General features: G+C 39.0%; 3 protein-coding genes across 3 annotated transcripts in view; 2 read left to right on the forward strand and 1 right to left on the reverse strand.

Annotated features, from left to right (window-relative positions):
* Nucleotides 1-35,010: 35,010 nt before the first annotated feature.
* Nucleotides 35,011-77,322, reverse strand: ITGB8 (integrin subunit beta 8; the record flags this gene model as incomplete). Its single annotated transcript, XM_084280268.1, has 14 exons — nucleotides 35,011-35,133; nucleotides 35,227-35,390; nucleotides 36,482-36,585; nucleotides 37,677-37,902; nucleotides 40,134-40,539; nucleotides 43,508-43,642; nucleotides 46,589-46,678; nucleotides 46,773-46,868; nucleotides 51,879-52,037; nucleotides 54,730-54,895; nucleotides 56,673-56,919; nucleotides 59,566-59,740; nucleotides 62,383-62,468; nucleotides 77,193-77,322. 14 exons carry the CDS (start codon nucleotides 77,320-77,322, stop codon nucleotides 35,011-35,013), a joined length of 2,307 nt encoding a protein of 768 aa, XP_084136394.1.
* A 1,542-nt stretch (nucleotides 77,323-78,864) lies between these two features.
* Nucleotides 78,865-155,576, forward strand: MACC1 (MET transcriptional regulator MACC1; the record flags this gene model as incomplete). Its single annotated transcript, XM_084260675.1, has 7 exons — nucleotides 78,865-79,000; nucleotides 79,761-79,873; nucleotides 121,896-122,006; nucleotides 143,134-143,248; nucleotides 145,514-147,549; nucleotides 149,830-150,018; nucleotides 155,361-155,576. 7 exons carry the CDS (start codon nucleotides 78,865-78,867, stop codon nucleotides 155,574-155,576), a joined length of 2,916 nt encoding a protein of 971 aa, XP_084116801.1.
* Nucleotides 155,577-287,282: 131,706 nt separating this feature from the next.
* TMEM196 (transmembrane protein 196) overlaps nucleotides 287,283-288,358 on the forward strand; it is a gene marked incomplete at both ends in the record, with an annotated part of 18,232 nt that continues 17,156 nt past the window's right edge. Inside the window, one exon of the mRNA XM_084259995.1 lies at nucleotides 287,283-287,447. Coding sequence (XP_084116121.1) covers nucleotides 287,283-287,447 — 165 coding nt within the window. The remainder of the gene's footprint in view (nucleotides 287,448-288,358) is intronic.

Genomic DNA, 288,358 nt, shown 5'->3' on the forward strand with positions numbered 1-288,358 from the left:
CTGAATTAGACTAGGCTGAAGGTCTTCCACCAGAAGCTAGAGGGTTTACAGGACAGGCAAATCACACACTGAAGTGGTTGATTCAACCTTGATTCAAGGAAGTCAATTTGGAGAATTAAACTGATACTTCATGCAAAGCCTTCCTTGTGTTATATCCCATATTTCTGCTGTTATATCATGTCCCTGGCATTATAAATAGTGACTTTGCTCTGAATCTTTTAGAAAACAATTGTTAGGGATGACATGATCTAGAAAATTAGGATGTCTTTACTCTTTTAGCTCTCTTACCACTAACTTGCATGATCTTAGGCAGCTAATTTTATCCCTCTACTATTTTTTTTAAAAAGAGGCTTTTATTGAAGTTATTAAATATTTATGTATTTATAAAAATGAGTTTATAAAATGCACCTTTCCTGATCCACAGGCATGCTGTGAGAATGCAAAGAAAGCATGAAGTGCCCAGGCTGTACAGACAGAAATGTCAGATATATACCCGACACTGAACAGGTTATCAGGGGCTGAAGCTTTAAGGGCTACAAAACCATAGACAGTAAATGCAAAAAACCCCCCAACAACCCAAACAAACCCAAACCAAAAAGGAGAAAAAGAAGAAGTGGAATTGCTGCCATTGCATTTTGTGAAAAAGTCACCTTCCCTCTTTCATTTGCTCTCCTGTATGTTGAACAACTTTTTCAAAAGAGAGAAGAAAGGTCTTGGTATCAGAAGCTGGCACTGCACCCCTGTTCCTTAGCTCAGTACTAACCCTGCCATGACAGTAAAGCAGTAAGGAAACACCGGTGGAAACACTGTAAGAAAAAGCTGAGTAAGTTGGTGAGTTATCAGTATGCAGGGGCACATGTGTGCATACACACGCTCAGTCTGACTTTGCAGCAACCAGCACTTGCAGTCTGTCCTCTAGCAGAAACGTGATAAAAATGTGAAGGGCAATCTAATTAAAAAAACCCAAACAACTGGAAACACTGCTCTGAGGTCATTCTTGTTTACCTCCCACTATAAAAGACTCTGTTGAGTGCAATATACTCAATAAACAACCCTACAGACAGGCACTGTGGCAACCAAGATACCTCCTGCTCTAATTCCTGGGGTTATTCTTTCACCCCTCTGTTCTCAACCTTAACTCTTACTTTCTGCCACCACCCACCTCGACAGCCTTCTTGGGCAGCTACTGGCAAGGCTTCTCTGTGCTTGTCCCTGCCTCATGCCTCTCACAGGTCACTGAGGACAGGTGCCCTTGCTGCTGCTCTTTGTGCCACCAGCCAGAAAAGGCGGTCGGGGGCCTAATCTCTACTCTGAAAGAATTTGCAGAACAAACCAGAAAATCCCTGGGTGTCAAAGGCAAATCTGTATGTTTCCCTACCCACCCTGGTTGTGCTCAGTATTCACCCATTAGTCCCTCACAGAGGAGATAGATAACTTTATTCTTGGAGCTGTTATTACTTAACATCCCTAAATTAGTAATGTCTTGAATTTTGATAACAATCATCACCTGAGACGAAAGATGTTTTGCAAGCATTACATTATTGGGTGTAAAGTAAACCTTGCCAAGACATACTGAACCCTGGCTTTGAGATCCCATTGCAAAAACAAACATAAAAATCTGGAAAGTGATGCTAAACATATGATTTGAAATAGGCAAGTGAATTTTTGGGACACGAAGTGTCCCTCTTGCTACAATGCCTTAGAGGGTTATAAGCTGGTGTGGGATATGCAGATGGGATATATTTGCTGACTGGTTTGTCCAATGTTTAGTCTGACCTCTGCTACTAAATCCCATCTCCATTTAATGTGACAATTATCAGAATCAAATTACACTTAAAACTTTTTATAACAAATTACTAGCAAAATAGACTGGAAGTTTATAAAGTGGCAGGCAGATAACTGCATATAACCACTAACAGAGAAAGAGATAAAATTCCTTCCTCCACCAAAAGGAGCATAAATAGACGGGGCGGCATTGCTGATTTGTTGGAAGAGTTAGAAAATGCTAAAATAAATACTCAGTTCCTGGTTCTTCTTATCAGTTAGAATTTTTATGCAAGAGGCGTAGTGCCCTCCCACCTTCATTTGGTTACTGCTCTCCCCTTTAGACACACACGGAGCAAGAACTTCCCTTGAGCCAGAGAGAAAACTTTAAGTCAATTTTCTCAACTGCCTTATCTATTTTACAGATCCCTTACAAAATGCACTATCGCTGCTTATCAGAGCGTGGTTTATGTTTAATATTTTCAAGAGATAAAAAAGGTTATGAACCAGGAACTTGCTCCTGACATGCATACAAGGTGACAGAAACAGGGAGTGGGGTTAATTTAAGTTTACCTTTCCCTGTAGAAAAGCTGCCTTTTGCCATGTGCACGATACCACAAGGAACAGTCATAGCAAGACATTGCGGGGAGCAGCACACATTTGCTGCTTAGCTGTGCAGAAGATCAAAGAGTCGCCCTGGTGCACCATACCAATATTTAGAAGCTGATCATCACTGGGTGCAGCTCAGCAGATCTTACATTTTACCTGGTTGATGTATCCTAACAAGCAGAGAAGTTGGAGAGCAATCTTCACATTGCTCTAGACTTTGCTGTATTGTGAATCAGCTCAGTGCAATTACCCTTAAGCAGAACAGAGTCTGTGATATCACAACACGGTGATGTAAGGATGTGAAAGGTGAGGAAAGGCTGTACAAAAATTTAGAGGTGTAAGTTTGTCTAAGTTCCTTGTTATTTCCAATGTCTGGGTTGACAGGATCTTTCCTGTAAGACAGTAAGGTTGACCTTAGTATCAAAAGAACCTTAAAATGACAGGGTTTCTAGAGAGAGGATTTCTGAAATGCCATCCACTTCCTGAAAAATCAAATATCAATAGAGGTAAATGTATTAGTTTTACCTGGTAGATTTTGGATGTTTTCAAAGTAATTCTATGAGCCACAGACATGTCTTTTACTCAATTTGATATATATGTTAACTACTCCGTTATATATATTTTAATTATTTCTTCAGAAGCATGCAAGAGACAGTCCTTTCATACTTGATTTTTATAGAATGTACAATGCTGAAAAGCCTAAAGAATAGAAAGACAACTGATGGCTGTGACAGGGTTTGAGCAGGTCTTGCAGCCAAACATTTGTTAGAACCAGCTTTTTCTCTGAGATTACCTGAACTTTGAATACAGCAAATTCTTTGGCAATGGGAAAGCAGAATAAAATGCAATGAGATATTTCTAAAAATAATTACTTTTGTGGATTAGACCACTGATTATGGTCTTATGTGAGGAAGATGTGTTAATTCTAGACTACCTGCCATTCCTTCATTCCCTTGCATGCTGCATGGAGAAATGTAACTCACACTGGAGCAGGTGTAGATTTGCGTGAAGCAATAACTGGTCAAGAAAGGGGGTAAGTATGAGACTTTGTTTGAAGAATAAGTGTTTAATGTGAAGTGAAAGTTTTCTCTGGGATCTGTTTTGCTTTGTGGAGGCAGCTTTCCTCCAAAGCTCTTTCCCTGCCCTAAACATGACTGGATTGGGAGTTGACTTTACATCACGTGAGGTTTAGGTGAATATGTTTCCCTATTGGTTAGAAACTTTCTCATGCTTCAATATCCTTTTCCAGGTGGATCTTTAGGCTTCAAAGTGAAATCTTTTAGGATCACTGTGGATTTAGCTGTAACTCGTAGCTCTAGTTCTTGGAGGCACTGACACAGATCTAAACACAGATGGTGCATAGGAGTAAGTGCTACTTAGAAATTCAATCGCCTTCTGATCCAGATTTCTGGATGAATGGAGGTGGCCTTGATATATAAATGAACCGGAACGGTAAGCCTTTTTAGCTAAGCTTGAAATTCATGTATTTGACTTAGAGTGGAGCAAGACTATGCTTTTTTTCTCTCCAACACATTTAGTTTGCTTAATTTTTGCCCATGAACTATCAGTCATTTGTATTAGTTCATTTATCAGTTTCAGTACATCAACCAAAAATAACAAAACAATCTTTTACCCTTGGGAAAACAAAGCAGAACCATTCATATAAAGCATTAAAACATGATTTGCTCCATTTACTGCTTGCAGTTCCTGTCTTGTGGAACATTTGTTTCTTAGCATTCCATGCCCCTACTCGGCAGGTTGATCACATGAGACCTCTCTGGTACTGAAAAAAAAACATAGGGCTTTCTAATTTCCTATTTATTATATTTTCAATACCTGAAAGACAACAAAATCCATGGGAATCAGACTCCACTCTGTAAGTCATGTGAGGGGGAAATGGCCAGTTCAGAGAACTTACAGATACACTTTCAGGAAACTAATAAAAAAAGCCTTCAAAGCCAAGGAAGGAAATAAACCCCAAACCTCAAACAAATTAAAACTAATGTCCAAGAAATGTTAAGGAAGACAGTGCTTTTCCTGGAAGTTAACTATTTTCTGGTGTGCTGGTTTTGGCTGGGATGGAGTTAATTTTCTCCACAGTAGCTGGTGTGGGGCTGTGTTTTGGATCTGTGCTGAAAACAGTGTTGATAGCACAAGGGTGTTTCAGCCATTGCTGAGCCGTGCTACACAGAGCGAAGGCCTTCTCTGCTTCTCACACCACCCCAACAGCGAGTGGGCTGGGGGTGCACAAGGAGTTACCAATTAAACTGTCTTCATCTCAACCCATGAGTTTTATCACTTTTACCCTTCCAATTCTCTCCCCCGTCCCACTGGCAGGGACCAAACAAGCGGTTGTGTGGGGTTTAGATCCTGGCTGGGATTACACCATTACAACTACTGTTATCTTCACTGAAATATTAATTTCTTTCTGGTGCACCATTCAGATGACAGATGATGGAACTGCATGACATAAAAAAATGTATTTGGGCTTATTCCAAACTCAGTATCCAGCGTTTTTTGAGGTTTGCTCAAGTTGGTTCTCTTCTTAGCAAAGTTTATTTTTCATATTTGCTTATCTCATAATTAAAAGACCCTTTTGGGATTGCAAGTAAAAAATCCAAAATGCTGTCAGAAAAAAGAATACTTCTGAATCACAGACTGCAGTTAAATCTCTAGATTGCTTTGGAGAAGTGTAGGCTCCATTTACAACCTAAAGATTGCCAGTTAGAAGGGCTTTCCAGATTGCTCATGGTACAATTCCATTATTCTATTATTTAGGAAAGATTTTTCTTTATGCTGACATTAATTGGAATGGAACCAAAAAAATATAGAGTATTAAACCAAAAAAGTTTTCCCTCACAACCCTCATAATTTAAATGATCCAAGCCTAAACAATCACAGTTGGCCTTCTAATGACTGATTTCTGAGAGGAAGAGAAATCCAACCCCACAAAACCTGGTCCAGGAAGCATGTCACTAAAAACTCCTGGGTAGCTCAGCCTAGTAATCATAAAGCTGCATCCAAATCACCACCTGAACAATTTTTAAATTGTTTCAAACTTGAAAATTCCAATGCATTGCACATTTTGGCCAAATGTCTCCTACATTACTAGAAAGAAATTGTTGAATATATTTGTACCTGCTGAGAGGTCCATCTCACAGCAGTGGAGGCATTGAAGGATGCTCTATGTGATTTATGAAAGAGGCTGAGGTTATTACTGTGCAAAGTATTCTCTAAGGTGATGACCATATATGAAAATGCCTGAAGTACTTTGTTAAATCTGGACTGGTTCTTCTGCAAATGATTTTTGGGCATTTTTTTATTTTTTAAAGGGAGACCACATAATCCAACAAGTATGTAGGGAGCTAATGGCAGAAGAGGTGGACATTACAGCTGAAGAGAACAGGAGAGGAGCACAGCTGGCATGCAGTGAGGAAAGCTGCATAGCCTCAAGGGCAGCTGGTCAATGTGGCAGCTCTATTGGGGCTGTCTTTTGATATAAGTCTTACCAAGTTACGCATTTCCCATTGTAGGCAGAAGATGCTTGGGATGCTTAATCTTGGTTTGTGTAGCTTGACCTGTTCCAAATGCATGCTTCATAGATTTTTTTCATCACAGTTTTGAAAGGTCATTAAATTGACCAATAAATACTGGAAATGCTATGATCTGTTGGCTTTCACAGAATCATAGAATATCCCGAGTTGGAAGGAACCCATGAAGATCATTGAATCCAACTCCTGGCTCCATACAGGGCCATCCAAGTCAGAGCATGGGACTGAGTGCTTTGTACCTTGCTCATCTTGAGATAATACTTGTTCCATGCTATCAGATCTAATACATCATTAAGATGAGCAAACAAAAAAATAGGCTACTTTGAATAGCATTAAGGTATGGAAAAAATTAAAGAAAGAATCTAGCATTTGGTCAAATCAGTTTGTCTAGTACCAACCGAAGGCCTCTGAGGAATCCCTAGAAGTAAAGGGTAAAAAAGAAGTTTGCCTTAATAGAGGGCTTATCCTTTCAAATTAAGAACTCCAGATGCATAGATTAAGTATTATGTAAAAAACTGAATTAACTAGTTTTTCACATTGCCTAGATTTGGGGCTGTAATTAGCTGAAAAAGTATGCAGAATATATACAGAAATAGCCAGGCTTCCTGGCTTTTGTTGGATGACTAAACTGGGAAAAAAAAACCAACCCAAAAAGCCAAAAAGAAACAAAAGTGGATGCTCTAAGAGGGGAAAGTGGTCCAGCTCATATTTTAGGAAAAAAGTTCAAACTTTTTTTGTTTTGATGAAATAACATAAATTTGATCTGGCCCCAAACCCCAATTATTTCACCAAACCTGTTATTGTACTTTATTTAAACAGAAAGAAGGAGAAAAAAAATCCATCTTTGGGTTTCATTCCAAGATAATGTATCAACAACTTATTCACTAATTGTGGAGAACAAGGCGGGGAGTCAATTTATTGTTGAATAAGGGCCTTGGGGAGGAGGAACTCTTAATGAAAACAGATTTATTTTCTTTTTCAAGTGCTCATTGGTTAACAGCTTCTGGGTGGCAAACATTTGTAAACGTCACATTATACTTGGGAGCTGACACATCTGTCAACATTGTCACTTGTACCTGCAAATGCATTTTGTACAGGCACAGCAGACTCTACCATGTGTTATGAATGGCTGCATATTTATTTACTGCTCATAAATTCACTGTCAGGGGAGGAGGGGAGGAGAGGAGGGTTTCTTGCATGGCAGGTCTTCCAGTCTTACAAAACAAACTACTTTTAACTCTGGAAATATCTTCAATAAGAATGATTTGAGAATAAGCTCCACATCTGCTTGCACTCAGTGTTTAACCTGCCCTGAGGCAGGCAGGAACATATCTACTCACTGCCTGCAAAGCCACGTCCTTGCAGCTGACGTTAGACAAGTGCTTTTTCTTGGGTGTCCCCATCACAACTTCATTGCTGTTTTGCCCTAATTTTCTTATTTTTTCTCCCTAAAATTAAGCACTTCCTTCCCTACCCTGTGTTAACAGATTTATTTAAATCATCCAGTTTTGCCTGTTGTATCTGACATGAAAAGGCTGGATGTTGGCTGGGGTGTCTTTGTGCCACTTTAACAAAAGTAAAGAAAATACAGTAATGCAATTTCATTGCCCTCTGCAAGAGAAAAATGGATTGCTAAGCAGCAGCATTAGATCTGGTGCTGCCAGTTCTCACATCCTGCCAGCAGACACAAAGCAAAAGCCTTTGCTCTATTTTTTAGAGAGAAATGAAGGCACCTGTAAAAAAAGAATTTAAAAAAAGTAAATTAATAACCTATTAAGTCACAGAATATCCTAAGTCTGTGACTTTATCTCAAAAAAAGCTGGCAATTTTTCTGTTGCTCATTTTATTTTTCAAAGGGAATCTGGAATTAAAAACTGCCTTCCGACTTACATGATCAATTTTTTTCAGGGGGCAAACTTTCAGATGAATTCTGTTCTGTTTCTACATGTGTATTTTGTGCTTGTGACATCACAGTAACTCCAAGAGATCGTGGGCAAAGAGAGCCTGTAACACTACTCTGCCCTTAAGCTTTGCTCTCCCATCCCAATGTTGACCTAATGGTCAGGTCTGGAGAATTCTTACAGTAAAGTAAGCTAAAATGTTTTATTAACCTTGCTCCTCTCTGCCTTGTTTCTCTTTTTATTCTGCTGACCTCATCTCAGAAAAAATTCCTCTTTTTGCCCTTGATTTTCACATTGTATCATTCATGGTAATGAATTTTCTTGTACAAATACTCTCAGGGTTTTGGACTTACCCAAATTAAAGCACTTTGTTGACTGAAAGAGCACCCACAGAAAAAGGCCTGGTTTCCACATTGCTCTGCCCCTGCCCTGGCACAACCCGAGACGTTTCTGTATGTGGTGTGACAGTCTCCATGCGGTGTGGGACCTCTCTTACCAACTAATGATCCAGCTTGCACAGCTGCGACCTGGCCCCACGTACAGTGGTGCATGCCAGTGCACATCTGCCCCGCAGCTGGGCTCTTCCTGGATGACCACAGACGCTCTGCTTGCACTTTGCTTATCTGAGCATGGGGACCTTGTTGCAAGTTGTGCCCAAATGAGACAAAGGTATTTCCATAAATGTCTCCTATAGAAGCTGTATGAAATTGTAGCAAACTCCCTAAGAACATAAGTAAAATCCACCAAAATCAATATTTATTCATTGAATCAACGAAAACCAGGCAGAAGTGAGTCATGGGGCTTAAGAAGGCAAATGCTGGGTACAATGGGAAAAAACCTGTACCTTTCAACACTATTGATGCTTTTATAGTCCACAGCTTGCCTACTTAATTGTTGTGTTTCCTCCCCAAAAGGTTAGTGATGCCACAGATGTGGAGGAAGACAAGTGAATATGAAGTTCTGGAAGTAGCTTTGTGAAAAATCAAGGCCAGATAGTTCCTTATAAATTAGGACTATCCTGCAGCTAGTCTGGGTCTCTTCACAGTTCTAGAATATAAATCAGCAATCACAGCAACAGGAATACTCTCAGGAAAACGGGAAAATGAGGAAGAATTTGGAGAACTGGGGCGTCTATGAGATTCTGTGCCAGTACTGAAAGCAGACAGTAACTGCTGACTGGGTATGCAACATAATGCTGAAGACTTTTAAGGTAAAATCAGAATTTCTCTAAAAATGAACATGAATTCCTAAGACAAGAGAGTATTACACATAAAAAGTCCACTTAAAACCACTAGGAAAATGATAATAGGATGACAGTGCTGAAAAGAAGGGAAAAGTCTGTTTACCGTAGCCTTAGATGGTGAGAATAGATGAGTGAACACCCGTTACCAAGTAGCTGTAGATCTGGATGTGAACATGAAACAGTGCAGCCAGAAGTAAATTTGTTTCCAAGTTCCAGTAGCATATTCCTGATGCTGTCTTCCTGTCTGAAGTTTTAGGAATCAGTTTCGATTTGTACAAGGGCTCATTACTTGTGAGCAATGAGACAGCACAAAAAGAGGTTTGGCATCCTCCCCTGGGTGGTGACTTCGCACACTGCAAGAGAAATTAACTATTGAGAGCAATTAGTGTCAGGGTAGCTCAAAAATAACTACTGCTGCAGAAGTCATAGCAGGAAGATGACAGAGAATTGTCTCTCATGATTGCTTTTGACAAAGGTTTCCTTACAAACTTAATATCACAGCAATTGCTTTTTATGATAAATGGAAATGACAACTTAACACTGTGCTAATAACTGTGTCCTAAGAAGAGGTCAGGCTTGACTGTTATCTTCTGCTACAGACAAGCTGTAGATGGGGTAAATGTAAAAATCCTAAAAAATGAGCCTGACTCATCGTTGTGTTTCTGCTTTTACAGACCAGACCCTAGAAGATGGCCAGGGCATATCAAAACTATCAGAGATTAGCCTGAACTTTAACAGGAGTTCATGCTTGAACAGCCAAGAGCTGAGAAGGGACATGGGCAGCCAGGCTTAGAAAGGCAAAAATGAACAAGAAAGGAGTAGAGAGACACAAAAAAACAGCACACAGAGTCTGAATGCAGTGGGATAACTGAAGCCACACATAGCTCAGTGGGCTGGAAGCTCAGCCCAGTGACTGCTGTCCTGTTTGAAGGTCCAGCCTTTGTACCAACAGGCGGGTTTAGCCAGTGAAAGGGTCCTTAGCTTCTCTCCTTCCCCTTCCACCTCCTCCTCACTAGGCATGAGATTCACATGCTGACAACCCACAGCCTTGAGTGATCATGTCAGGTCAGGGCCACAGTCACAACTCAGAGGCCATCTTCTCAATGCCAGCAACCCCTTAATGTTCACACCAGTGCCAGCCTGCAGTGGAGGGCTCTCTACGCCTGGGAAGCTGAGGTGCTGCCAGGATCAGATGTAATGCATGCTTTTCATCTGACAGCTACTGTGGATGCAGTCAGCTCAAACCTTCTAAAAGGTTGCATTGTGACAGGATGCATCAGGGTCTTGTGAAAAGCACTGGGTATCTGGGCTGTGTCATGTTCCTGTGAAAAGTAGCAAAAGTCTCACCACAGCTGTACTGAAATAGCTGGGGCTTCACCACAGTTAAGGAACTTAAGTGAATGAGCTGCGCTAGGATAGAGGAGTAAGGTTTTGAAAACCACCAAGTGTCACTGAGGGACCAGCTTTGACTTTCTTCTGGTTAACAGATACCATGGGGAAGTTCTGAAAACTCCTTATATGCCGTTGAAAAATTCTAATGTTCAGGAGTTCATGCAAATTGCAAAACAACTGTGATAGCCTCTGAGAGGAAGACTTGGTCTAGCTAATGAGTATGGATGGCCTTATCTCCTTACTGCTCAGATTTGACTCAAAAAGCTGCGTTAACACTGTTAGAATATGGTGAGAATGGAAAAATATCCCTACCAGCATTTGTCTTCATTTGGCTCATTATTAACTACATGGCAATATTAGTAGTTGTGTTAAAGCACTAATACAGTTTTCTTCTCTTGGTGTTACCTATTAGGATTGCAACTTTGTATAAACTTGTAAAATATTAAAATAGGATGTAAGAAACTGTAAAGTGTTCCCAGATCACATTAAGGTAACTATTTTGTAAAAAATCTTCAGTTAAAATTCAATAATGTTTCTTCAAGAGGGCTCAAAGTGAATGTTTTTCTCCTTTGATCTGAACCATGGTCAACACAGCAATGCTGATGTCATCCACAAGTTTTTATCCACACCTGCCCCAACCTCAGCTGGATTTGAACAATGGATTCCATGCAGGAGGGGTAGCAGAGTTCCAACCAGCAGACACTGCTTAGTGGAAGCAAAATAGTGATGACTGTCACCACTTCCTTTCTGCAGTGGACCCCAGAACTGTGAATCCTTGATCTACTTTGGGAGGCTGGGTCTTGCTCTTGGGAGGATTTATTTGTTGTTTTTTTTTTTTCCCTCCCCACAAATATTCAAATTTGTCATTTGGTGTCCTTAGAGTATCAACCTTAGAGCAGACTTGAGCAGATAAGAAAAACGTGGCTTGGGAAGCTCCTGCTTCTCCGTCCTTCCTGACCTCTTGATGGTAGGATGTTTTCTGTTTTGAGATTTTTCTTTTTTTAAAACGCACTAGGTTTTTGTAGCAGTTTGGAAAATAGAGACCTCAGCTAGCAGAGAACTTCTGCATTTAGTTGTCACTCATCTCTATTCTGAAAATCGATTTGTATATATTATAAAGAATATAATAAGCATAGCATATGCTGCCCAGGGGCATTGTGGAGTCTCCTTCTCTGGAGATACTCAAGACCTATCTGGACGTCTCCCTGTGCGATCTGTCCTAGGGAACCTGCTTTGGCAGGGGGATTGGACCTGATGATCTCTGGAGGTCCCTTCCAACCCCTACAATTCTGTGAATAATAGGATCTATACATAACACAGTATATGTTCACATAAAGTCTCTCTTTCTTCTTTCTCCACCACCTCTCTTATTATTTAAGAACTGGTGATACCTAAAAATAATAGTCTGAATGTTCTTTCCAGGCATGGAAGTGTGAAGAAATACTGTTTTGTAAATGTGAGCTGTATGCATCAAAACAGCTCATTTTCAAAAGTGACCGACGATTTTGCTTCCTTGTTTTCAAGATGCCTTGAAAATGCTGGGGTTATGCCAGGAGAAAAGCTGCTTTAAGTTCCTCTCAGATTGGCCCTCTAGGAATCAAGACACTCTCTAAATCTCTTGCCACCTTCTAAACTTCAGGCCAAGGCAGAATTTTGTTTTGATCAAAGGGTTTCCTTGTGGGACAGCCTCCTGTGCCTCTGCAGCAAAAGCATTATCAAGATGTTAGCTGGTCTCACGTATCGCAGCCTGAGGGAGTACACGACTGATGTGCAGTGATTCGTGTCCCGAAAGGCAGGACATGGTAACACACAGATTTCCCTGGAAGTGTTTCTCGGTGTAGGGGAAGTCGCCGCTTTTTTGTTCAAGAAAATATGTTGGAAAATGTTTAATCCTTGAGGAATCACTTTGGAATATAGTGAGTTACGCCTATGTTGGGAATGCAGTGGAGAAGGGAGGCAGGGAGCACATGCCAGAATGGGAGCTGGATTGGCTGCTGTACCTAGAGCAGGGTGCTTTGTGTGGGATCACAACACGTGTTCGTGCTGTTCCTTGGAAGGACTCTGCAGCTGGACTGCACTCAGAGCCCAAGAAGCTTGAAAGATACAAATTAAACCCAAATGAAATTAAATGGACAGTCTATCTGCTAAGGGAGAGGCAGCTGGGCATTCCCCTCTCCTTTCCTGATGGAGTCATGAGAGCGTAAGGCTCTTGTATGAAAACCAAGCTGTAACTGTACACTGTGACTGTGAGATTTCCCTCCATGAGCTTTACCCACAGCACACAGCTCCCACTCATTGCAATGATGTGGTTTTTTTCCAGGTCCCTGGGATATACAACTTCATCTTTTCAAGGTTAACATTTCAGGGAAATGGAAGTTCTCAAAGCACTGGGGTAGGAAAAAGAGCCTGAACGGTCCATCAGAACCATTTCCATTCTTGACACTGTAGGAAACCTGTGGCCTTATATATGTCTGAGCCTCTTGCATTTGCTCTCTACTGAGCACTGTTGGCTTATTTTTCCTTCCTTACAGGTTGCTTCTGTACAAATTGTAGGCTTCACGTGGATGCCAGAAAGTGAATTCGTGCCATGAGGCTTTCCTCCAAACCAGGCTTGAGGTTCACCAGCAAAACATTGGAATCAGGAAGGTGTTTCTTCCTCACAAGTGATTACAGTAGACTTTGGTTTGGAAATGAGGAGTCATTTTACCTTTTCAAGACATTTCAGTCTCTTACCATTTCAAGGCCACTCATGGCCACATTTCCCATCCTTCCAAGTACAGACTTGGCCAGCAAAGAGCAGATCTCACCTTGTGCTCCAGAGAACTCCTTTAGAAACCATGGTGGTGAAATGAGTGAGACTGGTCATGTAAGAATGTAATCATACTGCAGGATTATTTTGTCATACCGTCTGCCCACTCTGACTCTTTCAAACAATCACAGGGATGTTTCATGAACCAATTTATAGAAAGAATTATGGTTGTTATTAGAAAAATTTTATTGGGAGCAATTCACTGAAAGTTGTATAGACAAACTGAGTCTGAGAGAGAGGTCTTGGCTCTCTGTTGTCAATGGACCAGGACACGTGGTGATAGGATGCGTAGCAACCTGTGACTTACCTCTATTTGATATAGACGTATACGTGGCTCATCTTTCTTCTCATTTGGGTGTTCAGTTTGAGTAGGATATTAGTAAAAATTGTGAATAGAATGAATGATTTTTTTAATACATCAGTGGGATGTGGCAACAGAATAAATATTGTACGTTATAGTATTTACTTGGTTTTTGAATAGGAAAAAAGAAATAACAAAGGATGATGCGAAGAGAACTGAGTTAACCTAGGTAGCCACTGGATGGCACAATTGCTCTATTTAACTATTGAAAAACTGGGTGGTTTTTCATTTCACATGCAAGTGAATAAACGAATCAACTCAGATGCGAGGTATTTATTTATAGAGTAATAAAGCAAACCAGAAAACTGAGGTCATACACCAAGTAGGAAGCACTGTTTTGCACTGCACAGTTTATGATGTCTCACAAACACTGTTACTTTAATAGATCAATCAGCCAAAGCAACTATTAGAGCACGTCACAACATTTAACTTCTATTTCCTTCCCGTTTCTACAACTCCACTATCTTCAAATTTGTGAAAAAAGTAAGAGAAGTAAAATAGCTGAAAATGTAGAAGCCTAAAGGTCAAAAAATAAAACAAAATTAGGCTTCCTGATCAAATATGGATTGCTTTAAAAATAAATTACAATTAATAGGTCTAAACATTGACATTTTATAAGTGTCCCTAATATCTTAGTTGAGGTTTTTGGAACCTCATTGCTTACTTTTTTTCAAGGCCTCTGTTTCATGGTGTTGAGTGCACTGTAATTACTTGATTTAATTTTTTTTTGCTGACGTTCTTTGGCTCCATACCTTTTTTCTTCCCTTGAGAAAAAAATGGGGAAGATTTTTGTAAGACATAGCACAGAAAGCTATGACAAATGATGCTTGCCTCCACTGTGATACATTATTAGTTGCTCAAGCAGCATTTCAGGAAAAAAGCAGTTATATAAAGCTGAGATTTAACTTTGGTAGTACAACAGTAACACTCAGCAACAGCAGGATCATCCTTTTGATAGGCCCTACGGGCAGTCTATTGCTCACATGGGACCTCTCCTCCCCAATTCCATTTTCAGCTTTTGAATGTTTTTTCGTGGGGAGATATAAACCCAGTGACAACGGCGATGTGGGTGGGCATCGTTGTTTGCCCAAATCAGCCACAGAAAAAAGCTGAAGAACTGCTGATTTGAATTTTATTGTGGTTTAAAAAAAACCCAACCCAACAAAAAAAGCCAGAGAAAGAGAGATTTGCATGATCTCATAATTTTTCATTTGGCCACTTGCCTTTAATAACTTCTGAAAGACGACAGCAGCCTGCAGTTCTTCAGCATAGAAATGTCTCCTAGCTTTGAGTGGAATAAAATGGTACCTGGGGACACAAGACATGGCAACAGCAGTGTCCCCATACCCTTTCTAAAATGTGTCTGCTGCTGGCCTGTTGTCACACTAGCTTGCTGATCGACACATGCGTTGCTTCAACCTGTGGTCTGCCAACCAACTAAATATTGACAGGAGAGAGGGTGCTGGGAAGGATTAGGAGGTGTCTGGTGGATGGAGAGCTCTAGTCTGCAGGCAACCAGACTTCATCAGATCCATGATCCATGCTGTTTAATTTGCTTTAAAGTCTGAATGGCACAACCAGATGCCTCAATTCAGACGTGCACTAAAACAAAAGCAAAACAAAACAAAACACAAACAAAAAATCAAAAAAAAGGAGAAAATAATGATAGCCATGAAGGCCGTAGAAGCACAAAGCCATGATGGAAAGGCTGAGAGTAGCTTCAAGGATTTGCATGTGGAAATGGTGGCACATGGCCAGTTCAAAATCCCAGGGACGCCACTCTCACAGCAAAGCAAAGTCTTTAATAGGCATAATTCAAAACCAGAAGAATAAACAGTATTTATATGAATAGCTGACCAGTTCATGTGTGGAGGAGGGATCCCCTTGACATGGAAAAATAGTACCCCTGAGATCTAAAACCACTGGATGAAACTGAAAAATAGCATGTACTTAATATTAAGAGACTCCTGCACAGACCCAAGGCATAAGCAATAAAGAGCTCACTTTTCTGTAAAGAGAAGTCCTGGCACACTACCAGTCTCTAGCACGGAAGTCAGCTCTTCTGTAGAAGGCATTTGAGTTAGGGATCCTAATTCTTTGTCATCAAAGTGTTAAAAAAGCAGAAAAAGAAGTGAAGCGTGATGCACTAATAGAGCAGGGAGTGGCTGACGCGTGTGGATGGCGCCACTGCTGAGTAGAAGGGCCATGACAAAGGGGTGCTGATCACAGTGTCCAAATCCTGAATTGGGGATGGAATTCTCCTGAGGGCCTCCTCCTGAGCTGGGCCTTGCCAGCCGCAGACCACAGCACTGCTATGCTGCTCTCATCCCCCTCCTGGGAAACCCCCTGCCTCCAGCTGCTTCAGAAAACGATGAGGCAAGCGTGGTAGGTCAGAAGGTCCAACTGGAGGGTTTTGCCTGGGTAGGTCCTACCCAACCACCTATCTTCCTGTCCCTTCCCCTTCCCCATGCACATCTGCATAGCCATACCCAAATGACAGAAAGCAGCTTCCCACCGTCACTCTGGGGCACCCACCAAATGCTCCAACCATCCACAGCACCCCAAAGAGATCATCTGACTTTGATGGACAAGCGGGGGCAGGGATTGACTTTTTCCTGGTGGCTTGTGTTGCCCACAGCACAACGGGTGAGTAAGCAGGGTCTTGGCTGCTCCAGCTGTGTAACTAATAGCCCCACTATGAACTTAGTTAAAGGTATACGCGTAGTTTTTTGGACCTACTTGAATCCACAGGGAAAATAAGCAGTTTTTTGGTTTCTCTGAAATTAAAGCTCTGAGTTTAAAAGCCTTCCATTCTGTACACTTTGTGCTTATTTCTCATAAAGAATTTAAAGCAACGGAGCCCACAGAATCAGTGTACTGTAGGCCCCTAATTTATTCTCAGAGCTTTACTGATGCCGCAACCCGCAAACAGCAACAGATCCCTTCGTGTGAATTAAAGCTTATATTCAGTTACAACCGTCTGTTTACAGTGTACAGATTTGAGGCCTGATTCATGATGGCACAACTCCAGTTTTATAAATGGCATTTAGAGTAACATTAGAATGATGCTTGGATGAATCTGGCTTTTTAATGTTTTAGTGGCTTGTTTTTCTGTAGCTGTCAGAGTTATTACCTGATGAAAAAGTAACAGATGAATGAAGTGTTCATGGCCCTGAGTCCATTAGAAGAGACATGCTGCAGGTCTTCTAGAGCTGCCTAAAAAAAGGACTGTGGCTCTGGACTAAGAATTGGAATATGTTATGAAATGGGAGAGTTGGGCAATATTTTTGGGAGGGAGTTAATATTCTTCCTGGTGTGCTAATCTGTCACATGAAGACTGAAATGTGTGATAGCTTTGTAGGATGCAAATACAGCATCCATGTGAAGTTTATGAATAAGTCTACACTGGCAAGCTGGTGTCTTGTTCTGAAGCCAAGCTCTCCTGGTTGCCTAAACGATACATGTTCACCTGATACAAGCCAACAGGCTCCCCAGGAGGTAAGACAACCCTACTCATGGCTTCACTGCTGTCTCCTTTATTGCAATGCCAAAATGACAGGACTGTGCAACACGGTTTGTATGTGAACAAACCATATGTGCTGGCTGGAGGCACAAAGGGGTCTTCTGATACCGGTGACAAAATAGTGCAAAGGAAACCAGTATGAGCTGTCTGTAGAGTGGCCGCCTTCCTGGGTTACAACACTGAGTTTCTTGTAAACCTGGTGAAATCACAGTGTTACTGACATAAGAAATCTGCAATTGATTTAAATCCTGTCAGATTTTGCCTTTCCCTTTTATTATCCTGATGAAAAGTGAACAGTGCAAACCTCAGAACCCGCGCCTTGCCAACACCAAGAATACAGTTCTCAGGAGAGGTTTGTCACCGTTGTTCCTGGGTTAGTATGTAACGTATTGCAAAGTTAAGTTCTAAGAAAAAAAAAAGAGAAAAAGCTGGGTTTTTTGTTTTGCTTTGTTTTGTTGGGTTTTTTTTTTAAGAAATACCATCCCGTCTCCAGGTATCTTCTGGGATTTAAAACTTCCTCATAGTCATTAAAGCAAGCAAATATCACAGACTGCAAACACGTGGTTTGTCATCATCATGACCTGCTGATGGAAAGATGCAGGTTACTGGTCACCTGTGTGATTTTCATCCTTGAAGAACCTGCCCAAGGAGGAGTACTTGCAAAGAAACTGAGTTTCTTTCTCAGACGTGGCTGTTACACTCGAGCTTGAAAACTGGGGGGAAATATAAGACAGTAACTTGATGACATGTTTCTATAAAGTAACTGAAAGCAGGTCTGCTGTATTTTAATATTAAACATTGCAAAGTTCATGCTACTCTATTTTTTTTGTTCATTCCAGTTGCTACAGTTATATATTCTAACTTGAAATTCAAGAAAGGTTAAATAATTATGAATTGGTTTAAAATTTCTTTTAAAGGTTTTATTTGAGCTATAGAAGTACATCCTTTAGAAATCAAGCTAACAATGGATATTTAAAAAATATTCCTTATGTGTATCAATCTGGGACTTCTACATTTCTCCTTGGTTGTTAAATTATGCTTTAAAAAAAGCAATTTCAAAACATCAGAGAAGACACAGATGCAAAATTTGAGTTAAACTCAATACTACTTTTCTTTAGCCTCATTCTTGAACTTTTTGTTACATAAAATGGGAAATTAACACCAGATTGAGGAATCTTTTTTCTTTGAAGCATCAACATTACTGCAGTTTCATTTTAGACTGTCAATCAGGCCATTTCTTGACAGGAAAAAAATATATCTAGTGTGTATTTTTTCTCCTATGAAACCAATGTAACATCATTGCTGTAGTATGAGAGAGCCTTCCTAAATTTATTAAGGGTGACATTTTGCCTTGTTTATAGAATGTCTTTGTTATATTCTTCTGTTTAATATTTAAAATAGCTTGGAGCCTGCAATTTGATTCTGAAATGCAATAAATATTTGACAGTGGATTAAGCTTTCTTATAATCATACTTTTCCCTGCCAAACTCTGGTTTTTATGAACTATTAGTCAGCAGTTAAGGGCTCAAGTCTCCCCTACAGTTATAGCTATCCTTGCAGTTGTTTTCACCTCAAAAATGTATGAGAAGAGTCTTCCTCTTAGGATTCCAATTTAACAAGGAAAATGTTACTGCTGCATCCCAATAGTTTAGGCAATATTATAGATGCCCAGAGGGGGAAAAACAACCAACGACCAAAAAATAGAGAAAAATAAAAGTATGACCTTGAGGAACATGCATACCCATTTTATGGTTTCTATGGTATGAACTCAAGGCTTTTACATAGAAAACTGAGATGTCTTTTTCTGCTCTGTTCAGTGGGTGTTAGGAATGACATGTGGCCGTACAACCCTGGCCTGCAGTCTCCTAACATCATAATGCTTACCTGGTGCCTCAGTGAGAAATGTCTAAGGAAAGTGAAGCTTTGGTAGGAGGGTGCCCTGAGGTCCCTGTCCTTGGCAGAACAGCACGGATGGTGCTGAGAAGACATGGACCAAGGTCTTGTAACCAGGAGATGCCTTGCCCTCTGCTCAACTGCCAGGCTGTTAAAGCTGATGTGTCAGTGTTTCTTCTCGTGGCACTACAGTCTCACTAGTTAAATTCTTGCAGCAATTCAGGCAGGAGAGCCTTTCTTCATAATACCCTCTCCTCAGACGCAGCAGTGTTAAGCTGTGTTAGGTGGCTGTGGTATTTCAAAATGGAAACACCAAGATTCAAGATGATGGAAACATTCAAGATTCTCCCATGGAGACAGTTACATCTCAGGACAAGCCTGACACGGGCTTTGCTGTTGTTATTCCACTGAAGAGAATATGGCTTAAAAGTAATTTACTAAGCATAAATTTAACTTAGAGTTTGTAAATACACTTCAGGATCTTCTGGGTTGAAAATGTTGCAATTGTAAACAAGATGTTGCTGTAGCATAAAAGCAGTTTGAGTTGCATTCTCTTCTGCACTGCAAAGAGGAGGCATTTGTTTGCTGGGCGCAGGGGAAGTGATGAGAAGCTAGAAGATGGGATACAGCATTTCTTCCCACTCCTCAGCACTTCCCAGTGTATCTTGTGATGGTCCACACAAGTCAAACATGGGCACATGCACAAGTATCTCATCCCCTCCTCTGCCCCTGCTTCCAAAGACAAATCAGACCTAATTTCACACCCACCAAAACCACAGTGACAGATGGGTAAGGCCAGTACTGGTTCAGAATATCTGTAAGGTTGTTTTGAAGTTTTTGTAGTGGTATGTGAATAATTCTGCATAATCACTGTGCATGTCTATAAAAAGGGAATAGATGCCAGCTCTGTTTATTTGATAATACTTCATCTTGTTAGCTCTATTGATGCAGTCTGTACCTGGCCTTGGATTTGGCAGTTGGAACAGATCCTGGGCACATGCAAGGCTTTCCCTGGGAAAGCCATAGGAGCAATCCTGTCCTCATTTTGTCCCCTGTTGTTATTTTCTTAGGCCTTGTAACAGTCTCCACTTCGGGCCAGCCTTGAGATTGTACAGAAAATTTTGCACTCTGGTAGTCTAGTCTTTGCTGACACATGGTGGATGTCATTCTGTTGTGAAGTTTCTCATACATGTGCAATAAATTCAATTTACATTTCCTATGAACTAGCAATACCCTTCACAGTATTTCTAAATTTTAGCAAACCAAGTCGTGCTTTGCAGCTTCTCAGACATGGAGACTACCCTTGTGTAGTAGACAAACTTTAGCTTAAATTGGGAAGGTATTGCAAAAAGGGATATTTTCCATAAGAAATGTGAGAATGGACTATATGAGGAACAATTGGCACTTCTCTGATATGATATATATATATATCCACAAGCTTTTCAAACCCAACTCATGAGTGGGAAGAGAGCATGAATTGCAGAACAGTTGCGTAATATTTGGTCTAGTATTGCTGTGTGACACTTTTGGCCTGAAGTGATCTTCTGAATTTGTATTTTAGATTACCCATGGTATTTCTCAAGAAATTTAATTAGACTTCAAAGATGTTCCCACTAAACTGAATGCTTTAACTGCATCAACAGGAATGACATCAGAACCTTTGGAAAGGAAAAAGATGAATACTAAAAGAAAAAGAAATGTAGGAAAAAAGCTTTTAGGAGACAACTGAAAACGGGCCAAACCATGCCCTCAGCTATGTATGTGCTATTTCCATTGAAGCTAAGGGGATTTGTATATGCCTCAGAGCAGAATATGGTCCTTTGCTTTAGATGGCAAAACTGTTCCAAGGCCCGGAGAGAAATATACATTAAAAAATCAACATATGCTATAAATTTCACAGTATTGAGTTTTCTTATATAACTATTTTTTTTGAATGAAGATCTGTCTGTTTTTTAAAAGAGCTTGAAAATCACAGCTTCTCCTCCCCAGCAGATTGATAGTAAAGCATTATTAGCAGAACCACTTTCTACTTGCATACAGCAAACCTCTCTAGGAAAATGCAGGTAATACAGAATGGAACAACAATATCTTCTTGGGCATTAACCAGGTTCCACTTCTATCACAGACACACAGACCTGTTCAGGTTGGAGGGGAATTTGTGAGGCCTCTGGTTTAATCTCCTCCTCAGAGAACAGTCAGCACTGTATCGGACTGGTTTGCTCAGGAATTTTTCCACCTGAGTCTTGAAAACACCAAAGGAGACACCACGGCTTCTCTGAGCAACCTCTTCAAATGCTTCATTGCCCTCAAAAGGAATATATTTCCTCTTATGCAGTCTTAAACTCCTGTTTCAACTTATGTCTGTTATCTCACTCACCACGGACCCTGGTGAAGACGTTGGCTTTGTCTTCTTGATAACCTCCCCACAGACTGGTAGGTGGCTCTTCTGTCCCTTGAAGCCATCTCTTCTTGAGGCTGAACAAGCCCAGCTCTCTTGGCCTCTTCTCACCGGGCAAATGGTGGTACAAAGCTAATCATTGTGGTGGCCCTCCACTGAAAAGTGGATGCAATATGCAGATGTGGTCTATTGAATGCTAAGTAAAGGGGGACAATCACTTCCACCATTTTATTCACTACACTTCTGTTACTACAGCCTGAGATGCTCTTGGCTTGTTTTGGTGCCAGGGCTCCCTGCTGTCTCATGTTCAGCTTGTGTCCACCAGTTCTCCCAGATCCTTTCCAGCAGAGCTGCTCCCAAACCAGGCAGGATCCTGGCCTGGATCAGTGCAAGGGCTTAGTCTGCCCCAGGTGCAGGACTTGGCAATTGTCCTTGCTGAATTTCATGAAGCTCCTGTTGGCCCATTATTCCAGCCTGTCAAGGTGTCTACTCACCCCATGTGGAAAAGCCTTTGAGATTCATACTGTGGAAAATATCTTAATAGATTTCTGTGATACTGACTCTTACTGTCAGAGTTATCCCAGTAGTCTTTTCTTTTTTTTTCCTAATTTTCCACTTCTTGGGATTCAAAACCGTAGGAGTGCATTTGGGCCTGTGCTGTGCCAAAACTTGGAGGAATATCTGCCAAAATTTTTAAGTTTAGAACTTTAGGCTTTGAACAGAGCCTAGGAGTGAAATAATGATTTCCCACCCCCAAAAGACCATTTTTAAGGTGATAGTCACCATCATAAAGGACATGATAATTCTTGTTTTAACTGTCTACAGATGCATTTTCTTTCTTTCTCGTTTTAATTCTTGTCTTAGAAAAAATCCTTCCCATTGCCATAGTGGTGTCTAATTAAACATTCAATGTATAATTCAGGGAGCCTTACTTACCCAAATTGCCTGGTTATCAGATGATAGTTTTGGACAGGACAGTTTAGGGTCCATATATAAAACCTTCATCTTCTTTGTGACTCAGGCATAATCCCTTAAATTTGACCCCTCTCAAATACTTTTGCAGAAGTTCTGAGGGTAGGCAATGATATAGCTCAAAGGATGCAGTATCGATGCACAGGAAACCAGGCTTTACACACCAAAGGAGCTGTGCAGGGAAATTTATACAGAGAGTGGCAGGCTTGGTGAATAATTATTGTAATGTTAAAGGTACCTTCCCCATTGTGGGAAGCTGTGGACTGCGTAGTAGGTAGAAAAGGTAAAACGATGTAATAAGCTGAGCTAGGAGCTAAAGAACTTTGTTACAGGAAAATTAAAAGTATTGCATTCCTTCCAGTTGTAAATCTTGTCATGTCCTTAAATAAAGTGTTTCCATGTTCCTCTTACAACTCTGCAGGTTGTAGGGCTAATTCTGTATCATATTTAAGAAATTTTCCCCTTTCAAGAACCCTCTGCATAGAGCCAAAGTGCTAATTAGACAACCAAGTAGCCAACAAAGGTCATTCAAGGACAGCAACCCAGATTGGGAAGAGTTCCGTGGGGTGAATGGGAGAAAGCCAGGCAGCCACAGGTATAAAGCTACAGGAAAGGTGAGGATGCCTTACTCTGCTAAGGCCAGCTCTCACACAGAGTGATAGGAGTCTAGAAGTGTCTGGACAAGATTTACAAGATCTTTTACTTTTGTAGAGATGTAGGAGCAGAAAAGAGTGGTGGGTCTCTAGTTTTTGTGCTATGGGATGTTAACAGAAGAAGGAGCAGCCAGCAAAAAAGACTGCTTTAGGAGGTGCTTTAGCACCTTTTCAGAAAGATGAAAGGAAGGAAGAACACTAGAAGTACTTTTCCTGCAAGGGAAGAGGGAGATTTGTGTGAGTGCTTTCTCTGTGGCAAAGCCAGCATCTCTGCATGTGGAAATCAGGGTAGGATGGCTTACCCAGAGAAAAGTGGGCTAATGGAGATAGTCACTGAGGACACATTGCAGTTGCTGACCAGCTTAGTTTTCAACAATTTACTTTGTTGAAACTGAGGATGGGGAACAAAACTGCCAGCATCTGAGTTTAAGATGGCTGTGAGTGATCAGCTTTCCTTCATTCAGTGTTTTCAGACCTAAACATGATAGGAAAGAAATTCAGTGTGACACCTCTGTAGAGGAGGAAGACATGAAAATTTTGTATTAGATGAAGTCATACAACTTCTAGGAAGTATGGTAAAAGAAATAGGAAATAATTCACATTAGTATGTTCCTATGTAACTAGGTGGTTCGCCTACATTTTCAGTAGAAAATAGCTTTTCAGTGGAAAATAGCTCTGCTCCCTCATCCTTAAGGAAAGAAAGGAGGATGTCAGTGATGATAGTAATGTAATAGAAAAGGGCAGTAAAGAGGATCAAAGATAAGGAAAGGCTTCAGTATAAAGAATGACCATGTATGCTTGGACTCTGCAGTTTGGAAAGGTGACTTGGAGAGAGGTGACAAGTCCTATGGAAGAGAGTGACGGGCTTAATGCCTGCTGTTTGAATGCAGGTGCTGTGGGCCACCAAGCAAAGTTCTGGGTTCAAAACAAAAAGCAGTTCTTCACACAACTACTCCAACCATGGTGGATTTTTAAGAAAGTGAGTGGCACATGCCTGAACGTGAGGGTTACTGATTAAACAAACTAGTCAGATGTAGGAAATTCCCTAATCTGAGGAATGTTTAGAGGCTGGGGGAAACATAGGGAAGTAATATACAGTTGGAGAGTACTTACATGTCCCATGGCAGCTTGTCTCCACAGTTGGAGAGAGCTACACTGAGCTAAATGGACTCTAGGTCTGAAAAAATCTGGCTGTTCTCATGGAGGACTAGTAGAAAAAGTAAGTACTCTTGTCAGGACATGGTTCTGGTGCTGTGAGAGCACTCATCACTTCTGTATTCCTAAGGCACTGTGTCACCTACCTTCTTTGTCAATACTGTAAATAACCCCCTATTTTAGTCTTGTAGGGAGACACTCTAGGGAAGTAAAGTATCTGAAAAATATCATTCCAAGGGACATCTCAAAAAGGTTCTAATTATGAAAAAAAAAATCTTCAAGCAAGTCCCTCATACAAAAATCCTTAGAATTGGTAAGATTTCGGGTGTGCTATGCTGGTAATTTCAGTAGTAGCTGTATATAAATTTACTATAAATTTTATATTCAATAAAACTGTAATAACCCAGGTGTTGTAATCATAGAAAAATTGTAATGCTGTCTTCTTTGCCAAAGCTTGCTCAAGAATAACAATTCCCTTATCTAGCTGGTTCAAAGGCCATTGCAGACTTCACTTTGTTGGCAAGCACCTGCATTTGCATTGACTGGGGGAAGCAGTAGTAACTAGGTCCTGACCAAGTAGGGAGTAAAATTTGGCAAGGTGAGACGCTTCAATTCCATATGAACTAGGTCACCAGATGTATCAAATAGCTTAAATGATAGTAATTAAACTCAGTAACTCACTTTCCTTCAAGACAGTTCAAGTGATGTTAATAGCCATTTGTTTTCCGGGGTAGTACAGGTATTTATAGTGAATTGTAAGTTGGGGGGGATAAGTAGAAAATGTATGAATACAATAGTTGCTTGCATGTATTCTTTGTGATCCCAGAGGGAATGTCAGCTAAGACAATAAATAAAGTTTCTTTGGCTTGCCAAACTGTTCCTGTAAGACACCAGGGTTTTTTTCAAAGAAGGAATACAACACGTGTTACATTGACATTCCTAATCTGTTATATATCTGATCTCAAAAGGGACCTTATGGACTTGATATTCAAAGATGCTCAGTACGTTCACTTCTAATACGCTCTTCAGCTGAACTGCAAGGACCCAGAAATTTCACAGAATTGAACCTTGGACAAAAGTGTTGAAACCAAAATTATCTTTGTGTGAGGTTTTTTTTTTTTTAAATTTTGTTTTGTTTTCCCTCCTGGGAATTAATCTACTTGGTTTTCACTTAGGCAGCATGAAGAACTCTTAGTCTGTCGCATGACAATAAATCTTTCTGAGAACAACACATTTTCTGTTCTGCAAAGTGATCTCACGCATTACTTTTCTATTGACCAAATGATCCTTTCCTTTTTAAATAAAAAGAACTCACTTTCAAAGGTACAAGGAGTAAATTATCTAAAGAAATAGACATTCTTATTTTTAACATTGTGATTCAAACCTATTCGTGAATGAAGAATCCACACGTAAGGCGTTGTGTCTGCCTTCTGTGATCTAGGTTTAACGTGCAAGGCAGCAGCCAAAAAAGATAAAAGACTGAAGGTGATGAACATTGGGGAACATTTCCAGTCATGTTTTCAACATGGTGGTGGCCTAGCCATTGACAGAAAGTAGGATATGTGTAGGAATTTTTAAAGGAAGATCCTGCTATGCATGAAAAATTAAGGGAGGAATCCCATCTTAAATATTACAAAAAAAAAAAAGAGTATGTGAGACTATATCTGTATATAGAGTACATGTATTTATATAGTTTAGTCTGACAGGTGATTTAGCAATCAGAGATGGATTTCCTGATGCTGAAGAAATGTTAATTTGGATGGCATATGAAGACACGCACACATAAAAGTATACATGAAGAGATATTTACAAATAATAATAAAAAGAAGTCATCAGAATGCTGATACTGGAAGGGAAATGTGTCACTGGGTTCGGAATCTGTGAGGATATCAGAATTAAAGACTACAGCAGGAGAATCCCTGTGGGTTCCTGAGGACTAGGTAGTTCACCAACAAATTGCCTTGACTTCTTAACATTGGAAAGGAGCAGAGGAATAGGACTGCATCTGACCAGGTTTGGAGATGCTCTCTGTAGCTTCACACTACAGACTTCAACTTCTTCCTCTCTGCCCCCAAAATAATAAAGGTCTCCTCCTCAGCTATTCACTGATGAAGCCCTCTGATTCAGTATCTGCAACTGAGGAAGTTTTTCTGATACCCAAATTTAAACACGGAGAGATGCACAGGAAGCTTGGAAAGAAAGGAAGTAATTTTTTAGCTACTTTTTTTTTCCTTTCTTCCCCCCGACACACCCCCTCTGGAGCCTGGGTGCAGCTGCAGAACAGTTCAAGGACAGAAGCCAAACCACAAGATGTACACCTTACACACTGCTGCAGATGAAGATAATCTCGGCAGAGACCACCATGTCTAAGTTGTAGAAGTCTTTCAAATGCCTGCTGTATGCACGGCAGAATGAAAGGTACCCCTAAAAACTGCAGAAAGTCCATGTCCCCTGTCTTCTCATCAGTTCAGCCACATGTTGTAGCATCTCAGTGATGCTTTCAGAATGGACATATTATGTCTATGGTCAAAGGATAAAGACTCAGAGGGGTGGTTGTGGGAGAGGCTGCTCCTGTAAGCACCTTTGAAAGCAGAGGAACCCTACACAGGGAGAGGTCCTGAGCAATACAAATTCTCAAGGCATAAACAAGAGGTTTAGGATGAGGCTCAGAGCCCCAAGAGGGAGACTTGGCAAGCTGCAAAACTGAAGTGCATACATCACATGCACTGATTTCAATAAGCATATATGACATAACTTGGCAATACTATGCGTTTTTGGTTAATCATTTAGTTTTATCAGCTTGCATATACATAATTTTTTATTAAACAGTAACTGCCCTTCATGAATCATGCAGTTCAAGGCCAAGAAAATAATCAGAGGCCATATTTTGCTCTAGGCTGAGTGGATGACAGATTAGTTTGTAGAAAGGAAGACACTAATTTCTGCCACCCACCACTGTTTCCTTGGGTTGATGGGCTGAGAGATTTTGGGGCCTTTTTAGTGCTAATAAATGGGACTGGCACCCTATTTCTAGGTAACATGGATTCTGTACAGTCTGACCCAACTTGGACCACCCCAGACTCCCAAGCAGAAGATGAGCAGCCAGAAGTCCCCACACCATAGTGACAGTACCTGTGCTCTAAATACAGCTTCAGACCATTTGGGCTTCTGTAAAATTAGACTTTTTATTCAATTCATACAATACATTTAAACTGTTTGGTTTTAAACCCAGGGTAGCAGGAATGTATTTCCAAGGTTCTTGTCTTTGTTGTAGACCTGAAGGCAGGAGGAAGCACCCCCTTTACAGATTAACTCCTTTCTAGTTACATATCAGCCTTAACAAAGTTTTTGTTCTTAACTGCACCTATTGCCTTTTGTTTGTGATTGTGCATATTCAGATCTTCACTCGAACCAACTGTCCCTAATGCTGAACTGTTCTCCCATCCTCTCTGTACATTGGATCAGACTCTGCACCTACCACAACGGGAATCACACAGGGAGAGAAATTCTGTAACAGCATGCACCTACATGACTGGTGTCAAAAAGTGGCTGATATCAGGATCTCTTCCCTCCTCCAGCTCTAGAGGCTGTAACTTAGGTTTCTTTCCACTTTGGATAGACTGAGCAGCAAGGCTTTTTCTTGTCAATCATATCTGCAACAAAACAGCAGTTGGGTTACATTAGAGCCAAATTGGGGCACTGTTGTGCCTTGACAGTTTTGGGGATGTGAATAAAAACTGGCTAAATCCAACGCCACTAGTATCAAAGCCCATACCTGCCATTATCTGGACATTTTAAGGTCTATAGGCATGACCTAATTGACGAGTTTCAGAACACAGGAATAAAGAAAGACTTCATACAGATGACTTACCATCATTCCACAACTCATGGGGTGTGCAACATGGCTCGGTGTCAGGATCGCTGTCTATAGGAGACTTAAGTATTAACACTAAATTTAGCTTCAAGATTACTATCAAATGGCAAAACAAAGCTCTATATCTGTAGGTCAAGTTATATGCCTAAATTATATGCCTGCAATTCAGATCTAGGCTTATGTTTACTCTGAGTTGGTGATACTACTGTTGCCTCGATAAAGAGCTTTCAAGGAAAATGTGTATTTTTCAGCTTGCATGTACTTGCGTAGTGTGTCAGTGAAGGCTGATGATTCCTGCCTCTGTGAAAGGAAATTTCTCAGCCTCAGTCTCATCTGGTGGATATTGGGATTATGTTCCTTGCTTTGATAGAAACAGCAGCAAAGATGAGCAGATTGTGCTTGCGATATTTACTAACTTTTCTTTCTAGTTTTGCTGTACACCTTTTCCCAGCTTTTTCTATTGTATTGTTAAGTCCTGCACCCTAAGTGATGTGATGACTGAACGTATATCAGTTATCACTTCATTCTATCCCACTCGGTCATCCCCAGGGCAAAAACTGGATCATGTGAGAAGCACAAACAGCTGGTTTTACCAATGACGTTTGTCAGGTGTCTTAATGCCACAGCTGTCTCTTGCTGAGGCATCGTGGTCTTACAGCACAAATTTTGAATGTCCTTACACATGGCATGTCTGAAGTCCTTTTCACGAGAACTTTCACAGTGTTGTGCAAAGCAAATGCTGCTAGCAATTCTTCTTGAGCACAGAACTTGTGTCACCTTCCCAATCTACTGTTGCATTTTCATTACTGCTCATAAAACAACTGATGGGGCATAGATGGGGCATCTGCGGAGAGAGAAACCAGCTCCTCTACCACCTAGCCGACCAAAGCAGAGGAAGGGCTATTGTAACCACCTATCAATCTATAGATGATATTTCTACAAGAAATATCTTCTTGTGCCCTCCAAAGTGCAAACACCTCCTGGTGCATTCATGTTTGAGTTGTGTTGGGCAAGGTAAAGCAGTTGCACCTCCAAACCACACCTCCAAACTGCTACTGTGTTCCTTTCCAACTTCTCAAAGTTGATCCTGAATGTGCAGTCATTTGCTTACATCTGATAAACATGGTCTTCTTCGTATTTCATTTAAAACTGAAAGTAATCATATACTTCTTTTTGCAGACATTTGTGCACCTTAATGAAAGTGCTTTATATTTTCAAAAGGAGGCATCTCTTCCTTAACTTATCACGGACATATGAAACATTAAAAATATGAAAAATCCATATGGATTAAATATTGATTTTATTTTTTAGAGAGCAAGTACAATGATGTTGCATTAAAATAATGCTATGTCATAGTTGTTACAGCTCTGATAGAAAAATAAACATCTGAATATACTACAGTGTCAATTCATTAATAAATATCAAAATAGAAGTTAGTAGTCAACTGAAATTAATAAACAGCTATAAAAGTATACTATTTTAAATAAGAAAATATTCAGTATATTTCCAGACAGACAAAAGTAGTGATTTAGAAGCATCATTTAAAATGTAAAATGAACAGTAAGAAGTTATAAACTTACTTAAAACCTCTTCCCTTACTAACATTCTCTATGCATAAAATCTAGAGAAACATCATTTATTTGTATATACTTTTTTCAAAAGGTAGTATATGTTAAATAGTTAAAAACTGTAGTATTATTAATAGCTGTCACACCATTGCTAAATAAGACACTTTAAAGTAGCTTTATTTTTTGAAGCAGTAGTAGGTAAAGGTGAGTAAGATGTTAGCACAGTGAATTCATCCAACACTAATGCCTTCTCAAAAGAATCTTTCATCTTTCAACATCCCCCTTCAAAATATGACTGAAACAGCCCAGAGACAACATAGGAATCAGGATGAAATATTAGGATTTGGGTAGAAGCCATTATTTTAACAAATGCCAGACATTTTATTTATTTATTTTTAAATAAGTAGGTACCTTTTTTCTTGGAGCGGGTGCAGAAAAGGAAACAAAGAGAATGTGCAATCTAGAGCAGCATTTCTAAAGCTTAAAAATCTACTAATTTTAGATTTCTTTTCTTTCTCCCCCCCAAAAGGCCAACCTTTCTGAACTGGCTTGGACTCAGTGAAACCCCACTGATTTGGCTTGCTATACAAAAGCATTGAACCTGTCTAATTTTAGCCTTTTTTCCCTCCCCATGAATTTCAGTTGTCTGTAAGATCCATGAGATGCCTGTGCATTGAAGCAGCATTAAGACAATCATTGAAAAGTAGTGTTCTTCTTAACATTTCTGCTTAGCAAATAAATCTTTCTGCTCTCTTGCAAATGGATAGCCAGAACACTGGCACTACACCTCACTCATGGGCAGAGCAGAGGAAGTGCTACCGAGCACTGACTCAGCAGAAATGCCTCCAAGGAGTTTGCTTTCCCAGCAATAGCTTACATTCATTAAGGCAGGCTGGTGGAGATCCTGGGACTCGTGGGAAATCAATGGCCAGATGCCCAAAGACTTCCCAGAAGCTTTAATTAAGATCTGCAAAATCCAGGTTTATGGTACAGGCCAAGAGACGGTCCTTTTCTATGTTACATGCAAGAATTTCTTGATGAATAAAGACATGAGAAGCCTGCAGTGCTGAGGATAGCATGTGGCCAAGCACCTGGGACAGAAACTGTACCATCCCTGCCAAGCCAACCTACTTTGAAGAGGCTTCCTGCCTTGACAAATGGGGAAGTGTGGTCTCAGAGCACCCTCTCTGTAGGGATGCTGTAGGATCATTCCCATTTCTGGGAACTGTAGGACACATTGCACTGGCTGAGGATGCCATTCCTCCACAAGCCCTTGCACAGGCAGCAGTACCCTGGCATCTCTCTGCCTTGGGCATCACTAAGCCTTATGCCTACTGTAGGCCTAAGGGTTGCTTGAAGCTGCTTCACATGTTTGCTCTCACAGTTTGCCACACATGTGTATTTGGGTCTGTGTGCTAAGCAGGAAACAAATATCTATGATCAGATTATTTTTTTCCACTGCAGCCTGAAGAATACTTTACATAGCAGGTTTTTGTGACACCATAAAGAGGAAAAATAAATCCAGTTGAAAATAATGGATAAAATGTAAACTATGCTTACACAAATGTCCTTCCTTTCTAAGATTCACTTTCAACATTCCTTGTGAACGTAAGGGAATTTCAGCTGGGCACAATGAGAATTCCTCACATACCATGTGCACGTTTTCTGGATGAAACAGCTATTTTCCCACACACTTCCATAGCCATGTTGTTAATGTACTCATGATGCTTGGAAATAATTCATGGTATTTCTTCATTATAAAAAAATCTGAAGTAAAATGCATGGTTTTTAATTGCATAAATATATAGTTTCTGGAATGTTAGACAAAGGTAAAAAAAGGGGGATTAGAATATGAAAAATATACATATGGATTTTAACATTAACAAATCTGTTGTGAAAAGCCATGTGCATGCTCAGTTTTGTGAGAGCAAATCTAAAAACTCCCAATGATGAGATGCAGAATATCTGCTGCTATATTTTTGGGTATAGGCATAAAGCTGAATTATTTGACTTTTTTTTTCTTCTTTCCATTTTTTGAAGAAGCCCAGTAGAAGAAATTTCATTGAAGAAGTTTGGAATGCTTTATTATGAAGCTAGATAGTCGTGTGTCCCTCCCCTATTTTTACAAGCATCTTTTATGCACAGTACATTGAAAACTAATATGAACTAATTCGTCTTTAATATCTCCCACATTAAGCACTATAGGAAGCAGAGTCCTTCTGCAATCGCTGAGGAAATTCCTTGTGAATTACAGGCTGCTTTCTCATTTAAGGTCATGTGCTGAGGGAACACAGCTCCCTAAATAGTGAGGCTTTTGTTGGGCTATTCATCTCCTGCAGCAGCTCTTCTGAAAAACATGGTCAAAGGCAGAGGGAAACAAGTACCAAGCAAAGCCAGAGTTTCTCATGGATAGATTCCATCCCTAGAAACAAAGCCTCCTCCCAAGGATCCTGCTCTGTATAAGCTCCCCATGGGCTTTCTAAAAGCCTTGACCTGTCACATTAGCAGCAGCTTATTCTTTTTCACTAGCCTCCTCCACAATACAGCAAAATCATGAGGGAGAAGCAAAAAAACTTTTTTTTTTACTTAAAAAACTTTTTTTTTTTTTTTAAAAAAAACAACCTCTGGACAGCAAGCGGCTCATGGGGCGATTTGTACTGTGAGACCTGCTCTATTTGACCAGAGCAGATTGAACATTCAGGCAGGTGTTTGATAAGGCAACACTGGCCGTGCCCCTCCACAGGCAGCACTGCAAATGCCAGCTAAGTGCTACAGAAGAAAAGCAGTAGCAGTGTGATGTGTCTGGAAGGAAGATGGGTGTTACAGCTCAAATCTTCCTCCCACAAAGAACCCAGCCTCAGAACCTACATAATTTAACTCCGATGGTGAAAAGTAATTTCTAAAGTAAATCCATTAGCCATCACTTTAGCAAATGCTTTGAGGGCCATTATGGGAAACATATCAGAGGAATCTCTGCTAAAAAAGCCCCCCACACCTATGATATTTATCACTTTGTTTAAAGAACATGATGTCTTTTTTCATATACTCAGAAATTCTCTGCTAAGCCTTCAAATTTGTTTCGTTTTCTTAAGTGAAACAGATAGCCAGTCTTTCTTTGCACTTAAAAATACTAACGAATTGTGACAAGGCCAACAGCAAGTAAACCTTTATTGATCTTTTATCGTAATCCCACTGAAACCAATCATTTGGACACTGTTTTCATAGGAGGAAAATGGTTCTATGTGTTTTGGTAGAAAATGATATTTCGAAGCATACTTACTAGAAATAGTATACTCATTAGAAATAATTATTAGTATACTTATTAGAAATAATTTCTAATGATGATATTACAATGGAGCTATCAATAAAACCCATGTCAGTGTATGGAAACCCCCTTTACTTTAAATGAGACACTTTTACATGTATGGTAGAAAGCTCAGGGACTACTTTGAAGACTGCTTTAGAAACATTTAATAGTCCAGTTTACTTTTTTAAAAACAAACCAAACCAAACCCCAAACCATAAAATCTAAAGCTTTGATGATGATTTAATGGGAAAGCCCACAGTTTCTGTTTTATTTTCCTTGATCCCTCACTTGATCCATGACGCAGTAAATTAATTGCGATCACTTGCCTTTTCTTATGCACCCTGCCTTGTTTTCATGTGCATACTCCTCAGATTTCAGTGGGAATTTGCAGAAGGAATAGAGAATAGGAAATGTGAGTATGAACTAATATCTAAAAGCTGCATAAAAAGAGGTGCTGCTTTGTTTCTGTAATTCTTGTCTATGACCAGTACAGACCAATAATTAGTTATCAGCAATCGATGTTGCTAAAATGATACACTACATACTCTCTTCAGAGATGATTGTTTTTTTACCAACAGTATTTTAGTGCTTTAGTGGTTGATCAGATTTTCATTGGGTTTTGGCAGCATCAAGTTAGTAAGTACATCAGACTGTTGTCTGACTCTTCCAATCAGCACATAACTGTAACACACCTTCTACCACTATAGCCAGGTTCAGAGAAAATGCTTCTGTTTAACCCCGGTGGCTCAAATCCTGCTGTCAGACAAGCTCATATTGGTCCCTCTGTGTTTGTTTAGAAGAGTTTTGCCCATTTCTGAAGGCAGAATTTGATCCCACATTTATGAAGTCAATGAATGTGTTCTCTTGAGAAAAACGCTCCTGTTTTCCTCACCTTCATCCAGATTGCAGGTTCTTTTCCACATCACACTGGGGCACATTTCTCAATGCAGTCATGAAATATTAAGTGGTTATGTAAAGATTCATGAAATCTAATCCTGTCAACTAATTTACATAGGAAAAAAGAGAACATGTACAATCAGACTTATGTCTGACATCATATAAGAAGAACAAAGCCCTTATTTGGCAAAACACTGACATGTAGCTAGCAAACCAAACACAGCTCTGCTGTAATTTATCTGCTTGCAATGGAATTGATGCTGCTGACCCCAAAGGTGAAGTCAGCTGGCAGTGATCATCATGTAGATTATGCTGTTGGATAGAGGAACTCGTTTTCTGTAGCCACTCAGTTTCCAAATACCTTAAAATTCATATATAAATTTTTATGTTGAACAAGTAAAAAAAGCTAAAAATTACTCTTTATCAGATATAAATTATCTTTAAGTGCCATAATAATGTATAAAAAACTATATATATAAAATTTATCTCTGTGTGTGTGCATGTGTGTGTATACACACAACTATACATCCACACCAGCATCTAAGCACTCTTTTAATCCAGTCATTTTTATCGAGTATTGAGGAGAAGCTAAGAGGCTAAAGCAGGCAAATCAGTGGAATTTAGTCAACTGAGAGAACTATAAAAGTACCATTTACTCTGTTTAAGAGCATCTGAATAGTTTTATCTATTGCTATAATATACAGCAATGTTAATATTTCAGTCACAGTTTTCGTCCATTCCCACAGAGCACATCAGTACTAGCTACATGTAGAGTGAGATCAGTGCTTTGTCAGACCGGTTCATATCTACATTCTAGGCCACAACTAAATAAATTAGAATATGCTAAAGTGCTACATCAACACTAATGTTCCTGAACAGTAGTAACGCACATTTCTCTTTCAAAAAAAAACAAACCCCAACCCCCCCAAAAAAAAAACAACAACAAAAAAATACAGCAGCTATGATTCCAAACATAGTCACGTTACGTGAATATGCTTACATGTCACTTAGTTACAGTATTCAACAAAACGCACAACGCAAAACCAAATGGCAACAGTCAACACTCCGGCAGAGTAGGAAAGGTAACTTTAAAAAAGCCGAGCCCGATGGCAATAGACCTTTGCAGGGAACACACTGTCTTCAGAATTCACACTTGAAAGTTTCGTTTAATCGTAACTTGCTGATGTCGATATTTATTTCCTCTGGTTTGTCACGTCTGTATGTTACTGTTCTTGTACAAACAGTGGGCAAAAACATCTTATCCTTGAAGGAGAAGATACAATTTTTATCAACGATTAGCTAATTGTTATGTGCAAGAAAAAGATTACTGAATGTGATGGCTCTGAAATCAATTACCTTCTTTGTTGCAGATACTCTGTAATCAGCCGAAGATTTAACTTTATTGCTACTCCCCTGCAGAATTATCTGCCTGATGATAAGGACAACAAGCAACCCAATCAGAAAGGTAACTATAAAGATTATGGAAAAGACTCTGAAGTAGCTTCGTCCAGAGAAACATTCTGCAATGAAAGGAAAACACAAGTGTAAAGCCTAACATATGGAATAGGCACATCCCTCACAGTTACACCTACTGCTGCATAGTAATAGCACATAACTTTACTCATGCTCCTGTTATTTAAGGGGAAAGAAGGGAAGTTAAGGGGAAAAGCTGCCATATGCAAGCCTTTGAAGTGGGACGTATAACAAAAGGTAATTATTAAGATCTGCTGCAGAAAAATGGTGAAACTATTATTCCTTTAACCTGCAGAACTAAGACTCAGATTTCATTGTGTTGGCCACTGGTGAGTTTATAGCTGAAATAGAGAGGATGAATAGTTAGGGATGTAAGGGGCCAAGATGGTTTAATCTCCACAAGATTACAGTGTAGATCATTGGCAAAATATGAAAGAAAATGTGGTTTCTTGAAACTTTGTCCAGCGCTCCCCTCACTGGTTAACCTGTCTCATGCAGAAAGCTTTCCTTCAATTAATACTAAAGTTACAAGAAAGGTATTCATAGTTAGTTTTCTCATTTATGAGCAACTGTAACAAAAAAGTCATACAAAAATGGGAAGTGACAAAAGGCAACCATTTACCTGCAGTTTTGTTGCAGTGCGGACTGATTAAGCTTTACAAGATTTTATTACTTTTTAAAAATTCTTCCACACACAGTCCTCACAACTGTGTAGTATTTTTATACTTGAAAGGAATATTTAAACATTACTGAACATGAGATAAGCATTCTACTTCATTCTGCCTCGATTCTGGTAATGTCAAATATAAGTATATCCAAATAAATAAAACATGCAGGTGCCATAACAGATTTTTATAAATATTTCTTTAAGCATGGTCAGGCAGGATTCATTATTATTAGATGTGACTTCTCAAGGAGCTGGGAAATCTGATTTAGCAATGCCTGCCAATCACATTTCCTGTTATTATTTATCTTTTATTTTCCCTGAAGCTACGAGTGCTTTTTCTCTTGCTTTTTTTCTTTGTTATTGTAATAACAGGACACATTTTTGAAAGACATTGTAACAGTGGTAAATTCAGTTATTCATTCCAACAGATTTTCATCTCTTATTAAAATCACTTAAAAAAATATCACATACCTGAATTTTGGTCAATATAATGCAGCAGGTAAGCACATGAGGTTGTGCACTGCTCAAGTTTAGCTTGAGATGCATTGTTAGAATGATGGCACTGAACACAATTCCTAAAAAATAAAAATGTAATTAAAACCCTATGTCTTTCCTTGCATGCCCCTTAAAGAGATTGTATCAACAGGCTGACGTATGGCTTGCACATAATGCTTTCCTGTTGTTAGTATAAACATTGTGACACTTGTTTATTTTTTTTTCTGAAATGTGATGCCTCTCTGAGCATTTTATCCCTGTGATGATCTCAGAACCAACTAGTCAGAAGCTGTAAAGTAAAACATGTCTTTGGCTTTGAGCGACCTTCATCTGGCCCCTGCTCTGCACTCTGTGATGTGTACTTTTCTGGGGGTGTAGTTGAGGGTCCAGCACCCCTTCTTCAGCTGTCACCATCAGGTTCAGTCCTAGTCTTTCTCATCGACCAGCCTCATTGGGATACATGCTGGGAGCGAAGGGAAGAGATAGGTGCAGGAATTACAGCTTTATTAATACTTTTTTTTTGGATGCTCTGTTAAGACAAAGCCACGTAAAGTCCTGCTGCTGGGCTGTTCAGACCTACACACTGCCCTGTCCTTTCCATGGGTAAGGAAAAGTGGCATGGTTTAAAGCTAGCACAGGAAAGATGAAGTGGTTTAAAACTGAGTAACGGAGGATGTTGTTCTCTGGGTAAGACCTGCTGGGCTCTGCTGACTGATGGCAGTCGTAATGCACAGGTACTGCTCTTGTTTCACGCCTCCTTCTTTCAGCTGAGAAGCACAAGGAGGGTGCTTGGTGGCATTCGATGGTAGAATCTACTGTTCATTTTTAAAACTCAAAGTCTCTGGGCTTTATTTCCTACCCAGAAGGTTTCTTGTGAAGAACAATCTTTTAACAAATACAAATCAAATTAAAAAAAGATACTCACGGGACACACCTCCTTTGATTTCAGAAAGCTGTCAGACACAGACTGGTGAACACTGGTATAGACATGCTATTCTCTTAACTGCAGCCTGAACACCTCAGCTACATACAGCAAAGTCTCAAGGATGACTTTTTTCAAATTCCTACAGTCATGTTAAGAAATATAGCACACATCTAGTGGAACAGAAATATTTCTCCTTGTTTTAACACTACAGAGTTAAAAAAATCAAGTCTAGCACAAGAAACATACCAGTTTTCTTCACAGGCTTTGTTACAGGTAGGGCAATATTCACACAAGCGGCCAAAGCTTCGTGGATCTGTGCACTCACACTTTCCACATACACATTTTCCTCTTCCACTGCAAATCTGTCCCTTTGAATTCAGGCAGTGCTTTGCTGATTGTAAAGAGCACTGGCAATGGTCACCTTCCCAGCCAGCAAAGCATTTGCATTTACCAGCTTCACATTCACCATTACCTGCAACATCAGACAGTGTTGAGTCACATGCTTGCACGAAAAATAAAAGTCAACTTTTATAAGCATACATTTGCATTACTGGTGCTTTACAGTAAAAAGAGTTAATTTAAACCTTGGCTTGCTAATTAGTTTTTAGGTTAATGATTTGGGCTGAAATTACCAGCATGATACATATTTATGGCTGCTGTTTGTTGTTGAGCAAAAGCTGCTACCTTGATGTCATCTTCCAATGTTTTGCTTGAATTTTCCCTGTTGTCTTGGATCAAAGCAGTGGGGATTAAAAATTACACAATGACCAGGAAAACAGTCTTCAGGCAAACTAAACAAACCTCTCTTTAGCAAGGAAGCATTCAATCGAAATAAACAGCAAGATTCAGTGGAGGGAGGAGTATCAAGTTCATGTGCACATGCCAGGTTGGTTTTTTTTTTTCTTGTCTTTTCAGAAGCATGCATGATAGCACTGCTTTTCTGCCTTTCTGAAGGATGCTGACTGAGCTGGACAGGTGGGTATGCTGTGCTTATGAACTGTGGCTTGTTCAATAAGAACTTAAAACACACAGCTTCATGGATTCAAAGGCTATGAAGAACCTCTGGTGGCCTTTACAATTTTCCAGGCAAAGCAGTGGGAGCTTTAGGGCAAAATCCATATGTTTTCCACGTTGGAGCACATTTAGACAGCTGTACAACTGACATGCTGATAATGTTCAGCCACATTTTTACAGCGTGGGAAAGCACCTTTAGGAAATATAGAAATAGAGAGCACTTAAAGCACAGGCAAATCTCATGAGGTCTCCTCAACTATGCCTCGGCAGTACCTAAGTTTCACACGAACTGCAATGGCCCTCTTGTGCTCCAGGGATCCACAGAGCAGCTGCAGGGAGACAGTCCCATCTAACAGACAAGATCCCATAAATGGGAGTGAGGCCAAGGTACAGGCTGCCCAATTTTTTTGCCTGGGTTGGGCAAGATAGAGGGGGGAAGGGGGTCATAGGACACCTCAGAGCAAGGGTCCACACTGGAAAATACCCCACGAAGAGGAATACTGCTCAGCCAGGCAGCAGCTTCCTCTTTGGTGGTACCCTTGGACAGGACTCTATCATATGTGACAATCTCCAACACCTCTTAGACAAAGATCTCCCTGGCACCTCTGCTGACCAGTGCACCACATCTCAGGCTTTAGGAGCACATTTGAAAGGTCTGCTTATGTTAAGAAATAGTAAATTTGCAAAGTTATTTTGGAGAAGGGGAGTGAGAAGATGAACTGTAATTCTTTGTGTTTAAATGAAGCATTTAAAGATTTAGGTACCATTTCTTCTCTTTATTTAATGTAAAGTTCACAGTCACCAGCGAAGCAAAACCAAGATAACTCTACTAAAGTCCACAGTATTACTCAAAATTTATGCAACTGCAGTAAAAAAAAAAGTTCCCTCAATTCACTCATTGCAGTATGCATTGAAGTGAAAGGATGCTGGCCAGCAGTATGGATTTTAAAATATTTAATAAAATCCGAGGGGAAAAAATATTCTGGTAGTGATACAGTAATGATACTGATTCAATCCCTTTTTTCCTTAATAACTCCAACATAAGAGTACGTGTTTTGCATTTTGTTCATATGTCATTTTCATTTACATGCTTTCTTTAAAAATCATTAAGGGAGCCACAAAAAGTAAAAGGATTTCTAACAACTCTCTTTGTTTATGTTTCACTTCCACTCTCCTTTTTGGAGCAGGTGTTCTGAACAGTGTTAGCATATTTGAAAGTAAGTGTCACTGTATCTCTGACAAGACTGATTTAGAGTGTTAGAAAATCAGAGCCTCGCCTGGAAGTTATGATTCCTTCTAATCTCTTAGTATCTCATAATCCCATTAAACTCAAATGTATAGATTTACTTTCTTGAATAATGTTACTGTTTAATCCAAGATATTGGTATTGTTACTCCTGAAGAAGTTTGAGATTTAAATCTGAAAACAGCATTAGAAAAAATGCGGTAAGTCCCCTAAAAAGCAGTGCTGAATTTAGAAGATGGTGCACACCTCTGAGGTGAAGAAAGCCCAGGAGCATGAATTCCTACCGGGCTGTTTAGGACATTTCGCACACTAATTCTTGTACTTGACAGCTTTCTATCACTGGTTTCGGCTGGGTCATGTATATGAGCTTCAGAAAACAAACAAAACCAAAACCAAACCAACCCCCCACAAAAGCAAAACACGGAGATAAACTCTGCAGCTTACCAGAACATAAGTGTCCCTGGTGATAGGGGCAGGAAAAATCATCCATTTCACAGTACTTGCCATACACCTTGCCCAGCTTGTTTTTGTGGCAGAAACATTTTCCGTCTATGCAATTCCCCTGACCACTGCAGATGGGCTGGTCCTGGTGCCGTCTGCACCTCTCAGAAGAAACTGTCTCTCTATCAGAGCTACAATTATTGTCACTGCAATGGGACTGCTTGCCATCAGAGAATGTTTCATCAGTCCATACTCTTTTGTGCCTTCCACTGTCTCCATACTGGCAGGCACAGCTTTTCTGTACATTAACGATGGCGGTTTCATTGAAACCAATAGGCTTAAGTATTGCATATTTTCTTCCACCAGTTGTATCACATCCTTTCATTGTAACTGATACATTGAAAAGTACCTAGGAAGACATAAAGACAGATTTTACATCATTATTATTTCCTTTAAAGTGCTTCAAATTTTTAACACATAAACAAAGCAGAATCTCACATTGTGTATGAATGTACACTAGCTAATAATAACAAAATATGCAGAGGTCATCTGTCAAATATGATATATTAGTAATGATAGGCATCACAAGTAGAGTTAAAATCCCAGTAGAAGATTGACAGCCGTCTACTTTTCATGTTAAGAAAGCATAGTTGCAGAAGACACATTTAATAAAAATTAAACAGTAATAGAATTACCATCATCATCCTGCTGTTGTAATTTAATGTTTACATACTGTTATAGAAATACTCAGTTGAGAATTGGGACCAGATTGAGCAAGACTACACAAACAGAAACAGAGATACTCAATAAAAAGAACCTATAATGAAGGTTCTTGTGGCAGAAATGGTCTGTGCAAATAGAAGGCACACAGGTTTTTTTGGATGGCCCTATCAACTCCTACTAAAACACACAAGTGGCTCACACTTTAGCATCAGCTTATTTACTACAGTCTCTAGCATGGGGATGGCGCAAGAGAGACTTGTTGCTCTTACTTGGTACTGGGTAGACTAAGTGCTGCTGCAGAGTGGGCGCAGTGCCTGGGTCCTGGCCATGGCATGGCCATCACCCCCATGCCCCCGGTACTTGCCCCAGTACTGCCCACCACAGCAGCAGCCCCGGTGGCTTTCCAGAATTCTGACACAGGACCCTGAATCAGTTTAGATTAACCACTACCCAACCAGGTCTAGCATCTGTGATACTTTAGCTGGTTAGCAATCTTGCATTTCACAATTGGTTTTGGGTATGGTTTTGGTTTTGACCAGTAGGCTCTTGACAGTACTGTCACTAAGACTGTTAGCCTGCTGATGGAAAATAACTCTTCCTGGTCTCCTCATGGAGAAAACGTAACCAAGGGCAAAAGGCAAGAAAGGAACCCGAGACAAGCAATTACCTTTACCATCAAATAACAAAGGCTCCCAAACAAAAAAAAAAAAAAAAAAAAAAAAAAAAAAAGAGAAAGGAAAGGAGAGAAAAGAGAGAAAACCAAAGATACTGATTACATATGAGGTTGAAACTACCCGCAAAGACTAAGACCATTCATTTCTCATCGCTGTCTCTCCCTCCCGCTGCGCCCCCACATGAGAACAGCCGAGCCCTTGGGGACAATGGTGGCTTTGTGGCAAGTGGGGCTGCGGCTGCCTACACGGACAACAGGAGAAGAATGCTGTGCAGAGAAGCATGTGCTTCTTAATGTCATATTGAGGGGGCACACAGGCTTTGTCTTGCCCTTTGCTTTTCTTCTTGTTTCTTAAATGTGCCACTACACACGTGAGCCCTCCGTTGCCTACAGTCGCGGTGTATAAGACTTCTTCCCTCGGGGTACGGGGCAAAAGTGTGACTGTGAAATAATCAATTCATAAGGCAGGTGCGTATCACATGGGGAGGACGGGCTGCAGCTAGAGAATGTGCTTTTTATTCAGCACAGAGCCCTGCTAGAAAGCATCGTCTTCATGTGCAGCACACTACTAGAGGAATGGCAGGGAGACGGGAGGGCAGGGCAAATCATGTCTTGCATACGAGTTGTGAAATTTGATGGTTCTGAACACAGCAGCAGAAAGATTAATCATTGAAACCAAATAATTTTGACACTGTGAACAATGACACTTGCTAATAGCCAAAGTCTGTTTTGCACCCTGACGAGGCCATAGGATTCTTCCAGAATATAATACACTTGGTGTTTTGGTAAGGAAAGGAAGGAAGAAATATTAGACAATGAAAGGTATGTGAGAATTAGGGAAAAGCATTTTGCCTGTAAACAAATACTGAAAGGAGGATTTACAGTTAAAATAAATTAATCTCTTGAGGATGGCTCATTTTCAACAGCAGCAGAGGTTTAGAACCACATGCAATCTTTTACAATCAACTGGCTTGGCTTTTTATTAAAAAGAAACAGATATAAATATTTTTCTTTTCATTAAACAGAACAAATTCCAGCCCTATTTCTTATGACATGCACAGGGAACAACACATGAGTTAAGAAGAAAAACACAGCAAATCTCCCTTAAACTGCAGAAGCTAATCATCAGCAGCAAGTCACGCAGACTAAAATCGGAAGAGCATAAAACAGATCTAAATGAATGTATGCGAAATTCACACATTTAATCTACTGCTTTGTTTTGCTATTTCTACACACAGACACAAGTAAAATCACACCATCTGAGATGTATGTACATGTCAAGAAGGAAAGAACTCCTTGACCCTGCTCTCCAGAAACACAGACCTCTTCCTGGCAAGCTTATTGAATTACTTTACTAGTCCAAGCAATTAAATAAATATATCAAGGCACAGAGAAGTTGTTCTGGGAAGAAAACCATGTTCTTTTTATTAGCCAGGCATCTTCCCCCGCCTATTCACAGTGCACGACGCTCCAGTTTTACAATCTGTTTCATTCAGGAGGTAGCACCAATCCAAATATATCCAAATAATTTTATTAATTAGATTTACAAAATAAACTAATTATCCACAATCCTGAGCGTGCATGAGGACTACTAGAGTAAGGACAGGGAAAGGTGGTGTCTTGTACAGACCCAAGGAACACAAATTCCAGTGATTCTTTTCCACTGGGTGATTATCTTTCAACCTCTTTACATACAGATTTCATCAGAATGAACATGGCCATTGTGCCCTGTGGAGGACAAAGGAGGAGAGTTTTAATGGACGTTAGCTTTCAGAAAAAGCTTTGAGCCTTAGTTCCATGAGATTAGTGAGAATTAAAATAACATTCAGGAAAAATGAACCCTTTGAATAATAGAGAGTCTGTGATCATTAATCATGTAAATCTATTTTCAGTTTCAGTAAAACCCTAGAAGATTTCACACCATTGAAACCCAACCAAAGAGAAAACTAAGTTCCTTGGAAAATGAGAACTATCAACATACTTCTTCATTATATCCCACATTTTTACATCCTTCCATGCCAGTTTTTTTACTTCCATCAGGACAGATTGCAGTGATATCAAAATGGAGACCTTGGATCTGGTTATCCACTTGGATTTTCACTTCAGAGATTAGCTTCTGTAACCAGAAAACAAGTTTTAGTTGCATTGTATCTCAACATATAATGTGCATTAGTGACTAACAGTCACTAAGTGCAGCTACTATGTCTGACTAAAAATGAAGAAAGCTTGTCTGTGTGAATAAAAGAATGAATTAAAACATTGTTTCCCACATAAAGACCCAATTACATTCCAAATATACACAACCAGTGAACTACTAATGCTGATAAAGAGGATTACGTTTTCCAGATAAAAATGTTTTCAGCTTTTCTAAAATGGTTTTGAGACTGTATCTTTTGCAATTTGAAAACGTATTCTAACTATGCACAACAAAAGCTGCTTATTACTTGAGACACTACGCTGCCTTTTAGATCCACATTTAAAATAAGCCAGCAAACATATATACAATTATTGTCGTCCTGCAGAAAGGTTCCTGATTGACTTAACACTTTATAAACCTGTATTTTTCATCTGTCTTAGAAAAGTTTTCTCTGAACAAACCTTAGGGTGATATAAAGGCTATTGGGACTACTCTTAGTGATTTATTTAGGTCAGCTAGGACTATATAAGTCAACAACCGATTGGTTCCATTAGGGCTTTTTTACAACATAAAATAAGGAAAAAGCCAGCTACCTTGTATCTTGTATTTACTGCATGCTCTAAAATCTTACTTCCTTCCAAGAAAGAATATTGCTTCCTAACTTTAAAAAAAAATATTAAAGCTCTGTACAAATATATGGGCTGAAAATTGTACAAAGAGATTATTAAAATTCCTGGCATATTAGTATTTCAAAATTAGTTTAGTGGGATGAATATTTTTACTGCTACAAATGGAAATTTAATTACACAAATCTGAACACATGTTTATCTTAGTAACTTTTTGAAAATTAGTGACTCATCTTTGGCTTTTTAGCCAGGGATTTTCAGCCAGGGTTTTCCATAACTAAGCCTAAGGCTTCCCTGCCTAGAACAAGAGTGCAAGAGGCCCACTGTCATCAAACATCAAGGCAAAATTTATTTTCTTATCTAAGTACTTTTCCTTTCAAGAAAGCAAAACATTCAAGCCCTCTTCACCATGTGTTTGTATATTACGAGCCCGTAAAACTATGATAAAAATCTCAAAGTACCAAAACCAGGAAAGTTTAGGATGGGAAGGAAGATACTGTCTAAAAAATGAAAATAAGGCAAAAGCAAACTCGGGTGGCCAGAGCAGGAAAGTCCCATAGAATCTTCCATTGAACTAAATAATTATTATTTTGTAAATGTTCATTTCCTCTCCTTGATTGTTTGCACTGCACTGTGCTCTAAAAACTGGGATACAATTTAGGATTGTCAGTGTAAAAGTGCCACACAAAAGCACTATGATCCTCATTTTGATTTTTTTTCCCAGCATTTTCTTCAAAACTTCCATATTCAAAATGAGACTTCTCAATTTTATGAGAAAGTACATTGTCAGTGAGAATTCTGGAATTTGACTGCATGTAACCTCCTCTGCTTTTGAATGTCTTTGCCTTCTGCACAATGTTTCCAACACAGTGAGAAAAATGTGCACAAAGCTACCAGGAGCAGACATGGGACTTGCTCTTCGTTATAGTCAATATGTTGAAAGGAAATAGCCTGATTTAGATGGTTAACCTAGTACAATGGATAATTTCAGCCCCTCATGTCCAATTAATTAAAAATAATGTGATACATGTTTATACCTTGCATAGAATCACAGAATTGTAAGGGTTGGAAGGGACCTCGGGAGCTCATCAGATCCAACCCGCCCTGCCAAAGCATAGGACAGCTTGGGTTGTAAGAACCTCAAAGACCATCTTGTTCCAACCCCCTTGCTGTGGGCAGGGATACCCGCAAAGCCCAAAGCCCCATCCAACCTGGCCTTGAACACTGCCAGGAAGGGGGCAGCCACAGCTTCTCTGGGCAACCTGAGCCTGGGCCTCACCACCCTCACAGGGAAGAATTTCTCCCTAATATCTAATCTCAATCTACCCCGTAAAAATATAGGTTTGTAACGGATTTTTGAACTTTTGGAACTCGCATGTTTTTGCTACTCGCACACCTTAACAGGATTCAACCATATAACCCATCATGTTCCCCTTAATACTGCTCTATGGCCTCCTCGTGCTCCAGTACATCAAGTCTATACTACTTGGCTTATTTTCCAGTGCTGTTTATGGACCCTCTTATCAGGCTATTTTTCATTCACTATCAAGTCCAACTCCCAAAGATACCAATTTCCACAGTCAAGCTGCTATTCCCTGACATTTGTGGAAAATGACTGTGTTCTTTCCCATACTCTCTCTTTCTCATACTATTACTTTCTCTTTCCCATACTATTCACTTTCAGTTGAGAACTCCAAGCAACAGTTCACAAAGCCATTTCTGTTGTTCTCTCCCAATACTCTAGCAGAACACTTCTTTACTGCCATCCCTCAAAATCCCAAGTCATTACACTGCTTTGTGCATTCTAAACCCTGCTTTTCACAATATCCATTGTTGTCAAACTACTCTGTGTAAATTCCCACCTGTTGTCCATTTGCTAGGCATTATTCTGTAAAGCCTTCTAGATAATGCACCATTTTTTTTCCTTTGAATGTATATGGCGCCTAGACAGTGGTGTCTGGTCTGTAATTAAGGATCTGAAATGCTAAAAATTCAAATAAATCAGACATTTTTTTTGAAGTTACTCTCTGCATGGAAACAGGTGCAGAGAATCAAACAGCATATTTAGAAGCATCCTTAGAAAGGAAAAAGTGCTAGCTCTTGGCTTTGAGACCCCAACATCCTGGGAATTTGAGAGCTATCGTGTGTCACCCACCAACCTGGATATTCAGAAAAGTAGGGAACTTATTCTTGTGGACTTCAGAAGCCAAGATCCTGGAAATTACAACTTTAGCCTGTGAAAGGTGGAAAATCCCTGTTCAAATAAATACAGCATACAACATTGTCACTCTCATCATACCTGATAGGCTTCTACCACCAAATCATTGAGATTTGCTGCTTGTGATTCTATTTGTCTTGCAACAGTACCAGGCAACAGAGGTAACAGATCCTATGAAAAATACAATCATTTATGCACAGTTTTAATTTTTAGTAAAAATATTGTGCTTTCAAAATCGGAAAAAGAAAATGGGTTTCTAACCTACTTTATACCAATGGAACTGGCTTCCTTGAACTGCAAAAATAACATTGATGTTATTGTCAATCAATTTTTCAGAAAGCTGCCCAAGAGATGGATGTTCCTGAAAAACACAACAGACAAGAGAAGACTGCAGGTTAGTAGGGAAAAAACTTGTATTCCACGTATGCCACAGTACAGGATTCCAAAACCATCCCAATCCTTTTTTCTAAGTGTATAGAGAAATGCTAGGCCTACATCCAAAAGGAGGTGGGATCAACCAAATCAACCAAATAAACAGATCATGACAAAATCATCGGGGCATCAGGCAGACTGTGACAGCCGTATCTGTTGCCAGCTATGCAGGGGTGCTGCATAGTGGGAGGACAAACTCATACAGCACTATTTTGTTGGGCTGATGCTTTAAGGAAGATGAATATGATGTTGTCCATGGTCCATCTAGAAGAATAAGAAGATTCCTGTGAAGGATAGGTGGATGCTCATGCAAAAGTCAGGGAGAAAATACACGAGGGCACTGAGGTGAGGTGTACTTTTGGGAACAGCAAGGTAAGTAATTAGAAGTTGTTTCTCAGAAATGTATTTTGCAACAGGGATCACACATCAGCTGGGACGGGTTCTAGTAATGTCAGTATTCTGTACATATCTTTCTTACAGCTGACAGCTGACCTCTCTATGTCCAAGACCTGCCTTAGGAGTCATGACTCCAGTTCTCACTGTGACAATTTGCTACATTTTCTTAACCATGCTTATGCGTGAAGAAGGAAGAAGGAGTTTCAGGTTTCTCACCATTAAGGACATTGGTGAATACTATGACAGCATGTCCTGTGCAGTGACCTGCCCTTCTATGCTTCTCACTGAGAGATCTGACATGAAGTTGAGAACAAGAGGTGCGTTGCTATCCCGTCATCCAAGATCTGGGGAAGCTGAAAGGTGTCTATTTTTCAGAATCTGCCCCATGTTGTCTCTCTTACACAAACACACTCTGTTTCCCTTCACAATTCATTTCTCCTTAGAGTGCCACTTGTTACTTAAGGCACCCTGCAAGTCAGCTGCTCTGCTAACATTAATCTGAATGCCAAGACAGCTGAGACAAAGTTATGCAAGGGAGCAAAATCCGTTTTCCATCCAATTGCACCATTATAAAGAGCCTCATATAGAAAGAACAAATGAGTTTCTGGCTGCAGTTTGATCCCAAACAGAGTCCATGCCTCTCTCAACTTTTCTACCCTTTGGTAAGATACTATATTCCTTAAGATAAGTGATGATAGGTAGCAATAAACAGGCCTTCTTACAGCTGCAGCCAGGGAGTGTTCCATACCGGGGTTCACTGGGCATGTGTTCCCACTACACAGCCATTGTGGGTGAACTGCAGCAGCAGCTCTTTCTCAATACATTAGTACAGCCTCCTGCTTTTTCCATGACCACAGTGTTGGGGCGTCCTTGGTGCTACATAACCCTACAGGCAACGCACAACAGCCTGGCAGGTCACAGACACAGGAAGTGGTTTCAGGACACTGGCGAGAGAAGACCAACATTCTGCAAATACATCCTGCACCATAGATGTGTGAAAGACAGGAGAAGTGTTGAGGGATCATGAAATGATGGTCAAATAGGTCAGTCCTACTGTTTAACACATGACACTAGTTGTCCGAATTCCACAAAGTGCCCCTTCAACATTTCTGCAGCTAATGGCAAAACTCTGGGATCAGTGATGTCAGAAGTGAGTTTCCAGGCCCTCATGAAATAAAAACCGATTCAGATGGAGAGTACTGAAATCAGGAGATGACATGCCTAGACATGCAGGGGTTGCAGGGACTAGATCCCCAACGTACCTAGCTGGCTTACAAATATATTTGTCAATTCTACCTCACTAGAACATCCAGTTTGGTCAGTCATACATAAAGCCTAGCTGCAGATTAAGTTGGGGTTTTTTTTAATTCAAAGAGATGTTAAAAAACCCCACAAACATCTGCAGAAACCACATGATATTTTTCATTTTAAGTATGTAAGAAATGACATAAGAAACAGTTGGTCATTCATGAAGCCTCATTTTGCTTGCTGTAAAAACCTTGCTGTACTTTATGAAGTTTTATCTTATCTCTTCCCATTACTGCAGTCAAATGTACTTTCATTTTAGATCATCTATCTTGTTCCAATTACATCACTCATTTTATTATTTTAACCTACTGCGTAAAGCTGAGAAGATAACTAATACAGATGTTAAATATTTCAAAAAGGGAGTAAACCAAGCACAGATCTAATTAAAATGGACTAGATTTCTTTCCTTTCTTATATTTTTTTGCTGACCTCTATGTGACTTCTTAGCAAGATTTAGAAAGAAATAAGCAGAAAAGTGACTAACTGGAAACACTTCTGATGTAAAGCTAAAGCTTATGCAAATAAATAAAGCTAATTCTGCTTAACTGGCACAAGGAGGAAATAAAAAAATATGCCCCAAATCAATCTTTTCAAGACTACCAGTAGCTAAAAATCAAACTAAGAAAACAACGTGATTAAAGACAGCTCTTTCATTTAGCATAGCACAACAAAATCTCATTGATGGGAAAAAAACAGCAAAAAAATTTCAATATGATGTATTTTTTTAAAGTTGACAGCCTTTCATGACATATAATTTAAACATCAAATAGTCTTTCCTTTCCCCCCAATTTTATTATTCATTTGGAGTTTCTTAATGGATTTTGAGGACTATAATAATCACAGGCCCTGTGAGAAGAAAAAAACACCTGAGAAGAAAAAAAACCCTAGGAAACCAGTACATCTACCCTTACATACACTACTGGGTTATCATGTCAAATCTCCTCGAGAGAATAGCTTATTCTGAGAAGAACTGCCACTCCTTTTCTATTACTATGTGCAAGCCCAGTATTGCATATAGACATACAAGAATTAGCCCATAGTTGAAAAAAGATATGGGCTAGGAACACAATGTCCAAAATGTGTCACCACAGATCTAAACATCTTTCAAAATCATTTAATTTATGTGGCTAAAAAGACCACCTCATTTCATAAAAGGCATCAATAGCAGTAATCATGGAGATTTCTTATTCTGTATAGGACAGTAACATCATGATCTTTCAGCCCAGAATCCAGCAAACACTATTTTCAGTCAGCCATCAATCTGTCCTGGTTCCTTATAAAGAGATTAGGTAACTTTGTCTGCATTTTATATTGGTGAGGTTTTCTATCTGAAACAGATGTTAATTTCTCAAACTGAAGAGAAAATTAATAGTGTGTTTTTTTTCCCCAGGAATAGACAATATCTTTATTACCAAAGTAATCCTGAACACCAGAATAAGATTTGTAACTTCAACAATTGTTAATCAGCAGAGCAAAATTCCTGCAATTAGTAAAAAGAAAAGAAAAAGGACAGACAAATAGTAGTAGGGACACCACAACCTGTAAGTACACTCTGCTTTGGCAAAAGAAAATTTCAGGATTATTTAAGTGCAGTAAAGGAAGGGTTGCTTTTATCCCAGGAGCACTAGAAATACTGAAACTGAACAGACTGACTATGAGGGAAATTAATAATCCCAACATCTGTGAGGGAATATCCAAGAGGTGACAGAGGGAGTATATGAATGCAAGAACATCAGCTAAACGGAAATCCAAACAGCCGTCCTTGTCAGCACACGCTCAGCTCCTCCTCCGCTCCTCCTGAACACCCACTGATTCCCAGAAACCTCCCGTATTTCCTGATCACACACCATACAGTGGCTGACTCCTGCTCTCCCACAATTCCAGTAAACACTGGTTGCTGGGATAAAATTCAGGTTTAGCATAACTTACAAGTAGCCCTCACTGATTTCACTAACTCATTGGCTTGGGCTTAGCACAAGCTATATATTTTGATTAAGTGCAGCTAGCACTGAGAATAAAACTGTAACGCATTCTAATTTATTCTCTCTCTCTCTTTTTTTTTCCCCACAGAAAGATAGAGGTTGGAAGGGACCATACAGTCTGACCTCCCTGCTAGTACAGGATCACCTACAGCAGGTTGTACAGGATCGTGGCCAGGCGGGTCCTGAAGGACCGCAGAGAAGGAGACTCCACAAACTCCCTGGGCAGTGGAGCCTGTCCCAGTGCTCTGACAGCCTCAGAGTAAAGATTTTTTTTCTCATATGGACATGAGATTCCCTGTGTTCCAGTCTGTGCCCATAGCCCCTTGTCCTGTCACTCAGCAACACTGAGAAGAGTCTGGCACCATCTTCTTGACATCCACCCTTTAGAAATTTAAAAGCGTTGATAAGATCCCTTCTCGGCCTTCTCCAGGCTCTTCTTAATGCACTCCATTGATTCAATAGTTAATATTTCTGTTTTCCGGTGATTACATGACAATTAAGTAATAATGCATGTTTCACAAATAAATGATTCATATTTATTTAAGGAAACAGACAAAGCAATTAAACCCAACAAATCTTTAAAAAAAAAACAACCCTGTCTTCAAGCTCTCATGACTACTTTATACACTCTTGGAGAAATTATTTTGAAAGATAAAATTATTTGTTGTAGGTATATTATTTTGCTACAGCTGATTTGATGCAACTTTTTGCACAGATATTTACTACATCACATACAATATAAGACGACAGTCATACTGTTAGATTCAAATGGATTTAAAAGTACATTACTACAGCACAGCTCTGTGTCACAAGAATATTTTCTAGTCCATCATAGTTCAACTAGTTCACTGCTGTTGCACATCTGTTTTACTCTTACCAAACCCTTCCCATGAACGCAACTATGTGTCTTCTGACCATAAAGGATGATCACTACCTTTGTCTCATTATCAGGATCATCTAATTCTTACATATGTAAGAATTGCTCATCATTATGAAATAGTAATAAAAAACCCACACCAAACCCAGTAACATAGTCTTCTCTGCTGTGTCCCAGTCATTAAAATACTTCATCTCAGACAAAACCAATGTCAATCCTCTCCACTGATAGATTCTCCATTTCACATCTTGCCTACCTGGGAAAATACTATTCCAATAACTGAATTAAAAGCAATACTTTGGTAGCAATCAAAAAACATCTTTTATGTAGTTTTACACCACTTCTCTGAAGGCAGAATGTATGACATATACCTTACCATACTCGTAGCTTTGATGTATACATTATCTTTCAAATGACAGTTTCCATCATGGGGAATTACAATCCCTGCTAGTTTACTATCAAGTGCCAGATGGGAAGTTTGATCTGTCATCACAAGAAGCAGTCGCTTTGCTTCTTTGCGCCATCCAATATGACTCTAAAAAGGAAACAAAATTAAGCATAAGAAAGAAGTAACAAACTATTTTCTAAAATCATAAATAATAATAAAAAACGAATGTGAAAGCCTACTTTTGGATATTGCACGACGCAGCACTGAGTTTAAACCAGGCTATTTACAACATTTTATGTGGTAGCATACATCATGCCCTACATTTGAAAACTACTACTGCAAATCAGAGATCCACTGACCAGTCTCCTTGCTTTCCGAAGAAAGATGTCTCTAAATCTTATACAAGTTGCTCATTATATAATGGGCTTGGGTAACAGCTGCTGCATAGTGTGTGTCACTATTACATACAAACATAACAGCAATCGTGTAATTCTCTGGAACTCAAAAAGCATTACAACCAACAAATACACATTCGTTCGTATTGGCACTTGGTGCCTTCTTCAAATTTTGCCTTATATTCAAAACATTCTCTAATTCCTACACAGCTTTCCAAAAAGAACATAGGCCAATGTCAATCAACCAATGAACTAAAGTTTGAGTGTCTTCATGCACCTGCAAATTGAGAAATTCTTTATTATGCAGCATACTGTAGTACAGTACATCCTAAGGGATTAACAGCAAAACGGCATCTGTAAGGATGAATTTAATATGTTTTAGGAATGCAGTGATGTGGAGGAGGCAGCAAGAGAAGCTTATATCTAAACTGGGTTAGGTGCCAATTTTTATTTCCACAGTATTTCTTTCCCTGCAAGGAATAAATGGCTGCTTTAAATCAAACTTTAGAGGCACACATGAGTCACCTCATGGTTTTTTTCATTATTCCAACTCTTAATTATTCCACCATCTTCTTTTCTAATTAATTTTTTTCCTCCTTTTTCCTCCTTCCTATGACACTCTCTTATCTCTACCATTGTCCTAAGCACTACCAGCTACCTTTCATCTCATGTGAAGCATGTATGTGCAATGCAGCCCATGTACCCAGCCAGGCTTTGTGTCGTCTTCTCTTTCTTCCTTTCTTTGCTTTGCAGAGAGGGATTTAGCTCCTTTCTCAGGGTCATTTCCTGTTTGCTCTGAACAGGGAAGGAGTATCTCTTAACAGTAGGGATACTAAGTACATAGGAGTAGGTGTCTATTCCAGTTTACGCATTAGGGATCAGACAATCCTAGACTGCATTCCTCTAAAGAACAGGTATTTTAAGTATTATTTATAAACAGGTCATACCTCAAATAATCCCTAATTTTCCACCTCCACCACCGTAGAAGCTTCTTGCTCCTATGCCTCCATCATTTCACTTTTTCACCCCAAGACTCCTAACTATGACTGGCATACCAACCAAAATTTTAAAGAAGCTTAATTTGTTAACCTGCTTCTGCTTGCCACAGGGATCTATTGGTTAAAGCAAGATGTAGCAAGTCATAAAGTTCTATTGAAGGCAAAATGAGTGCACATTAATATAAATTATAGTTCACGATGGTGGTTATGAATTGCACATTGTTCTCAGCCACTTTGGTTCACAATTTAGCTAGCAGGAAAGGCTCCTCATGCTCATGAATATTTCCATTCCATTGTATTTGGAAGCATATATTATTCTACAGTTCACATGTCACAAGAGTGGAATGTGTCCAATGAGAAACATTGTATTTTAAGGATTTTGTCCAAGGCTTCAGAATAATTTACAGTGTCTATGAAGAGTGGCTTTTATTTACCTGCTTTACAGCTTAGTAAAATTTGAAAAAAAAACCTGGGACCAAGCTGTCCATTTTTAGCAGACTTTGGAAACTTTTGGCCTTGATTCATTTTATTACTAAAAAAAAAAAACAAAACAAAAAAAGAATGTGTAGATGGGCAAGACATAAGAACTGTCCTGACAGCATCCCAAGAGATGAGAAACACACTGAATTCTTGTGATTTGGACAGGAGTTGAAATGCTTTCTTTAAGAGGACCAGAAAAAGTACAAACAGCTTTCAGAATTTCTATTGTACTCTTCAGCACAGAAGTAAAACAAGATGCAAAAGTGCACTTTAGAACAAAGAAATGATTCTTATTTAATATGCTTATAGCTTGGGAACAACTGATGCAGATCTTTTCTGACTCTTTCTGCATGGTAGAGACAGTGATGTAATTTTCTTACTATAGAAAAGTTTTAGTTGATATGTATTATTCTTAAATATAAACTCTTCATAGGCCAAGACAACACTGAAGTGCATTGGTTTTCCTTATCTACAGGTATGCAATTGGTCCTTCAGTTGTGAATGCGTTCTTAAGTAGAAGAAATGTCAAATGGTATGTCTTCTCTTAGGAACACAAGGAAGGCTTTAACGATTTTTTACATTAATTGACTGAAATGAATACATGTGCCTGTTGAAGCAAGAAGCAGTTGCTTTCACTGTCCATCCTATGTTGGTTAGGCTGGTTAAACTCAGATTTTGAAGAACATCATTAACCAATATTGAAAAATATTTCCTTGTGCTCTCCTTTATCAGCTTCCATTGGAAAGAGAAAAGTATAGAAATGATATAATGGAAAAGGAGGAAGAAATTTACTATTATCAGCCCTAGAACTGACATTTTTAATTCAGTAAGGCTGAACACTGTTGTACCTGTGTGTAAATATATATACGCATACATGTATATACACATTATATACTGCATACATATACTGTGTGTATATATATATATACACACTATCATTTTGTCTTCTGTTAATAAGCTCCTTACCTGGCACACAGCTGCTTGGAGCATCGCATCAAAGCCCCCTTCAGGTGTATCAATATTCCCAGAAATTTTTTGTTTATTCACTGCATTTTTGAATTCTGCTATATTGTCAGTCAGGGATAGCACATGAATATAACCATGAGGAGGCATACAATCTAAATTATAATCACTGCAGAAAAACAAAACAAAACAAAAGTTTAAAACATTACACATTTTCCATTTGAAGGAGATATAAATATTCCCTATCAACCCATAAAGTCCTGTTATTAATGAAGATATATATATATGTGTACAGTAAAAGGAATACTTAAAGAAAAGTAACTACAAGTAAGATCAAGTCCAGTGGGAATTAGCTCCAATTACTATGAACAACAGATTTTTATTTTTGGTATTTCATGGAACTACATACAATATATTAGAGTTCATACAGTAACAGCACATATATATTGTTTCTGTACAGAATGAGAAGAGAGACAACATGAGTGATGGTATGATCTCAGGCAGATTATGATCCCATTTAGAACACCTACAGAGAAGTACAGCTTTGCTTTTCCTTAACCTGAGAAAGGGCTATTACACTGCTGCATTAAAATCCTTTAATAGCTTGATAGACGGACTACTGGACCAAAACTAAAATAAAATTTAAATTCCTATGTCCGTATGTACATGGACATAAAATTAATGCTGAGATCAGTTAAGAGTAACCTAATTAAATGTATTGGAAACTCCACTTCCTGTATCATCTTAGCTGTAAATGATACTTTTTGAAATTGTGTATAAGGGGAGAAAGGATGAAATTTGACTAAGTAAGCTAATGGCATACCACTTATACAGGTCATTGCTCTGTGACCCATTTAGGGCAGTGGGATTTACGGCACAACCTGAGGTGCTCATCTGGTTCAGAGGTGCTGAGCTGGTTTCATCTCACCTTCTATTGCATATGGTGTAGGCTTCTAGACTAAAACTTGCCCACTCCCCATTCAATTTGCAGTCAATTAAGAGAAACTGTCACTGTAAGGATTCATACTCCTACAGAGCTCTACTTTTAGGCAAAATGAATCTTGTCCTGGCAGTGCTGGCAGATATATATATATGTATATACACTGACTATATAGTCTAGATGACTATATCAGACAGAGGCATTTATATCTACCTAATGAATTCCACTACTAGTACCCAATTCAAAAATCACTGAAGTCAAAAAAGACACTTACAGACTTCACAGAACTTTGGATCATGTCAGGAAAGATAATATCAAGCAAGAAGGTATGAATATTTTAAAGTCTCTTTTCCAAGTATTACAGTTTTTAAAGGCTTGAAATTGTTATGAATAGTCTTGTTCCCCAGAAGGTTTTGGAAGTAATCCCTCACTTTATGTTAGTGTTGAACACAAGGTATAAAAGACATGGCATGTAAAAAGACATGCAAGCCATAACACCTTTCTTATTTATAACAGGAGTTTTCATATTACAACTATGGAATTAGATCAGAGGATCACTTTTGTTCATTAAAGAAGCTGAAAGAAACTGCATCACATCGACAAAAGTAGGTAAGTCCTAGGTCAGGAAATACAAAACTTTATGATGAATCTAGGGAACATATATTCAAAATAACTGAAAGTTATTTAATAGCACTTGGCTATAAAATTAAGGGAAAAACATATTCAAATGTTCCAAAGCAACATGTTGTTTGGCTTGCTTTGCTCAAGAAAATACTGAACATTTTTCCTGATACAGAAACAGTTTTTCTGAAATCACTCACCAAATATTTCAGAAGTGATCAATGTATAATAATTTTCAGCATTTTCTTAGGAACTTTGCTTGAGAACAAAGTCATAATGAAACAAAGACACGTTCTGAAGAGCTTTAAAAATAGACATGCAAAATACGTATTTGTGTAATGAAATATTTTCTCAGTGGTACAGTAAATATACAAAGACTACATACCTGCATTGGTTATGGATTCTACCTGGATGAATGCTAATATAGGGTGACACAGTTTTATCCACATAGGATCCAAATCCAAGTCGAAAATCAATAGAAATATTCTCCATCTTTTTAGATAAAGCATACCCAACGGAATTTAGTTTTTCTATATTGTTGTGCATAGAGGCTGAGACATCAACTAAATAATAAAGATCCACAGGGTATTTCTCCAGAGGATGGACTTTTAACATAAAATTTGCTTCCCCTCCTGATTCAAAGGAAACAAATAAGTTTAATCGTTATTTTCTGAATGGAAACTCTTAAAAACGCATTTATTTTTGCACTGACTTCAGCACAAAGTTGTTTGTATCAGCAAACAGGAAAACAAACAGATAAGAAAACCTCCCAAGAGTAAATGAAACCTTGAAGGATCATTCAAAAATAAGCCATAAAGGGGGTCTTTGTAGAGTGACTTGCAGGACCACTGCACAATTTATTGCAAAAATTTGACTTCTCCCCATTTTCCTTTAAATTCCTGGTTATGCAATCCCTTTGGCATTATACCAAAGGGCAGCTATGATTTTCAAGGGACACAAATCTGCATACGAATTGTGAGCAGTTATGACTCACAAGGGACACGAATTTGCATACGAATTGTTGTCTGTCACTTCAAGGTTGATGCTTGTATGTATACAAGTGTATCCTGCAAATAGTTTAAAACTACATGTGTACTATAAAGCCAGAACCGCCTGAAAATAAATTATGCTTCAAGTTTATACCAATCTATTTCCAAAGAGTCAATGAGAAAACTCAGGAGGATCAAAATGTGGTTTTTTTTTAAGAGGTTTCAATATTAAAAAAAAAATAAAATCTTTTCATATAGAAAACAAAGCTCTTTTTTATTTCAGGATGACAGAAGTCAGTCTTTCCTGAAAGAACCACATCATGTTCTCAGATTAATAAAAACAGTAATGCTTTGGAAGCCAATAAAACCAGTGCCAGCATTTTTGCTTGCCTAATATTCTGCAATACCACTGAAAAGAGTGAGGTGACTGGACAGGTAGCATAGTTACAGCAAGGCACGACTTCAAAATGTTTATTTTTTTACATGTGAGCTCACAGAAGAATTGAGGGATCTTCACATGATGAGTGCAGGATGTAGTTCAGAATTATGTAATGAAGATACAGCAAAGGACAGGAGGAAGGGAGATGTGCTAGCAGAATTACGCAGGTTTTCAATGAAAACTATCGCAGCACACTGAGAAACGGAGTCACTAAGAAAAGCCTCTGCCACCTGAAACGTGACTTATCTATTCAGGATGTTTACTAGTGCACATGAAATTGCTAGATAGCATAATTAAAGGACAGGTAGCAAAGATCTGACCCAGAAAAGTTAAGCATGCACAGTAAGTACTTCCTTCCAGTGGTCTTTCAACATAATCCACCTGAAAATGTCAGGATTTGTCTGTATCAGGTCTTGAATGAAGGAAACAGAGTTTCAGTGTGCTATGACTGACATGTTTCCTCTTTGCCAGTATGAATCCAACTACTTTTTGCAAGGCACCCTTGCAGGTCTCCAATCTGCATACAGTGAGCTGCTGACTTCAGCTTTTATTTTTTCCCATGTAAATCCTGACAGTTGGATATATGACAACAATGCAAAAAGCCCCCAGTACCAAAACAAAACCATCTTTGTCTGCATGATTATACTGTATCAAATTTCTGTTTTGAGGCACAACCATAGCTGTATATCTGACTATTTCTGTGTGAAATAAAATATGGGCGGGATGTCTCTATATCAAAGGTTATTGTTCTGGAGCCCTTGGAATTTCAGTCTTCTGACTCACTAATGCAAAGTATATTCCAAAGTATATTCCAAAGTATACGGAACCCCAAACTTAGTTTCACCATTTCTCATTACAGAGTGGAGTATTAGGCACTTCTCTGGAAGGAGAGTGATGAGGAAATAAGAGGAATTGTTGATGTTACTTTCTTAGTTTTATTATTATGAAGATGCAAAGCCAGAGTTCCTTTGTGCTTTAGAATCATGCACATCCTTCCTTTTTCCCTTGTAATTGACAGAAGGATCTGTTTTCCAGTACAAAACAGTGAGATAATTCTGCTATTCACTTAATGTTTTTCTACCAAAGATTGATTCTTTTTAAATGATATATTTCTTTCTCTAACTATAGTTTGCAAAAAAAAGAAATAAGTTAAATTTTATGATATGAAACATCCCTGAATACCTTTATATCACCTTCCACTTCTGGTGTTGGCTACAGCTATTTTAGAGACAGAGAATATACACTGATTTGAGTTCAGGTGAGAGCAAATAGAGATATACTAGAAAAATCTCAGATCCATAACAGGACTTTCAAGTTTTAATAAGGGCCAGGTGTCTCACATTTTATAAATTAAATGTTAGTCAGTGAATACCTATATCTCTTTTAGGAATCTAGTCCTTTCCTATATAATGGCTTCAGTGTCTTCATAGTTGTCTAGTCAATGCATGCAAAGTAACCAAATAATCAAGAAGCTTGTCTGAATTTAGGAATTCTAGCCCAATTTACTTTCAGTGAGGAATTTGGTTTATATGTATGTAAGGGAAAACTATTTGTTTAGGTAGGTAAAGAAAAAGAATCAAGAAACCACAGCAGAAAACAGAAAAGGCTACCAAAATCCCTTTTCCACTTATCACTTTATTCTGACCCTCAGCTGTGTTTGACAGAAACACTTCTTGCTGAAGACAATACTTGAATATGGGAGCAAGGTTATCATAGTCCTAAAATATAATGTTATAGCATCTTGATTCAAAATAATTATTCCAGCCACTTCTTCATGAAGGATCTGTACTAAGTAGTATTATATTCAATTTAAGTTAACTTTAATATCAATGTGTTAGAGACAACCCAACCTGGACGCATTTGGACTGAAACTCTTCCTGGTGTCACTTGTGTATTTGTTTCATGGTCACTGGGTATTGTGACATGAACTGTGGGATTTTCTACAAAATCTGATTGGCAGCCTCTTTTCATTAAGTTGAAAACAGTGTCACAGCGTCCCTTCTGTGTTGCGCCGGCCATGAAATCCTGTTTTGTAAGAGACAAAAAAAAAAGTACAAAACAATCTGAGCTGAAAAAGAACAACTATCTTCAAAGGAAAGAGAAAAACAAAATAATAGTCTTTGAAACAATAAAACATGCTACTATAATTGCATAAATTGTAGAATAAGTTCATGGAAGTCATATGTTTTCAATAAGGGCAATGACAAAATATTTAAATTAGAAGTTAAACCTAATTGCCACAATGAATTTTTCTACAAAGGAAAAAACTTTTGTATGAGAAAGAGGATCTTGCACAATCAGAACAAGCTGACTTTGGAGAAAAAGGAAACTATGTACGGTCACTATGTCACTAAAAAAAAGTTCTGTGCTATGCTATGAGTTAATTATATCAAGAAAGTGTCATTCAGATGTCATCAAGCCAGGTTAGATTTTAGAGGAATTGACTGGTAATGTTACTCAGGCTAATATTTAAAAGTAGCAGCAGAAGTCAGCTTTAGATTTATCTAACCTGAATTTGTCCATCACAGATGTTCAAGTTTTACCCTCATACCCTACACCAAATCCAACTACGCTGAACTATAACCTTTCAATCCCCAGAAAAAGGGGTCTATATACTACAGGATGGGACAGTTTAAGTTGCCACCAACATAAAAAAGGTCTCTCTAACAACAGGAAAATGATTAGTAGTAGGATGACCTCATATGCAGCACATCCTTTGTTGCAGTGGAAGGGCAAAGAGGCCAAAATTGTGTCAACATGATCCAATGCAAAATTCCTTCCTGATCACAAATCTGATGATTAACATGATCCTGATCATGCAAAGAAAAAAGAAAAAGACAAGGTCCTTTGTAGTCTTTCAAAGCATTGGTCCATCCCAGCCACAGCTGAAGACCAAACAATGGGCAATCTCTGATATTTCAGTGGCAGATGGGGAAAAGAAACAATAAAAAAGTGCACACAGCCACCTGTGTACTAAAGAATAGTCATCCAGACCCTGAAAAGACCAGAGAAAGCCCCTGAAGAATGAGATTAAATAGTCATGCATCTTGTTTTCCAAGTTCCAACTCATTTTTATAGTCTATCTCTGATACATATTTTCCACAACCTCCTTTAACAAAGATAAGAGACAACTTTTTAGGTTTCTGCTACTTATGTACCCTTTCTGATACATATACATTTCAAAAGGGTAAGTTTTAAAATTTATAAATAACTTCACTACTCTCATTCTTACCACTAAAGACTGATAGATACATATCATTTTCCAAAATTTATTCTGTGGGGCTATAAAATCAAAGCATCTTAAGTGCTCCTCAGGGATGATTTTCTCATTAAAAACATTGTTTAGACAAAGAAGGCAAGCTAAACTGAAAACTGTTGCTGTAACTTTACTCCAGAAAATGTCTATCTTCATTAACATGGGTTTTGCCATTCCACAAGCATGGATGAGTGCATAGGTGAACTGTTTATCAAAGCATGGCCTAAGACAGCTTGACAAACCTCTGGCTTCCATGGAAAGCTCTCAGGATTGATATGAGAAGTGAAGCAAGGGAAGCAAGGCAGAACTGAAACCCAGTCAAATCTGTGCACCCAGTGAGAAGGAGACCTATTGCAGCTTCATAGCAGATGTAGCAGGATAAAATTGTGCCCTTTTAAAGACAGGACATCAGGCCACAATAATGGGCCCCTCCACGTTGTAATCCATTGTGTCATCTACATGTGTCCTAAGGCTCCTCCTGGAAAATGAGTACTTCATGCCTCTCCTGCATGACTTTTCCCTACACTTGTTTCAGACTAAGTTAATCATTCCAAGACACAATATCTCCAGTAGTTACCCCAGTGCCTTACACTCCTTATCTCTTCCAGGAACAGCCTAGGAATTTATCTACCTTCTGTGCTAATGAAAGCTACCACAGATAATTTGCATGTGACTTCCAGAGCATGAGCTGTAATTGCCAGTGATATTCTTAAAAACATTTTTCCTCTGAAGTGCTTAAAACTTCCAGGTCCAGCCTTACTTGAAATCATATACATGTGGGGGTTTTTTTTATTTTTTACTGTCAGACGAACCCAGAAATTCCTATATTATTAGTTCACAAAGCGATAACAATTTCAGAATAATTCTTGCTACCTAGGATCTATCTGCTGTGATGAGTCTCAGAACTGGTAGTTTCAAGTGTCAAAATAAGAAAAGTATCATTTTTTCTATTTGTGACAGGGTCATAATTTACAGTGAAGTCAAAGTTAACTCCACTGTTAGTAAAAGCTTTGGCTAAATGCAAGAGGTGTATATGTATAGACTTGCTCTGATATATAATGAGGACTTAATATAAATTACTGATAAGCAATTTTGCTGTTGAAGCCAAAAAACGTTGAACTTTCAAAGTTATTACAAGTCTGCCAAAGCTGTCTACAAAGCAGATGGAATGCATTAAAAAGTTCTCACTTTATTTAAAATTACTGCAATTTTCCAAATAAAAGATTGTATTTTCTCCTTTGGAAACAAAATATATTTCACATGATTTCTCAGGTTCTGTCTCCAGAGGTCATTAAAAAGATTTTCTTGCTATTTCTCACTATAATTTTCACACTTCAAAAGTCTTTTATCTTTATAAAGATCAGAAAGAGCTAAAATATAAAGTTAAAAGCAAATAAGCAAAATGCCATACCTCTTGAGCACACCATCCACACTCTGGACCTAAAGCAAGACACTTAGTGCATGTTACTGCATTTGAAGTGGCACATCTGTTTTCCTCTGCAATGAAATATAAAACCAAACATTCATGATTTATGATGATATGTGGGAATTGTAAAATACCTAATTTTAAACCAAGATTTCAAAAATTACTTCACCAGATTAAGAGTGTTGACAATGTATCCAAACAGAAGTAAATCAGAACAAAGGCAGCCCGGTGAGGGAATACTTGCAGTATTTTTTTCATCTACAGTCTAGAACTATGTGACCAAATATATATAACAGGCCAAAATGTTAAGATCCTGATTTAGAGTAATTTTGAAGTGTAAGTTTATCTTTGGCATGTACTTTGCTGATTTACTGCCTAATGGAAAAAAAATTTACCAGGTAGCTTATCTCTTCATAGACATTTTCCTCCTAAGTCATTTACACTTGACTGAATTATTCATTATTCACTCTGCATGGAACCCAAGATATTTTCTCACCTTCTATAAATATTCCCCCTCTGCATTTTCTGGAATGAATAGTTTCCCAGAAGCAGCAGATTTTTTATAAAGCTTTTTTTCAGAAGTGAATACGAATTTATCCAACACTACGTGTATCACAGATTGAAGACACACAATTCTGTACTAACAACTGCAAAAATTATGCCTACTAGGGTGTCCAGCAGCAAAACCCTTTATACCCCTTTCACAGCTTTGCTTCACAAATCACTGCTTAAGGTATTGCTCTTTGCTATGAAACTCTGGCAGTTGGAATTGAGAAGAAATAGCCTTTTCAAGGGACTTGGTCAACTCAACTTGAATGTAGCATTAGTGCACCCTTTCAGCACGTTCAGCACAAGGCTCTTGCAAACCAGTGTGCCTCTACATGTACAGAATTTTCTCACCAAGAGCTATCAGGAAGGTACATAATAAGACTCTTGAGAGCACAGCACAGTGGTTTAAGAATGCTGCTTACTGGTATATACAGCATAGTATACTATATGATTATAACATATAACTGGAAACAGAAGGGGTGTGGTTGGTAGGTCGAGAGAGGTTCTCTTCCCCCTCTACTCTGCCCTGGTGAGATGCCACCTGGAATATTGTGCTCACTTCTGTGCCCCTTGGTTCAAGAAGGATAAGGAACTACTTGAAAGAGGCCGGCTCAGGACCACAAAGATGAATAGGGGAGTGGAACATCATCCTTATGAGGACAGGCTCAGGGAGCTGGGCCTCTTTAGACTGGAGGGCACGGAGAGATGGTCTCATCAATGTCTATAAATATGTAAAGGATGAGTGTCAGGAGGATGGAGCCAGGCTTTTCTCAGAGATGTCCAACAGTAGGACAAAGAGCAATGTGTGCAAGCTGGAGCATTGGAGGGTCCATGCGAACATCAGGAAAAACTTTTTTCCTGAGGGTGACAGAGCACTGGCACAGGCTGCCCAGAGAGGTTGTGGACTCTCCGTCTCTGGAGACATTCAAAACTCACCTGGATGCATTCCTGGGTGACCTACTCTATGTGGTCCTGCTCTCGCAGGGGGGTTAGACTAGATGATATTTTGAGGTCCCTTCCAATGCCTAATATTCTGTGATTCTGTGACACTGGAAAGGCTACATCTCTTAAGTGACCCATCATGACACTGTGAACATCATTATACCAAAACAGTTTGAAAAAGCAGTTTGGTTTTCATCCAAAGTTTTGGCTACACGCACTGTCTCTCAGATTATTTCTTCCCAACCTGTAATAATATAAAGCATCTCTCTGAAATAAGAGCAGCCTCTCACAGTGAAAAGGCAGTATTAGAAAAACATGTATTAAAATATCTTTTTTATCATTATTCAACTGATTTCAGCTATGGATTCAAAGATGTGATCCCGTTTCACAGACAGCTAGTCCTCATTAGGTGACTTTGAACAGCTGATGATCCAAGGTACTAATCACAAATTGCAAGTTATTAGTATCAACACCACGTATCCTATTATCAGTATTAGCAAAAAAGAAAAGCCTAGAACAGCACAATTGCAGCATTATACTGATAACATATAGGTTAGTGGCAATTTCATTCATTTCAAAGGTCAGAAGTATATTTCTATTTCATATAAACTGCTGTTGACAATTTTTGCCATGCAGGCAATGTGAGAAAAGAAATGTACATGAAAGGGAGAGAAGTTCCTACAGATATGATAAGGATAAGCTGAAAAGCAGCCCAGGAAGGTGCTGGAACAGAGAGGAAACTGATTAAAGGATGGCAGAGGTAGGCAGAGATATATAAAGGAGCAGTCGCTAAGGACAGAGAAAAGAACAAGACAAAATCCAAAAAGTTTTTGTTTGTTTGTTTGTTTGTCTAAAAAAACACAAACACAGAAAGTTTGATTTGAATGTGAAACAAGAGCAAGCTTATTCTGCACTGACACAATAAAACTTCTTTGCATTTATAAGATGGCAACAACACATTGTGTGGTGGAGTCTGAAAGAGGAGTCTTGAAGACCATAGAAAAAGCTACCACAAACTGCAGGAGAGGAGAATGAGGGTGAGGATTCCAGGTAGGTACTGACATGCACTGGGTTGTAGAGCTTTCTAGGCAGTCCTGGTAAAGTGCAAAGGCACAGGATGAAAAGTTGTTGAAGGAGTAAAAAATGAAAGGAATGTAATAGTTCTTGGCACAGAGTAAAGTGATGGATTCAGTAGAAGTGTCACAGGACAAGGAAAGATGTGAACCGCTGATGTGCAGTGTAACAGAGGGTAAAGACCACCACGGGGCAAAACAGGGAGGAGATGACATGAACTTTGACTTTACATCCACTGTAAGAGGCAGAGCTTTCTCATAAACAGGTGACAGGAAGGAATGAGAGACCTGTGTATCTAGCTATACAGATAAGGAATAAGTCAAATTAATTCCTGGTCATTGTAATCAGTAAACCGAAGTAAACCAGATAATGAGTTTGGCCTAATTTTCCTGCACAATTTCTGAGACTCCTTTCCTAAAAGAGATAATCCCATCTGCACAAAACAGGCAATGTACTCTCCCAATTTCTAATGCTTCCTAAAATTAAATGCCATTGACCATGTAACACAACATTCACATCTCATTGTAATGTGAACTTGGAAAAAAAAAAGAAAGTGTCCATAGCTGGAACAACTGTACCATATTTCCAGATGCATCAGAAAACTGACCCAAAAGTAATTGTCCCATTTTTTTTTTTTCTGTATGGCTAGTTTACTGAATCTATTTTGGTTTAGTTTATTAATACAGCCCACCAGAAAAAAATATAGGGGTGTGTGTCTTTTTTAACTGCTAAGGCAGAAGAAATTATCTTAAAATCCAGTTTGGGTTTTCAATGTGATCATGGCAGATGAAATGCTTTAAAAGATGGGATATACACTATTGCTGGATGCAAATCTCTACTGATAACTCCCCGGTCTCAAGAGCCCCATTTTCGCAACATGAAGTCACAGATTGGCAACTGACAACCTTGGTACCATTGGCTCAAAAAGTTGATTTTTTTGGACTGAAGAGAAACTTGAAAAAGGTTTATTAATGCCTAAGACATATTCTGAAGTTCCCAAGTACACAGCCCCTTATAACAGTAACATTTATGGATGTGGCTTCATTCACCAAATATTTATTATTTAGTTATAAGTTTACTCTAAGCGCTTAACTGACTTAGTTTAAATTTTTCAGTTTCTTTAAAAAATCATATGCTAAAGCAAGAAACATTTTTTATGAGTTGGCTGAAGAAAGAACCAAGATTTTTCCTGCCACTTCACCAAAAACGGAGTCCAGACAAGACTGAGTTACTGTTCAGCCAAAGCTAAGGGCAAGTTTCTACTGGCTTAGTTATAACTGATGTATGCCAAAAGGTATTTTCAACAAGGGCCAAAAATTGTGCTGGGAACTGCACAGGCATATGCATATAATAAAATGTGAGTGTGGCAGGTTAAACTGCACTTTTCTAGCCTCCTCCACACAATACAATCAGACTCCAACAACTGCAGCTATTTACAATGATAACAGGTGTGGCAAGACTTAACCCTCAGCAACAAGATGGCTCAAGGCAGGACAAATATCATAGATGCTATAATCATACCCTGCCTCCTAATTACAAAAATAACATTATCTTGACTAGGATATTTATCTCAGAGATGGAATAGCAATAAAACACACTGGCATTTGAGAGGGGATGCTAAACAGGTTTTGACACAGAGAGCACTTTGCTGCAGTACAGCCAAGAATTCGGATTTACATCAACTTCACTGTTGGTACAAGTTTGTGCTGGTTTTGGAGGGTGTACCATTTGGTTTCTTAAAAGAGAAAGCCAAAATATAACTAGCAGCTTATACTGCCTGATCACGGTTGTCAGACTTTTGAATGCTAGTTAAGGCAAGGATATGAAATTATTTAGCCTCTGCAGTCTGTGCTTTTTTCCTGAAATTCTGTATCTACACTTGTTCTAGGGCAGCAAACAAGCTATCGCTCTCCATAGATAATGTGGCCTTCAATAACTTGCACGTAGCATCACTTCTGAGGAAAACCGCAGCTTTTATGCAGTATCCAGCAGTTGCCTTCACCTTCCTGTCTGTCTTCAGGAGCCAAACGTGACTCTTGCAGATGGGAGAGGCAGTAACTGTCCCAGCTAACACATGGCTTCTCAATTCACTTTGGTGGAACGTGCAGATACAATGAAAAGCATTGTAAAAATGTTACAGAGGGGGAATTTTTTCCATGATTATTGTGTCTGACACTTACTTGCTCAGATTACAAGGAAAAATGAGTGCCTGTGCTTAAACTGACAATCCTAAAACCTAATCCTGGATTTAGGGTTCCTTCCCCCCCCCCTTTTGCAAGCAAGCAATAATTCTCTTTACCCTTTGTGCACAATGCCGTGCTTTAAAAAACATGCTTTGTCACCAGTTTTTCCAGGAGGGTTACAAGGTATGCCTCAGAATCAGCTTTAAAGGGTACTTGCCTTCTCCCAGAAAAGGAGATTGCAACTTGAAAACTGTACCTCTATTATGCTTCATAATAAATTCCTAGGATTACGTGAACAAAAATACAGACAAATTTTCTTCCCTCTCTCTTTTTCCTATTACATATTGGATTTGTTAATTGGTTTCACTTCTCTATTAATGGTTTTCCACTAGTTTCACTATTCAGACAGGAGCTAAGCTGCACACTGATTTGAAAATATCCTTTACCAACAAGATAAGCAGCAGTAAACTAAAACTCAGCATGTAAGAGACACATGTTTGCTAAGAAAAAGATGTGTAAAAGAAAGGTGTAAAACATGACTGGCACTGTTGAATCCTGTGCCCTAGGAAAATACTTCTGTAAACCTGACAAGTGAGTAAAAACACCTCTCTACTAAAAAAAAAACCAAAAACCAAAAAAGCCAATAAAAAAACCCACCCTCAATCCTTTTTTCCTAGTAGTCATTAAAAAAAAGGGTTACAGAGTTCCTAGAAAGAAAATTGGAGCATATTGGAAGAGATAAACCAGAGTGTGATTATATAGGGAAGAGATATAAATGAGAAATAAGTATATGCACATCTGGATAAATGCAGTGAAAATCATCATTAGCAAACAAGTCCTGATGACTGATAACAAGCTCCCATTCCTAACTCTGCCAATATCCCCTTGATACTTTTGGGGTTTCCTACTTAATCTGCATTACCATATGAACACAGTACCCCACTAACACAAGAGGCATTACTGAGATTGACGCAAATGATATAAAAAGCCATTAAAATGCAAAGTAATGCATCAGTCTGCCTCATTGTCTGAGTGCCTGCCTTTGCAAACTATGCAGCAAAATAACCAAGATCTTCCTTTTTTACACATTGTACAAGCGCTGAGTGACACTACTTGAGACAGATGATGCTGGATATCAGCTGAACACAGCAAGGCAAAGGAGGAGGAAGAAAAAGTGGAGAGATCTGTCAACACAGCAGGAAGACTCTGGCAGAAAAGGACAGACATAGCTGATGCAGGAGGACAGCAAATGTATCAGAAGTCTGCACATGGAGATGGAGTTCCCAAGTAATGCACAGGCACTTCCATAATTAGGGAATGATATAGATCCTAGGTTTCAAGGAGGTACTCGTGACGCCCCTCTGAGCCTACGTGTATCTTTCTTAGCATCTCCTCTCTGAAAAGTTCTACCACTTACGGAATGTTGTGCATCATTTAAGAGTCAAACTTGGAGAACAGAAGTCTCACACAGATGCATACAAACTCAAACTTTTCATGTATATGTATCAGTTTAAAGGAGGTTTGTTTACTTTGCCAGAAAGATGCCTTTAGCAGCATTTTGGGAAAGGTATTACCCAAAACTGCTACTGGTACAGCAGTGAGGACTCACAAACACAACATTCAAGCCACAGCCTCAAACATGACCTTGACTGTGGGAGACAGAGCTATTGACTACTCCAGACTATCTTTGTTCCCAAGCCACAACACAGAATGAAAACAACCAATGTAACCTTGAAATTTTTCACTAAATGCAGATTTTGTTTCTCAGCCAACTTCACTTGTAGCCTCTCCTTTCTATGAAACTTCCTGCTTTTATGGGAGATGGCTAAATTTTGTTGATGCAATCCGTGACTGCAAACAATGAGTCAAAGACTATTCAGTTTCTGAAACCAACGTGTTCTGTCTCCTGCAAATAAAAACACAGCACAATTTACTCCAATCACATAATTAGAAGAGACTCATTTCCCACAGCCATTTGCTTTTATGGCATAGGTTTGATGGTGCTGTGTGCACAGCTTAGCACCAATAAAAATGCAAAGCATATGGAACCAGAGTGCTTTAATCTTTTTTTATTAAATCCGTTGATTTAAAGGGAACTTAAGGATGCACAGAGCTGTGTTAATTCCCTGTTTCCTAGGAAAGAACATGGGCATGGGAATCATTATACTCTAGTCATTTCCAGCTACTAGAATCTCCCTTGGAGTCGGCCAGCTTGGATACAGTCATGCTGCTTGAGTGAAGCCTGGAATGGCTACTGCCCTATTTCATTGCTAATTTTATTTCTTGTATATTAGTAAGCACTGCTAGCAAGTAGCAGATCAACAACCTCGAATAGTCAGCATATTCCTGTATATACTACCAAGTTTTTACTTAAATATGAGGTCATGAAAAATATAAAGGTAAACACAAATGACTACTTTTTGTCTATTTAAGAAATTCAGCCTTGAACAAAAGACAAACCCAAGCTCTACCTCCCACCATCTTCTATAGCTCCACCTCCTCAAACCAGGGCCTGAACCCCAAATCGCCTCCTTAATCTCCCTTGCTCTTGCATATTTAGTCTTCACCAGATTGTTGCTTTCCGCCCTATAGGAGCACTACCTCTTCCAACTGCTCTGCTTTATTCCCAGACCCAGAAGTAGTGCAGAGGATGGGCAAAACAACTCAGAGTGTTTCTTCTCCAGGAGTGTCACCACCAACTTCCCGATCCACGGGTTCTTAGTCCATAGCAATGCAAAGAGCTCGCTTCACTTACTTTTACCTGCATATGTTGTGAGTTGGAACAAATTTAGTCTGCATTACAGACCACAATTCTCAAAGCTGAAAACCAAATGGAACCAGTCCCTCAAGTCTGAACACAAAACCATAACTGGGTTGTGCTTTTACAGTTTTTCTTGAAACCACAATCCCCAAACAAAAACCTGTGCATGTATTAGAAAGACATTAGGGTTAAAATAAAACACTGAACACATAATACATAGTTTACACCCACCATGAGAAAGGCTGAAGGACATTAAATATAAGCTAAGACCAATATCAGAGAGGCTAACCATCACTCTTTAAGGACTTGTAGTATGCAGTGCACAAGTTTGGGAGGAGCATTTATTCAGCAGGGCTATTTAAAAAATGTTATTGCTTTCTGGAATACAAAGTGTTTGGTATTTGTTATTTCAGTAATTGTCTTTACAATAGGATTCTGAATCCTCATACATGGTTATTGGCTCTGAGACAAACAGAATGTGGTAAAAACTTTCTGGGATTTTCTTCTAAATTATTTTTGTTATTTTTATGCTCTTTGAAGGCAGAAACAGATGTCAAATTTCAATTGACTGTGTGATAACAAAGCACAAAAGACTCTTAAAATCACATTTAGCAACTAACAACTGAATTTAAAGTCCTTTAAAGACTAAAAAGTCATTAAAAGTTAAACTGCAGTGCGTTTCTGAAGGTAACTGATCAAAAGTGGATCAACAGAAAGATCTTTTAAGAGAATACTGACAAATTAGTTTCTCAAATAGGAGATTATGTGTTGTTCACAAACAAAAAAAACATGAAACCCAACCATACCTGCCTGGGAACAAACACTGGCCAAACTCCATTCTGGGTTTATAAAAACCTGCTAGGTTCTTCTAATCTGGGGGCAAAGGTTACACAAAACATATAATGTATGTAGCCTTGCATACTAATTGTAACTACTGATGCATATAAACTGTTTGAATGCAAGCTTCTGGTACTTGTGTATGCTCTGCAGGTGCAGTTTAAATGCTCTGTAAGGGACAGCCTTCAAACACGCAAAGTCAAGATTTTAAACAGGTAGTGGTTTATTTAATGTTTTGAAGTAATGCCACAACATTTCTGACAGTAAAATACAATCCAACAGATTTGCTTAGATTGGAAGAGGATGCGTGCTGATGTCACTAGCTTTATTTAGGTCATTTTGCATCATTTGTGCCAGAGTGTAAACTTTCTCGAGTTTTCTTATTTTCTGCGAGTTCTGTTTGTACAAGAAGATGGGATTATGGTTCAGCTTTCCAGCAAGAAGTTCACATCTGAAAGTAGCATGTTGTCCTCAGCACAGTAGTAATCCCTACCACCCTAGAGAGATAAAATGGAAATAAACCATACTCCTAAATACAACAGTGTACTTCGCTTAGTCTAATTCCCTTGAACCCTAAGGAGAAAGATGAATTATTTTGCAAAGGGCTGTTACTGGTTTATTCAGGCTTGGACTACTTCTGCGATGCCACCATATCTCATGCAGTGGTACCTATAATACAGCTACAACAACAGCAAAATACCAAAAATAGATATGCTTTCAAGATTGGAACCCAATGAAATACTACTTTTAACAACTGAAATCCCAAGTCAGGGGGCAGAGAGGAGGCCTGAATAAAAATAAAAATATCATTCCACCTGCCTGAAGCTACAGAATTTTTCTCCTCCAATAAATATAGTTAAAATCACTGGCTTAGTAGCTCTCAGTAATTATAAATATTTCAGACTCATTACTGTCACCATGGGAAATAGCAGGCATATGACAATGAAGTCATGGGAAGCATAAAAACATATGAAGAAAAAAGTCAATTATGAGCTTTACAAACTTTTCAATTTAGCAAATATAGCCTCAGCTAGATGTTGCTTTTTTGGCAGCTTTGTAATGCTGCAAATTCCAATCATCCTGAAACACTCACATTTTGCTCAAGGGGTTATTCTTGTTCTGCCACCAGAACAAGGGGGAATCCTGAATGGCTGGCAAGAGGCTTACTTTTCTTCTTGAAGAAAGGTTCCATTACAGTGGACAGTGAACTAATTCATTAGAGCCCTACTTCCTTCCCAAAAGCTAAGCTAAATAGCCAAAGTCCATTTATGTAAACTGCCAAAAGAAAAAAAAAAATTATCTTTTAATAAAGTTCAAGTGCTTAGAGAAGAATAACAGACCATATCCTACTTTGCCCATCATAAATTATGCCTAGTTAAGCAGATCAGAAAGAAATATTACATCTTTCCACTGGTTAGACAGAAGTCAGCAGTTAGTAATGGGCACATACAGGACCTTTGAAGACAGACTTTGCTAGAAAGGATGACGTAAGTAGAAAGAGAAACACCAAGGTCTTAAGAACTTGATTTTAAAAACCCACAGAAGTTTATTAATGAGAAGGAATTTATATTCTTTACCAGAATTTTGTTTTCAGTACATTCAACTTGAGAAGCCAGCTTTACATCAAAATGACTGCACTGTTACGGTTCACATATATGATCTTGAAAACATAACGTGATTTTAGTGTCCTTAATGTATTTTAAGAACTCTGAGCAAGCTTTAAAGCTCAAGACACAAAGCCCTTCTTGCCCTAACGAAACTCATTAAATCCCAATCACTGCCTAAGATACACCTATCCTGATGCTAAAAAAGTATGGGTTTGCTATATGCAGTTTTTTAATGTACATTGGTGATAAATAAAATATTTTACAGATTTGTACAGTGAGACCTATTCTAAAGAAGAGAAATCCCTAGCTTCTAAGGACTTACTCCCAAAAATAATGATGACAAGCCTGGCTTTCTGAAAGAGTCTTGATAAATATCAGCAGGTCACGCCAATTTACACATTTTTTAAGTACAGTATCTTATGTTTATCTTCTCATACCTCCTACTGTAGATTGGTAAATAATCCAGATCGTCCCAAATTCAAGACATAATTAATGTGGACACATCATCAAGAGCTCTTTCTAGGACTTGGAAAAATACTGCCAGCATTTATGTACTTTGTGAAGCAGAAGAGAAATTATAATCTGATGTTTCAACTTGTCTTGTTAAACATACAACCAGATGGGGGTTTATTTGATTATTTTATTAAGCTTCCATAAAGCTCACACTCTGACATCTTTCTGATGCTCTGGAGAGATAAATTAAACTTAAATTGTACTTTTGTGGAAAGTGGAGTTTATTAATTCAGGCCTCTTGACTAACAGGGCATAGTCCCTTCTTGCTCAGTTATTGCAGCTCCAGCCCTTGAAAGTTTAAGGACCAGAAAAGAAGCTACTGCCTCTTCGAAGTGCTATAGAGAGGATTTATGCTGCCTGCAATCTTCAGGCTGTGTTCACAACTTCCTTCAGCAACAGCATGTCCAAACTGACAGAGCCAGTCTTCCCAGAGCATCATGAGTAATTGCCTCTTTGGTTGACAAACTGCCCACCTCCTCTCTTATCCTACTCTCACCCCATCTCAAATATCTGCACCATGAAAACACTGTAAATACTATACACACAACCATGAATATCATTCAACTTGGAAAAACCATAAAGAACCTACCACATAATCCCCCTGAAGATACATGAAATTGCAACAGACTAACATCAGTGTACAATCTGCAAAGCAAATGTATGCATATATTGGCATAATATGCTCCTTGGGCAATGTACAGGTTGGCCAACCTTTCCTTTGCTATTCCTCAGAACTGCAACCTACAGCCTTCTCAAACACCCAGGTTGGATTTCCCAAAAATGGTCCAATACCCCTAGGGAGCAGATCACACACACAGACTCAGGAAATTAAAAATGGGTTTTCTCTTCTTCTTGGATTGTTTTAAGCCTTAGGAAAAGCAGAACTGTCTCAGTGCTGAGTAGCCCCTACAGCACAGCTTCTTCCGCTGACCCCCATACAGAAATGGGCCAGCACAGAAATCAACACACAAACACTGGTTAAAGCTATCATGATGTATCCTTTATTTCAGACTTTCTTTTCGGGGTTGTTTGTTTGGTTGGGGTTTTTTTTCTTTTTTTTGTGTTCCATTCTGGGGCATTTCCTGACCACCTCTCTTCAAAAGCAGCTCTTCCATGGGTGGCTTGAATGACTTTTCCTATTCCTTCGAGAAGTAACACAGTAACAATTTATGAAACTTTCTAACTAGAGGGAACACAGATGAAACTCTGACATGACAAGACTGGCAAAGCACCAAGGACCCAGATGAGGGAGCATTAATGAATCTGTTTGGCATCAGAAGTCATGCTATTGGGATGAATCAATTAAAAGTTGTCCCTGCCATGATTGCATAACCTCTACTTTCCCAAAGCCCCTAACTGGTCTTTTTAAATGGCCCTCTAACGAAGGCTGAAAATACTGACTTTTATAAGATCAAGAGATTTGTCAGCTATGGCTATGTCACAGAACTGTTGTGTGACTGATGACTTTTTAACTGGGGATAAAGATTTTCACACTGTCCCATTGCTGTGTGCACATCACAAGTAAACTCTGTTTACCCAAGTGTCATACAGGAATGACTACATAGGTATTTCTGAAAGCACCAAACAGGTTTATTAACATTTGAAAACTAAGGTAAGAACTGTGTTTGAGACACTGCTGAGATTCGAACTGATGTTCTCTGTTAACCTTGGCCACTTAGTCATTCCTCAGTATCTAAGCCCTACATATCCCATGTGCTTATACAGCATATAAAAACTAGAGAGTTTCAACAGCTTAGTTTCTGAACAAGGCCAGGGAACTTGCTGTCCCCACTGAAGTGAGCACTTAGACAGCTGGTTAACACAATGCATACACATGCTCTTGCTGTAGAACCCAGCTTTTATTCAGTTCACTGGTTTACATCTTTAGGAGTTTTTCAGGTTTCAATGTTTAAATATAAATTTGGGGTCTGTAGAAAGCACTATGGAACCAGCTCCATTCTTATGTCAGGTATTTGTTTTAGTTGGCTTAGCCAACTGCAAATTTCCTTTGGTGAGACTTACTGAACAAGGGACCCTTTGTAGAAGGCAGCAACACTAACCTTTTTATCTGAGCTTACAGAACCTTTAATTTGGGACTTGCAACTTTACAGCGTTGTGAGATTTCCTTACACACTCCCCATAACTTCAAACCTGGGGCCAAATTCTTCCTCTACTTACTCCCAAGCAATAACTCACATCTCCAACTGCAGTCTGAAGAACAAATACCCCAGGTAGCATCAAACCACTTTTTTTCTTTTTTTTTAAATTTTTTTCCAATTAGAAGAGCCACAAATGCTCCAACAAGAATGAATAAACTTGAGTTCCATGTGCATTTCATATTCATTCCAGTCTCTTTTAGAACCGGAGATTCAATGCAACAGACACGCAGGTTCTGCCAACTCTGCACATAAATAAACCGAATTTGCTGATGACACGGGAACAGCACGATGCTCTTCTCCATGCCCAGCACTTTCAAGGCAGAAGGAAAGAGGAGTGGCTGCTTCAACAAAGCTTTGCTGCCAAATAGCTGTACATGGAGCTGCTGCCCAGAGTTTCTCTCAAGCAGCCTGCAGTAGTTCAAACAATCCAGGTGGTACTGCACTGGCTGATAGAGCTGTCACAACTAAAAGTAAAAAGCACACACCACCACCAATAATAATAATGAAAAGTTTCATGTGTTCATTCACAGAAAAACAAAACAAAACACTCTTCAACTGTGTCTCTAGCCTGTAAAGTGATTATGTATGAAGGAAAGAATTCACTGTGACTTTCAGCTTTCATGAATTAGCAGAGGTTTCAAATGAAGAGCAGAAAAAAAAAAACCAAAGTCTATCTGAGTTACAGGCTTCCCAATCTGGGAGCTGTTGTCACAATAAACACGTAACCCATGACGTATCACTCATGTATATTTTCACTGTCAAGCACAACAAAGACAGCATGCAATCTTTGGAGCAAAAATCCCATGCACAATCTTCCCCTATGGCATTCCGTTCTGCTGCATTATTTGCACAAATGAGTACTCAGAAGCTAAGCTCCTGAGCAAGCCCAGCACTGCACTCGGGCACAGAGCTACCCTCTCCATGAAGTTTCAATTAGCCTTTCAACTCAATTACACCGCATAAAAAAGAATCTGGGATACTAACTACAAGATGTCATGCTTCATAAGAAATTTAATAATATTCTATTTTATTTTTCCTATTGACATTTAGTTTGGTTTTGAATTCAAAATATGAAGCCAAAAGCAAAATAAATTATCCTATGAAAGTTAACAAATTATTCCATTGTTTTTAATAGCACTGGGCAAATCCCACTGAATTAGGCATGAATTTGTCACATATGCAATAAAGAACTTAAGACTAATATACTGTTCCCATTGTAAATCTTATTTTTAGAGGTTACATGTTAACATTTTAAATTAACTCCAGGCTTAAAGTTGGAATATGCATTTATTTGACAAGGGGGAAAAAAAAAGTGATTGATAACTTGACCTGCTTTTCTGACTGCTACTAGTTAAATAAGATCCTTTAGGAAACACCTGACTAACCTGATAGCTCTTGTCTGATTAACTGCTGTGCGAGCTAAAAGTACATCTGCACAAGCTCCTCTCAGTCTGCATGCATCAAAACCGATGCCCAGGGTTTGGGAATACCTTCCACAGTTTGAGGGGGGTACCTACGTTTACCAGAGCCTTTGTCACCACCAGTACCACTGCTACCAGGGAGCTGTGAGCATACAGGTTAGTTACCCCAAGGTAAAGAGAAGACAATCTTCCCATAACTCTATCAACTTTCAAACCCTGACACTAATTGCCATATAAACGATGTGAAAACGAGTGTTTCCATCCTCAAGAACTGACCGTCCTCAGTTTGTGAGCTCTCGCGGGGGTGGGGGGTCCGTGTGCCGCGTCTCGGAGGCTTGCGGAGGGTGACCGGGCACTTCAGGACCCACAGCACCCTGGAGTGCAACAGTCCCCGTGGGCTCCCCACGCCTCCGGGCAGCTGCCACGGCTCCGTAAAGGCTGAGCGCCCCCAGGACGGACAATGAAATCACCGGCTCGCACTAGCGGTACTCAAGCAGTGTGAAGTTTGGCCAGGGGCCAGCCACTCCCGCCCGGCTCCCCCCGCAGGTACCCTCCGCCCGACAGCTCCGCCTGGCCGGCCGGGGCGACGCGTGCCCGCGGCGCCGGCTGTCAGGCTGTGTCCCGGGGGCAGCCACCGAGCCGGGCCATGCCCTCCGCCCACGCACGGCCCCCGCGCGAAAACCAAACCCAACCCCAACCGCAACCGGCCAAGGGCACGGCGAAGCAGCCCGAGGGGCTCGGCAACTTACGGCGCTGGCAGAGTCCCGGCACGGCCGCCAGCAGCCGGGCCGCCCCCAGGAGGGGTCCGGGGCCGCGTTGGCACTTGGGCACGGAGACGATCCCCGCGGTGAGGCACGCCAGCAGCGGCACCCACATCATGCGCCGCGGCCGGCACCGTTCCCGCTCCCGCTCCCTCGCCCTCTCCTCGGGGCCGCGTCTCGGCGCCGCGGCGCGCTCAGTCCCGGCCCCCGCGGGGGCGGCGGCGGCGGGGCCGGGGGAGGGGCGGCGGCGGGCCCGGTACAGGTAGGGAGAGCGGCGGGGCGGGCGCGGGCCGCCGCATCTCAGGGGCAGCGCCTGCCGCGCCCCCGCGCCCCGCGAGGGGCGGCCCCCCGGCGGCAGCGGCGGAGCTCCGGCCGAGCGCGGAGAGCGGCTCCCTCCATCCGCCTCCAGCCCGGCGCGCAAGGGGCGCCCGGCCCGGCCGCGGGGAAGCACTTGGCACCGCGCGAGGAGCGACGGCGGTACCGCACCTCCCTCAGGGAAACAACCTCCCGGCGGCTGTCCCCGCCCCCCGCGGCTGCCGCCCCCCGCCCGCCCCCGCCGCGCACCCCCGCCGGGGCGCCGCGCCGCCAGGTGGGCGCTGCCCGTCGCCGTCCCGAGACGCCGCCGGGGACGCTTCTCCGCGCCGCGGGGCCGGGGTTGGAGTAGGGAGGGGCGGAGGGTGGGTGCGCGGCGGAGCGCGGTCAGCGGAGCCGCCGCTGCCGCCCGGGCCTCCCGCAGAGCCGTCGGGCGCCGCTGCGGTCTGTGCGCGCCGGGCCCGCGGGTCTCTCGGGTTGCTAGGAGACGGCAGCGGGGCAGGTTCCGCGGGCGGGGGCGGGCGGAGGCGGGGGCGGGCTCAGCGGTGAAGTCATCGCACCCGCCCGCGCCTCTTTGTTCGGCGGCGGCTGACGGCACCCATTGTTCGCCGCGCCTACGGCCGCCGCGGGGAGGCGGGCGAAGGCCGCGGGCACCGCTCCGCCCGCCCCCGCTCGGCGGCGACCGTGGCCCTCTCTGCGTGTGAAGTCAGCGCCGCAAACAGACGGTCATGCGCCCGTCTCCCCCACCTCTGAAACTCCTTCGTTCTCCCTTCCCCGGAGCGTCCCGCGGCCAGCAGCACGCCCGGCCCCCGGTGCGGGCCGGCACACCGCCCTCCCACAGAGCGCCGCCGATTACTTGACGTTACCTAAAAGCACCTCCCCTCTTTTTATCGCCCCTATCGCTCTCCCCGAGTAATTTCTGCTCGGAGTTTCCATCCCTTCGGGCGAAGTGAGAGTAACGCAAAGGTTAACCGTGCCTTGGGCCGGGCGGAAAGTACCTCGCAGTGCGGGCCAGGAAAGCCCCGCCGGGCCTAGGTGCGTTCTCCTGCCCAGCCCCACTCAGCTTCCTGGCTCTCCTGTCGTTACTTCTTGCCTTCCTCTCAGAGGAGGCGGTGGGTGGTAGCTTCCCGGCAGGTGAAACGCACATGGGCACCTTGTCCTGTCACACCGGCTTGCTAGTCCCACGGCGTGGGTTTGGTGTGTGGGGCCTCAGGGCTAAGCACAGAGCCAGACATAGCCAACACTGTGTCACCGCTTCGTTTCGTACTACCGAGCAGAGATGTCAGTGTGCGTAGGATCCCAAAATAGTATCTTGACGTGGTGCCTGAGTTTGCCTGCGCAGGGTACAATGTTAATAAATCATGCAAATGCAACCTGCAAATACCGCGCTGTTCCGCAGTCTTTACGAATGAAAGGCATTTTCACACCCTGTGCTAAGCCTCACGGTGCTGAGATAAGGATGGTTTATCATCTGTGTGTCAAAGGTCGGAAACTGAACGCATGCTGGGCTTGTTCAAGGTTGCTGAGGAAAAAACGGCAACGGAGCAGACCTATAGTCCTACTCTTCGGAGTTTTTAAACACTTTGTCATCTTCCAGCTTCATCTCGGAAAAGTCTGCAGAGATTTGAGCATTGTCCCGCAAATGGCCAAGGCCCAAATGCACATATGGGCTGAGAGAAGGCCAAATGCAGTGATGCTAACATACAAGGCTAGCATCTACATGACTTCAAATACTGTGGCATTCTTGACCTGAAAGCTGTATGATACCAGAGCTCACAGTTTCAAATTATGTAGGTGGTGAGCTACATATCCTGAGAGCTCAGTTGGGTGCTATTCTTCGAAATGAGATGCATTTGTGACAGGTGAACTAAACCAAATTTACTCCTATTTGACATTATAAAGTCTAACTCCTGGCTCATCATGTTGCAAATTCATATATTCAAAATATACCTGGAAAAAAGGGTCCACGATGAGACATAAAGAAATTCAAGCAACTATCTTTAAACAAAATTCCAGCAAAAGCAAAAGTCACCTACACTGAGAACTCTACTTTGGGAATTTCACCTGCATGGTCTAACCATTGCTGATGACAGCTAAAACTCCATTAAGGATATATTCTATATAAATTTCTTTATCAAATCACAGCTTAAGTTATAGTAAGTATTGTAAAGAAAATGTCTCTGTCCTCATCAACATGAATTATCTTGTGAATTTGTAAGCATAGGCTGTTCACTGTATAAACAGGAAACGGCGTCCTTACATGCACTACTCCCTATGAGAATGATAGCCAAGGATTTGGCATTCTGGACCAAAAGACAATACTTGCAGTGCGACTTGGAAAGGAGAAAAAAAAGGGGGTAACTTTCCTGTAAAATCTGAGAATAGGGTAACTGAAATGAACACGCTCTAGTCATTCGCTGAAACACTGAGAACATAGTGAAAAGGATGCTAGTGTTGGGTGAGAATGATGCACTGTGAATTGTAAAAGTCACTGGAATCAGCAGCAACAAGCTGGGAGATGAAGGTACCCATAGTTGAGGACTCTGTGAGTTGAGACCACTGTAACTGCTCAGAATGTTCTGGTAGTTTATGTAAAATGCAGTTTCATTACTCCCATGGTGGAATCCGAAGACTTAAAAATATTTACTCGGCAGCAATAGCATCTTTAAATATATTGTTGGATGTTTATACACTGTTTATAATGCAATCATATAAACTGCATCTCAAAGAACATTATTCAGGACTCTTGAATCAGTAATTCTAGTTTTGTAACTGAAGAAACTGAATCATCTAAGGTCACATGAGAAACTTATAGCAAGGAGTTTAAGACCACTGGAACTGGGTTTAAATCTCAGCCTGTTGTCGTGTCTGCCAGACTCTGAGTGCTTGAAATATGTGGTCATGGAGTCTCCATCCTTGGAGATATTTGAAACTCAGGTGAACAAATCCCCAAGCAGCCTGATCTAATCGGACCCATTTTGAGCACAGAGCTGGATAGGCCTTGGGGGGCTTTTTCTAACCTAAGTTATTCTATGAATTTTTATGATGGAAAGTGTGTAATTCTCTGTTCTTATATTACATGTATACCAAATTTCTTGAAGTGTTATGATTGCACTTTCTCTCCAGTGTTTAAATTTGCTTTATTGAAAACAAAATATAATTGTCTATCACGGTGTTGGCGAAAAGCCTCTCTTTTCAGGAAACGATTTCGAAAATGTTGCATCTGCAATGAACGAAAATGGTCAAAAAACCCAAAGCATTTCTTACAAAAAACATGTTCCTTTTTTGGTCAAATATTTCCAACCATCTTTGATGTGCCATTTCATGGGGGACAGTCCAAACCAAGATTACAAAGGGAAGAATGATGGTGTTTTACAACTTCTAATATCAAAACTTTTTTAAAACGAAAAATGCATTATGTGTACATTAGCGTGTCACGTGATTTCTTACATTATCATGTCATCCTAGACCCGATTAAAATCCCCATAGAAAGAATTTTGGTATGCTTAAACTAATTGCACTTTCCTCCAACTTCCCTATTTTAATGATTTAAAATTTTGCTGGACTACTGTAATTGTTTTGGATTTTGTGGTTTCACTTGATCTCACTGACATGCAAATTGCGTTTCTTCGCTATATAACTAAATAAAAGCATCACATGCTTGTCTGTCAGATACAATTGCATTTGCTATAGCTTGGGTTCTTTTTTTCACCCAACATTTGAATCTAAACTGCATCTGTTTCATATAAAGAGGTTGGTGTCTGTTGCAAATCTTTCAATTTAAATGATGGAACAATTGAGATCCAATAGTTGTTCCCAAGAGGCAGGTTGCCAGGGAATCGTAGGCCTCTCCCCAAGCAGTGCGGACTATGACCTATCCACCTATGCTCTTCTTTCTATCCAGTAAAGCTCAGTGTAAAATCCAAACTTCCCAATGCAACATACAAAATATTAAACAAAATGTAATTTTTTACTTTTGAAAAGTTGTGACACATTTCTATAGAAGATGTTAAAACTCTGCACGTTGTTTCTGGTGTCTAGGTTCAGGTGTCACTGTGAAAACTGGCAATATCAACTTTCAAAATAGAATATTTGCTCCTCCAAATGGTATTTTTCATTAATTTTTTCATTAACGCCTGCCTTAGTGACCAATCCACCCTACTGAACTTCCTGGTGCACATGGCACAAAAAGAAAACGGTGCATTTTCAGGAAAAATAACCATCCAAAATAACCGATACACTCTTCAGAGTATTTAATGAAGACTTCCAGTGATTTCACATGGGCATTTCATGTGGGGTTACAAATATCATTTGGGTTTGCAACTTCCATGGCTTCAGTAGGTCTGAAGGAAGCAGTTTGACAACACCTGAAGCATTATAGCTTTGCATTTACCTTCTTGAAGCTAACAGTTTGGTCAATTCTATGCAGAGACAGGTGGAATAACACCTATCATTCCATGTATAATGTGTCTAACTATTGTTCTTATTCAGCATTTATTTGTGTTTTTTAAATAGAACACAAAGCTGTTTTCTTGTCTAAGTGCCAGAAATATTCCTTCCCTTCTGCTTTTCTGTGAAGAATTACCTGCAAAAATCCCAATGGTACACTTCCTTTCTTATGTAATGAAAAAAATTCTAAAATTTGTCCATTGAAATGGAGTATGTAATCCTCTAGAAATCCCAGGTCTTGATCATACGCACTTCAGTGCCTGTCAGAAGTCTGCTGAAGAGGTGTGTGTTGGAAGACAATAAACCTGAGATACTTCACACTGTTGTGAGAAAAAAAAAAAAGTGATTCAGGTGGATTCTCAACTGAAATGGGGGTTGTGATCTCATCTTACACTGCTTGAGGTGGACACGGCAGTGGCTTCTCAGGTGAGAAGGTGTCAATCTGTTTAGGGTTTACTAGGTCAAACCCAATGCTTTAAGGTCTATACCGATATATATTTCTTAGGACACCTGCATTACAGAGAGCTGGTCTGTAAATTAGCATTGATGAAGGTCTCCTTGTCCTCTGTTTAAGAAAGAATAGGATGATTTTACTAGAAACGAGCAAGCAGAAAAAATATTAATGCGGTCCAATTAAGGTGTTCAAAAGCATAAAAGCATGTATTGTAACAAGTGCTCAAAGTTTAGGATTGTTTATTGAAATGCTTGAATATTCTCTTTCTGGAAGTATTTACTGGAAAAAAAAAAAAGCCAAAACAACAAATCCACTACCCAGCAGTATATTCAGTTGAACAGATCTGTTCTGAAAGAAGAACATTTTAATTGCCACATGCAAAGTTTTTAAGAACACTATTACACTCAGATTTTTTGGTACTTCCACTATGCTTTTTTATGTGACGGAACTGGTATTTCAGATAGAAGTGTTTTCTTCCTTTTGACAAATAAACATGTGGTGTGCTATGACAGCCTTTCTGATTTCAGACAGACGGGCTCCCCTGTGGCCTGTCTTTTAAGTATAAAATTTACCTGGGGTTCTTCTAAATGCTGTCATTAATTTTTTTTCAGCTATTACAGATTTTCAGGGACTGTGGCTTGATTTCTGGAAGGAATAGGATAGAAGGGCAGTAAGCCCGAGAAGTTATTTCATTAACCTTATTTCAGTGGAACTTTTGCCTGAAGATCAGACTCTGTGTTACTAATCTTTGTTCCATTCTCATTCACTGACAATGGGAGAAAGAATGTTTTATATTCACAGAGGACTGCAGACCACCCAAACCCCAGTCATTTTGATGCTAACTCCATGGTTTTCCAGCTCTAGGGAGGATGGGTGAAGGCCAGGTTTCCTCTGGACTGATGAAGGTGTCAATCCACTGATGCTAGGGGTGCTGAACTCCTCTGAAAATATACATTTTCAAAGATGCTTTGTGACATAAAAAGCATTATTTGTTTCTACAGAGGAGCAACAGCCACTGTGAAGTTCAACAAGTCATGCACTTTTATCAGATATTTTGTATTACTACAGGCTGAAACTATCCACGTTACACTGGTACTCCATGAGTGTTTCTTTCTTTTACCTCCACCCATTCATTCTGTTGCTGTGGCCTGTCTCCTGCCTTTCTCCCTGGTGCTTGAAAAAGGTATATAATCTCCACTTACTGCTGAGCGCCAGCTTAGGTGCTGATCAAGTGGCTGTGTTACACCTTGTGTTTATTCACTTTCTTCTTCCTCAAAATTTATTTTTACTCTTTCATTTTTTTCATTGAAAATTTTTACTTCCATCCTGCCTCCCTTCTCACTTGCATTAAAATTATGTTTTTACTCTTTTTTTCTCTATTTATTCCACCCCCTCCCCCACCCCCCTGCCCCCTGCTTGCCACTATGGATGGATCCTCAAATACTCTTACAGGCCTCTTGCTTTCCTCATCTTCCCCCTCTCTGCTTCTCTCACTTCCCTAATGGAGTCCCAAGGTCATGACTGCTGTCGCTGCAGCTATCTCAGGCAGTGCTGCAATTTTGCCCTCATCCTCTTTCCATGATAATTTCATGGCTTCTCTGACCCCAGGATCTAAGATTGGGTTGCCAAAGGAGAGATGAAATATTCCATAATAATACAGCAGGCCTGACAACATTTTGGAAAGTTTTCAGAGAAAATTCCCAGGTAAGCCCCTGTCACCATTAGCTCATTCGTATTTCCCAGAGGTTTCCTATGTAATGTTTTACAAGGAACTGGTAGAAAGAAAAAGATAGAAAATAGTGGATAGATAGCAGGAAATATTTCTTGGGACTTCTGAAAGATTACAGTTCCTCCTGAGAAACTATTGAGGAAACTAAGTGTTGGAGGTTGAAAGGGAAAGTTAAGTTGTGGTTTAGAAACAGCACTAGCATTGTTTAACAGAAATTAAAGTTCATTCTTAGCACAGTATAGCCTCTATAGATCAGGCTCAAAAATATCCCACAGTGACAATGCAGTTTGCATCTGGGTGACTAAGTACAAATCCTTTTTCCTGGCCATAACTAAGCTGTTCAACTGGGTGCGTGGAGCCATGGCTGATGAGTGGAAAAATCCCACAGGCAAATTGTGTGCGTGTGTCAGAGGGGGGAAGTAGGAGGGGTGAGGAACAGGGACAGGGAGGGTGGTTTTTTTCCAGAATTATCGAAGGTTTTGAGCCTCTCTGATAGGATTTCATCTGCTCTTGTTCTCAGTCTTGAAACAAGGTGTGCACATTTCAGCCAGGATGCTCTCTGTGCGGCATTTATCTGCATATCTCCTTTCGTCTCTCACTGGATTGCTGCTCAAGACTGACTGCTAATGTGACAACTAAAACAAATCAAGAAATCTTTAATGAAGAAATTGAGAAATAATGGAGGTGGATGGGTATATTTAGAAATAATAACACCCCCCTCCACCCCATTACTTACTGAATTTTGTAATTGTTTCTGATATGTCTCTGTATATATATCTCCTCGTTTCTCAGATCCTGCTTATCCTTAGATTGTTAACATTTTGGCATAGGAGTATGCATGTTTAAGCAGCACTTCACACAAAGCCATTCCTACTTCTGAAAGATATCCCTACTTCTCAAATTTTGGTGTTTATATCAATAAATCTTTTGCCTCCTTCCAGGATCCAGTAGAGCCATAGATATTATTTGATTTGATTCTTTTAAAAATAGTACGTAATTAACTTGTGGAATTAATTGGCTCCAGATAAGAACTTTGTAGGATTTAAAAATAGATGAGATATTTTCAGTGAGACCTGGACAGGCTGGAAAGGCTGGGCAGGGAGAAACCAGATGAGATTCAACAAAAGCAAGTGTAGAGTCTTGCACCTGGGAAGGAATAACTGCTTGTATCAGTACAGGCTGGGGGATGACCTGCTGGAGAAGAGCTCTGTGGAGAAGGACCTGCAGGTCCAGGTTGATGACAGGTTGGCCACGAGCCAGCAGTGTGCCCTGGTGGCTAAGAGAGCCAATGATGCATCAGAAGGAGTGTGGCCAGCAGGTTGAAGGAGGTGATCCTCCCCCTCTACTCTGCCCTGGTCAGGCCCCACCTGGAGTATTGTGTCCAGACAGGGATCTCCTTGAGAGAGTCCAAAGAAGGGCTATGAAGATGATTAAGGGCCTGGAGCATCTCCTCTATGACGAAAGGCTGAGTGAGCTGGGACTGTTCAGCCTTGAGAAGACCAAGGAGGGGGATCTAATTAAAGTTTATAATTATCTTAAGCATGGGATGCAGGGGGAAATGGCCAGCCCCTTTTCAGTGGTCCGTGGAGATAGGACAAGGGGCAATGGCTGCAAGTTGGAGCACAGGAAGTTCCACACCAATATGTGGAAGAACTTTTACACAGTGAGGGTGACAGAGCACTGGGACAGGCTGCCCAGGGAGTTGGTGGAGTCTCCATCTCTGAGATATTCAAGACCCGTTTGGACGCCTATCTGTGCAATATGTACTATGGAGCTGCTCTAGCAGGGGGGTTGGACCCGATGATCTCTTGAGGTCCCTTCCAACCCCTATGATTCTATGATTCTATGATATTTTGTGGGGTTTTAAAATAAATGAGATGTTTATATGAATTGTGTGTGCCTTTAAACTACCCAGGATAAAAGTTCAAAGTGAAGGTAAGCTTTAATGCTTCAGAAGAAGAAGCAGCCCCTGTTTGGGTCTGCAAAGAAATTTCCCCTGCAGCCACATAGTCATGTGGCCCTTTAAAGATGATTTCTACCTTTGCTGAAACATTTAGTACTGACTGTTACTGAAGTCAGGATAAAGCATGAGAGGGACTCTGGGACTCATGTATTGCTAAGGAACAGACACTTTCTTTGGGACAGACACTTCCAGCCTGAGTTGAGTCTGTCTTGGATAAATTGAATTGTTTAACAATATATAAAGAGTATAAACTGAAGATGAAAATAAACAGCAAGCTGATAACATATACTTGGTAAGAGTACACAGCTACACTAGGGTTTGCCAGACCCTAGGAAGTGGAAAATATTTTACATAATGAAGTTACAGCCAAACTAGTAATTTTTTCCTTTACAATTAAGTTAATGTGATACTTTGCCAGCAAATAAACCTCACGTGACATGACACATTAATACATCCTGGAAGGTGAGGGGAAATAGATGTTTCAAAACAGTTTTGTAGGCCTGACTGTGTTTGAAGAAAAATGTTTCTGATTAGATTTCTTCTTTGGCACCATTTTCCATCATGGAAATCTTTAATTCAAGACCAAATGGTCCACACTTTTACAGGTAATCAACAAAACTTTATGGAACATGAAATGTTGATTTACAGATGTGCCCTGGTGGACTCTGAAACAGGTAAGCATTACATTAAATCAAACTGAACTAAAATTTTATCACACTCAACCAAAAAATACAGATGCAAAACTGAAGAGAGAACAGCCAGCACCCTAAGCAGCACAGATACTAGTGACATGTACCTTACCTATGCAGAAACCATCATAATAACAACCTCCATGGAAGGGCATGATCTCAAAAGATATGATCAAGGTAGTGAGCTCAAACACAACTGTGTGGCATGGAAGACATAGACACATGGGCCACTCAAAAGGACAGAAGAGAATGACTAGATGTTTTGCTCTTAGCCATTAACTGTCTCCCAGGGAATACTGCAAATGCACTATGAATGATCACAACTCAGAAATACACAGTTATGAATTTACTGAAGGACTTGTGGGTTTTCATTTTTGCAATGGGGGCCAAAATGATGCTGTCACTAAGTTTCTTCCCATGTGTGGGTGCAAACCACTAGTTCTCTGTAGACTCTTGGTTTATGTCTTAGTGCATCACTGTCAGTTGGTCAGTCCACTTCCCTATAAAAACATGAGAGGTGTTGTTCCTGTCGGAGGAGAGGGCAAACCGAAACTAAAACAGATAGATCCCGTGGGGAGTCAAAATGGAGTTGGATGTGTAAATCAGGATTAAACTTCAAAAGCAAAACCAGCAGAAATACAAATCTTTATTGTCCAGGAATTATTGGAGCCTATGATAGTTTAGTTTATTTGAAATATGTCCTATGTAATGTGGGTTTTTTTTGTTTGCAGTTTGTGCTCTGGAATGTCAGATTTATAGGGTGAACATGATAGAAATGATAGAAAGAATCTGCAGTAGTATTATGCTAACAGTAACAAGTTGAATACAACTTTATTTCAAACTGTAGGTTGATTCTCTCTGGTAATTTTGCATATATACTCTGTGACCACATCACTTTAGAGCCCTTACTCAGATCCTCACTCTATTCTACAGCCCATTAAAAGTTATGATGAGATCACTTAGAAAAGGAGCAAAACATAACATTTGCTTCATAACATTATGAATTCTAGATACATAGGCGCATTAGAAAAGGTTTCCCAACAGATTATTTCATTATGTAAAGTTGATAGCTCATTGAAATTCAAATGTTTATAATGGATTCAAAGTATCTGTGCAAGAAGTCAGTATCAACCACCCAGTGCAGACACTGTGAGAAACAATGCTTTTAAATTAGTGGATGGAAATGACAAATAGTTATAGCTAAATGGAGTTGAGACAGAGTTCTGCTTGTTGGTGCAAAAAGGAATAGGTGGCCAGCGTTTTCTTTTCTCTAAGCTCCTGCTATTTTCAAGTAGCTTGAATTTCCTGAGTGCCTAAAGAGAACAATGTCTCCTCTGTAGAGACCATAAGACCTACACAACCTGCCTACTGCCCCTGTTGCATTACCCACATGGTGGCTGGGTGCACCTATCCATTGCTCAGTAGTTTATACTTCTTAAAATTTTATTTCTTTTATCTAGCTTTCTTCTTTTAACAAAAATTAGTAATATATGCTATTTTTCCCCCTTAATTTTTAGGTGGACTTTGAAATCCAAAATAGGTGTAGAGAGAAGAAATCATTCTTTATGGAGTGTGGTTGGACTAATGTGGGTTTTTTTTCTTGCTTTTTTGTTTTTTTTCCTTCTAGAGCAAATTTTTCTTTTCTTCTTTAATCTCTTTCAGCCATAGCAACCTTAGAGGCTGCCTGTAACAATAATAGGCAAGCATTTTTCCATTCCATACACAGGAATGTAATCTGATGGTATCCTTCTAAAGGAGTATATGAAACCTTTAGGTGGCAGCCAAGGGCTACAGTTGGAATCCCTAGATTTATTGGTTGTGTGGTTCTAGTCTTTACTTCAGGTGACAAAGAGGATATGATGAAGAATTAATTTGCAATCCATCCAAAAGTAAAGCAAAAGGAATTTCACACATGAGAAATAATTACTAAATAGCTGGATGTGTTTGGAATACACCCAGGAGTGCTCTTTGTGGTCTATCGCCCTTCTGAAAGCCTCTGTCTCCTTCACAAGGAGTACCTGTAAAAAGCACATCCTAAAGCCTAGAGTCTTATTCCTATTGATGCATTTGTTATAAAAATGGCATTTAATATGGTGCTTTTGTGTTATGTTTGTAACATGAATGGTAATGTGTGTCTAGACCTGGGAGGAGGTTGGAAATACTTGGTGGTGCCCTGGCATGTATCTCCTCTGTCCCGTGGCCCATTGCAGCAGGGCGGGAGGTGTTGCTGGTCCCCTTGCCTCTCTGGCACTGTAATGCCTCTGCAAGTCTGCTGGGCAATTTGGGGCATGCGGTGGGAGACTGCCTTTCCAAAGCTCATCACTCAAATGGTATCTTCAGGATTTATATCTTCAGGTATATTATCCCCATGCCACTCTAAAACAGCCTTGTGATTTTTTTTTTTTTTCATGAAATGGACTTATCAAAATCATGAGGTTAGTTTAAGCAGTACATGTGTTGAAATTCTGCTGAATTACATTTGTACAATATGTTATTAAGTCATTTAGAGATGTCAGAATATTTGTTAATGAAGATAAAAGTATTTGAAAGTGTAGATTTTAGAGACTTTCTCCTAGGGAACAAAGTACATCTTTGTTTTTACAAATGACTGCACAGAGATATCTCTTGATACAAAACTTCTTTGGGTTTTTTCTTTTGGTAACTTGCTGTAATTTTCATGTAAGAAAACACGGCCACATCTGTATTATGTACTTTGGGAGTTAAAACCAGAAAATGAGAGATTTACAAATAACCTAATCTGTTTATTGTACTGTTCCCAAAGTTTTTCTTTGTGTAATTAACAACCACATGCAGCTACAAATCACATTGTTTACCTCTGCAGTCTAATGCAGTGCATATCATTTCACTATCCCACAGATAGGCTGTGTTCAACAAAATTCAAAAGTATTCAACATTACAGTGCCAGAGACTTACGTATGGGCAGAAGAAACATCCAGAGAGACAAGCAATTATGTGATTGCAATCCCAGATGTAAAAAATCAAGTAGTTTAACTTAAATGACCAGTAATTCAATGATTAATGGGATTGGTTTACATCAAGATTTGCGTTAGAAAATTAAACTTTCTTTTAAATAGCTTGTAAATGTAGAAGGTCTGTTTGAGTATGTGGGTATTTATTAGGTAGTAAGAGAAGGTTTGGGGGGGGGGGTCCCCTTTTCCTTATCTTTTTTTCTTTCACATTCTTTATTTTCTGAGTACCCATGGGAATGACTGGGGACGTATGTAAGCTCCGTTTCCAGTGTTTCTGACTCTTCAGGTACAAGTAAGGGTCCCTCCAGAAGACTTACAGCTGTTCTAACACACACCTGGACTGAGGCTAATACATCTGCCTCCCTGCAGAGCCTGTTCACTGGTTTGTGTCTAGTTAGCTCCGAATGGAAACAGAGTAGAAGCAAAGACCTAAGTGAGCCTGCCTTTTGCAACCTTTGGAAAGGTACCATGCTGTACTTTGTAACAGTTATCCCCTTACTGCCCTGTGTTGCTGCATGCTAGCTCACCTCCTGTTGCATAAAGAGGGTGGGCATCAAGCTTTACAAACTTTTTGCATTTGAAATGTTCACTCCCATTATCTGCAACAAAATTCCTCTCCCTCAAGTCCCTTCTTGATTGCATTCATCTCCAGGAAGCAAAGAATAAGGAATCCAATTCACATGGTTGAAATTACTTAGTCAACAGAATGGTCTGAGCTGATGTGGAATACAGCCAAGATACTATAAAAGATGCCTTTGTTACTCAGGAGGCAGGAATAGATGTTTACATGATAAAAAAAGGTAAAGACAAGAGTCTTCCACCCAAAAGACACCCACTCTTTTTAAGCATATGTTCCTTATTACTGGAATTTTTGTTTGTTCATATAGCAGAACTTTGGAGGCCTACTTACTGGAGGCAGAGTTACTAAATGGTCCACTTACTTTTTAATTAAATAATTAATTGCTGCATAAAAATTTTCTTCAATTAAAAAGTGCCCATCTGCGTCCTGTTCAGGCTTGTCTTGGGGTAAAATCTCTTTGGTGGCTCTGCCTCCTAGCAATGGTTTTCTAAGTGACAGCAACCACCTTGGCATTTAGGCTCTGTCTTGTGCTGAGCTATGCTAAGTTGTTTCCCTGCCCAGGGAATATTTAAGCTATGGACTTGTTTTTAAAATATTCATTTGGATGAGATGAGAAATGATCTCCCAAGTTTCCAGAAAGAAGGGGCTTAGTGCAATGGGAGGTAAGAGAGGACGTGTCCAGTATGAAGAAGGAATTACACATTAGCTCATATAAATAATAATAGCAGGTGTGGGTAATTGCACTTCAGTAAAATCGTATTTGAAAGCAGTTAAGTTGTAGTTTCTTAGCAACTGCTGCCCACAACCACATTTTAAGTGGCCAAGGCTTTCAAATTAGGCAATACCCATAGACTGCTATACAACAGCATTAAATGGAGAAAAACACTAAAGCAGAAGCGTTCCTACTCTCTAAACAGAAACACAACAGAGGGCCAGAGCCACAGAGGAGTTGATGAAATAGAAAAAGCAGAAACTACATCTGCATTTCTAGGTAAGCCTTTTCAGGAGTAGCTGCTTAGGAAGAACTCTTAGGGAGAAAGGCATGATCCATAGCCTGCTTAATGCGATAGGAGACCTTAGGGAACATTGGCAAGGACACAATTTGTATTTAAGTAACTTTGCTATTTTGTTAACGCATATTGTTATGTCTTTTTATGTATTTGTTATGTAAAATCTATGTGTGAGCATATAAAAGTTTTTATTGTACTGGAATGAGTGTATCTATGCTCAGCATGAAAAGTCAGTGCTGCAGGTCATGTTTATCACTTAAGACTGTGCTGCCAACAAGATGGTTTGAGTCGCTGGATAAGAACATGTCATGGAAGAAGACAGTGCTAAAGCCAACCAAGAAGAGATGAAGGATAGTTAAAGAGAAGGAGTCTGAAAGGTTCATCTTTTTTTACTAGTTGATGCAAATTTGCATTTGGCAGATTCATCTTGTAGTGTCTGGGTCATTTTCAGTTCCTTAAGGATGATCACTAGTTCTGACTGTTGATATTATTCTGAGTTATCTAGGTCTCATTCTAGCAGTCCATAATGTGTTCTTAAGTGATTATCCATAGAGCTAGCAAAAAGTTCTTAACTCTGTTTTTTTTTTCCTCTTTTGAAACCAGAATATTTTCTGGCAACACATAGGCTTGGATGCATTTTCCTAGGGAAAAGTTCCCCAACCCAAGATGGAAAAGCTAATGTATTAGTTAAGGCACTTCCTGGATTAACAAGCTTCAAATACTGGGCAAGTGCCCTAACTTCTGGTTTACTATTTTGGAGAGTGGGAATGTCAGTCTGTCTCTTACATGAATGGTGTAGTATATTGTGCCTTTATTTCAGCTCCGTAAAACTTAGGTATGCAAAATAAGCGTACCAAAGACTGATGCAGAGTGATATGGTTCATTTTATTCAGTTCACTATCTGTTTAACTTTTATCCTATGTATCCTCATACAACCTCTAGCATGACAGGGATTCCATTATAACCAGAGTTAAAAGTCATTTACTTGTTATGTGATCCAAAACACGTACAGTGTTCCCAGGGGCTTCCTATGATGTCTCCACACATTTAGAGACACTCCTTGGATTTGAAGAGAAGAACTTATTTATCCATGACCGTTTGCTTTTAGATGGCGGGTCTCCAAATATTTCTTTGTCAGGAAAAGGCTTTTAGCCTTTTAGTAACATCTCATTGAAGTATCTATCCACCAGCTTTAAAAAAACCTGCATGTGAGACTTGCTGGTCACTTTGATTTATTGTAATGAGTCTGATGATGCTTTTTCTTCACAGATTTCAGTGTTTTATTCCTGACATAGTTGTGAATTTTCCTATTTCTTGATAAGACATAAGAAACATCTTTCAGTATCTTTTTTTCCAATTTATATTGCACAGAATTTATGAAACTGCCTGTGATTTTCACTCTGGGATGGTACACAGATGTTACACTGCAGGATATATTTATCAGCTTTAATTTTAGGATAGAAAACACTAAAATTGCATGAACCTGAGTGATAATTTGTCTTCAGTACCTTTAATTCTGATGAACATGTTTCTCCTTCTGTCTGCAGGTTTTCATATCTTTTCAAGCAGAAATACTGAATCACTAATATGAATGGATTCTGCAAGTCAATATAGTCTGATGTATACTGAAACCCAAATTTTCAAAAATGGCTGGGGATTCAAAGTACCTCAGTAGTGGGCAACACAATTTTAGGTATCTGATTTAGACAAGAGCTGATTTTCCCTGTAGTTCCCACTGAAATCAAGTGATTTGCAGTCTGAAATCTGAAGGTGATTGACTAGTTCAATGCACACACTACAATAATAAAAGCCACACATGCCACATGACATTTTTTCTTACAGAAATCCAAGTCCTGGTTGCAAAGCTGCCACCCTTATCTATGTCCTTCTTTTTCCCAGATGAACTAGAAAATGTTGGCTTAAATGATTAACGAGAAATCATCACAGGCACTGCCTTATTTATTCATTTATTTATTTATTTAACTTTGTGGAGTAAGGATAGATTTCTTCCGATATTTTTATTCAAAATGATATGATGATACCTTATTTGTTTTTCAGTATTTATTTCTCTGTTATTTTCCCATCATTCAAGCATATTGTTCTGAGTGATATTCAGAAAACACTTCCATAATTGTATGTCTTGTTTACTTATATGCCATCCAGGTTTTCAAAGCTCTCTCCATTGGCTGATGGTAGGGTCCCTATCCCGTAAATGAACATGGTTTTGTACTTCTAAAAGAGATAATGCTGTCTCTGTACAGACTTTGACTATTGTTGTCAATTAAATCATTGAGACTTCACTTTTCTTTTATTGTCTATGATTGAAATGCAGCAGTGACTCACTGTCATATAAAACAGGTCCATATTTCGCTTCTTAACTTAATGCTCCTTTTCAAAGTATGGGTGTGCCAGCTCTAATATGCATGTGGCATCATTGGGAAAGAATTTGGAAGCAGAATAAAAGTATTCATTCCTTTCACCAGAATATTCCTCCTATTTAAAGATCTTAAAGGAGGCAGATGGGAAATGCCTAAAAAATACAACTCAGGGGAAGCAGAAAAAGAACAGGTTGGAATGGACCATCTGTGAAAACTTTTTGAGTATCAGATGTAAGACTTGAATAGCTGGCATAGAGAATGAAAGCCTCATTACCTCCAGATGATGCAGATGCTGGGTCTGCCTTAAAGTATTGCAGAATTGTTCAAACTTCACAGCAGTAATTCTGGTAAATTGGATGAATGACATTGAGCTGGATTCAATAGGCTGGCACCACCTGAGCAATTAAACAAAACAAGGAAACAAGGTCCTTCCTTACATACCAGTTTGTACACAGGATTTTCAGTCTTGCTGTATTGTGCAATGTAGGAAAATTGACTGGTCAGACAAATTTGGCAATTCCATGAGAATTCCTGAAATTACTTTAGTGAAAAACTAGCTGGATCATTTTACTACTAGACCTACTTGTCTATGCAAACTTATGATAAAAAGCTGTACTATGTAATTAGGGATATTTTTTCTTAGATACTTTTTCTCTGACTTCTAAAAAATGTATTCTATTTTCCAGTAGGATAGAAATATCCTCTCTCTTTAAAGATTTCTCTAGATGCATACTTTCGAAGAAATGAAGAAACAATGGTTTCATTAGCACTATGCTAAAAGGCAGTAATCTTTTTTAGAACTATCTTTAATACTGTTATCTTGTAGTAATGAATAGTTCTCAGTCACAGAATCTTTCCCTGAGATGAAAGAGAGAATAGCTACAAAGATGAGCGGGAAGTGATACTGCCTGTAACTTAAAGAGCACCTCTAAAATCACCTATATTATCGTGAAAGTCCTAATAAAGTCATCTTGCCCTGTTCTCTTTGCCCTTCTCCTCATGAGATTTTTTGGTTTTGCTTTTTTTTTTAAGTGAAGGTCCCTGTTTCTGAGTAAAAACTTGGAATATGTGTATATAACAACATAATTAGTGAATACAGTAAGTGAGCCGTTCAAAATTCCCCACCAGATTTTATAACAGCTGCTGAAGTCATGTGGATAAGCCTGCTCCCAGTCTGAACATCACGGGAAAGAAAGATCAAAGGCTTGTTCAGAGCTAACCATACCTACAGTATGGTAAAAGGAACAAGGACAAATTAAGTATGTATTTTTAAAATTGCTTTTGACCAGAATTATTTTATAGATAACAGAAACATTGCTTTAAAAATTCCAGGCTCAATTTGAAATTATTCACCTAGATTCTCCACAGGAACAAACATGTTGCTATGGAGATGGACCAGAGCAAAGACAAAATATAGATACAGATAGATTCCCCAGAGGAATGTAATTCGAGGCTCAAGTACACTGCTTAAACACTATGTACACTGTCTTGGTATGTCTTTTCTCCATCAAAAGTACAATAAAATATCCCCTAATGATTTGGTGTTGTTTTAGGAATAGATTTTAAAAGATTAGTCTTTCATCTAATTATTTTTTTTCATAAAGGAAAATACTTTTTTGTTATTACCAAGGTGCTGTTAAAAGAAAGGGGGAACCAGCAATAAAATGGATAAAACTTTGCAGAAAAAGCAGTGGTGAGGACTTTGCTGATGTAAAGAGATCTTTCTTGGTTGAGTTCAGGATTCATAACAAATGTGTAAAAAGAGTATTCCTTTGTCTTCATAAAATATGCTGAGTCCAGGTGGAATTTCTGAGAGAGGAAGGATGAGTGCTTCTGCTCTGAAACCTATGCACCTCCCACTTGGCATAAGCAAAAATACTTCATTAAACTTTTGGATGAGAGGACCTGTAACCAGTAATTCACCAAAGGGAAAACTTGTTCCAAGGTCAGCGCTACATTTGCTGAAGATTGCTATTCTACCTGCATGTGCTGTCTTAAATAATACCCTCTATTTCAGATTAAATATTTCATTGTATCATCACTTTCTTCTAGCTCTCTGTGGAAATAGTAAGAATCCTAGCACATTGTATTGAAAAGGATTGGTAAAAACAGCTCCTGTATTTTTTTTTCTCATGAGCATTATTTCTGCAGGTCTCATATTTTCTGCAAGTAGCTTGTGGAATTCAATATACATGGACTTTTATAGCATTGCATCACTGTGTAGTATCACAAAATCAAGAAGAAAATATTCGAGCTATAAATTAGACAGACCTCCTTCATGGATACCCCATTCTTAATGTTACATCTGGAAGCCATTAAAGTAAGTGGACTTTTCTTCAGGGATGTTTTAGAGACAATAAGGAACAGATTTTTACATAGTTCTCTACAGCTGTGACCACCGGCCAGGTTTTTGAGTGAACTAGACTATGTTTTATTGTAAGTCCTATATATCATATGTATTACCTAATATAGGTATGTATCTATGCTCAGAATTAATCTCATTAGAGAACTAAAATATTTGTAAAAAACTAATTTCCAAGAATGTTCCCAGTGCTGTCTGAAACAGGCTAATTTATGCGTGTGATGTAAATGTTTTGGTCCGTGGAAACAGAGGAGGAATTGACAGAAGTTTTGGTGAGGTTTGAAGGGTAACCAAGTTTCTGTAACCAGGGTATAACTAAGAGCTTAAACAGGAAGGGAAAACGTTAATGCTATGTAAAAAAAATAATCAAATTATTATGAAAAAGGCATAGATACTACCATGTGCAGAGACAAAAAAGAGGGATCACAAAGGAACATGGCAATTCTAACCTCTGGGAACTGGTAAGAGTCAAAGCTCTATTAAAATCCCATCAGGTGAAGAATGAAGAATCATTGCCCCACAAATTATAGATAACAAATCAGTGGACAGTGGCACGGTTCATCTGTCAGAAGCAACGCATTAAAATGATTACACTGAGGCAAGCTAAGCTTCTATATTCAGAACAAATGCACTTTTGGTGTTGGCAGGAAAGATGTTAAAACCAGATGCTTATTTCTAAATAAGCTGTGGCACCAACATGTATTCTGGATCATCTCAAATTTTTTTGTTGGTGGTAGAGCGTGGGACAAAAGTGGTATCTGTGTATTGACATCATGGAATAAGGTAACTGGATATCCTGGAGCCAGCAACAGGGAGGTGGTCAGATCTCCGGGGCTGATCCAGGGTGCGACCAGGGTGCATGAAGAGCTTGCCAGGTGTTTGCACAGTGGCAAAGTTGGAATTCTTGGGCTGTTTTGGCAAGGCCAGGATTACCCCTTACCTCCCCTGGTGAGTCTCAAGGTAGAGGTTTTTTGGAATGTATAGCCCTCTGTTCCTCTTAGGCTGATGTGTAGGGACAACCGTAAGCTGGTTTATGCCCTTCAAAGCAAACTTTAGGGACCGTTCTGTCTTTTGCTGAAAACTAGAACATGAGCAGTATAGGGATGGCTGCCCTTCTGCTCTTGCATGTTCTTTTTCTGCTGCCTTTAAAATGTTTCAGAAAAATATGTAGTTTGGTACGTCTGAAACCTAAACCAAGTTTCCTGAAAAGCCAGATTTGAACAGCCTCTTTACATATTCTCACTGGAGAGAGAGATTTTAGTATTTTAGTTTAGAAAAAGCACATTAAGCTCCCACAAATGGAGGTTTCTTCTGTTCCTTGGAGTATGTGAAACAGAATACCTTATGAAAACAAACCCACAAAAAGGTTTTACCTGCCCCCACGCAAAACTGTACACAATGACCCAAAAATCTCCCCCGCACTGAAAAGTACAGCACAATGCTTTGCACACAACATAGATAATAAGCAAAGCAATTGTAGAAGACATTGTCATATCTGGAGATGGAATCTAAACTAATGAAACATGTATGTCTTACCAAATGGAAAACAACTGAGTAGAATCTTTGAAAAAGGAAATAATGGTTTAGTGACGTCTAGTGATATTACTGCTCGTCTAGATTTTTCCATCAAAATATGACACCAAATTCTGGTTTGTAGGAATCCATGTTATAATTTAAAAGAAAATTTGGTTTGTGCAGGTGTTCAGATATTTACTGGGAAAATCCAAATGATATATATAATTTGGGGGGTTAGCAGTTTAAAATTTACTTAAAAGTGAACTCCAAACAAATTTTGGGTTAGCTTGGAATTATGGAAGTGAATAAAACTGAGCAAAGCAAGATGCAAGTAAGTCTGAAAAGCAAAAAATGTAACTGGAGCAGGATTTTACCATGAAATAAATCCCAGGGGAACCTTCAACTCTTAAGCTTGTTGAAATTCGATTACTTTAGATGTTCAAATATTTTATAAAGGCAAGTACACATGCTCTCTATTTAGATGTAAAAACTGAAGCCCTGAACTATGGCACATTTTAATGTTAAAGACAGACTCTTGAAACAAATGTGTTTTTATTCTCTGTCTCCAGAGCCTCAAGGACTAGAGACTGTAATGAAAACTCTGAAGAAATTAAATGGTATCACTTTTCTTTAACACTGAGCTTTTCTTACAGTAATGGAAACAGTGCAATTAAATTTTAAAAAAATCAGAATTTAAGATATTGCAAAATAATTAGAATAATTAGAAGACATTGTTTTCCTACAACTGCACTTTCTTTCGCATGGCAGCATTAGTCAAAAAATCCCCCTCAAATCAAGCAGTCAAACTTCCTATGTCATAAAAGGGGCATGAGACTGAAGCCACTGAGAATATTGTTCCAACTATATCAGTGCTAATCAAACAGAAGACAATAAATGTGTCAACAGGTATTTCATAATTTATGCCCTATGTGCAAATGTCAGATTGGAGTGTAAAAATATGAGAACCAGGAGCAATAATATAGATTCTTTTCACATTATGCATATTTCTGACAGCCGATGAACACTCAAATAACCAGGCAGTCTCCCCAGAACTTTCACATCTCTCCCCCAATTATGTATTCAGCTTTTCGTTTCACTATCCACCTCAGTTATAGCCATTCCTTCTTGCCTCTCTTAGATTTTAATTGTATGAAATGTTACGGCTTCATTACTGACCAGGTTCAGTAGCATCCTGAAACTTCAGCATCAATAGAGACCTTTCGTTTTTTGCTAGACCAAGGGGAAAAACACAGTTCTTTAATATGAGGCCATAACTTCTCTATTCCAAGAGGACACTCATTACTTGACTGCTGAGAAAGAAGCATATGGTGACTGCACAAGAAAACCGAACAGCTCTTTTCTAGTTCTCAAACTGCACTTTTCTTTTTGCCGGTGAGTGGGTGTTGCTGGTTTTTTTGTCTTTCATTTTATCTAATTCAAAACTGTCACCAAGCACCAGTGGGCATCACACCCTTTGCTGTGATATGTAATACGAGCTAATGATGTCCTGCCCAAAGAATTTATTCGGAAGAGCAAGTTGTCAATATGATTACTGAATGCCTGCTTCACAATGTTTTGACAGGGAAAAGCTCATATTTCCTTATATTAGCGCAAACTCTAAAGCATCCAGGTCAAGAACTGTTGCAGAAACCAGGAGGGTTCGTGCATGCTGCAATAAAATAGTCTCACAAACTGTCTAGAAAGGTAAATGCAGATGTGGCATTGGGAAGAGGTCAATGTATGATCAATGAAGCTGGAAGCTGGAGCCATGATGAAGTGCTGTGTTTTGTATATGCTGGCCTGTTATGCAGAAATGCCAACAAGGTGAGAATGACAGCTGTACATTTTCTGATGAACATGGAAATATTCTGGGGGATGTTGATCTCTACAGACACTTGTTTGGCTTTTAAAAAAAAGTAAGTTTTATACCCTGAGAGCTCACCTAGGCATCAGGATCCCAGAGCTTTCGTCAACTGTTTTCTTCAGAATTTTTTTGGTTCCTGAGTCCCAAAAGCTCAGACCTTCCAGGCCACGGCAATGGAGCATGTGTGCCCTGGTTCTGACCATGCCAGAGTCAACCTCCCCAGCTCCCCTTAACTCTGTGGCATCCAAATTTGTGTCCCAATAGCCTTAAGATCCTGAAGAGGGGTTAGAAAGACCCGAACCATCCTCTGTTTAGTACACAGAAGGATCACTTACATGTCCCTGAGTTTTTGGTCTGTTGAGGACTAATAGCTTTGCCACAGAGAGTGACTGCAAGAATACTGGGAAGCTCAGACCCCCTGGGAAATCACTGCCTAACACCTACCCAACTAAAAAGCCCAGGCAACATAGCTGGCTTCAGAAACATGGATTTAGCCCTTAGAATGTTTTGCTTTTTTAAACATTATACCTTCTAGACTCCCATTTAAAAAAAAAAAATATCAGCTTTCAGAATTTAATCTTGGTTTGTGATTCTTAAAAAGTAATAGTATTTTTTTTTGGTGGAGGTAGAACCATGCCTCATGACCAGCTTCAAAGAGAAATATTGGAAATATTGCCTTAAAACTGACCACAGAGGAATAATAAGAAGACAAAATGGAAGGCAAAAGATGGGAAAGTTAAGTAGAGATGTACAAGATGGAAGTTATTACAGTTGATGAGCTGTGTATTTAATGCAAAAAAAGTATTAGTACTAGCATGGCAATGCAAGCCTTTAAAAATATTCGTAATAGCATGTGAAATGGAGCAATTTCATATCTGTGTTTTCTTTATGTCTTTTTCCTTTGCATCATCATTTGTTGTATTCAGCCTAGAGCTGCATGTCCACACAGCATCTATTAGTATAACACCAAGGGCAGGACTGCTCACAAAAAGATAGTCCTCCTAGAGTACATCTCAAGATTATCAGCTTTTTTGGAACTAAGCCCAGGGGTGAAATTCAGAGCTGATTTATATCAGTGACTATTATTTTTAATGAGATTGTTATTGCATTCTATTTTCTTTTTTTTTTTCAAGTGTTATGCAGTTCTATGAAATTAAGTAGTCCTATTTTCCTGGTTTTGGAGTCAGCAGATCTCGCTCATTACCTTCATGTTGACCACTATTTCTTTCAGTTCTTTCAGTTCTTTTCTGTGATTTCTTTAAACTCTTAGGGTTTGGTTTTGTTTTCTTTTCTTATGATGCAATTTTTGATTCCACACAGCTTTTCTGTGACAAGAGTTCTGGAGACTGTGATCATAATTTTTTCGCATATCTGCCTTTTTATACAGATCTCTCCCAAGAAATCCCATTTTCATTCTATGCAGTAGTCATTCTTCTGCCCTCTGTGTTGGCCAACAATTTAGCATGTACTTTGTGGCTTGCTTAATCATTGTCTAGTTCACTTGACATTGTAGTTTATTTAGCATATTCCTGTTGTGGGAATTTTCCAACTTCTCATTCTATTCATCCTGTCCACTAACATCTAAACTAACATTGTTATTCACAGTCATTACCCATCAGCTCTTGTATGATCTTTATATAATTTAATTTTACTGGACTTTCTGTTTTTCTCATCATAACATAGAATTCTTCTGCCAATCAATTTTTAAACCATTTTCTTCTGATGTAGATTTCAATCAGTCTAAATAATTTTTCTGTTATTTACTTTCACAGTATAATATGATCGTAGACTCTCAAAAAATTTGTCTGGAAAGAAACCCCGTGAGGCAGTCCAACTTCTGTTCACAACAGTTATGAGGGCAGACCAGGTTGCTCTGGGCTTTATCATGATCTTGAAAGCAAAGGATGGAGGCAACACACCCTCCTCATAACCAGGCAACCTGTTTCAACCTGCCTGTCCTCATGGTGAAAGTTTTTCTTTATATCTAGTCTGAACTTTTCTTGTGTCGATTCATGCCTACTATCTCTCAGCTTCCCCCCACGCATTCCTATGAACAGCCTGGCTCTACTCGCTCAATTCCATTCTATCTTCTTGTAGGTAGTCCCTTTGAAATCCTCTCAGCAGGATACTCTTCTTTTATTTGGCCACAGATGGCTACTGAACCAAAATCTTTTGTTGTTTGGTCATTGACCATCATCTTAAAAACCGAAACTAATGCCGGAGTGTGTGATTTTTCTACTGCTTTCCCTTTGCTGCAGTCACATTGTGTCCTTTGCCAGTTTTTTTCACACAGAAGCTGATTAATTTACTCCAGTCAGCTCTCACAAGATCACTTTGCCATGTTTTAGAACATTTTCTCTTATCAGGAGGTAGTTAGAATGGGGATTATGGCATTGTACTTGCATTTGATTAAGTGATCACCTCCACCTTCCCAATGTGTATTTTGGCAATAGTCAGGAGCTGAACCCTGACTGACTTTGGGCAGCCTCCTTTATGGTTCTGAAGCCAAGACATTCACTACAGACCATGATGTGTTTTCCTGGCCAGCCCATTGAGATCTATCATCAGGCCCTGAACTTCTGGGATTTTGACACACTTTTAGTTCAGCTCTGTCTTAAATTCTTCTTCTTTCTTTTCAATGTTATGGGTTTTTTTGCATTTTGATTTTTCTCCAAATAGCTGCAGACAAAAATTGACATATTGCATAATTTGAACTTCATCAACTAACTAAGCATAATATTTTTATTTGGATGCCTAAATCTGGTTATAGACCACCACATTTTTATACCTTCACTTTAGTTTAGGCTGCTTCCTATAACAGGCAAAGCCAGAGAAACATAGTTTCTGTATGCAGTTTGCAACACTCTCTAGACATATTCCTTAAGTTTTCTTAGTCCAGCTTTCTGAGGAATATCTAAGAGACTTAATAGCTAAGAAAAGGCATTTTATACAAATAATCTCTAGTGTCTCCAGCCAAGACAAAAGTCTGCCTTTCTTGGCCTGTGCTGTGAGTCTCCTCAGTTTAGGAGTCCTGGAGTCAGGTTTGTCAGAGTGATACATGTGCACACTTCAAACACACTGCTTGGAAAATTTTGATCCATCTCATCCATTGCCTCTTCACAATTATACTGAGTGAACCATAGAAAATCCCTTCAGGATCTCCAGGAAGACTCAGAATATTTTGTTATTGACTTTGATATATGTAGGTGTAAGACCTTGTCAAAAGCTGATGGACAGTTTTTGACTTTGCTTTGTGCGTAAAGACAGTGGTATCTCACATTAGAATCAAACCCTAAGATCTGTGAGAGATTTAGCAGGCAAGTAGGTTCTGTATGCTGGCTCTGAAAAGCTTCATTGCACATAAAGATGGCAAATTATGATCAGCTCTACAGATTTTTGACTAGGATGCCAGAAAAGGATTACTGAAAGTGGCAGCAAGCTGGTCATGAAACTGTAGGGGAGCTGCTTTAAGTGCAATTTGTCCTTCTCATCAAGTCTGAGTAGTTGGTTCATTAATTTTAGGCCCTTGCTGTGTTTTTGCTCTGTATAAATTCCTGTGATAATTATCATAAATCATAAGCTAATGGCTTACTTTCAGAAGAGCACCCAGTAGGTGGCAGTCCCCATCTGGCTTAAAACAACCAAGAGCCAAGAAAGGAGAACCCATGGTGGAGACAGGACAGGACCGAGCTATCATGCCTCACATCCTAAGTGATAGACCTATGCCTAATCTCTGTCCCTACTTTCCCACACAGTAGAACATCAGGGCATCTTCTGTGCCTTCTCTGTTGTCCCACTTGCAGAGCAACCTTTTCAGATTTCACATGGCTGTTTAGCAGCTTTATGCTGTGGTTTCTTCACATGGAAGTCTGTGAGGTGCATGCCTGAAGCAGCTAAAATAAACTTGGCATTTGAGTGAATACTGATAGATTGACATGCATGCACATCTGTTCCAAGATGTATAATTTACATCTTACTCTTCTGTAGATTTATGTGACCTTTTCAATATTTCACTTTTTGCATAATTAACATATTTCTTCTGTTTAGAGAGGTTGAAAGGTTAGAGAGGTTGAAATCAGACATAAAAGGATCTCTCCATTGAGTCAACTGATTAAAAAGGCCCAGTGTGACACAAATTATAATTAATGGAAAATATGAGACAGAAGAAAGCATGAAATATGAAACAAAATGTCAAGTACATAGAAAAGTTGACTGTGAGGCTTCTTCTGCTTAGCCCCAGAGTTTCTCTGTATTTTGGTGACTTCCATCCTTTCACCTCTGATTTTTCCCTTTGGAAACCCCTCCAATGTATTTTACATTCTTCCTCTCACTATAAGGTCTGTTCTTTCTGTATCCCAAACAACTACTCTCAGCTTCCCAAAGAAACTGTCATGAGGGAAGAATATAATGTTTGACCAAAGTGACCAAAAGTTGTCTGCCAAATGAGAAAGTGAAGTTGTAGGAGTTGGGAGAGAGACTGGATGATGACAGCATGCAGTATACAATTAATCTAGAATATTATTATTATTTTATTTAATATTATACTATCATGTTTGAAGAAACAAAAAGCCATGCTTCAGTACACGCTCTCATTTCTTGACAGCAAATCCCATCACAATAAGCTTGTCTTCAGCTGCCAGGCACCTGTGTGCCCTACTTCCTTCCATGTATATACCCTTCCATAGTAACTTGCAGATGAAATCGCCCCTGGACAAATACAGGATTTTTAAATTTAAGCTAGACCTTTAGATATCTTCACATCAGAACACGTTTGAGGAAATTCTCCTTGATATACTTGAATGAATATTCTTTACAGCCTCAATAGAGATTCCATTATGTTTTCCTAATTGAAGATGCCAGCACAACTTCGGAATTAAATAAGATTCTTCATTCCTGAGTATTTATTTTAAACTCTAATGACTAACCATGCAGCTGAATGTTCATATCATGATAGATCATTCTACTAATGCTTTTATTCTGTTGGTTGCTCTAGATTGTTCTTCCTCACCCTGTGTCTTTTCAATAAACTGGTGCCTTCCATTATGTCTTGCAGCTTATTTCATGCACTGAAAACCAGGCTTATGAAATAGAGAAACCTTGCATTTGATAAAGATTGACATACTAGAGAATTAAAGCCACTGTCTAGAATTAAAGACTTGACAATGTGAGAGGTATGGCAGGATTTTATTTTCTGTATGATGCTGGTGAAGTGTTGGTGTCTCTACGAGTATGCATCTTACTAGAATTACTAGAATCGGAGGTATCTATTTTTGGTGCACAGTAATTACTCTTTCACCATTCAGGGGCGGGCTTTTAGGGCAAGAACATGTGTGTCATTCATCACAGTCACCAAGAAATATGAATAAACAATCTGTAGTATGGCTCACAGGTACAAAGTGAGGGATCAGTGGCCGGACATTTTCCACTTGCTGAGTTAAGTATTACATACAAATGTCATATGTTTATTCATGTGTATGCGGCCCTGTTCTTTCAGCATGTAAACTCTACACAAAGTCTAAATTTATGCTAAATAAATATCAGAAAACGCTGCCACAAAGTGTGAAATCCAGAATTATTCTGCCCTAGGTACTATGCCAAGAAAGGGAGAAAGACTGATGTTTCTATTACTGAGTCATTACTCAAGCTCTCAAAAAAATAAGCTATAACTCATTTTCCTAGATTTCTGAAAATATGCCTTCTTAATTTGCCTGTCATTTTTTAATGTTTTATAGAGTTGCATTTGTTTGGTTTGGGGGTTTTATTTGCTACTTTATTTTGGGTTTTGTTTAAAGCCTTTTTCAATCTATATAAACTGAATACATGTACCTGTGTGCACTTTTGTATATGCACATCTAAGTATGTGAAAGACTGCATAGTTCTTACTTTTCCAGATATATTTTAATTCCAGAGCAAAATCACTCCCAGTTGCACACACCTGAAATATCTGTTTTCCATAGCCTGTCTGGCAGAAAATACTTTGCTCTGTTGGGAACAGGATAACAGGGAGCTATATGAACTCTTTTATGTCTGCATGCATATTCTGAGTCTTCCATTTGCAATGACCTGTACTGTATTTCAGATCTTTCAAAATGATCTGAGTAAACAGGTTTATCGTGACAATGAAAAGTAGCCTAATTTTTTACTGGCTATTGTATATTAAATTTCAGGTTAGAATCTTAACTTAATGTAGAGGTGGTGTCTTGCTTTCAAAGACAGAGGCTGACGAGTCTGTAATTATAGTTTGCATAATTTCATCATTTTTTTTCCCAGCAAGAACAAATATGCAGACTACATGTATAATGCTTCATTAACAGTTTTACATTACATGCCAAAAATGGTAGAGAAGACAGAGAAGAGAGATTGAGGTCTGACCTTCAAAGGGTTTTAGTTTCTTAAAAAAAAAAAAAAAAAGGAGAAATCTGACTTGTTCAAGGGAAATCTGGGGCAAAGTAAGGTCTCAGATTCCAGTCTAGTGCCCTCCACACCTTGTATAATATGCTAGGCAATATACTGCTAGAAGATATTTCTGAAATCCCCTCAGGGAAAAGGAATTGTATATTTCATAAAAAAAAAAAATTAAAGAAAATGTTAGTTGCATAAATGTTCGAACCTGCATTCAGTTCCCAATATTTTTTTTAGGTTAAAAGTACACAGTATTGTGCAGAACTGTTCACCTACAAGTGTACTTCAATGCTTCACTCCTTGTGCTGGTCCTCAGAAATGTATGAATGCTTTTTATTCTGCCAAATAAATGCATGCTACAGGGTGCAATCATTCTTCCAAGCACTCTTTATTGTAGGTTGTCATTCAGGTATTGGAATTGAATCTTTTTTTCCCAAATAAATTGAGTTCTCTACCTAGATTTTTCCTACCTCCTTCCTGAGACTTTGACAAGTCACTTGATTAAAGATCAATTTTTCAAAGCATCCCCATCCCAAAGCTTTCTCAGATCTTAGACCAACTGTTTTTCATATGTATGGGCTTGAGCCTGTTCCCAACAAACGAAAACAGACTTTGCATTTTTTCTTTTTTAAATTCAAATCAAACCTAGGAAACAACAAACACAAATGCTGAATTCAAGGTTTTAAAAATGCAAAATCCAAGACATAAAACTACACTAGAAGAATTTTTACAGTAATCTAATGAACCATTTAGAAAGTTGTATCATTCCAGGGAATACCGATCATCAAAGCAAAAATTAAGTGTGTAAATCCTGTGCACTCTTACTAGGAGGCTGGCTACATAAGAAGGATGCAGAAGTATCACTGCCTTTTATTTGACAAATTTTCTTTCTCTGGACCAGAATGACACCATTATTTGCTACCTTTGTTTTTCTCTACCTGTTAGAGAAATCAAAGATTTCCATAACCCAAACTGGAAAAAAATAGAAAGGAGTCTATCAGTCCATTTCTTGTATGAGATGCTGTATGAGATGATGATAGGCCAAACTACAAAGCTTAATACTATTTCTAGGGATAAAAATTACGGAGTGGAGTCGTCTATACTCTGCACATAATCTATATGGTAAACATTAATTCACTAGGGGAACAGCACATTAACTTTCTATTCTGCTCTAACCTAATAAAATTCCCAAAATACAAGATTATCGTTCTAAGCATATAACTGCATAGTAGTGGTTTTGTTATAAAGCATGGTCCTTTGAATCCTGTGAGAGATTATTACTACTTTTGAACCTCCTGAGCTAAAGGAGGGTAGTGGCTGTACAATGTACTCTGCAGTGTACAAATGGCTGTGGCATCTTTCGCTTTCATTTTATATCTGGGCTGAGCTTTGAAGGCACAGCCCGTGAATTATACATTGTATTGACAGGCACACATTAGGTAGGCATGACTATAAAATATTTTTCATGTGTATTCTCATTATTATAATAGACTTTTCTCCTTGTCCCGTGTTGCAGGCTGAGTAGCCAGCCAGGTGGCTGGAAATGGCTGCTCTTCCTCTGCACGCCAGGGAGCTTGAGCAGCTAAAGCTTCTCTCTACTGTAAAGCAGCTCTGCATTATTTGAGAAAAGTAAGCTGGAATTTAATTTATTTCTTGAAAACCTCTCTTATATATTACCTCTTTTGATGCAGTTTTGAAAAAGGTAGTAAGAATCTTTTTCAAAGTGGTTTCATAGCAAGTTGACTTTATCCGTGGTCTGATACTTAAACATTAAGGATATAACACAGAGTCCCTGTCACACAAAATAGTATTTTTATACTTCACTGAGAGATTTGCCTTCAAAACCTGTAGCAATTCTGACTGACAACTGTGACATTTTTTTGGCACTGAGACCTCTGGAAAAATGTGAGATAACAGGATGAAAGACTGCAAAAGAAGGCTAAGAGTAGGATCATTTTCCTGTAAATGGAGAAGTTTCTGAGTGCTAATCATGCTGAAAAAGGAACATTTTAATGGAACACCTAACTTGTTACAATCAGCTTTCAAGACCAATACTTCTTATTTCTAAGTGACAAACTGTCCCTATGAACAGACACCAAGATTTTTTTATTTTAACAAACACAGATTTATTTTTTTTTTTACTGCCAGCAATGATAAGACACATACCAAACAGTTTTGTTTAATTTAGCCAGTATTTTAAAGCATAGATTGCAAAAGTGCAGTCCGCAGACCACCGGTGGCCAGTAGCGGGTTAAACCAAACATGTATTAAGGCCACCTTAATTATTTTCCTGAGCATTTCCTTATGGTCTGAAAGTGATAATTTCCTCCCAAAAAGTTATTAGATCAAGGAAAAGCTCCTATGATTAACACCTCATGGAAACCTGATAAATATGCCATTAAACACGAGATAGTTCTGTTTTCAAATAGAAAATTAGAATTAAAACCTAATTAAGACTATAGAGAGGTGGTCTGTGAGCCCACTCCTCTGCCATTACCTACTCCATTGAAAATGTACATTGCAAACTTAAAGGATTAGAAACTAGGAAATACTGGAGCTGAGATTCTTTTTATGCACAGTAAGTGGTTTCAGAACATTTCTTTCCACATTCTGATGACCCCTGGAATTAATGGGTCTCAAATTCCTTTAAGATTCGCTACAGTTCCTTCAGTGAGGGATATTTCAGGCAACCCCAAAATTTCCTCATTCTTCCCCTCATTCTTCTGGAGTATAATTATTATTAGACAACTGAGCAGATGCAGATCTGAAACAGGTATCCCTAAAGTATTTTTAGGCTCTCTGGAACAACACTGGCACCTTTCTGCAGTGTGTCTGGCAACAATCAACTATGAACCCTTGAGTTTTATCTTCAGTCAATACTACAAAAAGAAAACACAGAAAAGCTGCTCTGGAACAAGAAGAAAGTTTTTCTTTCTCCCCAAAGACAACATGTGCAGACTGAACATCAAAGACAACAACCAAAAAAAGAAGCAAAAGGATGCATAAACTCTACTGCTTTAAGACGTTTAGCAACATTTCAGTTGGATAATTGGGAAGCATCATTTACAAAACCCAGGAAACATTTCCGTTTAATGGGAAGAGGGTACCATGGCAACAGAGAGACTCTGCTCCTGACGTCCTTGCTCCTGAAGCTGGTGAGGTTAGTTCAGTCAGGCAATGCTGACGCAAGGCCCCAGAGCATGCCACTTTGCCCATGGTAATGCCATGACTTGTGTGAAAAGGTTCTTGTGTGCCTTCTGAATTCATCCTGTTTCATAAAGAATTATGTTATAGGGGGAGGTAGTGATAGATTATGCTTAATACAATACTGATTAAAAAATAACAGTCTTCAGCTATTTATAAGAGCTGTATATTGTTCTCTTAAGCTGATGAGATTTAAATTGGCTCATCATGTCTTTTGAAAAAGGGATTTTTTTCTTTTTTAAAACTGCCTTACTGTTTAATCATTGTATGGAAAGTATGTTGTCAAGAGAAGCCTCCATAACAAGCATTTTTGGATGCATCTCACTCAAAGTTATCACATGGTTCACCAAGCCTTTCTGCATCTTTCATCTCAGTAAAAATTCCAGGGTTTATTTATTTCAGCCCTTTCTCCCCAGCCCTTCAGCTGTATTAGCAGTGTTGTCTGCACAAACCATCCCTGGCCTGCTCTTTGTTGCTGCAGTATATTAGGCAGTCTTGGCTCTATAAATTCTCTTCTTCACAGCCTTGGCCATATCTTTGTATCAAAGACATTTATGGCATTTATGGGAGCCTTCATTTTTCACAGATTATAAGGATAGAAGGGACTGTTGTGGTCATCTGTTTTGCCCTCCCAGATAAAACACTTCAGATTATTTCTCTGATAAAGATTGGCACTTGGATCATAAAACTTTGCTTGTGCTGGAGGATCTGTCCCAGGCGACATAACTCAAGGTAGGCTTTTTGTCCAGGAATGCCAGGCAAATATTTTGATATAATACTTTTCTTATTTTCTGGTCTCTTATCTGTTGGCAATTTTTCTGATAGTACCTCAGCAGTAAAGATCTGCATAGCAGCTTATATGGCTTATCAAAGGTGGCGAGGTGCCAGGCTGTTGAGCACTCTGAAGGTCATCACCTGCAAGCAATTGTAGTATGCAGCATCTCTCGGCTGCTCTCTTAAAAATTCCTGGAACAAACTCGGCAAGGCACAAACATGCCTGATTTACATCTGCTTGCTTGATTTTGCCTCTAGTTGGAATATGTAAGTCAGTGACAGGTTGACTCCGTTTTTTCAGCATAATAATTAGTGAAACAGAATGTTTGAAAGACTTTTATGTAAACAAGACCAAAGTTTCACCAGGTTTTGAAAATTCAAAGTTTTAAAAAATATTTTAGAGACTTCTTTTCACTTCTGTTTTCCTCACCATTTAATTTTACATCTGTTGATAGGCATAAATTCTTCATTTGAAATTTGAATTGTCTGAAATAGAACTAAAAGCAAAATATGCTTGTGTAATTGTATTATCCCATTGCAAGGAGACTATGAAAATGCACGTGCTTTTCTGGTGGTTGAGTAGATTGTGTTTCCAGCCTTGTATTTCATGGGGAACGATCTGCTGTTTCCATAGATTAAAAAAAAAGCTGGCAAAAGAACGTGTTCTGGAATAGAATTATTCCACTATCAAACTTTCCAAACTTTTTGTGTGTGTGTGCGTGTGGAATAGAGCCCTGTTATAGCAGCTTTTTTATTGCAAAGCTTTAAAAATATGACTCATGGGTGTTTCGTCAGTGGAAACGTTTGTAAAAGATGTGAGGGTATTTTTTGTTTTCAAGATGTTTGTGAACCCTGATTTCAAATGTTTATATACAGATCACATTCAATAATCTCTTGATTCAAATCATCTGAAAGTAAGTTGGTGTGGATAAAAATCACTTCGTTACATTTTTTTGTTCAACTTTCCATATGACATCTATTACTGAATAGAGGCCATTTTTTAAAATAACGCATGTTACTATAGAAATTGAATTTTAAACCCTTTCTTTTGGTTTAAATATCCGACATCAGAAAAGTGTATAAATGCACACTTTAATTAAATACAAACAATCAAGTTAAACATATGGCTTAAACCTTTTATGCCACAGAAGTTGAAGGAATGATAAATACTGTCAGTGTCTCTGTGATTTCAATGACCAGTGACTGAGATAAGGTCATTATAGAAAAAGTAACAACAACGACAACAAAATCATATTATCAAGAAACTTGGTAAGATATACAATATGCATGCTGAAACAACAATTAATTTTATTATTAAACATGCCAGTAACATCCAAATACTCCAAATCAAAACCTAAACCTCTATTAACTCCTGCATTTATAGAGCAATGTAGTTTCCTAATCTTTTAAAAGTGAGCTACTGGTGGACTTCATCATGAATACTGATGAAGTAAAGGATAGTTCAAAAAGAAATCAAAAAGGGACAGGGAGAAAAATATACCTTTCGTTCCTCATGGCTTTAACCAGATTTCTAATTAGACCAAATCCCCCTGATATGTGGCTCCTGGCTTTTTACTTTATAGTGCAACTGTGTTCCTGGTGATGGAATGAAGAAAGGGCTGTTCATTTCTTAGACCTCTGATTTGGTAAAATAGTGGTTTACCTCTAACAGTCAAAGAAAAAAAAATACTTTGTTGAAATTATGATTTGGCAATATAATTCTAACTCTCTGATTCATCAGTTTTTTGCTGATGTTTAGAGACATGAAGACATATTTCACTTCTGGTAATGTTCTTTCTCATGAAAATGAACCTGAAGCATTTGGCAGGACGTCTCCAATAATAAGGTTGTTTCATTTACCAGACATAGCTCTTTTCCTAGTTTCCTGCTTTTCAAAAAACAATTAAAAGTGAGGGCAAGTGACAATTACATCAAGTAATTAACGAAACTTTGGCTTATGTCATTTGGATACTTTATATGAGGCAATGAGGTAAAGGTGGATCTTGTGGTCAAGTTAGACTATGATTAAAAAATTCTGCATCACTTTGGAAAGATTTTTTAAATAGAAGATGAGTTCAAAGTTTTTAGCCTAGACCTCTGCTTAATTACTTTTTGCTATTTGAAAGAGTTTTAAATAAAACCAACCTTCCTTCCTCCCTTCCTCCCTTCCTCCCTTCCTCCCTTCCTTCCTTCCCTCCTTCCTTCCTTCCCTCCTTCCTTCCTTCCTTCCCTCCTTCCTTCCTTCCCTCCTTCCTTCCTTCCTTCCCTCCTTCCTTCCTTCCCTCCTTCCTTCCTTCCCTCCTTCCTTCCTTCCCTCCTTCCTTCCCTCCCTCCTTCCTTCCCCCCCTCCTTCCTTCCCTCCCTCCTTCCTTCCCTCCTTCCTTCTTCTCTCTCTGTATTCCCTTCTCTCTCTCTTCAACTCTTTCTCTTCTTTTTTCCTGAAAATAAGATGAAAAATATTTAAAAGAAATATATTTTTAAATCTTATAAACTGGAATTACATTTCTAACAAAAAATGAACATTTTTTTTCTTGGTGTAGTAATGGCCTGTAGATATCAGCACCTGAGAGAAGAACAGTCAGTGCTTGATCCCAGGAAAACATTTGAAACATTTAATCAGAGGCACTGAGGCCTTTCTGTCTGTGCAGCACTGGGACATGAAACCCTTCCTCTGCTCACTGCAATTTGAAGATTTTCAGAGTTTCTATTTTGCAGTCTGTGACAATGCACTCCATTCCTGTGGTCATGCAGCTTTTCATTGTGAATAACTGCTGATTAACTACTCAGAAGAAGCATTTACTTAGCCTGGGTTCCCAAATCAGAAGTTTAAGGCATCAGAACTCTTCAAGCAACCACAAAGAATGCCAGTGACTTGGTGAGTTTTGAGTATCCACAGTAGAAAGAGGAAAAAGGCAAATCATAAAAATTCTAAGTCGCACTCATCATCTTTCAAAACAAAGATTTGCATTACAAGATCACTGTACTGAGTAAGCTGAAGATGTGCATGCCTCTCAGAAGTGGAGTGTGACTTTACTTGAACCGCTTTTTTTGCAAGCACATGTGATCCTGGTACTTCACAACTGGAAAAGGATCAAAACAAATGCATAATTCCAGTTACTCAAAATGAGATAACAGAAATCATAGACCTTAAGTCTAGGAGGGGTATTTTCGCAATGGTTTCTTGTAAACAGTATCCAATTATGGTTGATGAAAAAGCAAATTTCCACAAGAAAAATCAACTGACTTTACTCAAGCACACATGGATAATGACAGAAGGTTCATATAAAGTCTACAAGATTACTCAATGTGGAGAAGTAGTTAAAATGGTAAAGTTATAATTTTTATTCAGTCCTGAGGCTCAACAACTGTCATGGAATCTTCTGCAAGGATGCCAGTACGGTGGAAAGCTTAGTACCATATGTAGTAAAATGGAGCTGGCAAGGGTTCTGTTTGTTCATTACAATGCCCTTGGTTGGAATTTGGCAAGTCTTCAGACTGTAAAAATAATACAATGGTATGTGATATCCCTGTAGTTGTTTACCAAACTATCAAATTTAATTTAAAGGGCACAAATTAAATGTTATTTTTCAGGCAAATAAAGAAAAGTCATGATGACATCATAAGGAATTTGACCAAAAGGAGAGCATATGTGTGGGAGAGCACTGGTTTTCATTTCTGAACTGAATAGAACATGTCGCAATAGGAAAACTGAGAGACATGTAAAGAAAAAAAGTAAAATGATTCTTTGAACTAATTGCAAAGTATCTCAAGTTCTAAAACTCACCCTTCCATACTGGTTTTATGGGAAAATTCCAAAGAGGTTCTTTCCATTGCAAGTTGCAGAAAAAAAGGCAAGCCTTATTTCTGTCCGCTCACATTACTGAAATCTAGAAATAAGATATCAAGCAAAGATTAGCACCTTGTAATTCAAATGGCAGAATGGGGCTGCAGTAGGAGGTTTTTCATGGTACGGTTTCAGACTGTGCACGCAATGAGGAGCATTCACCTGATGTGTTATGCTAAAAGAGCTCTAGCTACAGAACACTTGGCAGCGAAGCAGGGATGAAATTCTGTGAAGGGTGTAATTTCTTAACTGCCACAGACATTTTGGCAGGGTTATATTCTAGGACAAATCCACCAAATAGATATGAACTTAGAAATTCTTGGAGGTGCCTGAGATTCCAAGGAAGAGGAAAGTTCCAAGGAAAGCGTGGCTGACAAATAAAACTAGACACTTGAATTCATCAAAGTGTTTTATGACTTTTTCATTGGCTCATATATGCATTTCCTGATGTCCAGCACTCAGTCAAACTTTGAACAGAAGAAGCACAGATTTTATAAGATCGGTTAATTCATAATGATGCCAACTTTAATAAAAACATGCATGCAAACATACTTTGGATGAATTGTTCTAATTGCAACTATGGTTGACTGATTTTCCAACTTTCTTGATATATTTCCTTTCACAATACATCTCTTTCAATGCACAAGGAAGATTAGAAGGATGATTCTTGGTGATGGAAAGAGGAATGTGGAATTGAGACCTAAGTGGAAGGGACTGGTTGAAGTAGCACCGTTTTAACCAAAGAAATGAGTCCTGGAAGAAGTTCTTCAACATGGGACAACCCAGCACACTTCCCTACTCTGTAACCAAATGGTCCAGGTGCAGCTGGTCAGCAAATAAACAGTGGTAGAGAAACCAGAGCGAAGGCACTGCATGGCCAGTGCATGGCCAGAGCATGAGTCGTGGCCCAAGCTACAGACTCCTACAGAGTAGGAAACTGGAGTCCCACGTTAGAGCCTTGACCTCTCAGTGTGTGAGGCCTGACAGGTCAAATCCATTGCAAGGAAATGTCAGCTCACAAGAAGACTGTTAAAGTCAGATCAGAAATATGTGTATTTGTTCAACCAAACATCAATATAATCTGCTTTCAAAAGCAGTGAAGGCAGTAACAACGGGCCTTGTGGCACTGATAATGAATGCTCTTCATGGGTGTATTTAAGTACTCTCTTAATTATAACGAACTGTGGCTTTGATCCACAATTTAACAGTCATGACTGAACTTGTATATGATTTTACATGTTCATGAGGGGAAAAAATATGATGACTTACAGCTTGCAGATGTTGCTGAAGAATTCATTTCAAGACGCTTGTCAGGAAGATCGCTGTCTGGATTTTTTCCAGGTTTGTAAGTTGTTCTTTTTGCTCATATTTAAAAGATTAATGTTTTAATGAATAATATTTTACTATGACTAAACTTGTCCACTATTAATAAAGTGAGATAATGGGCCCCTATTCAAAAGAGTATTTCTTTATAGAGAAATGAAGTCCAAAATACCAGTAAACTAAGCCAGTGAAAAGAGTAGCTAATAATCTGAAAGCAAAAATGTAGCTTTTTATACAGGCAAGTATTTGCAAACACTTCTTATGGGTATTTTTGTTTGTATTACTATAGAGTTTTACTGAAGCAAGAAATGATTGCAAAGGTAATCCTCATGGATCCTCTGTGATCCAACCCATTTGAAACTATCTTACTTCATAGGCTGATTAACTTGTGTGTGTTTACTGAAATTGAACTGGGTTTTTTTGTTTAAATTTTGAGATGGCTTTACAGCACTTTTTATTTGCTGTTCCTAGTTGAACTTCCACCCACAGGGCAGTGTCACCACTGGTCTAAACTCAAAGTTGTCCGAAGTCAGCAAAGTCGCAGCTGTTAGCACCACAATCAGCTCTGGCGCAGAACTGCAATTTCATCACCCCTGAATAACCACGGCTTCCTCACTGTATTTGTTTGGGAGGGTAAAAAAATTCAAAGGCCAAACAGAAATGTGTGCGACACTGGAAGATGCTAGGTTAAGCGCTGGTTGTATTATTTTGCTGGAAGATATTTCCTGAAACCACCCATGTCATTTAAAGAAGTTTAAAGCAGTTCGTTATTTGATCTTATCCTGTTCCTGTAGGTGTCAACAAAGATAAATCATCACATTCAAAATGAAGGCAACAGGAACGAACCTTGCAAGATTTCTGAGTGAGCACTCCCTTGAGCCAGTCAGTGCTGAAAATATTCAGTGCATTGCAGGAACTTGCCTTCCAGAACAGGTCCCATAAAGGCCTCAAAATCAAACGTGTTCCTTTTTCCACAGCTTTCAGTTAACGGGGACCCAATGTGCTGAAGCAATCTTCCCTGTTTAACAGCTTTGGTGGTAAAGTAGGAATCGGATCCTCGGAAGATGTAAACTGGAATTACTCCCTTTGCTTCAGCAGAGTTGTTCTGATTGATAGAAGCTGAAGATGAGGCATTACTTCTTTTTTTATGGCTGCATTCTCAGCATAAACTGTACTTAAATCATACTATTTATTACACCTAGCAGATTTTCTCTTAAGTTGGCAAATCAGTTTTAGTCATAACCTCTGAAAATGTTACAAGACAAAACTTAAAACAAAGAGAAACATGATATTAACAGAAAATGAGGTCAGAATATTGTCTTCTTGCACTACTATTATTCCCTTATTAGCAGCCTTAATGTAAAAAATGCTGGTACACGCAGGGAGCCCTCAGCTGCCTCTGCCTCGTATGCTGCAGGCAACGGCTGGGGGTGCCGGTAGTGGGTGGAGGGCTGCTGTACAAGCACACACTGCTCTGGTAGCGTAGGCATTAATTACAGTCATTACGGTAATCAGAAGCAATTGGTGGTATTAGCAATTAAGAGGATCTCTTTTAAGTACCATGTGCCCAAATATGACAGCAGCTATTCCTGGTGCTGGCCAGGTTTGGGAAGGGCTTGTGGGCTGAAATGCTCTTGGGTTCCAGCCCTGTTGCTCCTAAGGCAACCAAAAATTATCTTCCATTTCAGTAGGCCACCATCTAGGAAGGTCTTAGGGCTTGTGCGTGCTTCAGATTGGCTATGTGAGGGAACTGAAGTCAGGTGCTGGGTTTACCTTGCACGGGTGATAATGTTGGGCCTTTTCTGAAAGGAGTGGGGTCGGTGAGGGGGAAGTGTGATGCACTCAGAGTGCACAAGACATTTCTTGTTACAGAAAATAACCACAGTTCCAGAAATAGCCTTTTGCACATCAGGTGAGTGTTCGTAGAGCTTCCGGAAAATTAAATTTCAGTTATTAAAAAGTGAGACAGTATTACCAGGGTGGTGACAGTTTCGGTTAGTATCAGTTGTTTGCAGAGCTGAGGGATACATACCCCAGAGCTTATACTCCAACTCAGAAAAAAACATATACATATACATTAAAGTATGATTCCAAAATAGCAAAACACCAAAATACGCAGTTAAGTATGCATCTTACTTAGATCAACAAGATTAGCTGATGTGTTGCTGACTCAGAAATCTAATTGAACACCTGAGTAATTACATAGATGAATAGTTTATCAGCAGTGTGGGTTTTTTCTTTGCCTTGTTAGAAGATCTTTTTCGCTTATCTGCCTTACCTGACAGTGAGAAACAAAGTGCTTTTTTCCAGGTAACGAGTACACAGAAAGTGAGAGCTCAGACCCACAGTTCTGTATCTCAAATCTGTGACAAGAACAGAGTACAATTTAACAGATTAAAAGCACTATGAAAACAAACATGATCAAATTATTTAAGGAAAATGGATGAAAAATGCAACCAAAGCCTGTACATTTTTAATGTACAACAATGATGTACCAGTAATTAATGAATAAAACTGTATCAGTCCAAGTCTGTAATACGATTCTATGACAGTTTTGTACATGCTGTTTTTCATGCTACAGCTGCTATCATAAATCCTGACCCCTATTTCCAATTGTATGCAACTTTTGAAAGGAAATCTTTACATTTCTTTATCAGATATTCCACGCGGTAAATATGACTAATGAATACTTCCGTTATTAGACAGGAAGTATTGGGAATGATAGGTCAAAAATGTAGTAGACTGAGACTCTTGCTTCAGTTATTGCAGAAATATTCAATCATCTGGTTTATTGCAACAGACCCCATTCCAAGGAAATGTCACAGGGAGCAACAACATGCTGGGATTAAGGATGCCAGGTGATTGTGAGAAGGGATTAGAAGTCAGCCTTTAGCTCCATTCACAGCTCTGCTGCTCACTTGCTACTTTTAGAACACAGTTCAGCAAACCAGTTACGTTTGGGTTTATCATTAAATACAGGCTGAAGCATTATTTAGACTTAAAATAAGAGAAATATTTTCTCCTAAAATAAGATGTTCTCATGGAGGAAAAATGGAGGAACCCTCACTTTACAATGAAAAAAATCACTGAATTTTTTACCCTAGGTTTTCAGAGATTACTAGCACCCAAGTTAGTGGAGATACATTCTATGTTAAAGGGATGAATAGTTGGTTTATAGGTAAAAAGTTGTAAGGATGCTGTAAATAATAGATATTCTGTAAATAATTCTTCAAGTTGGGAAGGAAGTATAACATGAAAATTTTAATGTGTTAAACCTTTCCAAAATCACATTTCTATTGGTCTGAAGCAAAATGAAGAAACCACAGCTAGTAAAAACTTACTTTCAGATATAAATGTCATAGTTAACATGAAACTCCTATTATTTATGACAATGCTACATCCCTATCTAATAGGGAGAGAGTAAGTTTCAAGTTTGTAATGGTGCTGGAATACAATTTTCAGGTCTTGCTCTGGTAGGTCGAATCTGAATTTCAGAAGCACCTACTTTCCATAAAGGCGCCTAAACAAAGGCTTGACTATCAAATGCATCTGGTATCTTCTGAATCCCAGTAAGGCACCCATGGCCAGATTTTCAAGTTCTTAACATACTCGTTGAAAAACTGGTCCATGTTGACAACCTGTAGGGTCAAAGCTAGCCACTTTCTATTTAGTTCAGCTGAGCTGTTTGAGATCTACAATGAGCACAGATTCAGATTTTTATGTGTATGTTGTATAAATGCACATAAGTATCTTATTTTTTTCCCTGTATGAACATTAACTAAACAATAGAAAAGTAAAAATGTATTCCTATGAGGAGCTCTGGGAGCTGAATTATTCACGAATTTGTGTTTTGAGCTGTTATTTAACTATTAAAAAAGGAAACCTTCCCTGGATTTTGTGCTTTGATAGCGGTCCCTCCTTTGTTTATTGCTTTCTGTGTGATTCTCTGAGGTCTCACAATGTAGTGACTTTTTGTCCTCAGAGATTCTCAGCTTTCTCTTTTATTTTGATGTGCCTTTTCATGCAACTCGCAGTATTTTACCAAATCTGACATTTCTGTCGCCGCATTAAGCTGCACTGGCTAATGGATTCACAAACTAGTGGCGTGGAGGATCAATCGGAGCCTCAGACAGACACAGCATGATTGCATAGGCCTTGTTTCCTGAGGAAATCAGGGTACAAACAACAACAAAAACATCTTGTTTGCTTCATCGCCAGTAATCAGTCATTTTCTACACAAATGTGACTGAGTACGGTGTGCTCATCATTTCTGGAAACACAATATAAGAAAATCTTCTGAGAAGGAATGGTATTTTTCTTGCTTTGCTGCTCATTACTCTTTAAGACATAAAATTTTTGGCCTGGATCCTCTTGTTTGGCTGTATTGCTCCTGCCTGTCAGATGGAACATTTTCCTTAGTGACATGCAATGTAAGTGAAGTGATCCATCTTAACTAGTCTTCAGGATTTAATGAGGAACTAGGGCACGAATAGGGTGTTTCTGACCTGAAGATGTTATTCTTTTGCCCAGTCTAATGCTGCAGGAGTAAGTGCTATGTGGCCCTGTCATCTACTGGTCCTGTTTCTACCTCAGATCTGGAGGCATCACTGCAAGCACTACTCCAGGACGGGTCTCTGCAAAACACTGCTTGGGCCACAGTACTTGGGCTTTGCCTGTGTCTTATTGTCTGAGGTGGCGGGCTTGCATGCTCAAGCCAAATTTGTTTTCTTTCATTCAAGATCACCTGGTCACTTTTCTCTGTGGGAATGGAGTAAGTGAAGTCTCCCTGCAAAGCACTGCAGATTTGGCTGTGGGAGAGTTTGTTCTGCTAGCAACACACTGAAAACGGTGTAAACACAAGCAGGAATTGCTTAATGAACATGCTTTGCATAAAGTAATCTAGCAACTAACCAAGCTAAGCAGCTTTAGTTGCAGAGAGGGAACAAAAGTTTTCACGGTACAAAAGACGTCTTGTGAGTCCTTCCCTAGGGCACAAGTTCCAACCCACTTGCTATTTCAAGGGAGAAAGAGATCTTTCTTTACCACTTTTGGAGCCCTTCCTCCACGTCCCTTTTGGCTCACCATTCAGGAAAGTTTCTGCCTTGATATTCTTCAGTCCAATTTGCCATCTACCTATTCATATTAATGTTTCCATTGAATGATCCTTTTCATTTTTTTTCTCTTCATTTGAAAAGAATTACCTCTCTTAAATATAATTGAATGTTCAGACATCATAAGGGTATACTTATTCCTTCACTAAGATAAATACTAGAGGAAACCAATGATTTTCCTTAAGTTGTTGATATATGCAAATCAGAACAACTGTGTTTACACTAGGACTTTCTGGGTGGTATTTTTTTCCCTTTTCTTTAGAACAAATTTCAGTTCTCGGTCCAGCTCAGCATGGAGAACTGATTAAATTTTTTAATTTTTTGTTTCCCCAGAGCACAAGCAGATATAGTAAATACAGATATAGCTTTTGCTGCTCAGTATAACATCTTCCTTACTGACTTCCAAGCTTCACAGTGTTGTTTCAGTTTGGTCTGTTGCCTTCAGGAGTTTCAGTACATATTTTTGCTGCAAATTTTGGCAGCAGTTTCGCATACTGTGGTACAATTTCCACAAGTTCTGTATGCTTATTAAAATATGATGCTATAGATTTTTTTTTTCTAAAACCAAGCTCCACCTTGACTAAGCTCCAACAGATAAGCCTCCAAGGATACAACATGCTTTGAGAGTTGTTGTTCTGAGGTTGAACAATGCTCAGAACTGTATCATGCCCTTCAGAAGCCAGGTAAAACTTTGTGACTGCTTTGGTTCACTATTTATCAGGAAAGGTGGTTTTGCCTGCCTGGGTGGAGTGTTCATTAGTGTTTGTAAAGCCTGTTTTGTATTAGAAACTTTTGTTAGTGTAAGTTATGTCCCTTAGGAATGTGATTTTTGGCGACACTTGATACTGGCAACAGCCTTAACGTGGACACAGAGCTGGCAGAAGAAGTGCTTTTGCTGGTGTAGATTATACTCAGGGTTCTGGAATCAGTAAAAACTGCTTTTGCCAGCATAACTATACTATTAAATATTTGCTAGCAGAGACCTGGCAGAAACCCAATTTTCACCCCCACACCTCTCTTGGTTATTAGGTGCTATTTCATTGGGAGGTATATTGCTACTACATGGGTAAATCTTTTTGGCCAGAATATTGTCCGCTGAGGAAGTTTTTCTTCCATCGGTGGGGGATGGGGGGGGAAGAAAAAAAAATATTGAACATGGCTGAGTGGCTTCTTTATATCCAGAATGTCTTGACATTGTACCTTTGTTTCCTCTCACACATGGATGCATAAATCATGATGTAGTGGCCACAGCTAATTTTCATTGGAAATAACTAGCAGGTAACTGTCACGTAGCCTAGAGTTCAAGATAGTCCTCTTCTAATGTTTTCATGGGCAGGGACGCCATATTTGTTTTCTCTTGAGCTTTAGGCATAACTGAAACAAATAAGATGACGACAATGTTTAATGTACACTGAAGCCTTGGTGTGTATCATTCTGATGAGAACCGCAGCAAAACTGAGACCAGGTCTAAAAAGATAAGTTACTTTCTGCCCCAGCTATTCAATCTGTTGCAGGCAAATAAAATATGTTTACAGACAGAACCTAAGTGAGTCCAAATCATTGCTAGATTTAGCTGTCAAAATATGCAGTTATTTAAAAAAACTAACAAAAAGTAAAAAAAAGTCAATGAAGTGGAAAGCACTTACTGTAATCAAATGAAAAGTGAAGACATGGCTGCCACTTCCCACATATGTTATGTTATGTTATGTTATGTTATGTTATGTTATGTTATGTTAAGCCAGAATATGACTGTTTACGCTCTCAAGCTTTCCAGGATCCTGCCACCACCAGTGAGGTTGCAAAAGCCAAAGGATGTGGCTTGGCGTCATTGACCCACTTCCAAACTGAGGTAAGTATCCCGTCACGTTGCTTATGCCCTGGAGTTGGAAGACCTAGTAGCTTCAGACCAGCTCTTCTGCTCTTCCTACACTAATCACTGACCCATCGTGTCCAGCTTTCATCTGGGGCTTCCTACATACATGTGCTAACGGCTTCTGAACTTTCCATCACAAATAAACTGCACGGGTCCCGCTTCTGTCCCAAATTTCATTGATTTCAATGACAGAAATATATAAACTCATTAAGCTTAGAAGGCAAAAAATATGAAAAGTATATTGCAAAGTGAGCCTGCAAGCATCTACTATTGCTGCATGTACAGCATGTGGGTTTGCCCTGTACACAAACAGCGTAGTTAATTAAGCACATGCAAATGCTTATTAACCGTCCATGTAATATTTAGCATTCCTAAGGGATTCTCACCCCAAAATCACAGATGGTCATGTTGGAAACACTGTTTTCTGAATTATGTTCTCTGAAGGAACTAAATGTGCTGCAATGGATTGACCATTTGACTGAAATAGCATTGGCACAAATTCAAATTAATTTTTTTCCAGATGAAACTATTTGCTGAGATTCACCCCATTTTGCTACCAATCCTTGTCAAACCAACCCACTTATTTTGGCAAGTAGCTTATTTGGCGACATTTGCCCACTAATACTGATACTATATCCTCCATAAATAAACTGGATTCTGTGTTTCTCCTTAAAAAAACCCCAACAACAAAAACCTGTTTGATTTATATTTCAGGTTCTGGGAGGCAGGCTTAGAAAGCCGGTGCAGCCTCCTTTCATCAAAGGGGAGTTGCAGCTGTGAGCCCTAAGTGGCACAAAAACACAAGTAGCAAATAATAACAGAACAGGCAAATCATCTCTTCTCCAACGCCTCATGACATTTCTGGAACAAAGACCATTTATCTTATCTCTCTGTGACTATAATCTTTGTCCCTCTGATCTTTATCAACTTTTTTTCTACAAAACGCTGAAATCACTGAGAAAAAAACACCTGCAATATAACGTCTAGGAAAACTTGCTATATCCTCAAGGTCATGGACCCAAAAAAGGAACTCTTCCCCTGCACCTTCCTGAATATCTCTGCTTTCCCCTCTCTGTAGATATCTTCTCAGGCCGTTGTCACCACTCCTTCACTCACTTCCTCATACCCAGTTGTCTGATTCTTTCACATGTTGCCCAAACCGGTCATACAGGTTCGCAGGATTTTGGTCCCTGTATTCATTGCCTGTAAATCTAATTATTTCTAACCTTGACCTTTATCAGAAGGGCATCCTTTGTCCTCCTTCCAGGAAGTTCAATACATCTGCAACACTGTGTGTGAAAGTTAAAAAACCCTAACTCCCTTCCAGCCTCACACAGGGAGCGCACGTTTCCTTCTTTTCTGCCTGCCCCTATCTCTCCTCCCTAAGGCAAAACTCCCACATCACCTCTCCTGGTTTCAGGTGTAATCATAAACGAGCTGAAAGTAATTATGGGTAATGTAGTGCCATTGCTCCTTCCTGCCTGTTTGAACAAGTGGTGCAAGTTCCCTGCTAGACTGCACATTCCAGCAGGCATTGCTCAGCACCCCTAAGAGTGAGGTGCACCAGGTGTGCTCCCAGCACCTCCCCAGACTCTGAGCACGCTGGAGGTTTTTCAAAGCAGGGGAAAAAATACATTTCTTCAGCAGTGCTGATGTCTTGAGCAACAATATAATTTGGATCTAGGAGAAACCTCTTAGTTTCCAGAATGGTGAGTTTGTTTTTTTCCTTCTTTCAAGTATATTTTGCTAGCTTTGTTTAAAATACTTTGTCAAGGCTAAAATATCGGTGTAATTTTTTGCTTAGTGCTAATGCTGCAGCCTGATATCCTCTTTTTGGCAACAGCTAGTGCCAGCTGCCTTGGGAGAAGGTGCAGAACCCGCGTACGTTTTGAATTGTGCGATATTGTAACCTAGGGTGGTTTGGGGTGTGCACTTGCAAAGTGCTGGTGATTGCCTTTCCTGAGAACACAAAGAATGGGGAACCTCTTACAGTTTCAAATTAACCAATATTAATTTGGCCATCTCTGTCTTTTTCTTTTTTGTGAAACATGCCATTGTGGTTGTGTGTGTGTACATGTGTGGTGTTTGTTGGGGTTTTTGTTTGGAGGGTTTTTTGGGTTTTCTTCTGTTTTGGTTGCTTACTCCAGTTTTATTGAAGCACTATATGAACTGAAATATTTCTCTTCCAATATGTAGCATTTGGACTAGTCCCTGGCTTTGTGCCTTTGGGATCAGGAGCATGCAATAGGGTTCTGAACACCAACCAGATGAACTACAATGCTAACAAGGCAGCCATTAGAAATCAGAAAAATAAAGCTTAGAGGACATATATACTTCCGAACTTTAAAATATTCATTCTCTGTTAAAAAAATCTTTGAAATGTAATATCTCCAAGCTAAATGAAGGCAAGACCTCCATGAAGGCAAGACCCATCATGCTGGTAGACCTTGAACCAACTCCCTTTATGGCTTAAAAAATTACAAGCAGATCTGTCCAGTGTGTAGAAACATTTAAATGAAAGACAAGAAAGAAACAGTTCTCTTCCTACCTGTTATTACCACACAGGTAATAACACCTCTTCTTTGATATAGATTTTTTTTTTTAGGGAGACAGCTCCAAATCTTAACAGCTTGGGAAAAAAAGATGGACTGGCTTTACTATGAAATGGCAATAGGCATCCTCCTCCTCCTGAATAAGTGAGAGAGGTAGGGAAGGAGGGAGGGGATCATTTATTTTGAGTAGGTCTTGGGAGGTGTGAATTGCCACACTGGCAACACTTTCCTTAGCCCAAAACCATGTATATGACAGCGGTTAACACAAAATGCTCCAATGATGATTTTACACACTGAAACCGGTTGCCTGGTATCTGTGTTGGGTGAGAGATGTACAGTGGGATTTACAACGCAAGTACAAGCTGGTTGTTGTCATGCTAGAAGCCACAGAATAGTTTTTACCTTGGGAACATTAAAAATGAGGAATACTTAAAGTCGTAGTCACTAAACTATATAGTGCAACAATATCCTGTGGGAATGTGTTCAACAGGATAATTATATGTTGCAATAGAAAGCTTATTGAGCATTTAAATGTTTGGTTTAAAATGTTCTGTTGCCTCTCTTCCCCTTCCCCCCCTCCCCCTCCCCCCCCCCTTCCTCCCCTTATTATGAGAATGGCTAATTAGGTTTTGTTATTCAGCTTCCTTTTAACTCTTTGCCATAGTTATTTTCGGCTTGTGGCCAAGGAATATTTGTGTTTGGTGGACTGTCTCTGAGGGATTTCTACGAGGGGCATCCAAGGGAAGAAAAAGCTTTAGAACCTCTGAATCGGTTGCTTTTCCTCTCTGTTTTTCACAACTGATAAACACAAACTCCTTGAGAAACTACATGTGATTATTCTACTGTGAGGTCTGGCATATGTTCCTGCAGGGAAGTCCACCCTTGAAAGTAGCATCAAGAGCACATACAATGCAAAAAATAGAAATCATGTTGCCATGACTTTTTACAAGCCAAAAGACTGGCTTTTTGGACAGAACTACCAGTTAGTCAACCTACTTTGGCAATCTCAGATGTCCTGTCTGAAGACCTGAGCTCTATGTAGTAGCAATTTCAGTATGGCAAACTTCTGTGCCCCAAACTATGGTGTGTCCTTTAAAAAAAAAAAAGTAAAAGAATAAGCATAGCTCTTCTATCTCTTCTCCTACAAAATACTGCATAGGATCCAAAATTACCTCACAGGTCCTACAATGGGAAGTGGAACATGACTGGAAAGGAGAAAAGGAACTATCTTGGCAGCATCCATTTCCTGATGTTTCAGTACTTTGCTGCTGCCACAAAAAGTTTAGCCTAATTCGACCTTCTATTTTTTAACTACTTCTATGGAAGCCTCATCTCATCTCTTACCTTGTTTCTGTAGGTCTCTTTGGTTCATTTCCTTCAACTCTGCATTTTCAAAAGTAGGTAGCAGGTTTGGTTTTTTTTTTTTTTCCAAAACTGGATACTGGAGTAAAGGCAAGGTCATATGCTAATGGAAAAAATATATATGTTTTGGCTTTGTAATATTTTACCATATTTTAATCAGCTGCTCTGTACAGACCAATATCTTATTTGCATTTCTGCAAATTGAATGAACATCCTTATTAAGCTGATGAGGATCATGTTTAACTTTTTCTAAGAAACTACATATAGTTTAGAAATCCACGTGTATGAGTAATTTTAAATTGCTCCTTTGAAAGCACCTCTCCATGTTCTTATCTAAAGCAAATTTAACCTTATGCTGTTCAACACATTAGGGTTTCCAGTAGTTTTTCATAGGCTGCTCTAGGGTTAGTAACCTCGGTAATTTCAGTTTGTGAGCAAACAAACAATGTGAGCAATCACTTTCAACCAACCTTCCTGTCCCACCCTCCAGTATTTACTCTAAGTGCCTATTGTGTACTTCAATAAATGGATGCATTGGAACACTTCCCTACCAAGGAGTGATAGTGAAGCTGAATCAGGACTTTGAACTGCTGAAAACTTCAGAAAGCTGAAACAAAGTTTTCTAGCTTCCAGCAGGTGAAGTTCTGGCCTCTGTTTTGGTGTCCTCACAGTGGGGATGACAAACTTTTTGGTTTGGATGTATCTAGACACCCTTTTCAAGCAATTTTATAGGCAGCATACACTGCCTAATTTCTGTACTAGTAGGAGTCCTTTTTTCCTTGCATAGCTGAGCTTTACTTCATAAGCCAGATCATCATTTAATTGAAAGCTGCATTATGTACCCCCAAATGTTGCATCCCCCTTCCTGTGCAGGTGACTCTGCAGGCTGAAACCCAGTGAGTATTCAGCCAGCCCAGAAAGAGAGTTTTTTAGATCTGCTCAGGATATGTATTTACAAAAGACTCTGGATGACAAATATTCTAATCCAAAATTTGAATAGTTGCATCTCTTTGCCATTTTCTTCAGCTTTCCTAATGGGGAAAGGATTTTTTATGAATTATTAGAGGAAGTCTGCCTTCACTGGAGACTCCGAGTACTTAATGATCTTTGTGTTCTTCTTCACAACATAGCTGTGAGATAGGGAGCTGCCATTTTACTTTGGGTAAGGTCTTGCACAGCGTTTAAGCTGCTGTAATGGCTACCTGCTGCGGAGTGGGGCAGTCCCATTTCTAGTATCTCGCCATTACTTCCCACAGGCCAGCACAAGTGAACACTGACTCATCGTGCCCGGGCCAGCTCCCTGTGAGACCAGATAAGCACCAGTGTTGATGCAAAGGAAATGCAGGGCTGCTGCTTTATAGAGCAGCCAGACAGCCACCGAGTCAGATGGCATCCCCAAGAGCAGGCTTAGCCTCAAGTGTGATGCCAGATGATGCTGTCTCTTGTCTAATACCTCAAAACATTGGAGATTTGACCCTGGTTCTATCCCAGGCTTGTTCTTAATAAATTGTTTAATCTTTGTCTCTCTCCATGGAGGCCTATAATGCTTCCCTGCATTAAATGGCAGTTCACAAGTATTTAAATTGATTCTAAAATATATTGGCTCATACTCTAATCTGCACTGACCTTTAGTTAGATATAATGTTATTAATTCAGGTTGCTTCTTTACTTACTACTCTGAGCTGCCAACAGCCTTGCTTGTCCATTGTGCCAGTCATTTTGCAATCATTCCAAAGCAAGCAGCTCTTCCCCCCCGGCTGCAACAGGCTGTATCGCAAAACATTCATGCAACAACTTGAAGAGGAGTTATTTGAGTTCACATCTGAGCCTATGTCTGTAGAAAATACAGAAGCTTCACCAGTAGACTTGAATCTTGTGACCTATCAGTGGCAAATCCTACAGTTTAATTTTTGTCCTATGATCTAATTGGGACAAAACTTTGGATACATATTTACATGGAGAATAAGCTGTATTTCTACATGTACTAAGCTGTGTAATTAAAGGGAAAAGACTTTGTCTGAAATAACTTGGGGGAGGGGAGGGGCAACTGGAAAGACTTTTACGTGGTTTGTTTTTGTTCATAGGTGATCTCATGCAGTACCAACTCTGAGCCCTGAAGAAAAGCCTATGATGTGATGATAACCTTTTCATGAGTTCACTCCCTCTGATCCACTAGCCTTAATTTAACAGGATCTCTGTAAAGGTGGGAGGGGTGTGACACAGCAGGGAGACAAGAATTCTCAATTTATTCATAGTACTGCCCTAATTTCTGCAACATGAATTGTCAACTGTTGCTCCGTGTGAAATTATAGTGCTACAAACAGGAGTAATACCAATCTGTTCTTCAGCTCAGTGACTTTTTTTCCTCTCCCTCTCCCTCTCCCTCTCCCTCTCCCTCTCCCTCTCCCTCTCCCTCTCCCTCTCCCTCTCCCTCTCCCTCTCCCTCTCCCTCTCCCTTTCCCTCTCCCTCTCCCTCCCCCCTCCCCTATTTGAAATTTGGTCTGTTCTTTAGTGTGGGTGGGAGACCTTCAGCTCTGTACTGAGACTGTTAACTTGCTTCCAGTTACATACAATCATCAAGTGAAATTAATAAAATCGCAAATATATTTGTAAAATCTTATTAATTTTCCAATGAAACCTCTAAGAGTTGTCACCAGAAGCAACTTCTGTTAAAGTGTTCAGCTAATCCTAAAGGGTGAGAAGAGGAAAACTAAACTCAAACCTGCCCCCTCACTTGCCATATATAGGACAAACTGAGGAGGAACGGTGTCTAGTTCTACAGCTACACAGGATGCAGGACATGGGTTACACTAAATGAACCAAGCTTAAAAGCCTCTAAGCTAAACTCCATGTTGTTCTGAGGAGAGTGTGGGAAGCTAGAACGGCTTCCCCAGTGAGATAACTGCTTTTTTTTTGGTAACACTTGGAAGCAACTCTAGCTCTAAGTGCCTAATGCATGCATCATCCTAACATAAATAACTTAATTTCTTTATCTCATTGGTGAAGAGCAAGAAGTATACCTAATGGCTCTCAGAGTTACCTTTTTTGTCTGCCAGGTACTTCTGCTCTACCAGCTGGATCCCACCCACAGTTATTTTCCTGGCTTGTGCTGTCAGGAGGCTGCTAATATGGCTGGGCAGAAAAGTGCTCCTAATCTGGAAAATATGTAAGAGAGCCCTTTGTACCTTGGAATTCCCTGGTATACTTTTACCGATAATGATTGTACTCCAATCATAAAAGCACACAGGCAGGATGTACTGTGCACACCACCACTGATGTATTCCCCAGAAAAGTAAGAATTTCCCTAGACTTTTTCTCATCTCATGTAGAGTGGTGGCAGAAACAGAATCAAAATTTCTTGAAGTCTGAACTTAATGGGGGTTGCATTTGCCATCCCTGTGATGTAAAAAAACCCAAACAAGGTCTCAGATTTTCAGATTTCTAAATCTGGCTACTGGTCAGATTTTTTTCCAGATAAATGAAAACATGGGAAGCAGAAAACAGTGCGTGGGTTGTGCGTGTATGTCAGTAATTTTCTGCTACCTGTTACATGTAGCTACAATTTCCTTCTATCCGATATTGACATGTGGTTTCTGCTCATAGCTGGTAAGGGAAACTGAACCTAGTGATGCCAAAGGCTGTCAAGAGATGTTATGAATACCTGCCCTGCTCTCCAGTTAATTGCCTTTCCAGGGTGTGAACGTTTTGGGAAAGAGAAGGGCTCTTGTGATATTTGTGAAGGTACTTTCAAAGCCCTGATCTTGGTGGCACTTTTCTTCCCATGGCACTTACACGTCCTGTACTCTGTCACTGGTTTCCTGAGTGGTCTGGGACAAGTTGTTTGCAGTGCATTTTTAAGGGGCTAGCAGATGTTTACGCAGTTCTTATGGCAGGGGTGGAAGATGCTGGAATGTGGCTATTAGTCTCTTTGTGTTTTAGTCTTGCCATCTGTAAATTTGCCTAGCTCTACTTTTCCCCCATCCCTACCCTTCCTTGTCTTTTGCATTAAATGATCAGTCCCTTGTGACCAGGCTATGCATGCTATGTATTTGCTCAAAGCTTAGCGGAGGGATGCTATTCCAGCTAGTTCTACCAGGATATAAATGAAAAAATAAAAGAAAACTCTGGTTTGAGAACAAAAAAATCAGCTCTGAGGCTCAAAATGGGACTTTTATTTTTTTAATGGTTTCAGTTCAATAAAAAGTATTCAACTTGGCACAATACCAGCTAGGTAAAAGCCTGTGGCCTTGATTATGCATAGGAAGAATAAAGATGATTGCTTTGTTTCTTTTGACTTTGAGATCTGTGAATAAATCAAATTTAGTGATTCTGTAGGAGCTGCCAGGTTTTGAGCTTCTATGCCTGTGGTGAAAAAATCTGTGTGTCTCAAGCCCCTTTCTTGGGACAGGTAGATATGGGAGGCTGAAAGGCCTATGTGTTTCTTAGGTGGCAAATCACTCCTCTCCTGATATGGAGAAAGTGGAGTGAAAGCTCACTTTCTTTCCCTTCAGGTGAAAAGTTCACGTGTGGATTACAAATTAAGCCTTAGGGGGTTTTGCAATGCTAATCTCTAAAGGACTTTAAAATTAAATTACTTGTGTGGACACTAGTGATTCAGTACACTGAAAGATGATGACAGACATTGACTTAACGTAAAACCTTCCTGGAATCAGCAATGTGAGACAAAGCTGCTCCATAAAATAAAATTATCTGAACTAACTTTGATAACAGAACAAACTGTTTAGCTACATTTGTCAAGATTGTCTGGAAATACGGTCATTTCTGTTTGGTGTGAAGTTGAGTAAAATCTCTTGAAGTTCTGAAGATTAGAACTTGCACCATACCAGGCAAATATCTTTACATGTTGTTACTGATGATGTGCTGAATGATACTTCTTGTTTCTGGTGGATATGACATACCTATACAATAGCCAACAAAACCCCCATTACATTATAGAAGGTTTTTGTTTCATGGTGAGTCAAGTATTTAGCAAAGTTGCACACATTTTTGTTTATTACAGACAAAGCAACATATACAAACATAACCCTAGACTAACTTCATGCTAGACAACATTTGGACCATGTATCCTCAGAAATACTTGCAAAACTAAAGTTTAGGTGAAGCTTTGAAGGCAGAATTTACTTAATTTGAGTTTTGATTTTCATACCTCATGCTTTCTCCTCACCTTTTTGTACTAGGCACCTCTTTATTTGAGAATCCTAAGTTCTGCAAATATCCACTTGTCATCATCTATGACATCATAGAAGAATAACTGCCAGAAAAGGGAGACTGAAAATCTCATCCAATAAATTACACAGCCAGGTTTACACATGTGAGTAGCGAAGAGATATAACAAAGTAACTGCAACAAAGTAACTTGCCATCACACATCAAGGTGTGTGTTTGATTTGATGCTTATAAATTAAATGTTAAATTGATATCTACACATTATGACACTTGTATACTTCAATCAAGGAGCCCCTGACAGTGATGACAAGGATACATGTGTTATGGTAGGAGTGACCTGCAGTCTTTCAACTGCACTGTAAATGTGTTGTGTGTGTTGGTGTCTGTAGAAAAACCCATAAAATAACAAAGTGATTAGAAAAAAAAACAAATGATGGAATGAAATTCTGCAGTATTTCACATAACACAACACACATTTTGAACCCTTATTATCTTGAGAAGTAGAAGCTAGTTAAAGGTGCAAAACTCAAGATTTGCTGCCAAGGAGGTGAAATGGGTAGGGCAATGCTTTGATCATCAAAGTCAGTGACCTTTTGGAAAAGCTGTGAATGCTTCCTCCCACGTTTCAGTACAAATGGAGCAAGGACAGTAAACTTATGAAGACGAAACAGAAAAAAGTGCTTTTCTTCAGGGTTGGCATTTGGAAGGTGTTGCTGAATAGGCTGAATTCTTTGAGCTAACACATGGCAGGTGCCTTCAGGTTCCTAACAAGGAAAGTCAAAGTACTAAAAAGCGGTTGTAAGTGTGGTCTGGATTTTGGCTTATTTCACTTGTAACCTTCTACCTGGTTTCTTTCTGTCTGAAGCAAATGTTACTCTATTGCTGATCAGTCCGAAACAGGCCAGCTATAGGAACTCCAGCTTTATAGAGGCATTGATTCCAAATGAAATAGCCTGGGCTGGTACCATTGGGGACTTTGTGCCCTGGGATTTTTAGTGATATTTGAGACAGTTTTCTGTTCCTTTCAATCTGCTGTACCCAATGTATGGAACACTGTTGGTAGTACACTCCAACAGGGACAGATTAGCCTTCCCTCCTGCAAGACCAGCTGTCAGAAAAACCTCAACTCTAGGCAGTGCATGAAAATTACCTTTCAAAGTGAAATGAATGTGGTTTTGCATGATGTTTAAATATCCTAGTGCTCTCAATCAATTTTCTGTAACTTACTTCTGTAGTCTGACAAAAGCCTATGTAGCAGTTTCACTTCAGGTACCAGGTGATTATTCTTTCCAGTGAATGGAGCATCATATGGCTGCAGAGGTGGTTTTGGATGATAAATGATGCCCAGGGTTTTTCTGTGTAGCATGCCAGAGCAGTCAAAGAACTGAAGCCTTTTTGGAGACTTTATAGTATAAAACACTGAGCTTGTTCAGTCAATCTGAAGTTTGAAGGCGAGCATGCTCGGTGTCTGGAGAAGGTGAGGCAAAACAAAGGTTTGACACCAGGATTTTTACAAAACAGAATAAGGGGCAGGTCCTGCAAAGACTGCTGTATCAGTGAAAATGAATTTACTACATGTAAAAATTCTTGAAGGAATGCAGGACTGACTGGAGTTCTGGGGGCTTTTATTTGGGGGCATTGAGGGGGAGAGGGAAAACCAGGGACAGGCTGGCAGAAGCTGGATATAATGTATTGAAATGCTGTGATTATATCTAAGAGTTACTGATCTGCAGCTTTCCACTTCTGCTAGAAATGCAGTAATATCAGCTTTGGTGAAAAATTTTAAAGCTTGCTGAGGCAGAATAAATGAAATAAAAACTGGGCCTACATTTTGGACTGATGCAGTATAATACACAGCTTTTCTGAGTCATTTTTCTGAAGATTTTCTGAAGGTTATCTGAGAGGCACTGTTTGGGAACTTATTAAGTATGTTTTAGTCTAACTTTCTGGGCAATTTGCACCTGCATCACTCCAGACATTGCATTTTGAGGGTATCAGCCAGATTCGTTATGGCTTCAAGTAAACCAACACTTTTCTGTGTAAAAAAGGATGAAATTTATGATAATTTAGAAATTGTTTTTGAGGTTTTTTTGGATCAGAGCTTGAGCAAATGACCCTCTCATTGTCTGTCCTGTGCTAATTCTCTCCACATCTTTAAGACAGTGTCATAACCACTGCACCTGTGAGGTGTTAGGGAATGAAGTAAGAAAGAAGTAAGCAACAGCTTTTTGCCTTCTTTCTTCACCACTGTCATATTAAATGCAAAGAAGAATAACATTAAGTGCTTTCTTCATGGCAAATGGCATGGAAAGATGTTATAGAGCTGAGTGGGAAGGATTTGTTGTGTGGGCAGGCACCCATCCGTGTATATTGCTTGCTGATCCTACTCCTGAACAAATTCATCTCTCTCAGCTGCTTCATCAGACTTTGGCCCCCAAAGTCAATGATGTTGGTTTCGAAGGTAGGGCTGTTAGGAAGAGCAAGCTGGTGCTGCACTGTTGCTTTTGGGGTTTAATAGAGACAATGGAAAATTAAAGTCAGCATAGGAATGCCTGGGCCAACATGGGAACTTCTCTGATTTCTTGTATGAGCAGTTCATTGATGGATTTTTGAGTTAGCCAACTGGCTGGTGAGAACCTTGGGAATAGTTTCTACCTTTGAGCCCTCCAGGGGGCAGGGCAAGGAAAATAGATCCTTATAATACTTCTCTTGGGCAATACTATCCATTGCAATAAAATAGTGTGGTTTTCCTGGGTAGAAAAACAAGTTTCCACTGGGATATTGGATCCAGGTTTATGGTGTACATCACCAGAGGGAGAACTGCTGCAGGACAGATAGCTGAACACTGTAATACAATGGAGAGAATGAAGGTGGATAAAGGATATAGGGACTGAAGGAAGAGGGGACCTGGAACAACTTTCTCACACAATTCTTACTTTCACTTCTGAAAAAGAAGAGAAAAATCTTAGAAGAGTGACTTTGTCACTGCTGCATAAAAGTGAATGAGACTGGACACGTTATTCTTCTTATCACACCAAACATTAAGGAACAAAATTATAGATGTCCTCTTCTCAACAGGTAGGAATACATGGTTAAATGAACCTGTAAGGCAGCTAGATTTAAGAACTAAATTTAGACACATAGAGGAATGCAATTTGTTCGGAACTTGTTGCCTCGAATCTTCTTGAACTTGACCATACCTTTAGAAGAAAACCCACAGTGATACTGTAGACTGATCTATTTTATTTCTTTAAAGAAAATAGACTCACTCCTATTTTGGTTATAAAACTACCAGCAATCCTGGAAGCAGCTCTGCCTCATTTTTATATTCAAGACTTCCTACATCTTCCTCTCACATATGTAGTCTTCTGTCATCAGAGATGGATTATTAAATGGGATCTGATATTTTATGACAGTTTATCTTCCTCTGACTTCATTTTTGTCACTGGATCATTACCACTTTAAAGGTGATTGGGCAGACATCTCAGTGAAAGTATTCTGTTAATGAAACTATTAATAAGAAGTAGTTAAAAGTACAATTCAGAGATCCAAATGTACTTCATTAGCAGAGAAACTATCCATTTAAGCATGATATTTGATAGAAATAAGAGGGCTTTTTTTTTGCTTGTCAAGAGAATGTGTAATTGCTGTGTAAAAGGAGAGTCTGCATATAATGAGAGGTACTGGGTTTGGATTTTAGAGGACAAAATACATTTTATAAATTCTCCTCCTTTCTTCCCTTCAAAATTACAATGCCAAAAATAACTTTTAAATTTTGGCAGGTGTAACTTAATGGAGAGCTCAGCCTATTATTAACAACACAGGCACAAATGTTTTAAATGCGATGATGTCTCACTGCTTGAGAAGAGTTCTGACCAAAGTTTGGGGCCTATAATTGCCATAAAAAGCAACAAAGAAAAGTGCACTTTCTGCAGTATACCTTGGAAAGTGTCCCTGTGATTAAGACTCCCTCTCTAATGCTCTCTTCACTATGTTCCTAAAGTGCCAAGTTCTTCACTAAAAACAGATCAATACATGAAAAATAGGTATCAGTCTTTCCTTGTAAATATTATCACAATCTAGCTAACATATTATTTGTGCTGTTACATATTCTCTGTGTCTGTTATGTGGTAAGCCAAGTAGAGAAAAACGTAATTTGTGGATGCACCGAAGAATGATTTTGCTTACAGTTATTAACTCTCTAAACTAACCTCTAATGACAACCAGAGGAGCTCTTGCCAAATGGATTTTCTTTCTTCCACCATATTTAATAGGATTATTTTCCCAACACAGGCTGGCTGCCTGTTTTATTCATTTTTTCCCATGTTGAGCTGACCACTTGTCACCCACCTTCCATCCTTTGTGCCCTCTCAGTATTGATCTCCCTCTATATTCCCCAGGAGAGACAGAAAAAGTGGCTGACTTGAGTCCCGTCCTGCCTCTCTCTCCTACCCACCATTCATGCCCCACACAAAAGGGGTTTCTTCTTGGCTAGTTTATACAGTTCGAAAGCTTTCCTGACATAGCTTAAACCTTGAAAAAAAACCCCTCCATTTGTATTGGCATGTTAACTTCTTTTTGTGTGTTTTGTTCTACCCCCTGCCCTATGTTCATCCCCCCTCAAGTCAACCAAGGCCAAAATGAAGTGTTTCCATATAAAAAGGCCCACCCTGGAGAAAAAGTCTGTCATGTTTATGGAAAGAGACCTTTTTAGCCCCCTGTTTCATGAGAAACACAGCATACTGCTGTGTCCTACAGTATCTTTCCTCAGACACTCACCTCAGTTTGCTGAAAGCAGAACGCCAGAAGAGTAAAGGCACCTTGTGTGTGTCTGGCTCTGAGGTTCGATTTACTTCAGGGCTAACATTGGGTGTTTTGCCCATATATCTTCAATCTACATCTGTCTAAAATAAGTGTCAGTATCCAGGCAGCATACTGACAGGCAATTTAGTCCTCCAGTTGGATGTTCAAGACTGGGTCCTGGCATTGTGTCAGCCACTTTGCTTTGGTATATCATTTTCAGCATGGAATAGCATAAAGTTAAAAATAAACCTCCATGTTTTCAACTTATCCAGCTGATACAGGTGTGTAAAGTCTATTTTTAATATTAATTACAAATAGGATTTCAAGAACTTTAAGAGCTGTGAGCGAGTAAAACACTGGCCCTTCTCTGCAGGTGGGTTCCGAAGTGTTCTTTGCCCTGCTGCTGTGAAGGAGAGCAGATCATGTAGGATTTCTATTATCACGTCACTGGACCAGATGAAACATTTAAATGATGAGAGAGTCAAGAGGGATTTTTCCCTGCCTGTGCTCAGCCCTTAAATTTGAAACTAATTATTTCTATGAAACGTGTAAGTCATAAGTGCTTATCAGTTCCTGATGAAGAACTGCTTCTCTACTTGATGTGGGTTTGATTGTCTGGAAAATGTTTTCCTTTACTTGCTTTCTGGGTGGATAGTAGATACATATAAGTGAAAGCGTTAAACAACAAGATGTTGCCAAAATCAAGTCTTTAGGACAGAGGAAGCCTCTTTTTTTTTGGTCATGCCTCTGTGACTACGAGGCCTATAAAAGCTTTTTTGTTTTTTTTTTAAAAAAATACATTTCCTTTGTTATCCTTGAAATCAGCCCTGAGATTGTAAAACATTCACTAGTGTTAACGCTTCTGCTACTTCTTCCTTCCCCCCACCACCCAAACTGCTTCCTGCCCTCAAAGATCTCAGGTAATATCTGCCTCTCTGCAGAGCTGGCTTTTGGCATTGACAGGCCGGGACATGAGCCTTTCCCAGGGAAGACCAAAATAAATACCATGCAAAGCTGCGAGTGCTCCCTAAGCCAGGCTAGTGTGTTGACGTCTACGGCTTTATATCCACTCACCATTAACAGGTAAGCTGCTCAGTTAAAAACCCAGGGTATCTGCATGCAGCTTGGATGCAAGTAAAATTCTGATTTAATAGAAAGAGAAGAAGAAATTTGGGTTAACTGAGTACTTTGGAAGTATCCTGTACTTACAAACCCATGGCCACAGCTATAGTTCACAAGGATATAAATAGCTAGCAGAGATTTTGAGATTCCCAGTTGTTCCCACTCCCTAGGTTGTTTGAAGATGTTGACAGTTGCGGTTTTTGTTTGATCCTAGCAAACACTAAAAGTACCCAAGAATGGGCAGCAGGGCACTAGTTTGCATGCAGAGCACGGTGCATAGAGGCTTTGCCCTTGCTCTGCAATGTTGGGTGTATTATGGTTGCAGAACCAAGAAATGGAAAATTTTACTGTTTAATGAAACTGCTAAATAAAAGGTGTTCCTTACAGAGTGCTTTCAACACCCGTTTTGAAGGAATAGCTCTGCTGGCATCAGGTTCAGTAATAACTTGTAGTATTGTAATCTCTGTGAAGGAGCCAGAAGTGTTTTCATAGGACCTCCAAAAGTCCAGGAAAAAACTGTGCTTCCAAAGTACGTACAGTTACTTACAATAAGCAAGAATCCAGTGAGATTTTTAACTATTGTTGTTCTAGAGGCTTTTGAGAGGTGTTAAAGAAATTAGTGTATAGAAGAATTAAACTAATATACTTAGGAAGTTTTCCTTTTTCAGTAAAAAGAGGAACTGTTACAATTTAACAGTGCAAAGTTGGGTCCTTGCATTCATTTGTTAATGACATCTTTACTTGACATTTTCTGTTCTTAAAAAAGTTATTTAGTAATGTAAATAGAAGGCAACATATTTTATTTTTTTTCCCGAGGCCAAAGAGAAAACATGGAGTATTTCAGAGTGGCAGCTGTAACCCAAGTGACAACATAAAAACTTAACTACACATTCTTCAAGCTTCTGGAAAACAATATTCCCAAATGTAAAGTTTAGAACTGAAAATATAAATACTCCAACCCTTGTTCTTACAACAAGCACTTTTTGAATGATAGATGTGTGAAACGCAGTGTAGAGAGAGTGTCTATAGTATAGTCATTTTTGCGTGCATCATGTTCCCCAACTGGGCTGTGAAGCACTCAGTTCTGGGTCATGCAGAGCTGAGCAGAGGCTGTAAGATCCCCCTTGTGAGCTTGTGGAAATCTACTGAGAAGATGACCCACTTCAAGTCCCATTCTTGTTGTGCTGAGACTACTAGGTCTACCCTTTAAGGCTAGCTCAAATGAAGTATTACGAGCAGTGATTATGTCAGTTACAAGCAGCAGTGTAGACATCTGTGGTGTCTGCAGAAAACTTAAACTCTGGGTTCGGGAAGGAGTGTGAGTGGCTCTGCAGTTCTCATGGGATGATAAATCTTCAGAACTTTGAATATGTAGGTAAACTTGGCAACTATTTAACAACAGAGTAAACAGATCAATTGAAAATGTATTTTTCTATCATTATAGGCAAAGTGACAAGTAGCAGGGTCACACTAAAGCATTAAGATTTCTGCCAAATATTAGCAAAGTTGTTAATATAGAGTTGCGATCTCTCAAGGTGAAATGTTAAAAGCCATTTCTGTCTCCACTCAGACTGAATCACAGCTAAATTTCCTTGACTGTCACACATGCACTAGGCTGAGAGCTCAAGTAAAAGATTTTATCACTTCAACTGAAGGTTTTGTTTGCTATCCTTTACTATCACTAGCTACAATACCACAGCTCTATCCTGTAATCAAAGACTGGTAAACCCAGGTCCAACTGTCTGTCACTACACTCAACTGTGTAAAGCTGTTCCAGGCCAAAAGAACCAAGGGACTGTTAAAATACAGCCTATTACTGTAACCTGTGTTTAACTAGGAACGTGTTCATCTGCTGAGAACAGTCAGTGGTTTAGATTTGATGATGATGGGTAGTGCTTTCTGAAACCATCTCTCATCTTTGTATTGCTTTCTCTTAGAATTCCTTTTCTCCTCTCTGTTTCACAGAATTTAAAAAAAAAATCAGTATACTCAGTGCTTGATCACAGGAGGAACACTGTATTTATCATTGTAGTGAATATGCTTTGCTCCTTTTTTCAGAGTAAACTTGTAAAGTAAGTCTAACAACCCAACCTATATAACTAGCAAGTAATTTTTCCCCATGACAGCTAAAAATGAGCTTGAGGAATGGGGCACATCTCCGTCACCTGCTTCTGTTGATTGTTCTGTCTCTGCAAATGCATAACCTTCATCCTCTGGATACAAAGGCCATGAATCACCGTGAATAATGGTATGTCTGAGTAGCAATATCCATGTAACGTGCATGTAGGAGTCTGTGAGGAGACACTGCCACAGGACAGCTCTGCTCTCAACACAACCTGCTTTTGAAGAGGGCTGAATAGGGTTAAGGTTGAATGAAAGGCAAATTGCTGGTGTCTTGCTCTGGGATGTTGATACTTTAAAACCGCAAAATAATGTGTTCTCTCTCATTTTTGAGGGCAAGGGCAGTGGGGAAGTGTTTGCTTTTGGGCTTTTTTAATTTTCTTCCTTATCACTATTTTGAGCCCAGCAGGACATGTTTTCTTTGGTAGAGAGACTGGAAATTAAAAAAAAAAAAAAAGTGCATTTGAATTTTAAATGATCTGGAAGAGAATTCTGGAGGCATCACATGCAGCAAAAAAGCCATTTGCAGCAAATCTGTCTCCTGGCTTCTGCAAAACGGAACTTTCTACTTGAGACTTTCTTCTTCCTCTGGTGTGTTTTGAATTCTTCTGTAACAACGTGCCTGCCAGCCACACTTTGGGTCCTGAGACCCCAGCTCTTATGGGTCAAGCAATGCACTCCGGGCTTGAACAGCAGAGTGGACTTGGCAACTATTTCTTGCCCTTGTACAAAAAAATTCCACTTCTCTCAACAGTCACTCAGGTTCATTCACTGGTCACCTCCATTGCTGATCTCTCACCAGCCTCTTCACTTCTTCATTCCCTGCTCACTTCACACTGTGAGCTGTCATACCATCAGTCAAATAATTCTTTGCACCATTAAGCACTTGTCAGTTTACATCTTTCTTACTCAATAGCTACAGCAAATGAAATCTTAGCTTCTCTTCCTTCCCATATATAATTCCCTCTTTTTGCCGAAAAAGGGTTTCATACCTTTCCCTTTAGCAATTGATCTATATGGCTTTATATGTAACACGTATGCATATCTCTTCTCTTGTGGATGGTTGTTCTCCTGGATTTGTCACAGCAAGTTCATAATTAACAGGGTTGCCTGTGAAAAGTTTTGTTTGGGGTGCTATTTCATCACTGAATGCGGTCACAGAAAAGGGGGAGCATTGGGTTTTCTTATTTTCCTAGTCTCATGCAGAGGCCCTGGGGATTTATGCATTCCCAGCACTAAGTCTGGAATGCAGGAGAGATGAGATCCAACCCTGGTGTCAGTTCATGTAACTCTGCTCAGGAGGCACATTGCCCGGTACCCGATGGTGTGTGTACAGCTTGTCCCCAGCATTTCCCACATCCCTTGACATGCTGACCAAATGTGGTCATCTTTTGCCCAGGAATGTTTACATCTTCCCTCCTTCTCTCATCCTCTTCTTGGCTGGCCTGACGACATGCCTCAATCACAAAGGCTCCCTCATCATGCTCTCATACCAAGGAATGCTTTTGGGAGGCAAGGGGCTTATTTTTGAAAGTGGATTTCCTTTTCAGAATCTGCCTTTTCTGTCTTCATGCCAGGCTAGTGGGAAGGTTTTAAGGAGTTCCCAGAGGGAACTTTTAGGAAATGGCTTATTCCGTTCACAGAAATTCTTAGCATTTGTAAAACTTCCATATGCAATCTTGTTGTCATGTCTCTTGTCAATATACTCCCACTGTATAAGGAGATTGTTTTTCTTTCTCTCCACCCCACCCTCTCTCCCTTCCCCAGGGTTTCCTATTTTAGCCCCTGTGCATCTACTTGCACTCTCGTGCTCTTTCCTTATCCTTACTGTCTCCCACTTCATACAGCAATTGAAATTATTGTGGGTGTTTTAACTACTTAAAGAACTGTTATTATATTTATATGTCAATTGATCAGTAAGTCAGCAGTCAGAGTAGTGCCAGCAACATGTACAATGGTATTGTAAAAGCTAGACTTTCTTTTGGTAGATTTATTGGGATTTTAGACTATGGGTACATTACACTGGCGTGATTAAATGTTCCCAATCCCTGAAGAACCTCAACATTTTGAGATGCAGCAGCAAAGCAAAATTTATTTCCTTTAAAGGAATCTGTAGACATTATCAAAGATACTGTCTTTTATCAGGGATGGAGGGAACAGTGTGGAATGTCAGATCTCAGAATTACTGTGTTGGAATGAAGGAGATATTTTACTTTCCAGTTTGGTTCTTGTGGGGTATTAATGGTGGAAGCCACAGAGTATTAGACTTGGAGGCTAGCTTTCACTGCTACCTGAAATCAGGACCTCTAAGGCCAACATCTGAGGTTTCTGGTAGGAGAGAAATGTGAAAGTCTGTGCAGCCTTACGATAGCAGAGCGGCTGGGTGGCAGTTGGGCTTAGTTTGGCCTCAGCCTTTGGTCCTGCCTGAGTGCAAATCAGCACCTGAACAGATTGCCATTAGCTGAAGGTAGCTCTCCTGGGAAGAACAAAAAGTACCAAATTACATTCACAGTGGGGAAAAAAAAAGTGTCTTAAACCATGGCATTGTGCAATAGGAACAGAAAGCAGGCTTCCAGTTTCTATTCAGTGATGTTTTGATAAAAGGTATGCTTCCCTTTCCCCATAACTCACCTCCTAGAATTGTAACTAAAAATTCCATTTTCTTAACAGCTTTAGTAAAACCAGGCCCAATGCATCTTTCTTCTTTTTTTTTTCTTCTATTGCAAACATGATAAAATGAGATCTGCTTAGGCTGCAATTGCTGTTGCAGAAGTAACAGGCTGCTGCTGACTATTGTATCATGTGGATAGACCCAAAAATGATTCTGGTTTTTTACTATTTATTTTTTTGGGGGGAGGGTTGTTTTTGTTTGTTTGTTTGTTTTTAAACACATGTCTTAATGTATCTATTCCCCATCTGCATTTATATCCCAGTACATATAGGATAGTGAGAGGATTCTGGAAAAGTCACTAAATGATCTCTTGGTTTATAAGACTAATATAATGAGCCTTCATGCACAAAAAAAAAGGTGTAGAAGATAGTATTTCCTTCAGTTTCTGTTTCAGGGGCACAATAACTTAGGCACGTAGGACACACAAGCAACTCCTCTTTCTGGGTAGTTGAAAATAGCATCAAACTGTTGTACCTTGAGAGCCTCATCCTCCTTTTGCATGGCTCAGAGGGGTGCCCCTCCTGCCTTGCCCTTGTAATAGGTTTGCTGTTGACTTTCTTTCAACCACAGCATCTGTTTTGCAGCCCTTTTGTGGCCCAGACCACGTGTGAACTATGGCAAAACCAAACAGAACTTCTTGTAGCCAGAAGAAGGAAGAGCAGGGACCTGAATGTCTTCTCTTGTGTTGTTGTGCTGGCATGGCCCTGAAGAAGGGTACCACAAGTCATTCTTGTGCAAACTAAAAGGAAAATCTGACTTGATGTTCACTTAGGGAAGACCATAGGAAGAATAATACAGCAGAAAGGGTTGGAAATATTTTATATTAATTGGCAAATAAGGAACAGATCGAGCTTTTCTACTTTAGTAATTCCAGTGAAATTAACTGAATTCTTGAAAACAAATTGCTGAAAACAGAAAATAGGATATTTATTTTTAAAAAAAAAAATTTATTCAAGACCTTCTGAACAGAGGTTCTTGTACAAGTGACTCAGTTCCAATTGCAAAATGTTTAATTATGTGAGTTATTGGACTTCACTGTGGAGTTGCGTACTGTATTGTACTGCAGCTGTAGCATCTGGGGGTTTTGCTGCAATTTAGGTAGCAAGATTCACTCAGGATTGTGACGCTCTTGGACAGACTCCATAAATTTACTCATAAACCATAACTTCCCTTTTTTTTTCCATTTGTGTCACATCACAGGAGAAAAGCTTAATTATTCATCAACAGTCTCCCCTTTCACAAATTGCGTTACTTACTGATGTTTTATATGTTTAACTGTTTCCTAGGAGGAGAGCACTTCTAGTAGTGGAACAGATTCCCCAACCAGTGGAGAGATTCCACGGAGCAGGTCAGAGGGGGCTTTGATTGACGTGAATGACAGGACACCTTCAGCCAGCTACAGTATGTCTCTTCTGCTATTTTCTGTACTAAGGTTCACAAATTAGTCTGTATTTCTGCAAAACTCTCAATAGTGTCAAGAGCTACAGCTACTCTGTAAACCTTGTAACCATTAAAAAAAATTATTTATTGTTGCTTGTACTTTGCACTACTCAGGCCATCATAGCTGTCCTTGGAGTCATAACACAAGGGGTTGTCACAAGGACCCTTATAAGGAACTTGCTGGCAAATGAGAGAAATCCTCTCTCCTCTGCAGTTGTACATGTGGTTCACACAGTTTGGGAAGAACAGCTGGAATTATTAACCTTACATGAATAAATGCTATTTATGGTATGCTTACTGATGGTTAAGATAGAGAAGATAAGAGGGAATACTTAGCCAAACTGCATTAATTTACAGTTTTAAGAATCAGGAAGGTAAGGTAATTTTTGAGTTAACACAGTTTAAAACCTGGACTCTCACCAATATTGATTTAATCTCATTGCTATTTTAATCCAAATGTTAAGAAAACAGTCCCCTCCACAAGGTAGGCATTCCTTTAGCTTTTTATCTAGTATCAAGTGTGAGTAATGGTGAGCCTGGCACTTGCTGTGTGAGTTGAGGATTGGGAATTAAATCCTCGCTAATCTCTTGCGCCTCAGTAATATGTGCATGACAGTAACCTTGGCATGAAAAACATCCAACCTAAAAACTCAGGTTCTGCTACAGTCTTTTGCTCAGACTTTTCCTGTGAAAATGCACCCTTTAGGATGGTGTAACAAACCTTACTGGGGTTTTTTTTGGGATTAATTTATTTTTTAGTACCTAATAATGACCTGACTGTAATAGCATCACAGCAGACGGACAGCTTTTGGCCTGTGGGCAGAAGCAAAAGGATGTTTCTGCTTGTGCTCGAATAGCACAACCCTGTCTGGTGGCCCTGGCCAAAGCTGGGTACCAGAGGGGCAGGAGGCTGCCCCTGGGCTCAGTCCCTCCTTGCAACTCCCCTGGAAGGCTCCTGACAAGACAATGCCTGAGACTTCCAGATGGGCAGCTGGGAAGCAGGTAAATTCCACTTTAGTTCTGAATTGGGCATTTTCTGGAACTGTGGAAAAACTTAAAGGTTTTGGCTTTTTGATAGAACTCACGATAAATGAACCCAAAAGAAGTACTAAGAATTCAAGGGGTTTTTTTTTTTTTTGGTTTGTAACAGAATGCATTGTCATTCTTGCAATGGAGCTATAATTAGTAACCTTGGAGATGGAAGGTACTATGGAAAGTGTAATAATGAAAGATATAGATATGCTGAAAGAACAGGAATGCTGAATTTTCTCTCTAAAATTAAAATTCTTTATACGCATGTACAAAGAAATGATTGTATAACCTCTGTATATAGAAAAATAACGGCAAACTGAAGTAATAAAAACCCTTACCACAAAAGTTGCAGATACTCTATTCAATTGCAGGAAATCTGAGTCTTAATCAACCTATAAAACAGTTTCTGTGAACAGTTATTAATATAAAATATAAGGACATCTTGTCTTCAGAACGAACAGACATTACTGTTAATAATGAGGTTTTTATTAGAAAACATATTTAAATATCACTTATACACCCCTATTTATCTATTTAAGCGCAATGTCAGAAAAATTAGTAGTCACAAAAAACATTTGTCTCCAAATCTCAAATTGTACAAGACCTCATAAATTATACCAATGAATTGTTTTAATGGGAAGCTGGTATAACAAATTCCACACACATTGAGATAAATTGAAAGAGTGCTGTTATCAATTAAATACATGTGCACTAGCAGGAAAAGGAGTGCTGAATAATGCATTTATCTGTACTATCTACAGTGTTCAAAAAAAGAAACAGTAGCTGTTTAATCTTTGCAGAGAGTTAGACACAAAGGAAAGAAATCTACAGCATTTTGTTAAGAGGCCAAAGATCATTAGAATGTAAGAGTTTAAACCTTATGGAACCTTAGAACATTAGATGCCAATTAATATTCACAGGAGTTGATAATGATCAGCACCTCACAGAGGATGCTTTATGTTCTACAATGCTAATTCCTTAGCATCCTTTCTATTATACAGGTTCTTAACACTACTTAGAAGTCAATATTTATAGTCTTTAAAAACCTGAAGGAAAAATATATAAATGATCTATGTTCATTTTAGGAAGATAAATTTAGTCACATGTTAGCTTAACAGACTACCATTTGGAAATGAATGGAATGTCTGAAGCTTCTGTGCTTTAGGAAATGCTTCTGTTTTTTCTTTTAAACAGATGTCAGTGAGAGTAAATTGGATTCGGATATTGACTGGTCTGATGTATTCAAACATGCCCATGCTGTTTCCAAGACTAATCCTTTCTGGAATGAACTGTCAGCCTCCAACCCTTTTGTACATGACATAGCTGCTTCACATAGAAATGAAAATAATAAACGCCTTTCGATCTTAAAAGAAAAACCCTGCTTGTTCTCTAAAGTTTCTAGCAACAGGGATTCTTTGGCTTCTTCAGGTGATGAACTAGATATTGATTGTCTTCTAAGAAAGACTTCAACAAGAAGATCTGGACGATCCAAGAGTGTCTCTGACTTCCTAGATATTGTTGATAACAGAAGATTTAATCCTTGCAAGACACCTCAAAAACCAATAGCTTCAGACATGACATGGTTTCAAAATGACCGTGAAGCCTACAAGATGGCTTGGTTGAGTCACCGACAACTCACCCGGTCTTGCCTAGATTTAGAAGCCATGAGCAATAGTCCTGGATGGGCACAAACACAAGCTACAGACATTCATGTAGTTTGTAAACTGGATCATGAAGGGGGTTCAGTGCAGCTACCTGACTCGGATATCAACATTCATGTCCCTGTAGGTCATGTATTACCTGGGGAATTCCAAGAAGTTGGTTTAAAGGCTATCCTTAATCCTCCATCATCGTTTAACAATGAGCTGTCTAGCACTGTAAGTCCTCTGATAGAACTTAGGCTGAGCAACCTCAACACAAGGGAAGACATTTTCCTAGAGGTGAAAGTCGCGGCTAAAGTGAAGAACGATCCACTCAGCCAAGTTATGAGTGACATTGTATGTTTTTTCAGTCTCAATAAAGAAGGGCCTTTTAAGAAGCTAGAGAATTGCTACACTTATCAAGATACCATACAAGTGAAGCTAACGGACCTCAGTCACGTGATGTATATAGTGATTGCTGTGCAAGCAAACAAAATCCAGCCTCCAGCAACTAATGTGTGGGACTACGTTCATAGAATGGTCTCAGTTGGAATTTATGGTCCCAAATACATTCATCCATCTTTTACAGCAGTTTTTACAGTCTTTGGCCATAACTACATTCCAGGAAAACTCACAATTTGTGATATAAAAAAGGGGGGCAAAAGTATGCCTCCTGTTGTATTTCAGCTGTGGGGAAAATATACATTTCTGCTTGAAAAGCCACAAGATCTAAACATTTCTTTGGTATCCTGCGATCCAGATTTTGAAGTGAAGATGGAAGACCAAAGCAAAAATATTAAAGAGGAGGAGCTGAAAACTGGTGAAATGGTCCGCCAACAATTCCTGTTTTCCATGCTTGGATGTAGGGAGATGCATTTCTTTGTTTTCCTCGTTCAGATTAAAGTCTTAAAAAGTAGCCAAGTAATGCAGTTCCATGTTACGACTCCTGATCCAGCTCCAAAGTTAAGTGGAATTATCACTAGGCCAAAGCGCTTACAAAACCGCAAAGAAATCAAGTCTGCACCTTTGTTTTTAATACCAACAGTTAAATATCCAAAGTTTCAAGACAGAACTCTAAGTGTTAATACTTATGGAGTGGCTTTGAAAACTGTGTTGCGTCAAAATAAAATTGACTATTTGCTAGAATATTTTAAAGGGGACACAATAGCACTTCTTGGTGAAGATAAAGTAAAAGCCATTGGACAAGCTAAAATAAAAGAGTGGTACGTAGGAGTTCTCAGAAAAAAGATTGGTCTTGTACATTGCAGAAACGTAAAAGTGATTTCCAAAGAACAAGCTATGGACACTGCTGATAGTGAGTTAACAACCAGGAATCTTGTTGAACAAATGGCATTGCCATTTAAAAAACTAACTTACATCTACTCAGTAGTTCTGTCTACAGTATCAGAGAGTGTTTATGACTGGAGAGCTTTGGCTGAGGTGCTAGGATACTCACATATGTCTTTGGATGACTTTAATGAGGCACATGCTGATAAAGAATCAGAAAGAGTTGCACACGTTGTGAAGAGGATGAAGGAAGACTGCCATGCTAACAAAAAAAAGAGACTATTTCTTTATGAGCTCATTGTTGTAAGTATTGCACGAACTAACTTGATTATCGGGAATGCATTGCCAAGTAACTACTACATAGTAATGTGTGAGCAAAAAACCGTGGTCCTGGACCCTTCTGGGAATCTTTACAAATCTGAAAATAATACTAAAAGGTGTAGACACCTATAGATGGAAAATACATCTACACTCTCATGAAGAAAAAATACTTTGATGAATTAATTCTAAACAATGTTCTATAAATGTTTTAGGAGCCTTTCTCATTTTGTAGGTTGACTGGGTTGACTGATTTTGTTTTTAAATGGCCAGTTTTGTCTTTTGTAATTGAAGTCATCATTGTAAATTCCTTCCCTGAGCAATTCACATTCCAATTGTGAAGTATTTAGTAACCTTATAGCGTGGAAATTCTGTTATTTATATAACTTGTGTACCCAAAGGTACCGAAGTGCTTCATATTTTTGAAGCAAGGACATGCGGACCCATATGTTGAAGACAAGATTTTCTATCTGCACATGAGAATTTCATAGTCAATGTTGTAGTGACTTAAGGACAATATTGCAAGTATTTCCATACGTATTTTCACAGTCCAAGTTTTTAAGCCACTGGAAAACTTCCATATGATTGAATACTGTTGAATGTGAATCAAAAGTGGTTTTATTCTAAAGGCTTCCAGTTAAGAAGTTTGGTCACCATGATTAACCATGGTTAAAATGGTTGTTAACCATCTTAATTTATTTACATATCTTTGTGCAAATTAATTTGGAATTAATGGCTACTCAATACTGTCCTCAGCTCTGACTGAAAAGTCTACCAGCCTGTTTAGTGACAGCAGAGAATTAAATTTCTCATGTAAAAATAAAGTATTATAAAAATGAGTGTTTAGAAATTCACATTGTAACATTTCATTTAAAGCCTTTTGACTTCTGAATTGCAAACCTTAACAATTTTTATTTCTTATAACTAGTCTCTCCCCTTTGAAGTGCTGGCAGCCTTTTCATCAGGATTCAGTGGCCACTTACAACTCTTAAAACTGTACTAAACTATGCAGAATAAAACTAAGCAAGTATGAAGTTTAGTCTGACCTTATCTCTGTACGAAGAAAGGGATGGGGGGAGTTCAAGGTGAAAATGATCTTTAAATTGAATACAGTGAAACAGAGTTCATCACAGAACAGGCAAAAGATGGGGCAAAATTAAACTAACAAGATATCCTATTTTTGTTGATTGTATATGGCTACAAAGTGCCAAAGCAGGTCCCTGTCTTTGTAAAGTTAGACTTAAAGTTAGGTATCACATTTTGGTAGAATTTAGTAGTTATTTCTTTTATTTAGTCTCCTATTTTCATATTTAATAGGGTTCTTGATTGCCAGAGCAAAGGCAAACTTAATGGGTTTGTCTTCACTTTGCCAAAATACAGGGTGATTTGGTATTGTACACCCTATGCTGCTTCTCATGACTGTGTCTATCAAAAGTTCTATGCTTGCAATGAGGATTTTGATAGAAAGATGTTTTACAATTAAATCACACGAATGTCTGATTTCTGCAGAAATGCTTAACTTTTTAATAAAAATCAGTATACCAAGGAAAACTGGATTGTTTTTTCTGATCTTTCACTGAAAAAGTCAACATTTTCAGTGGACCATTTTGCTGCTAATTTAAGGAGAAGAAAAAAACACCACTTTTTTTTCTCATTAGCTCTCATCCAAACAAATAAATAAAGGAGAATGCAACATATCTGCGTTTCAGAGTTTCACTCCTGGAACTGTTGTAATTTGATTGTTATTAAAATCTCATTTGGTATGGAGGAAGAGTTTTATTTTTGCATTTCTGCTTAATGCTCAGCTAATTATCAGTTCTGTGGGAGAATTAAATCAAAAGGTGCTGGCCAACGTAATCAATGATTTTCCAGAAAACAGCAGACGAAGGACCACACCTTAGTATAATAGTGCTCTAACTTCATTTTCATGTCATACTTCTAAGAAGCTAAAATTGATGTCCCAAATATTTTTGTTGGAAAAACATATTTTTCCTTTAGGATCTGTAAGCCTGGCAGGATCCATGTGACAGTGGAATGTTGAAGCAGCTGAATGCCAGCTTACTTTTTTCTTAGCTTGTGGGCAATTTTCCTATGAAACTATTGGCAACACCTTTTGCAGAAAAAAGACACATATTTGTAAGAACACAAAATAGACAAAGAATCTTCCTGTCTGCTTACAAGTGCAGGATAGTGCCATAAAAACAAATTATAATGTTCTGTTTGCAATTACTGATGAAGGAACACTAATGAAAATGGTTGTTGCAGGCACTTTTGAAAATAGATTGCCAGGGATTAGTGGCACGTCTTACCCAGGACACCATCATTTTGACTTCAGCTGTCAAGCTTGGCAGATCCTGGCGGGAGCTTGCAGAGAAGCTAGCCCGACTCACAAAGCAGCAAATCGAAGCTTATGAACTACCCCACCAAGGGAAAAATGGCACCATAACTCTGGAGGTAAGGTTCTGGTGGAACGGTGTGTGCACACTTGCTGCTCTGCACAAGCACATTTCTTCCTCTTCTGTGCTTTTTGTGCTGCTTTCCTTACACAGTTTGGCCTCCTTATTTAGGGGACCGTTCATTTCAGACACAGTGAGGAAGACCATCCAGTTCTTGCAGGAGCCACTTCAGACCATTTACAATAGAGCTTTTGCTCTTTCCACTGAAAGGAAACTTACCTCCACCATTAACATTTTCTGTGCCTGACTAATATTTATCATTCAGCTTAAGCAAGATGTGGGAAGCTCTGACATCAATTCATCACCACTTCTCCACTATTATATGAACATGGCAAACCCATATTTAATTTTGTAGTTTGTCGGGCAGGTCATGCTACTTAGCTTCCTTTGTAAAGTACTCTGCTTATTTGGTAGTATGAGTTCTAAATAAAAGTCATGATGTCCTCTCAGATGTATTTTAATGTGTACAAATCTAAGGAGCAATTTAGGTGCCCTATTATATCTGTAGAGCCATCTGATGCGCCCAGAGATACCTGTGGCACCCATGCAATGTCAGATATGTCACAAGACTTAGGGTGGGCCCTCATCCATGCCTATGAGTTAAGCACCAGGCAATGCTCCTGGCACACCTTCACCAATTTGCTTCCTCCATTTCTCTACTTTTAACACAGAAGGACGCAGCAGGTCCACTGTTTCCCACAGAATTATGTGCCAATGACTGTTTTTTACCCTGGACATCCTCTTTTGTAAGCATTGCTGAAGAATGCTCATGCTAACCTTTCTGCCTTGACAGCTTACATCCAGGCTTGACTATCCCTCTGCATGTACTGTCATCCTCTGATCACTGCATGTAATGCACATGATCCAGCCTGAATTCTCTCTCACCTCTCGGTACCAAAGGAATCCCTGTTTCCTGTTCACAGCTTCACAACTATTTGAGATAATTTATCTTCCTTTTTCTTTCCCTTTCTGATCCTTCCCATTCCACAGTCTGAGTGCACAGTCTTTCATTTCAGGTTTATCTGCCTGATTATAGCTATCAAGAGATTTCTGCTCTAATCATGAACCACTACCTCTTATTCCCTTTGAGTTCTCTACTCTCCCACCCCAATCAATTGCTGATCAAAATTCCACATTTACTTACAAGGTTCTGAATTCTATGCAAAATTATCTTTATCATTGCTGTTTGCAAACACTGCCTCTTCTTCTGATGTCGCTTTTCTCTTTCAGCTACTTTGTGTGTTTTCTTTTTTTCAGTTGTTCTGGGTATGTTACTTGTGCCTGGATGCACCTTTCTCCTTAAACTGTTTTCTCATAAAACTCTGTTCTATTAATCCCTACTCTGCTACTCTCTTTAAGTGGAAAAAAATAATTAATCACCCTGTTATTTGCTCTGTGTTTGCACCATGTTACTCTATGAAAACGAAACAGAATGTGAATGCTTATCATTTCCAGTATGTTTGCTTTTAAACTGGTATGTGGTGCCTTGTCTAAATTCCTAGACTTATTTTACTTACTAAGCTTTCTGTGTTTGTCTGACAAACCCCCAGCTTTCTATAGAAGGAATTATAGACCTGAACAATGTGCAAGTCTACTGGTCTCCATGGTATTTGGAAATGTTTTCTCCTTTGCTAACAGCCAGCAGAACTAAAAGAATCTTAAAGCTCTTTTCCTAGCACTATATAAATATATATATAAATAAATATATTATAAAAATATATAATATAAATATAAAATATGTTTTATACATGTACTATGTTTTAAATGTTGCTGCTCCCATCTTTTGCCTCATACGTGCTATTCTTTTATTTGTAAGAGATTTTTACATTATTGTTACAATAAACCACCAAATAGATTCTCTGCCTTTCAGTGACAGTATCTGCTACCAGATGATAATACAGTTAAATTCATAAAAAAGCCAATAATAAAGTATTTTTTATTTTTAAAAAGAACATTCAACAAGCAATCAAAGATCAGGATATGGCTTTGATTTTCTGTAATTTCTCAAGGATTATGGTGGGCTCATGAGGAATTTTTTTTCTGCGAGCTTTGTCCACATGTGTAACTCCAAAGCACACCAGGTTTCTAGCACTGGTATGTCATATGAACATGCAGCATCCTCATTGTCCTGTGAATCTAACCTTAAATTGGGCTTTGTGTCACTTATTTTGTATATTCTTTTATTGTTGTTGTCGTCGTCATTGATGTTATAGTTGTTACTGTCTTCTTTTGCTGTCCTATTAAACTGTCTTTACCTCAGCCCACAAGTTTTACCTATTCTTTTCTTGCTTTTCAATTCTCTCTCCCATCCCACTGTGGGAGCAGTGAGTGAAAGACTGTGAGGTTGTGTTAGCTGCCTGCCGGGTTAAACCATGACAGCATTAGTCTGACTAATTTCAGAATGATTGCTGATCACCACATTTACTTAGCAGGCATAGAAGAACCTTGATTAAAACCATCTTATCCCAGCCTGGAGTTTTCTAATGGAAAAGAGCTTTCTCATTCATATTAGTTGTTGGTGTGATGACAGGAAACCAAACAAGGATAGGGATTTTTTGACTAATTATTGAAGATTATCTGAAATTAACCAATTTGTTACCCACCAAGGGCCGTTATACCATCAAGAGGATTGATTGGTTGAAAAATGTTTCTGCTTTTGAACTTAATATTTTTCTTAGTGGAAGAAATCTCCCAGATGATCACAGAAGCAACTTGAGGTACATACAATTGGTGCCTAGATTTTGAAGTGCTTTTCATCAGTAAATTCCAAATCGTTTTACAGAGGATGTAGGCATCATTATTACCTACTCAGCAGAGGAAGTGGGAGCAGAGGGAAAGCTCATGCATGCAGCTGAGATGAGACTTGCCCAGCATGCTGCAGTGATTTAATATTTTGCCTGAAAATCTATTTCAATATATGTCAAATGCAATTCAGTTCAGCCATTGCATTAGAGTACGTGGGTGTGGAGAAGGACCTGCCTTAGAAGCCTGGTTTGCAGCATTCAGTGTGGTGTGTGTGCAGATTACTTCTGAGTTAATGATGCATCACTGATGACCAGTTTATAAAGCTTTTATTTTCACACACCCCTTTTTTTTTTCTTTCCTTCTTTCCAGGGTTGTGGGGGGAGAAGTTCTGACAGAATAGAGGAAAGCAGGGCTTGTATTTTAGGCATAGTTCATACAGTTCTCTGATTGCAGTGTCAGACTGATCTTCAGCATAAGTCAAAACATAGCATCTTTTCATAGTCACTGTCCTTTCACATTCTAGTGAAGACAGAACCTTGTAGTCTGATCCTCCAAACAGCTTGGTCTAGCAGGAACATAAGGAAGGGAAGAAGGAAACAGAGAAAAGGCATAGCCAGTGGTAGAATATCAGGAACTCCCAGCTTCCCTTCTTGGCTACCTTTGTTATCAAGCTAGAAAAAGGAATATAGAAACTTCTCTGCTCTCAGGAGAAATACAACAGTGGTGAGCTGCTTTAGTTCATTAAAATATGTTGTTTACAGTAGTACATTAAAAATGTTTCCAACATAACACGTCTAACAAAAGGAAAGAATTCACCACTCTCTTTCCTCCCACCTAACACAAAATAACTTTTCTTTCCTCCTTTCATAATCTTATGGTTATGAATTAAGATAGATTTGCTTAAAGCAAGAAGTAGGAACTATTCATTTTGGGAAAATGATGATACTGTTCCCCCGTGTAGACCTAAAGTGAGAAACTTCTTTGAAAGAATAGACATTTTTTTATGCCTTAAAGTAAAGGCAGAAATCAGACTAATCAGATTGGGAGACATGCAACTAGGGATATGAGTTTGATGGGTTTTACTATTTGAGGATGAGGGAGAAAGACAGCAGAATTTGAGGGACATGTTTTCAGAAACTATGATAGAGTCAGACTTGGGGTTCCTAGCTCAAATGTGGAGAAAAGCTCAGAACTATGAGTAAAAAAATACTCTGTCACTCAGTTCCTCAAGGGATTAAGTAAATAAAGTTTAAATCAAGGAAGTAGAGCTTCATGTTGTGTATTATTTGTGTATTCATGGGATTATATTGATGAAATAACCAACTTCCTGAATTATCCTTCAGAATCAAGAAAACTGTTTTTCCATTGGAAGGGAAAAACATGTTAAAAAAAGTTTTATAATTAAGAGGCTTCCTAATCAGCTATCTATATATAAATGTACATGCATCAGTCCATATGCTTCTATTTCTGTTGAAACAGCAAATGTCAGTACCTTGTAGGAAAGAGATGGGTTGCTCTGTGGCTCTACAATTGCTAAGTCAATTGTCCTTTCCAAAACATTTATTGCCAATCAGGAGCAGGAAACCAGAAAAGGGATAACCCAAGTTAAATTTTTAAAAGCAGCAGCTGGAAAACAATCTGTTTGTTTGTAAACTAAGCAAACTTACTCTGGACATCAGCACTTTGAAAGATGCAAGTCCAGCTTGGTATCTGAATCATGCTGTCAGGGCTTAATTACTGTCACTAGATCAATGACAAATTACACCTGCTCTATATTTGTTTGCCATAAAAGAAACATATTGTAGTTTGAAATAAGGAGCATTGCTAACCTGTCCTTTAATTTCTCTTTTTCTCTGGCAAGAGACTTTATAAATTGCATGACCTGATTTAAAAAAATTGAATTCTCAAAGCTTTTAACTAACTTGCTTTTTGAAGTGTTTGCTCTTTCTTTATTTTTTAATTTCATTTCATTTTTTTCTTTTTTTTTTTTAATGCAGATTTTAAATATAGATGAAATACCTGTTGCTGTTACCACAAGCCATTTTTTTAAAGATAAGAAGCGTGTTTAAAAGTTCCCGGCTAAGTAGTGGGATGTTGATTAATGATACAAAATGAAGCAATAACCACCAAAACCACAGCCAAACTCCAAATAGGGAAATGGCTGTTGAGTGTATGCATTGTAAAAACATCCAAGGAGAGAAGCGTTTTCCTTACACTTCTGTGCTTCGAGTTATACTTTCAGACAGGGATATATTTCAACTTGGTGATAGTCATCTGAATGAAGAATATGTCTTTCCATTATTATCCTTCTAAGAATTTGAGAGTTTCATAGAAATAAAGTAAATAAGGTTACTTAAGTACTTATATCAACAAGCATTTTCATAGAATCATAGAATCCTAGAATGTGTTAGGTTGGAAAGGACCTTTAGAGGCAGAGAGCAGGGACACCTTTGACTACATCATTTTAGTGTGATTAGGGGTGAAACACTCATTTTGTTTTTTCTTTTCTGTAAGTACATTTTCTACCACTGGAAAGAGTTAGATACTTTTTGCTTAATAATTCTTCCCCCCCAACCCTTGCTTTTTTTTTTTCAGATGATGTGGAAACCTGCATATGACTTTCTCTACACATGGGGTGCCCATTATGGAGACAGTTACAGGGATGTTTTACAAGACCTGCACTCAGCCTTGGATAAAATGAAAAATCCAGTAACAAAACAGTGGCGAGAGTTAACTGGAATATTGATTCTTGTGAACTGCATGGAGGTATTACGGGCAAGTGCTTTCTCCAAAATGGAAGAAGAAGAATAGGCTACCAATTTTCTGAAAAATCTCTTGGGAAAACACTGCTGATATTTGTGTTTCAGTGATGCTTGCAGAACAGAACATAAACCAGTTTGTTTTGCCTGAGTTGTTTGGTCTAGCCCCACTGTTCTCACCTACAGATCACCAGAGCTTGCTAATGACTACTCAGTAAATAACAGTAAGGGATTAAACTAGTGAGGTCAACGAAAATTACTTGAATTCTATAAGATAGTCACTAAAAGGAGCTATTTTTGATTGCACTGACTTTCATGTGGAAACCAGTTTTAAAAACAGAACTATGTATGGATGTGTTTGGCCTGTGAAGCCTAGGTTTACATTGTTTTCAGTGAGCTATTAAATTTACATTACATTGGTGCCAAAACCCTCAACTGCAAGTCAATGGGTGCTGGGTAGCCTAGAAAAAAAACCCTTTAGGATTCTTTTGTCCTCAATTGGAACAAAATTAATCTGAGAAAACAGGAATCCAGTAGTTACTTGCACCTAGAAAAACAGGTGTGCTCTGCTCAGTCCTTCCAAAACAGCTTCTGATGTCCTTGTTGGAGACTGGAAGAGACACATGTAATTTAATGGTCAAAAGTTATTGGTTTTGATTGGGTCATTGATGTAATTAAACAGGTGTGGGTTTTGTTTTTGTTTTAAATTTCAGCAAATGTTGCTAGTTGCTGCTGAGCAGAAATTCAGAAAAATCAGGGTGCCTTCTCGTTGTACTTTATGCACCCCTTTTGATCATTTGCTTACAACTACTGTTGAAAGCAAAGGGTAAATGGGGAAGAGTGGCTTTGTAGATACAAGGCTGAGGGCAGTTCACACCAACTTCTGTTGATCATTTTCTTCTACTTTACCATATGAAGATTATGGGTGATGGTTACTATTTTCTAGAAAAAAAAATGTTAACAGTGAGGTGCTTTTTAGATTTATTTATATTATGGAGCAATTAGGTACCGTTAGTCATATGTTCTAAAAAGAACCCTGATCACATGCTATCAATAAAAATCTTTCAATTGCTGAGTAGCTTATTATAAATACATAGAATGCAGGCTGAATAATAGCTACAGACTAACTAACTTTATTTAAATTTTTTACCATAAGATTTCAAATATATTTTTAGTTCAGTGACAGATCTAAAGGGTTAACTCTTTTTTAAATTTTGAGCACTTTCGATTAATGTTTGTTCAGAAACATCACCAAATACTCGTGACTATCAGTCAAAAAGAAAATTGGCTGTCTGCCATCACTTCCAGTTGACAAGACAAAGCCAAATTCTTTCAGGAGTATCACAAAGTAGTAGCATTTCAGTCCAGAACCTGTGCCTCCACTATTTCCTTAGCTGACCTCTACTAAGAAGGGATGTTTTGTGATTCTAAAACAAAATTAGTACATTTAAATGTGTTTTTTTCCCCCTCCTCCCCTTTCTTCCACCAGCTTTCTTTTCTACATTCATTAAGCTTTCACAAAATATGCATAGCTCAGGAAGGAAGCTGAAGAAAGAGCACTTGCTCCACTAATAGGAAAGAACACTCACCAAAAGACCCTTTAGCATCAGGGCATGACAGAATTAGCATGCGTGCAAGTTATCCGGCTTCAGGGGACTTTCTCCTGATTTGAAACAGAATGAGGAATTCAGCCCACAGAACAGTGATTATTTTACCTCACCAAGAAAGGGTGGAGAAAAAGGAGTCAGATTATCAGAGCTCCCTGTTGTTTCAGGTGCTAGCACCTATTTTATATTTTGCCCTGTGCAGATTTAAAAAGAGCTCTAGAGAAAATGTAAAATAATATTCCCTTGTTATCTGTACTTCATGGCAGAGACCAGCTGTTCCTTCCTTTCTCTGAGTAGCAAAGCCCCTACAAAGAGGAAAAGTATCTTGTCTTTCTCTTTTGTGCTGCTGGGTAAGGAAAAAGTGGGTACCAGTTCCTTTTAAAATAGGCTTCTTTAAAGGTAAAATGATAAATTCAGCTGTTAGAATTATGAATATTAAAAATAGATATTAAAATAAATTATTTTAAATAATGCTTACAAGGTACCTCTACATACTCCCAGGGAAAGATTTTTTAGATTCCCACAACTGCTGCTGCTTTACCTGAGACCCTGCTCATAGCAGACAGTGAAACCTGAACAGGATTTTGCAATCGTGCAACAGGTCACACACCATCTCCATGCTTAAAACTGCAGGAAAATACTTCCCCCGCTCCCCCCAAGAGCTGGAATACTAAAGCAGATCATGGAGGAAATCTTTCAGCTTCACCGTGTTCTCTTACCAGCTAATTTTCTTCTTACTTAAAGCCATGTTAAACCTCTTCCCCCGTCTTCCTCACCTCCCCTCCCCTCTTTTCCACTCCCCTCCCCTTCCCTTGGCTGCAAAAGCTAGGCCGCACATCTTTCTTGTGTATCTCAATTTCTTGCCTTTAGTAAATGTGCGTTTCACTGCGTGCCATATTGAAAAGGAAAGTAATATCCTAGTTCAATCCTGTGCTCTCCTGTTCTCACTACTGCTAGTCCAAAGAGGGGGAAATGCTACCAGAAGTCCGATTCCTAGTTGAGTGATCCTACCAAATATGAAGGACAAGCTACTTCCCAAAGCCTTCAAGGCTGAAATGCCATTCATCCTGAGAAGGTGACCGGTGGTCAGGAGCTGGTGAAGGGAAGTGCTTGGGGAGCAGGGGCTGCTGCCCATTGTTCTCATGGCTGAGAAACAACAGCAACGTTGTTTCTGTCTTGAACCAGAGTTGAATTTGGCCCAGTAGACTTAGCAAATATTGACTTAGTGAGTCAATGTTCTCCTTAGCTTGCAGAATTATGCAACTGGTCCTCCAAGTATATTTCTGTAAGAGGGAGATTGTATCTGCCTGTAGCTGTGCTGTACTCTGGGGCCTTTGACTGCGGGCTTTGGTTGCTAATTGCACTCCCCATTTTTGCTTTAAGCTTCTGCTCATAGGAGTGAAATGTGCACTCATGCAATATTCTGTTTACTTTTGCAGCCCACATTGGATAGATATTAAAGGTATTAACCCCCCATATTTCATTTAGTGTTCTAGTATTCAAAACCACAAAATGCCAGCTGAGAGTGGAACCAGCTGCGCTCAGCAGCAAGGCTCAGCTAGGAGCACATGGCTTTGGTAAACACACTGCTCTTGACCTTTTCTCCCTTCCTCCCACCCTGTCAAGAGAGAACAGCTTTCCCATGAGCCTGCACACATACCTTCTTGGGTTTCTGTGAAACGGAAGGAGACAACGAAAAATACCAACCCCTGTTCCTTGCCTTAAATGACCCTCTGTTTCCAGGTTTCCCAATTTCTTTGTGTAGCCTGGGGAAAAAGGCTGTGTCAGCCAGTTACACCTCCCTTTGTATGTGTAGGCAAAAAAAAGCCCACCCTTCATCATCCTTCTAACCTCTGCATAGGTACATTCCTTAAGCAGATGAAAAACTTGTGAGTGAACCAATTGTTCACTCACGAAACTGGAAAAATTGTTCTCTCAGGTATGGTTGCGCCTGAAAGGGGCAGACATCTTCCACATGGGCAGTGGCAAGACAAATCTATCTGTCAGAAATGCTGGGCTTTCAATGAAGCTGGAAGCCATTCCTGTTCTTACAGTGCAGAGCCATCTCGGCTCCATGCCATTTAATGACACAGTGTGGTGACATATTTCTGAATTATTAACAGTCCAGACAGGAGAGAAAAGACAAATTATTCCCCTACATAAATCCTAGTCCCACAGCTGGGTGTTGGGAAGGATTCAGTTCTTCACGTTTCACCTGTGTTTTTTGGTTGGGTTTTGTTTTGTTTTTTTGGAATTTTTTTTTTTTTTAAAGCAGAGGTTTAGGAAAGGAAAAGGAAGTTTATTTTAAAATATAAGTACAGGGCTAGTCCCCACACCCATCTGCAGGCAGCAGGTCAGGTGCAAAGAGCAGGTCAAAGGTAAAGGATTCCTTGTGGAATAGTCCAGGGAAGAAAAGGAAAGGAGGCAACAGACATCCTTCTACTGAGGTGAGAAAAATAGGGAGAGATGGACAAGTGTCTCTTAACAATTTTACTTTTTTTTTTGTAAATGGCTGATTTTTTCAAAGTCTACCCATAAACCTGAGTTGTGTGAAAAGCAAACACTAAGCAGCTCAAAAGGAGCGAGTCTATTTCGTTGGGTGGGGTTGACTCAAGACTTATTCCTAAAGTAAGAGATCCAGCTGACAATGACCTACTAAATAATAAAGACTATTGTTTAGAACTACAGATGGCAATACCATGTTCCCAGCTAAACCCAGTGATCCTGCTTTTTCATAAGCTAATAGCTTGTTCCACTATGGACAGCTGAAACAAATAGGAATATAAAGCTTTATTGTTTTGTTCTGTTTGTGTTGTAGCTTTGTCATAGATAGCCCATTGCAAGACAATAAAATGGAGAGTACGGGTTTAGGTATTCTGCACATTAGTGCACCAACCGGTCTATTAAATTCCCTGGAGGGGTCCTGGAACAACTGTAGATATGTAAAGAAAATGATGGTGCATTGTGGGTGCTAGCCACTGTTCTTGATATTTCTGCTGCCAATAAATGTCTACAGACTGTATGGAATATAGTTATTCCAATAACTTGTGATTATTCTTAGTACAGAAACTGCCATTTTATATTTGTTGCTAACTTGTAAATATGTATGTTATCTATTTTTTTTTAACTTACAGTATATATTTTTAAACAAAATAAACTCAGGAAAATGATATTATCCGCTGGAATCTTGTATTAATTTTATTTTACTTCTGTAAAGCAAAGCAAAGAAGGGGAAGATAGTCACAGCATGCAAGGTTTTGTTCCTGTTAGTAGGGAAATGAGCAATGCATTTTTGCATATTTTTCTTCATTTAAAAGTTCTGTGTTAAAAAGATGAATGCACACTTCTTTTAGTGTGTTCACAAGCAAAAGTAATTTGTTTAAATTTCTTCCTCAAACAGAATGAACTCGGTATTGAGAAGAGCTTTCTGCAGAGCTTTCTAGGGAAGCCAGGCCTCCTCACAAGAATATGGTCTTGTATTTTCTCTTTTTTTTTTTTGTTTCAGAATCATGAAAATAAGTTTGAAAAGGCAAATCTTTGTTTGAAAAGGTCAGTCAAAATTGACACAATCTTTTGAACCTTTAGTAGAAAGAAAAAATACTGCTGATTGGTTTTAATTGAATATTTATTTCCATTTTCTCAAATCAAATTGTTACTTACAATCCTTTTAGTACAAATTGGCCAGGAACACACTCTATATCTTCAATCCTAAATTTATGATCAGGACTTCAATTTAAAACTCAGCAGCAGGAATTGCTATACCAACTGGAAGGCGCATTTACATATCCATTCTGAGTCCCAGGTTTTAAAATGTAAATGAACTGGCCTGCCAGGAATGGGGATGGCAGCACAATAGTCCCAAGAGAGTAGACAAAGAGGAAGTGCATTCAACTCCTCTCCACGACTTCAGAGCTTTAAACATTAAGTTTGTGGTAAATTCAGAACAAGATCTAAAATACAGCCTTGTCAAGTACAATAACCCAAGAACAAAGGGAATCAGGAGTGACAGGGAGGAAGTGAATAAGCAATGACTGCTCAGTATGTCTCATAACAATGAAGTTATCAAGTGATAGGTTTAAAAATAAGTGAAAGTACCTTTTCACACAGTGAGGAATTAGAGAAGGAGTTGTTACGGGATATTGTTGAAGACAAAAGCATAACTGGGTTCAAAAGGCAATTAGTCAAATATATGGAAAAAAGTGCCTTGCGGATGTGGTGGTTTGTGTACAGCCACCAGCTTCAAATAACATGGAATTGGATACTAAAAATGTAGCAGGGAAAAATGTTATCCCGAACTTGATCTATTTTTCACACCCTTCTCTGGGGACCACGGGGCTTGAGCGGGCAGCTGTCTGCTCTCACCCTGACTTTTCCATGCTCTTACAAACACAAGACTCACACAATCCTCACAGATCCCTGTGGGGACCTTTCTAGCACCCCGCCTCCCTTCTGACCCTGGCCTTGGCAATAGCTTGTCAGTTTATCCAGCAACAACCATGGCCCCTCTCCTGGTCTGTGGTCTCAAGTGCCAAGAGCAGTGGGTTGGACTGAGCTGTGATCCTCCGATCGGCTGCCTCTGGCAATGGTGTCTCTGCCAAGGGAGCTCGCTCCTCAATTTTAGTCAGGGAGACAGCAACCTTACCCACCTCCTCAGGGCTGGCCCTGCCCCATGATCTTTCTTCTCTCTCAAGATCCAGTATAGTCCTACTTTCGGCATCAGAGGGAAAAATACAAAAGAGACAAAGGATTGGGGGGAGGGGGACAGAAGGAGTGGCAGATTTAAAATGAAATCTTGCACAAGAAAGCTCATTTCTGAATTCTACTCACAAGTAGGAAATGTTATTATTAGAGTCTGAAACCATTTCATATAGTGCCACCCTCTATTCTTCATACAAAAGCCTCTATTGCTATTAATAAAGGAGTTTTTTAAAAAAACAGCTAATGGATGGTTTAATAATGCTGCTTATAAAACTAATTGTGCGTAACTGAAAAGCTCTCCCTGGGGTCCCATTTGCAGGAGGGTTAAATAGGATTATCAATTCTAAAAAAAGTGTAAAAAAATCCCAAAGCCCTGAAGCCCCAGCAAGAAGACATCAGAAAGCAAGAGGGATTTGGGACTTTTTGCTGAATAAATTACAGACCTTAGTCATTAGTGCCAGGGGATTATCTCATAAAAACAGAAATCTGAATTTGCTCCATATGCCTGCAAGCATCATTAAAGGTTTCAGGTCAGAAGCTGCATTTTCATGAATGCAAACAAGTTGCTTTACCTGATGACCTCAGCCGGCAAGTGTCTTCAGTGGCAGTCCCTATACACTGCATGTCAGGGTTTCAGACATGCCAAACTACCGTAGAAAAACTGAATGGACCTTGCCCTTTCCTCATTACTTATTTGCCTACAAAAGGACTATATTGCCACGTAAAGCAGAAGTCATGGTGCTGCTGAGATGGGAAGGATGAGTCTGAGCTGTGCAGGCTTGTGTGGGAGCTGCCTTGGTCACATTTCCTGCTGCAGGTGTTAGGTTCAGGCTTGCTCACCCCTTTGAAACCACTGGTCTCTCTCCCCAGAGGTGTCCTCTCCTTGATGTGGCTGGCAGCCATGCAGCATGGACTGCCACCCAAATCCATGGGTCTTGGTTTTCCCACTTCCTCTGAGACCAATCTTGTGCACTTCTCCTTCCTTCAAAGCTCCTCTTAAGCTGGTCCTATACCTCCAACAACCTCTGTCCCCCAAGCTTTCTACAACTTGCAAAGCACCTCTGTGAATTTCTCTCTAGCTCTGCCCCATGCCCACCAACTCACAGCCCTGGGTTTTCACAGACCTTGCTGATGCCCCTCACTAGCCCCCTGGTCAGCCGTCTGCCATGCTCTCCTGTTAATGCCACACTGTTCGAGCCCAGCCGTTCATTTGGCTCTTTGCTTAGGAATAGATTCCAAGATCCAGACCCTGATGAGTTTGAAAACAACCTGGAAACAGTCTGCACCAGCCAAAAAAATCTGCCCACACGTAACTTTGAAGGCAGGAGAGAAGAACGTATCCAGGCAAAAATTGAAAGAAAAAACAGAAACGCGATAGTCCTCTCTGTTAATAGATGGAAGCCAAAGATGAAGGAGGGTTTTTGATCCGAGACAAAACCACCTTCTCACAGGTTCCTGGTTTCTTGCTATTTTATACATTTTTAAATGAATTAGGCCAAGAAGTTTTGCAGCAGCGCAGAAGTCTCCTGTTTTTTAACAGTGCCTTTAACCTCACATGGCTTTTGTCCTTTTGAAAGGCTTTTTACAAGTAGGATTATACTTGGGAGATTGAGTTGCATAAAGGTAAGCACTGCTAGCAGAGAAGCTCAGCATGTTAGAGTCTAGGAACAATATTGATGGAGCTTATGTGGGACTATTGCACTCCTACTGAAATTCGTGTCACGTTACTCCACCAGAGAAGGAAAATATAACAAAATCCAGAAAGTGGAAGATACAGTACTTAAACCCACTACAAGATATTAGCAGCCAATCAACACATTGCAAGCCCTCTTCACAATTTGTTTTTGTCTACTCTAAAATATGTCTGGAGAGAGGGGAAAGGTAAAAGAGGAGCCCAGGGTGGGGGGGAGGGGAAGTTATGTTATTGTTACTTGGATGATTATTATTGCTATTTATCTGTACTGTCAGTGGCTATCTGTATTATTAGTGGCTTGTTTGCCGCTGAAGATCTAGTGCACCCTGACCTCCAATAATGGAAAGTCAGAAAAAGCACAAGCAGCAAAGTGAAGATAGAAAAGTTTTTTTTCAAGGTCACACAAAGGGATTTCCAGTATATTTCCAAATTCTACTTCAGGCCTTACCCACTGGTCATTACTGCCTTTACAGTAATTCGGCTTATCACAGTAGAGTATGTTAAGCAATACTGGTGGTTTGGCTGCAGCAAGGATCACAGGTTCTTCACAGGAAGCATTTGCAGGCTGAATACAGTGAGAATTTTTTCTGTCATGTAACCACACACATATCCATCACCTAACCAAATTGTGGGCTTCCTCTACCGTATATTATCTACACATCTCACTGCACATGGAGAGAGTACATACCACCTGACTGGAGGTGGGGGTTTGGCGATACCCTCGTACCATGGACAGATGTGGGATGGACCTTTAGGAGAGGAGCTAGCCTGGGTTGCAGCTGTGGGCCATCAAGAGTGGTGAGTTATATGATGAGCTACATGAGAGATGTTTTTATTCACTTACCAATGGACCTCTGAGACAGGATGTTTTTGTAGAAATCCCAACTTTTGTAGTTCTTTTATTTCAGCCTTGGCAATGTACATATGGCCAACAAAAATAAAAGCTGGGAAATATCTTTAGCAGACAAAGACATGGGTAGAGGAGTCCCTCTGTCTCTTTGTGTAGCACTCAACTGCAAGTAAGACTTGAGACTGTTACACCCACACAGCAAGTTTGTCTTGAGAAAAATACAAGATATAAATAATCAAAAAGTCTTTTCTAGGTAATGTCAGGTGCATCTCCAGAACAAGCAGCAACATGAATTTTAGACCACTTTTTATTAACTGATATACTATTCCATATCTCACTATATAATTGGATCATTTCCAAAGTGAACAGTTTTCTTGTAACTGCACAATTTCAGATGAGCTCTCTCTATCAGTCTTTTTGGTTTTTTTTCCAAAATGTATATTACTCAATATAGGAAAACAGCATCCCAGGCTAGTTAATCTACACGAGCAATCTTGAATCTGGGCCCACCTAAAAGCCTCCAAGTATGGTGTTGGCTTTGCACATCTTTTTTTTTCCCCCCAAGTTAAATTATTTTTGTCCTCAGGGATACCCATTAACTTAGAATAATGCTGCTGGTTCTCTTTTTCTCGTTAAGACAGAAGGTACTCATTAAAAGATGTGTATACGCTAAAGATTCTCTGGCCCTTCATTATGTGTGGCAATAATAGTTTTCACTGTAAGTATTAAAACGTCTTTGTTATACAGCCACATTCACCTGGATTCTGCTGGTTTTATGTCGCCAAGCGTTACACTTTTAGCACTGCAGTTTTGCAAATGTGACAAAACACCCTTCCCAAAAGCTGTACTGTTTCCCTATACTTATAGTCAATGACCTGTGCAACAAATTGTATATTTTGTCTGCCTTTTTTTTTAGGAAAGGAACTTAACTCCAATTTTCCTCTCCTCCCATTCCCTCTCATTTTCTGTGCACCAGAAGCATTCAATATACAGTACAGAGGAACATTTTTGTGGGTGGTACTTATTGAAATATCGCAACACATGACTAAGATTATAATGAGCGCAAAAGTGCTTACACAAATGCTAAGGGGAAGCCAGCACAGTACAGAGTAAAAGGCAGAGAAATAATTGTTGAGGTTAGTTACAGAGTTCCTGTGTGATGTTATTAGTTATGGCCCACCAAAATTTTGCAAAACAACTTGGCATAAAAGTAAATAAACACTAATGTCTGCCATTGTCTCAAGTCACAGACTAATAAAAACCAGAGAGACTCTTCATCATTCTGGAGTTACTTTTTTGTCCTGTTTCATTCAGTGGAAGATGCCTCAGAGTTTCCATGCATGAATGCAGTAACAAAAAATATGGATTCTTTTTTCTAGCCTTGTTTGGTTCATATATAATTCTGGAAAATATTCCTCTGTGCCTAGTATTCTCCTCAAAAAAATCAGTCATTTCTGAGCACAATACAGTAATCAAAGTCTGGCTTGCATAATCTTGCCCTCACTCCTGTTTGTTATTATCTTAATTAATGGAGAGGATCATAGGAATGTGTGAAAAGGTTTAAGTACCTATGCAGCACCTATAATGATGGCATCCAAAATCTCATTCTTGAGAATAAGTTTTTTTTCCTAATCTAAGTCTTATTGCTTTGTTTGTTTTGGCTTTTTTTTTCCCTTAAACACTGGTTTATGGTCTCCCATTTGTCTATCACATTAACATCACGACTCATTAAGATTAATTTAAAGGCAACACCTAATACTATAGCTCTGCTTTTGTCTTTCATTACTCTTCTATTACAACTGCATCTCCTCCCTCTTTGCACATCTTGGATATTGATGTAAACAGTAAAAAAAGCTGTACTGTGGAGATTTGTAGTCTGATGCTGATAGGATGCAGCTGAAGGTCAGGAGATAATTTAGACCAATATATTTAAAGGGATTTATTACTGTGCTATTTGTAGTAACAGATCCAGAAACAGGCAGCATCAGTACTCTGTTATGCTAGGCATAAAGTCAGAGCAAAAAGCAGTTGTCAAGATCTCCTTGAAGCAAAGACAGAATTCGACTGGAAAGGGCACAGAGATGCTTTTCATCTATGCAGAAAGGTCACAGACATCCACTAATTTGTGACTGTCACAGTCCCTTTGATTGTGGCTCTTATTAAAAAACCACTAGCCATCTGATTTTACAAAAGAAATTTGAGTACCATGTATCCAGTTTTCCCTCAAACAGTGACTGTACACACATGAATATTCATGATCTACTGCACAGGTCAAGTCAAGGTGATTGGCATGAAGTAAGGAAACAGAAACTCATGCATTCTAGCCCCAGTCTTTGTTCCAGCCATTTCTTATGTTAGCTCCTCTTGGGATGTTGAATACATGAGGGTCAAGGATTTCCTAAGCTGAGGGTACAGACTGATGCAACTACCTTGTTTTGAGCACTATCAGTCTGTCTGCTCCCATTGCTCACTGTCAGAGCTCACATAACTGTCAGTATAAATTATCAGGAACAGCAAATGAAAGTTCTTTTCAGAATTGCTTGCTTCTCCAAGTGCTGTGAGTTACTTCTGGAGGAGACCTGGGGTCCAAACATGCATCTCATTATCTTGCTACAAGTTGAATTGTTTCCACTATCACCACTTATTTCAGACAGCTGTGGCACCAGGTCCTTAACTGGCCCATGCAAGTAGAATAGTGCCCTCACTCTGTAGATCTTCTGGAGTGGCCCAGGGTGCTCCAGCACAGAGATTTGCCATGCTGTTCTCTAAGGAATGCTCCCCTGCTTTTTACTTACCACAAAGTAGCACTTCATTCAACACAAGTCAAGATAAACTTCAAATGAAAACACATGTTCATGTAACTCCAAAGTAAGGATCACAGTTGCACTTATTGATATGTTGCAAATTTGGAAAAAACCAAAAAACAACCCAGTGTGCTTATCAACTAACTAAATAAGAAATATCTCTTTCTATACCCCTTAAAAACCTGGTCTGTTGTCATACCTTAAGAAGCTAGTGTCAACTTGCCAACTTTCTACTGTTAGAGAGTTGATCATCATCAGATATCATCAGATGCGTCAGTGGTGCATGTTGACTTTTATCACCAGTCTCCTCTTCAATGCCTTTCAAGGGATTTGGATAGATTTAACTTTACTCTTTAAAACTCTTTCCAACTGACCAGCAAAATGAGTCATTGCTCCTTAAAGGGTCATTGTTCACAGGTGTGTGGCCCTTGTCTCTCCAGTTCAATTCTCTGACAAATATCTGAAATTCACTAACCTGGAAGAAAACCAATGCCTTGTTTTCCTGAATTAGTTTTCATGAACTAGTTTTCTACTGATTCAGTGAGTTGAACTATCTTCAGTGTCTGAGCGCAGCTCAGGTGTATTGTGAAATCCTATTTTGAATCTGTTTCTTGGCCAGGAGATGACTGGCCATTCTGAATTTAAAAAAGCATGGCGTTTTAAAGGGAAAAAGAAAAAAGGAAGGGGGCTAGGGTGATGGACAATCTCTTTCTTTTAAGGATGGCACAATGACTGCTTGTACAAGTATTGTGGCATGTAATCATAAGAACTCAACTGGAAAACCTTGGCTTGGTTGGCTATAGCTGAGCAGTCTGCCACCGTTTTTGAACAGCAGATGCCCAGACAGAACAGAAGAAGGAATACTACACTGGGCATCTCACCATTCCAGGACACTGAACATACTGAATTGGGAATGTTAAGGGAGGAGCTACAGCCCTCCTAGTACAGCACCATAAATCTGTAGCTGATTCGTTCAATACCAGAGGCTGCCTTCAAATCTTTCCCCTTATTAAACTTTCTGCCTATGAAGCAAAAGTAAAAGTTTGCCTATCAAATTCACATGACTGGTAATCATAGGTCATGTGTACAGCATCTGTGTATATCAGTCCAGTATCACTGATTTCAACATACAATAAATGAAGCTTGGATCCAAAGTTTTTAAAGTGGTAATAAATACATACAATTATCGTAACACATAAAAAAAAAATCTGCTTTTAAAATAATTTTTAAAGTCTTTTGGAAAGTGTGCTTCAGTTTGACACCCATGAGAAAAAAGAGCTGGCTACCCTCTTTGCCATCCAAACCAGAGCAGGCTTTGCAGATCTCTGGAAGCAGTTGTCTTTAGAATTTTATTACAAAAGCAAGCAGGTATTTGGAGACACAATATAAATGGCTTGCTTGTTTTGCTAAGCTACTTTCATAGGGTTAGTTTCTGGGACACATATATCAGAGGCACAACCTTGGTAACCAACTGAAAAATGTCCATTTGATGTCAGCAGCAGAATGCCAAGAACACGGTGAACTGGATAAGATTTAAAAGCAATACACCTGATGGCAAAGCACACTAATTATTTTTTCACTAGCACTCTATCTGTTCAACTGTGAGCTCTTTTCTTTCCAAAATATTCACTGATCATAAATTTAAAATGCAGAGATATTTTTCACTGGCTTTCATTCTTACTGTTATATTGTACAATTAGCTGAAAATATGTTTAAAATAGCAATTAAAATATCTTGGTGTTTACTCAGGTGCCTGAAATATATAGAGTATGGTTCTCACAAAGTATAAAACCAAGTACAGTGTGCTGTGTGAGCAGAAAATACTCGTGCTACTTGTTGCACTCGTGACAACTAGGCCTCTGACCAGGTCTTTTGCATGCAGACAGATTATACCTTGCATGGTCATCATCTTTAGATGTTTAATTCACTCATGGTGACATTCACCAGGCACAGGGAATAAAAGGAAGAAATCCTTCTCTCTCTTCTCAAACAGGTGCCTTTGCAGAAACAAAAAACCCTAACAAATGCAGAACAATTTTCAGAGGTGTTTGGTTTGGCATAATTTTAATATTTTGGTTTAGGAAGGGGTATCACCTACCCCTTTATGGACTTTGAATGATGGTTTAATTTTACACCGTAACAGGCAATAATAGTTGATCATTCTCAAGCCAGCTGAGGGATGCTTAACTGTGCACATGCCATATGGCCCTGGTAAGGCTTTCCAGCCTAATTAAAATAAAAAGCAAGAGAGGACATATTGTTTGTATATTCTTTATTCTAAATAGAGACGTGAGGTTGTTTAGATGCATATCAGAAATTTTCCAAGCACTGGAGGCTATGTTATTTTATGTTGTAACTGAGCCAAATAACCTCACTAGACTATTCATTCTTTACATCTGCAATGAACTTGATTCTCATGGGTAAATACCTTTTTCCTTCTTTTAATGAAAACCAGAAGTAACCGAAGTCGAATGACCGAGCCAGATTCCACCTCTGAGTGCTGGTTTACCATTGACTAATTGAGCACAGATATAAAATGCCAAAAGCTTACAATATTAGTGTTTTATGATCAGAGAGTACTGTACAAGTTTAAAGACACCTAAAAGTAGACCTGCATCACCTGTGGTGCTTAAACCTTCCAGCTATCTCCTCTTAAGTGCTCAGCAGCAGCTCACTCCAACCTCAGGCCTTTAACGTTGCCATGATAATTGTGTCTCCATCATGCCTCTGTTTCTATAAAGAATTCTGCTTTGCTCTATAAGCAAAGGAGGGTAGGAAACTTTTCCTATAGCATAAGGATCTTCACACATGCCTTCAAAATGCAGGTTGATAAATGCATAATTAAAAATATGAATACCACAGGCTTCTATAGTGAGGAGACAGAACCATGTCAGATTCCGTCAAAACAATTCAGACTTCCAGTAACAAGTACTCTGTTCAGGATGATGCTGACTTTCTCATAAAGAAAAATAGGCCATATATATTAGTATGGACAAGTTTATTTCCTCTTTCCTTTTCCCCTTTTTTTCTCAGCATTGCCTTTTTCTTCCCCTCCCCTCCCCTCCCCTTCCCTCCCCTTCCTTTCCCTCAAAGGAGATAATCCTGACTAAACTATCATGAACTTTTTTTGAAGGGGGAAGTAAAAAAGCTATCTAACACTTCCAAATAGTCACAGACCTTTAGAATACTGCAGTTAACTGACTCGAGCTTATTTTAGATTGCTTAGGTGAAATATTTATCTCATCATCATTCTACTATTTGATCATATATTTCTTCACATGAAGATCCATTTACTCCGTTTCACCGTTTAAAAAAACTTAGTTTTTGTTAATTTTAACAAGGATTTTCATTATATTGTATTCCCTTTTTACTGATGCATTTATTACACAAACCAAGGTGAGAAATACATTTTTATCTACATGATACAGTGTACTTGGGTACAAACAGGATTAAAAAAATAAAGATGAGGTGGATGAATGTGCATTATTTGCAAGAAATACATAGTTTTAGTAATGAGTACTGCACTCTCAAAGATCAACTTCTACACATTACTTACAGGGGAAGAAAGTAGAGAAATTGAAGTTTGAGATAAATAAGGGATGATGGAATTACGATGGAAATTTTCTGTCATATATTCTCTGTTAGTCCAGTCTAATAAGATAACTACAAGCATCCTTATCAAAAGTAATACACAGTTGGCTATTTTTCATTACTCTAGGGAATGGGACAGGTCACATCAAATGAAATAATATGAAAGGTGTCTATAAAATAATACCAGCTAAGAGTCATTGCAGCTACAGTATAACTAAAATAAAGGGTTTAGTCTTCCTTTATTCACCCTCACTACTTTAGCTATTAAATCTAACTGGTAGTTATTAAACATAGATAGAAAAGTAAGCCTCTCTCTCTGCTTTCTAATTTGAAAAAAGTTGTAGCAGAAACTAAAAGAAATCTTGAACTAACACTAAGTAGTCTTAGCAGAGTGACTAAAAGTGCCTGAATATGTGTACAATGGTTTGAAAATATGCCTAGTAGTTTCAGAAGAGATGAAATGAGAGCAGCAGTTGTGTCTGAAATGCATTTCAAAACTAATGGACTTGAATATCCTCTTTTTAGATTATAGACCATTCAGTAACTTGCTTATTCTTTTAGGATTTTTGCATTATGTTGTCTTGGAGTTTTTATCTGGTTGCTGAGCAGCAAGTACAGGTTACAAGATACACATGATTTATGGTTGTATGGATCTTTGTCAGACTGACTGAACTGAAGACTCAGTATTAGTATGTTAAGTAAGCAGCCGTGATACCTTGCTGCATCTGAAAGCAAAGCCTAGCCTGCTACTGTAGAGTCATTCCCCAAGTGCAAGGAGCCTTGCCTTCTTTTTGTGGTATAAAATACATTCAAACTACAGCCATATCCTCATAAGTTCCCTGACCCACAGTTGTTTTGTGGGGCCTCTCAAAAAGAAGACATAGGAGAATATCTTTTATCTATTCATGTTGAAATGAAAGCATACACTTCTGGCACCATCAAAGACAGACAGCCAAGCTGTGCTGCTCAGTGTCCACTTCATGCTTCTCTCAACTTCTTTTTTCAGAGGAAATATATTAGAAAGCAACAAAAACAGCTTCTGTGATGAATTTTACATATTTAAGACTTTGTTTCTTACATAAAATTCTATGTGATTAAGTTCACTCCAGAATCTTTTGCTTTTGATAAAAATCTATCATTTCAAAAGAGATAGGTTTTCAAAGGAAACTACTTTGAAAGCTCTCTACGTATGTGTTTCAATGCAGCTTGCAGCATTTGTTAAGATTGAGAAGTCTGGATGATGAATGTGACTTTTACAGGACTAATCAATGCCTCATATTTCATCTTACTGAATAAATAACCCAGAAACAAGTACTGAAAAAGTGCTTATAGTATAAATCAGACTTATTGCAAACACCACTAGAAAAAACATTTTATAAATTTCTGCAACAACAATCTGTTTCTTAAGGCATGGAGACGTATTTTCTGTAAGAAACATTCCCACTGTGTAAGACACAAGGGGCCTAAGCGCTCAGCAAAACCTGGAATTTAAGGTAGTTGTAATGTTACTACAACCCTCTGATTTCAAAGAATCTATGTTGACTCTCTCGAAGTGAGGAGCAAATCCTATAGAATTTTTTCTTTTTTTTAACAAACCTCAAAGGTTCTTCAGTCATTCTCAATAAGGAAGCTGTGGTTTTGAAGCATTCTTGCCCATAAGCTATTATGGAAAAACAAAGCCGGCAGGTCCCACTTTGTTGTACAGTACAGGTCAGCTCAGATGGGGTTCTTGAACAGTAACCGGATAGCTCAGTTTTGCGGCCTCCTCCATCAGCTCTGGTGCTGTCTCTGAAGAAACACTAAGAGCAGAAGAGATAGGTCCCGAGAAGAGGTAGGAGAAAAGGGGACACAGGTAACCCCCCTACACCTTACATGGTTTGCTTGGTTGTCCTGGTTCTGGCCAGGCCAGAGTGAACCTCCCCAAGCAACCAGCCCAAGTGACCTGAGTTAGCCCAGTCTGTTTTCCATAGCATCTGACATCCCTCCCCATAAAAGGGGCTGATTGGGGAAAAGTGCTCCCAGGTGCCTCTAGGGCAGTCTGAGTGGAGCTGGGGTGTCAGGTTGGTCCTTGTATCAGTGCTGTGCTCAGTGTTATCCTCAGGTTGGTAACATACTCTGTGTTACCACCTGGTGTGAGTATAATTTGCCATGGGCTGTTATTGCTCCCGTCTCATGGTGCTTTTTTTGTCAGTGAAATGTCCTTATCCCAACCCACAGGGGCTTTGTCTGTTTCTCCTCTGGGAGTGAGTGGCATGTGGTGCTCAGCTGCTGAACAGATGGGTAATGTGACTCATTGCACTGTGTGTGAATGTTGCAGTTTTGCATAGCTGTGCTGCTGAGACGGCTTCTGCAAGAAGCAGCTACAAGCTCTCTGCAGGCCCAGAAAAATAAACACTGGCTGATTCAAGGCCAAAGTTGCTGCTGACAAGGGCTGAGCCAATCAGTGATGGTCACAGTGCCTCTGTGAATCACATACAGGAGAAAAAAAATGCAGGCAGATGCATTTTGCCACTGGAGAAGGGAGTGAGAAGATGTGACAAGCTGTGCCAGTTTTGTTTAACAGCAAGGCCAGGCCTGAAGGAGTGGGGGGAAAGAATGAGACACTCTGGGTGCCAGAGAGAGAGATTCCCCTGCAGCTTGTGGTTAAGACCATGGTGGAGCGGGTGTCCCCTCACAGCCCATGGATAAGGATGGGGAGCAGAGACTATCTACAGCCTGTTAAGAGATTGATCCACGCCACACCAGGTTTGCTGGGGGACTTGTGACTGTGGAGGACCAAGCTGGAGGAGTCTGGGCCCAAAGGTAAGCATCCCATGGAAGAGAGCCCTGCTGAGGCACATGGTGAGGAGATGACACCCTCATAGAGAGGCCTCACGTTGGAGAAGTTTGTGGAGGACTGTCTCCTGTGGGTGGAACCCCATGGTGCCGCAGGGGAAGGGTGTGTGTGTGTGTGGAATGCCCTGCCCCCTGCCCCCACCAGCTAAGAAGGAGGACAACTCAGGAGGAATGGACTGAAAACCCCCATTCCTCATTCCCTGCCCCTCCCCACGCTGCGATGGGGGGATAAGGGAGCAAATTTATAATTAAAGTCTGTGAAAAAGGGAGGGGTGGGAAGAAGTAGAAGTGTTAAGATCTGGAGGAGGAAAGCAGCTTGTGAGGAACCGCCGGAATCCCACTCCCCATTCCCTGCCCGTCCCAACACCATGTTGCATGGGGAAGAAGGGAGTAAAATTATGGATGAAGTTTAAGTCTGCTAAGAAGGAAGGGGTGGGGGGAAGGTGCTTTAAGACCTGGCCGCGCTTCTCATTACCTGACTCTGGTTCCCTGGGTGCGTAGTTGTAGTATAATAAATCACTTTTCCTTTATTCTATGTTGAGTCTGTTTTGCCCATTGCACTAATTGGAGAGTGATCTCTCTGTCCTTATCTTGATTCCTAAGACTCCCAATATATATTTCCTCCCTTTTTTGGCTGAAAAGGGGAGTGAGTGAGTGGCTTGGTGGGCTTTTGGCCTCTAGCCAGGGCCAAACCACCACAGTAAAATAATGTAATAAAATTACTGTGACCCAGGGGCCCTGCTGGAGCAGTAGGTCCCGCAATCAACTAAGGCATCCGATGAGAGCCAGGAAAACTATTCAATGGCAAAGATGCTGTGTGAGCACAAAAGGAGATTATTCAGTTGCTCTGGTATGCAAACTGTGAGTGCATAAGCTAAGAAACTGCATGTGCCTCATTAGACTTATATGTAGGAGTCAAAGCTAAAGTAGGATTACAATGTCTAGAGACCACAACAGGTCAATTAAGTCTGACCAGCATGAACACAGTAATTGGGAGGTAGTTTTGGGATGCAAGACCTCTTGTATGTGGGTAGTTGTATCAGTAATACTAGAATGGGTTGAGGTTTCCAACACCTTTACTTAGGCAATGCTGTATTTAGATGTGCATGTGGCAGAACTGGGACCAATGAGGAAAACATAATTAGGAACACAATGGTAGGGACAGTGGTGAAAAAGGTAATAAAAAGAATAAGTTGTAGAACTGGGTCGAGAACAGAGAGGGGAATTAAGTTAAGTTTGCGAAGAATGGAGGGGTGAGGGGAGGTATTTTAAGGTCTGGTTTTACTTCTCATTATCCAGCTCTGGTTTCTGTGTGTGTAGTGTAGTAAATTTACTGTTTACTGGGATGAAAACTGGCTGGTTGGTCAGGCCCAGAGAGTGGTGGTGAATGGAATTAAATCCAACTGGCTTCTGGTCACAAGTGGTGTTCCCCAGGGGTCAGTACTGAGGCCCATCTTCTTTAATATCTTTATTGATGATTTGGATGAGGGAATTGAGTGCACCCTCAGTAAGTTTGCAGATGACACCAAGTTGGGGGAAGTGTTGATCTGCCGGAAGGTAGGAAGGCCCTCCGGAGGAACGTGGAGAGGTTGAACTGATGGCAGAGGCCGACGGGATGAAGCTCAATGTGGCAAAGTGCTGGGTCTTGCACTTTAGTCATAATACCCCCAGGCAATGCTACAGGTTTGGTGTAGGGTAGCTGGAAAGCTGCACAGAGGAAAAGTATCTGGGGATGTTGGTTGACACTCACCTGAACATGAGCCAACAGTGTGCCCAGGTGGCCAAGAAGGCCAATGGCAGCCTGGCTTGTATCAGGAATAGCATGGTCAGCAGGACCGGGATGGTGATCACACCCCTGTGCTCAGCACTGGTGAGGCTGCACCTCAAATACTGTGTTCAGTTTTGGGCCCTTCACTACAAGAAAGACATCAAGACAATGAAGTATGTCCAGAGAATGGCAACAAAGCTGGTCTGGAACAGAAGTCTTGTGAGGAGCAGCTGAGGGAACTGGGGTTGTTTAGTATGCAGAAGAGGAGGCTCAGGGGAGACCTTATCCCTCTCTACATCTACCTGAAAGGAAGTTGTGGTGAGCTGGGGGTCAGCCTCTTCTCACAGATAACTAGTGATAGGACAAGAGGGAATGGCCTCAAGTTGCACCAGGGGATGTTCAGGTTAGAAATTAGGAGAAATCTCTTAGAGTGGTTAGGCGTTGGAATGGGTTGCCCTGGGAGGTGGTGGAGTCACTGTCCCTCAGGTTGTTCAAGGAACGGTTGGATGAGGTAATTAGGACATGGTTTAATAAGTAATATAGGCATTAGGGAACAGTTGGACTAGATGATCTTGGAGGTCTTTTCCAACCTTAATGATTCTATGTTTCTATGAAATTAGATGCTTTTTTCCCCCCTCTCTTTATTCTGTGTTGAGTCTGTTTTGCCCATGACTCTAATTGCTGAATGATCTCTCCCTGTCCTTATCTCAACTCCTAAGCCTCTCAATATATATTTTCCCCTGTCCAGCTGAAAAGGGGAGTGATAGAGCAGCTTTCATGGGTGTCTGGCCTCCAGCCAGGATCAAACTACCACAATAACATCTGAAACTTCAGATATCCTCTTAAATATGTTTGTGCTGCATGCTGAGAAATGTGCATTGATCCCCTTGAGACACTCAAAAGGATCAATGCACATAAATCCATGGGCCCTGATGGCATGCATCCATGTGTGCTGAGGGAGCTGGCGGAGGTGATTTCTGAGCCGTTCCCTATCATCTTCAACAGGTCTTGCCAAACAGGAGAGGTACCTGAAGACTGGAGGATAGCCAATGTCACTCCCATCTTCAAAAAGGGCAAGGAAGGTTATGAGGAGTAGCCAGCATGGATTCACCAATCTTATAGCCTTCTATGATGTTATCACTGGCTGGGTAGATGGAGGGAGAGCAGTGGATGTCATCTACCTTGACTTCAGCAATGCTTTTTATACTGTCTCCTATGACATCCTGATAGCAGAGCTGAGAGAGTATGGGATAGATGAGTGGACAGTGAAGTGGGTTGAGAATTAGCTATTGGACCGAGCTCAGAGGGTGGTGATCAGTGGAACAGAGTCTGGCTGGAGACCTGTAACTTGCGGTGTTCCCCAGGGCTCGGTGCTGGGTCCGGTCTTGTTTAACATCTTCATCGACAACCTTGATGAGGGAACAGCATCCACCCTCAGCAAGTACGCCGATGATACAAAGCTGGGAGGAATGGCTGACACAAAGGAATGCTGCGCTGTCATTCAGTGAGACCTTGACAGGCTGGAGAGCTGGGCAGTAAGAAACCAAATGATGTTCAACAAAAGCAAGTGTAGAGTCTTGCACCTGGGGAAGAAATAACTGCTTGAATCAGTACAGGCTGGGGGATGACCTGCTGGAGAGGAGCTCTGCAGAGAAGGACCTGGGTGTCCTGGTTGTTGACAGGTTGGCCATGAGCCAGCAGTGTGCACTGGTGGCTAAGAGAGCCAATGGGATCCTGGGGTGTATCAGGAGGAGTGTGGCCAGCAGGTCTAAGGAGGTGATCCTTCCCCTCTACTCTGCCCTGGTCAGGCCCCACCTGGAGTATTGTGTCCAGTTCTGGGCTCCCTGGGACAAAAAAGACAGGGGTCTCCTGGAAAGAGTCCAGAGAAGAGTTACGAAGATGATTAAAGGATTGGAGCATCTCCCCTGTGAGGAAAGGCTGAATAAGCTGGGGCTGTTCAGCCTGGAGAAAAAAAGGTTAAGAGGGGATGTTATTAATGTTTATAAATATCTCAAGTGTGGGACACAGGGGGAGATAGCCAGCCTCTTTTCTATGGCCTGTGGAGACAGGACAAGGGGCAATGGCTTCAAGTTGATGCATAGGAAGTTCTGCACCAATACGTGGAAGAACTTTTTCACAGCGAGGGTGTGACAGAGCACTGGGACAGGCTGCCCAGGGGCATTGTGGAGTCTCCTTCTCTGGAGTTATTCAAGATGTATCTGGATGCCTCCCTGTGTGATATGTCCTGGGGAACCTGCTTTGGCAGGGTGGTTGGATCCGATGATCTCTTAAGGTCCTTTCCGACCCCTACAATTCTTTGATTCTGTGAAAAGATAATGAAGCAGCCACATAACTGTTAAATAATTTCAGTGAACTTTCAGATACATTTCTACAATTGGTGAAGCAACATGGGTGACACTTGCCTAGAAGCCATTGAAAACAATTTTTGAGTGGAGACTATTAATCACCACAAGGAAAAATAAAGAGTGGTAACACACAAGAATGCTGCCTGATAAATCAAAATATAATAGATACAAATCTCTCATTTGCAAAAAAAGCCAGCAACTTTGGAGGCTACATAGCAAGACAGATTTGAATTCAGCAGTGAATTACTAGAGTGTATCAGTTCAAGCAGTGAATGTGCAAGCAGAGAGATGAAGAGTTTTAATAAATTCTTATAATAAGAGACAAATTTTGTTTAAGATTAAAGACAGGACACATAATGATGCCTCTGGTCAAAAATAGAAACGTAATTTTAGAATCCTAAATCCATATTAAGGGTGCCCATGGGTGGAATTCTAAAACCTGACAACACTAAAAAAAAAAGAAAAAAAAAAGCAAGATCTACTGAAGTTATCATCTTTTCTATAAGGTGATTTAAAATCAGTTTCTTAATTTTTATTGATACTGTTTTATTAGATCAATATTATTCCCTTAATAATATTTTAAAGTATTTGATGACATTATATTAGGCTTTAATTGACCTTTTGAAAAATAATTCTGACTGGGAAAATTTGACATCAGTATAATGAATACCATAGTTCTCAGTTTTGGTTCAAATCTTTAAAATCATAGATCATCATCTTACAGTGTCATTATGACAATTAAAATCATCGGGTTGCATTCAATGCATGTCTATGTTTTAATGAGATGAAATGGAAAAATAACACAGTAAGTTCATGTGAGAAAAGCAGAAGCTCTTATTTGGCATCCCTCATCCTCCCTAGTCTTCTGATGTCAAGCTTTACAGATGAGAAACGAGCCCATTCCAGATGTCTAATTAGCCTCACTGTCCATTCAGTCTGTGAGCTGCTCAGCAAGACTGCCAATCATGGAATCAGTTTTGACTGATTTTTTTTACTTAACAGTGATGTTAAGCTGATTATAATGCTGAAGACTGGACTAAGCACATACACACATTTTAAATAGACCCTTGAATAGAGCTAGACGCCTCTCTATTGTGGTTTATTTAATAAAAACTGGTTTAGTGGATGGATGGTTTATTTAATAAAAAAATCTTTTATAGAGAAATATTCCCCTCTCCCAATCATTTAAAATTTTAGGACAAAATTAGGACAAATTTAGGAAAAATCAAAAAAACTAGGTAAGAAAAAAGCCTCTTGAATTAATAGAATTTTTAAAACATTTTTCTAAACACAGATATAAACTTTTTAAAAACAAATTGGCTAATTTAGGGATTCATTAGAGAAACATAACTTTCAAAAGTAGGAAATAAGTGAAAATGAAATACAGTTGTTTTTTTAAAGTTTTGGCTAGAAAAATAATGTGTTTTGAGTCTACCTGATGATTCTATTTGATCAGTCACTAAACCACAATAAACCAACCACAGAATGATCTGTACAACTTTGCTGGAAAAATTCTGGGCTCCCAGAGCCAGAAAGCAGTCTACTGCATTCCACAGCAAGTATGTGGGCCTGGTCCTGCTTTTAGGGTTTTACATTTGCAAAAGTGAGAGTTCTACCAGCACAATGTCAGAAAACAATATGAATAGCTAAAGTAAGAGCTCTCTCTCACCCAATGCGTTTAGAAGGAAAGGATAAGGTTTTTCTCTAATGTCTGTAACATCCCTTTCCAAAACTAACCCCAAGCTGCACTTCATTTCTGTTTTTTAAATCTTTTCCTGTAATGGTGAAGGAAGCATTTACACAGTGCACTGCAGTAAGTAGGGGCTTACTCAGGAGGGGTGATCAGGAAGGGTGATGCTGTCTCAGCTTGAGGGTCTGTATTACAGTATTGATTGAACTGCACAAGGTTAACACTGAGCCAGCCCTTCTGTTCTGTACTCATTTTTCAGATCTTTAACTGTACCAGAATTTGTGTCTAAGCTGAAACCTATCCCCATGACTTATGCTGTAGAAATTGCTTATGCTAACTATCATGTCCCACACTTTTGAAGGAGAATTTACAAAGAGCTCTTTGAATGCAATGGGTTCATCAAAATACAGTAGCCTGTTCTAAAGTGAAGACAGACTTTCAAGAAGGACTAATGACTTGAACTAGCTCTCTTGAATGACCAATTTGAGAGAAATTTAAAGGATTCTGTTTCAACAAATGTTCTTTTAAAATTGGCCTATTCCAGTCCTTAGCCTGCTAAAAAGCTTGAACAGGACCAGCAGTTTGGGCCACTAATAACATTGTATTGGTTAACTGAAATAATGTACTGTTTGTCAGTGGCTTAAGCTACAATGACAATCTAGTATCATTCTTCCAATTTTTAACATATTCCTTCCCCTAAATATGTAACTGATAAAGAGTTTTAGGAGTGTATTCAGATAGGTTAAATTATCATCCGCTATTATGTTTCTGGAAGTCATTGTACCATCTCTTTGAAACCTTTTAAGTACCTAGTATCCTTGGTCTTGAGCAACTGATACATAATACTTAATTTCACAATATTTTGAGGAATGGGGAGATCAATTTTCCAGTGGTAAAATAAGGATAAATCTATTTACCAATTTATTGTTGTCAAATATAAAGCCTCGAGCAGAGGAGTGCACTGAAGTTCTCTCCCATCTCCCTGACAGCCTAAATAACCTTTTCTCCCATTTCTCTCTCAGCTTGGGATAACCTTTGTTTCCTTATTTTGCTCCTACAGGACTGGAAAGAGATCAGCACTGAAGGTTTCATTATTTCAAGTTAATAGACATAGAGAGTGAATACCTAGTGTTTGACAGTTAGGAGGTAGTGGATTCCCCCCTTCCCACCCCCAGCAGCCTTTTCTTTAATTCTAAAGAAGTAGGATAGCAATGGTAGGAATATGGAGGAGACAAACTATTTACGTTTGTTCTTAACACAGTTTTTTCTTTTCTGCACTGCAAATTGAGTACTAACCAAAACAAGTGTGTTAAGAGGATTCAGAGTGCACTTCAGCTTAACTTCCATGGAAATAAAACATCCTTAAAACATTTTGCTAAATTAACCCTTTACCATCACATCTGTAGTATTCACTGCAATGGTGAAGTATTTATATAGTACCATATATCAATCTTAAATTGACATATTTCTAAATGTTTAATTTGTAACATCAAAATGATAAGCTAAATAATAAATTATTGCAAAAGCATTTATATTGGGTTCAGGAAAAAGAGTCAAAGCAATGTACTTGGGCATTATATGAAAGCCATTTTGCCTGAAACCCCCCCCCCAAACCAAACTATTTGTCAAAATAGTATGTTCCATTAAGTTTTTCAGCCTTCACTCTCTACAAGATTTTGTAGAGTGGTTGTCAAAAAACATGAAAAAAAGATTCTGTTTAGTTTGATTTGATAAAATTCTAATTGGATAAGTAAATATTGAAGGGACTGTTTTTAGGGAAGATATGACTATTGCCATTAACAATTATTTTGGAAAACTTCTGCTTGATTACTTAAAAAGAATGCAATTAGAGTACTGCAATTATCCTAAGCATTGCAGTAGCAGCAGAAACAATTAAGTACTACATTTTCTTTTTTTCCTGGCCTATTTTTCAGTTGCACCTCAATTAAAAAAAGAGTTAATTTAAAGAATGCTGTCAATCTATCTCTCTTATTGCATCAGTGTTCCTACTAGCAAAATACTCAACTGTGTGAAAAGGGAACATAATTAAAAAGTTTATGCATCTCCTACTGGTAACTGCTCAGTTCTATTGCAATATGCAGCATGTGGGGATATATTACCATGGCAGGAGCAGTCAGAACACCTGGGTGAACTTGACTTGCAGGAGAAAAAGTGCAGGCACATTACCAGGAGCAATCTACCAATAAACATGAATCCACTGCTGAGAAGGCTGTGTAAAATGCCACAAATCTGGCTGGTCCCACCCTGAAGCAGAGGAATTGAGCAGATAACTTTTTCAGACATCTTCCATTGCTGTTATTCCACAATCCCATAATTTCATGTCATATGACTCACTAAAATGTATTGAGTGGCCTTTTAGATTTTAAGACAAGCAAAGACACTCTGCAGTGAACATCCATTTGTCTCTAATCCAAGAACTAAATTTTTTGTTTTCCAAAACTATGCCATCTGTATGCATTACGTGAGCACACAATTAGTGTTTTGGAGAAGGCTGAAATCCAAAGCACTTTCCCAGCTAACTCAAAAGACAAGCAATAGTTTAGACAGGGGAGAGGACAGATTGTTTCTGTAACATCATTTCAAAAGAACTTTATAGTAGCTTGTTCTTCTGGTTTTCTAGATTAGATATTAGGAAAAAGCAATAAGATGTCATAATATGCTCTTTTTTTGCAAGTGTGTTGGCTGGTATGTTTTTTCCCTTGGACTACTTCCTACATCTACCTGTACATATTCTGTTTCTCAGATGACTAACTACTACATTGGTAGCTCCTCTGGGACAAGGATATCTTTCTGTTATAAATATGAAATACCTACTACAGTAATTGATTGCCTTGGTGGATTCATTACTGGATTTCCTACATGCTACAGCAACACAAGGAACAGCAATGATAAAGATATAAGAAAGCCTAGTTCCAGAGTAATGTAGCTGATAAGTGAGGTTTGCACATTTTAAGCAAGTTTCCTATGTCTGCCTAATTTTCATATTTAGTATCTTCTTTGATCACTTTATTTCATGTTTTTCTTCATCTTAGAGATCAGATAATCTTTATGTAGTGAAACTCCTTTGACAGACCTAGTGTGTGATGGTACAGTTAGGGGGTGGGTTGTGACTAGAACTGGCATGGGCAGACAAGCATCAAGAATTTTAACAGCTGAAATGCATTCTTTACTGACATTTTGCTCATCTAAGAGTTCTTACATGTGTAGCTTCATACCATTTCTGTTCCACTCACTGGCTTCTTAGCACTGCGAGATGGTGAGCTAGTCTCAGTTATAGAGGCGTAAGTTACATCTACATTGGACTGCCAAGAGCTGAAAATAGTACATAAAGTTGTGTTGCATTCCCCAGGAAAGCAAATTCCTGCAGACACGTTATACTCATTCGCCATACTGGTCTGAACAAGCTACTAGTGAGCTCTGGAAGACAGATCAAAGCTGAAGTCTGAGGATCACAGTATGCATCTTGTTTCTCCAACACGGTGGACATCTGTACAACCATGGAAGAGTCCATCTGTGCAAAAGACACAGATTTACAGGATAGTTCTATCATTTACAGAGTACTTATTAATAATAAGAGTAAAATAAAACCTGAACAAGAAAAAAGGAACAAGTACAAACACTCCTCCAACCCCCCTAAAATAAACACAGGAAAAAAATCTGTGAAAGCCTTCTGCCTTCAAGAAGGTTGCAGAAGAAGAAGCTTCAGTCATTATTTTCCTTACCCGCCTCAGTTCAGCTTTCCTTAGGAAGGGTTGCTCAAATTGCAGAATTTATATGTGTCTGTGAAAACAAATGAGTTATCTCAGAAAGATACTGTTTGTCATGTAGTTTGGACATGCAGGTGAGAAGCAAGAAACCTTGGGTCTGAAGCCAGAGGTGTCATAATTCGGAACAGGAAATCTGAGCCATATTGGCTGTTCCAGGTATGTAACCTGAGTTTACGACCAAAGTCTTTGGAACTCTGGGTTAGATCTCATAATCCAGTATTTCAAAAGCAGGATAGAAAATTTAGCAAGGTTTTGGTTTCATCCTGTTGCTGATCAGTACGTTTTTTAGTACTGTCATCTAATTCTTTAAGCCAGAAATAGAATTTTACTAGTACCAGGAGAAAAACCAAGGATGGGGACATGAACAAGTGGGCAGACCTGGGTGATATATCTGCCCACCATTGCATGACACTGAAGAACTTGGACAAGAGATTTTAATGAAAATCTTAACTGCCATATTTGAATATGCTGCAGACCAATTGATGACCTGTGGCGTAGCACACAATAGCAACAATTTCCCTGCATTTTTGAGCAGAAGGTCAAATTCATATGTGTTCTTCAGGTTTGCTGTCTATGGCAGATTTTCTTTCCAGTTAGGTTACCAAAGACAATCCATAAGGCAATATATGTTTTAACAGGTTCTGCAACACATTAATGATAAGTCTTCAACTGCATATAGGCATTGTTCTCCGTTCACGCTCTACTTTGATATATTTGTCATTTTTATAACCAATGTAAACCACAAAGGTATACTTCAAGTTATTTTCTTCATTCCATGTCCTCTATGTGCAATTTACCATATTAGCTGGAGTAAATAACTTCCAGTGTAGTGTTTCCATAGTGCTGAAATTAAAGCCTTCATTGTTTTAGGCACATAGTTTGGTCTCTTAGAGTACTAGTAATGAATGCACACTCTAGATGAAAGACTTCAGCAGTTTGAAATCATGTTACTGTGTTGCATCTTATGTTCAGAAATAAGCTGAATGCTGTGAAGACACCAGTTTTCCCCTGAAATCACAGACACAGCTTATCTAAAATTTTCATGGTTTCCTAGCCATTAGAGTTAAAAAGAAAATTGATACAGAGAAAGTCATTCCCCTTTTCCATCTACATTCAAATGTTAGAACATAAGCCCATAATCATAGGTCACTTAGCAGCTAAAATCAATACAGTGCTAACTAAGCACAATTTGAACACCCAAACTCTGAAAAACAAATCAGAATAAACTACAGATTTACCAGGCATCCTAACATTATTGAATCCTTGGGAAATCAGGAACCTCTTTGTGCTTAAAAATCAATAATGTGATACTTTTGCTTGAACAATAGGATAGAATAGTCTTGAAAGAAATGTCAGTAATACAAAAAGACAGTTATTAATTATTCCTACTACACAGGTGAAAAAAACCTAACAAATTCCTGTGGTGGAATATGCAGCAATATACATTGCCACAATTAAAGACAGAAAGCTGATCTCAAGTATGTGTAAGAGCGGAAGGTGAAGAAACAATTAATTTTATTTATTCTTTTTCAGCAAAGCTGGAAGTCTGTTTCTTCCGATATGATAAGAAACCAGATAAACAATAAGATGACCCTATATGAACACCCCTTTCATTTACTTACTGCTATAGCAAAAGACATTCTTTGAGAGGATGGAGTCTTTCTGTCAATACCCAGGACCCAACTCAAAGTACAATACAGGAAGAAGCTTCTGAGAAGTCTAAATAGATACAAAGTTATATTGCACTCCTAGAGAAATAAATTGTTATCTTGCATAATTAAGTGGACTATTTTTGGTTCTGATTTAAAGAAAAAAAAACCCAAAAAACTAACAGTTGTTCTAAAACAGTGGAACTTTTTCATAGGAAATGGAAACTTTTCTCTAGATTCAGGTATTTTGAATCCCCCAGATTTGATAAAATAATGACAGCAAAAATAACCTTTACTAAAGAAAAAATTTTTTAAAATCTCATCAAAACACCCATCCATGCAACTCAAAATGTACAGAAAAACGTGTATGAAGCCTTGCAATAAGAAGTTTTCAGAGTTGGAGTTATTACACTTTTAATGTAGCTATTAGCCATAGCTTCTATAACCAAATATAAAAACTTAAATGCAACTTGAGTTGATATTAATATGATTTTTCCTATAGCTAGCAACTGTATTTAGTTTAGCCATAAACTGGATCTGTTAAATGTGTTTCATTGATCCTAAGGTTGAACAGCACTACATCTCAAAAAGTCACTGTGGTAGATAAAAATAAACCTTATAATTTTATCATTTCCATTTGAAATTGTTTTAAATGGACAGCTCCCTTGTACCTTCCATTCTGTCTGAATTAATCCATGTTTATCCACCCAGTTCTGCTCTTTAGTGCTTCATAAACACAAAAGCAAGTTGCCCTTTATTAGCATGGGACATAAACAATATTGAATATCCATTTTCTTTTGCTGCTCTTTGATTTGCCTCTCTTGTATTACTATTTCATTATTTTATCATGGCAATTAAATGTAATAAAATCTCCCCAAAGCACTCCTTATTACTTCTTTTCATCACCACCAGCTTGTTAATGGCATGTGAGGAAGAGAAACTAAACTTTGTCCTCCTCAACACTACACGGTGACTCCAAGTACTATAATAAACCCCCAGAATTATTAACAGCGAGTGTCTATCATTGCTCTTACAGTTTCAATTAAAGACAATTAATTCTGTTCCTACAAGTCCTTAAGACATAAAGAAGGGACTGTGCTTGTTTTTCCCACATCAGTTGCATGTCTGAAAATTTGCAGCTGATAAAAAAAATCCTAGATAAATCTCAATTTATTTTGCTAATTGTATTTCTTATGATGTGTTCTGAGAGTCAGCCAATTAACTGAATACCGTGATTTCCCTACTCGCAAAATAAGCCTGATATAATGTACCTGATGGGGGTCTCTCAAGTTTACTCCAAGGCACTGTAGAAGAACCACAGATCTGGGTTTTGCAGGAGACCAAAATCATAATGATTTCTCTTGGCTTAAAAGCAATTCCATGAATCAAAGTGCTTTGTGCAATCCTGAAATGAAAAATGCTACATAAAAAAGTTATTATTATGAGTTTCGCCTCAAAGCTGTTAAAAGCTCATATTTCTTTTGGATTGAGGTGGTTATAAGATTTTAGCTGTAATGCAAAAGAAAATGCCTTGCACTCTGTTGAACTTAATATCTGTTGGTTGGAATTGACATAGCATCCTTATAAACCACAGTAACCTCCAGGAAAATGGTTTGGCCAGTGAAAAGTTTGAGAGATATGTGCAATGACATAAGTGGACCCATATATACCACATTGGGACTTCAAGAACATATGCCAACATTTCCCACAGGAAAGAAGATGGAATAGGAGCATGTAAGAATTTGACCCTTACCGATAGTTCTGAAGTATTATTTCAAGTACTGGTCATTAATCAAATTTTTATATTACTGAGTTTATCTATAGGCTCCAAAACCATGGAAGTTCACTTCAAAGGACTCTCACATCCTGTAAATGTTTGCCAGTGTTTAGACCCAAAGGAAAACAAGTGAACAGCACACTGATATTAAGCACGCATTGATTTTGACATGTTATTTTAGTCCCATTAATTTTGGTCACAACATTTATTGGAATAGACTTTTTTTGTTTAAAAAAAAACCAATAATGTTCACATTTTCCTTCTGGCCCAAATGATATATGAAGGCTCTGAAGTGCTACTGAACAAAGTAAAGGTATATTTTCTAGGAGGCTATAAAACTGTCAGTTCTGGCTGAGATGTTTCTGAAATGGTCTCGCTACCTGATGTTAACCTTTCACATACCGACACTGTGTTCTATATGATCTGACTTGCTTTAATTATCTCACTCTCCAAACAGTGGTTTCGTTAAGCATTGCCAGTGAAGGAGGTCTAAATGTCAATTCTTTGCTATTTAATGCGACTCCTCCACATACGTCAGTACTTCACCGGAAAAAATTCTGTGAATCGTTATGAAATGCACAGCGATTTGCTTCAGTAGCTGCAGTTTTGAATTTCACAGATTCTGAAAGAAATTTAACCCCATTCCCTGGTTGTAAAGGATTACTGTGAGACTCCCAGGTGCCTGGGTATGAGCTGGGACCTGGGTCCTTACAGAGCTGGGGCAGGGAACCCTTCTTTGCCACCACCCTGGCCTCCCAGCCCAGCTGCTGTGGGGCTGCGGGGCTCATGACACACACTGTTAGCCCTTTTCAGTCAAGGTAAACATAAGCCCTATTTAAAAAAAGAAAATCAAACCATGCAATTGTACACAATTTTTCAGCAGTTGAGTACAAACCTGGCCATTCTGCAAAGGGATTTCACTACAATAAAGAGGTGAGTAATCTTATTAGGGTAAAACAACCCCCTTCGGTTGATTGCCCTTTTAAAGTATCTGTTCCAGAAAACAAGCTGTGCATTCATATCACAACTTTTCTGCTCCAAACCGGCTTCATTGAACAAAAAGCTGTTCCTACACAAGTTGCTTTCCAACCATAGTTCAAAGATAGTCCAGTGGACTGTATGCTCTGTTAATATCTTTGCACAGCAGACTAAAGGAAAAGCTTCACGAGTGAGCGGATGCAGAAGCTGCTGACCCATTCCCCAGGTGCGGTGTCACTGTTAAACACCCAGAGTGCTCCAGCACTAACTCATGGGGAAAAACCCAGTCTGGAGATAGAAAAACGAACCTGGACAAAAAAGGCCTTCCTGTAACATTTGTCAAAAATAAGCAAACTTATGACTTGTTGATAGCATCCTGGGTCACCAGAAATCCACGAAAGGATTCCTGTATAAATGCCATAGGCCTTACCAGTGGCCCCTCTGTCCTGTGCAACAGCCTCCATCTTCAGGAGAGCTTTTACAGACCGTTCAGAACATCAGATAGCATCAGTCCCAAAGAAATGCTACCGGTTAAAATCTTGTCCCACAGCTCAAATTCATGTGGAAATGTTCCTTTCTGAGTGGAGCTCTGGTCTGGGTGATGTGGTGCCTGCGTAGCCCATCCCAGGCTGCCCGAGAGGCAGCAGTGGGTTGTGGGCACTGAGAAGTACCAACCACTGCCTCGGTGGGAGGTGGGGAGCAACCCAAAAGCTGTGGCTGGCCTGGGAGGCCCTGCGCCAAACTCCCTCCAGAGTTATTTTTTCAGCATAGTTTGTTTATCTAAAACCAAGGGGATTCAAAAATAGGTGCTCAAAGCAAGCAATGCCACAGTCACTGTAACCTGAAGACTTCTGAAGCGGTTCTGTGCAAGACGCCTACTTAAGTCATGCTAAACAAGAGTACTATAAACTCTAAGCTGTAAACTTCTCCTACCCCTCCTGAGCCACTGCCTCTGCTGTGAGCTGCAGTGTCTGAGGGCTCAGTTTGAAATGCAAGGTAAGGCACTAGCTGAGATTGATATTTCACTTAGGTTTTATTATTCAAAAGAATTACATAATTGATCTCTTAGGGGGTTGGGAAAACAGGGATTACCTATTTCTGAGGCAATGCAGGCTGTGCTGAGGTCCTAGAGATTTGTCCATGTCATAGCTTTGTTTTGCTTCTTCTTTATAAGGTGATGCAAAGCTTTTGGATAGCAGCCCCTGCATAATGATCTCCCCAGTGGCAGCGTCTCTCCCAGGTTACAAAGGCATCGCTGGCATTGCTGCAGGGTCTTCTGCAGGCGGTTCTCTTTTCCAGTCCTTGTGAACACTTTGTATTTTAGTCACCTTTGCTCCTCTGCTCCTCCAGGAGTTTTAAAAATGATCTCACAATCAAGTTTTACACAGATCCAGCACCAGGTCTTTAAATAACATGCATCTACCTTTGTGAAGGAAAATGGAGTCTTTTTGTACCAATGTTTTTGCAAATATTAAGACTAGTGGCTGCTTGTTGTGGAATTTAGTATTTATGACCTCAGCTGGGAAAACACTTCATTTTCCCATAGCCCTCACATCCATTCAGAGCACACCAAGATTTCTTTTGAAAATAAAGGGTAAATAAGTCATACATATTTATAATATGCTAAAAATGCTCCTTTATGGTTATAGCACAGGGATCAGTTAAGACACAGTTAAGCACAAGGACCAGTTGAGAAGCAGAAATTGGAACACAATCTGTTTACCAAAGCCACCTTCTTTTTTTAATTCAAAGGGTGAAATAAGACTTCAATGTGTATGTGCTGCAGGATTAGCAGCATATTTGAAAGGAAGATATAGATTGATACATATCAGTCAATACCTAGCTGTGAAAGTGACTTTAAGGGACGGGGGAGAGAAAAACAGTTATCTTAAATCAACCTATTGCTCCAGAGAGAAAATCAATTGTCTTAAATCAACCTATTGCTCTCTGTTTGTCAATAATGAGGAATGCTGGCATTCCTGTTCACTTTGCCCCTTTGTATCTCAGTTTCCTTTGTAGCACTAGCTCCTTCCTTCCTTCTTTCTTTCTCTCCCCCATTCATTCTCTTGAGTTTCTGGTCAACTTGTTCTGGCATGTTAAACACAATTTACTTCATATTTCTCCACAATACTGCACTGTCATCCAGCCAGAGCAACGAAAAGATAACCAGGGGAAAGAGTATGAAAGGGGAGTGCTGGTGAGATGCTGAGTGTTGCCAGTGGCCCTGCCTGTGAACACTGACTGATCTGGCAGGGGTGGGAGAGTGACAGATGTGACTTTCTCTCCTGAGGGACATTTGAGGGTTTTTTTCATGAAACATGACATCATTCTCCCTCTTCAACCTCTCCTTACATTTCCACCAATGCCATCTTACAGTTTACTTTCTTCATTCACAAAATATTTCCTTTCCTAAGGTCAATGTTTCTGAAAAGTTAATGTTTCGATGTCATCTCCTTAGCTGTGCCATGAAAGATTTCCTTAGCACCTCCTGCAAAGATGCTCCAGAGTGTCCTATCTCCACAGTTACATCTATTGCCATTTAAATTATTTTCTGGTGAGAGGTGCTGTGCATGTGTCTTGGCCGGTTTCTGAGGAGCAAGCAGAAATCTCAGTTTAAGTCCATTTTGAGAACAAATACTAGATAATCAAAGCTTAAACTGCACAGGAAAATCAAAAAGAAAGTGAAGAGGGAAAACACGCAGGAAATACAAGGAAAAAATTGAAAAGCTGAGAATAAGTATGAAATTGAAAGATGAGAAACCTACTATATGTTTTGGTTTTGAACAGAGTAAGGACATTGATGTGACCTACAAAGCCTACTGACACATGCAATCCATATGCTGGACCTGCTGCACTCTAAGACAGGATGCACGTGGAAAACCCATTTCTAAGTGATCTGCTAATACACAACAGTCACGCTACAAAAGCACTTTGCATGCACTTCTGCTTCTTTGACAAACAGGCTCAAAAAAGCTTTGAAAATCGAAACTTTGAGGAAGAAATGCTTAGATTACGTTGCACTGCATCATATACTTCCTTAATTATTGTTAAAAAAACCAAAGTTTGGCAAGATGAAACAGCAAGCTGTGAAGCGTTAAGTCGCTTTGCCTTTCCTGCGTTGCCATGGCTTGGCTAATGTTCAGCTACCAGCCAGCAGTAATTGAATACTCAAATGAGGCAGTTTGTACTTGCTGAATGTACTGTTTGAACACCCTCTTGGTATTGCAAAGTGGCAGCCAGCTACTGGTGAGGCTGAGAAACCCTGCTGCTCCTGGTGCCTTCAGGAAGGCACAGAAATTCAGGGGAAAGCTTAGAATAACAGTGGTTGAAACAGAATAGTCCCCTTGCTACCCTTTAGCAGTGTGGACTTGTTGCCAATACAAGGTAAAATTTGCCATGACATGCTGACTGGAGCTGGCACAAGAGAGTGAAGGAACTGAAGTCTCAGCTTTGGTTTTAAACAGGAGGAATATTTTCAACTCAAATGTAAGGTTTTGAACAGAGAAAATGTGGGCTGTATTCTAAAAAAAAAATTGCTAGAAAGCTAGAAGAACATCAGAGAAGAAATAGCCCAGCCTTATAGCCTGTTGAATAAGGAACTCATATGAGAGGGGATAACCTACTTCTATCTGTTTTCAAAAATAACATGATTTCTTTAAATTTAGTGATGGCATCATACACTAATGTATTCCCATGGAGCATGCATCTTAAACAAGGTTTTTTCTCTACCAGTTAAGCACCCTAAGCATTAGCCTGCAGAGTCAAATCATACTATCTTCATGCTGGTTTATACCTGTGGTAGAGGATTTCCTCTCCCAACTTGGAGTTTTCCTTCTTTGACCTTTCAAAGCAGGCCAGGGCCCATTCCGCCCCCTTCCCCATCCAGAAGGCAGCTGCCAGCTACTCCTGCCATTCAGAGCTTAATGATTAGGGAGAGGGGAGGTCTAGAAAATTGTTACAGGGAATCTCTCAAAAGTTAGAACAGCTGGAGGGTGTATATACAGCACAGCATCCTGCACATTCCACTGTAAAACATCACCAACTAAAAAATCAGCTTTTCTGGGAGCGGCAAACAATTTTATTACAGCATGGCAGCGTCTCTTTGCATTGGGGTAGGGTGCCAGTGCCAAGGGTTCTGGCTTCTTGGTGCTAATCAGCCCTCTGAAATTAATTTAATCAGTTTTCCTTTGCTTCTAACATGTTTCTGTGTTTTCCTTATGCTTAAAACTACTTACACTATTATAGATTGGATACCTTTGATCAATAGAAAAGAGTTCATCTGACAAACCAAACAAATTTTCATTTAATTCAATCTCTGAAAAATCTAAAGTCACTGCTTTTTGCATAGAGATCCCTGGGTCAGCTGACAAATCAATATGTTATGATAATCTGATAATTTACAGCCTGATTTAATAAGAAGTAATAAGCTGAAAGGTCTTCAAACGATTTTCAAGAATTAACTTTCACAACTGACAAAAATCACAATAAGAGCAGTATGCCATTTTGCTAAATGCAAAAGATCTGGGTTTTGAAAAGGTGTCAATTCAAAATGATAATAAGAAATCCCTAATCTCAAAAGACAACCCTAAACTCCACCAGACAAAAAGCAACGCTATGAAAGAAGGGAGAGGAGAGGAGAGGAGAGGAGAGGAGAGGAGAGGAGAGGAGAGGAGAGGAGAGGAGAGGAGAGGAGAGGAGAGGAGAGGAGAGGAGAGGAGAGGAGAGGAGAGGAGAGGAGAGGAGAGGAGAGGAGAGGAGAGGAGAGGAGAGGAGAGGAGAGGAGAGGAGAGGAGAGGAGAGGAGGAGGAGAGAGGATTATTTTTTAATTGGAAGGCTTCTGTCTTTGTTTCTGAAAATGTAAAGTGAACTCAGAGTCAGTTTTCAAACTTTTCCATGCAGCTACAGGCCTAAAGATTTACCCTAAATGAAAGCAGACAGTCTTACAATCACCAGTCTTCAAGAGACAGGTCATTAATTCAAACAGCAAATGTCAGGAGACTTCAGCTTAAAATCACAAAGTTGGGCGTGCAGAAAGGCATGTTCCCTGCAAATCAAACCTATAGAGTTCAGGCACATTTGGGTTCAATGGTCCTTATTTTTAGCACAAATCCATTTCAAGAAATAGCTTTAAGTGTATTGGGATAAAAGTCACACATCAAAAGGACAAGAGTGGTGTGGAGGAACCCTTAAAGGCTCCTGGTAAACTTAGAAACTTCCACTGCCATCACTGCTGGGTAGCGGCATAGAACAAAGCTACAGCTGTGCCATTGGAGGTTATCAGAAGCTCCTCACATGGGGCAATGGTGGGAGGGACAGGGTGTCACACTAGTACCCAGATGCTTTGGATAGTGCTGAAGAAGCAATTATTTTGAGTTTTGCAAAACTTTAACATTGTTGAAGGGTTTTCCAAACATTGTGACTGTCTGAGACTAGAAAATACCAAAAGGTGAGTTGAAGGTAAGCAGTGATGATCATGTAATGAATAACTTTGAGCATGACTGGCAGAATGTCACCGAACTATGTTAGAAAACTACTAAACCAGAAAAGAGCAGAAGAGAATATTAATGCTTGATCGTATAATAAGTTCTCGTCAGACATTGGAGTTTCCTAAACCAAATTGTGTAGAAAATGACACCTATATTACTGCAGTTACAGTAGCCATCCTAGTTTTACAAGTGCGCAAAAAATAAAAGGCTATATAGTCCTTTGTAAATTCCAATCAAGTCCCTTCCGTGCAGTTTATAGTACTGCACAGTATGAGGAAATTAAAAAAATCTTTACAGAAGGAAAATCTATTTTCCCTTGAGAGAAAAATGAGCTTATTACCTGACAGCCAATACTTCTGCAAAAATCTCTACTTTTTAGTGTTCTCACAGCATTCAGCAACTTTCTTTGTACTGCAGTTCCCAAATCTCTGTAGCAGAGTGCAATAAGAAATAATAGCAGTTTATGATTTCATTGCACCTTGTCTTCTGTTACAGCTTGTCTATGATTTGCATTAATTAAAATGCCAGAGCTTTGGTGTGAGGGGTCTGGATTAAAAAACTCATTGAATTCCAAAGCAAAAGCTCATACTGATTTACCTTATTAGACCTTTTTATATCTGTGCCATAGACAGCAAAGATGATTCTTCAGATTGGTCTGTACATCTCAACCGGGTAAATGTGAAATTTAGGGACAGTAATTTTTATAATTTGTGTATCTTGGGAAAAGTATATTCTCTGTGATTTATTTATGTTTTAAATTTCTCTATTGTAAAGCAACTTATATGAATACCAGTCAGTCATTTTTCTGTGAAGACTTCATCTTGGAGAATCATAGCACGTGCAAGGCAAGTTGCCTCTGCTCCTAGAGTCTCTGCATGCTGGCTTGATATCTGCTAGGAGCTATCCAATGAGTTTCTACTGGTGAAAGGAGTTGCCCAGATGGCTAAATTTTAAAGAAATGTCCTTGTTCCTTTAGCATATGAACCTGGTACTATTCCCACAAAATTAAGATAAATTAATAACCGGTTGGGTACTTCACACATTTCACGTGTTAGAACACTGCTGCCTATGCTGCTGAGGTCGCTTTGCTCCAGATGAACGTATGTTTAGTGTAATATGTAATGTTTAGTGTTAGTTTAACACTAGTTAGTTTATTTAGTTAGTTATTTTAGTGTAATATGTAATGTTTAGTGCCTCTAGTTTGATAATGTCATATATTGTTATAATTCATGTTTACTAGGTTTTGGTGTCTGTTCAGACTTCTTTGTAAGTTCCTGGTCAGAATTATTCTAGATACTACATCTCTTGTGACAGTAGTATATGAGATAAACATTCAGAAGTTGGAAGACGAAACATCTATTATTCCCTTGCATGTAGCAAAGATGGGAATTTACGTGGAGCACAAAACTTTTGCAAACATCAATTTTCCTTCGTGAAACTGTAAGGACCTCTTATCTAGGTATCAATTAGAAAAAGATAATCACTGTTTCTTCACTTGCTTTAACAGTTATTGCGAAAAGGTATTGAAAATTTTAAAGCTATTCATTATATAGTGGTGATATGTAATAGAATAAAAAACATAAGGGAATTTATGCTACTGTTTCATAAATACATTTTTGTCTACAATACTTGCTGGCTCCAAGGTGTCCTCTAGATACCTTTTCACTTCTGCCCTTGTGATCAAGTCTTTTAATAAGCTTATATTGGTTCTTTTACTGTTGATTGCAAATCACGTCTGTTTTTTTTTTTTCAAAACTTTGCTGTGATAGGACCAATATGTCTGTTATAGCAAGACCTGGAAGCAACAGTTAGAGACCCTAACCTGCCAGAGAGCAGATGGAGCACTCGGCTTGCTGATCATGATCATAAGGTGACTCGCTTCCCATTGTGCATTATTTTCTGGACACTGGTGAAAAGAATTAAACCTAGAGATGAGTTTTTGGTCAGAGTCCAACAGAGTGTCCTATGTGGAACCCGGGTTTTGAGAAACACCCATCCTCAGCCTAATTTGTTTAGAAAGTCCATACCATGAAGGGCTTTGGAAGTTTGGGGGGAAAATTAAAACCTGGAAAGTGAAATAAGCAGTTGACAGCAACAGCAACAAAAACCCCAAAGCAAACTGCCAACTAAGTTTTCTTCGAAAGTCTGGGTCAGACATAAACTGCCCCAAAACTTTTATTGAGCAGTGCAGATCACAGGTTTTATTTTCTTTGCATTTGTTTGTAGCACAATAGTCTTCCCAGAATTCAAAAACTGTCAAATCTAAAAGCAAGAATTGCTCTAAGGTGATCAGGGGACACTGACAGTAGTTCCTTGAAACTAGTGGATTCTTATTCTTCTCACTTTCAGCTTCAAAGAGCTATCATCATTTCTTCCAGATGCTTGTATAAAAGCACACCACTATTCTCAGCTCTCAAAAGGACTAAATGAAAAGCTTAAAAAAGTGGAGAAAACACCATCTTCATTGTGAATATATCGTGGGTGTCTCATCTTCTTCCCGACACATCTGCTTCCCTGCAAGCGGGTAACTGTCCCACTGGAGAAGTTTGCTCACCCAGCTGAGCAGCATTCATGGCCAGCCAGAGATGACTCATCATATGCACTCCAAATGAGGCCCAGCGTGAGACCTCCATGCAGATGTCCCTGCGAGTGAGCACTAGTGCTCTGTACTCTTTGTAGTGTTTGCAGCCCCCAAAGTTGATGCCCAGGCTAAAACTGCTCTTGTGATCAGGCTTTACATGAAGTGAATGTGTACTGAATTTCAGTAATTAGAAGATAGGTATAAATCAGCTTGTGAACCTTTTAGTGTCCTGGGGGCATTACTAGAGCAAAAGGTACTATCTAAACATACATATATATATATATTCTACATATATATTGTTTCTCTGACCCTTCCTAAATCTGCTTTCCAAATAAAATAAAAAGCCATCTTAACTATTTTTACCTGATTTCCCTGGAAGTTAAGGGTTAGATTTGACATTATCTAGAGAAGAAATTTGAAGCTCTCTCCAATTCTGAATAAGAAGATTTAAGTCATTGCAGTCGAGGCAGATTATTGCTCATATCCTTTTATGAACAGGCAGAGCATGAAAAGATATTTCTATACAGCAAATCCACGTAATAAACTATTCCTTTTGACAACTTGCGCTGCTTCAGCTGCTTGGATTATTTGCTTGTGTGACCTCAGTCACACACACATACGACAGAGCCCAAAATAGATCCGGAAGATGAGTCATGATGTTCAGGAAGGATTTCAAAACAAATGGACCTATTTACTCCTGCAGCTGTCTCCTGAAGCTAGTACTATTTTACAGTGGTGTTATTGATTTGTTCTCATTATCTGTATCTGAGAAGCTCATTTGGTTTTGTTTTGGGTTGGGGGAAGGGGGTGGGGTTGCATCAGGTAATTAAACCAGAAGTCTAGGTCTTCAGAGGAAACATTTCAGGAATAAATCTGCCACTCACGTTCTGGATGATCTAAAATGGGAACAACATAACTTAGACATCCTCAGCATTGTAGGGATTTTACTTCTTGCTTGCCAAATGCCATGCAATTGCACAGCAGTTTAATTCAGCACGGTTTGAAGATATGAAACGTATTTTTCTATCTACTGCACTTAGGGATACTCCATGCTTTCACAATACCTACTACACTTTATGCATGTTAACATGTTATTTTTTGTTTCTCGTATCTACCTAATATGATGTCAGTGTTGCATGACCAAAAAAAAAAAGGTCCAGTCACAATGTGTGACTATAAAAGTTTGTCTAGAAGTGTTGTTTCTCAGTTTGATGCAACTGTTTCTGCACAAATGCCAATGACTTCCAAAAGCTAACAGAAATTTAAGTTAGCAAAACTCTCAACTTGGCCTTTTGACCTAACATTATTTTCATTTCACTAACAAAGATCTTGTGCTGCTTTTAAATAGAATTCTTTTTCTAAAATGGTTCTCATGTTTGACTGCCAATCCCACAATGTTTCAGCAAGTCTAATTATCTCCTTGCTATGATATTACTTTAATCCAAAAGCAAGATGATGCATAATTTTTATTTTTTTTTAATAAGTTTACCCCTAAAGACCTAAGACAACTGCTATTGCCATGATAAAATGTACATTAACTTCACTAGAAGCTGGATCAGACCCTTAACAGCAAAAGATAATTGCTACATAAATCTTAGCACCTCATATACTTCCAGTGTAGCTAACTTAAATGGCAAAATCTGTACAAGAAGATTATGGACCTAATTATTTACTATGGTTTACTATGACTCCATATAAACGACTCTAAATTTGTATCATGGAAAGTGAGAGGAAAGTAAGTCTCTAGTTGGCAAAGTAGTAATTGTTAACATTTATGGGTGAAATTATGATGTTTATCACACATGACCCTTGTTGCCAGTCAGTAGCTTGAGAAGAAAAAAGGGCATAAATGATTGTTTTACTTAAGCAATGCCAAGAAGGGATGAGGCAAGGCTTATACTGATGTTACTCGTACCATGGATTTAAGATTGCCGGGAATTAGTTTGCGTTGCAAGCTATTACATGAGAGAAGGGCCATTTCTCACAAATATCATGATAAGGCCTTCATTCAACAAGGCACATAACTTGAATCTCACTTTACAAGGTAAGAACGTCACAAAAAAACAGTTGCAGAATTCTATTAAGTCTACAACCTAATATATAGCTAGCAGGCAACAAAGGTGAGTTCAGGACTGAGATTCACTGAAATGAAACTGAGTTTTATTAGTCACATCCTACAGCTTATGCTTATAGAATTCAGCACTGGCATTTGAATTAATGCTGTTTAATTTGCTAAAAAGTTATTTTTGCATTTCTGAAATGCTGCTGTTCAATAGCTAAGCTGATGCAGACATTGTTTGTTAAAGGCTTCATCCTAACTCACTTATGTTATATCAGACTCCAGGCAAGCTACAAAAATAGCATCATAAATAATATAAAAGCATGAATGCACACTCAGTCAAAATAAATCAATAAATGAATATTCATATTAAGTACGGGAGCAACAAATACATCACTGACTACAAGAAAATAACAAAAAAGTATCTTGCTTTTATTCTGCAAGCCACAATTAGGTTCTTTACTAAAGATTGCTTGTCTCCAGTCTTGAATTGAGCTCTCCTGCATTTTTTTAAACAAAACTAAGTATCACCAGTATAAAACAAAGATGATTTTAAAAAAAAACTCAAACAAAACATAAAAGCATCATCTGTATTTGTAGATGTAGTCATAAAAATCAACTGCTTTTGTCTTTTCTCAGGCTAGGTAATGTTTCAGTTTAGCCAGTGAATTCACAGGTGAGCTTGCAGAATGTGGTGATCATTCTAAAAATAGGATTTCCTCTGGCAAAGACAGCTTTGGCTCACTCAGCACACTGTGCCTGTTACTAAAGTAACAGGTGTAGTTTTGAACTCTTCCCTTGCTTGCTCTGCTTCTAGAAATTTACACTGCTTATCTTTATAGGGCCTGAATTTGAAAATTGCTATTACTTTTTATTGATTTTTTTATAGCAGACTAGGTGACTTTATGATGTTTTTAAGCATATTTTACTGACTTATATATGAAATAAATGCTAACCTCGACTTTTCCTTCGAGTAAATTTCCATGGAAACAGAACACATTGTGTTTTCACGCTGGCTGCATTTCTTCTCTACCTGAGATAGCACTTCAATTAAATGTGTCCTCATAGTTACCTAATTAAAACCATTATCAGGGTTCTCTAAAGTCTCTACTAATCTTTAAAAATATATTTTAATGTTTTGAATTTAATTTAGCATACTTTCAAGGAAAACAAGAAATTTTATTTTCTGATATAGTTAGATGCTGGTAATGCTCAACTGTTTCAGGGTAATCTGAGGAACTGAAGTCTATCATCAGTTCTCAACCAGCTATAGACCTTTCAGTATGCCAGTAGTTCCCCACTTCACTGATTGTACCTTTTTAGTACCAACTGTTTCCACAACACAATTTCCCAATCCCCATTCTCTAAGCCATTGTCCTCTAACTTGAAGGCATCACAAAACAGTATGCAGCAGTTCTTCCAAACCATAATGGGGGGTAACATTTTCCTAGAAGTGGTCCCTTTTAGCATATACAAGTTCTGATGACTCATTGTATTTACCTGGTCTAGAAAGGATAAAAATTATTTTGGAAGAAGACTTATGTTATGGGATGACCACAGACGTGACACCCCAAGAACTAAACTTAATGCTGATAGCTTTTTATCTGCTTTTCTAATGAAGCCAACCCCCTTCCTCCAAAAAGGTGAATTGGTTATATTCACAGGTAGTAGATTTTAGAGAAGTCTGTGACAGGTACCTCTGCACAATGCATTTCTTCTTTTTCATCCTTGTCCACCTCAGAACTTTGATTGCAGACTGCCCTGGAGAATTGGGGGTGAGGATCAAGGAAGTAACAACAACTTGTTCTTATGCAAGACGTTGGAATGAGACACAATGAAGCATCTCTTGCAAATATTAAGTGACAATAGACCAGGATGTAAAATAAGCCCAAAATATGTATATAAAAAAGCAGAAGACCAGAACTATTATAAGCTGCACATCTTTAGGACCTAGGTAATGATAGAGAAAACCAGAGGAAGTTCAAATAGTGCTTCATTTAACCTACAAGGGCACCTAACACAGGGACAGGGAAGAACATAAGGTTTCTTCCTTCTGAACGCAAATAGTACCTGATTCTGACACATGAGAACTACTATTCACCTGTTTTTATTTAACTTGAGCTTGACATATTAATGATGAAACTGCTGTGTGACACCTGAAGGGAACAAGTAGATTAAAAAAAAATGTCTTTATGGTCTCTTAATTAGATTCTATAGTGAGAAAATGAAACTAGAGAAGACTGCAAGAGGGGTCTGAAACAGAACCAAACCCCAAAATTTCAAATTCTGGGTTGGGAAAGAAGAGTTTTGTCATGAAACTATGGATGATTAAATGAATCTGGAATAGTTGTAGAAATAATAGTAAGACTCAGAACACTGAGAATTTTCCAAGGCAAAGAAGTCACCTTGTTCACATTAAACCTGGAAATGTTCTTTTATAATTGTATTAAAGAGATTTTCACACTCCTGTGGGCCAGAAAACATGGACATGTATTCCTCTGTATTGTTAAAGCCTAAGGATCATTCGAACCTTGGAGGCTTCTTCCCGCTTGCTGTATAGCTCCCCTGCCTCATGCTACTGGCTGGGTTGGCAAAGCACAGACCATTAAAGATCACCTTAAGGTCATCTGTGCTCTATTAGAAATGACAGTAAAAATCTCAAAAAGCAGAGTTTTCCATCATGGCCTTCTCCCTAGGTCTTAAACATGCAGCAAGAATGAAGTTCTTCCAGTTCGGATACTGCACAGTGCAGCTGGGATGTTTAGCAGGAAGCATGAGATTCAAGATAAAAAAGGCTGTGTTAGAGGTCCTGGTGAGGAACTGACCTGTAGCATGAGCTGTCCCACCACATACTTACAGTTTCACCTTCCTGCAACAGTGACTTCATGAAACCTGGCTCTCCTAATTCTATGGAACTACTTTGGAGTTACAAATCTGGTGTTCGATTTGTCATGGAAAAGGCAGATGATGACATCTTAAAGACCATCCATCCTCTCATGTTACTCATTACTAGGCTCTGTGTGTCTTTCAGACAGTCCACTTTGCATTCATTTTGCTATTGTGTAAGCAATGTACATCCCCATGTGCAACATGATATAGCAAATTCTCAGTTATCTAGATGGGAAGTCCTGACAGGTCACTGGCAGTCACTGGACATGATTAATAGAGACTGTGATGAGCAACAAAGGCCAACAAATGACGTCTGAATGTTCAGAAAGTCGTGTCCTCTCTGGGTACACACAGAGAGTCTTTCTTCCTAATTGTCAAGGAGCAGCAGGGGCAGGTGCTGCTGCATGACTGGGAGGAACAGGGATCAAGGAACAGCCCCACAGTGCCTGGAAGCAAGGAGAGCAGGTCTGGGATGGTAAACAAGGTCATCCAAGAGGTCAGTCAGCATCCAGAAAGTCCACAGTGATGAGGCAGGTCTGAGGTGAAGGCAGAAAGTGAAGTCAGTGAATCATGGTCAGAGGAAGGGAGATAATAAAACAACCACATATAAGGCTGCAACATAGATTAAAAGCAGTTCCTGAGCAAAAATTAGGTGGGTGAGAGCAGGGAGAAAAAACTCTCATGAAAGATTATTGGCAGAGTGCTCTCAAAGAGTTCAAGGCTGGACACCAGCACCTATGTGCATGCTAAGTCCAGGCAGCCAAATTCCAGGGGGAGGCAGATGCACTTTAGTGCTCTAACATTAGTGACAGCAACTGATGGAGCAAGTCTTCTGTGTTTATTTTGAGGATGGTAAAAAAGGACAGCCAGATGCTTGGTGACTGTCATCTCAAAGATGTCTCAAATTCTGGAAACTATATGGACTTACCTCCTTTTTCCTATACTTCAGATTCATACTTTTCAGGTTTTGAAATTTGATCCGGCATGATATGCTGGTTCCTAGAAACTGGCCTGTTGCTGCCTCGTTAACTGTCTCCTCAAATTCCAACAGTACATCTTCCTGCAGAAAAGACACAATTATAGGCCTGGTGCAGGAACATATCAATTTGAGCATTGTCCCTCCAAGACTATAACAATTTGTGCAGTCATACATGGATCTATGGAAAGCGTATCTTACGTTAAACAGGGGAGAAGCGTGCAATCACTGCAGTCCACAAAGTGGTCTGTTACGGTCATAGTATACAGATGTGTGGGACCTTAGGGACCACTAACCTCCTGGCCAGGCTTCTTCAGAAAAAGGAGTTATTTAGTTCATCCCTGGGTGAGGTCCAGGCATGCATTAATATCCACTGAGTGGATAATATGGGGCGGAGAGTCTTAGTGAAATGCATAGAAGCTTGGATAAGCATTGCCTCTATAATGTGTGGGTAATGTTCTGGGAGAGAATGAAAATGACAGAAGAATAGAAATCTTAAATAGAAAGAATGCAGTGTCAGAGCCTGATCTGTATTTAGCATGATTTTATTACAAAATAGCACTTATTGTTTCTTTTTAAAAGAAATCTGCAATAAGAACATTTGGGTTGTTAAAATACTTGTGCTCCTGGTTAGGAAGAATAAAAGAGAATAGAATACCAGAAAAGGCAAGGCAAAGACCAATGTCCTACAAGCATAAAACCAGTGCTATGCTACTTCTGGCAAACAAACAGAACTAAACAAGAATAAAGCCCCAAACCCCACAACGTTGGTGAACAGAACTGAGTCACACTAGGTTGCCCCAGGGCCCTGTAGGGTTGTCACTCCAAGCAAACAATGTTACCAGAAATAGGTGACATATTCCTCAAATCTGACACACCATAAAGAGAACAGTCTGTCGCTGTGCTCAGGAGAGTCACTGCCAATAACAGGCAGAGATACCAGACCTTAGTCAAAATATGTGGACTTTCCATGTCCCGATGAGATGGAAAAAGCAGCAGACCACGTATCTGTTGAAAACTCTGAGTGCCTATTACATGGCCACTTGGAAGATAACTGAATACTGTAGATAATTTTGGTAAGAAATTATTATAGATAATTTATAAATTTGGGGTTTGAGACTAAATATTGTGCCTTGGAAGGAAATGCATGGCATCAGGTTTTTTGCCGTGTGGTATAAACGGCTCTTGTACCAAGTGTTGTGCAGCACTTGTTTTTATCTACAGGCAGGTACAGCATAAAGTACCTTTCTTTTAATCCCTGATATGAAAAATGATCATTAATCACTCCTCATTAGGCAACACATCCCACTGTCTTCCACTAACAACCTTCAAAGTGTGTAAGTCACTTTTGTAAAAATCTAAGAGTAATTGTTATTATTTCAGATTACTCTCGAAAACTGCAAACTGGATGATGGTGACTATCTCCAGACATTGTGCCTGGACAATGCTTTGTCTCTCTCAACTGGAAACGTGTCAGCAGGAAAGGCAGTGGCTCACAAAGAGATATACTTTTCCTATGGGCTGATACTGGCCATAACATTCATCCCTAGCTCCTGTTGTTCATGATCACTCACCAGTGACCTGAACCATGTGAAGGGGTCAGTCTGCTACCTAGTCTTTCATACATGCAGCACAAGATTTTTAGTTTAAACACTGAAGAGTCTAATTTTCATACTTATACCTTTTTTTTTCCTTGAAAGTTCAGGTGCAGGCAGGACCCAGTGGACCCCATGTTTTGTTTCAGGCCTATTTTTGTACCATTTCTGCTTGTCCTGCAGAATTTGATAAATGAGGAGTTGTGGAGTTGCTTATGGGAATATGATTATGCACAATTAAATTGTCAGGCTCATTAATTATTCTGATTAGACACACAGAGCCAAGCAAAAGGATTTTTGTGCCCCCTACAATGAATTGTGTACAGCACATCTGTGGGCATTTACATTTTTATACTCTAATAAATGCATCTTAAAATGTAAACATAATGACTCACAGAAACAGAGCTCAAGTTCGACTCGCAAGGGGATGCAGGCAGAAACTTCTCCCATTGGTACACTGATATTTGCAGCGCTTTCTGACAACCTAACAAGTCCACCAGCTACTCTAATGTGCATACAGAGCCCCATGAACTGCTGCGAATGCTCTCCCTTCACACTCAGTCTGCATTCATTTGTACTTCATTATGGAAATATGCAAATCATCTCTTTTTACCTTTGTGAACAATTAGCTTACAAGGGAAGATAAAAAAATGTTTTGTCTTGTGTTCACCCATAATTATTCTGGCGTGTGAAAGGGAATAGGGGGGAGGAGGAGTCTGCAATTTAATTCTAATAAAATTACCTATCACACAAATAACAAGTGTGCTATCAGCTCTGGCTTCTTCTGAAGACCCTGACCCATTCAGGACTGTTTAATCCTATGTTGTTGGCAGCCACTAAAAACCACCACTGAAAATGAACACTTAAGATACTAATAATAATAATAAGGTAACAATAGGATAAAAGAACAATAACAATTAAAACCTCAAAGACTGTCACTCTGTCCATTGTCTGGAGAACACAGAAGATCAAGAAAATGTCTGATTAGCACAGGCACCAAATTAAGAATCTGATGGAAACTTCCATTGCAGTCGCTATTTGCCAACAATCACCCCAAGAAGGAAGGAAAAAAAGAGGTGTCATAGTTCTGGAGAAACTGCTCTACATTTTTGCCCCCCAGAACAAAGAGACTGGATCTTTCACTGAGGAACATTTTTTTCTTTCACTGAACTTTGAAACTGCTGCAAATACTCCCCTAGTAATGTCAAAAGAAAAGAAATACAACAAGCATTCATCTCTAGTTCTTCTGGGCAATGCAGTCCTGGGCCCAGTGTTAAAGGTTGCTTTAACTCCAGGTAAGAAGACTTGTTTAGCACTGCTTTCCTAACTTTTCCTGAACATCAATCTAATAGCTTGCTAAATAGTGCTGGGAAGAAACAGCTCTTTCAGCACTGACTTTCCTCCAAGCAGTATGTCACTATGGTATATTTAGCTATCAAATATACATAGCTTCACATACTTTGTCACCTGAAGACTTCAAGCATTTGTTTCTGTTACCTCTCTACGTTTCCTACTCCAGTTCTTTAAAGGAGTTAAACTAGTTTGTTCATGCATATAAAGGGGACTGAAAAAATATCATACTGAAGTTTTGTGCTGAGCTCTGACAAAATGACATATCTGATCATTTTCATCTCTATTCTCCAAATAGTAACTCATGACCATTTGAGTCAACAGACTCAAATTTGCCCATGGACTAGCATATACCTTTATCAAATCCCTAACTTAGAAGTGCTGCTAAAACTACTAGACCTCTTTGTCTGATTGGCCAAAAGGAGGTTGCAGAGCTGGTGCCCACTTCAGAAATGTTTGGGAGGAGAGACAAAAGAGAAGAAGGTGAGAAGTTCTTTCATTCAGAACAAATATGAGAAGTGGCTTAGAAACAGCAGATATTTTGCCCTGTGCTCTGGAAGCAAGAAGGAAAGCAAAGCCTGGAGAGATGTCCAGGCATACGTGTCAGCTTAGAGCTCCTTCGGACCACAGAACTTTCAGCTTTACATTGTTATTCAACAGTAAGGTGGACAAGCATCCTTGGATTTCACCAAGAGAATTTCTAGCTCTAGTTTAAGCTGGTTATTTCAGAGCTTTGACAACTATTTTACAAGAAATGTGTCTCTCAATTCTCTGCTGCAGCTGAACTTGAAGGTTTTGAGGAATGCTTATACAGGGTTTCTGCAGGGTTTTTTTGATCCTGGACCATAAAGTAGAATGACCTAACTTCTTGCAAGTTTACAAATGGTGGTTACCATCACAAAGATCCCCTCTGTCCATCTTACCGTTTTATAAGACTCTCTGACCTGGAGTTACTTGCTGCAGTTTTGGAGGTTTGTCGGAAATCTCTGTGTAGGGCTCTCCTGAGACCCTGGCAGTCCTTATGCAGCATAATATGTGTCTCTAACTCTGCCCATCTTCCTCTGGGAGAAATCCTCCACCTGATTACTTCAAAAAATGCCTGGGGACTTTTTCAGTTTTAACTGGTGTTTTTGACAGTAACTGGAATCAAAATAAGGACTCTTGCCAGAAAGGCTTTAAAGAAGTTTTTGTTCAAGCGTCACCGTCTGCACTCTGACTGCTGACATGAGCCCTTCACTAGCCTGCGGGGAGAAGTGATTAAGACTCACCAACAGATAAATCCCACAAGGATTACACTCATCTTCCTGTCACTAACAATGACATGAACACAGTTTTATTGTAAGGATGAATCAAAGGTTATACAAGTAGGCTTTTTCCAAATCCCATTTCCCCATTTGCCCAGTGCTGCCTCCTCTTGCTCAACACTTGGTAGATACAAAACCAAAAACTGAAAGTCTGAGAGGCCACCACATTCACTGCTCAGAGCAGCATCTGGGCTAGTTTCAGTGCCTATTTTTCTCTCAGGTAGTGAGGGTACACAAAAACATACACTAAACAGTGTATTGAAATCCATTCACCATTTCCGTGCTGTTGCCTAGGGCCAGGTTGGAAACGCAGGCCTGGTCCCCTGCAGCAAAGCTTTAGCTACCAGTTCACAGGCAAAGACTTCCAAGGGGCTGGTTCTCATCAGGTGTTGAATGCAGTTCTTTTGGGCTCAGAGATCAGGTTATGCTGAGTAAGGAGCTGTACAATGCAGTACAATTTGCAGAATGGCAGGATAAAGTTAAGATTCCTGGTGCTGAGTGAAGTAAAAGTAGCCCCTTCAATTAAATTTCAGTAACTGTGAAATTCAGAAATAGTGAAATAGCCATTAACTCTGTTTACTAACACGAGCCAGTGTTCACATTTATTTTACGTATGCTTTCTTTCATGTTTTATATCCATTCAAAATGAATAAATAACAGCATGTGTTTTCTTTCCTCCTATATCATTTATAGTTTGTTGCTTTCCATTTCAAAGTATATATTATTGAACAGACCAGATGATGAATTTTTGATGAATTTTTGAAACAGAAGCCAGACACAGAAGCACTGGTTAAGTAAATTGTACCTATAAATAACTTCATAACAAGGCCAAACATCTAGTAGAATGAAGTTTGCATAAATATCTCTTGATCTAACGCCTGCATTTCCTCCCACTAACATAAATCTCATTAGTCACAGATATACAGGGTATGGTATTTTCAAAGTCTTTACTGCTTGGGCCAGTAAATGTTTCCCACATGGCTGTAATATTTCTTGTACAAACAGAGGATTAACGTCAATTGCTACAAGAAGTGTGAAGTGTTCCAGGATATCGTAAAGGGCAAGACTGCTGCTGGCCTTCATCCATGTGCTAGCTGTGTGGAAAGGGTTGGTGGTCTCCACTGACATATTCCTACTGAGAAGTTACAGGCAACCACAGGCCCTTAGTTATGAATTTAGAGATTTTAATGTTTATACTTCAATAAATTATGTGTAAACCTAAGCAGGCAAAGAAGCAATGAGCAAGTCCCCATTTCCTATACAGAATTAAATCTGTGACCATCCATGCTTCCAGAAAGAAGTTCACCATCAAAAGAAGTGATGGATCATTGAGGTTTTTCCTATATACTAAAACCTCACTGGAAAAGAGAATTAATTTTTCATTTCCCTTTCTTTTTACGAAGCCTTCCCTCTTTTTATAGTTTGTACATGCAAATCTCTGTGAAATAGTTGGTTTAGCTCTCCAGTTCCAAATAAAGTGTACAGCTCTAGGCTTTGTTCAGAGTGCCAATTTCTTAAAGAAAAAGCTGAAAATATATCTGGCAGAAGTAGAAAGAACAAAAAAATCTAATGAAAGAATCAGTTCAGATGAACTCTCATTTTCCTTTTGTTTAAGTTTGTCTAATTTTAAATCCAGTATTTTGGAAAGTGGAGATTTGCCGGATTACATTTCCTCACAGTAAAATCTTGACCAAGATGATGCACACAGCATCTAGAACTTGCTGCTGTAAGTGATCTCCACATTCCTCCATCAAGTTGTTGTTTATTGTTAATTGGGGTTTTTTTCAAAAGTCAACAAAACAGCCTGTGCAAAAGTGGCAGGAAATCGTTTAGCTCTGTGACGGTTTGATATGTCGCAATCCCCAGTATTCTGCAGAGTTCACAAAAAGAAAACAGTTCAGCATGTGTCTTTTTTACCTTATGCATCTTTCTTTCTCCCTACTTCATAATACTGCGTGAAAGCACTGGTGATAAATTGCATTAGATTTAATACCAACCATTTTATGACCTTCAAAGCCGTGTTCTTCATGCAGAAAGTTATCTGGCTGCTTTGATGCTTACAATGTCAAAAGAGACGTTGCTCTTTTGCTTCCTCTGTTCTGGGTCCTCCTCTGTTGTCTTTATTTTCTTTACCATGCTGTTTCAATATGAATTTGAAACCTCATTCACATCACTTTCTCTGAGAATCAAAGAGCATCACAAATTTATCCCAGGTTCTGTCTCCTTTTCATTAAAATCCTCCTATTTTTCAGAGCCTTCCATTTTGGTCTCAGCACTGAAAATCCAGGATCTTAACAGTACTTATGGTCATAATTTGAAATACATTGGTTTCCCTGAGAGTCATTAACTTCATCCTTAATTGCTCACTAACTTGAAGGTGCTCCTGAGCTTACTGCAGGTTGTATGGTTCTTCCTGTAAAGGAACTACTGGCACATTCACGCTACTAATGCTGTTACTTCTGTATTTGAGTTGACCTGTTGTGCACATCTACAAATCATGACATTCGGTGCGTATGAGGCATATGCTACCTCAGAATTGCCAACTACATGTGGTAAGAAAGTGTGCTTAGTGAAAACACCTTTTTCAGCTACTCTTTTTTTTTTAATAGAACATAATTGCGATGCACAACTCATATTCTCTGTTACATGCGCATCTCTGTGCTCATTTAAACTTTGTGGTTATCAAGGGACTGAGACAGGGACAGCTGGATCATTTATGGGATACGCTACAGAAATGACATGAATATATAAAAACTAAAACAAGTGCTTCAGCAGCTATTCTTGCAGTGAGTTATTCACCCGAGTTTCTCTGCAGCATTCAAACCTTTTACCTCTTGTGCACACTGCTGTTAGGCTTTTAAGAAAACCATAATGGTCCCATGGGAGAGTCAGGTCATCAAAAAGGCTCTTAAAAAGTTGACTTAAAATCTTGTTGCAGTTAGCTAATGGTGATAACTACCAGGTTTTAATTTGCAAGGTCTGAATTCCAACTGAATTAGAAGAAAGAAAAAAAATCAGTTTAATCTGCTGATTTTTTAAAATTGGAGAGGTAGAGGGTACAAAATGAGCAGAAGGAACCCTGCAAGTCAATTTGAAATACTTCTTTTTTCTTTCTTCAGCATAAAACTCTAAGAAGATGATTTCTTAATCTCTCCAACAGTATATGATTCTTGGTCAATTTAAACCAAAGAGAGTTTTTTTTTCTCCAGATTCATCTGAATTTTGCCAAAGATATACATACATGTTTCATTTTAACAGCACTATGTAACTCTGTCACTTTCACTGGAGTAAGGCACCATGTAAGCAATTAAATGAATGCTGAAATCCCTGTAGATGTCTCTATAAATAGCCTCCTTTGGACAAGAAAGATTTTGCTTGAGCATAATTGGTTTTCATAAAGGATACTAGGCACAGTAGTTCCCTGTAAACATTCAATGTTTAATTTTTTTTCAAAAACTGACCTTTCAATTTGTCGATATGGATGTAGCCATGATGTTATGAACTCCAGTTACAAATTAATGACAAATTAATGAATGGGTTTTGCCAGTAATCTTACTTAACTTATTTCTTATCCAAGAGTTAGAGTTTTGATCTAGAATCCATTTGAATCAACAGAATTAAATCCTCTAGCTTCAGCTACCTACAGACCATACTTTAACTCATATTGTTAAATATATTGAGCCTACATTCTCTATAGTCACTCGAAATCCTAAATGTTCTTAGAATATATTTGCTTGGAATACTAGAATACAGGGTATAAGTTACCAGTGGGAAAAGGAAAAAAACCCAAATGATCCATATAAAGTAGAATAAACCTGTAAATATTGTAAGAAGATTGATCTCCCAACTAACAAAAAGCACTGATTTGTCACAGTAGTATAGGATAATAACTGGCTGCATGGGATAAATGATATCAGGTACTCGATTTTCATGTTGGAATTTCTATTGACAAGCTGTACCTTTAATGAAAGCACCATAGACTAAAATTCACTCTCACTGAATTTACAGAAATAATTTCTACTGATTTCAAAAGGATGGGTATGACATTAAGGCCTCAGAAAAAGTTTCAGCATTGTAATCAATTGTTGGGTATGCTGAAGAAATCACAGGTCTTAGGTCAAATCCCTCTTCTTCATAAAGTCTTCTGAGGCATGTAACATTAATCTTGGATTCATGAGAAACATGTGGATTGATAATATTTTAAATGCCAAGATATATGCTGTAATCGGTGTCTGGAGAGGCAGACAGGTGCCTACACACACACACACACAGAGTAACAGTATATGAGCAATATACAGTGTAGGGTGAAGATGTTTGGCAGATGCTTTAAGCACCAAGAATTTTCTCATCAGGGAGTCAGTTACTACTAACTGAAGAATGTGCTTGGCATTGTATTCTCTGAAAGTTACAATAAAATCAGAATGAAGATGGTCATTAAGGTTATAATAAAAAACCCAATCTACTTCTTGGAGCAAGAAGTAAATTCAAGACCTCCCAATCTTGTCTTTGAACCCATCTTTCTTATAAAATATTAACTTTGATGGTTTATTTTCTTTTAGTATAGTGTCTAAGAACATGCCCCCCCCCCCCCCCCCCCCCCCACACACACACACACACTTGCTTAGTGTTTTGCTGTAGGAGTTCTAAATCACCTCAAATACTCCCTTGGGACAGTAAAATATGTCCTCTCCCTAACTTTAGCTAGCTCCTTTTCAGAACAGTTTCGAGTTCTTTTAAATTCAGAGAAAGACAATTTATATCACAGCCACATGTTCAGTCACAGTGAAAGTAAAAGCCATGGATAGTGCCATAAAACAAGTACAGTTGATTTCTAGGGATAATTAGTTCAAATTAAATTAAATGAAGTGCTTTCTGAAAGTTTATGAATTCTGATTGTATTGTTTTCCTTTTATTACATGCTATCCAGAGAAATATTTTGTCCTGAAAATAATTCTTACTCTACAGAAAGACATAAGTGTTAAGGAGCAATCTGCTTTAGCTTTGAGAGTACAAAAGACTGAGAGAGATATATTTCTAATAAGTACCAGAAATTGATTAAATGAAAGTAGGATCAAATCTCCAAATGTGAATCCAATTTTAGCTGCTACGAGAAACATTGAGTCTTTCCAGGCATATTTCAGGAAGGCTTACTATATGTGTGGTCTACTTCATGTAAATAAAAAGTGTGCTTGATAGTAAATGCTGTATTTAAATGCCTGCTGGTTAGGTACTAAAATCTAGATTCTAGAAATTCAAGGGATATACAAAAATATAGAAAAGGGCTCGTCTCACTACTAGAAATTGTATATCAGAGTAACTTGTACGTACTAGTAACTCCTAAAGAGACTAATCAAGGTTAAGCTGCTTTGACTAGTGGATTTTAGAAGTTCAGAAAGTAAATATCCAAAAAGAAAGATATCATACCCACCACAGTTTCTACATACACATGCCTTTAAAAATGTTTTATTAGCATACCTGGGATAAGAGAGGTTTCCCAGGTGTTTTTCAGGGCTGTAGTGAGAGAAGCAAAGGAGAGGCTCAACCAGCGTCTGTGGTAGCTAAATAACTATGGGGAGAATAAGTTCCCCATCTCGCAACAGTCTGCCAGATTTCCATCCTACCTCACCTGTTGGCAAGGGGGACCCAGTGACTAGTTCCAGCCATACAGAGAGATGTTGACCAGATGATTTCCCTCTGGAAGAGACCAGTTCCATTCCTGTGTGTTTTTGCAGCAAAGCTAATGAGAGCACATTAGCAAAAGTGCCACTTCATCAGTCTGACTAGAGACTTCCACCAAAGGACAGCCACTTTGGAGCTCTTTGTAATGGGGCAAAAGAGCCCCACCTGATCTAACATCTACATAACTAAGTCTACACTTGTATTGATTATGTCAAGCAGAGTTCACCAGAGGGCTGTGCTGCCATTCAGCAAGACCTCGACAGGCTGGAGAGTTGGGTGGAGAGAAATTTAGTGAAATTTAGTAAGGGCAAGTGTAGGTTCTTGCGTCTGGGGAAGAACAACCCCAGATACCAGTATAGGTTGGGGACTGGCCTGTTGGAGAGCAGCATAGGGGAAAGGGGACCTGGGGGTCCTGGTTGTCAGCAGGTTGACTATGAGCCAGCAATGTGCCCTCGTGGTCAAGAAAGCCAGTGGCATCTTGGGTTGTATTAGAAGAGGTGTGGTTAGTAGGTCAAAAGAGGTTTTCCTCCCCCTCTACTCTGTGCTGGTGAGACTGCGTCTGGAATATTGTCTCCAGTTTTGGGCCCCTCAGCTTAAGGAGGACAGGGAACTACTTGAAAGAGTCCAGCACAAGGCCGCCAAGATGATAAAGGGAGTGGAACATCGTCCTTATGAGGAAAGTCTGAGGGAGCTGGGTCTCTGTACCCTGGAGAAGAGGAGACTGAAGGATGACCTCGTCAATATCTATAAATATGTAAAGGGTGAGTGTCAGGAGGATGGAGTCAGGTAGTTCTCAGCAATGTCCAATAGTAGTACAAGGGGCAGTAGGTGCAAGCTGGAGCATAAGAGGTTCCATGTGAATATAAGGAAATTTTTTTTTACTGTGGGGGTGATGGAGCACTGGAACAGGCTGCCCAGAGAGGTTGTGGAGTCTCCTTCTTTGGAGACTCAAAACCCACCTGGATGCGTTCCTGTGTGATTTAGTCTAGGTGACCCTGCTCTGTCAGGGGGGTTGGACTAGATGATCTTTCAAGGTCCCTTCCAATCTCTACCATTCTGTGATATCGCGATTCTGTGATTTTCTAATACACATAATGGATGTTAAACCAAAAAGTACTAGTCAAGTATAGGTGTAGATATAGTATAGGAATTGTTCTCTTCTAAATACCAAAGTGAAGCTTTTGGTCAGGACATACATTTGGTTTTGCTTCAAAATGGGCTGAAAGCTATGTTATGAAATATTTACATTTTACACAAAACTGTTCTTTAATCAGCTTTGAGCTGAGCACTTGCAATCCCAACTGCCTTCAGCAAGCGTTGTGAGTGCCAACACATCTGAAAGTCATTTTAGGAGCATAAAAGAAAACAAAAAGAGAGCTGTAGCTTGATAGTCTATAAAGTTCATTTTGTGGTCTGCAGCAGTGATACAGATGACGTAATCTCATGGGTTGTAATTCCCCAGTGCCCCTGCCCTGCGGCAGCACGCTGATCCACATGGCCAGCCTCCAGCCTGCTGCTTCAGCACAGCTCTGGGGTGCAAGCACGTACACCTTCCTGTAGCAGGATTTAAATTTGATGCAAAGCATTTTTTTTGCTGTGTTTGGCAGCTGTAGACACACCAGCACCACTGAGAAAGCAGCATATGGAAGTTAACTGTGCAAGACCTCTCAGTGTTTGGTTTGACCCAAAGGGCGCAGTTTATATCCCTTCCCTAAAAGAGTGTAATTACTAAGTTGTAGTATGGCCTGAAGAGGTCTGTGTGTGCAGTAATAGCACACACACAACAGCCTCATCAGAAGATACACATATTGCAGGAAAGATGATGGCTTCTCGGAATTGGAGAACTTGGAAATCAAATATCCTTCAGAATGGCATGAAGGCAAAAATAATAAAAAATAATCACCTTTAGTGTTGAAGTGCAAATCTTTTTTTTATAGACAGGCTGTATTAAAGTAAAATAAAATTTAGTACAAATAGTATGTTAGTTTATTATTATTATTATGAAGGAATAGCATTAATGATAAGGTATTTATAGCTATGTAATCATAGGTGTTTTTAAACAATAAATTCAAATCATATTAAGCTGCCTCAGTGTCCCACGTATAGCCCTTTCCATGGAGGAGTTAGTCCTCAGCTAAGTTAATCAGTGGATAGTTATAAATGAAGCATTGACTAGTGTAGGTGCACAAATATAATAGAAATGATTGAGTAAAGTATTTCAGTTTGAGAGAAGAATAAGGTATTTTATGGTTAAGTAGAGTTCTAAGAATTTAGGGGTTTAACATAGAATATCGAGACCTTGGGAAAGAAGAGGAGACGGTGACCTCAAAGACAGATCAGTGGAATCTAAGATCCGAAGCAGAACTGAGACTGAGTAATCACCGATACCCAAAGAGAAGAAGACAAAGGCAAATTATGGCTTCCAGACAACCAAAACAGGGACCTTGTCTATTCAAAATGGGGGACTTTGTCTATTCAAAACAGGAGATTTAGTCTATTACATAATTGTGTTAAAAGAGTATATAAGATCATAAACATAACATTTGGATTGCCACTCACTAAGGTGATGGCCCAACTCTGAGTTGTTAATAAAAGAAAGTCTAGTGAATTTTTTAACATGCTGGTTCCATGTACTAAACACATACTTTGAATTAATTTATTAATTTAATTATGCACTTTTTAAAAAAACTCAATTTCATTATTTTAGACACAAAGACAGTACTATAAGTAATGTTATAATGAGTCAGAACCCTGTTTTCTGTAATAAAATAAATTACTTTTGTGGAAATTTTTCCCCTTCTATGCACCTTGTGGGACAAGATTATTTAAAAAAAAATAAAAACAATATATTCACTTACATCAAACAATAAAGCAATAAATTTTGAATACAAAAGTGAAACAAATACATACTAGCCCAAAACAAAGAAAGAGGAATACTTAAAACATCTGCTGGTTTGAGTCAGAGCAGAGCTGGAGATGTGCTGAGGGCTGAGAGTTGAGCCCTGGGACATGCAGTTGGCCAGCCTTGCAGTGGGAATTCCCCTTTTGCACCACATCAGGGACACTTGATTTAGGAATCTCACATCTATAGCAGGCCTATACTATGAATTAAAAAGAAAAGTTACAGCCTACTAGCCAGAAAGTCATTCCTTGTGTGGGTACAGATAGATTAGTAAATGTACACTTTGTATAGCATTTGCTTAAGCAATCCAAGGATGCAAAGGTCCAAGTAGGACTGAAACAAACCTGACATGAGCCTGTTGAACTCTGTCGCATATAAGATTCATTGCCTGCATCAGCTCAAGAGGGGTTGGCAAAGGACAAAATGATGGGGAAAAGGCCCTTAGCTCATTGTTTTGTTTAGGGAAAACATTTTATTTATTTTTTCTTCTCTTTCTGTGTCTTCTCCTCTCAAATATACACTAAACAACTTGAGGGAAGATTCTGAACAAATATCTGGGAGTATAAACACTTACATTGCTCGTGGCGCACATGCACATAGCCCAGATTCTCTTTGCAAATCTGTGCTGGATGGAGACCATGCTGCTGACAGACCTCTCTTTTTACAGGAGGGATTTGTAGAGCTCTCTATAAAAAAAAATGGTAAATTTTAGTTCAGGGTGACGTAAGAGGAAAAGTTAACGAAAAAGAATTATCGGTGTTCAACATAGCCAAAGAGTCAATAAAACAGAATGATGTAATTTAAATGGCAATACTTTTTTTTTCTCTCTTTTTTTTTCTTTTTTCTTTTTTTTTTTTTTTCCTGCCAGACTCAAAGCAGCCTAGGCACTTTCTACAACTCTGTCTAAGTCCATGGCTTATTTGAAAAACAGCTTACCATCTCTTTGGCTGGGTCATCTTCTTGTCTACAATTTTTCAAGCATAAAATTCCTTTGTATATGAGAAATTGGGTTCCAGATAAGAATAAAATATTGTTTAATAATTAAAGAGCTTATCCCAACTGTCATTTTTATTTAGACCTGAAAACTGAAGGTCTGCATTTATCAGGATTATAAATTGTATCTTCTTCCTCCTAGGTCTCCATAGAAACACATTTAGAGGGTTTTTTTATCTAACAGTTAGTAAGCTAGGGATTTAAACTCTGGAGACTGAAAATTACTATTCTGCAAAGAACCTGCCTTAGTGAAAACACTTATAATTCTGTGAAATAATGAAGTAGTATTGCTTGATTAAAAGCAATGATAAGATTTCAGTCTCCTGAGAAATAGCAGGCTTCAGGGGACAGTTCAGAGATTTTAGAAGGTGATAATGAACTCCAGGCAAGTTAGTAGTGTCATTTTCAAACTACATAGTTTTCTTGTTAAATTTTATGTAGGATACACGTGTAACAACATGAATCCATGTGAAAGACTCTAAATCAAAACAAGAGGGGAATCAAATAAGGTTGTGGTTCTGTAGCAAACAAGAAAGTCCGAGAAAATATTTCATGTTATTATCTATCTTACTTAAGACTATTTACGGTCATACTATTCAGGATTGGGTCCATAGAACCAGCATTCAAGTTCTAGTCTCACAACATTGCCGGCGGTTGCAGCTTTGCCTGCAAAGCTACCAGACTTCTCTTTACCCAGCCACTGGCAGGTACAGCAGTGGAGGAAGCAGTGTCTGGCTTTGCTTCTAATGGCAGAGTAGAGCAGAAACAGAATGACTACCAGTCTGAGGTTTCCATAGGAGAAATAGTCTGGCTGAAAAACTTTCAAATTCCATCTCCCCGCTCCCCCAGGTGAATGCCACACAGCTACATCATAAGCTTTCACCCTTGTACAAGGTATAAACGATAGAGCATCATGGTTATACTGTAGCAGTACACTCACTCTGCTCTCAAAATATAAATTTAAGTTTCTGACCCTGCCAGTGGACACAGTGGTTGACAGTATCTGATCCTGCACACTTCACATAGGCCCTACATAAGGGGTTAGAAGACCCATTCAGATTTGGAGGCTTATTAAGATCTCCAAGCCAACAAGGTTATAAATCCCCAAAACCTCTTGAAAGAGCCTGTGGTATTTGATGCAGAAAAAAATTCAGAAGTCAGGGAATTCTGGATATACCAAAATGTTGTACTAGGTTTAGCAAAAGCAGAGTTTCTGAAATCATTAACTGTTACAGCGTGTAGACAGTAAAATGCATTTCTCTTTTGGTTGCAAAAGACAGTTTTCTTTCATTTTGCTCTAAAATATATCCTTAAATGCAGTAGATGTGCTGCACAGTTACATTAATACATGGAAATGTCATTTTTGTGCCGACACATTTTTTTGGGGATAAATGCAGCAGCTTATCCCTGACTTTCTCTATTACCTTGCTATTTTAAGGAGCAATTAGACGAAAAGAGGATGGACTAAGTTTAAAGTCTTTAACCTTAGAAACTTGCCATTAAAATTCAATGTTATAAGCAAGATGAATGTAAAAATAGCTGAGGACTAAGTGTAATAAAAACTTCTGGTTTCACATTTGAAACAAACTGGTAATTCATGAGGCAATAATGTAGCAAGTTGCACTTGATTCTGTTGAGGCCATACGCCACCCTTATTAAATGAGTCTCCAATGAACACTGCACTAGTTCCTAATTTTGGAATTCTATTTTGGGTGGTATAATACCACTTATAAAGACAGCTAAAATGATGCCTAAATATGAGATCCCTAAGTTACTTCCTTCTAAAAAAACATCCTTTACCTAAGCTGACTTGGACCATTTTTGTAAAGCTCTTTGCAGAGGGATAACTCAGAAGAGGGAAGTCTTTAATGAAGCAAGCCCCTTAAAATATTTTCAGGGAGGTGGTTATCTAATTCTAACAACCACAAGGTCCTGCAAAGATGCTCAATGGGTTTGACTTCCTTCTTTTTCACTGATTTGACCATTAACCCAATCTCAATTTCAGTTTATCTAAAACCAGTGTAATTTTCCTCATTGAGGCATTTTCCTATCTCAGAGCTCTGAGATTCCTTAAACAAAATTTTCAATAAGTACATATTGAAATAAAAAGTTTTTAATAGTTGCTTACGAAGTACAGGTAAAAATAATTTTCTGTAGTTAATTGAATCACTCAAATTATTCATTTCAGCATGCCTAGCTTACAGTAACTTCAGTTTCTATATGCACTGTTTGTGTCATTTGTAGATGTTACATGTAGGTGGACCATAGAGTCTTCTGTATGTGTTATCGCGAGACAAAAGTGTAAAAGGTACCTTTTTATTAATTATGCACATTATCATAATTTCTCCTGCTATAACATCTGATTTGCAGGGATAAATCTTGCATTTTCCTCCTTGCAACACTGCAAGCAAAGGTGCAAATCAATGCATCCTCTGGAGGGCAGCTGTACTTGGAAGCAGCTGTAATTTTTGTTGCATTCTTCACAGCACATTCATTAGGGCTTTATGAACATCATTTGACACATAAAAGAGAAAGACCAGAATGGTTTGGACATAGGATGAAACAACATATTTAAATAAATATTAATTCCTTATAGTAAATTAATGTATAGTACATACAGCAAGTATGGTACACGTATGTGTTCTATATATATATATATGCACATATATAGTGCATACAGTAACCACAGCAATTCTGAGTACTGCCTTATATTATGGTATATTTTGTTCAGTAGTCTGAGGTATTCTCTGTTGGGCCTGTTGCACCAAGGATAAGGGGTCATGGAGCATCTCTCCTTCAGGGGAGGGACAGTAGCCTTCCTTACAGTTTTCTTTAGGAGTCACAGGGCTGTTGCTGTGCTTCCCCACGAGTCTTTGCTTTGTTTGTCAGTGCTTAATGTAGCATATCTTCTGAGTTTTGATAAGATACTCTAGCAGTCTCAACTGTTGGCTCTTGGGTTCGGTGGAAGGTGCTGGAAGGAAGAGAAGATCTGGATCCCTCCAAGAGCGAGTCCATGACTCTTCAGGAGCTTGGGGCATATCAGTATTCAGTTGTAGCAGCTACAGAGTGGAGTAATGGGTTTTGAGTGCTGTAAAGGACAGCCCACAGATAGGCCATTTCCTGCCTCCCTGGTCATACTCTTGGCACGGCTGCACAGTAAAATAGAGACTATTCTTCTGTCCAAGTCACAAAGGTGAATAAAGACATCTGTAACTGAATCTCCCTAGGGTGTCCCCCTTTGGCAAGATTTCTGTGGCTGTGGCAGTAGCAGGAGCACATAGAAAACTAATCAAACCAGATCATGTTAGCTCTACAGTTGCCTTCCTCCCTGCTTTGTCTCTGTACATATGACAAATTATATGTCTTTATGACACAGCAGTGAGATTATCATTGTCATGTCAGCAAGTGGCCAGGGTTAGTAGGAGCAAGCTCTCAACAAAAGAAGTATGTATGACTGTCATATGCAGTATCTAATAAGCTGATTTTGGGTTTTTTAATATATGGCTTAAAAAAAATGTATTGCTGGAAGCTGTAGGATGAAAACAGACATTTTTTCAGAGAAGCAAGTGAAGCCAAGGGAACAGGCAAAGGTAAGAAGAAGAAAGAATAAGTCAAGATACTTTCTCTAAAAGATATCTTGTACCTCAGACAGAATTTTTCAGTTTGACTGGTTTGACAGATGAATTGCTGGTCTTATAGTCCATGCGCTGCAAGAAACCCATCTAGATGATCACCATAGTCAAGAGACATAAAAGGTATGAAATATGTAAATAAGTAATATATCCAAAACCCTTAGTTTCTAGTGCTTCCAAACAGTTGTGTCCTGTCTGATAAAGTTAAGAGAATCAGCCAACCACAATCACAATACAACTGCAAGATAGGTGTATATCTTAGGAAATAAGACCCACTAATATCTGCCACATCACTGGTTTTATTGCAATATTGCTATACTGACTATTTTTCTTGAAAACTGACTTTGGACCATTTTACTTCAAGCCTCACTTTTTAATATGATCACTGTCACAGTGTACCTCCTGGGGCCAGATATTTTAGTGGATCTTGGGCAGATCATCCTATATTTTTTTCTGAAATTTCCAGTCTTAAAACAAAAGATAACTTTCCTTCTTTTGCCCTTTGCCAGATGTAAATGCTACATTACGCCTTCAGCCATGTGCCACTTGCCTATCCATTTTCTGATTCTTCTTCCTTCCTGTTTAACCATGCATGGTGATGTACTTTGGAAGCAATTTTGCATACTGAAAAAATTGAAACGGTAACTGCAAACACTCCTTTAGAACAGGAAAGTTGTGAAAGTATGAGAAATAGTTCATGTGCTAAGTAGGAAGCATGTACTGCAACAGAGTGTTTACCCTGGAGTCAGAGCTTCTTGCAACATGGAATGTCTCTGATGCTGGCTGGCCAAAACAGGAGAAGGGACCGCTACAGTAATGTCTCCTATAAATTCTCCCTTGCTGGAAAAAGGGAAGAGTGTGGGCTTTAAGTGAATTGCATCAAAAGGAGGGGGGAAAGCTTCCAGACATCAACAGAAAAAATGTGGGAGTTCCTTTTCCAGTATTGATTAACAATTGCACTAGCATAGTATGTTTAAGATGGCCAAACTAGTACGTGTGTTTTCCTTAGAATTTTGTATTGATCTGGTTATAAAAAATTCTAAAATAAAACTTTAGCATCAATGCTTCAAAAAAAAAAAAAAGAGTGGAAATGATGAGATAACAGGTTCAATAAGTTTCTTTTTCTTCTGCTTCAGGACTCCAGGACAGTTCAGTAATGTCCAGTCACATAATTGCTCCAAGTAAACCAAGTGGTGACTTGTCTCCCAGTTAAAATAAAAGTTCATTAATCCTAGCCTACAAGGAGGGTTTCCTGTCAGAATTTATCCTGATTATTTACACTTTGCATTTCTCCATGTACTTCAGTCAACTTTTATTTACATTCTACATTGAGTTTTCTCTTTTCTGTTCTGTTTTTTTCTGCAGATACTAAAAATGGCTGTAAATGGACATATTACTGGCAAAATATGCCAAAGAAATTAATTCAAACTTCGATGAGAGAAGAGGGGAAAAAAATCTGTGCAGTCAGTCACGTGGGTTTACTACCAAAAGGTGTCACTAGAAAGCACTGGGAAAGGTGCATCGTGCTTCACAGATTCTGTGCTGCAGTAGCTTTTGAGCTTAATTTTTGTTTCTAATGCACAAGAAGCGATCTGAACTGACTGTGCTGACTACTTGCAATGCGCTATACTTCCTCTGCACTGATTATATTGCAAGTTTTATTCACTAAGACCTAGGCTGAGCAATCAGCATGACTGCAGCAAAAGATATTATTGAGTATTGGTGTCTCGTATGTGAGAACAGCTGAGAAGAACCAGCCAGAAATCAACTGTGCGAAAGAGTATGTGCAGAATATCCATTAGTTCACTTATACTCCCCACACCCTCACCCCTCATATTAGAATAACACTTCTATAACTACAGGGTCAAACATTTGCCAGTTAAGAATTGTCATAATTAAGGATGCCTCATCACTTATAATTAATTTCCTTTCACATACACATTAGTACATATTCACATGCTGTTTTTTCCACAGAATATCTGCCTCCTCCTGTGCACAAAATTGGTAATGCTTATTTAATGACCAGTTTTTTAATATTTTTATGTTCATCCCTTCATTTCTAGAGCTGACTTCATTTTCAGATTGCATTTTGGAGACACAATTATTAAGTGACTGTGTTTGTCCTCGGCAAACAGCACTTAAGGGTCATGGACTTCAAGCCTTGGGAGCTGTGGGGATCTGCGCCTGCTCTGAAGACCTCTGGCTTGATTGGCATCAGTACATCCATAGCACCCAGGACTGGAGCTGGTTCATGAGTGTTCAATTCAGCTTTACTCACTCCCGGCACCTGATGCATAACAGAATTAATCTTTCAAGATCCTGCCGAGACAACAGGCTGCTGTTGCTGTTCTGTATGTAGATGGAGTATAACTAAACTATACTGAGAGAAAAATTAACTTGGATCCTCAACTAGAAACATATCTGGCCCAACTATTTTCCCTTTAAATAAGCAGGCAGTATCCATACTTTTAAAATATGAAGTACAACTTCCGTTGGCATGAATGGGAAGTTGTGTAGGCCAAGAACTTCTGCAGTTCAGACACCAGGCAGAGAAACCTTAGAATAAGCAAGCACCATCTATACGTTTCTAATTGTACGGTATAGAGATCAGTCACAGCTGCAAGAAATGAAGTAGGAATATGATATGTGACAGTCACCTTAAACGTAAAAAACTAATGCAACCCCAGAGTAGGAATTCACATGCACTAAATGAGATGAACATTCTATGACTTTTTCTTTAATTTTTTTTCCTTGAAGGGTGCTTTGCAAATTCTTTGTACAAGTGGATTCAGCTACAGTTGGAGAGGGTTTAATGGGTTGAGATGTGTTTTGTAGGCCAATGAAACTTGGTGTTTCATTGGCCTACAAAAAGTTAACCACTTGTCTGCTTTTCCACTCTACCCATTTCTCTGATGATATATATGACTCCTGGCATAAATTTTCTCTGTAGACAAACTTAGTTCTGGAGATTCCCAGGCAGACTGTAAAAATAAAAGCACCATCTTATGGTAACTCTGGATGCCATATCAAAACAGTAATAGTCTTTTGTTTTATCTATATTTTTGCCACTTGGGGAATTAAAATAACTAGTAAAACAGTAGTTTATCACCAAAAGAACAAATTGGTGTTTGATGGCAGACAAGATAGTGACAGTTAGAATGCATGGATTCCATATCAAAGTCCAGGCAGTATGGACTCTAACAGGTACAAATTATTTGCTTCCTTCCCTGACCATTGATAAAATATACATTTATCTGTCCTGTCCCCTTGGGTCCTTTGTTCGAGTCCTGTATCTACATGCTTATCCTGTCTAAGTCTTCTCGAGATTTGTGGCTCAGTCCCAATTTCAGGATATTCCAGAAATCAAAATGCAAGAAATGAGTTATTGGATGAATGTCTGTGTCTTGGTAGGTGCATCCTTACTAATCTTAGTTCAAAGGTATCAGGAAGACTTTGTCATAAACTTTTGTAGTGCTTCACATGCACAGTGAATCAAAGTCAATACCTAATTATAAATTGGTAAAGCAAACAGGGTAGTGCTTAGCAAAAATCAAAGTAGCAGAAAAAAACTTGGAAAAGAAAACATAAGACATCTGTTTTGGATGTGTTGAACTGTCAGGAATGACGAGACAAACCAAAAAAGGTTGACATTTGTATTTGGCTAGAAGGACTTTATGTAGGGTGCATCAGGATAGCAATTGAATTTTTATTCACAGAAGTGGGTCTAGGGGGAGAATAAAATGTGTCAAAGACCTTTGAATGTGTTGAAGCCCTGACAGAAGGAGGAACAATGAAAATTATGGAGAGGAAGTGCAGAAAAAGATCAGCTGGAGCCAGGGAAGCCCCATGCCAGAATGTGAGTGCAAAAGCATGGTTGGTAGTCCTTCCAGATGAGGGTAGTTCTGCATTATGTCTGTGAAGAGTCTATAGCAAACATTGCCAATTTGAAGGTGGACAAGAAAGTCAGCAGTGAGCAATCAAGGGCCAGAACTCTGTGGGTTGATATTGGACATGGAAATGAGTTACCTGGCCAGGGTCCGTCAGAAATTTGAGAAGGGAGAAAAGTGTTATTAAGTGCTGCTCAGAAGGTATTAGGGATGTAGGATAGAAACAAAGATATTCAATGTCCCCTCAGTTGATGAGAGAGGAGCAGATTTAAAAGAGAAAAGTTTCTGTAAGAGAAGCAAGTTTCAGAGTTTCTTTTTTGTTGTTGTTGAAATGGCTTCTATATATTGCCTGAAGGTTACCCTGAGGTGGAGAGTACTGAATCTTGACCAAATTATAAGAAAAGTAAAAATATATATTTGGAAATATTTGACAATTTGTCACATTATTTTGCCTGTAGAGAATTGTCCCATTTTGAGAATTGGAGGTTTTGATTAATTTATTTCCACACTCTCTTTTAAAATAACTTCTATTTTAACACAGAACATGTTTTAAAAATTTTTTAATAGTAAGATGTTTAGACTTTATTGTAACAAAGCAATATGATTCCCTCAAATGTTTTTAATAATGTTTTTTAAAGAACATTTTATAGAACATTTTAATTTCATTTCATAATGGAAAGAAAAATCAAAATTTCAGCATTTCCTGAAGAATGGAATTATTCCCTCTTGACTTATTTTTTGCTACTTCAAAAGGCATTGTGCAACTTGGACTGGAAAGAGGAACACTGAACTAATTAAAGATAAAACGAGAACAGCAAGAAATAAACAAACAAAACCAAAGCAAAACAGTCCAGGAAAATCCCAAAGGAATTATTAATGCCATCATTGAAGCAATCATGACAAATGACGTCAAGGTTTCAAAGAGCTGCTTGGGAAAAAAAGCAATTGTACAATATACATTTCATGTCCCACCCAAGAAAACATAAATACAGAAGCAAATAGTTCTTACAAGACTGTCAATACTATTTCCACTGCCTCTATCCTTATGTTTTATATATATATTTCCTGATTCTAACATCATTCCTATTTGAGTCACAATCATCCTGATTACATAATTTTGGTAGAAAAGCATATGATAAAAAGCTGCTGCAATTTAGTAATGAATAGCAATAACTTCAGAAATAAAATAATCCCAGACTTTTAACTGATGCTGATGCAAGTTATTTCTGAAACTGTAATTTCTTTGTGAAATTATTAGAGGCTTAGGGAGAACTAAAAAAAAGCAAAAAATTGTGCTACAGATGCTCTATTTACTCCTCAGGTAAGGAACTTGATATGTAGCTTCAGCAACAAGTGGACCAGTTTCTGTAAAGGTATCCCATAAAATGGTTTGGAAATTGCCAAACCAATGCGGTTTTACTGGCTAAAACATCTTTGTTAGACTCTTTATGACTCTTTATGAACAAGTACAAAGAAAAGTATACATCGATGTGAAAAGGAAACAAAACATTAAGTGTAAATCCACTGAAGCAGAAAGTGGTGTCAAATAAAGGTCAATGTATTTTTACTGTATATATTTTCCATCTAATTCTTTGTACAGTGCCTATGACCATCCCCCCCAAAAATGGATCCAGGAAGAGTATTATTGAAGTAATGATTTTGACTACCTGACTTTAGGATTAATACACAGATAATGTTAATAACAGTAGCTTAAGAGCAAGAGGATATAGAGATGGGAAAGACAGAATAACGTGGTACAAGCAGGAAAAACAGAAAGGGCCAGTTGAAAAGATAATTGAAATTGGGGGAGGGGAGAATTTAGAAATCCCAATGCAAAGATCAAGGATGGCAATTGTATCCTGGCGTTAGTTCAGAGTTGGTGAGGATTTAATTAAGCACACTAGCACTGAAGGAAATGATTGAGGAGGTTCAAAGGTCTCACAAAACCATTCCAGAAGTTTATAATTGATTTTTTTTATCTCATCTTCCTAAATTGTAATCCTCTCTATTCAGTATGACTTCTGTTTATTTCCTATAACTCTGCAGTGCATGTGAGCAAAGGATGAATGTTACTAGTATTTCCACAATGAGACTGCAGATATCTGGAGTGCTAACTTGGCAACTCAGCATCTACCAGGTGCCAAATCATTTATCTCAGCTTCTATAGCAGCAAGTAATGTATTTTCTACATAGCAATTTAGAGATTTAGAGAGGAAGGAAATTAAGCTGTGTGAATAGAAAATGAAATACGTATCTCAGGCTAAATATCAGAAAAGAAAAATTGGGTAATTATAATAAAACAAAACACTGATGGACGGATACAGCACATACTGTTGAGGGAAGTAGAGATACAAAATGATTGCAAAACACTTCTGAGAAGCCTAATTGGAAAAATGCTAATAAAATAAAGTATTGGAACTGAGGGTTACCACTGTGGCAGGCTGCAGTGTAGCCTTGACATGCTCGTCTTGGGAGGTCTTATTTAGGGATGTGTTTTATTTTTCTAATTAAGGAATTTTTTAGCCCTGGTGTAAAAATTTGACCACATATGACTCAGCTCTGGAACAGCACATGATATTGCTGACCAAGAACCAGAGCCTCACCTCACACTCACATATGGATGCAATATAACTACATAGCTATAGAAAAAGGGTCAAAAACTTGTTCATTTCCTTGCCTCTGGAAGGAAGGAAGGTGAGAATACAAAGTAGACTCAAGTAGAGACTAGCAGCCCTCCAGAAGTTGCTCTTTCACTCTACATCCCTTACTATTCTGCCAGCCAAGAGACAGATGCCCAGCTGAGGGCTTTGCAAAGCATTTTATTTTTATGTGCAGGTGTAAAGCCATAGCCCTTCTTTGCCAGAGACTTAGCCTACATCAAATGAACTTCACCTGTAGCTACCATGAGGATTTGTTACTGGGATGAATGCTGGTCTTCTCCTCAAAGACTCTCAGTAATATTCAGACATTTGGTTTATCACCTCTTCAGTTCTAGTCTCAGGAACAGGATTTTTTCCAAAGAGGGATCCCTCAATATGAGAAGTTTCTGTCTCAGAGAGAGTTCTTCTGATCTATCCCTATTCCATTGGCTTACATCACGGCAAAAAGTTGCTCAGTTCTCCTACTATCTACTGCTCAGTGCCTTCAGAAGTTGCAATAGGATTCACTCCTTTTGATCCCTTTACTGAGCAATACAGGCCCTTCTATGTCTTTTCTGAGATGCTTTGCTGCCTTTAGGAGAGGATACTGAAGGACAACATGAAGCAGATTCAGTAGAGGGTAGGTAGAAGTCCATGTGGGGACTGCGGACCAGGGCTTCTGATGGGGTTGTGGGACACTGTAGATAGGGATTTTGAGGGCTGTGACTGGGCTGCGAGCTGCAGTTTTTGTAAATTATATGGGGGACAAGGGTGCTTGAAGAATCAATGATTTCAGTGTCATCACTGTCAAACAGTCATTCAAAAATCAAGAACTAGGATTGATTCAGAACTAGGCTGGAAGATTAATTGCTGATTTAAAGACCGGTAAATGTGAATGGCAAGCATTTCTGCAGAATTAAGGATCCAAAGTCACCGTGTTCAAATCCCCTCCAGAAACGGACTACACTAAATTGGTAAGGAAAAAGTGAATACTAGTTGAGGGATTATAATGCCATAATCTTAATTTAAAATATCTAATGATTTGGAAATTTTCTAGTATGACTCATAATAGTTTTCTTATTGTGATTCGAAAGATGAAGATGCATAAAATAAAAAAGACACTATGATAGTTGAAAAGTCTGTTCTCCTTGGCATACAATTCATTCACCGTGCATAGAGAGAGAAGGAATTTCTCCTCCACAGACTGAATCAGAGGAGGTGCTCTGCTCCCAAAAGAATAATCAACTTAATTCAAAACTTGCTTAAAAATATAAGTGAAGAAGTCCCAAAAGAATAATCAACTTAATTCAAAACTTGCTTAAAAAATATAAGTGAAGAAGACAGTGGATAGGTAAAAAAAATATAGCAGAGAAAAAAAATTGTGAGAATTGTATATTTTCTAGTACAACTTTTGATGCTAAGAGGAGCTTCTGGATTGAGCAAAAGCAAAAAAGCAGGTAAAATCCTGCTAGATTCTGCCCTTTAAAGAAATGTCTTTTGTTAAGTGTACTTCAACAACCTAATGGAAAGACTTTGACTGCTAAAACTGAACATCAAGAATTTGTTACAGTGAGCATATTATTTTGTCTCAAGTTTTTCTACTTATTAAAATAATATTTTAGAAAAAAGTAATAAAAAATACTTCTGTATTAAAGCTGTTTCTAAGAAACTCTACAGCTGCAAAATGAAAAAAAATAGAGGAAAGAATTAATTATTATTAAGATAATTAATCAATCTGAGAAAGCCCATCTGTCTGAATTTAGTACAAATCTAAGCACCGTGCTAACCTGATCTGCACATCTAGCTATCATCAAAATGGGTGATTTTGTGAGCAGAATATAATTTAGATATATCAGGATTGTTTGGCTGGTTGGTTGGTGTGTTTCACTAGTTAGTTAGCTTTAGGCATCTGTACTCACTGAAATTATACTGAATGTTGGACAAGATAATTGAAGTCAAGTATGTCAAGCCATGTTGTGCAGCGGAAGGGAGAAGACATAATCCAAGATTGTGCTCTCTATGTGGACTCCATGTGGGTGCCACATGTTCCAGTGATACCAGACAAAGCTGCACTGAAATTTTGTTTCAGAACTTCATATATTTGCCTTCAAACAAATCCACCTGCAGGATGTAACTTCTGAGTACGTCTAGTGGCATTCAGATAGCAAGAGTGAATCTTACTCCTGGCCTGGTAGGATGGACTGTGGTGTAGTCCTCATTAAACGTTATACTTTAAGGTCTAGAGGCCAAAGTCTATGCGCACACACTCTACATAAAGCAGCAGCAATCGTAAGAGTTTCTTGATTCACAGCAGAGCTGAGTCAGGCCAGAAATCACTGTGCTTCCTCGCAGACCTCAGCAATTCAAGAGCTGTCCATACGTCAGCTCCACTGGACACACCAGAGCAGGAAACAAAACCAAGTTAATATTTTTATTGAATTCAAGTAGACCTGAAATTAAGTTTTAGCTTCTTATTCTGCCTATAGAATATATTCTGGCAAAATGATGAACCTGTTTTATTTTTAAAACAAGCTGAAAAAGTATGACTAATCCTCCTTAGTTATGGGTAACAAACAGGATTAGCTTAAGGAAAACATTTTTCCTCCTTAATTTGTTTGCTCTTTCTGTTTAAATTTTTATATAATTGCTCCCACTATGTCTCGTGATGAATTTGTCTGATCGGTTATTTAGTGAAGCAGTAATATTTATGCTACATCATTTACAGTCCTTATATGAGTAAAATTAAGCATGTGCCAGGCAGAGGTCGTAATTTCTCCCTTGAAGTGGAAACTTCTCTAAATAAGTAGAGGAGAAGGGAAAAAATTCTTTCAAGAGAACTACAACTCTACAACATCCTGTTTAAAGGGCTTTGAATCATAGGCCAACCCATGATTTGAATTGGAAATATTTCTTTCAGAACTGAGTATCAGCCACAGAGCTTCTTTCCCCATCATTCATACATCCATTTTATTTATTGGAAGCAATTTAGAGGAAAATGTGGTAAATAGCTGGGGCCAAAGATCTATGGGTTATTTTCTCTAGAATTTGTTTTTTATCCTTTACTCTATCCTTCAAAGATTTAGGACACCATTTTGTCAAGAGACAGCTTTTAAAGCTCTGCTAACTTTAGCTACTCTGACAGCTGTATTATTAAACTCTTAGTTCAGCATGATGGAAGCTCATACATAAAACCTGATGTAGTTAGACTTTAACTGGAAGTACTTCATAAATTACCCCGTTTGCATTAATAATTCATCTGAAAAAGAAAATGCAGCTTCTTTAAAACTCCACCATGAACTAAAAAAACACTGTACTTGTCCAGTGACATTTTGTAGTGCTTCAGAAAATGATGCGCATTAGGACATTTTGCTTTCTTGCAAAACTTGCAGAGTGAGAGAGAAATACTTGTGGGATAGTACAGTCTGAAACAGTAGCCTTGAAGGTGGGTTAAAAACCAAATAAGATGACCTGGGGGGTGGGGGGCTTGAGGAGGTTTATAGGTCTCCTTTTTCTTAGCATGTGAAGTCATCTCACTGATCTATGCCTGACTCACTGGTAAAGTGAGATTGTTTAATCCTCCTTTCTCTTATATTCATGTCTTGTGTATCCCAACCTTGTCAAAAGCTACACTTGCATAGACAGATAGATCCTTTGATTGCTACCAAACAATTGCCCTCCATGCTGGTTGTCTCAGGGTTGAGAGCTCATAAATTAACCTATTTGAAAACTCTTTGTGTCTATGTGGAGCCTGGCAGAGTGAAGGTACAGAGATTCATTCAGATATTGCTGAACAGAAACACTGTCAAGTGATTAGTCATGTTAGACTGAAAATGTTTTATACTGCACAGTATCTTCCAGTAAATTATCTAATATGCATCTCCTAGTTGCAAGCAGATCTACTTTTGTACCTGCTAGCATACAGTAGTACGGAAAAATATACCAGTCAATTAGCTCTAAGAGACCATTTTCCTTTGGATATCAAGGAGAGCAGAAAACAAAACACCATGGAAACTTTGTGTTGTGTGATTTTCAGAAAACTGCAGTAGTGAATTATAGAATATTTCAATGTCTATGGTCCTCTACTTGTTTTCTAAGACTGCACTCTGTTGATTTTAAATAGTCATTCTCTAGCATAATAATGCCATCAGCATTTTATTTATTTCATTTATTTGGCTTCCTTTAATATTTCTTAAACATAGGGAGTCTTGTACTCATGGGAATAACTCTGCTGAGTTCAAAAATGTGATTTGTATGAAAAAGATTGCCTTGATGTCCTCTCACTTGTAATAGTATGACTCCAGCAGAGTTGTTGAGCTGGTCACCAGCATAGCAGAAACAATCTGGAACATAAGGCTTCCATTTTCACTACACTGGAGAATTTGTACCCACATTTAGTTGAAATTAAAGCAGTCTTATGGGGTTTAGATCCTTGCATCACATTTCACAGAATAGAATAAAAAAAGCCCCAAATAATCTGAGATCACTGATAACAGCTTTTAAGTAGAAGTAGCAAATATGAGTGATAAGAAAATTTCTTGAGTATGAAGAGGGATTTTTTGTATCACATACAGCCTGTAAGATAGGTGTTGACTCAAGAGTGGGAGTAAAGGACAGCACTGAAGGAAACATAGTGTATGGCAGTCAATCAGAGGCAAAGTACTTGGCAGATATGTTTGTTGCTGTCTAAGAGCTTTTTTTACATATGACTCCTAACACCTCATTGGTGGACATTTTCTCTTCCTCCTGATATGTTTGCCTGTAAGACTTGATGGGACTACTTGTGGCGCTGAGTGCAAACTCCTGTTCTTGCAAACACAGAAACCCATCTAATGGTAAATTAGCCTTCAGTGATCTGTAGAAAATAGTCCACCAACCCTGAATGACCCACTCTCTAACACATTCTCTAAAACCTTCAAACAAACACTACAAATGAGAATTTTAAATTGCCACCAAAATATATAATAGGAAATGGGGGGGGGGGGAAGCAGTGAATGGAAAGGAAGAAAATCAAGGGTACTGCTGAAAAGTGGTTGGTATCACTGAAATGTAGTTAGTAGCAACCCACATCCTTTAGTATGTTTCAGAATACATGAGTTCTGCTTTGGGGCTGAAGACAGTGGAATGACTGTGGGCCTGCCAGCTTTCTGTATACTTTGAAAAAGAATTTTGAAATTCTTTGCTACATTTTGATGCTATTTGCCTTTAGTTAGCTTCTACTAAATGATTTCCAACAAGTTCTCATTTCATTCATTCAAGATTTTGAAAAAGGTTTTGGAAAGGGTTTGAAGGGTTAATTTGGTTTTTTATATTTATACTTCATCCTCAATTTTTGAGTTTTCAACTGCGGGAATCTGGGAAGTCAGAGTTTCCTGGGTAAAATTCATCAAGAAAAATATTGCCTTTTGCTGGCAGGATTACTTCCAGTGGTTGATGCGACGTTTTACATTCCTTGGATGTTCTAAGCTCTTGTTAGTACAATGGCATATTTTGTTTGCTAATAATGCCAGACTGTGATTTTATTATGTATTTTTCCTTTTGCTATATGCACTCCTCCAACCCTTACAAGTGAAAATGCAAGATTTAGTAGGCTAGTTGTTTCGTACACTTCTTACAGGGTCTGTGGGGTGGAGGGAGAATGTGGTTATTTTCATTCTTTCCTAAGACTTCCCCTATAAAGCTGGAGGTCTTTGTAAGCAGTAATTCTGTCATCTATTCCAGCTCTTTGATATCCTTCTTACTGTAGGTTGGGTGGGTTTTTAAAAATTATTTTTATGCCATGATTAATCTTATGATTATAACCTTAGTATGCAAGAGGAGAGGATATATTGACTACTTCCTATTACTTTTGTTCAAAGCAAAGGCTGACCGTGGTTGCAATAACTAACTTTCAAGAAAAAAATCATCCACATTTTTCCAGTACATTTCCTGACACGAATCATTGTCTGCAATTGGCAAGAAAGTGGGACTTCAAAAAGTATAAGGATTAGTTTGTTTAAAATAGGAAATATGTCCTTTTTTTTAAGGATGGATCTGCCTCTGTGATTGGTGATTACATAAAGCCACAAGCAATCTCACACAATACAGATGCTTTATACTAAGCTGAATATAGCACCCTACTATATTCTAGGAATTTGGCCAGAGGAAATAGCATCAGGTAGATACAGAGTAGAGAAGTTCTTCTAATAAGATGTGAATTTTTCTTGGAGACTAATAGCCAGCTAATGGAATTTTATTAGGGAAATGAAATAAGAGTATGACTAAGGAATCTTGTCAGGGTTTTGAAACCCTGCCACAAATTAGCACTTTTCTGGTCTGTCTCTATAGAGACCAAAATGAAATGAGTAGTAATATAGAGGATCCTTTTTTGTTCATACTTGCTCCAAGGAGCAAATATTGACATTATGGAAAAATTTGTACTGTCATTAATTTTTTTTCACTTCTAAAGTGACTTCAGTTTCCTAGTCAATGCTGTTAATTTGGCAGTTTTGGCAAGTGCTAAATTTGCCATTAAAGCTAAATAGAAAATCAATGGCTAACAGTCAACAACATGATCTACTGTGACTAATGATGTATTTTCAGCTGTTCTGTGAACGTTGAAGGTCTCAGGGTGCTTACTGAAGTCAATAGGAAGTGGTGGTGGTGGTGTTGAAGCAAGGACTTCTGATTCTTTGTCTGGCAAAAGTCCCTCAATGGGATGGCACGTGAGCAAAATTCTGTGCCCTTGTGAAATGTCGCCGTTATCTGAGAAACTATTTGCAAGTTTTTTGTTGCTAACTGCAGGAGGTGCATTAAGTTGGGCCTTGCTGTCAAGTCTGCTTCTGATGTGGTGAAATGAAATATGAGCTTGGTGTTCCCAGAGAGAGCTTTTATGACAAATGGCAGAATAATGGCCCTTGCTAATTTGTATTGAGGTATACATGCTGCTGGCTTGGTGGCATCACTGTAGCAAACTGTGAATCATGTGCAAAATGGAAAAATCCCTGCTTTTTCTCTACTGGGAGTGAATACAGAAGAAGCTGTTCTCTGATCCAGGTTTTGGGGACTGGTACTCCAACTTTAGCTTAATAAATTTTTTTTAATAAAATGTGCTTTTCTTTTTTAATAAAAGAATGCAGGAAACCAAAACTGCCTTGAAAACCAAGAAGAAAAATAAAAGAAATTCTGTTCCAAATATTTTCTTTATCTGTGACTATGTTAATATATTCAAATACAGTCCTTTTTCTCCCACATTTAAAAATCAATCATTTCCTTAGATGTTTAAAATAAAAGTTCAGAATATGAATTTGGCTTTTTTTTTTTTTTTTTTTACTTTCTTTCTTTCCTATCCATGCTTATAAACTGTGAGTTCCTAATTTATAAACCTGGCGTGGGGTACCAGTTGTGTCACTGTAACGGAGAGACAAAAAAAAAGGTCTGTCTTCAGCACTCAGAAGCTCTTTAACAACTTCCCTGGGACATAGATCTTCTGTAACCTTTATCATAGCATGAATATTTACTCCAAAAGCAGTATAGAAGATGGGCTGGAAGGCTCTTTATTAAGATGAATTAAGCACTATTGAAAAGCAGGGAGGGCATTTGGTAATCAGGGCTGTGTATATGACATGAAATTTTCCTCTGCATGTTTCATAAGTGAGATCAACAATTTGGTTCATGGAAAACAGGCCTGAAAATCTCAGCATGAGTGTACTGCATAGGCACAATGTGTTTGTGGGACATTGTTTCTATTAAATCAGCACAATTAGAGTCAGGACTGCAATGTACCAGCAATTTTCCTCTCAAATTGTATTCTTATTTTGATATGAGAACATTAGGTATGAAATATGCAAATGCTGGGGAATAGTTGTTGTGATGCCAGCTCAGCTAGGTGGAGAAGAAAAAGTTGCTGCATTTAAGCTTGGCATATGAGGCTAATTTTATTTGGAGTCGTGAGTAGCAATGTGTGGTTTTTAAGCAAGGGGTTTCACAATGCTGGAAGAGTTCTTCTCTAGAGTAAGATCCATCCCTGTCCAACTTACAGAATTAGGAAAACAGTTCCTGTGAGTAAATCTATCATGTTCTGTTTGACTGGGAGGAGGGAGACAGATGAGATGGGACCATAGTTGTTTCTACTAAAATCCTACGATAAAGTACAAGAAGAGTCTGTGTTTTTTAAGTATAATGTCTTCCACATTCATGTTCAGACAACTGAAGTCAAAAATATTGAATTTTTGACATTTTCTTAAAATAATACCATTTTTACTTCTCTAATTCATGTTTTTTTCTGTAAGTCATGTAGAACAGACATATGAATTTATTTCAACTTAACTTTTTCTTTGATAGCTTCTTCAGCCTTTCATTTGGGCTCATTTTTAATGCAATTTCTTTGCTAAAGCACTTTGCTCCTCCCAATTTCCCAAAGAAGAAAGTATATAAATTTCTATATTTTCTATTGTATGTCTAAATACAACATTAATAGATATACAGAATTCTGCCTTTTAAAAATGTGAGTAAAAAAATTATCATTTCCCCATTACATTTATGGTGAATGCCTAGGCAAGAATCTACATAAAGAGCAAATCTGGTTATTTCCTCTTGATTGGCAAATCATTGGGCATGGTTTTATAGACATGATGACTTACTGCATCTCTTGGTTTGATCAATAATAGCTATTCTGCTATCTTTTCTAGCCATCATTTCTTTCCCAATAGGAATAAAAGAAAGAAAAAGTCAAATACAAATTTTGAGGTTGCTTGCAGGAATCTTCTGCTTTAAAGACTTTTTTCAGTTGATGCACATGGGAGCTTTTCTTTCATGTTTAGAATAGAAATTCTACAGATACAGTCCTGTGTATTCTCCACATCAGTTTATGAATATTTTTTTCTTGTTTTGGTAGTTACATACTCAAGACAAGTTTCTGCTGTACATATTCAACCTAAGCCTGGATCAGAAATTCTCTAACCTCAGGAAATTGACTCTAGTCTAGAGGACTATAGAACTTTATAGAGAGAATTCATAGCATTTCATTTTTTAAAAAAAAATCTTGCTACAGGATGAAAACATGCAGCCATTCAAGCATTCTCTTAATTTATTCCCTGCTAAATAGTTTTGTCAATATGTTCTTTCCTTCATTTATACTAATTAACTAAAAATTACAGGGAAATGAGTCAATGAACACTGTTGTTTTGAATTTGCTAGGTTGATCTGAGAAGGAAAATATTTAGAAATTGCATATGTGTGTTTGTTTGCATACACACGCTGCTGAGAAGCGGTCAGACACTATTAGGAAAATAAATGAGTGTTTCTCAGTCTACTCTGAAACATTTTCTTCCTGGGAAAATTATTCATGTTTAGTACTGTGTTGTTCAGAACTTTGTAAGATTTGCCCTGATTTATTCTGGGAATGACCCTATAAAGTTTTCCGGGGAAAATGTAGTTCTTTAGCCATCTTCCATACGGTTTTACATAGACAATGAGAGCTGACTTTTTGTAGAATTCTGTTTTTTTGTCATAGTCACTATACAAATACAATTTTTAGCAATGTTATACCAGTTCTTGTCTATTGAAAGTTGGCAAAAGTGGTTATGGTGAAGGATCTTCATAAATGGATAACTTAGGAGTCTTGAGTAACCTCCTGCTCCCTCAGACACTGAGTAATTGGGCAGAATATATATTTTTATAGCTATTCCTTTCTCTACCATGCTGCCCCCTACCTTTATTTTTATGGTTGTTCCTTAATTTTTGCATAGAACTAATAAAATGTTCATCCACTCTGCCTCCCTGAAGAAGTCATTTAGTAGGGTCCTTGCCAAGGTGCTATAGCATCATTCTCTGTGGTCAGAATACTTAAAGACTTTCCTCCTGGCCTTTTAAGAACTCATTTTCTTTCCCTGTTTTTACATGAGGCCACTGCTTATCATCGGATTTTCTCTCTGTGTCAGACTCATATGCTATGCACTACATGTTGTAGCAGCTCTTTGACCTGCACTAAGCCTTTTCCAACTATTCTTCACTTGCATTTTAGCAACTCTGGCTTCACATTCGAGTGATTATTCTTCTTCTTTATGATCCATGTAAAGAAATATGATGTGGTGCCAGTGTGCTATACTTAAAATTATTTACAGAGGGGTCTGTAAATGAAGCACTTGTGAGAGATGAACTCTGAACTCAGCTTCTTGTGTACTGATAGATTTAGCAACCTTCATGTCTTCTCCAAAACTAAAAAACAATGAAGGCTTCTTGCTGCTTGTTGCAAACAATGTATATGCAGTTTCCCGTACATTTGCATTTTGAATCTAAAGCTCAACTTTATGGAAAAAATAGTGTTGTCAAGTATCTTTACAGGCAAAAGACAACATGCCAAAAAAGCCAAAAAGGGATGTCAGCTGACTGGGGAGCAGAGACAGCATAGCTGGAGTTATTTTCTAAATTAAATACTGTTTATTAAGCATAGAGAAGCCTTTTTTTTTTTCTTTTTTTTCTTTTTTTTTTTTTTTTTGAAGGTAGTATTAAGTATTTGGCCTTTTCAGCACACAGGGAAGATTTTATTCATAATACAAAGACTACAGAGTACTACTGCATCTTAGGGCTGAAATACTTGCATTAACTCAATGAATGCTTAGTCGTGGGCTGTGTGAGAGCTAAACAAATTGCTGATTTCACAGCTTAATGACTACATCCCAGTTCCACATCCATCCCACTCCATTCCATACCCAAAAGGCTGGTTGCAAGTCAGAAAATTAATCTCCTTTTGTTTATCCTTCCCTTGTCTCATTGTGCTATGTGCTATAAAAACAGGTGCTATAAAACCAGCACAAAGGATGGGCTCGTTAGGAGGTCTGAACTGTGCTTTTCCTAGTTGTCAAGATGGTAGTCTGGAGCATTAAAGAACAGAGCTCCTTTCTCTGCCACAATAGCAGCCACCTCTGCAGAGCCAAATCCACAGAAGAGTTTTGGCCTCACAGGAATCACAGCCTTCGATTGGATATACATAAGCTCCATATACAGGTGTACATTGTTATGTCTGAACTGAAATCCTAAAACTCACTGAAGTGGCTGCCAGTTTTTCATAGCTCACACTGAGGAATCCTGAGGATAATGTGTCTTTACAGCATATCTCCTGGCTCCATGGAGTCCATCAACTGCTGACAGTCACAAGCAGGCATCTGTGCGTGCTTTTTTTTCCCCCAAAACATGCCACCATGTGAGATGGTAGAAGTTGTCCAGTATTGAGATAAATTGAGCCCACATGTCATTCATCACTCAACTCCAATGAATTTGTTGACACACATTCCTGGAGGTGTAAAGGCCACTATGGTTTCTCCTGCTTAAGATGTTGTACTTGTAAAAAATGAAACTTGTTGGTATCTTAGTGGTTAGGGCACTTACCTGTACTTCAGAGGAGACTTTCATCCCCTTCTACAGTCAATGCCTGAACTAAAACAATTACTTAAAATTGGTTCCCAGGTGAATATGCTAGTTTTAAGGCAGGAAGGTCATGCTTCTTTCTGACCAAATGGATGTTTAATTAGCCTGAGGGGATTAGTTTTAACAGGAAGGAGTCAGGCAACGTATTGTACAGTGAGGTATAGTTCTGTAGATAGAGCATTCCCCAGGGAAATACAAGTTCAAATCTCTTCAAAAGGGAAGATAAACATATGTGCATTACCAAGACCTTGATGCCAATGCATCAAAACACTGTACTCCTGGGTGAGAGGATAAAAATGCTTGGTACCTTGGTTTTGTTTTGGTGTTGGGTTTTGGTTGGGTTTTAGGTTTTGTTTTGTTTGGTTGTCTTTTATTTGGGTTTTCTGGTTGGTTTCGGGGTAGGGTATTGGTTTATTGTTGTTTCATTGGTTTTTGTTTCTTTGTTTTTAATATGGGGTTCAACTCTCCTGGTAAGCTCTGATGATACCTATTTGATTGAAATCTGCAAAATATAAAGGTAAAAATATCCTTTATCTTCCTTTACCAAGACATTAATATATGTCTGTGAAGGATGAGGGGAGCTGTATTTATGTGTTATTCGTACTCTGAAAAAAAGAACTGAAGTATCTGTTTGTCTTGGCTGCTGAGCAACAATCCAGATGGGTTTTGAAGATGTCATTCATCAGATCAGATGGAGGCCAGGAACTGTGCATGTATGGTTTAACACAACTGCAAAAATGGAGGCAGACTTAACCTGGGACATGCATGTTGCATGTGTAATATTAAATTGTAATGTCCTTGGCCACCCTGTCTGCCTAGATCTCTATCTGGGGCAAATCCAAAGGTGACAACATTGCTTTCTTGAGGAATCCCAGGTGAAATGGAAGGTAAACACATGAAAACAAGAAAGAAGAAACAAATGAGATAATTATTATGTACTGTAAAAAAATAAAGTTAACCAATGCACCTTTAAAACCCAAATGTTTTAGAAATTAATTGTATATGCACTAAATTCATATTACCTTTAGATTTTTGCAATTTGGACAACTAGCCAAAATCAAGAGGTTCGCTTGGACCTTTTGTGTCTGTATGTGTAGATATACAACAAAAATACAAAAAACCTGTCCCATACAGGTGAGAGGGAGGTGAGAGATTCCAGCCTATATCTTCCGGTTTTCGTCTGTGTGCTTCCAGGTGGTTAGCAGTATCTACTAGCATTTGAGAACTCAATTTTCCCATTATTCCAGCCTTAGTTCTCAAAAGATTTTGAAATTATTTTGCCTTTTCTAGGTTTTTATAAGATCTAATCTGCTCTGGAGCAATGCTGCTATCAGGTATGTGATACCCAAATTTCCTGAAAAAAACTTTCCTCCATTATTCTGAAAATCCCTCCCCTCCTCCCTTTTTTTCCTGGAACTGATAAGTATGGATTGTTCTCTGATACTGAAAACAGAGAGAAGTATTCTGCTTTCTATTATTTTGTTCACATGGATAAAATTTGCTGTTGGATATTCATTCATACAGAAGCAAGTGGCAATGTAATTTTTTTGTCTGGAAATGATTGTAGGCATATCTCTTGTCTCCCCAAAGTAGGTGGGACTAAATTCCCCTCCGAAAATAAGATGTTGTCCTTGATTAAAAGTTTTCTTTTGCTACAGAGCTTTTAAATCAATTCCAATGGACATAAGAGCTGTACCCATTAATTTGCTAGTTCAGTTAAGACAGACTAGATACAACTATGCTTAAAATGTGTTGCTTTCCAAAAAGCAAACAGTTTCTTTCAATATTCTGGAGTTTTAGAAAGTGCTAGTCCGATATAAAATACACAATACTCCAGGCGTTGAGATATACACCCTGGTATTGGTGGAATGCCATTTAATTCGGTAGTTCCCAGCACTTACTTTCAAAATAAGACAACTGTCTAATGTAAACTAAATATTTATTTTCTGTAGTCCCAATGTTAACACAGTTACCAAATTTAGGAACAGATAAGTTATATAGATCACTACTTCTTTTTAACTTCCTGAGTTCTGGATACTGCTGACAAAGTGATTTGAATCTAGAGACAAAACTCTCTTTATATTCATGTTTTCCTTCAGATTGCATTATATTTACATCTTGAGTTCTCATAATTTTTAACTTAATGATAATGTAACATTGCACTTAAGAAATGCTAGTATCCCTTGGGTATGGCTAGCTGGAGCCATCTCCTGTTCAGAGAGTAAACAGACTGTGTTAATGACCATTCTTGTTAACTTAAACTTGGGTTGTATTTATTGCCTTGGAGTTACTACCTTCTAACTTTCCAGGGTGGATCCCAACCTTAGTGCATATTTTTTTGTATATAAATCCTATAATTCTGGCAAACGCATATCCTGGTGAACAACTTCATACAAGCTTTGCTAGTATAGATTAATATCACAAATATTGTGCATTTAATATAAACAAAAATGTGTAGATTAATATCACAACTAAATACAATTTTAAACCACAGGTAAACATTTTCTGTGTTCTGCACATTTAAAAAAGGGAGCATTAAAAAACCTAAGGTATGTAAACTTTTTTTCAAGATACCATATTTCACCACTAGCATTAATTTACCTCAATTGGAGTATTTAGTTTGTCTGTGCAGGAAAACTTGCAGTTGTCTTGTGTTTCTTCTGGAAGAATTAGATACGGTCTAATACATATATTTAAGGTGAGCACTGAATTCTCTGCATTTGATATCCAATAGAAAGTGTATCACATTCAGTTTACAGACAAGAGCTGTTAATAATTAGTGAGTGAGACCTTTTCTACCCTGATGATCAGACTGAAGAAATACTTCAGAAATCTCAGATAAGTAAAAAGTTAATCAACGAAAGTGATAGAAAGAACAAGTATAGACATTGTCATGGAGTCCTGATGCAGAAAATTAACTTCATGTTCATTATTGTGTTGTCAAGAATAAGAAAATTCCATCAGTCTAGAATCCTTGGCCTTCTGGGCTGCTTCTAACCAACTAACCTCATGCTGGAGTTCAAAGGAGTTATTTATTGCTCACAAATTTCTTAGGTAGATAGGAAGTGCAAGCAAGCCAGAAGTAGAGAAAACGTAACAAACCTCGTATTTTCACAAAGGTGAAGGTAAAATGACTAGAAAGAAAGTAGGATGTGCTCACATAGAAAGAAACCTCAGAACAGGTGACATATTCCCTATAATTATTGCCTGGGCTTCAGAAACAGAGAGACAGACACCACATTCATACTATTTTTTGTCATGTAACCGGAAACCCTGAATTAATTTAAAGCTAGCTCTATGTAGCACTGATTTAGGTGACTTCAGCTGTATTTCAGGGATCCATTCTGTCATACACCAAATCAGTCTCTAAACATGGAATGGATTTAAGGGATTAGAAGATTTTTATGTTGGATTTGAATTACTTAAGTTTACCAGATAACAATACAGTGGGTATAATAGCTATGCAAAATGTAAGTATGATGGATCCAAGCTTCTTTAAATCATAAAATTTGTAGCAGAAATGTCACATCATCTCTGCAAATGCCATTCTGACTTTAGACTCACTAGGAAGCAACGTTCTGACACTGCCTACAGCTAGGAACAACTGAAGGAATAGAATGCGCAATAATCCTTCTGATTAAATTATGAATCGTGCTTATGAATGAATCTTCAACTTGGATCAAGACAGCTGGAGTTCAGAATTTTAATTTAATCATTTTGCACGGTTCTGGCTTCTATCCCTTAATGCAAATAACTATTCACATTCTCATCTCCCTCCTTGGCTGTGAGAGTTAAGTAATTGTGACTGCACTAGTATAATCAGGGAACACGCAGTTGATGTTTGAGGGGAAAATTACTTTTTAAGGACCAGCCGCCTATGAACATCAGCAGTTTCCTACCAGCAGTGGCTGTGTTAGTCTTAATGCAGTCTTATAGATCCATTGCAAAACTTGACTGGTATTTGGAAAAGTCTGCTGAGATTGCTGGGCTCAAGGTGACTTAGAAGTACAAAGAAAAACCAGCACAGAAAAGATTTTTTTTTTTTAATTTTTATTGAATGGTCAGATATCCATTGAAATTTTCATTTAAAAATGGTATTTTGGGGCTGAGTCCATGGGTGTAAAGTTTAAGATACCAAGTATGTTTTTTTTTCATAATGAAGCGTGATGGAAACTGAGCACCTCTGTAAAATGTCTACTGTTGGAAATAATGTATGCACATGTTTAAAAAATTCACCACGTGTAACTGATAAAAAATAACATGAATTTGTGAGATCATGGGAAAAATTACTTTAAAACTCTCAGCATAGATAATTTCAATTGCAATTTTGTAAAGCGTGCCACATCTATATCTCTCTAGCACAATTCTAATATGAGGTAGTTGTAATTCAGAATGACTAACTGGGTCAGTAGGGTGTCCTTAGGTATGAAATATGCAGTGCACCTAACTGATAGATACAAATGATACACCAGCTGTACCCTCCTGAAATAAATACCTGGCTGCCACCCTGGCAATGGCAAGAATGGGTAGCCCTGGAAGCCCTTGTAGTAGCCTTGTCCATACTGCTATAGGGATCTAAAATTAGCTATGCAGGATCTCCTTGTGGGTAATTTCTGTCCTGAGGACTATTTTTCTGCTAGTATTTGGGGGACTGGTTCACCAGAAGCCAGACTGAGTAGATGCCAGCTGGATTGAATCTCAACATCTTTTTAGAACCTGGGGAGGACACATCTAAAGCAGCCCAAGCCTTGCATTTCATGGATCAGCATCAAAACCTCCCTACCCTGTCCTCTCCTTCCATCGTACAACATATCTGTTTTTTAAAGGTATTACTGATACTGATTTTCATTTTCTCCTTGAACTGGCTGCCAAATACATGGGACCATCTGAGGAAAGTGCTCCCCGGGTTGAAATGAGATATGTTCTATTGTTGTGCTTTTTGATGGAGTCTAGCTTTCTTTCAAGAGAACACAAGTAGAGATGATGATAGCACAGGATTTTGTAAATAAGATCCCGTGTCTGGGTTAACTCTTGTTTGGGGTTGTTGGTGAAAGATTCCCAAGCACTACCCCACAAACTGCTTTGTATTGAAAGCCAGAGCTCAGTCAGAAGGTTAAAAGAAAAGAAATTAAAGACATGATGTTTAGTATTTGCACAGCGTGTTCACGGGAATGTTGCAAGGGAGCAGAGCAGCCATTTTGACTCCCTCACAAGGCCAACCCTGTATCTGCTCAGCTATATAATTGCTAGAAAATGAAATGCAGTTAAGAGACTACCAGCGCTTTACAGCTATTCTGGTTTGCTTATAGGTTTATGTATTGTTTAATTTGGAAACAAAGCTATTATACTTCAGATCATGTACGGGTTTGATAAAGGAAGCAACATGATAGATTAAAATACCTTCCTTTCAGGCACCACAAATTGCCAAAGCAGTCGCATTTAGGCTCAGTGGGTCATTTATCTTCAAACTACACAGCTGACTCGGCACTTGGGTGGGTTGAGAAGTAAGCGGTTTTGACATTTAGCAGCCAAAGGCTTCTTTTCTCCTTGAGAGACTTGCATGTCAGCTATGTTAGGTTTTGTCTGCTGCTACTCTTTTCAAGCAGATGGCAAAACCTCACCTCAGCTGGGTGGTTGGGACCCTTGCAGCATTTAGCAAGGCTAACCAATCGAATTATAACTGATTGTGCCTGTGGGTATTGAGTAGCATATGATTTATGATTATGGGGTTTTAAATATAGTCTGTGGAAGGTACCAGAATATAGCACTGAGTATATTTTGAAAAATTCAGGGAAAAAACCAATCACTCACAGAAAACCAAATGGAATATTTCAGAACAAGATAAACTCCTTTCCGTTACAAACAGCTCCATCATAAGCATTTTGTCTACTGTGGATGTGCTCCTGCATATATTTAGTCTGCATGTTTAGTCTTCATTATATTTTGAAATTATTTAAACATAAGATTGGTACATTATGTAGCTTTTTGCTGTAATACATGTGGTTTAGTAAACGCAGATTTCAAAGCTGAAGTCTGTATAGATGCTGAAGTGATAAGCCCAAAATAGCAGAGTACATTCAATGAGGTTATTGCATCGGCACCTCAGCAAGCACTTCTGTTCAGTTAGGCATAAAGCCTGAGGGTAAAGTAATGACCATTGTGGGATCAGCAGTTCTATTTTTAGACAGCTCTTTTCCAAAACTCATCCTCTTACAACACAATATTTGCTAAATTGGAAATAATACAACACAAACAGTCAGGATAACTAGACATCATGAGTATTCATGCTGCAACATAACAACAATATATATATGCATCTTTCTTAAAAGAGCATCCCTTAAAATGAAGTGAAAATGTGTTTATTCATAATGAATGTCTCCAGATAAATGCCTAGCAAGGGATAGCTTATTTTCAGCTGTTTAGTAATCCTGCTTAATTATGCCCCTGCTGAAACTGGGAAATGTTGTAAAGTGATTAGGAGAAGCAGAGCATTTGCTGCAAGGTAATATTGCGAGTACAATGAGAAAGCTGCCAGCCCCTCAGTAAGAGTGGTTAGTAATATACAGGATCGAATCCAAGGTGTACCTTGCAAATGACATTTTTAGTTGCACGTTCTACATTTCCTTTGCATTGGCAGAAGACAGATGAGGTCTGCAACCTTACAAGAAGAATATAGTGAATGTTTTACCAAAAATAACATAGAGAACAAGTGTAGCCATTTTTAGCTCAGAAACCATCAGTGAATGTGTTGAAATACGTGTTCAGTTTTTCTGAACGCTTTGATGAAATGTACTTGTTAGGTAGTGAGTTGCTCAGGAGGGGACCATGCTGTATGTGCTCACATAGCATACGATGAGCATTAGCAGAAGATACAATTTTGTCTGCAGTCGAGTACTCACTATATGCTATTCATGAGCGTTCACTGTTGGCGCCATGGGTTTAATCATGTATGTTATCTTCTTATTGTTTCTGTTTCCTGCTGGGATAACCAAAGCTTCCTAAATCTGAAACTTCTACAAATTTGAGTTCTTTAGTTCTAGAGTTCTTTATTTTGTAAAGTCTGCCTTCAGTTCAGATTTATTCATGAAGATTTACTCACATTAACATTTGTGAGCAAGCATGCAAGCAAGTGTTAAGAAAGGTATATGGTTTACAGGTGTAAACAAAGCAAATGAAATAAAACATCAGCAGTATTTTTGGCAGTACTCCCCCTTATTTCTTACACGTATTCTCCTTTGACAACCTGCTCAAACGTGTTTTGTTTTCCTGAGGACAGAGCAGGCAGGTAAATGCACATACCTTGCTTCGCATGCTATTCACACTCTCTGAACACATGTCTTATGGGGGCACTTGTATTTCTTTTCTTGGCACAGACAACAATATTCTCACTTTTGAAAATGAGGTCTCAAAGATTGTAAAGTACCACAAGCAGGGAACGGAATAGAATGGCATGGAATGGAATGGCATGGAATGGAATGGCATGGCATGGAATGGAATGGAATGGAATGGAATGGAATGGAATGGAATGGAATGGAATGGAATAGCATAGTATAGCATAGCATAGCATCGCATCCTTTCCTCCCCCTGTCCCCTTCCCTGGTCCATCTGACCAGACAAAAACTCCTTCCTGACCACAGCCTAGAACTCATTTTGTCCTGAACGTGTCAGGAATGTGCTCTGCCCGTCAACCAATTTCTTGCTATTGGAAGAAGCGTAGGTGCCTCCAGACAAAATTTTATCTGTAGTTATGTCCTGTCCACAATGCTTTGCATCAGGGCCTGGTCTGAAATGCACTTACAGACCTGGAGCCCTTGTAATGGTGACTATTGTTCAGTTGTGGATTTTGATCTTCCAGGATTATCAGAGAAAGATTCAGATTCTCAGACAGAAAGATTCCCAAAAATGTGCTACACTAATTCATCTTACTAGCTGTGCTAAAGCTTAAATCACAGTATTTCTCCTGAGGGAATCATATAAACAGAAGTCACCTGATCAAAGAAACACATTTTGTGGTTGCATCTAACCAAATGTTTTATCTAAAAGGCAAACAGTTTGCCTGTTAAAGGACGTGAGCAGAAACATACTTGCTTATATTTCTAGAGCACTAAACAGCCCTTCCTGTGAAGTGTGAAGTGCCATTTGAGAACTGTGATATTGAACCAGCAACTCCAAGTTGCTGGTTTCAAAGAAGTATTACAAATGCCATTGCAAGGGATTATTTGAAAAATAGAAAATTATGAGGCAGCACCAAACCAGTATTTTAGAGAAGCTGAAATGTCAGCAAACCTGAGAATATGTCTGAATTTTCACCAGGTGGGGAGATACAAGACTTCAGATGTCCTTTTGTAGCATCCAACAGTGAAATGTTTTACAAGGGAACTGCAGAATATTCTGAATTTAAGAAAGGGTCTTAAAGAGCTAGATTTATACAGGTGTCATAGGTGTTATGGGCCTCTGGAAGACAGAGAATTCATTATTGTGCCACTGTACTCTTCATCAGGGATGAGATAACACTATGATAATGATATTTTTTTTTTCTTTTTTTTAGGCACCGATTTAATGAACTATATATACACATGCATACTTATAAAACTCACTGGGCCATGGAATCTTTTAGATTCCTTCCATTTCATCTGTCATGTTTCTCTTAAGTCCTGATTAGTTTCAAAGGATAAACAGGCCCATGGTCAAATAATTATTTTTAATTTCCTCTGGGAAGTTACATTTGCACTACAACTTGTTGGCATTTCTGGTTTGGGGTTTTTGGTTTTTTACTCAACTCAGTAAAGCTGTATCTAATGTAAGCTTACACAGACATGAAAATACCTATCCTGCAGGCACAGGACACAGAGGCTATGGGTACGCTGCCCTTGGTAGGGTCTTGTCTGTGAGGTCAAACCCTCAAGGCTTTTGAGGTATGCAAGTCATGTTTTTTCCTGCAGGTGGTGATACAGGTGGCTGCCATGTGCCGTGTTCATTGTCCCATAACACTCTTCACCATGACCAATGACTATATTACATCTGCACACAAACTTTCTGCCTCCCTGCTAGTGGGTGTCCACATCAGTGTGCTGTAAGGTCCAAGCTTGAACTAAGACCTCTTTGCTGCTCATGGTTCTGGGGTGGAGTAGAACAAATAAACACTGTCATGGCCATCATCGCCCCATGGGATGGGGCAAAGCTGGGCAGGGCTGGAGCTCTACCTCAGCCTTGGGAATAGAGAGGGAGGGGTTGTCCTCCTGTGACCTGCTGCTTTTAACCTCTTGCAAATGTAACTGTGAAAATTTGACTCATTCTAGTCTCTCCTTCACAGAGCTATGGTAGTTTCAGCAGTATAGGAAAAGTGCCCACTGCATTCACAGAGAGCAGAGTAGGGTAGCTGTTACACTTACAAGAGATGTTCAGAAAGGATAATGGACAATGATTTACACCTCTTCTACTGCTAGATAAGGATCCACAGGAAAAAAACAAACAACAGCCAAACCCCCCTATTCATTTCAGGAGGGAGAGAAGCATGTTCCATACTACTTACAAGCAGAATTTGACTGATGAAACTAAATCCAGCCTCATTTTATATTAACCAGATCATTTAAAGAATTATTCCTGTTAATTTTCTTCCCTACCTATGTTACGCCCGACTGCACTATAGAAGAAAGAACTAATACTTTAGTTGCAATGAATCCTGTAATCAGGTAGTGCATTATGTAATAGTTACAATGCTAAGTGCTAAATAACATAATTTCTTATGATTTCTATAAATCATCTAGAGTTTTGGTTTTTTTCCTCTCCTTCAGTTCCTAAAAGACTTAAAACTTTCAGTTAAACTGTGTTCTGTCCCTGTTTCTTTTTTGATACTCTTTTCTATCATGTTTTCTTTTTCTGTATTTCCCTGGTACAGGTTCATGCTGTTTGCCACTCCTGCTCAGATGCTTCATTTCAGAAGATAGACTTGCTTAGGTGTAAGTTCAAGGGCTTGACTGAGCTCTGTAAAGTCTTCTGAAGGATACTCTGACCAAAGGGTCTATTCTAGTGTGACAAACAAGTAACACAGGTACTTGTATTCTAATTAAAGCACATATTTTTAAAGACTGTGAACAAATAAATGTGGATATCCTTAAGAATCGTAGTGCATCAGAGTTAAGATGCTAGTGAAAGTACAAGTGTTGTCCCTTTAAAGCATTCCAGAGTTTGACTCTGACTGGTATCAAATTAGATTCAAAAACAAGATGCAGTGAAGAAAAATCTTGTACTTGATGCTTAAAAGGAAACCAGCTGGATCATTCAGACATGGACCTTGTTTGGAACACAGCACTGTTCGCTGCAGGAGTCCAGAGATGATCTGCTCCCAGTCTCAAGGGGAAGACATATTTATTTTTGCAGTACTGCACACTTGTATTACCCAACTCTACCATTTAAAGAGAAATCACAGAAAACAAAGTTAAGATGGACTATGAGACTTCCTCCTCATGAGCAAGGCAGTGCCTGTTGTTTTCTTGAGTAGACTCTTGAGCCTTTTTCCCTTCCCCCCTTGTAAAAGAGAGATAAGAGCATCATCTCAAAAAAATGGGTTTGATAATTAACTATTCAAACCATAGAAAAGTTTTCTTAGTGTCTAACCTAAATCCTTCTTGCTGTATTTGAACCCAGCACTTATTTGTTTTATTCAGAGTTTATTCCTCCTCTTTTTACAGCTACCCTTTATTCTTTTGAAAACTGTTACCTTGCTAATAGAGCCATGGCAGAGAAGTACAGCATTGTAAGGTATTCTCCACACGCAGGCAGGATGACTAAGGAAGAGAGAGAAAGGACAAGCTGAATACAAGGGGGAGCTCCAGTGATACATGTAGCTAGTTTATAACTTTAAACCTTTTCTTGATAGAAGTGGTGTGTGCTAGTAGATGACAGCTGCTCTCGGTTGGCAGCGGGGTGATCTGAACGGTCTGGACAGGTACTGCTAGGAGCTGGCAGGTTATAGTTAGTATTCTACTTGAAGAAATCACTTGTTAAAAGCAAGCCTCTTCTCTGTTCTTAAGTTTGGTGGTAAGGAACGAACAACATAAACATTTAGGATTAGGGTTAAGTCTAGAATTAGGGTTTGCCCTGGAATGCGAGGAAAGATGAACTGCAGTTACTGCTGGGTTTCCAGGAGTTTGCTTCTCTAACATTACAGCTGGTTCTGCAAGGGAACCAGCAAACATGGTATGATTTTTTTGCGGGGTGAAAGACCAAGGGGTCTTGATTATGGATACAGTAATGTTTGGAAATAGAAGTAGGGCTGAACTGTACTATAGTTAGGTTTGCTAACCTGTTTTAAAGGACCTAAAATTTGATGGGTTTCATTTATTTCTCTAGAATTAAGTCAAATACTATCATTATAACCCTGTATTAGGATATAAAACTCCGGGATACCTTTTTGGAAGTTAATGATGTGTAGCAATCTTTTGCTCTAGAGTTAATTATTTCCAGTAAAGGACCATAAAGAAGGTTAAAATAAAGTTACAAAAATCAAGCAGGTGCTGAGCTGCAACTAATGCTGTATTTGGGAAGGCATAGAAGGCAGGGACACTCTGTAGTGTAGCCCAATGTAGTTCCAAAAAAACCCACCCCACTATTCTTGAACATAAAACCTTGGCTTTGCATGAGAAATGGTACTACCAAATACCACAACTTGGTATGACAATCAACATCCTAAAGCAATTAGTCTGACAAGGCCAAAAGGTCAACTTAACTGAAGGCAGCACTGACTACACTTAGGCTTTCCTGCATTTCTGAGATCTATCCTTGACTTTAGCCATGAATTTATACCAGGGCAATTATGGCCAATGCATGAATCTCAATATAGAATCATAAATCTTTACACTTCCATATGTTATGCTGGAAATGGAAAGTCTGAGCAGCTTCTGCTATTGTGGGCCTTAGGCTTATGACTGGTTCTTTCAGAACCCAGAGGAACATAATAAATTCTGTATATTTCCAGGGTATTTTGCCTGGATTCCAATATATATACAAGATTAGGTATGTGGTTGCAAGGATCAGAATTTGATTAAGATTCTGACATGTAGAAAGTTCTTAGAAAATTTAGAAAGTTCTGGGTTTAGAAACTTTCATAAACATATCTTTTAGGGCATGTATGCAAGGGGAACTAATATGCTAAGTGACTTTCCCTCACTTCCATTACATTCTACTTTAGTTAAGTCTGGAGTTTAGGATAAGGAACACCAAGAGGGTTCCTTTTAGTACTGTGGTTAGAAAAAATGGCTGATCTAAATTTAGTGCAACATTATTATGATATAAGAGCTTTTGTTGAGGTTTTCAGCTACCTTTTAATCCTTCACATAAATTAAGATTGGAGATTAAAAAATGTCAGGTTTGTTACCTGCTGTTATTTTGGAACTACTGCTTTTGAAAGAGTAGGTGATTAGTCCATGCCAATTATTTGGGGTGGGAATCACTTTAGGTGCCTGAATTTAGGCATTTAAGTATGTGTCACTGTGAACAAAATGCCCAGCCTCCATTTTCTAGTAAATAGATAGCTAGATAATAAGTGATTAATCTGACATCTAATCCATAGTGAATAATCTCAGAAGTTATAATAATTCTCAGGAGCAAGACATCCATTGGGTCATTTGGATTTAGGGTTTGGTTTGGGTATCGCCAGTGATTCTCCTAGTTCAAAAGTGAGCTGCTACTTTAGTTGAACAGAAAGTTTTTTCCTTGCGCTTTCTAAACCTATAATCTATGCTTGATATTAAAATACAACTCAGTGTATTAATCAAGCACTTAATGAAAATAGCACTAGAACCAGGTTAGTAATATTTTTCAAATCACAGGCTGACTACTGTTCATCTTTCCCTTTATCTATGAATTTATTTAAACCCTAATTTACTTAACATTAGGCTGCCAGGCAAGTAGACCTTCACTATGTTTATAGATCATAACAGACCTAAGGATAAGTTAAAAAAACCTATTTGCGCTAAGAATTAATTGCAGGTTTGTCCCCTCTCAACTTTTAAACCTGAAGCTGTGATCCCAGTTCTGTTTGAGAGCAACAGACTGTCACTATTGAATCCTCCCAAGCTCTCTTAGCTTCTAACTGTACCGCTCCTAAAAATACTCTGTTGAACCTGTAGAAACACTGTGGATGAGCCCTCCATTGACTTAATTCCAATCTCCATGTTTGCCTCTTTAGGGTTATGGATTGTTCTTACAGGATCTTGAGAGTATACAAAGCTTTGCAGTCTAAACCTGCAGAGTTCTACAGTAGAAAATGTAACATATATTTTTAAGGTCCTCATCAGAGAATCTGTAACACCAGGTTCTCCAGAATTTCCTGGGGTTTTATACCCTGATTTTAATATAAGCCTAAACTAACTCTGCTAGCAACCAAATTTTGATATATACACTTAAGCCCCAGTGGAACCAAACACAAAGTCGGGTTACCATAGCATTTCTGATGTCAGTATTGCCCACAACTTCTAACTCCCCTTATTTCCAAGCACCCACCTAGCCCTGGACTGCACTTTACAGCACATGGCATTGTTGGCTAAGACTCACTGTTTTCCTCTGATTCTATAAGGAATAAGCACTGGCTCTTGACTGGTAAACTTGCTTAAAGTTGGCTCCTTTATTAACTCCAGTTCACAAGCCTTTTTTGAAATTCAAACCTTAACCTTCATATTAACCCCAGTCCCAATCTTATATTTAACTGCAGAGCACTGAACAAAACTCAGCATGTTCCTTCTGATCCTGTCATGAATTTAGGTCAGCTAACTTTTCCCAAATCACTGTTAAGCATGGATCCTGAGGCCCTCTCTGTTCAAACTCCTAACTCTCACAATGCTTCCAACCGTAGTTCCCAGAAAGACTCCAGCCAGGAGTCTTCTCTAAAAATGTTACTTTTAGAACCCCAAAATAAGTGCTGTATGTTAAGGACTTATTCTGTTGCTAGTCTTATACAAATGCTCTTCACACCCTTCATGATCAATATATTCCTCTGGTCCCTCGAATAGTCAGTCTGCACTTTGTGGTCATTGTTTGGACTTGCACCTGTTTCCTGATGACCCCTGGAACAGTTTCAGATCTAAAGTAAACATGTTCACCCTTAAGTAGTGAGGAGAAGCAGCCAGCCGAGTCAGTGAGAGCTGAAGAGTTTTGTCCCCTTTGACTGCATCAAGTGCTTGAGATACATTGCATTGGCCGGTCAAAGTGGAAAAATAAGTCAGATTGTCATCTCTATTTCTGTTAGTAAATTTGCACCTGAAGGCTTACCCTTAATTGTATGGAACATTCCTGCACGCACAGCAAGGAAGGTAATTATAAGCCTGTTCTAGAAAACAGGTGTATGAACAGGGAGTCCCTTCAAGAATTCTTTCCCTCCATGCTCAAAACGGATCATGAGCAAAACCAGACACAACAGAGGTTAAACTATGCTATGGTTCTTTACATAGGACACAATTATCAAACCAGTAAAGAAGCCTTTTTTCCAAAGCAACACTAATTTCTCTCTGATTGTGATTTTTAATAGAAAAAATGTAACCTGTATGTGTACGACAATATAGAGTTAATTTTCTTCACAGAAGCCTAGATGGTGGTGTGTGGCTAAAATGGTATTGATAACACAGGATATTTTGGCTGCTGCTGAGCAGTGCTAGCACAGAATCAAGACTGTGTCTTTTTACCACTCTACACTGCTTCTCTCCCTCACATCAAGCCAGTAGGCTAGGGGTGGGCAAGAAGCTGAAAGGGGACAGAGACAGGACAGTTTACCTAAATTGGCAACAGCATTAATCTGCACTATACAGAACCATGAACAGACATAAAAATGAGGCTGATGAAGAAAGAAGGCAATTACCTTCCAACATGACCATTGCTCATAGCTGGGCATCTGTCTGACTGTGGAAGGGGGTGAGTGATTGTTTTTGCAGACTTTATTCCCCCTTTCTCCCTCCTCCCTTTACCTATTGAGCATTCTTTCCTTGACCCACAAGTTTTCTTGCTTTCAGTTTTCTCTCCCCTGTCCTTCTGAACACAGCGAGTGTCTGTGTGGGTACGTGGTTGATGGCTGGGGCCAACCCACCATAGTCAGGTAAGGGCAGGCTGAAAACGTCATCAGCTGAGCATGAAATGATGATCCTTATATTAGTAAATTGAAAGTATTGTCATTTCAGATTACCCTGGTAGACCTACTCTTGGGTTTGCCTCTATTTCATAAACCTCTTAACAAATGCATGGGTAGCTTTTTTCTGGCATTAGTATCTTCTGCAAAACGTATATCCTAGCACAACGCTTTTATCAAGTTATCTAGCAGCTGGATTATTCTTGCAGTCTAGGAGGCTAAGCCATAAAAAATACAATTAGTTTTCACAGTAAAACTTGGTATGGATTCTTATTCACTGGATCTGTTTTTCATATGTATTTAATTATATATGCTTATTTTAGGGCTGCAGATAAAGTTCTACTGGATAAACCTCCAGGGCTATGCAAAAAACAAACATGTAGGCATTATATAAGTATATAGTTCAGAATCTCAGTTGGAGGAATTTAGAATTAGACTCATTCCACAAAGTTTCTCTATCAGTTTTAATCTTAGTGGTAGTGAAACTGAGAAAGCGAAACTGGTGGATAGCAACAACAACAATAAAAAAAATACTATTAATGCTTGATTCTTTTTCATTTCAACATTCAGTGCTTTATCACTAAGCCTCCCTAATTTCTTTCTTCCTCACCCCACTTAGGCTACATGATAGCCAACAATACCAATGGCATTTACCTTGTCCCATCATTCCAGTCAACCCATGTCAAGTCATTAATACCATAGATCCATGAATGGTTTCATACCCCCGCATAAGGGGAAAATCATAATAACTTTAGAATGATTTTTGTAACAAACTCTACAGAATTGCTTATCAGTACATTAATGACTCAATCTTGACATTTAACATTATTACCTGTTAATGAATGAATGCTTCTGGATAAGTTTTCTGATTTCTCAGGAATAGATGGCTGGGACGTGTTATAATCTCAGGGTGAACCTTACAAAATCATTTAGTGATTGTGTTCATAGGATTCCAGCTCTGAACTCACGTTTTCAATGGTAGTGAATGCTCCATAAAATTTGCAAAATTGCCAATCTTGTAATTATGGACCTTTCAGCACAGAAACAAAACGAAAGGTAGCATTTACAGATAACCTCCCTGTGGCACTGAAATATGCAGGAGGGGTTCCAGTTCTAAAAGCTTTCATTTTATCTTTAAATGCAACTAATCCTTTAAATTGTGTTGTCAAAGAAAGGATGTTTGCAAACTGTCAAAGACAGAATAACATCATCATAGATATAATAAGACATAATCAGGTAGTGAGAGGACAATGCAGCTCCTTACTAATGAAAAGCCTGTTGCATGATTTCAAGCTTGGTTAGAAGTAGGATAAAATTAGCTTGCCTTGATATTGCAAGGACTGCAATCGTGAAAGCATTATGTATCCTTGGTTTATCATTTGTCAGGGTAAAACAACATACCCTTCCCTGAGCTTTGTTTGGGTGGAAGATATCCCTGTGCTATGACATTGCTATCAATGTCACAACCAAGCACCAGCTGCATTTTTAAGCATGCAGCTCTTCATTTAAACATGCAGTCAACATTGAGACATGTTTTCGTGGCTCAGTCTTTCCACATGAATGATTAAGCTACTTAGAGGAGATCTTATACAAACTAGAAGTTGACAACCTCATTGCTATAAAAGAGTCCCCCAATAGATACCAAAGCCTCAACATGCTTCCATTTGAAATACTGGTTAGGGAAGGGCAAATTTTCCCAGAGAGGTTGTGCAAGCCCCATCTCTGGCAGCGTTCAAGGTCAGGTTGGATGAGGCTTTGGGCAACCTGCGCTAGTGGAGGGTATCCCTGTTCATGGCAGGGAAGTTGGAACTAGATGATCTTTGAGGTCCCTTCCAACCCAAAGCCTTCTATAACTCTATGATTATAATTCTCCTAAAAGCACAGAATACTAGCTAATTGAGTGAAATAAAGTGTGATAATCACATACAACTTCTCAGCTTGTTCCTGGGTCACTGCCCCACTTATCTACCACACCTAATGTCAGTAAGATAACAGCTAAAAACACTGAAGTTCAAAATAAAGCTGAAGCAGGTGATCTCTCTTTAAGTGTAGTAGCTACCATGACCTTGGTCTTCTCAAGAGCTCCATACAGCACATGAGCGTGGGTGGGTAACATGTATACAGAATATATCAACACCCATTTGGCTAGGGGTACAAAAATAGTTTCAGGAACATTGAAGCTGGCACCAAATGTCTGGCTTCCAATCTTCATATATCACATCATCATCTCTGCTTAGAAAAGCTGCAATGTTGTGAAAATACAAGCATGTGATAATTTTTTACAAACATCAAGACTTCAAAAATCTATGGAGAGGCCAATTCTGAGACAATACTTTGAACTCGTTAGGGAGAGCATGCTAGCCCAAAGAGAAACCATCATCACAGACCAGACAAAATAAACCCTAGAAGATTAAATCACTGTGGTCTACGAATTGCCCTAAATTGCATCAAACTATGACATAGGCATTGCAGTCACCTGCTATGCAAATGGAAAATGAGACGTTCAAAGAACAGTGATACAAAAGACTGTGTAACTAAACCAAAACCCAGCTGTGCTTAATTCTATCAAACAGTAAACTGCAAAACTGCTTGCTTGCCATATTGCTCTTAATAAGCATATCCTTTAATTTTCATTTTTCTTCTACTGCTAGCTCATGTATTAAATGAGAATTAGGAGGAAAATTACAATGTTTCATAGAATACCTACTGCGTGCTCTTCTCTAGTTCATCTTTTCATGCCTCCATATAAAAGAGAGCAAAACAACAGCTGAGGAAGTAGGTTTTAACAAGACCAGAAAAAGTACTCAACTGATATCTCTTCAAATGCTTGTAAAGAGAATTTACATGCATGGTAACTTCAAGACTAACCTCTTCTGAAAATCAAGTGAATTCTGTATTTACCAAAGTCAAAGACATCCTTTAAACAGCTGACTCTGAACTCAGATTCAGAGAAAATAAGTAACCTGTGAGATTCTGTAGGCCTGTAAGTCCTAAGACACTTGCTCTCTAATCATTTGTTTCAGACCTTATCCCATATAGAAATCATGATGCAAGCCAGGTCATCTTTCGTGCACAGGAACTTGAACACTACCAGCATCTTGCAAGTTAAAAATTGGAAATAGAATTTACAGATGAGAGTGCAAAAATGTACCCCAAAGTTGTGACATGTAGGTCATCGTGCAGGTTCAAAGTGATTGACTGTGAAGCTTTCTGATATTTTGACATAAATGAGTGAATTTTTCTCAGGCGTTTTACAGCAAATACATTCATTTCTTAGAGCAGATCCCAGTTCCAGTTGCTCTCAGAAATCTGTATCACCTGTTTTCTGTCAATTTATTCTATTTCTCACTTTTTCTGGGACAACTCCACAGGCTTCATGTATTACATGGAGAAGTAACCTCTGGTATTGACCTTACAGAAGGATAGCAAAAATTTCTATGAAAAGTTTGTTTTGACATATGGAAAGAACTCTTCATTATGTATTCAATATTAATCATCTTTTCTCCTTGTGTGAAATTTCTAGATAAGCTCAAAACACATCTGTTGTACTCACTTTATTTTTCTGTCTTCTGTAGTGAAGTTCAAGTGTCCAAAACATGTAGCTTGATTTTAAATTTTAACAAATGCTTTATCAAAAAAATACATAAAAAATGTCACTTTTCTGATACAACTGGCAAATTGAAGAAATTGTGAAGTTCCTAATTTCTTTTAGACGTAAATCAATTCACTCACAAATGCTATGAAGTAAAAATAGTTACATATGGATTCTGGCTTCACAAGTGTAAATAGCGAAACTGATACAAACCCAAACCCACAGGTATTCAGAGACTTCATTGGAATTGCATATCTTATGCTTATCTTCAATTTTTCTTCTTTTTTTTCTTTTCTTTTTTCCTGGATCATAGCATTGTAGATGGAATAATTCACAGTGATAGTGTTCCTGTCAGAGCTGTAACCACTTTGCAAATGCTTACAGTTTTGCTGGGCTCATTGTGATGAAATGTTGAACAAATCTCAACGATCGTTCTCACAAGGGAGGAACGTCTCTTACCCAAGCTTTTAGTCAAATATTCTTTCAGTCTTTCTTGAATCTTCATTGCATAAAAGCCTGTGTCGTTTCAATGCTTGCTCTGCAATGTGTTAGTGTTTTAAAGAGTTTATTCTTCAAGTTCTAATATCTGTGGAAATGTAAACCCAAAGTAACCAACCTTTTTTTCTCAGATTTTACTAAACTTAATTGGAAAATGCTGTAATTTGCTTAATTGGAAATGGTAATGTAAAACTTACAAAGGCAATCCAAAGGAATTAAGCACAAAATCACTACATGAGAATGCTAGCTTATAGGTCTATTGTTAGCTGCCCTACTACCATGGAAATTCATGCAGAAGTCCTAAATACAGACAGCTAACTTTCTAGCTTATACAAATTAGTATTTAAATAAACTCTGTTGGCCAAAATAAATTATCACATAAGTCACTTTAGATTAAAATATATGGAAAATTTTAATTGCATGGCACACATTTAGCAGGTCAACATTTAGCCTTGTGTTTGTCCATAAACATCATGTTCCAAACAGCTCGTTTAAAATGTAGAGTATCTGCCATTGTATTCTCTCCCTTTCTCCTTTCATATCCTCTCCATCACTAAGCACAGTGATACACATTTACCTTTTCTGTGCCGGTCTCTTGAAAGAACTACCACCTGTTTCTCACATGACTCTTTTTCCAGACATAAATTTTCAAATTGCTTCACCAACCCTCAAAGTCCCCTTAAATTGACTGAATCAAGAGTTTATGAGAAAAATTTAATACAAAAAAATTAAAAGGCCTTTCAAAATTTTCAAGGTCAGATGTCAGCTTGTGCTGCTTCAGAAGTGTTTCTTCTGAATGGCTAACAGGCATTCTGGTGGAACTGCAGATTGACTTTTGATATATAATACCATTTTTATTTTATATTTCTTTTGAATTTCAACTTCTACTGTCATATATTTTTTATTAAACAGCTGATAGAATTTCTTGAGAGTTATTTCTTTTGCCACTTCCCTGAAATCCATGCCACACGTCTTAGTAACTAGTAATGTTTAAATCACAGACTAAAATTAAACTTCATCCTGTGTAATTCATATTGTCCTAGTTATACAAAGCAAAAGGGGCTTTTGGGGCTATAGTAGAGATGTTTATAGAAAGAGGTTTTTATCTACGCTTTTATGTAATTAGAGAATCAAATTCCACTGGAGTTCTTTAGTGAACCATTAATGTAAATTCTTATTCAGAGTAACAGAAGAAAAAAAAACTGCTCCTCATTGAACAGGATGACTAACGACATCCTAGACAGAAGATCCAAGTACACTATTATTTACCACCCCAGTATCCAATCTATACTTATGTGAAGGAAATAACAATATGGTACAGAATTGCTCTTTTTGTGCTATGTTGAAGGCCTGGATTGCTTACAAATCTTCACTGAGCAGAAGGCTCTTCTCTAGAGGCCTATATCTGTTGTCTATAGGCAGTAAGTTGGCTGCCTTCATAATTCTCCTAGTCTCAAATAAACACATCTAAAGAAACTGTACACTTTGGTGTTAAATAAGTAGTGCCAGGCAGATACCTTGGGATGAAGGTATTAGCTGAACAGTAGGAAAATGGGCATGTCTACACAGCATTGTATACCAAACAACAGAAGTTTTTGGCAATTGTTTAACTACAGTGCTAGCCAGATCCAAAAGCACAATAGAGAGAGGATATTAGCTGTAGACTATAATGTAATGCAGAAGCTCAGAAATTTTCCAGAAACCTTCCACAAATCAGAAGCTATATTAGATGCTTGCTTACATCATTACAGGAGAGTTACATTTATTTCAAGGACACTTTTTTGGTGTAAGAAAGAATGAAATCTGGGTAAAGCTGAAGAGTAGTTTCCTTTAGTGGTGCAAAGCATTTTCCACTCAAGTATTTCCAGTGGTACTCAGAAAATGAAAGTTCCCCATAAGTCAAAAATAATTAATGAGAAGATATTGCAGTTAGAGAATGAGGAGTCTGGAGTAAGGGAACCAGATTACAATTATCCACATGGCTGATTCCACTGCAGTGCTAAAGAATGTAGTGGCATTTAAGATACTTAAGAAGAAATATAATGAATTATTCTACCTAAAGTTCTGGTTTATGCATAAATCTTCCTCTCTGTAGCTCTTTGTCCCCATGAAGATGGACTGACAAGTGGAACTTGTGATGACAGAAGACCGTAGATGTTAATAACATTTTATATTTACTGTGCGTAGGAAACACACAAGTACTGGTAATTCGGTGCAGTTTTTTCTTAAGATTTCTGTCCAAATATCAAGATAATATGATGAAAATTGTACTTGTTTTTTTCAGGATTTTACTTCTGACTTTCCTTAGTAAAGGCTGGTGACTGAGTTTTCATTCTGCTTTAGGAGTGGACAAGGAAGCAGAACTCCATCTTTGTCTTAAAATGATTCCCTGCTTTCCTGAGAAGATGCCAAGATGATCAGGCTCGTTAGAACTGCTTGTCGTATTGATTCAATTATCATTTCCTGGGCCATGCTGTGAACTGAACAATGGAGCTACACAGCTTTGATTTTCACCAGCTCAGCTTGTTAAATGTTTTTGGTGATTTTAGCACTGTGATGAACAAGCCCCTAAGTAAATTGAAGTGCTGTTCTAGCTCTCCTAGGAATGTTCTTCTGCCCAAAACTACTGCAGTATGTTGTGCAAAAGCTTTGTCCTTTCCTATGCCATCTGGGGATTCCCAAATGCTGACTAAACTGGCAGCTGCCTACATAAAGCAGATGTAAAATCCTTCTATACCAATCTTGCTGGAAAAGGATAAGATAGCTGGAACCAAGAATTATATGTCTTATATTTGTTTGTCCTTGCAAATATTGACTGTATGGTTCAGCTCAGGTCATGCTTTGGAAAAACAGTCCAAACTTCCTGGGTTATATTCAGGCATTATTTGTACTTCAGATAGTTTGAATTGATGTTTTTTTGTCCCTTGGGCCAGATTATCTGACCACTTTCCAGCAAAACAGCCAATTTGGGCTGGCCTTGTTGATATGAAGACTAGTTGAAGAAAGTTGGTTTGTTTATATTTTTCCTCTGAATACAACTTGTTAAACTATATTTATCCCGGGTAAAGATAGGAAGCAGAAGAGAGCTCTAATACACTGTTAAGGTCTTAAGAAATCATTCTTTGACAGGACAAGGGGCAATGGCTGCAAGTTGGAGCACAGGAAGTTCCGCACCAACATGCAGAAGAACTTTAACACAGTGAGGGTGACAGAGCACTGGAATAGGCTGCCCAGGGAGGTGGTGGAGTCTCCATTTCTGGAGATATTAAAGACCTGTCTGGATGCCTATCTGTGCAATATGAACTAGGTTGCCTGCTTTGGCAGGGGGGTTGGACCCAACGATCTCTCAAGGTCCCTTACAACCCCTATGATTCTGTGATTCTAAATGAGAGCAGCCCTAAGGCTGCTAAGGTTATGTTCTAGCCAGCTTTAAGCAGGAAACTAAATAACGTGTAATGTAGTATATATACAGCTAATTAATCATTAACTACTTCTGTAACAAGTGGATTAGTAGGCTGCATGTTACAGTAGTCAAATATGAGATGAATTCTGCTGGGTAGCCACAGCCCACCAAACCATTTATCTTTCATGGTTTTAATGTTTCACTTTTATACTGAATTGTTCCAAAGTCAGTGGGTTGGATTTCCTCAGTCTGATAGACATAATTTTGCAAACACTCATTTCATTATTTTTAAAAATGAGAAACTCTGTTGCTCTTAACTTGTGGACAGTTTCTAAACAGCCCCACCACACTGTAAAAATCCGCTGAGAAAATGGCACCTGGGTTGTGTTAATATTGATGTAGAATTAGCAGATGAAGACTCTGGCAGTAACCATGCTGACCTGTCCTTGACCAACTTGTTTCTCTGATCCTTTCCTACATTTTTATACAGATAGTAATTTTATTATGCCACTTTTTTCATGTTTTAAGTCTCTCTTCTCCCACCACCCCACCCCCCTTTATTTTTTAATTCTATAGTTGGAACATCTGTTTTCGTATTTCCTGTCTTTTCCAATTGTCTTCTCTGGCAAACATTGTACTGGCAAGAGGAAAAACGCCAAACCCTGGAAATCACACAGTGTTTAGGAAAGAATGACTTTGACATTGGTACTTTAGGCTAAGTGATGCCTTATAAATGGTATATGAATCTTTTACAACAGTAGCCTTAAATTTCCAGTTTGAAATATTCATTGCAAAGGATTAGTCTATATGAAATTCTCTGGAGTAGCCCTTCACGTTTTCAAGTTGTACTTAAATTACAGTACTTTAAAATTAGTAATACTTTTATTTCCCTGTGGTAACAGTTTTCTAGATATTCAATAAACTTAAGAGGAAATTATTATAGGAAAATTGCATAAGCTCATACCCTTGAGAGCTTAAAATGATTGGTATGATTAGAATGGAAAGAAAGGCTATGTAAGAAACCTGGAAAGAATAGCTGATACAGATAAGGAGTTTCTTCATAAATTATTTGAATTTAATCTTATCCAGAGATTTCTTTAACAATGAAGATAATTAAGAGACTAAGCCATTTGTCATGAGTTTTATAGTTATTTTTCTTCTGGTGAGATATACATTTAAGTGATAATTAGGCAAATAAAAGCAGCTAACTACTATATTCATCTTCCCTCTTTGTACCATGACTTTCTGAGCTAGAAAAGCAATAAGCTTTGACTTTTCTGCCAGGTGTACAAGTTAGGAGTCATTCAACAACAACTACAACTTCTGAAATCAGAAAATTTGGCCTGTGAAATGTGACTATTCCGAGGGACTGTAAGAAACCTTCCAACTACATTTGAGTTCCTTTTTGGAAAATGTTCTGATAAATTAATCCAGTTTCAGAAAAAACTTACCAGGACAGTGACCTCTAAGAGAGAATAACAAAATATTTTAAGTAAGGGAAATTTATCTTTCATAACTGTAAATATTCATGCATGACTAAGACTAGTATACTCATCCAGGAATGGGGCAGAATCATACCATGTGATCTATGTGCTGAATCATCTCAGATTTGACAACTCCGTGGTGAATATTTGTGTAATTATATAAAATACTGACTCAGGTCTGCTTAAAATACGAAGTGAATCATTTCTAATGCAATTGAGGAATTTATGCAGTATGTTTGAGTTTGTTCAGTTTTATTACTAAGGTTTGCTTCCTGCATGGCAGAACTTTCCTTAGAAAAATCACATCAGCAAAGAGCAGGGACCTTTATGTTGATAAGCAAGAATCTGGAAGGAGAAATACTTGTCTCTCCATATTCTCATGAATACACAGTGAACACCGTCCTAGAATCACAAGGCGATACAAGCAGGAAGAGACTTCAGGAGGTCTCTTGTCCAACCTCCTGCTCAGAGCTGGGCCAGCTCAGAGATCAGATCCTGTTGTGCCAGGGCTTTTTCCAGTCTGGTATTGAAAACTTCCGAGAGTATAGACAGTACAATCTTTCTAGGCACACTAGTTCTGTCTCCCAATGGTTTTCATGGTCAGCCTTTTTTAGTGTGTGTGTACTATATCTAGTCTGAATAGGTATCTGAAGTCTCTCATCTTATGTCCACTATCTCTCACTAAGCACAACTGTACACACAACTGTGAAGAGCTCAACTCTGTTTCCTCACTGACTTCCCCATAGGACCCAGCAGGCTTCTGCCAGGTTCCCTGGAGCCATTTCCTCACAGGGGAAATGTTGCAGTCACCAAGCATCTTGGTGGCCATACGCTGAGGTCACTCCAATTTATCAATCTCTTTCTTGTGGTGTGGATCCCAACACATATTTGCCACTCATTCATCCAATGAGTGGCAAATAAAGGGGAATAATCACTTCTCTTCATCCACTGACCCTGCTTCTGTTAATACAGCCATGGATGCTGCTGTCTTTTCCTGCCAAGAGCACACTCCTGGCTTGAGTTCTCTGTCTACCGGTATATCAAGAGTTGCTCTGCAGCCTGGAAGTCCTCAGCCATGATTGGTGCAAGGGATTAGTCCACCCTAGTGCAGGGCTTCAGCATTTGTCCTGGTTGAATTATATGGTATTCATGGTGTATTATTCCACCAGCCCATCTAGGTCTTTCTGCATAGCAGCCCTGCCCTCCTACATGTCAGCTACATCTCATAACTTGGTTTTGTATGCAAACCTGATGAGCAAGCTGCACTCTGTCACCTTCTCCAGGTCTCTAACAATGATGTTAAACAGAATGAGTCCCACGCAGATGGCTGCAATATTCCACTTGTTACCAGCCTTCAGGTAGCATATGGCTCATTAACCACTGCTCTTGGAGCCCAGATGTTTCATTCAGTTTTCACTCATCTGCATTGTAGAGTTCCAACTTGGGTACAGGAATATTGCATCTAACAGACAACATTACTGTATTGAAAAACAGTTCAAAAACCTTAATAAAGTTGAGGTAAGAGATATCCAGTGCTCTTCCTTCTTCCACAAATCCAGTCATATCTACTCAAAAATGTGCACTTCAGTTCTGTGACATGTCTTAATAAAGACTAGAGCAGAACCAAGATTATACATTTAAACTAGAAATAAATATGAGGAAATGGTTTTGGGCATTAGTGACAAGTAAAAATGCAGGCCTTTATGCGGTGTAAATTGATACTTATGCCAGCTAAAGCATGTGTTCAAAATATTTATCGTTCCATCTTTAGCTATATACATTAATAGGATATTAGTTGCATTTTCCCCTTTCTCTATTAGTCTATTTTAATTAGATACACGCGGGTTTAATATATCTGTACATTTAGTTCTTAAGCTCTCAGTGAATTAGGCATTGTGTTATATTAATACCTGCTGTAACTGAATTGAGATAAATATCACAAAGCGGTATCATTTCATAGACAATAATGCAGTTATATTAACTGTGAATTTAACTTATGTTCTTTCCTTCCTTTATTTTACTCTGTAGGATATAATTCCCTTTCAGTGTTTTTATTTGTGCTACATATAGACCACTTACTGTGCACAAATACATGTATGCAGACATACCCAGGAGGAGCATCTTCCCAGAGTTGGGCTGTGTTATAAAACTCCTTCTAGAGTTCAACCTTATCTCAGATTAAGTTACTATGTATGCAAGAATGCACAAAAATGTATGTGATGATTTTGACCTTTGGAGAGATGATACCAGCAATGCTTTCTGAAGTGTGCTCTAATGTAGTTCTGGATTTACGCTTTAAAATGTTATTTTATTAGATAGTATTTTTATTCAGAGACTTGTTCTCCTATTCAAGTTTACTGCGTTCATCAGTAAAGTATGCTACCAGGAACTCTCCTGCTAGTGACTACAATGTCCTTCATTTCTCCCACCCTCCTAAAATCAGGAGCCTTCTATTTTTTTATTTTTCTTCCCCAAAGTGTAAAATACTGGATTTTGTAGCTTTGATGACAGATCTACTGAGCTGGAGGACATCTTTGGTCATCAAAACAATACTGCAAGTTTTTCACTTTAACAATTATTTTGTTGTTTCAGAAAGCATAGCACAGCTCACACTGTACAGCCAGTATCCCTTGCCCAGGTTATCTATTAGTTCTTTTGTGGTACCAAACAAAATAAAAATAATGGTAACCCAGATGGGCCAGAGGGGTATTCCCTACCATATAATGGCATGCTCCGTATATAACTGGGAAGGCTAGCTGGGAGGCAGGGTCACTGCTTGGAAACAAGACTAGGTATATGATTGTGGTTTTTTTCTGCTTGATGAGCAATTGCATTTGTTCATCACTTGTATTACTGTTGCTGTTGTTGTTATTATTATCTTCTTTTTTATCCTATAAAATTGTCTTCATCTCAGCCCATGAGTTGTTGGATTTTTTCCCATTCTCTTCCCCATCCCCTTGAAGGGAGGTGAAGGAGCGAGCAGCTGTGTGGTATTTAGCGGCCAGCTGGGGTTAAACCACAACACAAATGTTTTCCTCCCACTTTTTAACCACTCTCATCACTTCTCAAGACAAGGATTTTAAAAACTGAGGCTAGTGTGTTGTACAACATGCTCATCCACACCATGTATATTATCTTTCTAGCCAGGAAAATGTTGAAAGACAATAATTGATGAAATTCTCATCAGTCGGCATTATCTTTTTTTTCTTCTTCAGCAATAAAATGTGTTGACTTTAAAAGATCATTCAAAATCCATCCTTTTACAAGTGTGTTGCGGTGGGTGGTATTGTCCAGTTGTATTAAAGTGGCAGGATATTAGCAAAGCAAATTCAAATATTTTCTCAAGGATTGGATTTTAAGAGGAATTTAATATTATTTATTAGGAGCTAATGTGGCTATTAGAGTTATTATTTCTGTATAGACAGTGATTAGTTTGATGTGCTACTTGGACCCATAATAGATTATCATTATTTTGGCCTCAAATATATTATGACCTCACTGAGGATTTGTGTCATACGTCACCATAGATGGAATCATGGAATCATAGAATGTGTTAGGTTGGAAGAACCTTTAAAGGTTATCTAGTCCAACCCCTCTGCAGTGAGCAGTCCTGTCATCGGAAAACTCATGCATTTGGAATTCCTTTCTTGCTATTCCATGCTTCATTGCAAATTATCTTACTTTATGCCGTTACGGTTTGTACCCACTACCCCTCTGTACTCAGACAATCTAGATGCCACTATTGTGTTTTTTGCCTCACAGGGACCCCTTTAACTAGATCAGATTGCTCAGATCTTCATCAAGCCTCATCTTGAATGTCTCCAGGGATGGGGCCTTCCCCACCTCTCTGGGCAACCTGTTCCAGTGTTTCACCACCCTCATAGTGAAGAACTTCTTACTAATGTCTAATCTAAGCCTACCCTGCTGTAGTTTAAAATCACTGTCCCTTGTCATCAATATTCTCATTTCATTTTGCTTAATGTGTACCTTAGCTTTATATAGTCATTCTCATGAGAATAACAAATGCCCTGAGGATCAATCCATAGAGAGAGGAGGAGCTAGTGGGGAAGTCTAATGAAGTATGAAGTATTTCTCCAGCATTGAAGAGAGTTATCTGCTTCAGAATGAGCAAAGGCTTACAGAATACATTTTGGTAGCTTGCTGTGAACCATCACAGACAGCTGATTGTTTCTGAGTCCAGCCTACAGTAACCAATCCCTCTGGCTTGTCTCCAGTACAATCTAGAAAGTTTTCTTCCTCAGGCAAGAAGACTTCCCGATGTGATTTACAGCCCAATCTGGCTATCCAGACAGATATTCGGTCTCCTGAGTAATATAGAAAAAAACCCTCTCTCCTTAATTCAACCTAACCTCTTTTTTGCAGAGGAAACTTTTGTAGACATACTATTAAGACTCAGTCTAAAACTTTTTATGGCTTCCTCAGCTGAGGCTGCCAAAATACTCAGCATTGATCAAAAAGTTCTCCCACCAAGGCCAACAGGATCACAGTGAGCCTCAAAAAGAATCGCTCTTGAAAAATCAAAATATCTTCTTAGCCATCTGAGTGCTCTGGGCTATAACAGCAGGTACAGTAGACAGCTATCAATGTTTATTATTTGTATTCAGATAGCATCCAAAACATGTCTTGCTGTGTCCACAACCCCATAAAGTCAGGGTTGAAGGACTTCTTTCTGATTTTGGCATTGTCTTCATACTATCACAATTTCACACTGAGTGCTTGACTGAAATAATTTACTTATGCTACAACAGTAGATTTTCCTGTGCTCAGTATGTATAAATAGCCTATCTTGGCTTGACATTTTGCATTTTGAGTTTCATTTTTCTTTATTAATAATTATTTTATACTCTGGCTTGTTAAAGCTCTATTGTTTGTGAATTATAATGAATGAAGAACTGTAAGTCTGGAAAGAAACCTCTATTATCATTAGGAAGTAGAGAAGCCATCTAACACCACAACCACATAAGACTAATACTGTGAATGTTTTTCTTCTTGCATTAAAGTAAATAGAAGAAAGGTCTACAAAATTATGTGGCCAGATGAACAAATATGTGATTTGCAGTGTTTGTTCTTGCTGATTTCATTAATTTTTCATGTGCATTCTGTAGATAATATTCTATGAACAATTCCAAACTAGAAACCTACTGTACAAGAAGGATGCTAACAAATGTGATTAGTTAAGTGGGTTTGTATTTAAATTGAATATAGAGCATCAGAAAATATAGTTTCCTTCTTGTTCTGTCAGGTGGTAAAAAAATGAATTGCACCATTGATATAGCTCACTCAGCTGAAAAAGTAAGCAGATAATGGGATGTCAGAGTTTGTCAATTTCAGCAAAATAAACTGTGAGAAGATAGTCAAGGTGTTTTGCCAGGCCATGAAGAGAAGAAGGCGGCCATTCTATCCAGAAAAGAACAGAGGATGACCTTTACTGAAGAAGAGAGAGCATGAAAGTTCTTGTATCTCTGCACAGCACCAAGCAATCAATTTATTATTTGGCCAAATCAAAATTGAACATGTTGCATGCTATCTGAATCAGCAACAAACATCCCAGTTTCTCTGTCTGTGCACACGTTGGATGTTTTGAGCTGAACCACCATGCCTAAGACACTGAGTAGTACTCATTTACTGGAGTACTCATTTTGGTGTGCTTAAAACTGGTTTTAACCTTATGAAATGCATATGGCTTCTCAGAATTTATTTAAGGTTTTCCAAAAATAACATTGTGAAATACCAGTGCAGGATCTTTCATTATACATATAGCAAACCACTTTCTCATCATCATCATGATCATAAGGTACATAAAGCCCATGTGTATTGAGACAGATTTAATTATAGAGAGGAAAAACTAGTTATTACCAGAAACAAACAAAAAAAACCCTGAACTTTTCACATACTTTTCCCTTTTAATCAAAGGTAAGGCAAAGTCTTACTGTCTCCAAACCCCTCCTTTTGTGATGTACTTTGTAACTTTACCACTCTTTTCAGGAAAGACTTTTATAGTGGGATGCCTCTTCCATCTCTCTTTAGATTTGTCACCCACCTGGAACATTATCTGCAATATATATAGGGCTTTATTTTTCAAGATATTTCTTTGTGCTTAAAAGCATCTGCACAGCAATGTTTTCAATTGGACAATCACTTATGGAAGATTCATATTGCAGAGCTCACTCTTGAAAAAAGTGAAAATTGAAAGTGAAAAATGAAAACTGAAGTGAGTCTTCTCAAACAGGTTGTACAGCACTTGAAGTTTACACAGTCTACTAGTACGTTCCATGATTTTTGCTTAACACCTCCTTGGGCAGCCTTTATTTTCAGTGAGGTCAATGAGGTATATTTGTAATTAGAAAAATGTTGTATCCCCTATTTAATAAAAAAGTATTACCCTTATTACCTTCAGAACACCTCAACTTAAATTATAAAAATTACATAAAAAAGCAATCCTTAGAATAAGCAAGGTGCAATTGAAGAGTGAAATAACTAAAAAGTGAAGACAAACAGGTTAGAGGTTAGAGAGAAAAGAAAAAAAACATTTCTAATCTTGTTTGAAATGGGACAAAGAGGTAGAGATGTATAAAAATCTATTCTGGATGACTGAACAGACAAGATGCAGCACTTTTCTCTACACTGAGCTGAAATAGAAAGAGGCTACCTACTGCCTGGACATATGCAATGTTCAGATAAAAAATTATCAAGCTCTCACAAATTGTCGTTAGAGGAATTCAACTCTTATTTTTCAATAGAAAAGATGAAGTGCTGGTCACATTCTGATATTGATTGAAACCCAAATATTTGACCCTGATGCCGATGTCTGGTTTTCTGCACATACATGTGTCTAGTAATGTAGTCTTCTTCAAAGAACTGTTTTCTGTATACTTAGAAGAAACTTACCCAAATTGGTAACTCTGAACTGAAGTGAAAATTATATGTAACCTGTAAAATCTTAAATATATGGAAAGAGATGAAAAAAACATATGAACATTGCTATCAGGGAAATATTACTTGTGATTCTGTCAGTAAGCCATATCTATATTTATGCATCTTCAAGTGGTTAAATTTTCTCTCAGAGTTTAAGGACCCCAAATATGTGTTCATACCTTGCATGATCAACTGCTAAACCTGATGGTATTTAGAACTAACAAACTATTTTCCCTCTCCTTGTTTCAGTCATGAATTATGTCAAGTCTACTTTCTTGTACTTCAAAAGAAGTTAAATTATACATAATATACAAGAATTATTTAGGGAAACAAAATAGTCCTTGGAAAAAAATGAGCATTACATGGTGGGTAGGCCCTGCTAAGCAATGAAATGCCCACACAGCTACTTGCTTACTCCCCACCTTCCAGTGGAACAGGGGTGAAAATAGGAAGAAAATTCAGGAGTCAAAAACAAGACAGGGAAATCCCTCAGCAGTTATTGTCATTGGCGAAAGAGACTCAACTTGGGGAATTTAACTTAAATTGCAACATTTAATTACTGATTCAGGTAGTGAAAAACAAAGATGCAAACATTTAAATATTATGAGCTGTAGTCCCTTTGGACGTGCATCTGCTCAGATGTGGGCTCATCCATGAGCTACAGTCCCTTTGGGTATGTCCCTACTCCAGCATGGAGCACTTCCTGCTCCTCTGGCCTTGTTCCTTTTCTCTCATTTCTGAAATATATTTTCACTGAGGCACCACAAACTCAGCTGACTGGTTTAAAGGCAACAAAAGCTCCACTGTTGGGGTCAGCTGTGTCCTGAGGTGGGTCCATTACAGAGGCAGCTGGAACTGGCTGTATCTGGCTTAGAGAAGTCACTGACCTCCTCCCACAGAGGTCAGCCATGAAGCAACCTCACTGCATCCAGTCTTGCCATTTATACCCACACCATAGCAACGTTATTGCAGAACACAAATTCAGTTGCGGTGAAGTCATGATTTTACCAGTTTATTATTGTGTGGAAAGTGCATGGCAGTGGTTCTTCTCTTGATTAAAGGACTACCTACAGGGCACAGCTTGCTAGAATGTGAGTCCCAGCTTATTTGGTATTTAACAAAGCCTAGTACTAGAGCAGTAGTCTCCAGCATCAGACCTGATGTCCATGAGGCCCTGAACATGAACAGAGGAGATGACTTTTAATGAAAATGGAGACACAAGATGTTTTGCAGAGCTCAAGCCTGGCTCTTGCCTGCCAGACAACCTGTTTAGCCTAAATGGCACCAGTGGTAGCTAGCTTTTGTTCCTCTCTAGTATTAAGACCAAGTACAGAAATGTTAAATCTGTTCTGATCTGGTCTGAAGACTGCACAGTTCGATGCCTAAGATGTTGGGGGAGCTTGAAGAGTAACTGCTCTAATACTAACTCATAAGGTATTCATTACTATTTCACAGACAAAAAAAGTCCCATTGGCTAAAATGAGTCACAAGTCAAAACCAGACTACAAGACCAGTACGTGTTTTTCCAAGAAGCTGAGACACCAATTCTCTACAGGAATAATTAGCAGCTGGAATTATTAGCAGCTTTAGCTCTTTTGGACCCCAATCAAATGTTCGCTCAAGTCTCAAGGATCGACTGAGTCAGTGTAGGTAAGGAATTGGATCAACCGCCTATTACTCCTGGGTTCAAAAGGGTCAGGTGAAGTAACAGTGGGCGCTTTTTTTTGGCATGGGTTCAGACCAGTGAGTGCCATTGACAGCCACCTTTGCTGTCCTGTCCTACAGGATAGTGCAGAAAAGACTAAGCTCTTTGGAAAATTAGCTTCAAAGTAGCTAAATCTAGTAAAACTAATTTCATGGAAATGATGAGAAGGAAACAATTTGCTTTTTACTTTTGCTTCCCCCTTAGCTTTTTTTTTTAATAACTTGGGTTTCTTTATAAAATCCCAGCCAGACTACTTGGAGATGAGGTGTCCCACTAACAGTCAGTGCATGGAGTAGCAAATAGCTGCTGAACTCAGAGGCTTCCACAAGCCAAGGGAGAATGGAGCAGCCTGCCTGTGTTGCTGTGATGGAGAGAACTGGCCTCTGTGTTTCCTTTCCTTTTCATAAGAATGCTTTATATTCTTACAGTAAGAAAGGAAACTACAGCCATCAAGACATGTCCCAGTATCAAATAGTCCTGTGATAGCATTAAAAAAACCCAGTGGCGGGGTAGGGTGGGAGGGTGTATTTGGAAATAAAGTAACCTTTTTTGTGAAAGATTCTTCCCTCCAAAGGCTTATTGAAAATAAGGATTCAAAAGTTGAATTTCATCAGTATTTTTAAGTAGCTGTTACTGGGTCTATGTTTAGGAATTTTGCCACCTTTCTGTGAAGCTTTAAATCAAGGGATTCTCTACCTAAAACTTCCCCCTCAAAATAAAAAGTGTCCTGTATTTTTCAGAATCAACATAAAATATATTTTTAAAGGAGATGGTATGTTGATACATATATCAGAGTCGAATTCTGCACATAAGTTTTTTCTTAATAAGTACTTTTCTATATGGAAATCTTTAGAAAAATAATCAGGAAAACAATGAGAAAAAAATCAAGAGTATTGGTCAAAGTCATTTCCAACAGTGAGGTTTACAGGATCAAATACACCTTTACCCTGCCATTGAAAAGAATAAATAGGAAATAAAAACCACAATACTACATATCAGAAAACAGAATTTGGCTACAGCTCCCTGCCTGTTAGTTTTTTCTGTCCATGACACATATTCTTGAGGTGAAATGACTTCATTCCAATTTTGTGACATTTTAGAGTCACTTCATACTTACTCCGAGCATGAGCTTGGTGGGTGCAAAGCAAAAAAGAATGATCTCAAAGACCTATTCTCTGCTGCCAGGCATGAGACTTTACAAGAGACATCAGACTTGGGAACGTCAGATGCCTGTCTAAATAATTGACAACCACAATGAAGCGAGGGCAGAAGTCATTCCCAACCAGGCTATATTTAAAACTCCTAACCTGTGCAGGCTTCATATTCCTGGAAATGTGTTTGAGATTCATCTTAAAAACCCTGCTGTGTATTTCTACACTCAGTCACCAGTTCTAGTACATTTTTAAATGAGAGATTTACTGAGCCAGTTACTGAACAGAATGAACTATAGAGAAAGTTACATGGTACTGATGAAAAAAAACCCATCCTATATTATGTTATAGCAAAGCTAACTTAGAAGCCATCTACTGTCACAAATCTTCTAGCTGGGCTTCTGCATTTAAAATAATTAGTGTCATTTATGGTCTGAGGTTGTGCTTTACTTGGCGGCCAATTGAGAGCGCTGGATTGGCTCTTGATGTAATGTTAACTTCCAGTCAGCACGTAGGCAGAAGGAACAAGACCACTATACAAAAGAGTCTGGTAGTTGTGTGCCTGAGGAGACAACAAGCTCACAGGCCAAATTCTTGACTGAATGACTATGCCTTGCTCCTGTCAAACTCAGCACGAGCAGCATGCCTACATTGCAAGGCAGAGGATTTGACAAAGAAACAAAGATATATTTCTGCAGAGAAATCTTTTTGTGTTCTTTATAAGTACTGTTTGGGTTGGTTTGGAGGGGGTTTTTTTTGTCAGCCTGCAAAGCTGCAGGATATTGAGAAAATAGATATTGGATGAAATCCCAGTTCCACTAACGTCATTGAGAAAATTCCTATTGACTTCCCCAGGGTCAGCTTCCATCTACAGTATGGTCCCTTGTGTATTCCTTCTTGGTGACACCCAAATAAAATGTGCTTTGCTTACAAATCAAAACATTTTAGATTTTTTTAAGCTGCTTGCTCTTTCAGCTCAGCATGGTAGCTGAAATACAAGCTGTGCTTTTCTGTGCATCTCCTATTATTACCTGTCATAAAGAATCCACAATTAGGGTTTAGCTGGCAATTGCATTGCTGATACACAAGGTAGATGAAAATCCAGATTGTTCTTCCAAAACTGTTTTAGCTGTATGTTGCCGATATAATAGCTTTTTGTGGTGGTGTTGGAATAGTAAGCAGATATGTACCTTCATCCACACTGCCAGATTGGAAGGCCAATGGAGTCAGCAGGATGGACTCCCACATAGTAGAAAATTAATACACTCCACAACATTGCTATCATTTAATTTCTACAATCTTGCAGTTGGGTTTACCACAGCAGCTATTCCAGAGTACCTGATCTCTGTACATAATTTTTTGAATGCCTTCAGAGACATCAGGACCAAACCTGTAATACTTGACACCAGTACCTACAGACACACAGAAGAAGCTGATAATTTAAAATAATCTTTTTTCAAACTAATGTGACTTTGAAGAACCCAAAGTAGAAGATAAATATTCATAGATATGATCATTTCTACAATACCACAGTAATCTGTTGAGACACTTCTGTTTTACTTAAGTGAGAAATGGAAGACAAGAGTAGATGAGTAGGGGACAACACGGGGTATTCTGAGAATGAAGAGGGACTACTTTTCTTTTGTAGATTCACCAGGAGAGCAGGAAATGTCTTGGAGCTGACTTAGGAGTTTAAATCAGGCCATTTCTTTCTCCACTGAAAACATTGCTTTTCAAGTTCCATGCAAGGCAGACAAACTAGTTGGCCTACACCTTAATCTCTGTAGCTGTTGACAATGACTAGTAAAGTAACTTGTGGAGGCTTTCAGAAACCTAACATTACTTTCTGTGAGAAAAGCTTCTAACTTGATTTCTGTCCTGTTGGAACAAAGTCAGGTCAAAATGTTTCCTTTTGCAATGGAATGTCAACATCCAGTTAACAATTATTATTATATATAGGATAATTTCACATTAATCCACAAAAAAATGGAAAACAAAATAACTAAGAGGAAATAAAGCAAATACTTCATATTTTTTAATTAAAATGTTATTGAAATAGAGTTATTCCCGTGTAATTTATATTTTCTCAAAAGAACACTTCTCTTAAAATGGTTTAAACCTATCTATTTATAGACATTGTTTGTATTGCTCTTTTTATTTGTTTCTTTTTGCATTACTGCTCAAATAATTTCTAATTGTGATTTATGCTTATATGGCAACACAAAGAATTGAAGCCAGCAACATCTATTAAAATAGCCTGTGTCAGAGATTATGCTGTATTTACCTCATCCCAAGGCACTTTCCTGTGATCTCTTCAAATTAATTAAATTTGAAAAAATGTTGTTCTGGAGCTAAAATACACTGAATAATAGTTGGTTGTTTTGGAAGCTGAATAACAAGAAATAACTTCAGCCCTTTTTGTCAAGCTACTAATCGTTTTGTTTATTTAAATTAAGAAAACTGCGCGCCTATGGACATTTTATGAATTCTCGAGATTATACAGCATTCTCTCTGCCCAGCAGCAACAATTTAAGCCCCCCACACCACCCTGTAAATAATGTTTCTCTTCACATACTTTTGTAAATGTAGAGCAAAAAATTTTACACTAAAAGACACTCTTTTTTTCCAAAAAATGAGAAAGGGCTGGTTTAGTGGTTCTTCAGTTACTTGGTGGCCTTTATCCTGCTTGAAACAGTGGAAGTCATGGATGTAGCCTGTTCTCATGAGCTGAGGTGCTTATCATGATCCATCTCACAATGAAACCTTGCTTAGATCAAATAAACTGTTGGGGAACCTTGCTTTTAATGAGGACAGTCTATTGCTGACAGGCTCTGGGCCGAAGCATCATCATGTCTGTCCAAAACTGTGCCTTGAGCTGTCACCACAGCAAAACCCTACTGATTCAGACCTGAAGTGACAACACTTACTGTTTTCTTCTACATGAACAAACGGCGCTGGAGTAGGCACAATGCTGACATGTAACAAGAACCAGCCTCTGAGGAGGGCATGCTCTAAATCAAATCAGACAAAAAGGAAAGCACAAGGATTTTTTCTGTCCTACAAATGGAAATGCAGGACAAAAATTAGCCTTCTGAGAGGGCTCACATGGTTTCAATGTGCATAAATACCTGAAGGGAGGGTGCAAAGAAGACAGAGTCAGGCTCATTTCAGTGGTGTCCAGTGACAAGACAAGAAGCAATGGTACAAACTGAAACTCAGGAGGCTCTGAAAGTCAGAAAACAATTTTTTTACAGTGGCTGAGCACTGGCATAGATTGTCCAGGGTGGTTGCAGACTCTCCATCCTTGGAGATACTCATTAACAGTTTGGACATGGGCCCGGGCAATCTGCTCTTGGTGGCCCTGCTTGAGCAGGGGTTTGGACCAGTTGACCTCCAGAGGTCCCTTCAAACCTCAACCATCCTGTCATTTTGTGACTGTCTCATCAGCAAATCTGGAAACCAATTCTGCCATCACCTACCCTCAATCCAGTGGCCCATGAAGCCCCTTACTCTGTGCTTCTGGGCTTAAGTTATTTGTGGAATGGTTTATTCACCCATTTTTATGTTATTTTCATGGAACAAAAGGTTCTTATTTAATAAACTCAATGACTTAATGAGAAGCAAATATTCTGATTCTTATGTATACTTATATCCCTTTATGTTGTTCTGGAAATGCAGGGGGTATACTTGAGCATGTGGTCTGTAGAGGAAACAGGAGTGTTTCCTCTCATTTTTACATCTGATGATGAAACTCTACTTTCAGTCACATATTCCTGATTTATGGTGATATAAAGGAATACAAAGTATATGTGGATGGGCTTTTTTTTTATAAAAAAACAAACCTTGAAATGTGACTATGAATTTGTCCTAGTAAATTTATGATGTATTTTGCTGGCCTGGCAGGTTTTACTCTGGTGAATGTCTTTTGGCTTTTGGGTGATTTTTTGGTTTTGTTTTTCCAGTTTGTGATGTCCTGTTTTCTTTAGCAATATTATACATATAGCGCCATATACAAATAGCTTCTCTGTCTTTCCATGATAAGAAGATTTCAGGAAAGGCTTTGTTTAGATCCTAAACAATAAGAACACCATTTGGTTGACATATTTAAATTATTTGAATGCTAACAGGGCAATCACATTCTTCTCTGAAAATGAAAATTTTCTTTCTAAATCAGTAAGTAGAAGGAGGAGCATTAAATAATTTGAAGCAATGCTAAGAGAGATATCATTTAAAAAGACAATGTCCTGTAAGCAACATGGGTTGTTTTCCTATCCTCTTCAAATTCTGTAGCTTGGTTTGTAACCTGCATCTACAGTGAAGGAACCACAAATGAATTATGAATGACAAGACAAACTTCCTAGGGTGATGGTTTTCCCTGAGGTACTACAACTCTGAGAAATAGCTGATGAAAAGGTGTATGAGATGTGGTAGGAGTGGGCAGAGTTAAAAACTGTAATTATTCTGCATTTAAGCATGGGCACAGGAGGCATTTATTCATATCCATTCCCACAGGTCAGATTCTAGGGTTAAAATTCATACATTCAGCTCTACCAGATTTATAACAGATTAATGCCCTAAATGCTTAATTTTAAGTCTCTTTAAGTCTGTAAATGGCAGAAATGTATTTGTTTGATCTATATTGAGTTGCATTTGACCACATTAGCTAGGAATCAATTGAGATGAATTTATTTCAATTATGTTTTATCCTTTGCTTCCAATTCCCAAATATCACAGAAGAGTAGCAGAAATCTATGCTGTTATTTCTAGAGTGATGTTGAAGGGAGATGAGGTATCATGGCAAGAGGTAAAATAATTTTTTGTTATTGTATGTGTGACCACTTTTTTTTTCTCTAGAATATTTTCTTCATAAAAGCAAATATTTCTGAACTCCCACCATTTTGATGTAGGCATCTTTTAGGGATTACACCATTTCCACTATATTTTAATTTCATTTTTAGAATAACTTTAAAATAATTTACTTTAAAAAAATTATGTGCACATTTAGCTTTTCATTTTCAAAAAGAAAATACTATTGGGGGGTGCATTTAATTTAAATTAAAACTTAAGCTTTGAGAAACATATACTACTCATTAAAAAAATATTCCTATTATACACTTGGAAGAAAATGCTTACATAGAATGCCTCGACGAGAGGGAAGAATGCTGCCAATCAATGTGATTGATAAAGCACTTCAACTTCATTGCAAGCACACACTTCCTTTTATACTATTCCTACCACGTGTTATACTTATCGTATTTTAATTGGCTCTTAACTAAAGGTTACATTTACATACTCCACCCATCTTGCAGCCTGGGAATCATGTCTCTTTGTCAGTCCCAGGAGCACTGACTGAATCCTTATCACACCTCCTGCTCCCACATCCCGTGGCCTTGCTACATGATAAACAAGAATATGCTGACTGATTGTTGATCCTTTTGTTCTCACCAAGATGGAGTGGGGCCTAATCTTACTAGACTACACAGGTGACTGCTTGAACAGCTGCTCCATAGGCTCATGGCCTTGCTTCTCAAGCCATTCTGCAACACATAGAATATACTAAAAAAGAAATCCTGAAATGGCTGGTGGGTCATAAAAATAGTTTCCACTTTTTTTTTTTCCCCATGGTAGCATTAAAGCAATCAAAAGATGCAAATCATAATCAATGACTTCTGTGGGTATAGTTTAAACTGAGAGAATTTGGAACAATGGTGGGAGCAATCCTCCTCCTGAGAGAGACAATCTGTTCAGGCCCAGTGAAACAAGAAACGTAAAAAGCAAATGGGAATGAAATCTCCGAGAGATGGCTGAGAGTGTCTGTTCCTCTCCAACAGAAAGGTCTGATGGAGGTTCTCTCTCCAAATAGCACAGTCCCAGCTCTAAGAGAAAATGTCAAGTCCATGAAGATAACCTTCCCTGTTCCATCAGAGGCTGCGGTGATCACAAATGCATTTTAAGGAAGGCAGCATGAGAAAGTCCGTGAAAGCTTTTAAAATACAACTTCCTTAGACTAGCATTGTTTTATTTTAAGATACTTTGGTTTTCTTTCTATGTACACATGAAAGCCCCTAACCCTCAAAAATAATTACGCAGTAATAAGTAGGTATTTTAGAATCACAGAATCATAGAATGCTTTGGGTTGCCAGGGACCTCAAAGTTCACCTAGTTACAACCCTCTGCCATGTAGGCAGTAGTTTGGTGTAATAATTGTACTGAGTTATAACATATAATGTGAAAAAATGTATCAGAAACATATGTTGGGGAATGTGCTTTGAATCAGAAACCACAACACAGCCCTGTGATCACCTTTTCAAGATGGAAAGCGCTAAGCAGAAGTGAAAATATTTTTGCAATACAACTGCTAGAAATTATTACAAAATCAGCCTTTACTATTAGATAGTACTCACTGTTCTGCCAGTTGGGAAGGTATGGAATTTTTTTGATTTCTCAACTACGGTAATTGCTGCCAGATGGATGTAGTTTTAAGATCATTATTTGTAATCCTTCCCATGACCCTTTATCTTGAAACAATTGTAATTAAGATGTTCCCCAGCAGTTTCTTGCTGAGATGTAGTCTTTTGTCCCCACTCAGGTTAAAACACCACTTAAATTAATCATTTTACAATTTAGATAAGGAATATAGTTTCGTTGATATGCTGTTATTTTTAACATCTAATTAGAAACAGAGTGCTGATTAGCAGTACAGTAGGACAGCAGAGATCTTCAAGACTCAAATGCAAACCTAGGTGCACCACATGCGGGTGGCTATGACCTGAGTCAGCAGAGCTCTCCCTGCATGAAGTGGAGCAGTAGCTAAGTGAGGGAAGATTTTGATAATGGGACCTGTTTTATTTGTCAGATGTGTGTGAACTGATCTGACTGAGATCTATGGGACTCATGTGCACCAAGGGCAAACAGCAGTCCAGAGGACTCATAGTATGTCCTAGGGGTGGTTGTTTCACATACACTTGTTCTTAAGAGCTATGAGGCCAGAATTCTACCTTATAATATTACCTCTAGAGCATATATTAATATAAAGCCCAGATGTGAGTAGACTCAGGGTGCCTTTGGCCTCCTTCTGTTAACACTGGCCAGTTTTGCATAAGCTCCCTAGGCCCATGATGGTGATGTGACTGGACAATTTTCCCAACCAGACAGTAGCTGCTGTCATCAATATACTGAAGTTATTAACCAAAAATAGACTCAGTTTTGTAGACAGATGTAATTATATTAGTCTAGTGACATAGCCTGTGTTGTTTCAGCCATAAAAACTATTTGGAAATGCTGACCAACTAGTAGCTACTATACAGGTATACCAAATTCAACTTCCATTCCATTCAATAGAAAGATTTCTACCAACTAGACAAGGAATTGGATCAACTGGAGATCTTTAATATAATCGTGTTACAGAAGCTAAAAATTTGCTGGGTGTAGTCCAAGAAAAACTATGATTTCCAGGCATGTTGACAAATCACTCTTTCAACTCTAGGCCTTCTGAGCTTACAATTTTGGAATCCTTTATCAGTTTTTCCATTCAAGTGTGTTTCTTATAAAAATTATTATTACAGTTTGGCAGAGAAAAAGAGTTGATGGAGGCATGTAGGATAACCTTTTTTAACACATCAATTCCTTTTTTTCCCCTAACATTTTAAAAATAAGGGGATAATTAAAAATTAGTCCCCAAATACTCTTTCAGTATTTTTTTCTGTATTATTCCTTGGGCACAAAAGTTTTAAAATTATTTTGCAAAAGTATAATGCAATAAAAGAAAACCAGGTTCCCAATCTCCTTAAGAGCCCAGATGCCCCATGCTGAAGGACTTTACTAGACACAATGCATCTTATCACTGGAAAAATATTACTCAGTGGGAGATAGATTCTGATATAATTAAAAGAGCTGGCAAAGGGGAAATAACTGCGCTCCTTATTCATCTGGAAAACTATCCTAAACAGGCTTCAGGTTAGAGCTCTTAACAGGGTTTGTCCCAGCTGTTATCTCCTTCATGACTCATCCAAAGAATATGAGCTGGCAACAGCTGGAGCCTGGACTCTGCCTTTTCCTTCAGTGTATTGGATGCTAAAAATGGGAGCAGATACTGGTCCTGAGGTTCTGGAGTGCTACTTTCTGGGTTGGCACTCTTCCTAGTTACTGCAGCAGCATAAATCCCTTTCATGAATGTGTTACACAGTCTGTCAGGCCACTTAACATGGGCAGGTTTGTTCTAGCCCACGTTCAGGTCGTGCTCCCATTTAAGCAAATGTGAGCTTTGTGAATCTACATGATGGAGGCTGTAATGACTCTGATTCAGCAAAGCCCTTTAGTGCATATTTAGCTGTACATGTGGTTCATGCTCATTCAGGAGAGCGTTATTCATAAGGTGAATTTTGAACGCACACTTGAAGTGTTGTACTGCATGAGGGCTGATATTACTAAGACACCTTCTAACCTTTATTACTTGAATGTGCTGCAGGATTCTAAAAAATTATGGCAGACCTATAATGTATTGAGGTTCTAGTTAGGCACTCGTTTCATGGCATTTTAGGTCTGAGAACATTTTATTACAGGCTGTACTGTAAGAAAATATTTTGACTGCATTCAGATTGGAAGGGTTTAATTGAATCTCAATTTAATGGACTTCTGCAGAATATGAAACTTACCCCGCAAAGTGAAGGCCAGAGATTGAGAGATGGCAGAATGTCAGACGGGTTATATAAGTCATGCATTCAAAGAGCACTTTAATTTACTATCCTGCAGAGACTGTTTATACATTCTGTTTATATAGCAAGACAGTAATGATGTTATCTCACTTTCGCTTTGTTTTGAGCATCCAAGGTTAATGTATTAAAACAAAAAAAGGTGACTAAGTCAGGATTTTTGCCGGGCATTACATGGAATGAATTATTTGGTGTAAAGATTTGTGTTCCTTTTCTTTTTATTTTGGATCAGTATGCTTAGTGTTCATCCCAACCAGCAGAGTAAATTAGTGGAGATTTCTTGCAAGCAGAGACAACATAAATGTCATTTGAAAAAGTGCTCATTTTATTGCAGAGGACAAGATGAGAATGAGATGTGTTCAGAAGACGTTGGTAAGATCTTTGTGGCATAGCTGGTGGTAGGAACTGTATCTGGTATCTTCTGTTTGCTCACATCTAGTATAGTAGTGCATTATTTAAAATGCAATAGCTTCCAGACTGTAGGCAGGTTTCAGAAATGGTCTGAACAAAATGCTCACTGTCCGTAAATTTTATTACTGAATGTAAGAAGGCATTGCATGGCAATGGCTTTTTTTTCTTTGTAGAGTTGTTATATGCATACTATGTACCTCTATAATACCTCTCTGTAGCTTCACAGCTTCAGGAATGGAGCTATGAGATGCACTATAGAGCTATGGAATAGCTTCCCCAGTGGAATGCCTCTATTTTGCGCATTACTGCAGATCATGTTCTTGGCAATCATCTAGGCAAAGATACTAGATAAAACTTTTCTTTCTAACTTGTATCTAGAGGTGGTGTGAAAATCCTCCTGTCCTGTACCAATTTTTTTCAGAGCATTCTATCCTACTAAGAAACTTTAAGAAATGCAAAGATGTTGTGTGTAATTTAGGTCAGGTAGAGAGAAGCTGAAGAATTCAACAAGGACACACTCTTTCAGTGTAAGACCCTGTTCCTGCCTCAGTTTCTCATAAACAACATACATTATATCTTAAATCATGAGCTTGCTGGGAGGAGCAGATAATTTGGTAAAATATATGTCAAATGAAAAAAGGACCAAATGGATCAACATGGATCTTTGTTTCTTCTGAGGCACAGGTTAGAATTTGCGAGGCAGTCTTTGCCCCAACACTTCTTATCTCTCAACCTCTGGGCCTGAAAATAAAAAATCCTCATCAAGTTTCTTCTGAGTTTTCTATCCTATGCTATATCTTCTTTTCCCTTCTTGTGAAAAGAATGACATTATGCAGCCCTGCTCTTCCCCTCATATATTCAAAACACTCATGAGTAAAGGTTTGGGTTTGCAGCAAGTCCATGCATGGCTAAGTAAGAGACAAAAGGACCCTAAATTCCTTTCCAAACACTCTCACTTCCCATTCCTTTCATGCCTCTGCTGAACTGTCCCATCTTTCATATAACCCCAACCCACCAAATTAACTACTGATTCTTCCTTAAATCCTTGACTCCCATGAGCCTGCTGAGACTTCCCAGCCCTGCCACACCCCAGAAATCTCTCTCTGATCTCCTCACCTTTTTCTGACAAGCTACGCTGCCATCATTGCAAAACTGCATTTGCTATCCCCAAAAGTGAGTAAAAAAAGTGCAACACTTGTCTACACTGTTAAGACTAGCATTGGCTTTAACTTCCTCGTGGAAACACAACAGGTTCCATTAAAATGTTCTCCCCCTCTGGCTACTGGCATAAAACAATGACTCAGCCCAGAACAAGAAGTTGCTGACCTCCAGTATTCTTAATACACATCCCTCTTTGCTCCTGTCCCACACAAGCAGATAGCTCCAAGGTTTCTTTGCCATGGTAGGGAGAATTTTTCTCTTCGTTCTTCTTTAATGCTGATTCCCATGGAAATCCCATGTCAAGAACTTTTTTCCTTATGTCTTACTCAACAGGGTACAATCCTAGACAGATACTATCTCCAGAAATTCCTCCTTTAACAGCTTAAATTACTTCCTCCTCCTAAGTAGGGAGACCTCATCCTCAAAGGAAACAGTGCTGACAGGAAACCACTGGCCCAAACCACTTTGGGAAGCGGGTATAGTTGAATTCTTCTATATTTCTAATAGAGAATCTGTTCATTCTGTAGAAGAACATAAATATTTTAATGATTATCCTGTAAATATAAAATTACTTCATACACACAGAGTTTGACCACACAGTTCAAAACAGTTCCTAGAGCAGTCACTTTTCCATTCTGCTCTAGATTCCCCAATGGGTGACATCTCCTTTCAGTGGATCAGAGGTGATACATCCATAAAGCTTATCCCGCTGGATTATTAAATGTCATTTAATCTGATTTATGTTCCCCAAATCTCTATGAGAGGCTATTTAGCACAGTACTAATGCACAAAAGAATGGACGAGAACTGTTTTACAATTATTAAATCCATATAGTAATAAAGGAGTACTTGCTTTAATTAGGCATTTCAGTGCTGTATATTAAACTCATGAACCAAACTGCTGGGTGAACATGGGTCTGCAGATGTGTCCAAGGCACTTCACTGGCAGGGAATTATCTGTTGTGGAGCCAGGGAAACACAGTTCCAGAGAAAACTTAGTCTTTTCTGAGGTTCACCTTTTCTTACAGTTTCCACAGAAACCATATTAATGTAGAAAGAGTCTTTATATAATAGAACATTGGTGTTGGATGAAAGAGACCTTCTCAGTTCAGCTATAGACTTTATGTACCATGTTAGGCAAGTCCTGTGACTCATATCCTTGTATGTAACATGGGGCTAAGTAATTTCACATGAGCTTTTAATTAATGTTTTGATGAGTAGCAGGAGACTTAGAATTTGTGCACGGATTTCTTATCTCTTCAGCTGGAGGAGGATCCTTCTCCCATCTAACCAAGCTAGTAAAAGGTGCCTTGAGGGGAAGAGACTGTCTGAGAGTTTTAGACAAAAGGGGGTAGTTCAAAATAAATCTAGGAAAAGTAATTTATACCTGCTTTTAGCTTGGGCTATAGAGTCCAACCAATTTTCACCATTACTTGAAACAGAAAATATGTGAAGTCTTCCAGACAACATTGATGACTGTCACAAATCCTCTAACTTCTCTTGAATGTAAGCATGTGCAAAGTAGTTTTTAGCCAGCCCCTTTTCAGTGGTCTGTGGAGACAGGACAAGGGCAATGGCTGCAAGTTGGAGCACAGGAAGTTCCGCACCAACATGCGGAGGAACTTTTTCATGGTGAGGGTGACAGAGCCCTGGGACAGGCTGCCCAGGGAGGTGGTGGAGTCTCCTTCTCTGGAGATATTCAAGACCCGTCTGGATATCTGTCTGTGCAGTATGAGCTAGGGAGCTGCTCTGGCACGGGGGTTGGACCCAATAATCTCTCGAGGTCCCTTCCAACCCCTACAATTCTGTGATTCTCTGATTCTCTGATTCTGTGAATATGTCCTAAATGACTTGATCCAAGAAAAACAATTTTGAGCTAACAAACTTATCAGCCACATAAGTTTTGCTGGGCTTGAGCTATCTGTTCAGCAGAAAGATTGCCTGAGTGTTGAATTTTAGACAGAATCAATCACAGTCCCTCATGTCTCCTGTACAAGATTCTGATGGGGTTTGCTTCCCATTTTGGAACATCAGTGTATGCTAATTCAGAGTATGAACAAACTAAGGAGTAAAGTGTGCTAAGAGTTGAATTTGTACAAAAGAAAAGGGAATGTTTAAAAGGCTGGTTTGTACACATTTCTATAGATAGGATGCTATTAATACAGCTGGTTTTAGAACTAAATCAATGGACATCTCTTTGTAGAAACCAATACACTGTATCTCCCCAAACACTTAAAAGCCTTTGTTAGATTGGTGCTCTCCATAGCTTTTGCTTCAAACATAATTGAAGGGATCCAGGTGGCCAGTCAGTGTGAAGAGATGGAATCCACAAAGGAGGTAAAAGCAGAAGGTGCTTATGAAAAGAAGATTTGCAAGTCACCATTGGGGCTGAGTTTTCCATTCCCTAAAGAATGTTCTGGTAGAAATAATTTTGTTTATGTCATTTTTTCCAAGATAGCTCAACTGATATTCCGTGGGACTGGCTAGAAAATATCCAGCTTCCAATATCACTCAAATTTCTGTTTATTTGCCCAAAACCTGCATATTAGTAATGCTAGTGTTTAGTGGGTGAGTACCTTCCTGCTTGGAACTGCACCAACTTATTTCTCATCTTCTAAGCAGCCATAGGATGGCTCTATGGTTTCAATTTTATTCACGATTTACGTAGGCTGAATTGGATTCAATGGCCTGAATTCTGATTTAATGCTATAGACATAGTTCTTATTGAAAATAAAGACCTTTACAGTATTGTTTTAGAGGAACTAGGGAATAAATTCAACCACTTTAACAGGATGTATGCAGCTATGGGTACATGCTCAAAAGTGTTACATAAAGCTGGTCATTTCCAATGGAGAGGCTTTAACCTTCTTAGTGGCTCTCCTCTCGGTCATCAGAGCTGTATAGAAGGGGCTTAAAATGAATCTTTGTACTCTGATTTCTATTTCTTCATTGCTGGTACTATGTCATTCACTTACCCTTCATCCTGCTGTGTGACTAGAATATTTTTTTTTTGTCATGAACCATTTTTAAAGTCTCCAATGATAAAAAAGAGAAAGAAAAGTTTTCCTTCAACGAAGTCAAGAAGAATAAGATTGATGACTTTTGTTCATGAATCCAACAGTTTAAATTAAAAAAATCCAAGTCCTTCGTGGCTCTATTAATTGTACTTTGGAGACAGGATTTCAGTACTTAGCTTTCTGCAGTTGTAGAGAAACTTTGCCTGCACATTGAATGATTTTTAATTCCCGCCCAGTACTTAACCATAATCATTTTGTTATGGGAATCAGAAATACAGGAAAGATTTCAAAACCACCCAGTTGAGACCGTAAGCAGTTAAATAACTCTGTAAGAGAGTCCCTTAATTCTGCAGAGATGTAAGCACGTGCTGAAATGTATGCATGAATAGTCCCATGTGTAAAGTTAATTGCGTAGATCAGCACATAATGATGATGCAGCACCATAGTACAAATAAACTAAAGTGATTACATGGACAAAGACTGTATCTTTTCATTTTAAAAAGATAATGATTAGAATATTACATTTCCTTCCTGTCTTTATTTGAAAGGGTGCAAAACAGAGATAACTCACGCAGCTCCTCCTGAGCAGTCTTATTAACTCTGATTGAGGTCTTGCTTAGCTCTTCACCTCCCTGCAGTCTGCAGATTAGAGAGCAGGGACCCGGAGCACTTCCTTTCCTGCCATCAGACTCCAGTTTTATATCCCTGCTTTAATAACTGTCGCATGAAGTGATCTCCATCTAGGACACCCTTTTCACAAGGTCTCTTTCCCCACCATCTTTCTGACAGCTTATTATGACTGAACTGGAAATGTTACATAAAACAAGCTGTTTATGGAAATCTTATTTCTGTCACATGAGCTCTATCTTGATATGACAAGCACTCTATCTGGCTGCAAGTATTAAATATATTAATTATATCTGTCATTATGCAATTCCCCTCTTATCACCACTGGTTTTTATGGTCCTGGTAAAATATACTCCAAGCAGTAAAACATTGCACCTTAGCACACTTCAACGTTTATAACAATCTGACATAATAAGGATACTGTCATTGCAGAAACACCTTCCTACACCCATGTGGGTACTTGAAAATCTGTGCTTTCTCCATCCTCCTACATAAATATAGTAGCTGAGGAACTTTTATGCTGTGCCTTGATTTTTAATGATAAGAGATGTCAAGTACCATTTAAAACATAAGAGATGAAAAGGGGACAATTCAGCTTTAACTATAATGCACCTTTCCTTTAGATATAGTCACCTGTTCTGCTTCCGTGAGCTGGGAGAAGTGTGAGAAAGTATGAAACAGCTAAAGTTTGAAACTAGAAAGCATTAAGTCCCTGTCTTAGGACCCTTTTCTCTCACTATTGGACACCTGAACAATATAAACTGCCTGAAGTGACAGACTTTGATGCCAGTGTAATGCCACTCACAACAACTAAGTATGCAAGATTTCCACAGATCTAAACTCTGGCCTGTACTGCTTGATCTAATCCTGTCAAGTGTATACAGTAGTACCTATGTATGGGTTGTTCTCCTGTACTTTAACAAGTGCTCATGTCAGCATTCAATGTCTGTCTTCTCAAAAGAAAACACACAGGTTTTGGAGCACAGAGAGATAAGCTCAGTCAGGACTGTGCTAATTTTACACTCTTACTTCCAAATTGCACCATCAAAGCAATGGACAAGTCTAGACTGTCCTTCTGGACTCTGATGTCTGAGTGTAGGATTTCTGTGCAGGTGAGGAATTCCAGGTTTTTGCAAACAAGAAAAATTCTGTATCCGTGATGAGTTTAAAAAATAAATAGAATGTTTCTAGAGAAAAATAGCTAAATCCTGCAGGACATTGATGCTTATGAATCCTCACCTTGATTTTGGCGATATAATTTTTTGAGTAGGGCTTGTGCCCTGTTGTTAAGGTAAATGTCCAATCGTTGACAATCCATCTTTAGGAAAGCCAAGGTGCTAAATTCAGTGTTTATGTGTCACCCTGTTGTGCAGCACGTCTGGGTTGCAAAAGTGCAGTCAGAGTGGCAAAGCCTTCCCTGCATCTGAGGAGCAGAAATAAAGATTGGTACCAAGAAATCCAGTATGGCTCAAGTAGCAGGTTTGGATCTCCTGCTGTATTTTGCTTTGTCGCTTATTTGCTTTAGGACTGACACAGTTCTGTCTGTTGTCAGAGTGACAGGAATGGGAGCAGCACTTGTCTGTTTCGGCAACAGTGTTTTTGGAAGAGACCAGAGAGTTTTGCAGACACAGCAGACTCCAGCCCTCCAACCAATACATGAGGAAAATGGACTTCCTCCCGAATTTTGACAGCAGTACCTGGGAGGAGGGAGGCCTGCGCACAGCCCACCGAGGGGGCTCACCTTTCGCGGAAGCTCCGCGCGGCGGCAGCCACGGCTCCCCGCGTCCTGCCGCCAGCCCGACCGGGCGCGGGACGGAGGAGGTGTGCGAGCCGGGGTGCCGGGGGGAGGACCGGAGGAAGGTGCCTTGCCTTGTGGCCCTGGGGCGGGGCTGCCGTAGCGCCTCGCCTGTGCATTGGGTCTCGATTCATACATAAATATAGCCGGGGTGGGCTCGCCGCGCTCCTCTTCCCCCCACCCCCAACCCAGGAAGAGACAAGAAGGGGAGAGAAATAAGAAGAAGGGGTGGTGGGGGGGAAAAAAACCCAAACCAGAAAAAAAAAAAACAACCACCCAACCCCAGTGAGGTCATTTCAATGAGAGCGCAGGAGGCGATCAGACAAGGTCGACTTTTCCGGAGGAGGCGCAGCCCCTGAGGAGCGTGGTGCTGCATACCGACCGCCGCGCTGCCCAGCCGGCCGGCAGCGGCGCCCTGTCCCCGCCGCCGGGCCGGCACCTTGGAGAGCTCCGCCGCGCCGGGGCCGCGCTCGCTGCCGGCGCGGCGCTGCGCGGGGCCCGGCGGCGCAGGGGCCGCCCCGCCGCCCCTCGGCAGCGCCCGCCGGCCGCGGATGCGCCGCTCCGCCCCGGTTGCCGGCGAAGGAAGAAAAGTTTGGGGGCGACTTAGGGCCGCGGGAGCGCCGGAGGAGAAGGCGGATGCGCGGTTTCCCCGGCTGATCGGGAAGGAAGGATGACCGAGGGAGGATGTGCACCAGCAGCCAGATCATCGGGAGCCTCCTGGTGCTCTCCGTTCTGGAGATAGGGTTAGGGGTGTCCAGCGTGGCCGTGGGGGCGGTCAGTTTCAGCCTGGTCCTCACAGAGCATAAACCTCAGCTGGGAGACTCTTCTCCGGTATGGAGCGGGGTGTGTGTACGTTAGCCATTTCACTCTCTCTTTAACTCTTTATGGTGATGATCAGAACCGTGCGAGGGCATCCCCCTCCCTTCCCTTCCCCTTCCTTCCCTTCCGCGTGTGCATGCTGCGCCGAGAGCCTCGCCGGGTCCATTTCCGATGTGCATGGGGTACTGTCTGCATACTCGTGGGGCGAGGGGGAGGCACGGTGGGGAGAGATGTACGTGTGTGTTGGTGGGAGACCCCTTCTTTCTCCCTCCGTTTTGTTTTCCAAATTTGCTCTGAACAATTGAACTTTCTGTGAACCCATTCTCACACCTGGGAATGCCCGATGCCTCAAGTGGAACACGGGCCATAACATTCAGTCTTTAAATTGACTGTGAGTTTTGCTTTTAAAAAAAAGAACAGCCCTGTCCCTTATGACAAGACTGTCAAAAGGTGTTTTAACATAACGTCAAGGGTATGTCAGTTGAGTTCTGAGCTTTCGGAGGAAAAAGAGAAAGAGGAAATGGGAAGGAAGGGGAAAGATCTGTTTTCATGATCTGGCTCCCTGAGCTTCTTATAAAATGAACAAAAAAATATCAAACACCAATAATGGATTAATAGAAGCAGTATGCTCATATCACAGAATATATCTCACTTCTAAGAAACCTTTCTTATTTTTTTTCGGTTTGAGATATGCATGTTTCTAGGAAGAATTTTCCTCCAAATGGCTATTTATGTTTAGAGCGGGGAATTCTGAATATTCAGTGTAAACATGAGTGGGCATTTTTGATCTCCAAAGCTGGTTTTGGCCAGCTTGGATTGTACAGCAGTATTTCTTAAAGGATTGTTTGCTTTGCTTGAGATAAGATGATAAATGCAAAACACTCTTGGTTATTCATCAGCATAACCTCCTGTAATTTACAGATTCATTCTCACAAAGTGTT

The sequence above is a fragment of the Gallinula chloropus genome (assembly GCF_964237585.1).
Source record: "Gallinula chloropus genome assembly, chromosome: 2".
NCBI classification, from domain to species: domain Eukaryota; kingdom Metazoa; phylum Chordata; class Aves; order Gruiformes; family Rallidae; genus Gallinula; species Gallinula chloropus.